Source organism: Lepisosteus oculatus, chromosome 4 (assembly GCF_040954835.1).
Source record: "Lepisosteus oculatus isolate fLepOcu1 chromosome 4, fLepOcu1.hap2, whole genome shotgun sequence".
Classification (NCBI taxonomy): Eukaryota; Metazoa; Chordata; class Actinopteri; order Semionotiformes; family Lepisosteidae; genus Lepisosteus; species Lepisosteus oculatus.
Genome location: NC_090699.1, coordinates 51,992,097 through 52,280,454, shown reverse-complemented (window position 1 = coordinate 52,280,454; position 288,358 = coordinate 51,992,097). Strand labels below are relative to the sequence as shown.

General features: G+C 35.8%; 1 protein-coding gene across 2 annotated transcripts; it reads right to left on the bottom strand.

Moving 5' to 3' along the window:
• Positions 1-60,825: 60,825 nt before the first annotated feature.
• On the bottom strand, positions 60,826-197,908 carry LOC102683721 (contactin-4). Of its 2 annotated transcripts, none has more exons than XM_069189364.1 (23): positions 197,724-197,908; positions 118,316-118,450; positions 114,406-114,532; positions 113,604-113,779; positions 101,601-101,696; positions 87,951-88,154; positions 86,404-86,506; positions 85,743-85,927; positions 84,570-84,712; positions 82,995-83,124; positions 82,344-82,494; positions 77,892-78,019; positions 75,619-75,791; positions 74,277-74,394; positions 73,800-73,958; positions 73,158-73,307; positions 70,269-70,339; positions 69,316-69,550; positions 68,489-68,604; positions 67,627-67,807; positions 66,487-66,599; positions 63,700-63,868; positions 60,826-63,263 (listed from the first exon to the last, which is right to left on the bottom strand). In XM_069189364.1, the coding sequence occupies exons 2-23, from the start codon at positions 118,368-118,370 to the stop codon at positions 63,160-63,162; spliced, it is 3,087 nt and encodes a 1,028-aa protein (XP_069045465.1). In that variant the 5' UTR covers positions 118,371-118,450; positions 197,724-197,908; the 3' UTR covers positions 60,826-63,159. The 2 variants fall into 2 exon arrangements, with proteins under 2 accessions (XP_069045465.1, XP_069045466.1); XM_069189365.1 differs by having other exon boundaries at positions 197,772-197,908.
• Between the last annotated feature and the right edge of the window lie 90,450 nt (positions 197,909-288,358).

The following is a 288,358-nucleotide window of genomic DNA, read 5'->3' as shown; positions in this document are numbered from 1 at the left end:
TTAAAGAAAACAGTAAAAAGACCATGCAAAATGTACAGGCTTTTTCAGCCATGCAAAAATCAAACTGAAGAATAAACACCTTCAAAACTGCAGCACTTTTCTGTAGCTGAATTGTGTCTTTTAAAATAAGATACTGCTATTACAGATATTACAGCACAGACAGCATAGAGCCCTGCGGTTGAAATGAGTTAATGAGTTATAAGCTCTATGACTTCTCAGGCTTATGAGTCTAACTCTTTAATAAAGTGGATAAGATGATCACTAAGGGAGTATGAAGTTAGAAGTCAGGTAAAATTAGATTTATGAACATCACTTTTATTTCAGCAAGGTTTTGTAGTTGCCTGAATTAGTTCTGTTCCATAAAAGAGTACATTTTACTCAAATGTTTTTTTAGATAGCACTTTTTAACAAACTCAAAATTCTGTACAGTACATATACAGTAGGAGGGAACTTTACCTCCTACTTATAGTAAGTGCAGCACCAGCCTGGTGTGTACAGTGTTTACTAACAGATCAGTTAGAGAAGTGAGAAAATGCTTTAACATTTGAATTAAGTGGGAGTTTTAGGCAGGTCAGATTGTGAAAGTCTAAAGTAACATTAAGCCAACAAATGAGCGTTAACAAATCCTCTCTTACAATAAGTACTATTGACGTTTGAATGACTAAGTAGCCAAAAACTCTAATCTGAAGGACGTCACTTCCTGCCCCGGTCCTTACAACAGGACATTGAATATTGTAACCCAGAGGAAAGTGAGTCATTTACTGATCCACTAACACTGCTGAATTCTCTTATTTATGTTTACAGTAATGCCCGGGTATATACTGTAGCAACAATTAACATCGGGCCATGTTCATAAGACAAAACGCTGAAGTACCCCTGTAAAATGGCAAAACGAATACATAGGTTTGGTTAATTTCCATAAATACCATAAATTAACAAAAAGTACTCTTCCTTATTATCCTTTGCTATTAATTGTAAAATGTAATTGTATTAATGTAAAAATGGGGTTAAAACTGTAGACACGGATTTAATGTCTTAAAATCATTAATAAGAACATACATTTAGATGTGAGATATGTGCAACCAGGAGTTTTCGAGTTTGAGTGTTTTGTAGTAAATAAAAAGCAATAAGCAAAAAGTGAGTAATAAAAAGGATTCGCTGTAACCTCGGTCGATACTCTGCTACATCACAATACCACCTGCCGTAGGGAAGGGGGAGCTGTAAGGGATTAAAAAATTGAAATCGGTTTCTCTCTGTGGGAGATGCACAACTGCTTGTTGTACATATGTTTTATTGTGCTTAGGCTATAAGGGAAAATATAAAACAGAATTGAACTTTGACCATGTTAAAAAATAGCAACCTGATGAAACAGATATATTACTTGAAAAGGTTTTATCTGGAAATTAAAGAAAGTGCTAAAAAATTCCTTGTGAATTCTGACATGAATGTGTATATACAGTACTGGTGTGATTGTACTGTGCACTGCAAAGAGAAACTTACTTTACTGTAGACAGTCAACTGATAAACCTGAGTCTCTCTCTGCAGTGGGCTCCAAAAACTTTAAAATATTAGTACATTACAGTATATAATAATAATGTGGTTGTTATGGCTCCAGGAAGAGGATACACACTCTTAGTAAATTCTATTAGAATTTATTACATACTATCAATGTTTTGGCACAAAAAGCGTTCACCAATATGTGTTTTTTTTGTAATGGAGTTTACAGTAGGTGCGTCTCTGTCATTTTGACCATTTCTGATTTGCACTTCATTGGGTTATGTTATCTATGGGTTATGAAATGAAATTAAACAGATGCGTTTTACTGTAGATCAAGAAACTGCTGCATTGGGGGAGAGAGTAAGAGGCGAGAGGTTATGTTTAGTAAGAAGTTTTGTTGAGCTATTCAGCTGGGTTTTCAAATGACATTCAAATCAAGGCATGAAGACTGTCATGTTTTTTTCAGTGGTTTAGAATGGGCAATTCAGATCCATTTACAACACAACCACATCTTAAAATCAACCAGTGTAAGAAAATCCCAATTATCCTTGTCATTTCTAGTGAAACCAACTGAGCAGTTCAGCTGAATTTTGGTTACTAATTGAAACATTGTGATATCAATTTCCAAACCTTTAATAGGATATTACTTAATCATTAGAAATATGTAAAATTTCAGTACAGATTTTTGAAGACTAGCACTTTTAAAAATCCTATGTACTCAATGTTAAAATTTTCATCATGGATTTTCCACATACAAGACATTATTGTACAGAATAACACATGAGAACAGCTTTATCACTATCAAAACATGCAGAATATTCCCAAAGATGGTCTGCATAAACAAGTATTTCCCAACAGTTAAAATGTGAGTACAAACTTTTGAATTGTTTGAAAAATGTTTCAAATATATTTTATTCATAGAACGTATTATGTGATACACTGCAGCTTGGATATGTGGCATGACTGACATTGAATATGAAAATGTAATACTTATCAGCTACTGCTGTATTTTCAAAGGCAGGACATCTTTTCAAACCTTTTCATGTGTGCTATCTGCCAATTATTCTTGGATCCCACTTTGTCCTTTTTTCATATTGGCTGATGTTTAATTTGTGAGAAAAATGTATCTTTTATTTCTGGTTTTACTGTTGATTGATCTTTGTTACACAAACTTAAAGACACAAACAGCTGATTTAGTTAATGAAATCATTTGAAGTTCTATAATCTATGACTTTTAAAACATGAAAAACAAACAGAATTAAAGTACTCTAATTGCAACAATTTCTAAATTTAAACTAACATAATACTGTACTTTATTTGTAACTGGGTTACGAAAGAAAAAGATGGTATAGCCTGGATTTAGTACTTAGTCTCTTTATTAACATTACCTACAGTTCTTTATTTTTTATAAAATAGAGTTTTCAACGATAACTGAACAATTAAAGCCTAAAGCAAAAAGAAAAGACATTTCATTTAACAATAGAAATATCAATCAATGTTTATTTGAGCAAATATTCTACCAAATTATTTTAGCTCTTGCACTTAACCAATAATTTTCAATAGCAGTTACTTAAATATGAAGTGGTAAACCAAGAATTAAAAAGATTTTTGATACTTAGTGACCTTGACTTTCTTTAGTTAAGAAGAATCTGCTGGGAACTGATTGTCCCCCTCTCTCACAATCACAATTAGTTGTACTGTAAGTTCTTATTTAAAACATTTGCAAATATCAACTGTGGTCATTCTTAAGAAACTATGTGTTCCAAGGATTTTATCTAGCCTGTTCATTGAAGAAGTCAGGGTCTTCGACAACACAGCTGAGTAGTTAAATCTAGACAACTAGATCTCCCCTTTGTGCAAACAAGTGCCCTCTACTTACAGTTTCAGATACATTTCCTCCTTAGTTTCCATTTGTGTTCTGTGGCTCATGTTTCATTCTTGATTCTGAAGAATTCCATTTTGACCACTTGAATCAAGTTCTTTGTAGTCTTCTCTGTTCAAGACTTAAAAAGATTTAGCTTCTTTTACTTTGCCAGAACAGGGAATTGATTTGAGTCCAGGAATGCATCTAGTCTGTTTTTTATGGATTGTTTCCAAAACAGTGACACAAATATTGTACACAATACTCTAAATAAAGTCTTATGAGGGCATTTTGCAATTTTAAAGCAACATTCCTTAATTAAAGCAATAATTAAACTAATATTCTGTTTGCCTTTGTATCGGTTCTCTATATTGTCTAGAAGATTAAAATGTTGTGTCTAAATAAACATCTGCAGTAAGTCTTTTTCATAGGTAGCTTATTTAATGTCGATGTTTTCCATTTTATATTTGTAGTTCATGGTTTTGTTACTTGCATGTAATACTGAATATATTTACATGAAAGGTCAACTGTCAGATTTTTCATTCTGAATCTTTTTGAATTTCCTTTTCATCTTAGTAACATCTTTTTTGAATGACCTGATAGATCTCAGCCATTATTAGCAAAGTAAACTTACACTTGGGTTGTCTTCTTCAAAATTAGTTTACTTGAATAAATAAATGTAGAATCCTTACTGTAATAAGGTACAGTAATGAGGCCCAAAATGTAATTTGTTTTTGACTGAAAGTAAAAAAAGACAATACCTGGAATGTAAAATGTGTATTTTAGCATTTTCAGAATGATTGATGTTTAGGATATAGAATGTGACAAAACACAAACTAGAAAACATACCATCTTAAACTTTTACCAAGATACATGTAAATTCATTTCAGAAAGGTGATAGCTCATTGACAAATCCACAGTGTTTTTATTTCATTTCAACCTATGGTATTCAATAAGATATTGCAAAATGTTATGTTCAGTGAACATGTACATTATAGATTCTATTCAGCCATTTTTCCTATGTACTGTAATTTTGAAAAGCAAAGCTCCCAGATGAATATACAGTAATATTTATTTCAAACCTTACTGGCACTACATTCATTTTAAAGCCTCAAATAATTGCATTCCACCTTTCTTTTTTCAGTGAGCTGCCCAATAAGGCGCAAATGTCATTGGCTTTATTGAGCTTAGTTCATTCATGTGAACTATAAACACATTAAGATGCTTTTTCCAATTTGCATTCAACTACTCCCCCAGTTCAATTCAAACAAAAGGAGATTTTGGTGCTTAGAGAAGTATCACAATAGAATGAAGGTGCAAGGATTTTAAAATAATAATAATAATAATAATAATAATAATAATAATAATAATAATAATAATAATGAATACACGTATTCAGGCCAAAACCGGCTCTTAAAATTGCAGTTGGAACAAATTCAACAATTATTTATGGCTGGATTAGTAGTCTTCCTGCTTTTTATTGTGGGATTGATTTTATTTCCAATCATAACTTTACATTTTACTGCTCTTGATAAGTAATAGGAGAACAAGTCAATTGGGCAAATGTCTTACCATCACTACATGGGGATTTAAAATCTCTCTCTCTCTTGGCTTTACTTACTTGGCTCTCCAGACTCAGTATCACTTTAAGTAATTCAGATCCTTTTTTCTATTCTTGTTATGAGGTTCAGTTAGTCTTAGTATTTTTCTGAATTCTTAGCTTGAGTCAGCCTCACAAATCTAATTAATGAGAGATTAATGCATATAAATGTTTTCTTATCCATCATTACATGTCAAGATAGAAATCAAATTACATGTCAAAATAGAAATCCAAGTACTACATATAATAACTATTATTAGTTTAAAAACAATTAATTTTAAATGTATCTGTCTTGTAATCATTTAATACAGTAATAACTGATTTCCCATCACAAATTTGGCATTAAACTGTTAAGCAATCATTAAATCATATAAATGTTCTTAAATATAGAAAAGTAGCAGATTAATAATAATAGGTTTAAACTGTCTTCTTAAGTACTGTAATTTTATCATTTTAAATTAGTTCTAAAATATCAGTTCTTGATTTGTCACATGAGTGTCTAACAGTTACAAAAATCTTCTTTTACATTGAGTGTATATTTTCATATCAGAAATCCAACAATCCACGTATGTTTTGCTTTACAAGAAAGAACGAAGTTTTGAAGAGGAACATGAAAATCTAATTTTCAGCCCCCCGATGGAAACATTTAATATGGCTTGAGCATTACCTATTTACACACAAAAAATAAGCTTTCTTTTTAGGTAAAGAAGAGCAGTGAAGAAATTCTAGTTTTCCCATCATGCAGAGAATATAAATGTAAACCAAGGCTTACGGCTGAAATCCACTTGGTTGCAATGAAAGGATTGCTCAAATGTGACATTGAAGGTAAGCTCCTAGGCTACCCATCATGTCACATTAATAACTTAATTTATCTTGCTCTTAGTAAATGAAAATTCTGGTATTCATATAACTTTCAATAAGCATGAATATTGGATAATGGGGAGCAGAATCATCATTCATGTTTTAATTTCCTAATCACAATAGTAAAGATAAATATTTTAATAAGAATAGCTTGCTGTTAGCCATACCTGTCAGTCTATGCATGCAGAAGATTTGCTGCTGGCACTTGTTTATTACTCTATGCTTCTGAGATTTGCAAATGAAATGAAGGTTTGTAGCAATTAATTTTACAGCTATAATGGGAAATCTGTCCAGAGAATGGTTTTGTTTGTGATCATTGAAAGATTACTTTACCTGATTTTACCAAATAGTATATTCTTAAGTGTAACCTTAAGGACATAGTGAATATGAATTCAGTGATGTGAAGTACTATTAGAATGAAAGAAATATGGATACACTAGTTATCATGTCTTTGATTATTTTAGTTAATGAATAGATATGAATATCAATTTTTACAAACTTGTTACAGTCAAAATACTGTGGTGTTCCTTTCCCCTTATAATATGCTCATTTGCTTTGAATATACTTTTATTACACTACTGTACAGTATATCCACATCAGAATAAAACCCTTTAATTGCATTTCTGTTCTGTGCAATATTCCAAATAATGATCAACTCAGCAGGAAAAGAGGGTGTAATAAACTGTAAATCATACAGCTTCTCAGTCATAACCTAAAGTGAATATATCAAGGTGAATTTAGAACCAGCAGTGCACACCAGTGAAGCAAGGAATTAATTATTAAAAGAGCACCTTCACACTTTAAAATCATCAGCATCAGGAGTACACAAAATGCGTGTAAATATAGGTCTTTAGGGTTAATAACAAGAACAGATAACATTTTGTAAAATGCTTGGCAGGAGAAAAAAAAAACAGAAAATTGATTGTTCTTGCAGATTCCAGGATATTTCCAATACAGTATTAAGAACATGATGGAAATGGAGATGAATGTGCAACAAAGATAACATCTTTTCATGGAAATACTACTGTTTCCTTTAAAATGTTATTCCTGTTGTCTCAATATCCAGTGTGCATATAAATACTTATATACTGTATATACAGTGCCTTGCGAAAGTATTCGGCCCCCTTGAACTTTTCAACCTTTTGCCACATTTCAGGCTTCAAACATAAAGATATAAATTTTTTATTTTATGTGAAGAATCACCAACAAGTGGGACACAATTGTGAAGTGGAACGAAATCTATTGGATTTTTGAAACTTTTTTAACTAATAAAAAAATGAAAAGTGGGGCGTGCAAAATTATTCGGCCCCCTTGCGTTAATACTTTGTAGAGCCACCTTTTGCTGCGATTACAGCTGCAAGTCGCTTGGGGTATGTCTCTATCAGTTTTGCACATCGAGAGACTGAAATTCTTGCCCATTCTTCCTTGCAAAACAGCTCGAGCTCAGTGAGGTTGGATGGAGAGCGTTTGTGAACAGCAGTTTTCAGCTCTTTCCACAGATTCTCGATTGGATTCAGGTCTGGACTTTGACTTGGCTATTCAAACACCTGGATACGTTTATTTGTGAACCATTCCTTTGTAGATTTTGCTGTATGTTTGGGATCGTTGTCTTGTTGGAAGATAAATCTCCGTCCCAGTTTCAGGTCTTTTGCAGACTCCAACAGGTTTTCATCCAGAATGGTCCTGTATTTGGCTGCATCCATCTTCCCCTCAATTTTAACCATCTTCCCTGTCCCTGCTGAAGAAAAGCAGGCCCAAACCATGATGCTCCCACCACCATGTTTGACAGTGGGGATGGTGTGTTGAGGGTGATGAGCTGTGTTGCTTTTACGCCAAACATATCGTTTTGCATTGTGGCCAAAAAGTTCGATTTTGGTTTCATCTGACCAGAGCACCTTCTTCCACATGTTTGGGGTGTCTCCCAGGTGGCTTGTGGCAAACGTTAGACGAGACTTTTTATGGATATCTTTGAGAAATGGCTTTCTTCTTGCCACTCTTCCATAAAGGCCAGATTTGTGCAGTGTAAGACTGATTGTTGTCCTATGGACAGACTCTCCCACCTCAGCTGTAGTTCTCTGCAGTTCATCCAGAGTGATCATGGGCCTCTTGGCTGCATCTCTGATCAGTCTTCTCCTTGTCTGAGCTGAAAGTTTAGAGGGACGGCCAGGTCTTGGTAGATTTGCAGTGGTCTGATACTCCTTCCATTTCAAGATGATCGCTTGCACAGTGCTCCTTGGGATGTTTGAAGCTTGGGAAATCTTTTTGTATCCAAATCCGGCTTTAAACTTCTCCACAACAGTATTACGGACCTGCCTGGTGTGTTCCTTGGTCTTCATGATGCTCTCTGCGCTTTCAACAGAACCTTGAGACTATCACAGAGGAGGTGCATTTATACAGAGACTTGATTACACACAGGTGGATTCTATTTATCACCATCAGTCATTTAGGACAACATTGGATCATTCAGAGATCCTCGCTGAACTTCTGGAGTGAGTTTGCTGCACTGAAAGTAAAGGGGCCGAATAATTTTGCACGCCCCACTTTTCATTTTTTTATTAGTTAAAAAAGTTTCAAAAATCCAATAGATTTCGTTCCACTTCACAATTGTGTCCCACTTGTTGGTGATTCTTCACATAAAATAAAAAATTTATATCTTTATGTTTGAAGCCTGAAATGTGGCAAAAGGTTGAAAAGTTCAAGGGGGCCGAATACTTTCGCAAGGCACTGTATTTAATTGTTTAACCGTTAACTATATTAACTCAAAATGTTAATATATTTACTTTTAATGGAAAGCGTCTTTGGATAAAAGCTTAAATATTACCTAAAGTAATAGCTAAATGTGAGGTATTTTATGTTACTGACAATTATTCATAATAAAGTTTGGCAGCTTATAGAGAGATGGAATGTTATTGGCAGACCTCCATGCCCATGAATCATAGCTCTGCCAACTGCGTGGATTTCATACCAGTTCTGTGAGGGTTTCTGTGCCAAATTCAATACATTTCGCGGGAATCGATTTGTTTGAACCTCTGCTCCTGAATCCGGTCAAAACTCCAAGCCTATTCCACCTTAAAAAAAGGTTTACATGTGGGATTTATAGAATTTTGGAATCAATTCCTTATATACACAGTTTCAATCTGATTAGATTGCACATGGACAAAGGCCAATTGCCATTTGCTGCAGTTAGATATTGTACTAGAGAGTGCTGAGAGAATTTCCCATTATTAAATAACAATACTTCTATCTTTCTCCAAACAATGAATGCTATTGAATGATGGGACTATGATGCAAGATATAATTTATGGATATTGAAATGTTCCTTATGAAACACCCTGAAGCAAAAGAAGGGTTATTACTCATTCTTTTAAATAAGCATGACGAAATTTAGGTCTAGATAAATCAAAGGAAGTCAAAAGTAAAAATAAGGTCTTAAGGATTACTCCTGTCGGTCTGTGTTAAGTTGTAACACACTAGAATTTAGCAGAAGATATAGCATAAAAACTTTAAAAGGATAACTTCACAGTCTAAGTCAACAAGCTAACAGTTTTAAAAACTGTCTTCATTCATTAAGCCTTAACATTTCATTAGTTTTCTCCATTCGGGTATTGCTGTTAGTGTTATCCTGCCAAAGAAAAAACAAAACTCTTCCAATAATTAAAATATACAGAAATCACACTAACAAACAGTCCTTTGTAGATGACATTTTATGAAAAACTGTTTGGCAAAACATTTAAAAAAATAAGATTTAGGTGATTACAAATGTAGATGAGCTTTATACATTTTGTAATATTAAAAAATATATGTTTTATTAAAAAAGTTGTTTGTTTAGAAATGTCATAATTATTTTTATGAATGATTCCTAACATTCTGTTTTTTTTCCCTAATTTTAAACATTATGCAGAAGATAATGTACAGTATGTACAAATCATTTAGTCTCCAAGTTCTGAAAGGCTGCTTAAGTCTATTAACACCACAGTCAGGGATATTCAAAATAAGGAAATAAATGTCCCCCTGAAAACACTGAATTTGGCATGGAAGACACCATAAGCAATGTGGATGTATGAATGTAAACAAATGACAGCTAAATATTAGCAATAATTTTCGTTGCTCTTTATTTTTTCCTATTCTCTTTCTGTCCTGGAAGATGAAGGCATTTGCCTCCTATGGATTCTTAATGTTCATATCCTCCTCCCATTTTCATGCAAATAAAATAGGAATTTTACATTTATACAGTACTCTATTAAGGCTACAAAATAATAAATTTTCTAAGTGGAAAACAAGTAACTGAAATCTGTAATTAGCATAAATGACCAAGTGGATTATAGTGATTCCTGTACTGGATAACACTCTCATTAGCTTTGACTATTTCATAAATAAGACATTCACCTAACTGGAGACAGAGATAAGAATGATTCAGATACAGCACATAAAGAGGGATAAGCATGTTAATGCACAATTTCAATTGCTATAGCTAGAAATACATTTTTAAAAGGTCTAATTTGTTTCACACCACTGGAGCAATATAGTATATTGTACTCTTCAAATTGTGCTTGTAATCTGGAATGCATGCCACAGAATTGCTTTTTTTGTTTATGAAGAGGGGCAAAATAACACTGAATAAAGAGTAAAGAATGTACAGTATCCTGCTAAGAAAAAATCCAATCACTTTGTGTGTAATTTACACACAAATTATTTGGCAACACTTATTTTGTGGAATACTGTATGTTTATTGACCTGGGAGACCAATATACACTCACACAAACATACACAACAATCAAATGATTTTGCGATATACATTCTTAGACTGTTACTATTGTGCAGCTGATAATCATTATTAAAAGCTAAAGACAGTATATGCTTAGATTTCATACCTGATCATTTTTGTCACAAACAATGAATGACCACCTATTTTTTTCAGGGTCATTGACTAATTAACTTCAAAGATTTCAATTATATCGATCATGTGGGTGGCATGGTGGAAAATTGGTTAGCATTGCTGTCTAGTGACCTGGATTCAATATCTGGGGGCTACCTACTTGGAATTTGTATCTTCACCCAGTGTTCACGTGGGTTTCAGCTTATTGCTCTGGTTTTCTACCACAGTCCAAAGACCTACTGGTACTGTAGGTTAATTGGTTAACTGGAAAATTTGGACCTTGTGTGAATGAGTGCTGTCTGATAGACTGGTATCCTGTCCAAGGTGTTTTCTGCTTTGCAATCATTGTTTGATGGGACGAACTCCAATTCCCCTGTAACCATGTATTGGAAAATACATTTAGAGTATGGTTGGATGTAGATCATATTTGTATGTACGAAGGGATACTATGCAGTTCTGTGTTACATGAATTGGTTAGAAGAAATAAAACCATGAACATTAGGGCAGATTAAATATTCATGCAAGATTATGACCCTAACCTTAGTTCATTTCTAAATGGCCACGAAAAAAATGATTTCAGCAAAGGGTGGCTGGTGCTGGACAGCACTGAACCAGAGGATTTGTCTCTTGTCTGACTCTTTGGGATGTGATCACCACTGGGACCCTGAAAGCAAGAGATTAACAAAGTAGAACTACTTAACATTTCCACAACTACGAGATTTCCCTACTGTGGCCTCAGCTGGCAAGACAATAAAAATCTTCTGAGACTCAGAAGGGGTTCTTTTGATAAATCGCATGCTATACAGAACTATTCTTACCAGTCAATATAATGTTGGCAAGTGCATACAGCCATTTAGAAAGAATGGCAGAGGTTTTTGGCACATGATAACACAAGGCAAAGCGTCAGTTCACAAAACTAGGTCTTCACAGGTCACTCATTCATGAGTGTGGCTTTGAACAGCTGAATTCTCCACCTCAGAATGATTATAGGTTATTTGCTCCTATCTTTGATCTGTATGGACAGGACATGCTTTTAAAACAATGAAAGTTGAAGTGTCCCATTGAGAGATTAAAGGAAAAGTAATTGCTAATTTGAAAGACCAATAGGCTAAGTGAACTGAAGTAAAATGCAATAACAGAGAAATAATTATGGTAGATATCATCTAGTTTCTACATACTGAACTTGCTAATGTTTTTAAATTGTTCCTTGCATGTGCGTAGTTTTTTGACATTTTATGGAATTTCTGCTCATTTGAAAGTTGGGTAAAGTAACTTGGAACAGACTCATTAATTTAATTATCTGATCTTCCATGGAAAGAATGGCTAAAATAAAGTTTCCCTGAAAGATCCTGCATGCTTTTTCAAACCTAACAAAAAGTGTCAGATCAAGAACCAGTACTTAAACTGGTCATATGAACCTCATGATCTTAAATAAAATATTATCTACAGTATTAACCAGGTTGTAGCATAATATAAATTTTTATTGTTAAATTGTAAGTTTGATAACTTTGATGTAAAAAAAAAACCTTCCATTTCAAATACCTCTTGATACTGAGTGTTGCCAAAGCTGAAATGGCACTTGTGGCTGAAGGAATTAACTGAAAGTTTGTATTATATCTTGTTAACTACGTATCGTTTTACTTATATTGTTCTAAATCCGTCTCAGGATATCTGGTCTCAAAAGATAACATAGCCACATGATGTCTTTACGCACAGCTGACATAGTTCTCAGGGAATGACCAAGTGACCTCTCCTGGAACAAATGGTCTATTCAGCAGAAGGGGCTTGTCACGCAAGCCAGCAGTAAAGAATATATATGAACTGGTCAGCTTTTTAGAATGACCATATTTAGCCACAATGCAAGTAGAGAGTCATATGGGAGTGTATCTTGTATCATTTGTATCACTGAATAAAAGAGCGCTGTAGCAATTTAGGTGAATTGTCTTTTAAGTCTTGTGCCACACGATGCAAGACCTCCGTGTGCATATGAATAAACACACAAACTCTCAACACACAAATGCTCAGCTGATGCAATTTTTTGGGCATTACATGGGCAATGGTATATAATACTACAGTAGTAAGTGACCATACTACATTTTAAAGTGTCACCCCCAAAAAATAAAAAATATGGTGCATAATAATCATCACTATTATCATCACAACTTGGGATTTTACAGTGCTCGCATAGGTGATGAATGAGTTGCATCTTATAATGGAATGTCCAGTCTTTAGAGACCATTCCATACCACTTTAATTTAACCATCCACTTAGAGACCTCCATCGTCACTCAGCTTCAAGAAGTAGAAGTGACAGAGCTGAATGATGTCTCCCATTGGATAGATGTGCTATTCTGTGTCACTGACAGGAAAATGTGGTTTCACTTAACCATACAGTATGTAGTGACTACATTCTTTTACAGAGAGCCAGGCTTGTGATGACAAGAGAATGTTTAAAGTTGGAAGTTCCATGTTTCCTTTCCCCTAACTAGTTACAATTGTCTCGGCAATTTAAAGTGATATACACTTTTCTGTACATGGTTGAGGAGATGCAGGACTGAAAAGGTAGCCAATCAATAATCAAAAGATCTCAGAGCCTCAGGTGAGAGGCAAATCATACTGATTATAAGCAGCTGAAGGGCAATCTAAATTTAGGTGAATTTGACTTTAAGACTCATAAAAAGACAATTGTTTTGTTGTGGTTCTACATCAAGTGATCTTGCTGGGAACATTTCTAATTAAATTAAAAGGACTTAATTGTGTGCCAATTTCTGGGGGGGTTGAAAATACTGCAAGGTCATTAGGTCACTCTACTATGTTTTCCCATGTCAATCAATAATACTGAAGCTTTGTTTGTGCCATTAAGTTGCTAGAGGCAGCTATTATATTGCTGTATTAAAACTTAACTCCTTTGACAGAAAAATCATAAGGGAATGTACTACAATTATAATAGCTGTTACCATGCTGTCACTTAAACTACACATTAGAGACAGAAAGACAATTCAACGTAATTGGGTCTCTAGGGAACAAACTAAAAAATACTTGTATTCCATTTTTTTGGAATTCTCTTGGGCGTAAAAAGATATGAAGGAAAACACAAAACTCATTTGGTTTCACAGCAGTGTGAAGCAGAAAGCATGACAATGCAAACATTGGGGAGCAAATAAAATTTACAAAACCTGTTCAATAATTGGTATTTTATATAATAATTGTAATACTACTGATGTGCATTTTATTTTGTTTTTCATTGTAACCAAGTTAAATATATAACCACACTGACAATTGAAGTTAAAAAATAAAACATGTTTAAACTCAAAGAGGCATCTGGTCTAATGCTTAGCTTAGTAGGGTCATTTGGACTGTAGCCTCACAGTGTCTTGAGCTTGATTCCACACTGGGGAAGCTTCTGGACTTTACAAATTACATGTTTAAGTTGACAGGTTGCCATGAACATTCAATAGGACAATTGTCTTTCTGATAATATGATATGATGCAGTAAGCTGTTCCATAGTTTGTCATCATATATGGAATGGAGAAAGTGAATTTATAGCCTAATTGTGCAGAAAGTTCAAACATAAGTGATCTGTTTGACAAAAGAAATATAATGTGAAGCCTAAAGGAAATTTAACAAAGCCCTACAGAAAGTGAAATAAATTTTCACAAAATTCAGTGCAAAACTTGCCTGGTTTAACCTATGAAAGAGTAATGTAAGAACTAATATTTGCCTAACTAACATCAATAATTAATATAATTTTCAAGTACAAGGCCTGCCTACTTTAATTTATTACAGTTCAAATATAGTTCAGTTTTCAGCTATCAGTTCAGAGATCTGAGGAACTACAGGGGTTCTCTGATCAATTTGCAGCTGTAATTTGTAATACAAGCATCTTTTTCTATGTGCCCTAATTCAACAAATATTCACACAATCTCTTCCTTTCAGTCACTAATTGCAGAAAAATGTTTTTTTTACATAACTCGTCATTTATCTTCACCACACATTCTGCAAACACCTACACTCAAAAGTGGAGCAATTGTGTGAATTGTGAGGGATGCAGAGAAACAATTTCTAACATAGCTATTTTTGGTTTGGTTCACGTTTGAGCTTGAAGCACATTTCAGTCTTTCTGACCTTCAAGTGAAGACATTCTTGCTTTATTTTAGAATGTTTTATCGTATCCCCAACCAATTGGGAATTGCAAATTGTATCTTTATACTTCACTGAAAGACTGTTGTACTTGCATGGAAAATGAGTAAAGACAGACAAGCTACCCATTCCTTCCCTTCCATCGAATAATACAGATTTACAAGGTCCACAATACAGGAGGTACAGAATTGACCAGAAGTGTAGCAAATCCCTCACTAGGATGAGCTAGAGAGAAAGCTGGAGAACTTTCAATGGTCATACCAGACTATAATGTACAATCCCAGCACTGTTTTCAGTGATCTTGAGCTAATTGTACCTCTTCCTGGGAATCCACGTCACAATCAGTTTGTGATGTGACCCAGGCTTTAACAAGGTCTGGATAACAGCGATCAACCTGCACCCCTAGGGAGCCTCTCCATCCCCCCCAAAATAACTCACTTTCAGGACTGTTTTAGAACATAGTGAAATTCCATACTGATTGCCAGATTCCTCCTCTGCATACCCTGTAGAAAATATAAAGCAATCACAATGGCAAGGGTAAAGTTAACAATTGGTACATTTGTGTGTACAACTGCTTCGGTCTGGGCTGGAGACAAATTTCTAATCTCACATTACAGAAAAAAAATGAGTTTAATTAGACGACAAAAATGATTCATAAAAGTTATTTTATTAATAAACCATGTGTAACAAAATACCAAATCAATGAATGCCACTCCTCTGTCATAGAAGATGTAATGGTAAACATAGCTCTAACATGGCATACACACAGCACAAGCTGGGACCACACCCTGGATGGGACATCACTCCATCACGGAGCACACACACAAAGACAAATCAGAAACGCTAACCAATCTAACAAGTAAGTGTCTGAAGGCTGGGAAGAAACGAGCACTCAGAGAAAACCCTTGCAGACACAGGGAAAATTGCAATAAAATTCATACAGAAGACATCCCATCTCATGATCAATAACAAGACCAAGATCTACAGTATAAGGCAACAAAACAAACTGCGAAACTGCTGTGATTATCATACAGTATGCCCTACTATCAGGGAGCACCTATCGCACTTTCAATACCTTACAGCGAATTCAAAACATGGCAGCTAAAATTGTTACCAGGAGTAGAAAATATGACCATGTTTTTTTTAAATGTGGGCAGAGTGGTAAAACTGTGGCTAAGGATCTGCTCCTGTGGTTGGAAGGTTGCTGGTTCAAATCCTGCAGCCAGCAAAGGAGCTGTTTGATGTATACAATCCAAGTTGATCACAGATTGCAGGCCTTCATATTCCACATATTAATAAAAAAACAGCTGGCAGTAAAGCCTTTAGCTACAGGGCCCCTAGTTTATAGAATAGTCTGCCAGCTTACATACAGAATGCAGATATCAATCTCAGGATTTAAATCCAGACTGAAAACCTATTACTTTAGGTTAGCCTACTCACACCTTACATCATAGCTTGTTGTAACTATGGGTGCTGGTGCCGTTATATTGTACATACCATTGTGTGCCTCAGTGTTGGCCTTCCAGGTAGATACAGTAGATCTGTTCTGACTAAACTATCCTATTCTCCTCCCCACATGTCCGGATGGTGCCCGATGCTGCATCACTGCCATGGATCCAAGAAGGACATGGAGTACTGGTACAAAGGAGGACATGATGGAAGACTTAATACTCCACATTTAGTACTTTTTTAGAATTGTATAATGTTAGCATGCCCAGAGGGGTTGGGCAGCCAGTTGACCTTGGACCCCTAGAGGTTTTTATCTCCTTACAGAGGTTCCTTTTTGGTTCCTCTCCTCTGTTGTCTTCTGCCTTTTTCTCTTTCTGTATTGTAATGTCATGTACTGTCACACAGCTTTGTTAAGTGCCTTGGGGCAACCTTGTTGTGAAAGGCATTATATAAAAATAGATTGAATTGAATAAGCATATCGAAGCTCAGTATAACCATTCTGTGGATTTTTTAAAACTTTACTATGTACAGTGCTTTTGTGCCAGTTATTTGCAGCTTTCAACACTGAAAAGCAACAGACAAATGTAAAAATATATTTTAATGTCATATCTTTTATACCAATTACCTACCCTGTAATGAGAGACATTTTGAGAATCATTGTTTCAAATCTAATGGTAATCCTTCATGGAATAGCTCCATTGAATCACCTTTAAAAAGAAAGTTGCTTGTAAGAAGCCATTGAGTATTTTCTGCTTTGCTGTTCCCTTTCTATTTATGATTATGAAGGTATTAAGGACAATTTTTCACTGGCCCGATATATAGAGTAATAGTATATAAGGTGTAGACATTTAAACACTTTCAATTTATATTTCTTTTGTTGTTAATTTGACAATATTGGCATTCCATAGGAAACCCAATCCACTCAGATTTTTTAGTGTAATTGTTCCTAATGAAGCTTCTAATGTATTCAATGAACATTTTGCATAAATTAAGTTTAACATGCTTCATCATGTCATTTTTTATTTTTATTAGTGTTTTCTGTTTTTTCTTTGGTAACTATGTTTTAAATATTTATTTAAACTCATTCGAACTTAATGCTGCTACTTTTGAGCATCAGTATATTTCAGGTTTTTAAAGTGTAATGAGTGAATGGATGCTTGAATATTCTTTTATTTTTTAAAATTTCATACCTCCTGATTTATGACTTTTAAACTCAAATTAAAGTTATCACCGTCATTGCTATGTTCATCGTTATTATTAGCAGCAGTTGGTGTAAGAAGAAGTCCTATTGAGACTGAATTAAAGTGGGTTTTTTTGCAGTTACAGCATCCATTACAAATGTTTAAAATATTACTTCCGTGTTGCACTCTTGAATGGTTGTACAGACTACATTTAGCTATGTTCTGAAACTTCAGAAACAATAATCCAGTGTTAAGAGGGTGTGATTAACTGCAATCAAAGATTATTTCCTCTACTTTATTTACTTTTGCTCTGCAATAGTCTTTTGGATAAAGTATCTCGCTATTTTTTGTGGAAAGAATGCTGTAACTTTTTTTTACAGTACTGTACGAGTTGCTCTATAATATTATATATATTTAAAGTAACTCAAGAGGAGTTAGTACATCTGCACAGATTGAAAGTACATCAGTGAAAATATAATTAAAGTAACTAATTAACATACTTTTTAGATGCCTGATAACTCTCAAATACTTCTGATTGGAACAAAGTATAGGGCCCTCCATAAATACTGGGACAGTGATGTGAAATTGCTATTTTTGCTGTATACTCAAGCAATTCAGATCTGAGATGAAACAATAAATATAAGGCAAAAGTACAGAATGTCACCACTTATTTCTGTGCTTATATGTTGTACTGTTTTAGAATAATACCACTTTTTATGCTCAATCCTCCCATTTCAGGTGAGAATAAGTATTGCAGCAATTGGCTGCTGGCTGTTTCCTGTTACATTCATTGTTCCCACAAACAAGCTCTTTCCTTTGGTGTCTGCGTTTGGAGGCAGTTGGAACCAATATGAAGAGTAAAGAACTATCTGTGAAAGAAAAGCAAAGAAAAGCAACTTGGATGCTGAAATAAACGAAGAATTTAATCAGAACAAGAAACAGAAATTGGGCAAAGTAAAATTACAAATATGGAATATCTTTGGAATATCTTTGAAAAAGTAGGAAACCACTGGTGTATTTAGCAATTGGCAACAACCAGATCAGCCAAGGAAAGCTGTAGTTGATGTTAGAAAATGTATCAGCTGTGAGGAAAAATGTAAAACAACTGTTGTTCAAATCTCCGACAACCTACGGAGTCCAGATGTGAAGGTATTTTAATCTATTTAACAGAAGACTTTGACAGCAGGGTTATAAAGGCTACACTGCAACATGTGAATTAGTCATCAGCATCAAAAGACCAGATTACCATTCGCTAAAAAGTAAAGGAATGATCCAGTGGAGTTCTGGAATAAAGATAAACCTCTACCAAAGTGATGGCAAGGTAAAAAAATGGAGAGAAAGGAATGAGCTGCAGATAATCCAAAGCATACTGCTTTATTTTAGCACTGATCAAAGCATACAGTACCACTTCATATCACATCTTCATGTCAACGCTACGTAAAGCCCCATTGCATTCCAAAGCCTTATTGTAATTTGCGTAATGTCTCCTCTAACTGTTTACTTTTTTCTGACTGTAAAGCACTTTTGAAGGCACTATATAAAATAAAGATGTTTGTATCAATTGGTGAAACAGGATGGGGGTGGTGTCATGCCTTAGGCTGCCTCTGGAACTGGTTCACTCATCTTTATTAATGATGTAACTAATGATTGTAGCAGCAGAATGACTTCAGAAGTGTACAAAAAACAGCTTGTCTGGCACTTCACCATGCAGCAAGACAGTGACCCAAAATACATTGCCAATGCAACCAAGGAGTTCATCGGGGGGGAAAAAGTGGAAAGTCTTTAATTTAAATCCAATTGGACATGCATTTCACTTGTTGAAAAAGAGACTAAAGTCATAAAACTCTCAACAAACAGCAAGTGAAGATAGCTGCAGCAAAGATTTAGCAAAGCATCTCAAAAGAACACACTAAGAGTTTGGAGATATCAATGACTTTATGCGGTTATTGCATGCAAAGAATTTACCAAATAGTAAGTTTTATACCATTTTATTTATTCCATTACATATGCTCCCTTAATATGGGGGGGTGGAACACAAAAAAATGTTATTCTAAAAAATAAATAAAACGTGACATTCTGTTCTTTTGACATATTCATCTTGTCATCCAAAATTCAGATTGCTTCAGTATACAGCAAATCAATGCCCCAATACTTATTAAGGAAACTGTATATTGCCAATAATCCTTTCGTTTTTAAACCTTGGAGGGTCTGACTTTTTATACTCATACAAAGTCAATCAACATATTGATGGAGTTTAAGATAGTGTTGCTTTTAGTTAAGAACTTTGTTAATCCATATTTAATTAATGCAGAAAACTGCTCTTGTTTAAAATAAAAATGGAATGGTTTTTGACTGTATTAACTACTGTAGATTCATCGTAGTCTATTAATGATTTGTTCCAAAGTAACTGAAGGCAACGCAAAGAAAACAACTTCATAAAACAGGGGATGAATTTTAATTAACCTGTATCTTCATTGGATGGTTGATTAATTGGCCATGCATAGTTCAAGATGTTTATACAATTCAAAAAAATTGGAAATGCTTAATGTAATTCATTGTTCACTGTCATAAGAATGACAGAATCAACAGGGGATTTTATTTTGGGCTCTAGGTGTGAAGTAACTATGATATCATTTGTTGTTATTTTAAGCTATTAAAAAAGTAATTAAAATATGTATTACATGCTAAAGTTAAATAAACTTGTATTTTAAATGCTCACATTGGTTTAAGACATGCTTAAAAACAAGATAACATTACTCCACATGTACACACAGCTTGCGTGTACAATGCAAAGAGGAGCTACTGTAAGAAGAATTCAGCATGCACAACTTTTAAACTGTTATTTCTTTCAATAACAATTGCTGAAAACAGAAGCGTATTTAATAGGACAATACAGTAGCAGGAAGCCAGTTTCATACTTTAACATAAAAACCTATACTATTTTAGATATATAGCTAGTAAGCCGATGAAGGTTTGGAATAACAAGTCAAATTCTTCTATGAGAAACTCCAAACCTTTAAAAGCCTTAATCCATGCTGCCATCACATTCGTACATGCCACCAAATTACCACATGCAAACTCAATTTTACAAAATCCACCGGGTTCCAATGTAAAGCTTTAGTGATCACACAGTTACTCAGGTGAATTCCAAAGGTCAGCAATTAGTGTACAGTGTTACTGAAAGGAAGGGTTCATTACGGAAGGTGCATTCACTTTCTGACTTAAGGAGATAAAGGTTTAGGACCCTTAAAAAGGCTATTTGGCATTCTGGGCTATAATGAATCTGAGATGCACTAACCCCAGATTCAATTCAATGATATCTTATATTTTTTTGATACAGTAAAACATAACCAAGCAGCTATGCAGGCCTGAATAAATATTACTTGACTGATTCCACTCAAAATGGCATGTTGACTCACAAAATCCCAGGTTTGTCTTAGCAAAGTGCCCATGGTGAAAAGAATGTTAGGCTAGTATTTATCTTCATAGTCGTTTTCAGAATTTGTAATAGATGAGTCATTTTATGAGGGTGATGTCTTTAACAAAACAAGAAATGTTATGTATCATCTAAAAATATAACCAAAACTGTTTCAGGATCTCTTTTTTGATCCTTTTGACCAGTATTTTAAAGGCCTGTTTAACAAGGTGAATGTTTATTATAGATGGTCAGGAGGAATCTGTTTTTCCTTTAATCCTTGAAAAGAGAACCTATAATAAAGATGCTGTACATTGGAATTTCCATTGCAATTTCTGTATTTTTATTATATTTAAACCTGAATATAAATCAGGAATAACAATGTAACTTTTAAATTGTCTACCTCACAGTAAATCACTATAATCTGTCATATACAGAATTCACAGCTCTATTGTTACAAAAGCACTTGCAAAGGGCACAAAAGAACATGGCAAGAATTTTACATTTCACAAAGTATAAGGAGGTACAGTGGTTCCTACAGCATTCTGTATCTCCTGAATCTTTATCTTATTATCAGTCATCAAAAGATTTTGCTATTTTAGCTGAATTTGATAGTATTAGACAAAGTAATAAAATTTTAATATGGTTTTCAAAAAGTGTTAATTGTAACACTATACAGAAGCTTGCACACTTGTGCAGAATGAATCAGAAGACATTTTGAGTTAACCTTCAAAATTCAGAAATGCCAAGGAAAAAGCACAATTATGTAGTACATTAGCTACTGAATATAAGGCCAAAAATTTGTCCAATTTGGATTAGAAAATTATTTTACGTTTCTGTAATTGAAGATCATATTCAATTTAAGGTGGGTTTGCAAAAAAGAGTAAACATAAAACAAACGCAAATATGTGTGAAAGACGTACATTTCTTTCGTATCTTGCACATTTAATGGAATTATTTGCATAAAATGTTGAAAATCAAAGGCATTTATGATGAGGTACTGTATATTGACTGATATTGATTACATGCATAGTTCTTAAATATTATATAAATTGTTTAATTGTACTGAAAGGTTTAAGCTTTTTGCATAAGTACATCTGTGGAGCTTAAATCTAAAAGCTTCCATCATAATGTTTTCTAACAAGTGTTCAATTTTGTGATGCTAGAGGTAATACTGTAATAGCAAAAAATAGAGGTTATTTACACAGTAAAAGCAATCGCACTCATGATCTTACAATTGTAAAGAGTCACTCATGAGAGTGTTAGACTTTGTTCTCATGTGACCATAGTAAACATATGATGTACAAATCAACTGCAGTTTTGCGGTCTAAGAAATGGAAAACATTGATACTGGCAACAGTTGTAATTAGATATACAACATATGGTGTAATGAATGTTAATCTGGTTTCTCCTGAAAAACATAATTGAAATGAAAAGTGTTTACTATCACTATAGGCACAAGCAAATGTAGAACACTCCTAATTAAAAAAATACCAACACCTAAAATACACTTTTTGAAGAGTGATATTTGCTTGTATGTGTATAGTACAATTCATCCCAAAAATTTCTTCACATACTGAAAGAGACCCACATCAAGTGCCACTGAATAGCAGGACCCACATGTTTGATACATTGTAGCTATTATGCACCAGCATCCCCACTGCACAACAGCTCAGATGCAGAAGTAAGAAATTAATTAACCCATAGAATTAAGTAGGGAATTCTAGGTCACCACATACTGCAAGTCCAAAGGGAAAATTAGCCAAAACCCTAAGATTAACACCTCTAGACTTATGAACAGTGCCGTGAAATCTTTAATGACTTTAACATCCTTACTGTAGGATGCATCCTTTAAAATCCTAATTTTTAGTCTGGACTAAAGGATGCATCCTACAGTATGGCTGTCCAGATCCAATGCCAACAATATTGGTTTGCATTTAGTACATTCCTTCTCTGGCTTTTGCCACTGACATGGTACTGTAGCATGAAAAAAGCATCTACATCCAAATCCTCACATTTCTTATCCAGGTATGCTCCAACTAACAATGGCATTGTCAGTGCAACTGGCATTATGTCTCCATGATATTCTAATCATTACCCAACAGAAGGTACTGTACTGTATGTAATGAACATTTGTTAATCTTATCTAAGACACTATCTATGCATGCAATTGTCCGTCAATCTTTGACTTTAAATCTTTAAACTTTTTTTTTAAAACTGCTTATCTCATGAACACTAATCAGTTCTAAACTTTTTTCCTCTAAATAAATAAAAAAATGGAAACCTATATCCTTCACCCAGGATTAGAGCTTTCAGATTTCTTTTTTAAACATAGAACATATTGTAAATAAAAATTACTTACACAACATATTGGCAAAACATTTCTTATGGAAAAGTTGAAAGACCTTAGAATGTACAAGAATTCTGGAGCCGTTTTTCATTTTATCTGCCAAAAAATATCCTTAATCTCCATTTATTCCCCCTGTGTTGAGTATTAACATTTAATTAAGTAATCACACTGATATTAATAATGCTGCATCAATACTGTAACGGCAACATTCCCACTTCTACCCTGTTTTATAAGACTGCCGTTTGTACTCCACATAGTTTAGGGCTTAAATTTACTATGTAGTTGGAAGCACTACACAGAAAGCAATATTCTCTTCATTGTACCAAATGCCAACCACTGCGGAAGGAGATTGTAAAGGTTAATCTACAGTAATAAAAATGTAACACCAGAATTCTTATAATTGAGCTCATAGCTTAGAGTGACTCTTACTGACTATCATTGTACCCAAGGAAAAAGCCCTGGAAGTGCATAAGCTCTAACTGCATTAACTTCTCTCTGCATTTTTTATCAGGAGAAGGCGCTACACTCACATATTGGCAGGGTTATAAAAAAAGTTTGTTCAGTAAAAGAAAAGCAAAATAATTGGTAGGTTTAATTGGTTCCAGATTGCCTGTTTAATCACCTGGCATGGCTGCCACCACTGCTTTCTTCAGTGATAACTGAGATCAGCTTTCTGTTACAGTTCAGTCTTAATATTGAACTGTTCGCATTGACTAGAATCAGATGAGCAGATGAAAGACATTCAGGTCCAATTGGTCTCTAGTCACTGACTGCCTGTTATACACAGAATCATGAACAGCTTTCATTTCGAGGTATTGCTGTGAGTTTAATTTCGGCAATACTGTTATTAAATGTTTTCAATTTTATTTTTAGTTACAGTTTTTCTTGATTATCCCCATTTCAGTTGTAGTTATTTTTCCTCACATAAAAAGTCATTTCAGATTGTAGAGACTAGCCTTTGAAAAATGAACTGAGCTCATTTTATGAATCATGTACAGGTAGTTCATTGCTATTGATCTATATTTGATTTTTGTTGTACACTAGAATTGCCTTATAATTCCACTAATATGAACTAATTACATGATATAAATTGACCTAAATTGTGTTTTGTGGTACTTTTACAGAAAAAGGAAAGAAAATTACTTCCTATGGGGAATTAAATACCGAAGTGTTTTAAACAGGCCATTAATATGTGATTAAAAACATTAACTACAGTAATTACAATGGTTCATAGTTGTAAAACTCATGTGTATTAGTCAAAAGAAAAAAAAAACATTACCAAAAATAAAGAAAGTTTCCAGTGAGAGGAAGTGCAAATGATGCTCTTGACATGAACATTGTTTTATAGAAAACTTTCAAGATTGTCCACAAAGATGGGCGACCTTCCAGGGACACAATGGTAAATAGGATGTTAAATGAGTTTTTAAGTTTAATTGCTTTGGCAAGTTACATTATTTTAATATTTTTGCATACACGTTAAGATTACAAGACAGCATGGTCTAAATATCAAATGAAAGGGTTGGGTATGAGATGTGCAAATCTGAAACATTTTGGAGTAAAAAACACTATTTTTAAATTACAGTGTTTTGACATTGACAATTTTTTTGCCATAATCACACGATGTAGGCTTATTTTATTTCAGATCTTCAAAGATAAACTCACAGCTCTGCCTGGCAGTGGGGGCTTGGGTGTATAATATACAAGTTTTCCCAGAGTGGAATTTTCCTTAGGTCATACCTTCTGATTTTGTAGAGGTGACAGGTTTTTACTAGTTACACTCAAGAACATGTCTTTAGCTTGCTTGGCTGCAACAGGATTTTTTACTTTAATGAAATTGAGAGGCTCAACTGTTTGTTTCTGTAATACAATTCCTTCATTTCAGGTTTAACAGACAATCCACAACAGAAATTACAAGAAATATCTAGTATCTAGGTACAGTACAGTATGTAGGATGTGTAAAACGTCTGTGTTTACACATCCTTTTTGTTCTGGTGAAAACTTCTTTTGAAGGAACACACCTTCCGTTATTCAATTTTTAGAATATTTCCTTAAATATATACTTAATAACACAACCTTTATTTTGGAATATTTGGAGGGATGTGTGACATTTTAGGGGTTAAACAGTCAGATAGAAAATAACCCTGGTTTACATGCTAGGTAAAATGTACATCATACATTTCTGCAGTGCTATACTAATTTTGTTGTACCTTTTCAGCAGTTTAGATATATATACATACAGTATGTGCAAGAGAAAGGTCTTCATAAAAGACAAAGAAGAGCATATTTAATTGCTTCTTTACCCTTCTGTGACTAGAAACAATTCTACTGCTGTTACACACATCTTTTATGGTCACCTATACCTCTCTATTCATTCACCAGAGCCTGGACATGATAATATCTTTGCAGATTACAGTGTATGACACATTTGTCTGTGACAGAAACTGTGTGGCTCCTGAGTATAGTTGCTTTGGGATACTAAATTTAGTTTCCCCATGATAGCAACCATCGCCTATAGCACAATGCCATGATCCCTTCACCCATGATTCTGCACTGCAATGATTATGGAAATTTTGGGACGTACAGGGTGCAAGGGCCAATATATATATATATTTTAATGTGCACTGTTTTATTTTGCTACAGGATGACAACTATGCAGAAACAAGGTCTTTTAAGTTAGATCATTAATGTTTCCCTCACAATGTTTCTTGTCAGAATAATTGGCATTCATTTTCTTTTAATGAATACTGTTCTTCATTTTTTAATTAGATGTTGAAACAAATTTGCTGCTGTCCATTTATTATCAATTATTAACTAAATGCAAAACAACTACTTTTATCTCAAGTGGGTATTCATACTGTATAAGCAGCATTAATCTATTTTTGTCCGTTTTTAAATTTTTACTTTTGTTCCTTATGTTGTTGAACTCTTCAAAAAGAATATTAGCTGGGAAAATAAATCTGTACTTAAGCATAAAATAATTTTTAGATTTGATACTTAAAGTTTTATTCAACCCGGGTGAAGTGCTACACTTTTTGTAAGGACTACTGACTTTTAACAGTTTTAACAGTTAAGTACAGACAGTACCAACAGTCTTGACAATAATGAACCTCACAATTGTGTAACTTTTATCAAATCAGACCCTTGGTCACCATTGAAATGTAAGTAGAAAAACATTGGATTTTTTTCTGGAAGCTGTGTATTACTAAACTACTTTTGGAATACTGTATAAAGCCCCAGTATTTTTCAACCATCTTGCAAAATGAAATCCTGGAAGATTGCAGAGGAACATATTTAAGATAAGTACTGTTACTTCTATATATTTTAGACATGGTAATGTAATAGATGGTTAAGTCATCTTTTCAATCCAAACTCCTTTTCGTCCACAGCTGGAGGTATTCACTAAGAGAATGCAACCTACTGCATGTCACGTTTGAGCTGTCAGCCTTGCTGTGGCTTGTTTGAGAGCTTCCACCCTATTTTATTCTCAGCCAATCTTGTGTCTATCATTTCACTTTAGCCATACTTTTCCAGCTTGGGTTTGTGTCACACTGTCACTTTTTGACATTTTTTGTCCTATATGGTTAAAAATTGAAGTATAATAAAGTGTCAGAATTTCTTCTAAAACTGACAGGTTTGTGTGTTCTCACAAACAAATAACAATGCTACCACACATATTCTTTATAAAATAAAAGAAAAAACATCCTAATCATTACATTTTATGTTTTCTTTTCTGAGATCATACAACATCTGACACTACCTTTGTCATGTCATAATTCATGCACAATGTGAACAGAGTAACATCATTTCCTCACAGCATCTTGATGAGTTGCAGATTACTAGAAGGTCTGAGCTTGAGCACAGTGTAGAACATTTATATGGTCTTGTAGTTTGGGACCAGAGCTTAAATTCTTTGTATAATGATAGGAATAGAACGAGTTTTAGTTCTGCTGAAATAAAGGGGACCAGCACAGGAATTGAAGAAAGGCCCATTCTTGTATTCTTGTTATTGGAAAAAAGAATGCCATCTTACAAATTTGAAATTATAGTGAAAGCTGGTGATGTATATCCTGAGCATAAAAAGATAAGTCTACACTATCTGCAACAAGTTCACAAAGATATTAAGAAAAAAACTCCTTTTGTAGCATGTGCACTAGTATTTTTCCAAACTATGCTGATTAAAATATAATTGACAGGACTAATTAACACTATCTACTCTGCAAGTCACACAGTGTCAGTGTCCACTGTAGGAAACAATATTTGCATCACATGCTGTGCACCATGTTATAGATGCAGACTTGTGGGATTCTTTTGTAAGCCTTGGTGAGCAGTATGCCTGTTCATTGGTTTGTGAACCCTCAGTGTTGTTCCATTTCATCCCACAAACTTTAAATTGGGTTCAAGGCTGGTGTGTAGGGAAACCATAGCAGAACTGTTATATTTTCATCTTGGAAGAATGCCATTGCTACACAAGCAGCATGAGATAATCTACTGCAATGCTGTCAGATTAGGGTAAGGCCACATTAGAAATGTGCATACATTCCTTTTTGTATTTTACTTTGATTTTAACCTGGTTTAATATTCAGCTGGTTGAATCACATCAACTGTACCCAATCACCCTACTCATTAAAGAGAGGTACCATACTGTTGCAACAAAGTTACTTGAGAGTACCACTGTCAGTTATGAATGATCAATTAATCAAGATGATAACAAAAACACAAAATATAGGTTATTGATTTACCTTCTAAAATATACATGCACAACATACATTTTTTTGATGTGCAGTCTATTTTTAATTCCTAGTTTAAATTGGACATGAAGGCAAAACATTTTTTTAAAATAATTTCATTTTTTTAGTGTGAGGAGAGTAGAACATAGTACACGGAGGGACTTGTACTTGGAATTTTATCTGAATAAAATTCTTTATTTTGATTTTATTTTGGCAAAATCAGGATTTCTTTTGTGCAACCCTGAGGAAACATTAGTCTCAGTGTTTTTGCAAAAGCTCATTTTAACTGGGAACAGTAATTAGGATTCAAGGTAATTAAAATGTCAACAGGATGTTGAAGCATCACATCTGATACTGCAATTCATCTGAAATCTCTTCACGCTCCATATGAATATAATTAGAAAATTATCATTTGAATATTCACTAGAGATGACCTATTTTTTAAAGAAGTTCCATTACCTGTTAGAATCAGTGGTATTGTATAGTTAATACAATAGGAAGTGAATAACCATGGGTTTTTCATTGATTTTTTATTACATTAATTTTCCTTTTAAAGTGATTTTACTTCTGTACTGTGGTACAACTGCTGGCTTGCACTGCTAAATTTTACTGGTGCTTGAGTTGATTAATGTCTTTAGAGGTTAATTCAAAAGTTTTAAGTTCATCCTCAACTCTGAAAGATCAGTAACCAGATGAATAATTCCCGTTCTGCTAATTCTATTCTGACAGATCACAATAACACTTTAGTTCAGAGGTTTGCAAATGACTTTTTTTTTAATGTATAACACAAACCAATAATCCTGACCTCCATACAACTGTTTTCTAACCATTTTATCTAGTACAGGGTTGTATAGAAGCAGGAGTATCCTGGCAAGCAATGAGCACAAGGTTGGATACTCCCTGGAGGGGACACCAATCCACTTAGATACACACTCACATCAGGCCAGTTTTCCATGAAGTCAATTATCTTAACAGTTTGTCTTTAGACTGGGGGAGAAAACCAGAGTACCCTGAGGAAACCCACACAAACATTTGGAGAACATACAAACTTATTAACATTTACCTTTGCTCGTTTATTCTCTTTACTACTAAAGAGTAAAATATCCCAGTTTAAATCAAGTTATTGGTAGTTAAATGCATTCCACATTGTAACATCTTTTTAAAGGGACTAAAACAACTGAACATGATCTGAACAACACAATGCACACAGATTAAGCCAACACTCTCATTTTTAAGGACACCATTTTCTAAATAAAATTGATTTAAAAGGATAAATCTGTGTTGCAGACATATTCTGATAAATCACATGTGTTTACTTTGTGAGTAATGCATACTGCACATGGTAGTACTGTTAAGTGTCACACATCACAAATGTGATAGGTGCAAAACAGCACTGTGTGCTCCCCACCTCAAAGTGTATTATTGTACACAGGGTATTAATCATAGCTAGAAATCACTTGCAAACCAGCAGTACTGATATGGTAATTCTTTATATGCTCTTTCCAAAATATTTAAAGCACTGTACAATAGCACTCACATGAACCAGAGAAGTAAAAGCAATCACATAGTAAATAGATTAAATAAAACCTAAGCATAGAATTTATGATTTATAATTATAGTTAAAAAAGTACATTTTAATAATATACACAGTTACAGTCTCTTATGAATTTAGGCAAAGTGCTCCAAGATCATACACAAGAGAAGCTTTTATCACCCATTGTGTGGAGCCTGGACTTGGGTAGAACAAGAAGACACTAAACAGCAGATCTCAGATACAGTATATATATAGAGAACTGTAGTACTATACTCATGGTTTTTACCTGATGTGGAGCTACCACTCAGTGTCTTATAATTAAGCTGTAAAACGTTAATCAAACCCCATTTAGAAATGATGGGAGTTTTATGCCGAGATAGATTTTAATATAATATTCAAGCTGCAGAACTATGGACATACAGTGGACAAAACTTGTTTTGTACCTTAAGTAAACACTCCAGTAAGACAAGGATTGCTGTAGTATGGTTAATTCCATGCTGGAAAGTAAAAAGAACAAAAAAAGGCTCATGTGTCTTCATGTGTTTTGGAGAATGTTGGAAAGAGCAGGAATGAGGCAAAGGGAGGGAAACAAGGACACACAAATATGAGAATAGGAGCAGGAACTGAAAAAGGCTCCTCAGGCAAAACTTTTATATTTGTGCTTTTTGTCTACCTTTCATTGTGGAATTAACCTTTACTTGCTCTCTGAAGCTTACACACTGATACATCTCCCCAAACTTCTCAAACACTCAAACGTCTTCACGCATTACAACAGTCTAATTTTAATGAAATTATAGAACATATCAATATTTCAGCTTCAGACAGAGTGAGGGCCCTAACCCAGGAATCTTAAACAGAAAGGAAAAAGATTCCCCTGTGTCAAGAATACTTTATTAGAATATCCACAAATAACAGCAAGGTTTCTAACTTTATTCAATTGTTAACCAGTAAGTGCAACCTCAGTCTTATCACAGTTAACTTTAAGAATGTTCTGTTAATCTAAATCTTAATATCACGCAGGCAGCTGTAAGCTCCAGATGTCATAGCAGTAGTTTTTATTTAGCCTGCAAATAAAGGTGTGTATCACCTACTTAGAAATCAAAACCAAACCATGATGTTGACTGACCAAGAAGCAGTGTATTTACAGAATGCTAAATAATAAAAGGATAAAAAAGCCTGCAGAACAACATCCTTTGAAACACCACGAATAACATCAGTTTTAAAATAGTCAAGATTTACTGTCTCTGATTAGCAAAATGAGTCAAACCAGTGAAAGGTACAGTACCATACGATTCAGTGAATGACAGCATCAAAAGATGCACAATCCATAAGGAGAAAATATTGTAACGCTTATGGCCGTCAGTGGTGTGTAAGAGCCGGCTTACCAGAGCGGTGACGTCATATAATAGAAGGACTACAGCTACTGGGGTGGAGTGAGATCTCTCTTTAGCTCACCAGGCTGGGTCCCTCTTGAGTGACGTGGGAGTCCCGGGTTCGAGCCCCTGATGGTCCGGGGCCTACCTAATGTGGCAAGGGCGCCCACCTGAACCCAGTTGCGTTACAATATTAAAGAACTGAAGTTCAGACAACTAATAAAACAAAGAATAGAACTGCTGTTGACTTACAAACACCTGTTTGAGAATTATTGCAAGAAAGAGCAGAAATAGTATCATAATTAAACACTTTTTGACCTGGACCAAACAGGTTCAATACCAGATGACTAAACCTGCAGATACAAGACCAGATGTCAAAGACTTATTGATGAGGTTATTAACAAATAACGACAACAGAGATATTTATTTGAACATGAGCATGAGACATTTAATTAGCATAATATGCTGGGTGATAGTTTTAGTTGAGAATATGAAATTAAAAAGGATGCAGGAAAGACTAAATGAAACTGGCAATTATACTGTTTGTACTACTGATAGAATTAGTGTATAGCATTTGCATTTGTACTTTAAAAAACGTTATGGCTGCTGCTGTAACTGGTCCAGAAAGTAATGGTTATTAAATGGTTAAAGGGGAATAAAAATACAATTGTACAGTATATACAGTAAGTGAATTATTTATTTTGTAAAGAAAATAGTCATGCAACATTTATTGAGAATATATATAAATAACAAGTACATTTTATATATATTTTAAAATGTTATGCTTATATTTATAACTTAGCTTCCAATATTTTAACAGGCTTTTAGCAGCAATTACTGTTTGGAAGTATAAAAAAGTTAAATAGCAAACTAATTTTCAATGTGAAGGAGTGTTACAAAGCAATACATTGAATCATTGTCTACTCATAGCAGCACTATTACATTAAACTATTAAAACAAAAGCAGTAAAAGTAACTTTTCAAAAGAAAAGAGAAATGCATTTTGAACAGGCAAAAAACAGTTCTTGAGAAGGTCAGTGTAGCACAAAGGTTGCCTTTTAGATCCAAGGCAAGCACACTCCTGGAGCATTAATTGAATTATTTAGGAAGTCATGTGTTATCTCAATATGATATAAAATATCTAAGGAAATGTTATATTTTACAACTTTCTAGGTAAACAACATTGTTAATTCTTCTCCTGCCTTGGTTTATGAATGTTTTGGATCATGGCTTTCAGTCAAGCTAGGCAGTGCAGGAAATAACTGAGAAATCACTGTTATTTTTTACACTGACATGCTCGACTAAGTACTATTCTCCTTGAAAGTCAATATGAGGGCAGTGGAGAAAAATGTAAACAGCACTTAAAATGGTTGAATAAATGGGCATAAATAACACCATTCAGGTCAATGTATTGCCAAAAGGGCGTTTTACACTCAATATTTTATTTCTGTGAGGGAACAGGGTGTAATTGCCGGCTGAATAATAGAAGACCTAAAAGATGTTATTTTATCATGACAGATGTTAAAAAAGTCCTATTAAACAATTAAACCTTAAAAAATATGTTTCCATTTGGGTAATATCACAAAAGGCAAATCCCTATAATGAAACAATTCTTAAAATTGTATAAAATATAACTACAGTATGTATTAAAAAATATTCTCCTTATGTAGACTAAATCAAGTATGGCATTTGTTAGAATTTACAGTATAATCATATAAACTAAAATGATAATAGTCTTTGTTGAGACTGGTTATGAAATTAACATTTTAATTTCCCCAATGCACAGAATACATATAAGAACTTTTGATTAAATACAAAATTATGGATTTAATTGTCAAATCCTTCTAATTATTTTTTCCTCTTGAAATTGTGTAGAACCAAACCATTCAAGCACACTTTTCTTTCTAAAATATGATAGTTATATTTGTATATAAATTACATAAAATTGGATAGCTGCATTACAGTTGTGTGGAACGAATTTAATTGAGAAAAGGAAACAGTCTAACTGAAAATCAATTGATTTGAGAAAGAAAATGTTTTGCACTGGTGAGGTCTGAGCACGTTTTAGTGAGAGATGGTACCATCTTGATGGTTTTTGATTAAGGGAGAAGTTGGCCCAAGGGATTTGAGAGTTCAAATATTGTAATGCTCACAGGTTTTAATATTTCTGAGTAATATGATTTCATATTCATTGTGGTTACAACACCACATGCTCAGTTTCTTATCAGGTTAATGGTAGAACAATCAGTCCTCCTGGAATCGCCATCTGATGTGACATTTGGACTGAGGATTAGCATACAGGAAGCAAAATTAACGAGGGACAGAGTGTTCTATTCTTGTATGATAAAACGCAAGCAAAATGTTGCATTTAAGTGCAATAGAAACCTTGGTACATTTTAACGTCTATCATGTCGTTTGGAGTGGCAAGGCTGTCTTGCATGAAAGGACTGTTAATTATTGTTCTGCAATTCATTTTATATTAATCTCAGACCTCAACAGAAAAAAAAAACTTTGAAAAACATGTAATCTCTGGCAATTTGTTCTGTGAGGCTCACATTTCTTATTATGATTTTGCAAGAGTTTTCAGGATGTCTTGTTGGATTCTGAGACTAGGTTGTGTGCCTAGACAGACAAAAGACCAAAAGGTGTTGGTAGTTGAACTTTTGCAGTTGCTGATGAGGTAGAAGATGACATACAAAGCTGAGCAGTTAAAGGTCAGTAAGCATATTCATAATTAAAATTGTTTTATCTCAGAGAGTAAGCCATTAAAAAGTAATATCACTGATTTACAGATGGCATAGTACACTGTTTTGTAAATTATTTACTATTACACTACAACTCAACTAAAATGTGTTTATTGTCATAAACATAAACTATACATTTTCAAGGATTAATTTTGTAAAGAACTTTCACTGAACATTTTTCAAACATCATTTTTACATTCATGTTCCTAGAATTCTAATTATCAATCAATATATTTATTAAGGACATATCACCTGACTGAAGAATGTATTGGTATTAATTCTCAGACAGTTTTTTATTTCCTATCATCTTGACATGGAGATGAACACTTTCAATAAGCTGCATTGTCCACTAGTTTTCATTCCACTACTAAGCATAGTTACTTAATTGATCTGCTTACTTCTATAATGACTCATTGCTTTATATTTTTGTTGGTTGAAAAATCAAAAATAGGTACAGAATCTTTCCCACGAGCTGCATGGATCTCCCAATGACTGTTTAGTTAACCTTTTCTTTAACAGGGCAAAACAAACCAAACGAAAACAAGATAAAATTCCTTTAACAAGAAAATAGTAATCATTGAATGTTAAGATTTTAAAGAAACTAAGTACAATTGCAAGAATGTCTCACAATGTGTAATTCTAGACAGCATGGGTGCTAGCCTCAAATTGTTAGCCTTACCTTGCAGTTTATCTCATACTGCAACATTGAGCAAATTATTTTATGAACTAGCCTCCAAATAAAAAAAACATTAGTCTTTGTATTAGGGGATTCAAGTATTTTCTTATCAATGTCAAAATTTTACTAAATCTTATAGAAAACTGGTCATTGGAGTTCAAAATATGAACAGAGAAAATGTAATAAGTCGTCAGTAATCCTCGGAAGTCTTCAGGAATTATAGTATGAGTAGTGATTTCATTTTTTTTTATTAGCAGATGCTTTTTAGTAAAACTTTTTTACTATTTTTACCCCATTAATTGATTATCCCATCATGTTTTTCAGATTCCAACTGCATTTGACCTGATCGATAACAGAAATGCACTCTTCAAAAATAGTAACAGCTTTTAAATGTGCAACACTTTTTGCCACACTTTTTGGAACTGGTTCTGTGTTCCAAATAAGTATAATACAAAATTCCACCATAATTCCAGCAGTATATAAATGCATTAACTGAATAAGTCAATTTGGCTATGCATTCAAAATTTCATCTCATTTTCTAAAGTTAAAAGGGACATTTTTCACTGATGTACACTGGTTTGGAGCTACTTGGATACTACAAATTTGCTGAGAAGGAAATACTTGCCTATAAAACACTGTGGCCAGATCTGGTGTCTAAAGTCAGTGTAGCACAGCTGATTTGTGAGTTATTTTGTTCATACAATTATTTTCTAATGTCTGGCTTTTCCTCTAAGTTATTCATTTGGGGGCTGTGAACAATACATTTCAAAACCACTGAAGTGCTTTCCCCGAGCACTAAAGATTAACCTAGGGTAAATACCTTGTGTATTTTATAAATTCCCTTTGAAATCCATGACATAGAAGACTAATCCTACTTTCATCTGATAAATGCCCCCGAGCTAGTCTTGTTTTAAAGTCTGAGTTCCAAGAGTCATCTTATTTTGAAAGGAATGCAAAATTCAACTTTACTCAATATCCATGGAATAATTCAAGGTCACAGATGTTTAGATCTTTTGTGCATAAATGGATTTCACCTGTCCACCTGAACTATCCCAAAGTGTATTAATAAAATAATCTCAATTACTTTTCAGAATATTTATCTAGTGTTTTTCAAACATTATTTGATCTTTTCAGAAAGTGTACAGTTTCCTGTTTGGTATCAGTTACAGAAAGTTTAGATTTTGTTCACAATTTAATTAAGAAAGCAAATAAACCCTTTTCCATCTGCTTAAACAATATGTGCTTAAAGAGTGTTTGATTTACTGATGTTATTAACTCATTTCTTCAAATCATCAATCATTTGTAATAAAAGCATTGTAAATGTGACTAAAACAGTGAAATTACATAATTAAAAACAATAAGATTGAACAGGTCACTCACAGCTTGGGCTCCCATCATGGCTTCATGGTAAATGGTAACGTTAAAGCTGCGGTCCCATTTCCTGAATCCAGTCCATGGTCATTATACTGCAGAACATACAACAGCTTCATTGAAACAAAATAAAGTTACAACTGGGTTTTCCATATCAATATACCAATATTACAGAATATATTTAATATATGCATTTTATGCAAAATCCATACCAGGTTGCAATATTCCATTGCCACTGGTTGCTTGAAAACAAACTGGGTGTTAGATTTAGGGATGCAGTTGAATATACTATCAATGACAGTGAATTCTTGACTGAATTGATTGGTCTCAAAATGTTTCTGCTGTCATCAACTTCCTCCTCTTCCTTGATCAGGCCTCCCTTGCCCTTGGACTCACAAGGCGCTGATCCTTGGGTAGGAAGGTCAAGATCATTTCAAAATGTTTTTTTGCATCAGAGCACTTAAGTAAAATAAACTGGTTATGCATTATTTTTGTGTCCTATCTTGAGGACTTCTGTGGAGACCCCTGGTCTTACTGCCAAGTGTTTTTTTCACAATTCGGACCATTTTTAAGGCCTTGGCAATCCATGGACATTGGATTAGACATTGTCCATTAATATCTCATTTGCAGAATATAAGACTTCGCCAATGAACATTCAATGGATGATGCAGACTACCACTCCTCCTTCATGATTTTCAGAGGAGCTCACACTTGCCATTACAACAGATGTCATAGAATAGAAAATCCAACTGATGATTCAGGAAACTTGGTAGGTGAACTACAACATTGAACTCTGTCCCACCCTGATCTAATCTCAGAGACAAATGTGCATGTTCTTCATTGTCTGGTTGAATCTTTGGAACATGCGGTCACTATGAGCCATGATCTTCCTAGATTTCATTTATAACAAACGGTGAACCTCCATCCATTTTCTAACTGCTTCACCCAAATCAGGATTGCAGGGGAGCCGGAGCCTGTCTTGGCAACAACAAGTGCAAGGCAGGATACACTCTGCTTGGGGCGCCAGTCCATCGCAAGTCAAACAAACGCTGATACAATTGGACTGTGGGAGGAAACCCAAATGATAAACATGTTTGAGTAAACTTAGACTGAAAGGCTGTAAGCTCAGTATTTGGCAGACCCTCATATGAAAGTACCTGTAGGAGGACTGTTACTTCATGCATAGCCTTGATATTATGGAGGAATAAATCTTCTGAATAGCAAGAAAATTCAAATTCAAAATTCAAAATTCAAAATTCAAACTTGCCGGTACTTTTATTAATGTATTTTTGGACAGCAGATTAGAGATGCCCATAGAATGACTCAGCAAATGTAGATAGCAACTTGTGAATTCTCAAGTTGCCTGTTCTTGGAATCCTGTCCCATGACGTTTATAAACTTACATCTAAGAGGCTGAAGACCTGGGAATTTCCTATTTGCATCCTTGAATATGGGTTGTAAGCTATTATCAGACATTTGCAGATCTCTTACTGGTAAACTAGCGCTACATTGGGAACAAACCAGTCTTCTTCCTGTCTAAAGAGTGTGACTTGCTTGGACCCGCAGTCACTTTTCATGTGCAAAAAACACTGCTAGTTAAGCCAGGACTAACTAGCCGGTCTTCAGAGAGCCCACTGCCAGTGCACTGCAGCGGAAATCTCTCCCTCCTTCTCCTACACCTAACGCCGAACCAGGACACCGGGCCAGAGGACAGCCGGTTGCTGTTCCCTTGTGTCCGTGGGAGATCTGAATCTACACAGATTGGATGAGTATTCAACATTCTGCATTACAGCTCGAGAATTCAATTGTTATCTCAACCCTAGTTGATATCAATTTAATTCCTATGAGTGATGTACTTTGGAGTATTTAGTGCAGAAGTTGTAATCAAAGTTCATTAACGAAATGGTATAAATGAATGGTATACTGAATGTATGTCTCTCTTGGTTTGTAACTCTTCGTTATTGAATATACACCTTTTGTATTATGCTAACCCTCACTATAAGATCTGTTATGTTAATATGCACATTTTATATATTAATAAATGTATTGTCGTAAATTTGTGTGCATTGCTGAGTTATCCTGCAAGGTCAGTTTTCTATAGTAATATGATATAGTCATTAATGTCATCTGTACAAAAAACAAAAACACCTTTTCCACCAGAAAAAACAAAAAGTAGAACATATAATTTTAATGCCTAGGAACAATTGACAATGACTTACTGTAGATTTGTTTGCAAGCAACTTCTATATAAGAACGTAATGATTTCAAACAAGACCAGGCTCGTCTTGCTCATTTGGTAGTTCAGTAAGTGAATCTAAAGTTTCACCCATTCTTTTAATTCATTTGCCATTAAAATGAGATCAGGACAGGAGTCTTTCTTTCTCTATGGTCACAATTAAGCATCCATTATCTTGTAAACCAGTAGATATTAAAAACTTCAATGACTATTTCCAGCTCTGTCACAGAGGTTTCACTTGTCTCTGTCACAAGCTTGTTACTCGGACTGTGTTTTCTACACTCACAACTGGATTCAGCCTTCTATCTAAATGTCCATCCAATTCACCAGATGAGTCCAGCAGTGTTGCAAGAACATTTTATGATTCGGACCTCAACCACCATGCAGGGAAGCCTATTGGAGACATCCACAAATCTTTGTGTAAAGAAGTCACCTTTTTTCAAACCTAACCTCCTTTCCAGTAATATCCCTTTATCCTTGTTTCACTATGTAGTGTGAAATAGTCCGTTAGGTTAACACTATACACTTCATAATCATGGATATTTGAATCAATCCGCCCTCTCCCTTGTCCTATTCTAAAAAGACTGAACTACATGTCTGTATATGATATTCCCCTGAGACCTTTGAGTTCCTTCTAAGTCTAAAATATTGTTATTGTAGTATAGCGACCCAAACTAAACCTAGTATTTTAAGTAAGGACTTAACATCCAAGCATACCACATGCTTTTTTCATTGCTTCTTGATGGGGACAAAGAATAATCCTGCTAAATCTAAATACCTTCATGCAAAGCCTCCTCTACTTCAGAATCTATATAATATGTACAGATAATTTCCAGCTTGGTTCACGTTGTAAGTATTGCTCAGTAACTGAAAACCATATTATATATAGGTACTAGTATCTTAGTGTTTATTCACAACCATGGGCATACAGTATAGCCCGCCTTCCAGTTCCATAATCAGAGGAAAATGTCAAAAGTATTTAATTCCCTCAGGAGTCCTGTCTGAATAGCCTATCTATTACTAATCAAAGCAATTTTTCTTGAATAGCATTTTTTTTCTTCTACCTTTGGGTCACAGCTCTCACTTTCATAGATCTTTTCAGCCTCTTAAATTCCTTTACTGTATATTTTTTACTTCTAATACATTGGTCCCACAGCACAGGAATAGGTTTTATACACTAGCATGGGAGGGCTCAAACCCCCCAAAAAATAGAAACGCTTTTGCCACATTCTTTTAAAAATAACCCCTGGAGAAAAAAAGAAAACAGAAAAAAATGAAGCTAATTAGCCAAAGGTAAAGTCTACTGATAGTCCCCCTGGGTAAATGGGAGTTGTAGTTTTTGGCAGCTGAACCCTTCACAGATGACAATATTCAAAAATGGACCCACCCTGGACCCAAAGTAAACCCCCCTATATCTCCTGGTCACACAGAATCTTTAATAATAATTATTATAATTGTGATACTTCCTTTAAAACTACTTTGAATTGGACAAACTGCATGGAACTGTAGGTTCTTTCAAATTATGCTTTTTTGCTATAAAGTTTCTCTGTTCATTTTTACATGAGTTGTCAAAGGCCCACTAACTCCAAAAGGGTACTAAATACATTTTCTAATGATATGGGTTCTTATCACATTTCCATAATAAAAGGATTAGGTACATTCCATAAGTCAAGCCCTGGTGCTACCAATTGCTTACGTAAGGATTAAAATCTGAGTTAATGTCTCCCAGTATAGTGAGCTTAAAATCAAAAGGGATTGAATTTTTTTACAAACAGGAGGCTCTTTTACAAATGTCAGCCCGGGAATATGTGATTTAGTTACACTCATGCATTACAGCTTTATTAGAATTACAATTCTAGCATGCATTATCTGTGAGTCACATACTAAAAATGTAAACTAGAATCCAGGGAACTTCATTGAGCATTTCAGACTGTATCAACAGACTATATACGTGGAGGTGGATTTGACATTATGGCACATCATATTTCCCTGGTTATCAGAGAATAGTGAATGTAGGAGGTTAATCCCTATTTTAACAATCTATCATTTGAGGATGCTGAACTTCTTGAAACGGATTGGATGGGGAAAACCGTCTTCAAAATATGTACCCAATGCAGAGTATGATAAATCCTATGCTACTGAATTTTATAATACTGTCATTACTTTCAAAAGATAACCAAAGTAATACCTACAGTACTTTAAATACTTCCTTGAGCCAGTGAAGTTATTACCTAATGTAGTATTATATTGACAGGCTGCAATGTCAGTGGTTATCAGGCAATCTACCAGATGGTACCAACCTGCCTTATTGCCATCACATGGTCTTAATGGGTATATAGCTGCTCAATGAAAAATATTCATTTTTTTGTTTCCTCTCTTCAGGTGGATGAACAACTATACAACCTTTGGGGGAATTATGTGCATCTTTTTTGTTTTTGAAGAAAATCTAACTATTAAATCTAACTTGCAGCAAAGCAATTTGAAGTATTACTCCTGGATCATTGCCACTAACACAGAGAACTGTATGCTAAGAAACTTGATATCAGCTCTTAAGTATTTTTACACAAAATGAATTTCTATAAAATTTTTCACAGTTCTCCAAAAAGATTAGGCATACATTTCACAACCATCTACTGTACGTTACACTTGGAGAATCATATCCAATCATTCTATGTCCCTAAAAGTTTGCATGAGAAATAGGGAAAAAAACAATTTAAGGTGCAAATATCCCTCCTATCCTAATATTTACACTATAATATTTATACAGTCTTTTTAACCTTATGTATAAGTACCATTCTGTCTTTTAATTAATCCAATTCAGGGTCGTGGAGGAGCCCAGAGACTATCCAGGAAAGCAATTGGCACAAGACAAAATATATCATGGACAGGACGTCATTGCAGGGTGCACACACTCACACCAGGCACATTTTTTTTCCAGAAGCCAATTAACCTACAGTATCAGTATGTCTTTGAACTGTGGGAAGAAATCACAGTAGTTAGCAAAAACCTATACAAACATGGGGAGAGCCTACAAACTCCATGCAAATAGCACTCCAAGTCAGGAATGGAACCCAGGACCCCAGTGCTGTGAGGCACCAATGTTAACCACTGCGCACCTATAGTTGTTGCCCTTGTATTAATATGAAGGTGTGAATTGAACCTGGCAACTCTGATTCTCTCTGACTTGGCGATTCAATCACATGCAGTACATGTATCATTCATAAGTGACAATACATGTGTGATTTTCTCTCCAACGTTGCCTCATCCTGTCACATTCCAATATAAAACGGAGCTTATCTGAGGATTCGACTTTGCCCAATATGAGGGCACTGCACTCTGGAATAAACTAATTGCACTTTATTGATCATCTGAATTACAGTATATAAAAACAAGAACATGCTTAACTTTCGAGATGCAACAAGTTTCAATCAACTAATTTCATTAGGGGGTTTCTAATTTTGGTTGGTGAGTGTAATACTCTATTTTGAACATTTATTATGTCATTATGTTCTGAAGAGTGTTAAATAGTAGCTTGAAGTGATGCGCTGCTCTCAAGTCCACTTAATGCTACAAAACCAGGATAAGCACTTGGCCAAAGAGTCACTGTAGCTCTTGTATGGGCTTTACCTTTGCCATGACATATGTGTACAGCTTCACTTCCTCAAACTGTAGGGTGCATTATTTCAGATGGTCATTATGAAGAGTTTAGCATTGAAATTAAAAAGGTTCAAAATATACTTTTAAATGTGTATTTAACCTTTCATTAACTTGCTCTTAAAAATACAGAAAGTATATACTGTAAATACCCAGTATGTTTACAAAAATGTAACCATTAGAATTTTTCCTCTCATGTCCATGACTTGTGGTAAAAGAGCGAGGGGAGAAGTTTTGTAATACTTTTTCTGTTTGTTTTTTTTCAATTTGAACATCTACTGTACATCAGTATATGCAGATATTAAAGTTTATACTGTATTTTTTATCAGAATTCTGTATTTGGCTTTTTAAAAATTTACGGAGTTTAAATTGTTATATAAAAGAGATTTCTAGCAGCAGTAAATTGTTAGGTAACAGAACAATAAAGTTTAATACCGATGAGAAATTAGCAGTACAGTATGCATTTACAATTTATAAATTTATATAACAAACTTATTTACAAGTTGAAATTCTTATAATTTGATCATTGGTCTATTACTTTCAAAATGAATTCTTATTAACACTTTATGTGCCTTACAGCTTTATTCAAAGCACATTTCGTTTATGCATCTGGACATTCTGATTACTTCAATCAAGGGTAAAACAGCAGTGTCTCATAAAATTTGAACCCATAATCTTTATGGATCCATAAAATGTGGTTATAAGCCAAGAGTCCTAAATAATACTCCCTATTTCTGAATGTATTGTTAGTACAAATGTAAGTTTACAATATGTAATTTAAATTGGTTTGACAAGAATCAGAGCTTATTACTTCAAAGTTTTTAAGGAAGAATATAACTAATTACAACTTGATGTAATTAAATAATACATTCATAAAGGATTGTGAAGTCTTGCTTTAGAGATTGTGTATTGCAATTTATACTATTTGGCTACATATGTTTTGTATTGTTTTTGGTCTTGGTAAACCTTCATATTCCAAGAAAAACCATCAGTAAGTGTAAGTTATTTCTATTACATTATTTTTCCTGATAACTGCTGTGAGTGAAAATAAACATGAGTGGCTCAGTGGTTAGTAACACTGCTCTGCAGCACTGGGGCCCTGGTTCAATTCCTGACATGGGGTTCTATCTGTATGGAGTTTGTATGTGCACTGTGTTGGCTTCTGGGAAAATTGACCCTGATGAGAGTGTATTTGTGCCTGTGTGTACCTTGCAATGGACAGATGTCCTATTGCTTACTGAGATTGGCTCTGACTCCCCTTTTATTTAGGTAAAGTGGTTAGAAAATGAGTGGAAGGGAAATAAGATAGAACAATTAAATTAAATTTAATGCAAAAAGCATCTATTTTCTTCTATAAACCTATATTTAACCAAATGTTCAATACACCCACATCCAAAACCCAAAGACATTTCAAATGTATCACTGGCCAGAAGACTTTTGCTTCCCAGAGGCTTTCTGTATTGATGCAATAGAAGACTGCCAATTGGTTATAGAAGTTGTTGTGGATTAAAGTTTTGATTTCATTTAGGTGCTAATTTTCTTTCCCCGTATCACATACTAAACTGCTTAAGCATTAGCATTGTGCAGAATGCAACTTGCAGAAATCTGATTTGTAAATATCTAATCACATCCATGCAGGAAACCCACAGACGTGGACAATATGAGAACTTTCGCTTCAAATGATTTGATCCATATCAGAAAATCAAAAATCTTAAAATCTACATTTGAATGAATGATTTTGCACGGAATAGTTTTGGCCTAATTACAATGGATTGAATCAACAAAAATCACGATTCCTTGTCAATAACTGCAACTGCAATGTATCAGTTTACAAAGTGTGGTGCAATAATATTCTGCAGTCTTTTCAAAAGAATGACATAACAGTGTTTCATTGTATAGATTAATCTAGTTGTATGTATCCTTTTTACAATATCACTGATGTGGACTGATATCTCTTGATTTAACAAAGGCTTTGGTCTTATGTTTATTTTCCAATGACTTTACATGTTGTTTTACAGTCAATTAAGACAAGACATAGATAAAATAAAATGCCAATTACCACAAATACAATCTAATACCAATGCCACACCAATTACAACTAGATACATAGTGGGTTTCCATTTAAAGGACATTTGGCAAAAGTTTTCATCAACGACCGGGTTTTAAATGTGTGAATAATGTGTTTATTTAACCTTTTAATTTAATCTGGGGCCGGGATCCAGAAGAGGTTATAATTTCAATGTGGTGCCTACTACTAGGCATACAAATAGTGTCTCAATGTCAGTAACATTTTCTGACAAACTAATCTTGTCTGTGTCCTCTCCATGAAGTAAATAGCATACTAGAATTACTTTGAAGCCCTCTGGGGACTAGAGATGAAGACTGAATGTCTTTTATAAATACATCGAGCATATGGTTTCTGCTTCTATCATTCCTTTGAGTCACAACTAAGTCCATTGTAAGTTGGATTTATTCATAAATGCTAAATAAGGAGAAAACAAATTTTTGAATGTTTTTAAATTTGTTTTGTAGAAATTTAAAGAGCAAATTTAACCAGGATTATACATCTATATGTATCTAATTTGTTTCTCTCACACTTAATAGGTACTGTAAACAAATGTATAGATTGCTACGAGTAAAGACAGTTTACTTTCTTTTATAGTTATTTTGCTTATATTAGTAATTGAGCTACCATTAGAATAAACAGGTTTGATATGAGAAAATGTCAATTTATGTACAGTATGTAACCATGGTTCAGTGAAAATAAAAGTGGCCATCAAAGAGAGATCAAATTGAAGGCGGGCTGAGGTTGAAAACCAGATATGCCCAAGGTATATGGCATTTCCCAGATAGAATTGAGAACGTAATGTGCGTGCCACCTCTTTGCTATAACTATACCTTCCCCACAGACCAGCTACTTTTAGACAAAAGACTGATGGTGATGATTAATCTGTTGCCCTGTTCCCCTGCAGGGCAGACTGAGTTGAAACTCCATGGCCCAATAAGTGAACAGACTATATAAGTTGATAAACGCTTGAAGGGTCTGCACCAGGGCCTCCTTTAGAGTCCACTGAAAGAAACAAGGCCAGATAGGCAGCTCAAGGAGGTGTACAATTCTTTGAGGAAGATAGGGAAAGCCAAAAGTTAATGAGATTGTCAGACCATGATGACAAGAAGTTACTGGAAGAGCTACTGTTCTGTGTCATCTGTGAGGCAAAGGGCACATGGATGTGAAGGCAGATAGGCGAGGGTACCACTCTTCCGGAGACTGAGAAAAGAATCCAGTCCAGGCTGAAGGAGGTGAAGCATTCATCTGGCCATTATTTCAGCTGAACTTAAGGCACAATAGCATGAGAGGAAGCAAAGGTTTTTCTCTTTTTTCTCTCTGTTGGAGCTCTCTTTATAGACAGATAACAGAAGTTACAGTTCTCATTCCCACGCTGCCCCCCTCTTCCAGCAATTGGATGACTTTCCTTTCTCACCTTTCTGTTATCAAAAACAGAATTTGTAAAGTAGCTACCTGCAGTCTCCGCATTATTGACAAGGACATGCTGAATTGTTAAAAAAAGAGTTTCAAACAACTGTTTATAATTGTGAGTTCATCGGTGCTTCAGATAACTACTGAGTTACACAGAAGATACAGGCATAAGTGTTATGATTGCAATAATTGTGAGATTATCTTGGCGATACTGTATACTGAATAAAATATATATAAAAACAACCGTTCAGATGCAAGAGGGGAGCATAGCTAAACAAGAAACAATCAAAAGTGATGGTATAAAGTACTGTGGAGACAACACAGGATGCCTAGCAGACGTGTTGATAGAAAAGGTGCAAATACAGGTGTCTAGCACAGGTGTCTCAGAATAGGACAGCATGGAACCCCCAGTCTGTAGGTTAAGTCTGGTTACTGTATATCCTGAGACAGGAAGCTGGGTATACTACTGTACATACTGTATGTCATACTGCACCACTTTTAATAGGTAACTTTACCAGCTCCGATACACCAGTTCAGTTTACTTGTGCCTTGGCAGCTGATGGATTTTCAAACCAAAACATCTTGCTGTTAATTTACAGTATTTTAATTACTGTGCTAACCAAAATGTAATTCATTAATTAAATTCATAATCTCAATAGATTAAAGACTATTGCATATAGAAAAACATTAATATTTGCTTCCAAGAAGCAGTGAAATTCAAGTTGGAAGCAAATGCATTTTTCATCTCTGAAACCCTTATTGTTTGTGTAGATGTAGGATTCAAATTTCTCTTCTAGATGAGAAACATTGCTTTTGAAATGGGCACCAAGGGTCTTAGCCTATTATGCAGTTGACAGACTTTTCATGTTCAAGGCTTCTTACAACTTGCACCATTAGAAGTTTTAATTAGCATATATTAAAAGAAAACAGAAAAGAGAGAAAATACTGCACCCATGAGAAATACTGTACCAGGAGCATCAAACAGGAACTCTGTATGTAGTATAGAGGACTGCAAAGAGCAATACAGTTGGTGTTTGAAAGTTCTTATTTACTTTAAAATAGTGAGGTTACATTTACCTAAAAACAGAGCATGTTTTTAGCTATAATCATGTTGGTTATAAAATCAGATTGTTTTTAAAATCTAGCAGAAATGATAAAAATCCTCTCGGAGCTTTTGTAACTATGTCTTCATGATACAGTGAATAACACCTGGTTTGTGTTAACATTTCCAGTCTTCAGGTGCTCCAAAGCATGAAGATTGCTGAAATGCAGGGGTGTGAAAAGTTCAGTAATTAAAGCAAAAAGTATACCTTGTTTTGCTTTATATCTTTTACAAACTGCTTTTAAATCTTACTTAAATGTGGGAAAAGATCAAAAGTAACACATTACATTATTTAATTGATTATATATTGATATTTAGTTTGGTACAGTATATGGTAGTAGGATTTGATGTGTGTATTCTGTATATATTCTGCTACATATACTGTATGATATTTCAGAGCAAGTGGAAGGCATAAATACCATGAATAGTGTTTTAAGCATTCTTAAAAATATTATTGTACTACGTCAGGCATCTTTATGTGGGTTCTAAATACATATTCAAGAGTTTCTTTCTCCTAAATATAACATTTAAGGTAACAAGAGATTGATTTTTACTCAGATTATAAAAGCTCTTCAAAACTGATAGAATGGAGAGCAAAACAGGACTTTGTATTCCTGAAAAGGGAATTTTTCATAACTGATTAAAACTCTTCAAACCTTCACTGAATTATGCTTAATTATGAAGTTATTGCAAACATACATAGTTATTTTAATCCTATTCTCAAGTAATCATATTACCAAACTATGTTTTAAAAGTAAAGATCACAAGAACATTTAAATTTTTTATGTATAAAACAGATCAGATCTCTTCCATCTCAAGATTGATGAGGTTGGTAGGGTTGGTGAGGATGTTTTGGGAACAAAGGTTTCTTGCTCTTTGTTCTAATGTTGAGGCATTTATCACACAAAGTAATCAGAAAGGAACAAAATTATGTCAGATGTTTAGTAAAACCCTAATTAAGACTGAGAAGCAGCAACATTTTATTCGGACAACTCTCCTAACTGAGGAGAACGACAAACCCATCTGCAAGAACAGAGTAATTGGAACCCCCCAAAGAAAAGAGTGGGACCTCATAACTCCAATGCAGAATTCCTAAAATATAAAATAGATTAGGAACAAGGAAACAGTTAGCTTAAGATAGAGTTCTTCAGAAATAAAAAGTATGGTAGCACTTCCAAGTTGATAAAAGACAGAAAAAAACATTTGTCTGTTCAAAGAGGATTAGGTTCGAATTTGATTTAAGGTTTGGAATTTAACAGTACTAGTGCTCAAGGGATTAAAACACAAAGGACTGATAAACAGTGAAGCAGAGTGAAAGAAATTGCCAGAAAAGGAAGCATTTAATACTGAAGCCAGCTTAGTTAACACATCAAGGACATGGTGTAGAAACCACTGGGAAGTCACTAACTGTCGATTTGTGGAAGAGCAGTGGGTTGGAAGGGATGGATGTCTGAAATTAGTGTAATTGAAAATAAAAATAGGGAGGTTCAAAACAGCTGTGTTCAAGGACTGGTCTTATGTGCTGAATGCATGGAGACCCTGGAGTGTGATGCTCTTGAGAAGCTTACAGAGGTTACAGAAAGAGACATGGAATATGACTTCTGAAAAGGACTGGCGCTGGAAGTCCTGCATTTCTGAAAAGTTGTAATTTCTGAAAAGGATGAACCTGCAAAATGCTATGAATATTATAAAATAGGTTACAGAGACTTCTGGGAAGGTGAATGATATACAGAGCTTTAAAGAGCCTTTATTTAAAATGTGCATGATGGTAATTCAACCAAGTGGATGAGGACAAACTGTGACCAGAAACCAAAGACAAAGTAGTGATGATAAAAGGGTATAGCTTGCAACTCTATTATGAAGAACAAGAAGATTCATAGCAGGCAAAGTGACTAGTATTGCTGCCTCGCAGTGCTGCAAAATCGAGGATTTTGTACATTCTCCCATTTTTGTGTGGGCTCTGGTTTCCTCCTGCTGTACAGAAACACTCTGGCAAGCCAATTACCACTCAATTAGCTTCTGGGAAAATTGGCCCCTAGGTATGAGTGTGCGTTTGTGCCTTGCAATGGATCAGCATCTTATCCAGGGTATACTGTATCTGCCTTGTGCCTGTTGCTTACTGGGATAGATTCCAGCTCCCCTGTGACCCTGAATTGGAAGAAGCAGTTAGAAAAAGGATGGATGAAGATTCACAAGGCCAAGAGGATATAATCTATTTTTCCCCACTATAACAGACTAAAGCCTATGAGTATTGTGGGGCTGAGCAAAACATTATTTTAGAATAGTGACACCTCTTTGTTGATCTAGATGCAGGAGCCACAGCCAAGGGGGAGAGAGATACTTCAAAAGAAGCAAGGTTGAGATAGTGCAAGTCTGCACTGAAGAACCGACATATAAAATCTCAAAAGGGTCATCTGTAAGTTATGTGTTTATTTTGTTCATTATTTTCGTCTAAGGCTTGTCTAAGGCCACTAAGTCCCAGTTAAACTTACTAAACTTGTGAAATAACACAGCTGCTTACTTGGTATGAGTTGTGTCAGTAATCAGGCTGAGAAATCCATGTGTGAGAGCCGGGATGAATGAGAGGCAATTGAGGAATAAGTTAAAGAAGCAGGCAGGCCAGAGAGCAGCTAGAACAAGAGAAGCTGAGGTTGCACGGCAGGAGCAGAGGTATGCACAGGGGGTGCAGTAGTGCAGCTACTGTACCTATTTAAAGGATTGAACAGGCTCATGGTAAAAGTCCAGGCAGAGTTCAGTAACAATCAGGAGAGAAGGTCAGGCAGAAAGGAAGATCCAAAGACAAAATTGAGTTGGCAGGCAAAAAGTCAGGAACAAGCCTGGGCTGAACAAACAAAGCGCTGAGAAGTGATAAACATACTCAATGTCAGAACACCAAATGAAACCAGGATAAAGGATTAAATCATTCGGATTCAGTGATTAACTGGGGGCTGATGATGAGGGACAACAGCTGGCTCAGGTTTGTCTGGCAATGAACTGATCAGAATCCCATGTGGGAATGTGATTCGTTTCCATGGTAGTTGATGGCTCCGAGTCCTGGCTCACCGCTGTGTGACAACTTGTCTATATTAACTCTTATTTCGCCTTTATAAAAACATGACTTATAACTAGATAAACTTTCTATACATAAGCATGATATTGTAATGTTCATAGATTAGAAAATTTACATTTTTTGTTATTTTAGGTTTAAAAAGTTTCCTTAATGAGGTTTCAATAGCAACAGCTATATTAACAAAGCAGTGTCAAATTTCCAGATGTTAAAGCATGTACGTAATAGAATTACCCACGCTATATCTATTGCAAGCATGTCATTCCTTCAGAAGAGCAGAAGGGAAAGTTATGCTGCACAGAAAAAGAAAGGATATGATTGAACTAGTGATAAAGGTAGCAGGATCTACCTTGATCTTGTTTAGTTAAAAAGTGCCACATACAATAAACAGTATTTACTTAAAATGCCAACACAAATTTTAGTATGGAGTGTCAATGTTTTTATTCATCTAAAGTCTACATAAAAGGTGATTGACATTAATGGTCGTAGTTTCTTTGAAACCGCCTAGTGTAGCCTGCATAATGCCTGCATAAGAGTTTTTAAAAACATTCATTTTATACCCATTCTTCCAAACAAAAAACTTTGTTTTAAAAAATGTTTCTATAACAAACCCTTACCACAATCCTAAATCATACTGTAACTTTAAGCCAACAAGGTATAGCCCTATGATGGACTGTATGATATGAACTATGTACTGTACCTGTTTTTCTCCTGGCACAACAGTTATTAAGGATTGTGGTTGTTATAATAATAATAAACTAATAATAATTAATAATAATAATCATCATCATAATAATAATCATAATAATAAACTAAAGGTGGCTTCTCAAAGCACTTTACAGGACGACAATAACAATAAATAAGAAGAATACACAAGATAAGACACAATTGCAATTACAACAATAACAATGGAGGAGACTGTGGAAGGTGGTACTAAGAAGAGCAGAGGGGTGAAGAATGGAACCAGTTAAGTAAAGGCTTTTCTGAAGAAGAAGGTTTTGAGTCTGGATTTGAAGGAGTTTAGAGAAGGTGACTCTCTGATATCCTTGGGCAAAGAGTTCCAGAGCTTGGGGGCATAGCAGGAGAAGGCCCTGTCGCCCATACAATGTAGACGGGCTTGGGGGACAGTAAGGAGGGCAGAATTTGAATGGAGGTTGCAAGGTGGGGAGTAGAGCGATAAAAGTTCAGACAGGTATTGAGGTGCCAAGCCATGGAGAGCCTTATAGGTGAGCATGAGTTATAGTGCCATATGTGGCCTCCACAATGGTGTTGTAATTCCAAAGGCCTCATTCAAATAAAATACAACCAGATTAATGTCCATAAATTTACTGCAAAGTAAGTGTTGCATATTCATATGAAACTGACAAACTACATGTTCTAAATTAAACATGTTAAATTATATCTAAATACGAAAAAGGGGTTAATAGCTGCAACATTGTAATACTGTATATCACTCTACACAACCTGGTATAGTTGTGACTTGTTTACTGTTGGGAAGACAATTAAGGTTAGATAATCTTGAATACTATTATGTCATTTGGAAAAATACTTGTATAAGATTGTGATATTACAACATGAAAATAGTTATGGTGGCTACACTATAATAATGCATACCAAATAATGGATAAACTAAACATTTTGTATGCCTTCTATGTTAACCTGTGAATGAAATGTATTGCTTATGAGAACAGCTTAATATAACAGAATAAGATATGCTTATAGCAACACATTTCATATCACAATTTTAAGCACCTTTCAGATTAGAACAACTGAAACACAGTTACAAAGTATAGTTTTATCAGCCTCATTCTTTCTAAACTGAAACTACTAAGCTCTGCTGCAACATTAACTCAGCTTTAAAAATAGTAGACAGGCTTCATTTCCTTTGCAGTCTTCCTTTGTGGAAATTCAAAACAAGATGTTGCTTGGACCAGCAAGGATGTTTTCAGTATGTTAACTAGATTTTTAAATCCACTCATGTGGTCACTTCCAATACACTGTAAACACTTCAGAAAACTACTTAAAGACTTGCTTCATGCATCTATCACAGAGCACAAAACCCCAAATTCTGGTCCTCTTCTCTATGAACAAGCAAACCTTAATAAATGATTTAAAGGTGAGAATGATTCTCAACTACTTAGGGTTTTAGAAAGAAGGGTAATGTGAAATTGATATTAACAGAAGAAACATGATTCAAATGAATGCTGCTAGTATGAGATCTCTGAGGGAAAACTGTCAGCCTTCAATAGTTAAACTTATTTTCCACTACACAAAACATAGAAAGGTAAGCAGTCAACCTTTTAGATCTTTTAAAGGACATAAACAGGCTGAGCTGAGTTCTCAAAAGGAATGGCACTATTACCTTTTTTTCCTTTTATAAATGTTTAATGGTTTATTATACGGAGTAAACCAAATCTTTGTAAAATATTGATGAGGTGGTATTTTTCAAAGTCTTTATCCCAGGACAAAAGTGTTTTTCTGCATTTCTGTTCAAGGAAATCAGGATTTTAAAAGTGCAAATCCAGAAAGATTCATCACAAACAATTAAGTCACTTTTTTGCTTTTGTCTGTAATTTTATTTGGAGATGAAACAATAAGTGTTAACAACAGCAAAAGGCTTTGAGTCATCTTCTGAATGTACAGTTTCAGAGGTATCAGAAGGTCAACATTAGTGGTTTCCTCATATGGAAATGTACTTTCAAAAGTCTGTAAGCAAGTTTTTAAAGCTTTTTGCATTATACTACAAAACTGAAACTGCAATACAATTATTAAAATATTTACTTCACTAAAGCTAAATAGGAACCAGTTTTAATAAATATATAAATATTTAATTGATACAAGACTGTTTAAGTTTTTCTGCTCTTTGTGTAGCTATCTATTTTGTGTTAACACCCAGGGGTTAAGGTGCCATAGCAAGCAATCTTTTAATAGGTTGGACTTAGGAAGACAGATTTAAACTGCTCTCAAGTAACTGCTCTTTGTTTATACTGCAAGGGAAACCCCCCCCCCCCCCAAAAAAAAAAAATCTAAGCTCCTCTTTGAGTTAATAACTACTTGTTTCCCTAACTATCAGCTAAGCTGCTTACTGGCTTCAAACCATAAAACACTCATATCACAGACTCACATAATCACAGTTCCCTACAGAGTCCATCCAGCGTCCCACACAGAATCTTGTTTTTTCTACTGCTCATCTCTTTCATCTCTCTACCAGAAACATTGGCTTCCTGATTTTTAAACTGTGGTCTGACCAATTATTTGCCAGCAACTGGTCAAATGACTGATGGCAGCAGGACATTCTGCGCAGCATTCTGGGGAACGTAGTTCAGGCCAGAGCTGCCATCTTGCTAGGACCTGCCATCCCCCCATTATTAATTAAACCAGGATAAAAAAAAACATTCATTTAAAAGTAAATCATGGTGTTGACAGTTATCTACCAATAATGTGATACTGTATGTATTATGTTTTAAATTATAATATTGAAGCCTATTAAAACCAAGAGACTATGAAAACGTAAATTTTAAGTGATTAAAACCTTAGTATATTAAAAAGCAACATTCAAAAATGAGATTGGATGGAATCCAAGGACAGAATCAAGAACTAAAAAGACATACTGTAGCTTGTCATGTAAATAAAAGTAGTCATGAAAGGCTGTGAAACATACAGTACAGGACAATATTTTATTGAAGAAGAAAAGAACAAAAGAGTGAATGAGATGCTGAAACCTGGGTTAACAGTCTTTAAAGCTGTGCCTTGAGCTACACAGCCTGAACCTCAGTATCAATAACATCTGAGAGCATTCATTGAATTTGTCAGTCATATAAACTCAACCTGTACTGGTAATAATACTGTGCTACCATGTACTATGGGTATGTGATTATTGTACAGTAGAGGGCTGATGTCTTCTTCAAAGGAAAAATAATCTGTCTTCTACTGGTTCTTGCATATACTGTATGTGGTTTTGTCATTTGCTATAAGTGAAGTGCAATATGAGCGTTTGTATTCATGCAATGCCATAGAAGATCCCGGTTTGCCTGATGTCCACATGTTAGTTTTTAAGCTTCTAAGATGACAGGCTTACTTGCTGTCGGCTATTTTTTTCCCACATTTGCTGGGGGTAGATCTTTACTGTTTTGAAATGATCACAGCACTTGAGAAACATATTTTTAAACGTGTGAAAAAAGTGTTATATATGATTCTCCACAGATGAGTCTCAATTCTAAACTGATGCTAAAATAGAGATAACCTTTTTGTGGCATTAAACAGGGGTGTGTCCAGTGTGGAGGAGGAGTCCTGGATGAAGGGCAATGCGTTGTTTTAGCAAACACAGCTGTCTTGGCAGATTAAGGACAATCCGTGAGCTGTGAGGGCTCTTTAAAAACACACTGAACACCTCCCCGGAAAGGAAGAGCAGACCCCCGCAAGGGGAGAACCCCTCACCGACGGTCCCGCAGGGGACTGTGACATGAGCTTGAGGCCATCATTTTTCCTTTCTTTCATTTTCATTTTCAAGCAGTGCTTTCTTTTCACCTGTCCCGTCATGTATCTCTACCACGGCAGGCTGACCTTTTTCTCCCCTGTTCCGCCGTATATCTTACACTGGGAAAGGTTGAGTTCTCTTTTTGATTTGGCCTTGCACTCCCTGCTCTTCCAGACTGGACCCCATTATATAGGGTAAGTCTAGACTCGATACCACTGTGCCAACGTTTCTTTTTTCCAGCCTGGACCCCATTAGATAGGGTAAATCCAGTCTGGTTGCCACAGTGCAAAGCAGTGCATTTTTCTTATTTTTTGCCTTTGTTTTTCATGTTTTTTTACATTTTATTATTTAATTAATTAATAAGTGTGACAAACTCTGCCTGAAGGTACAAAAAAGAGATTCACATGAAAATCGATTACTCTTCACTGCTTAATTCCTCATAATTCCATAGGTTTTGGTTCATAAAGCAAGAATTCAGTGGTGAAGATGGATTATACGTTGCAACTTTCTCTCTCCTGATAAATTCTTCACAAACTCCTCTTCTTTTCTTTGCTTTTCTATCTTTTGTATACTGTTTGACCACATTAGATACTGTTCTTCTGGAAATACCAAGACTGATAAGTAGTTCACCCATCTAGTCTATAGTCAGAATACCATTTTATCTGGTTATTTCAGCTAATTTGGTGTCTGGGGCAAATAAATCGTCTTTCTAATATAAGAGGTTTTCATAAATACAGGCAATTTAGACCTGTAGTATACAAAAGAATTGTTTTGCTTTCTCTTATCCTTAAAATTTGAGGTTATATTGTCTAAAGAATTCTTGATAGTTGCATACCTGCCCTAAATACTGAAACTCCCAAGGGATTTTCTGAGCACTTGAAGAAAATACATGTGCTGTACCAGGAAGAGCATATATTGACAATCTTTTTTCCCTTTTAAACCTACAAAGCAGTGAGTTGAGCTATAAATCATACCTCTCCAGTGAAAATAGACTTGAGAATTAAGAATCCCTCACAATTCCAATTAGCATTTCTTTGAAACAAATTTAGTAACTAGTTTTGTTACATTGTAGGTCTCTAGACTTTCTATTCAGGGAGGGCGGTTTATCACTTTATACATCTCACAACCAAAATAATTAGGTCAGGCAGCTCAACAGCAGGTAAAACTGTGTAAAGCGTTATCTTAACAACAAGATATTCTTATAATTCAATGTCAAACTATTTTTAAAGTAAGCCTTTTATTCTAATATATTTGTAAGCGTTGACTGATTGAATGTAGGAGTTAAGTAGCTGGTACAAAGATATTGGAACAAAATTTTGAGGAAGAGCTTCTGACTCTTTAAAGTATTTTACACTATAAGAAATAATGTACTGTGTAATGGTTAGAGGTAACAGGCAAAGAAACGTTTTTGTAGAAATAGACATTTATTTGTGGCTTACCTTGTATAAAATTTCAATAATTTCTATAGTCAGGCTAATATATCTAGAAATAATTGTGCAATTTCCGGAAATCATTACATCAGGGTTGTGTATATGGGTGTTATTATGTTGCTTCGTGCTCGTATCGTGCTCATGGGAGGAACAGCAGGGATGATTACACTGGGATGTGAGGTGAGAAGCTGGAAAGAAGGGCATGTTTGCCACTGAACATGTTAATGTTTTAGTAATTCATCATGTGCGTTCTGCATCTTTTTGAATTATAGCAACCTATTCTGCGAAAGTATGCTTACTGATAAACACTAAAGGGATATTTTCATGCTCAAACTATTAACCTTTTTTTTCCTGAAGGTAAGTGCTACCTCAAAATGATTAATAAGTCAAAGTACTATGTGTACAAGAAAGTAAGTTTTTTTTAATAAAAAAACTTTCTATTTTTCAATAATTCATTTAATTAATTGAATGTAACAAGGCAAATTGCAGCAGTCAATTTGGTCCTTAACTGTTATAGATAAATTACAAGGGCACACAACCTTGTACATTTTGGGGCTAAATTGGTTGCAATGATTTTCTTGAGGCCTGGAGCCTCTTTTCAATATGCTGCTAACTTAATCTATATTTTACTGTTATTGCTTTTTATGTGTCACTTTTACTACCAACAATCGGATTTAGACAACCCTATTCTATCATTGAAATGATGGATTTCAGTTGCCGGGAGTTCTTTTAAACTTCTGTTCTCCTCCTGTGTATCAGAGGTTGATAATTTCCCAGTCCTCTTGCTATCTTTGGAAACTTGTACAGTGTTTGCGTTCACACTTGTACCCTACCATTTCATAGCCCAGGGATGGAATATTTAATTTTGTATTCTGAAATTAACTGATGTCTAACAGTTATTTAAGCATTGTCAGGAATTGGGGTGATGTACAGTATAAATTAGTAGATTTGCAGAGTGAATCAATCTCTACAGCAGTACCCTATCAAACAGGATTATGTGACTGTGGGTGGTATTCTTGTTAAGGAGCTCCTTGGTAAAAGTTAACTCCTACCGGATGTCAGGCTCTATTGACATGGTGCACATCAATGCCTTTATTCAAGGGCACCTTGCAGGACCATATTAACTTCTGTACTGAATATACTTGAAGAAGTTGTTAAAGTTTAGAAATTCTATTTATTACACCAGAATAGCTTTCCAAAGTTTATGTAATACAATATTTATGTAATACATAAGAAGATAGTTGTAATAATTATTGGAATTTAATAACAGAACATGAATATCTATACAGTGTATTGCATATTAGATATTTTCCCCAAGATTATTTCTTTTTTTTTTGTATTTAGTGTTTTTCCTCAAACAGTTTCTCTGATGCAAATTGTAGAGAAAGTAATGTGCAACTTAATTGTTGTGACATTTTCATGTTAAGTTTTCAATTTAAAAAAGCTCTTTTGACTTGCAGCACACAGCATTCCGGAGGAAACATAATAAACCAAAAAAATGTTGCAGGAAAGAAAGCAGTTGACCTATTTTCTGCTTTTCACATTTCTGACATGATTTATTATAATTTCATGTTGCAATATAAAATATCATTAATAATTATTACATTGAGAAGAATAACTGAGCAAAACAATCTACCCCTTTCTGAGACTAACAAACAGCTGTTTTAGCTATTTCATTACATCAAGATTAAGTCTTATAAAATGGGATTGGTTTAGTTATACTAAAAGAAAATTGACCTATATATTGCATTTACTGTACAGGGCAAAATTCAATAGCTTGTTATGCTTTAAGACAGAGCCCAATAGATTGGTAGATTGCATTCCATTTGTCATTAAAACTAAATTAATTGCTGTGGTTTGAAGCTTTGACATTTATCTTTATCAATAGGTCACATACTGACTGTGAAGGCAATTCAATAGGAACCAAAATTAGAAGAGAATTACACTGAAAAAATCATAATTTGTAAAATGTAAAATGTAAAATTTTCACATTTGTATCTGCAATACACTGCTGAGCAAATATGCATACAATGTTTAGTATATATGAAATTAGTGTAACATTTTTTATAAGTAAAGCATTTTATGCATGTAAAAAGGCACTGGCATTTGTTAAAGTATATCCTTATTTCACTTAGTCTATTGAAAATTAGAACAATTAACTGGAAATTTTGAAAAGTACCTTTCAGACTCATTATCAAACAAAGTTTCAATATATTTATTCCTTGCTAGTTAGTCGGATGATCTGCAAACTTATAGACAGTCTTACAGCATGTGTTCATATTTTAAGAAGAATATTTCTTTAAAAAATGTTTATAACATTTTTTTACATAAAATAAAAAAGAAACTTCTCAGATTAGTAAAACAAGCTTTGAATTTCATTTTCACTCATGCAAATATTATTCCCAAAGGGTAGCTGATAGTGAAAATGAAATAGATACAAATATAAACTGTTATAATTTCCTGTGTTGCATTAAACTTGAGAAAGTCTTCTTTGCTTTTTTATATTCAATAAATGAAAATGTGAAAATATGGGTATTGAAAACCTCAGAAAACACTGTTTTTCAGATTACATTGAGCCTATTAGGCACATTTGTACAACATTTGCCTTTATACAGTATATATTCTTTCAACTTCTTGGATTCTCTATTCTTGGATTGGTAGTAACCTTCGTGATCATTATTTCTATGATAAAAACTAACTTAAAACTGGACAGTTTTCCATGTGAGATTTACCACTTGCATGTTTATTATAACCTGTACAGAGATTGGAGGCCCTAAATCACCAGCCCTTTACCTGCAGATCTACAGTAAAAGAACAGGTTATTGCATTACCTCCAGAAAAAAAAGAAACCAACTACACACTGAAGAAACTAAAAAAGAAATAGATGACCGTTTTGTAGAACATATACTGTACCTTACATTTGAATTAATATAGCAGCATTTTAAGTTGCTTGATAATTCAGTAGCAATAACCATTTTGCTGAAGGTATCACCATCTCTGAAGTACTGTAACTCACTGCTATGGAAGAAATGCCTTCTGTAAATAAAAGGAATGAGAACTGATCTTTTAACTAGGTACTTAAAATCCCATAGGTTGAATATTCTATATTTATGAATACATAAATGAATATAAAACTTTGAACAACACCACGTTTACTGCATGTGTTTATATTTCTTTCTACTCACCTAAAAAAAATGACTAATACAACCAAAATGAATAATTTAAAAATATTATACAACATTTAATTGATTGTCTCATATCAGCTTTTCATAACTTTTTACTTCCAACTCTTCATGAGAAACATAACTAGAAGTCTATTTAGATAGGTCTCCTTTCTAGATTTGTAAAATGCTCATAATTAATAAATAAGGAACAAGTAATAGGTTTATTCCATGCTGAAAAGAGAAGAAAGAAAACACAACGTTTCGGCAGTGGAGCCTTCTTCAGGTGTCATGCATGCGGACGCAGCTACCCACCTGAACTACTAACATAATTAATAAATATTAATATACCTTATAATTCATAGTGATATCCTTTCACTTTATATCCAGTCATCAAAATTTAGTGGCTGGTGTACCAAGAAACTGAAACTCAAACCTAAAGAAAGATAATTTCTTAAACTATTTTATTTCCTTGTAAAGTACACAATTTTGCAAATATGTACAACATTCTGTAGTATTTCATGTAACATAACTTTGTAAATGAACAATAGTATGTTATTGATAAATTAAGTAAGTAATCACTTCAAACCAGAAAACTTTAGTTCTCAGAGGCTGAAAAGTACTTAGTTTTTGGTTCTGAATCAACATAACAATAACATATACCTTGCTTGATTGATCACAGTGAAATTGTTCTCGGTCTTTTGGAAGTGGTGATGTAATGGTGGCTACATTAGGTCTGATCGGGATCAGGGACCCCTGCAGTGTATTGTAGGTTATGTCTTGTGCATATGAAATGCACCATGCATGTGTAAACATTATGGATATGTTCAAACCACTTTTCAAACATCAGTTAAAGGTTCTTTCTTTATTAGAAATATTAAATATATTACCTTTGAATGTGTTATTTACTGCACTTACTGCTAATTTATTAACAGATGTTCAATTAGAATTGAAAAGCATGCGGAAACGCATATTTACATACTGAATTAAAACTGACTTATAGAGCATGACACCTTCCTAATGAAAGCAGTGGGCTGTCTCCGCTACAAATCTGTGGGAAAAATTGTTCTAGTAAAGTTCGTCTTCATTAAACATTTCTGTTTTATTTTCTATTACAATTTTATATTCTCTGACTCTACAGGCAAACAGAAATGTATTCAGTGTGTAATGTATCAAACAATTGTCACTATATATTCATGTACATTTCATTCTTCAAGGATATGAAATCCTTGATAATACACCACAAGTGTTTGGGCATTCTGCTTCAATTGTGAGAGAGAAATACTCTCACTCAAGGTTTTAGATTTGCCTCTTACTTTTCTATGTAAGCACACATTTTCTTCTAGTTTTACTCTTGTAAAAAACACATACCTGTAAAAGGTCAAATACACAAGGATAGAAAACATGCAAATGATACCATCCTCCATTTTGTAATTGCATTATCCAATACAAAGTCACAGGCTAGGTGGAAGCTATCCTAGTCAGCAATGGGCACAAGGTGGGATAGATGGGACAGCATACCTCTACAGGGTTTTCTCAGAAGCCAATTAACCTACCAACATGTCTTTGGACCTGAGCATCTGGAGTAAACCCACGTGAGCATGGGGAGAACATACAAAGTCCATGCAGATACCAGCACCTCAGGTCTGGAATTGAACCTAGAGCCCTAGTGTAGCAAGGCAGAAATGCTAGCCACTGCACTATTGTGTTGTCACAAATGATACCAAATGTTATGAACTAATGTATAAGAAATAAATCACAAAAACAGGGGGATGTGGTGGCTCTGTGGCTTAGGATCTGCACCTCTGGCTGGAAATTTGCAGCTTCATATCCTGCGGCTGACGGAGAAATCCTACTCTGTTGTGCCCCTGGGCAAAGCCCTTAACCCCAACCGCTCCAGGGGATCAATATACAGTACGTGGCTGACCCTGCGCTCTGACCCCAAGCTTCTCTCCCTGTCTGTGTGTCTCATGGAGAGCAAGTTGGGGTATGTAAAAAGACAAATTCCTAATACAAGAAATTGTATATGGTCAATAAAGTGATCTTAAATCTGATTCAGATATGATATAGAAATTTAAATGACCTACGTGTCATAAAAAATTAAATGTTTCAGTTAACAGTTTCATCTGATCATTAAAGCTGCAAGGGCTATAAAGAGATTAGAAGGGATAGTTCATATCAATTGTAACAAATATAATTGTAGAACTGTTATAACAATTATAACAAATAATTGTATAAATAAGTTCAGGGAGTTTAAAACAAAACAAAAATGTGTTACCCAGCAAATCTGAATCTGAAAAGAATAATTTTTCATTTGTGATTAGCTTTTTAGAGAGTTGTCTGGTTTAAAAATACCAGGTTTATTGATGACAAAAGATATTATGACTTAGAAGAACACTATTAATTTGGTGTTTGAAATCCCAAGATGTCTCAGTTCAAAATTATTTGCAGTTTAGTTTATATAAAGAAATGTTTTTTTTTCATTATTAATATGAAAACAACCTAAATGGCAAAAAATACAAATAAAAAAACATCGATTCCAACATGAAACTGTATTGTTTTCAATATGAAATAGTTTATTTTGTTTTGAAAGCATCTCACAGAGATCTTCTTTATGGTATTTAATTAATACAACAGTATTAAAGCACCCAAGCAACTTATAGAACATTTGTGATTAAACCAACCATACTGTATGAATTTAAAATAATCACCATTAACAAATCAAACTTTCTTTTTTAAGACTTTTTACCAAACATTTTCAAAAATCATCTTAAATCAAATAAAACCTTTAACCTTGCAAAGCTTTTTTTTACATCATAATTAACAATTCCTAAAAATGTATGCTATAAATGAAAACCCAAAATTGATGTTCATTTCAGATACATCTCCAGGCAAGTAATCATTGCATGCAAGTGATGTTACTGCTGCTGATAATTAATACAGCTGTAAACAGCAATAGAATAACAGATTTCTCCAGGCCTGCTCTTTCATTTGAGATTCAACCAACACATTATTTTGATCATCATGTAATGCCATGTACGCTTAGCTTTAAAAAGACAAAACTTCTCTGAACTTCTACTTCCACTTCTCTGAACACTGAAATTTAGGGTATCTAATGCAAAACTTAAATTTTCACTATTTTATGAAATTTTACACCCTGCACCAGACACATAATATCATTGTATTTTACAATAAAGTCTAGTCTAGGACATCGCAAGTATCTAAATCAAGGTCAATACTTGGGCTTTCTCTATCTATACATTGAGATATTTAACTGTAACATAAATAGGATGTGGCACAGACAAGTGAGGTGTATCTAAGACATGAGATAAGGATACTGAGTTTCAACTTGAGAAGCATTAATTTATTTTTTGAAAAGACTGTTGTATCGGCAATGATTTTATCTCACCTTTGTTGAAATCCAATTACAATAAGAAAATGACTACAATTGTTAAACTGTAAGCTGTATGGAATGTAATTAGTAAACATTATGGGATTTTAATGGATAGTCCCTTTCTTCTGATAATTAGAAAGAGTGCACTTAATACCAATTAGGTGGTGTCTTGCATTTTTTTTCCTTCTAATTACACACTATTGACAAGTGAGGGTTTTCAGACCATTATTGCTGACAATTATGCATTTTAAATCTGATCAATATAGCATCACTGGACCTAAATAAGCTCTAAATTAAAAACAATGACATATAATTAAATTGTGATATGTTTAGTTTCTTGTACTTCATCCAAAAATGTTAGCATATCACTAATACTTTTTTTTAAAGAAACTGGAATACTTTATTAATTATCTTCTCTTTGGTAAAATACTTTTTTAATTATTTTCCAATTATCCATATTTCTGGGTCTGAAATTATTATAATATTTTAGTCTGATTTTAAATTACACATATGGATAACTATAAGGTTACATCATTCATTTCATTTTTGATGCCTTTCAAACTACTAGTAAGAAAAAAAAAGTATCCATATACACAAGTTTTCCTCTGCCCATAATCTTACACTGAGTTGACAGTCAGTCTGACATGACAGTTAGATGTGTAAGTATGTCTGCAGTTTCCCACAAAATTCTCATTGTACTTCATTTTAAAGTTATAGTTTTTTTTGTTTCTTTAGAAAGCCATAAAAGATATATATATATACAGTATAACTGGAAAACTTGGAGATCGGCAAATCCAGTTTTGGTCTTGAAGTTTCTAGATGCTAAAATTTATTAAATGCATGAAAGAACTTTAAAGCTACCCAGTACACATATTTATCAGGAAAAGTCTTGGTGCTTTCTGTATTGTGTATGGTACCTTCAATTTCTTCTTGTTTTCAATGCTTGCTTGGAGCAATTGCTCAGCACAATCTTTTGTCAGTCATAGAACTGTGTAGCTCCAACTCATGAGAGACTGTGATCACAATCTGAAATGTTCTAAAAGCAAAAGCTCTCCATACAGGTTTTGAAAGCAAGAAATAAAGCATAATGCATATTTATGGAAAACTATTTCTATTCATCTTGTAAAAACATCAATATACTGTATGTATATCTTTAAAAACAAATATGGATAGCTCCACTCCAATCCACTGATCATAAATTCAGACTACTTCTTAAGCTTATAATTAACTTGTCAGAAGGCCAGAGACTGCTCTCTCTTGCATAATTAAATATTCTGTAAGTTTTAAATGTTTGTTACAGAGAACCTAATCAAAACACCAACGTAGAGCATTGGTTCTTAAGGCAGTTTAACATTGTTGTAGAAATATTCTCTCAATATTTCTTACAAAAAAAAAGATTAAAAAGCTGATATTTCGAAAGGATGCCATTTTAACCACCATCACCAATATCCTGCACTCTGAGCTTGAGAATCTTGCTGTAGAAGGCATTTCATTTTAATTTCCATTCTATAACATCAATCTTGAAGCAAATGAAATCACAACTGTGCAAAAAAGCGATAGTTTGCTGACATCAGATATAAAAGCATTGGAAAGTCCCTTTGAGTTTAAGCCTAAAAGAAAGAACAGAAACAAATAATGTAGAGTTAAAGTAGATTTCATAAAAAGAAAACAATTTTTCATGAAGGAATCTAAAAGATCTTAAAATGTTTCAAGCTACAGTATATATTTTTTTCTCAATGGGTATTTCTAATTTAATTAATCAAAGATGAAATTGCATTGATTTCTCTGCTGTAATCTCTTGATAAATGTAAGCCACTAAACCATACATTACCAAGTTGCACAGACCACAGACTGTAGAATCTGTGAAATAAAAAAACTGTTTTATATTGTAACTAATTGTGCATATTGCAGATCATTATTAAGAGCCAATCATCTAGTTCATTTCTTCTCCTACTGTAGATGATACATACCCTAGTGTAGAAAGTTTAATTAATTCTCTGATATCCCTTTTTTAGTGACTTTTTAAAATAAAAGGTAATCTCTTACTTGACATCTTTGGAATCCTGATTGGCCCACTGCTACTGCCATCTCCTCCATCACTGAATGTTTTTATCTCTATGAGGTAGTCTTCTCCTGATGGAAGCTGCAGCTCCACTGATGTTTTATTAGTCTCTACAACATTTGTCCTGCTGTGCCAGTTCTGACGATACACAACCTGGATGGAAAAAGGTTCTGTTGGTGAAGCTGCTACATATTGAGTTGTGATTTTTTGTGTGTTGGTTGGGATAAATAAGTACAAGAATTAGATAGTACGTAAAGTGAATTGACAAATCATCCACAATATATGCTTCACAGGTAGAGAAAATAGCATATCCATTCTCTTCTGTCATTACATCACAAGATCATAAGCCTCCACTAGGCTAAGCATTGGGACAAACAAGCCCCACAGTTCAGAATACAGGCTTTAAGGTATGTGAGTTCGCAGATGCATCATAGGCCTTACCAGGCACTTGCCACGATGCATATTTTTTATGTTGCAAAACAGTGTCTTCCTCTAATACCTGCATTCTTCCCTAGCAATCATGTGGTGAACGCAACCTGGGACTTCAGTGATTTACATTTACATTTATTCAAAGTATTTTATCCACAGCAACTTACAATCAAATCCAGTCAAGGTGCAAATAGTGCCTACAACAGTGATGAAACTGAGGCCCAGGTCAGAGTGCAGGAATTGCTCAAGGACCCTCTTGAAACATAATTTCATTACAAGGCCATCCATAACACAGTGAAGTAGTGGCAAACATTTGAAAGTGCAATCAGCAAAGTTTTTCGGGCAGGTACACCTCCATTGAGACCACTCTTCAATAACTGAAGCAGTATGTTAATGAATATCTTAGAAACATTAATGATTGTGCTCAAATATAGTATATTATCGATATAATTCACTTTCATCAGAATAATTATATTTTACATTTTAGGGGACTTTCCTACAGAGCACCTACTTTCCTTAAAGAACTTTCCTGTTAAAATCCCTGGAAAAAATACATTTTTTAACATTAACGGTAACAAGAATTAACAGGCTCTCTGTGTTTTACCAATACCAGCACACAACAGCACAGTGTTAGGTTGCTCAAGCCTCAGCATGAAAGTAAGATGATAGCTGGAATGCCCAGTGTGAAATGAACTAATTTGAGGCTACTTTTCAGAAAAGCTTGTTTAAAACAGACAAAGAACAAAGCTGCTCTCTAAATAAACAACAAATTCCATTAAAATACAGAAAGGGGGCACAATTAAGTTGTTACTAAAATTGTGCAAAAACAATTTTCTATTGATACTACATTCATGTCTCTTTTCTCCACTCCCTTTCATATCATGCCAATTAAGTTTATGGGTGAAAGATTTCTATTTCTTTTTAACATCCAGTAAAGTCCTGAACATTGTAGTCTATTAAGAAAGAGGAAGAATCTACAAATACAAGAGTCTATTAAATTTTTCTGCAGGGGCTTAATGGAAAATTACATGAATTGCAAATTATTGTCAGAGGTGGCTTAACAGACCCCTGTGGTTTTTCAATGTGCTGGGCTTAATGCCTGTGGAACACCAGTTAGGGAACACCATCTAAAAGATACAGCTGACTTTCTTCCTCAGCTACCAAACTCTAAAAACCTTTTTGTTTATTGTAATTAAGTCATCATTAGTGATTTTTTAAAAGAAAGCAACACCTTTTTTTTAATCCTCCTTGCCCAATTGCTTACAATCGCAAACAATTATAAATGATTAATTTATAATTATAAATCTCACTCCTTTGATAAGAACACTGAACATAAAGTACTATATATGTCATATTCGACATGTTTCAACTTTAATTTTGCTGTTTTCATTTTAAAAAACAAAAGCAATTTATTGAATATGCTGCTGCAGTTTATTGAATATGCTAGTTTGGGTGATGCATTGGTTTTAGTTAATATTCAACAAAATCCATTTAATTTATTATTCTTAGGTCATATAATGTATTGCCTAATGCATAGTCTTTGTCACATTATAACAGTATCCACAGTTTAACTTTACCTTGTATTTTAGAAGGCCTGTAATCTGAATACATTAGTTTTAGAATAAGAGTTTTTTTCATTGATGTCCATGAAGTATTTTTGAAACAATAAATTGAACACTACTTAAAATGGGACAAAAAAACAAAACAAAACAAAACAAACAAAATCAAAACAAAACATGGGTTTAATAATATATTTACACTACATAGCTTGGTGCTGTAAACATATTAATTAGACTTCTTTTGGTAAGATGCAGCAGTGCCATCTCATTAAGTTAAAGCCATGTTACTATAGTAGTCACTATCATATACAGCTATGTAGCTATGTAAAAACACTGCAAAACAACGTCAATCCTGGTGAGCTTTGAAATTACAGTGTGGCCAAACAACATTCTTTTGATGAGTTGGGTGTCATTTGCATTATCAGGAAAAATCAGTGGTATGACAATGAAATTCACACTCTATATTGCAAAATGAATAGAAATGTTTTATACAACATTACACTTAAATATAACATATTCATTTTTTTATGAACAGCTGTAATTTGTATACATTTAATGCATGAATCAATTAGCCCACTGCAGAATCTCAGGAAACTTTCAAATAAAGACACTCACTGGTGTTAAAAAACAAATGCCCCTGCAACCAAAAATATAGAAACATTATGCATTACAAATGATTGTATGGGGCACTTATTCAGCAGGTCTCAACAAGCACATAAAAAGGTAAACAACCTTAGGTATTTTTTATAACAAAGAAGATCTTTCAATAACTGGAAAACTTGCCTTGTATCCAATCACCTCTGACTCATTTTCCATTGCCTTCACATGCTCCCAATTCAAAAAGATCTTTGAATTTGTCAAGTTCCATTCAATATTCCCAGGCGGTTGACTTGGAGCTAAAATATAAATCACACAGATACATGCTTTAATAAATGAAATCAATACTTTCAATCTGCACTGCAATTACTTCTTTTTAAATTGCTTCTTTATCTCTAATGTCTACCCTGAGCACCTATTTGAAAGAGTATTATTTTCTGTGGTGCAGTGAGATTCATAGTTTAATTTGACCATTGATAATTATACATTCTGTCGATCCGCTTTTCAGATTTTCTTTCTTCTGAATATCACCATATTCCTACAAACAAAAGCAATTGGAATAAACAAGCAATAAGGTGTTTTCTGTATGTTTTCATTAATTAATGTTTAAACATGACAGCTGATATTACCAAAAGCTGTATTAAGCTGTATTAAGGTCAATATGAATGGGTTGTATACATTTAATCTAGCTCTGTCACTTATCCCACAGAGCGAATTAAATACTAAGGACACTATTTTTTAAATAAAAATAATACAATTTGATTGATGATGATAAACAATTGATTTTGTAATAAACAAAAACTCCATAATCTTAACCTCAGAAAAGCAAAACAAAGTAAAATGTATACATTTTGGATCATTTTAACTATGAAAAGGAACTTCAGATGTGAAACCTGTGTTAAGAATAGCATATAACTGCTGACTCTGGATTCTTTTTTTATGTAGACTTAAATTTACATGCTCAATTTAATAACTGCGATTGGCTTACAGAATCCCCACAGAGCAATATAACTGATTTATCTAGGCAATGACTGTCTCTTAACTGAAGTATTCTGCTATGTTTTGTCCTCATATAATTGGTATCAGATAATTATCCAACCTCATGTCTTAGTCTTATATGTCTAAAAAATTAAACAGAATTAGTCCCTTTACAATATCTTTACAACCTATCAAATAAATGTACATTAGGAATGAGTTTCCTAATTGGGTTTGGAGGGACATAGTGAGTAATCTCACCTAACCTCATACTGTACTGTACTGTATATCTCATGTGCTGTACTTACTCATTTTTGTATTTCAGACACTCTTAAAAGCTCATATACTTACGTGGCTTTTTGGTGGTGACATTTACTGGTGCACTTGAAGGGCCAGTTCCAGCACTGTTATATGCCTTGACCTCTATTGAATATGTTGTGCTCCCCTTCAGGCCTGTAATATTTGCAGATATGTCTGTCACCCTGATTTTCTCAGCATCCTTTTCCATTACACCAATTTCCCAGAAGAGCACCTGATTCCCAAAAGAAACAATTAATATTATTATTATTATTATTATTATTATTATTATTATTATTATTATTATTATTATTATTATTATTATTATATTCAGATCAGCATTTTATCTGAGTAGAGAACATCCTAACAGAAGTGCTGTAATTCAGTGTTGATTTTCACACAGCTACTATACTGTATGGTAATTTATAAGATAACAGTTTTGTCACAGAGGTCATGGGCTTCTAAGTAAATATGAATTTCTTTAAACTGGTAATGTGAAGTACTTATAGTTGCTGTAATTTGGTTTGCCAATATATTTTTTCTCTCCATTATATGATGTTGCACATGTTTGAAAATTGAGTATGTACAGTAGGAAAAACAAATGCAGGGAGTAGCGATACATTTTTTGCAGGTTTCAGTGGGGGATCACTGAAACAGAGGCTGCATTAAAAAGGAATTGAAAGTGCCATTCATAAACACAGGCTGTGGACTCTTGAGTCTGTACTATGACAAAATAAATAATAAAAAAATGAAATACAAAGCTAAAAAGTCAGAAAACAATTCTCAGCCTCTAGAGAGTTTTATACAATTTCTAACTAGATAGATTTTTCACTGTCCAACATTTTATTTGTTCCCTCTGTCAGTGTTTCCTTTCATGTAAGACGTGTCAGAGGCAAGAAATATATTTTGTTCCTACCTCATAACCCAGAATTCTTCCAGCACTGGTCTTCCAAGGCACAGGATCCCAATACACTTCAATTTCGGAAGCTGACAGACTTCTAGCAGACACTCTTGAGGGTGCCGCATTAGGTTCTTAAATTGTTCACAATAAATAAAAAAACAAAATACATACCATGACATTGGTTTTAAAAGAAGAGTGGAATGTATTTAGCACATTTACACCTGGATCTGATTTCTGTCTTACTCTCCCATGTGGCTGATTCATTATTTCACCTTATTATTGTAACAATAATGCAAACAGGAAAGGTCAATGATCAGCAATTGTCCTTCAAATCACATCTACTGCTCAAATGACAGCAAGTGAGTGTTGCCAAGCTATTGAGTTATTGGTCTCACCAGGTCCCAGTTAGGACAAGGTGACAGTAGTGGATTAAAATTAATTAACCCTTGCATATTTAGTTTTTCTCTTCTTTCTATTTTGTGGAACATGAATGACAACAACAGCCAAGATTAACAAAACATAACTGATCAGATGTGAACGTGACTGATTCAGACATGACATGTTTGATACAAAGTCTGTTAAGTGTATACAGTATGATGTCCCTTCAAAATAATTAACAGAATATTTTTAAGCAAGCATCTCATTTTTAAAAATGGATATATTCATTTGAGAAAAAACTAAACAGACTGGAAAACAAAAGGTTCCTGAGAATGGACAATGGCTTATGAACTTTGGAAGATGTAATAATTGAATGCACTTTGTAATCACTGAATGCACTTTTTAATTATCAAGGTAAGTAATTGAGGTATACTGTAAATAGTAATTTCTGAAGCAAAACCTACCGTCTTCTGCAGAATAAACTGTGAATACATGACTGAATGGTCCTTCACCAATGTTATTATAGACACCAACTTTGACTTCAAATGGCGAAAGTGGTGGGATGCTTTCATTCTTGAAGACATATCTGGAGGCATCAGGTACAGCTACTACTGTCTGCATCCATGTGGTTGTGTAAAGAGGTCGGAAAGCAACAACATATCCAAACCCTTCTCCATTCTGTAGCTCTTCTGGAATAGGCTGTGTGATAAAGAACAAAAACCACAAAAAATGGACTGTTTAATACTGTAGAGGAAATCTAAAGATTTTGCAATGCAGAAAGCAAGAAACATTCTTCAAATTGTTATTCATAAAAGATCCATAATTAACCCCATGGTGGGAGTTAAAAGGATTAGAAGCTCTTAAGGAATTTATTAAGACATTGATTTAAGACAAAGCTTTTTTTGGTTTGCATCTATTTGTAACGTTTATGAAGAAATGTTTACTAACAGACCTTTGGAAATAATGTTTAAATTTACAAGTTCGTGTAATACATAACAGGCACTTCTTTACCCAAAGGGCTGTGAGAGTATGGAATAATCCACCCAGCCATGTGCTTGAAGCTGATACCTTGGCTTCCTTCAACGAATAACCCTTGGCTTAATAAACTACTAACTGAAATGGGCCAGATGGCCCAAACGGCCTCCTCTCATTTGTAGACTTTCTTATGTTCTTATTGTTTTATTTATCATGTCCTCACGTCATTTTTCACACATCAGGTTAAATAGCCCACAACTGTGTCAAGTTTCAGTTGCACTGTATATTAAGAGATAGCTTTACCACGGTTGGGGGAGAAAAAATGAATGGTTTTCCTCTAATTAGATTTTTTTTTTCAATTTACAGTAAGTCATGTCAATAGAGCCACACCTCAGACTTTCTTTATCAATTTCTTGAATTTTTTTCAAAAGCATCACATTACCTCCCATACAATTACAAGTTCTGATCGGCTTCCACCACCTCCACTGACATTAGCAGGAGCAATTTCTGGAACTTAAGAAAGAAAAAACAATTATTGAAGATTACATAATAAGAACATTTGAAAAGCAGTGGCCATATAGCCCATATAATTTGTTCGGTTTGTGGTAGCTAACTGATTCAATTTATCCAGACATTTCTTAAAAGATGTCAGGATACTAGCTTTGATAAAATAGCAGGGTATCATGTTCAGACTCAAACAACTTCATTTAAGCAAGATGATGTATGAATTGTGCAAAAAGTTGCACTTAATGACCCTGGTACTGTCATGTATTCAATACCCTGCACTATCAAAAAGTACCTAAAAATAGTACCAGCTGTAGTTGGTTTTGTTTGACTGCAATATGCTCAAAAATAATACAATAAAGGTTTTCTTTTGTAAAATATGGATCCACTCCCCCTAAGTGAGATCAAATTTATCAAAAGCAAATATACTGTAAATAAACATGTAATGGCAAGACATATTATTACACTTAGAATTAAGTGTTATTCATGATTTCTAATAATATTTCTGTTGCCCTGACAAAGCAGCGTGGGCAGAGCAAATAAATGCACCTTAAAGGGGCTCATCTGATAAGAAAACATACTAATGACATACAGTATTGTGCTGTTGGCTTTGGTAAGTTTGCTATTCCTCTGCTGTACAAGACAGTGGGTTAGAGGATTATATATGACAACTCCCTAAACAACCATTGACTGTGATGCTGTACCTTAAAAGCTAGCACCCAACTCATTGATTAACTTCCTATCATCACCTACTCTCTCTCACTGTAATGGCAACCTGACATTACTGAAAACATTCCGAGTCAGGTCTTAAACTTTTTCCAAGATGACAGGCCAAGAGAGTAAGTCAGTAAAGAGCAGAATTCTGCCCAAGATATTCTTCCTGTAAAAGAACAATCTTATGTTTCAGGAACCTTTTTGTCTGATCAAAGAAATAAAGACAGTAGGATTTTTAATATACTGTATCCTTTTATATTCAGAAAAAGGATATGGCTGAGATGAACCAAGTTCCTTCCACCAGCCTCTCTTGCAACTGGACCCAAGAAGATGACTGTGCACAGACTGTTTTAAAGACTTTTCATTCCAGAGTGGTCATCAGTAATACTTAGCAAAGCTCTCTCTCTTCCCTCAGCTCTCTGTCCCAGTACACTCCCAGCAGGGAGCAAGCACCTGCCAAGTCACCCAGTGGACCTACCCAATGCAGCTCTGTCTTCTCAGCATAAAATGTGTTTAGTTATTCTCAGTATAAAATTTAAAGGAACATTTTGCCAATGGGTCCTTGAGTATTATACTTCTTTATTCACACTATAATTATTGAGAGTTAAACTATAACTGCAAACACGTTTTATAGTTCACTGTAGTAAATGTGTATTTGCTTGTATCTGAGAATATGATTGTGATTTAACTACTGTGTAGGACACTGATAAAACCAACAAGGTATAATCTGAAATTATGAACTCTGATCTTTATAATCCCTGAGTGAAAAATAGTATTTCGTATCACTGCAGATTATTTCACAAATATATTCTTACATTTGTAATAATATAAAATAAAATTGTATCTTGTATATTTATCATCCAAGTGTAAAACTATAAATGATTATATTTGATTGATTCCTAACAGTAGTAGAACTCTCACAATTTCCAATTCCATTTTCTAATTGCTACAGCAACTCTCAATTTGCTACAGATTTAAAGGAGACTCTTTGAATTCATCTGTCCAACTTAACAGTATTTTTCAAAAGACCTAGCAGTTGTCGATGAGAGCATGCATTAGTCACTGCTGAATGTTCTGCTTGCTAATGTATACCACACGAAACCCACACTGTTTTGTGTGAAACATTAGTCTAAACCATTAAGTGGATTCCCTTTTGTCATTATAACACTTGCTTTTCTTCACTGTTTCATTAGCAGACCAGTGATTCCAGAAATCTTTTAATGGAATGTGAAAGATCAAGTACAAGTACTCTGACAAATCACTTATTTCAAATGTGCATTTTTAAAGTAGGGACAAATAGGCAATTTCTCCCTCTTTTTTTGTCCTTTCTATGAGCTGCAGTATACTGACAACGGCATGTCTTTTTCTTTATTTGTTATGTTTAGAAAGCTTAAAAAAGACATTGAAAGGAATAGAAAGTTAACAATCCCTTAGATATCATGCATGATGTTTTTGAAAAATAAAATATGTTGTGAGACAGTATTATACAAAAAAAAGTTAGTGATAGTGATAGGATCAAAATGTAACCAGGAAGGTTACTTCTACATGGTAAGTACCATTATTAAAAGGCACTCAAGGAAATGTGAAATAACAATTGGTTCTTATGTGCATCAAAAGCTATACAGAACATCATCTTTTAACAGCACCTCTGTGAAACACTGTTCAAAACATGCTGTTCTATAATCACGCAAATGACAGAGAACAAACTACAGGGCTGATGTCAGGGGTATATCACTTAGCAGATTACAAGAACAGTATAACCAAGCAAGATCAGCTGTTCTCTTCCAATTGAAACACAGCTCATACTATTGAATTGGGAAATGCCATGAAATTCTACAGAAATATTCAGGTTGTTTTTAGAAGTTAATTTAAAACAATCTTGCTTTGTAATGTTATATAATAATCTCCTGGTCTACTAAGAATAAACAACTTCAATATACAGTAGTTCGATGTTGTGTTATGAATCAAAAGTCATACTGTACAGTACCTCACATACAGTAATTTAATATTTAGTCAAGGGCATTGAAACGAGCACAATTGTTTTGCTCTACAGTTAATAATACATATTTTCTTGAAGGAAGACATTTAAGTCACATGGAAATGAAGATCTTACCTCCTGCTTTTGTCCTGAACTGCTTTGATGGAGCACTTGGCTCTCCAACCCCAACACTGTTGCTTGCAACCACCCGAAATTCATAATCCACCCACGGGTTTAGATCTACCACGGTGGTTCTCAGTGTCTTTCCAGGTATGTATTCAGGAACTATGATTAAAAGAGAGACTGGAACTGAACTATTTAACATCATGAAATACATATGTATTTACTTTACATACTTTTTACATTTTTTTGTCTTCAAATGTCTTCCACACATTGTAGACTTAAAAAAAATACTTGAAAACTTCATAAGATATTTCCCAAACCTTTATTAAAGGTTTATTAAAGGCGCTTATTAAATTAAGGAAACTTTTCAAAATCAGTAATAATTGCTATTCTTAGAATAAATGTTATATTTTCATTACTTTCATTACTGTCACATTCAATGGATTTATAGGTAAATAACTTTGTAATTCAGCGCAAGAACTCAATGGTACTGTTCAACGGTAATGAGTCAATAAAATCCTTACAAAATAGTCTAGGATGAAAAGAGGACAGACATTTCCAACATTATGTATACAGTATAAATAGAATGGTACACAGACAAATAATCAAATGGGAATTTAGTTATAAATTCAATTAATTGTAGGGTATAATTACCTGTTTTAACTGCCTGCCATCCTATTGAAAAAGGTGTCCTTGCCTGTATTGTGTAAGTGTTAACTGGGCTACGATTATCAGTACCTGGTCCCCAGGAAAGCTGAGCTGTTGTGTCAGTAATCTCTTCAACAATCAGATCCTCTGGAGGACCTGGGGGCCCTGATATGACACATAAAGCGTTCAGGCACATACAAAGTCATATCACATTCATAATAAATCTATTAAAATAAAATGGATAGCTGTCTCATGCACAATTCACTTATTGCAGAAAAGAAAGGGAATATAATTGGATGGTTTAAAAAGAAGATACCCATTAAAAATAGATTGGAGGAACATGGTTTTGCTTTATCTTTTCATTAATCAATATCATGAGGCTACTGTGATTTAAAAAATATATGAACTACCATTCTCTATAAGTGTCCTGAAATAAGTAATAAAATAACTTGCTAAAAACAGACACACAGCAAGTAAGCACACCTCTCACAATCAAGTCAGCTGCCGCTGATACACTGTCAACAACTGTATGGACCATGCAGACATATTTTCCTGCATGCTTCAGTTGAATATTCCTGATCATCAAGTCACCAGAAGAACCCTGTACAGAAGAAAAATATTTATAAAGCTTCTGGTGTTTTTCACTCCACAATATTGAGCAGTTAGACCTTATAAAGATGCCAAGAGATAACATTCTTACAATTTACCTACTGTATCTGTGAAAGAACAATTTATGCTTAGATCACTGTATTCCAAAATCCAGTACAAACAACTAATATTTTGAATATTAGTTCAAAATATTACGACCACACTAATCTCTCCGTCTGTGTTCTCAAAGACGGTTTTCTGAACTCATACATCAGAAAGACCACCGAAACTAAAATTATTCTGCAGTTAGGATCACACATTCTCCCTTCCCTTAACGACAGATTACTGTTCTTTTAAATTTTCTCCATTCATTGGAAGTTTCATTTCACACCTCTCTGCACCCATTCTGACTTCACACCTCTTGATTGGCCTCTCTTTCTGTCCCCTGCTCCCGCCTCTCACTCCTCCTCCCTCCCAACCTTTGTTCTCCCGCTACTTTACCTTTGCCTACTGCCCTGTCTCTCTCACACCTGAAGAAGGCTCCACGGCCGAAACGTTGTGTTCTCTTTCTTCTTTTTTTCAGCATGGAATAAACCTATTACTTGTTCCTAATATTTTGAATATGTGCACTTTAGTATTATAAGAGGAAATGTGATTTGTTGTTGAGTAATAGCACTGTAAATTGTTCAAAGTTATTATTCAAAGTTGAATGAGTTAGTATTTCAAAAACTAGATCTGAAACCTGAGAAATGTAACTTTTAACTTTTAACTAGACCAGGAATTATTTTTACAAAACTACTAATTACTGTATCTTGGAAAATACCCAACCCTTTTAGTCTTCATATCTAGACAAATCCACATTTTTAAATAATTCCTGTAGCTGGTTTTGGAAATTTAGATTGGTCTGGTATTACATAATGTATGCAAGTGCATTAGAAATTTATTTTAGACTTTGGTTTTTGTAAATAAACTTATTTTATGTTAATTTAGAGTAAACACATGGTAAACATACTGTATTCCAAAAAGAACCTCTTCAGATTAGGAATATATGATAATTTAGAAATATAAATATTAGTTACAGATTAAGCCATATTTGCAATCTGACCATTCATTTCTTAGGAATGAGCACAAGGAAACTGATTGCATCTTTCTCTGGTTTAAGCTCTAACTCCAATATGGAATGTCTGTAGAGCTTGTATCATATCATTAGGGTGAAGTATGAGTTTCAAGTACTTACTCCTCCGATTTTTTCAAAATGGTCTTGTCTGTTAAAATCAATCAGCTTCCCATTGAAAAACCATTTGAAGGTGGGATCTAGGGTTGAGTCTTTTGATACTTCACATGGAAGGACTATGCTTTCCCCAACTGTAGCATCAACACTTAAAGGTGGAATAATGATCTTTGTAGGCTCTATAAAGACAAAGAGTACATAACGAAACACATTTTTTAGACATTGAGCACTACTTTGATAATAAATACTGCAAGAGAGTAATAGCTTTAGACAGCTAATTTATTACCTAGAAATCTTACATAAAAAAATCCTGTAACGTGCAGAGAGATCTTTTGGAACAACATGCATTATACATTTGATTTATAATTTAATCTTCTATATATAGTCAAATAGTCAACTTATATAAAGTCAAAGTTTAACACTAACACACATGGTTTTGTGCTTCATATACTGTAAAATGCATCAAATTAGTCATAAAGTAAAATAGGATCTTCACCTAATAGTTGATGTTCTTTGAACAGAATGTAATCAAATAGCAATTACAGTATATTATACATATTAAATCAGATTTAATAATAATGATTGGTTCAATAAGGCTGCATGGTGGTGCAGTGATTAGAATTGCTGCCTTGCTTCATGGTGGCAATGGGTCCAATTCCTGGGGTGCTATCAGAGTGAAGGTTGTACTGTATGTTCTCCCCATGTTCATATGTATTTTTTCCAGAAGCTGCAGATTCCTCCTATAGTCCAAAGACATACTAAAAGGTTAATTCACTTCTGGGAAAATTGGCCTTGGTGTAAGTGTGGACATGATAGGCGATAGGATCCAGGTCCGCCACGACCTTGTACTAGATGTATTGGTTTAATTCATTATTTGGTATAGTATATAGAGCCATTTAGTATGAGAAATACACATAACCTGGTGAAGGCTGCAGTATACCACTTCCCTTGTTCTGGAAAGGATGCCCGGTCCATTGCAGGGACACAGATAAAGGGACACTTTAGAATAGCCAATGAAGCCTGGACATTTATGTTTCTGGGAGGTTGGGAAGTACAGAACCTGGCACAAGCCCATGTGAAGCCAAGAAGAACATGCACACTCCACACAAAGATTCCAGAGTTTTCCTTACTGAATTAATACATTTGTTGGAAATTATGCTTTGTGCATTAACGCATTTCTTAAAATTCCCAGATTCATACATCACAGATGACAGAAACTAATTTTACATATAGGTTGTGGGCTCTGCAACATTTACAATAATAAAATACAGCCTAATTGTTCTTATAAAATGCCACCTGGACATCAAGAAGTGCACTGACTCTGTAAGAGATTATAAATCACACTTACATCAGTAAATATTTATAAATGATTATCAATTAAATCATTTGTTAATGAACACAGCTGTTGAACAGTGAGAAGGACTCCAGATGTATGGAAATAAGGTTTTTGGTTACTGAAATTAAAATTTATCTTCCTACACAAAAGACCCATTCTCCCTCTACTGAACATTAAATCTCATTAACTGATTTATAAATATCTGGCCAGGACACAAAATTGTGTCTCAAGTACAATCTCAATGTGAGCTTGGGAATCAGTTTGGGGTTTAGAAACTAAACAGTAGTGTACCAATGTCCATGTACAGTAGCAACAGATGTCCCTCATAAATAGTTTATGAGGTCTAGCAGAGATGACTTAGAGTGACCTTTAAAAATCTGAAGGTGTTTTTTAACACCTAATCATTTGTTTTATCCAGCTGAGACAAGACTTGGAAGATTAGTGGTAGAAAACAGCATTGAGAGGAAAGAAAGCAAGCTGACCAACATACTGCATAGTAAGTATCGCTGCTTTGAGCATACTCTTATTTCAGTGTTTGGAATCCAATTTAATTATTTCTGTCATGGCAATTAAGTTGAAACTCAAAAGCTATATAAATTAAAAAGGGATATATTTAGTTGTTAAATCTACAAAATGCTATGACGCTAAGCTTTTTTAAATCAAAATAAAAGATATAATGAATGGGTTTAGAATAATGCAGCACATATTGTATTTTTTCCAGGAGGTGCCAAAGTATTTTTTTATTTTCTGGACGTAACCGCACGGCCAATAACTCAAAGCTGACAAAGCTTAGGATGAGTTATGTTACTGTCAGACTAGCAGGAACATAAAACAACTATATATTTCATTATCAATTTCATGGTTGGGTTATTCTTTTTTTTTCTTTTCTTATTTCTCAATGCTCATGCTGAAAAGCCAGTAAAATCCCAGTTTAAAAGCTTACCTTTAACCACCAAACTTCCTGTGCTGCTCGAAGTTCCAAATGGGTTTCTGGCAATACATGTGTATCTTCCACCATCAGATTTCGTAACATTGGTGATTCTCAGGCTTCCATCCTCTAACACAGCCACCCTGATTGAGAGAATTATATGATAGAAAATACATGCCACCAATATCTTCTATACATAAATAAAATGTTTGTGAAATTACCACTATCAATATTGATCTTTCTTCGTATTATAATTTGAAATGTGGAAAAAATGGAAAAAAAAAACAAATTTCTCTGGTTACTTTTTTAGAATCACTACATTGGCAACAATTTTGCTGTGCTACTTGCACATTCATGGATATTTGAGAACCTTGTTATGAAGGAGCATACTAGACAGCAGTATTGCTAAACAAAGAATGACTCTTTTGATAATCTAAAACTTAAGCAGGTATAAAGACAGACTGTTTAGTTTTTCATATGCTGTATACCATTTGTTTGCTTTGAATTATTTTGTGGTCATAGTAATTATCTTGGTAACCCTTTTTGGAGGAAGGTGACTGGATTAAAGGATTCAATTTCCATGTATGAAAATATGCACTGTAGGACAATTAAGACTAAAGAAAAAGAACTAGGTGGGTGTTGAGATGTGTATTGGGAAGAGATACTGGAGCATTCAAATTGAAATGAATCTTTAACTCGAGCCTTATCACAAAGTAACGTGTGTGATTATATCAAAACATTAAAGGCCATTTTCGAAAGGTAATGAAACAAGGTATGAATATAAAGCAGCATAAACTACAGGGGGTAGCCTTCAGTGAAAGTGATAGATCTGTGGTGTTTAAAAAAAGGGATTTCAGCTTTAAGCTGTGCAAAATGAAATAAACATGAAACAAAATGTGCTCTCCACACGTTTCTGTGGCTTTCTCTTCATAATTATATCCCAAGAAGTTTCAATCAACAAATGAAGTTGCCACGTGTTTAACTAGTAGAGAAGCACTGTGCAGGAATATCAGTTCAGTCAAAGGGGCACAGTAGGTCATGGGATTCTCATAGCTTCATGTAACAGAGCTGATTGCTATTAATAAGGTGCCTGGACACCTCTGCATTTTCTAACACAATTGGCACATAAAATCTCCTGATTCCATTTTAGAGGAGAATTATATAAACAGTAGAATTAAAACAAACATCGGTATCATAATCCCGATCATATTAATCACTTGATAGTGATTTTCACCTTTTTGAAGGATCTGAAAGCTCTATGTATAAGTATACAGACATTCTGCACCTGCAGCCAGAGTGCAGACAAAGAAGTGAGAAATTGCTTCACCAATTGGATTAAGAACTTTAGGTAGGCCAGATTGTGCAAAGTCAGAATGGTTAGCCAGGACATTGGGATATCATTTACTTTCATATACTCTGGATACCCACACGTATACTTCGTTCTTTTTGACATATTTATGTACTGTCAAGATGCAGACACTGTAATCACTATTTTCTGCTTCTCCATATGACAGCTTACTGTGGCATATGATGACTAATCAATAGTTCATTTTGCATGCCAGAGCAGGTTTGCTGATTTACTGAAAATGTATAGATAAATGGTGATTGATTTCAGAAGCTATATCTCCATAAGCAGAGACAGGAGAATACTTTAGCTGAGCCATGCAAACTCCTGCTGTATGTATTCTTACCCACACTATGAAATGGTACAGATTTCCTTATCTACACATATTTAACCCTGAGAGACTCTTCATCACATGTCACCATACTGTATTACGACATTCAAAATATGTTTGACCCATCTGAGAAAGAAAAATTATTACCTGTAAATTGCAATAATTTTAAATGAATTACCTGCATATATACTGTATGTGTATAATATAGTATCTACAGTATATCATGGGGCAGGGCTTTTGATATAGTGAGCATTATAAAGGGAGTCCCAATCTCTTAATTCATCATGGATCTGTGCTTACTAGGTCAAAAACATCATCCTTAATGTTAGTTCCAGATGTCAATTACTAGATTAATCCTAGGAATACTGTAAATCACTGGGGTGGATATGGTGACAGAATACTTTGTAACAGGCAAATGGATAATAAGATTACTGGAAACCCTCCCACATGTTGCTTAAAAGCTACTCTTTGGCATTAAAAAAGTCTACCACTTCAGGTGTTATGAATGATCCCACAGTAGATGAGCATTAGCCCTTTAAAAAAAATCACCTGACATGGTTTAATCCCAGGGGTTTAGAGAAAAATGACAGGCAGTAGACATTCAGAAAAAAAAAACTGAGGACTTTGAAAAATGTCAAAGAATGGGAATTAAAGGGGTCAAACAAACTCCAAGAAATTTAAATAATAATAATAATAATAATAATAATAATAATAATAATTGCTTACACTTATATAGTGCTTTTCTGGACACTCCACTCAAAGCGCTTTACAGGTAATGGGGACTCCCCTCCACCACCACCAATGTGCAGCACCCACCTGGATGATGCGACGGCAGCCATAGTGCACCAGAACGCTCACCACACATCAGCTATCAGTGGGGAGGAGAGCAGAGTAATGTAACCAATTCATAGATGGGGATTATTAGGAGGCCATGATTGGTAAGGGCCAATGGGAAATTTGGCCAGGACGCCGGGGTCACACCCATAGTCTTTTCGAGAAACGCCCTGGGATTTTTAATGACCACAGAGAGTCAGGACCTCGGTTTTACGTCTCATCCGAAGGACGGCGCCTGTTTACAGTATAGTGTCCCCGTCACTATACTGGGGCTTTGAGACCCACATGGACCGCAGGGTGAGCCCCCCCTGCTGGCCCCACTAACACCTCTTCCAGCAGCAACCTTAGTTTTTCCCAGGAGGTCTCCCATCCAGGTACTGACAAGGTTCACACCTGCTTAGCTTCAGTGGGTTACCAGTTGTGAGTTGCAGAGTGATGTGGCTGCTGGTAAATGGCTGTGCCTTGAATGCTGCCACTAAATATGTACTGTGTATGAGTTTAATTCATCATAAAGTATATCAGTGAAATGTAAGCAGGTAGACACATTCCACCCACCCACATCCTTGTACGTCTTGCAGAATTGTTACTCACACTCAATGCCTTCTTATTCAATAACCTTATTTACCAGCAAGTTAGTCGAATTGCCATGAACACCAGAATGGGACCCAGTTATGCCATTGTTTTTGTTGGCTGGCTAGAAGAACGCTTCTTTACTTCCTACACTGGCTTCGTCCCTGACCTCTACAAGCGATACATCAATGATTGCGTCGGTGCTCCCACATGCTCTAATGACCCGTTAGAGCACTTCCTGCATCATGTCACCAACTTCCACTTGTTCCTCAAATATACAGTTAACATATCTTCCACTACTCTTCTGTTTCTAGACATAAACCTATCCATTAACCATCCCTGATCCTCTACTTCAGTCTATTACAAACCCACGGATTCACACAGCTATCTTCTGTGCATATAATTTCACCCAAAACACACTAAAAACTCTCTTTTCACAGTTCCTTCGGCTACGATGACTCTGCAGTGATGAGATGGATTTTCAGAACCAAGCACTCAAAATGTACTCTTTTTTCATCAACAGAGGATACCACACCCATGTTTTTGACAGGGCCCTCATCCGAGTCAACAATTCAACCAGGAACCCGTGGCCTAACAACTGCTGTCCTTTGGTGCTTCCCTTCCACCCTAACACACTTTCTATCCCCAGGACCATTAACGACACCTTTTCCATCCTACAGGCTGATCCCTCCACTGGGGCCCTCTTTTCTGACTGCCCCATCATTTCATATTGTCTGCTGCCTAATCTGTGTACACATGCTGACACAGCTACGCACCTGACACAGTTATTGGTGATTAAGAAGCACAAGCAAGGAAGTGCTTTATTGCATTATTATTGCCAAGGTACCCTAACAGAGTTACTTAATGTTACATACTGTACTTCTCACTGGTTTTAGTTTAGCCCATCTCAGCTTTTTATTTTTTTAATATTTGGTGAAAGATCTTCTCTTAAAATACAAAAATGTGATTGCACATGGGCCTTGTACAGTACTAAGTGCTACATCTTTACAGCTCCTGGTTTTTGTTTCAATTCTTGCAAAATACAACTTGGAGGACCTTCTCAAATTCAACTTGTGCTTGCATGGGTTTTCTCTTAGTATGTCAATTTCCTTCCAACAAGACATACTTGATAACAACTCTAGACACAAGACTTCATTTGAAGAATGCACCTGAATAATGTGAAGATTTAAAATCTAAAAATTCATCTTGTAACACTTGCCTGTTCACCATTCTTTTCAATAATCTCTGACAATATCTGAATTCATACAGTGCATATACTGTTAAGAATATGAAGCGCAGCATTATGTAATTGTTAAATTTATTTGTGCAGTAAGGAAAACGTATGAGTTGTATCAAATGTATAATCAATACAATTCAGGAATCATACCTCTTACTTTCTTGAAGAATTTCACCGCCCTTCTTCCATGAGAAGGTAGCCCTTGGAGAAGCTTTTGGTCGGCATTCAATGGTAACTTCACCTCCTTTTTGAATCATTGTGGTTTTCCTCACTGGACTTTTGGAAAAATCTGGTGGTGATGCTGTGACAGAAAGAATATGTTTAAGTTCAAAAAGCATAAACAGTAAGCCTTTAAAACAATAGTTCCTATAATCATTAAAAAGATCAAAAGATTCAGATTAATTATTAATTATTATTAAAGTAATTAATGTTTATTAATTAAGCTTCATTTATAGGAGCTATCAGCTCCCTTTCTGTTTTGCTTCCAGGTAAAGTACCGTATGTAAAAAGATTATGATGAAGGCATAGACCATTATCAAAGAACCTAAAAATAAAGCATACTTAATTACGCATACTTTAAATTTATTAATTTCAATTGATTTTGTATTTATTTATTGTAAGGCTCATTTTCTTATAAGATGTTCAGCACAGTGTTTTGCTTCAAGGTAATTCATCTTTCCTCACAGTAAGAGCATATCAAAATTGCATGTATTTAGTGTACATAACAGCTTTGTGACAGCAAATACAAAAGTTGTTATTTTCTAAAGATGCAGGCATGGAAACAAACAATTGTCCTCTTACCGACAACCTTGAGCTCAGCACTAGCATAAATGATTCCGTGTCTGTTTTCTGCCAAACACTGATACATCCCAGAATCCATCAGGCTGAGATTTGTAATGGTTAGTCTACCATTTTCTATCTGAATTCTGTCCTGGTTACATAATACAAGAAAAAGGGATCACAATAATTGCTTGCATTTATATAGTGCCTTTCACTTCAAATAATCTCAAGGTACTTTACATATAGGTGGGGATCTACCCACTCAGCTTGGTCATATGCAGCAGACATTATGCATCAGCAGGTGCGATCTTCTTTAATTAATTTATGGGCCACACAGTTAGGGGCCAAATTGTAATACGAGCTCTTTAATAGTCAAGTAGTTTTGTCTCAACTGAAAGATAACACCACTTACACCATGTGATCCACCAGTAAGATCACTATTCTGAGAAATTAGTTTGGAAATTCCGGCTCATAATGAAGATTGCCACTTTCTGGTCCACAAACACTACTTTTAGCACCATCCTGGATTTCCTTAGAGGTGTTCCATTCCAGTACTCGACGAGACTAAGCCTTGCTAGAAGATCACAGTTCTTATTATTCCACTTTGATCATTTGTTTTAATCGGTTTACTTACGGCATTTTTATCCAAAGCAACCCACATCTGAACACGTTTATATAGCTGAATATTTTCATGAAGCAACTGATTCCAGTATCTTGTTCAAAGGCGTAATAACAGTGCCTCACCAAGGAATTGTACCCACAACCTTCAAGTTACAAGTTCAGAGCCCTAACTACTAGTCCATACTGCTGTCAGTTAACCATCATTGCTCATGAGAATCAATGCTGGAAATGTTATTGGTCTTATACTTTAAGAAGAAATCTGTCAATTAGCTTTATAAAGCCAATTTAATCTCTCTCAGATGTTTGTGTGACCTTTACTTAGTACTCTCACTCCTAATTTAATATTGATTCCTCTAGCTGCCTAATTCTTCTAAGTGCATTGTCGATACATAGGTAAAACCTTGGCTTTACTAAGCACTTTATTACTACGTGTTTTCAAGAAAATTCAAAGCAGTAGCATCTTAATACACCATTTTATCACATTTTACAATCAGCCTCTGAATGATAAAGGATCTTTTAATGGAAACATAGTACGTGAAACAGATTTATTTTCTTTACTTGCATTCTTTTTTTCAGGTGCATTGCTGACCTAATTTATTTTTTCCCATTAAATATCAATAGAATATTTAGAAAATGATTACATGTGACATACAATAGTATCATACATGTATATTGACTCAGATAAGAGAACAGATTGGTTTATCAAGGTTAAACGCCAATATTTAAGAATTTATGAATTTTAGCTGTTCTGCTAAATATGCAAATTGTCTATATAGTTTTTAAGATTATTAAACTACAGTAGTTCTACATCTATAAACATAATTTATATAAATAAATAAATCAAATGAGTCGGAACAAGGTGTAAACAGGATGTAAACAGGTAGTACTAAACAATCATGTGACATGTGACATTTAAGGTCCACTAATACCTATTAGCAAGCCATTCACCAGTAAACCATCAGGACTTCCACTCACCTCAAGAACCAAAAGTTCTCCATTTTTCAGCCACCTATATGTAGGTTTTGGTTTCCCACTGGCTTTGCACTCCCAATAGAGATCATCTTCAATGGACATGTATGAATCTTTTAATGTTTGGACCCAGTGAAGATGTTCAACATCTACAGATACCAACACAATTAAAAGAAATCATCAACAGATCTCAACAAAGAATAGTCAGTTTCTATTCTATTCGGTTTCAGATGTACAGTAAGTATCATTAAAAACAACTATAAACTCTCCAATGCACTGTTTAAACTGTACAATTCTAAGAACCATGTACAGTGTTACAAAACATTAAAATAAAATATTCTAATCCATGCACTGCCAACAGTGAAACAAATACTTGATAGGAATGGTCAAATAGAAATTCCTAAACAGTATACAGTATAATTTGTTGTTTTTACTTATTTCTTTTAGTGTCTATGGTTAATAGATATGTTTGAATGTTTATCAACATTGCAGAAAACTACAAAGGCACACAAAACATAAAGGTTAATTGGTACAAATTAATTCCAGATAATCTTTCCTTCTTAATACCCTTACACAGTTTGAGAAAAATAATAGTTATTAAACTCAGACTATATAATTAATAGAACAGCTATTTGAATTAGACTTGCTTCAATGAACTCTGACAATAATGAGATAACTTCATTCATAGCAATGCAGCCATTAGGTATATTGTGTTATCTGACAAATATAATTAGAGTATCAGCTCTTGAATCCCTTATAACAAATTAAAATATGACATGTAACACAAACAAACAGGCATTAAAGTATATATATTTGAATATTTACTTAACTTCGACTTTTAATTTTAAAGAGGCACTTCTTATTCCACAATTTTATCATGCTCAGAAATATATTGTGTTTTCATCAGGATGCTAAATATAAATTCATGTGTTTTCTATGGTTACAACTGAATATTTTGCATTTGAAATGCAGTCTAAAAAGTCTGAGACATGGAATATTTTAAGTGAAAACAACAAAAGACAGCCTTTCACAGATCGGAACTTTAATTTCCACATTTCTTCTTTAATCTAAAATGTATTACAAGTGTGAGATGCAAAATAAAAAAAAAACTAAGTACATTTTTAAGCTGATATGAAAAGAAACTCTTTAGATTGAATCAGGAGGTGTAAATTGACATACCATAGAAAATCAGCCTTCCTTTTGCAACATTTCTTCCTCTTGAGTTCTCAGCAATACATTCATATATCCCAGCATCTTCTGGTCGGAAATATGGGATTTCAAGGACTCCATTGGAGCTGTTTATTTTGACCTTGCCAGGAAAAGGATTACCATCTGCTCTTCTCCATGTTATGACAGGAACTGGGCTAGATATATCAAAAAGAAAATGTTAATTAATGCCACATATGTTTGAACAGGTACTGGCAATATTGCATTTAAAAAAAAAACAACTTGTGTATTTCAAAATTAAGAAAAAGCTATCAATCGCTAACAGAAATGCATACAAGTACGTGACCATGATTTCTGATTAATGCAGTTACTCTGTGTTCCTTACTGTAAAACTAATTGATTTTTTTTCTATTTTGGAGAAATTTATTTCATATAGACTCATAGAGATTTATACATCTGTTCTGAAAAACAAGTCACTTTCTGTTTGAGTAAAATAATATTGACTTTTTTTCCAAAACTTGGACTACTTTTCTTCAGTAGTGAATTCAATTGAGTTGGGTTGAGTCACACATCTTATTTTGGTAGTTAACATTACTCCAGTTCTACATTACATTATTATCCAAAGTAATTACTTTGCTTCTGTGGCAATTACAGAAATTGATACTGTACATACTTTCCCAGGGCGAAGCATTCCAACTTTACTGAGGATCCTTTAGCAACAGAAACTGTGTCTGAGAACTGCACTTCTATTTTTGGCTCATACTCTCCCATCACAGCTGTTAAAAAAAATAACAATTACAGGCAAACTTACAGACATAGTAGTAGGAAGTCTCTTCAGTAAGATAAATTATAACTTACTAAAATATCCAGCTAACTTCTATTATGTGGCTCTGGGGTAAGGATCTGCGCCTGTGACTGGAAGGTTGCTGGTTCAAATCCTGCAGCCGGCAGAGGAATTCTACTCCGCTGGGCCCCTGAGCAAGGCCCTTAACCCCAACTGCTCCAGGGGTTCTGTACAATGGCTGACCCTGCGCTCTGACCCCAAGTGTCTCTCACTGTCTGTGTCTCATGGAGAGCAGCTGGGGTATGCGAAAAGACGAATTCCTAATGCAAGAAATTGTATGGGGCTAATTAAGTGATGTAATGTTATGTTATGCTATTTTAGGTTAAACAGAACACAACTGAATCATGTCATTAAGAGATTCATGTCCAAATATGAGAAGAGCATCAATTTTCTTCTTTTTTCTGTACAGTACAACATCAGAAAGCACAAAGTTGATAACCAAGTTTGAAAAATTGAGTATGAGCTGATTTTAATGATGTTGAAAGTCTATTCAGTTTTACAAAATTCATGGAATTAATTAATTAGTATTTACAATATATTGAATTGGTATTTATTTTCCTCCAGAGAGCAGATAAATAATCCACTGATGATAATCAATGTATTGCATTGATGAATTGATTGTTTGGTGTATTTATCCAAAGATACTTACAATCAATGAGCTAGTGTAAAAAAATAAGATTGTATAAACCATATGGAAAGATAGATAACAAAACAAATACAGTAAGTTAATATGTTACTGTAAAATACAAAGACCAAAAAATGCACCTCAGAAAGTACAGTCTACAATAACAAAGCAAAAGAAATACAGTACAAAGCACAGAAATGACCATGATAAATCACATAATCTAAAGGTAGAGATTGAACAGGTGTGTCTTAAGGAGGTGCTGGGGGGTTGTCATCATAATAATTTCCCTTTCAATGAACCATTTCACGGTATGTTTTATGATACTGTAATATTGCAATTAAAAATACAAAAAGGAAACTAAAATGTATAACTCTTAAAATATGTGGACACAAATGGCAAAAATAAACCTCTCCATCAATCCCTAAGGTAGCCACTGTACAGGTGGGAACATTGCCAGCACTAGGCTCACTGATTCACAATTTGCCTCATGCCTCTGCAGGGATCAATGTTATTTAGGCTCCATGCGTATTAACCCTCTTACAGTTTCTGAACAAACTCTGATACAGCCTTGGTTCTTGGCAGCTGAAAGACAAGTTATTAATAAACTAATGTCCTGCTTACATGCAGCAAGAAACATAAAAGCACTATTTGGCTCAACCTACTCTTTTTTTCAGTTTTTCATTGTTCTACTGTATATAGAATGGCAAGCTTGGTACACAAAACTGAATAAAAGCCAGTTTAAGAGTCTTACCATCTGTACGTAATACTACAGGAGTTGGAGAACTGAACACTGTGGCATTGGTTATAACATTCCTCACCACACAGGTGTAATTCCCAACATCTGATGCTTCTACTTTTGCTATGTACAAGTTCCCTGTCTTTTGTGAAATGAAGCGACGGTTGTCCTGCTGTACAAAGTTGAAAGCTTCATTGAAAACCCAGGAATACGTGAGCTCTACAAAGAAAAACAAAACACAAAGTTAATTAGGAAAGACAAGGTACTGTAGCTTCCAAGCATTGTTTCTGCATGGGACACCTATACAGGAAATAAAGACATCACAGCCCTGCAAGGCTGACTTTCTGAAGAGCACACATTTCGTCTGGTGCATGTACTGTACTATACTGTACAGTACGTTCCTGTGCCTGGCTGGAATGACATTCATTTTTTATGTGAAAGTGGGAAAACTCTGTTTATGCTGCTGGAGGAACAAAGGTATTTTCATCTGTCTTCAGGGTATAAAGTACATAAAAGACTGGCTATAAGGGTATAAAGTACATAAAAACACTGGGAAAATGTGTGAAGCAAAACTCTGCTGTATTAATTAATGCCACCATCTAACCAGGTGACAAACACAAGGTAGAACTGATACTTAAATGACTAAAATGAGTTAATAAAGAGGCCAATGAGACAATGCTATTCTACATCCAGAACAGAAATGAAAATCTAAAAAAAACGGTATTTTAGGTAACTAAAATGAAGTATTAATAATTATATAGTCCTGTGTTAATAATTGCACAGTCCTGTAGAAATGTAATTCCTTACAAATTAAAATAGTAAAATAAACTGCATGCGCTCAATTTCATCTCTTCATAGAAGACAATCTAATGTAACACACACACATCTTGCACAGACTTCAGTCCGATAGTCAATCAGATTTCAGTCTGATAGAACCTACAGAACTTGAGCATCAGACAAATCCCTATTGGCAGGAATCAAGCCCAAACAATGATTAAGAACAATTTTGACCATAGGACTCTCTGAAATAGAAATAAACTAGTATCAACTTCTGTTAAAACTCTATATTCTCAACATTAGAAATGTAATGATTTTCAGTCATACTTTAAAATGCAAGTGAAAAAATGCAAATGTCCTGTCTTGAAAAGATACTAAAGTATTCAAATATAAGATGACATCCAAAATGTACTTATTATTACATATCTTGAGTCTAAAATTAGATGAACACTGAGTGGAAAACTATTCATTTTATGTTATTGTATTGCTGAGTAAAATAATCATCTGTAGAATGTTTGGGAACACATATCTCGTCATGTCAGTGTTTTATCAGTATTTATTCCTGCTGTGTTGAGGCAAATGAAAAAACAAAACAATGGGAATTTCTATGCTAAATGGCTTGATCATTCTAAAATGAATCAAAGAATGTGTATGATCATGCTTTCAGGGAAGTATATGGTTTCCAACTTAGAAAATAACATTCTTTTATTAACATTGTAACTTCTGCTTCCTTTGGAATATTTGCAATATTTAGATTTATTCCATGGTTGATCAGTCTGTGAAATTAATGTGTATGTTTCAGATTTAAAAAAATATAATTATGATATACCTATTCACTTTTATCCTGACATCCTTTTAAGTATATCACTGCTTAATGAGGCAGAAAGGAATACAGCACAGAAGGGTCTGGGGACATCAATGCCAAAGAAGAAATTAAAAAAAGAAAGCTTTATATTATATTGCAATGTATTATGTCCCTAAGCAACCTTTTAGTTTTTCGCATGCTGTCAAAATCCTCATTTGTTACCTCAAAGCACAAATGAATTAAAATACATATGGTATAGGTCCTGTGTTTCAGGAAAAAAATGTAACATTGAATCCCAAAACTTCTTATGAGAACATATAGTATAACAGTTTATCAAAGATAGTGATAATGAATGTACACGAGCTGCAAAGAGATTACCAGCACCATGAGAAGCTTTAAAAACATAGCTGAAATAAAAACTATGTGATTCAATTTAAATGTCAGTTTTCTGAGGGATTTCCTTGAATTGTCCACTCTTCCACTGAGCCCCTGCAATATCCACCAGCCAGGGAATATAGCTTTCAGTATTCATTCAGATTTTAGTAAAATCATTGTTATTGTCCACTCCCAGGAGTTCCTTAAAATTCCAATTCAATTTTTTGAATGTTCTAACCTTAAATTCTAAATTTAGATTTCGAAATTCCAAACTTAGGGTTCTCTGTGCAGTTCTGCTAGAATGCTTTCTTTTTTTTTTCAAGAACATATCTATGCCTCTATGAATTATGCATATTTTTCTCTTTAGTTTTCTTTATTGGCACTATACGATTCTGGTGGGATTTCACACTTCTGAATAATATATCCAGGCAGTACACTGCCACTGCACTTCTCAGCTTGCCTTGAGCCTGTTAATGATGGTTACTTTTAACTTACTACTGATTTAGTATTCATTTAATAATTCATTTTAACTTTCTCTTGACCCATAATGTATTAGTCATCAAAATTTGTTTTCTGTTTCTTTGTTAAAATAATATGGCTGAACCAGCTTAATTAAAACTCCCCTACATCAATTATAAAGGTATATGCTCATCTAATAAAATATACATTTCTTGTAAAAGTTTTTTATACCATTTTCCACAGTAGGAATCACTTAAACATATGCTGTGCTGTTTTTATGTTAAAGCAATTAAAATGAAATATGAATTTTATATGTGTGTAACTAGAACTAACAATAAAAATAAAAAGTATAGGAACATATAAACCCCTGAATTAGCAAATGGCTATTTCATATTATATTTTCATATGTCTATGCATATGTTTTAGTTTTATAGGCCATTTCAGGAAATCATAATCATCCCAATAGCTATATATATAACATCCCTAATTTGATGTACTACCAATCCCGATATCAAAATTTAGAACAAAAGACAAACACACAAGATTTAAGAAACCAGGAAACTGCAAAGTAAAAGATGCAAAACTTGATTTCACAAAACTTGAGGAGCTCCTGGCTGTCGATTAATTTGAAATTTTGAAATCTTAGAGAATGCTGGACTGCCAGTATGAAATTATGCTGGTGGCATCAAGTTTGTGTAACCAAGAGGAGAAGCATTGGGTAGGATTTTTACAAACATACAGTGGGTTTGTTAATCAGCTGCAGACAGGAAACTAGTCACAAAGGAGAGTAAATACAGCAATACTACATGCAGTTCTTTGCCATATCTAAATTCTTTATCGTATAAATATTAATTTTTTAAATATTACAAATAGTTTGGTCTTCCTTACCAAAGCTCCTACAAAGGAAATCATACAACCCAGAAAAAAGTAAAACTGAGTTCATAATTTAATTTAAGATTTAATTTCGGTACAGTATTCCCTTCGGCTATTTTCATCTCTTATGTCTTCTTAAGAATTATGTTTTTTATTTGTTTTTCTACAGTTATCACTTGTCTGGGTACTTTAACTTTTATTTAAAATTCTTGATTATGCAGTAGATTTAATAAAAATAACAATGACTGGTATGTCTCTAACTTATAACTAAATTTATTTTATTAAATCTGCCTCGTGCTCCTTAAGTTACCTCATGCTGACCTTCTACTGCGAGTCTATTCATCTGACCAGGGATTTCTAATATTTGGAATAGCAAGTGCACGTGTAATGTATGTTTTATTGTGCTTGCGCCTCCTCTCTTGGTAGCCGATGATAGCAATCAGTTAACATGATCATTCTAATGCCTTTCCCAGGAATATGCAATCATGTTCCAGTCATAGAAATCAAACTTTTGGTTTTGTCACTTGAACTTTGAACTTTATTGCCATATGTAACCGGTACTGGTACAATGGAATTCTTACTTACAGAAAGTCTCTAGTTTGTAAAACAAGTGTAAAAAACAAAACAAAGTGCAAACAGTGCATCAAGACAATGTACAAACAAACAATAGACAATGTGCAAGTAAACATGCAGACAGTTTGAATGTAAACAATACAGACGTGTAAACAATGACTGGAGACGTACAATAAATAAATTACAATGAGGTAGATGCTGATGGTGTAGGTGTGGTCCGAGGGGGATGGCTAAATGTGTCCGCCAGTCTCACTGCTTGTGGATAGAAGCTATTGAAGAATCTAGTGGTAAGTGTCCGTATGCTCTTATATCTCTTGCCTGAGGGCAGTGGGGTGAAGAGCTCATGCCCGGGGTAGTGACTGTCCTCTGTGATGGCCAGAATTCTACCACGTCAGCGGTCCTCATAGAGCTGTTTAATCTCGGTGAGACCGCAGCCAATGATCTTCTGGGCCATATTGACCATTCTCTGCAGTGCCTTTTTTTCTCGCGAAGAGGTGTTGCCATACCACACGGTGATCCCGTTGGTGAGGATGCTCTCGATAGTGCAGCGGTAGAAGTTCACCAACACATGTATTGGCATCCCCCATCGCTTGAGGCACCTCAAGAAATAAAGGCGCTGCTGAGCCTTCTTCATGATTGAGTCAGTGTTCACAGTCCAGGTTAGATCTTTAGAGATGTGAATTCCCAAAAACCTAAAGCTGGTGACTGTTTCCACTTCCGTTCCATCAATACTGAGTGGGCTGTGAGTGTGTGGCCTGTGTCTCCGAAAGTCCACTATTAGCTCTTTCGTTTTCTTTATGTTCAAGTCTAGGTTATTGCTATGACACCACCTAAGCAGCTGTACAACTTCATCCCTGTAAGTGGACTCGTCATCATCACTGATCAGTCCTATTATAGTGGTGTCATCGGCAAACTTAATGATGCAGTTGTTGCTGTGTCTTGCTGTGCAGTCGTGAGTAAATAGGGAGTACAACCTTGGACTCAGACAGCAGCCTTGTGGGGTTCCAGTGCTCAGGGTGAGTGGTGTTGATGTTTTATTGCCTATCCGCACCACCTGTGGTCTCTCGATAAGAAAGTCCAGCAGCCAGTTGCAGGCAGAGTTGCACAGACCTAATCCCCTGAGCTTTGTCACCAGTTGACTGGGTATGATGGAATTGAATGCTGAACTGTAGTCCACAAACAGCATTCTCACATACGAGTTCTTAGTGTCCAGGTGTTCCAAGGCTGTATGCGGAGCCAGGGAGACAGCATCATCCACTGATCTGTTGCTCTGGTAGGCGAACTGCAGGGGGTCCAGGGACTCTGTGATGGAGGAGTTGATGTGTGACAACACCAGCTTCTCCAGGCATTTCATCACCACAGATGTTAATGCCACTGGGCGGTAATCATTCAGGCATGTCACTTTTGTCTTTTTGGGGGTTGGAACAATAGTGTTTTTTTTAAAGCAGGTAGGGACCATGGACTGTGACAGGGAGGAGTTAAAGGTGTCTGTAAACACTGTGGTCAGCTGGGCTGCACATGTCCTCAGGACGCGAGGTGGTATCCCATCAGGCCCTGCAGCCTTACGGATTTTCACCCTGCTCAGAATCTTCTGCACGTCCTGCTCTGAGAGTTTCAGACAAACTCGCCCTGCACACTTGGGGTCTTCTCAGCATTGCCCGTGTTCAGAGCATCAAAGCGGGCATAGAAGTGGTTCAGCTCGTCAGGCAGGGATGCGTTGTTCGTGTCAATCTCCTGACTGCAGCCCTTGTAGCCTGTGATTGACTGTAATCCCTGCCACAGCCTCCGGGTGTCAGCGCACTGCATTTCAAGCCGCACTCTGTAGCTCCGTTTGGCGCGTTTTATGGCTTCTTCTAATGCATACCGTGATTTCTTGTACAGCTCTTTGTCCCCCGATTTGAACGCGGTGGATCTATCTTTTATTTTATTGCGAATGTCATTGTTGAACCACGGTTTCTGATTGGGAAATGACCTAATTTTCATTTCTGGTACACAAACGTCGGTGCAGTATTTAATATAGCTGGTGACCGCGTCCGTATACTCATTTAAATCTGTGTCGGGAGCTCTGAATGCGTCCCAGTCTGTACTATCAAAGCAGCCTATTAACTTGCTTTCTGCCTCCTCAGACCAACAACGCACTGACCTGTTCGCAATGGGGGAGGTCTTTAGCTTCTGTTTGTACTCAGGAAGCAACAGGAGAGCGATGTGGTCCGACTTACCGAAACTCGGTTTGGGAAGCGCTTTGTATGCTCCTTTTATTGTTGTGTAGCAGTGGTCTAAAATATTGCCTCCTCTTGACGGTACAGTGACATGCTGAATGTATTTTTGCAGAACTTTCCTCAGATTGCAGTGGTTGAAGTCCCCAACTACAATTGAGACAGCTTCTGGGTGGGAGTTTTTCGTGCTTGTTGATAATGTTGTGGAGTTCGCTATGTGCTGCTTCCACGCAGGCTTGAGGTTGAATGTAAACAGTTGTGATAATAGTGGCGGAAAACTCCCTCGGCAAATAAAAGGGTCGACATTTTATGGTCAGGTGTTCTAGATTCAGCGAGCAGGACTTAGAGATTACCTTCACGTCGGTGCACCACTTGCTGTTGACCAGGAAGCAAACGCCTCCACCTTTGTGTTTGCCGGTTGCTTGGTGGTTTCTGTCCATGCGGTGTCCGGGACGCATGCATTCAGCCAGGTTTCAGTGAAGGCATAAACACAGCAATCCCTCAGGTCCCTTTCCGCGTTGATCCGACAATGTAACTCATCTATCTTATTGTCCAGTGACTGAACATTAGCTAACAAAATAGACGGCAGCGGTGGTCTGTGCTGACGCCTTCGTAGTCGCGCTAGTACGCCGCCTCGTCTTCCCCGGCGTCTGCTGCCCACCTGTTGTTGTTGTTCGCTGCATTTTTGTCCGATCCAGCAGGTGGGGTCCGGTGCGTGAAAAAAGTTGTTTGATGACATTAAGGAGTCTGTCCTCAGGTTTAAAAGCGTTTGTCTATCATAAGTAATGACAGACATTGAGCGTCCAACACAAAACAAGAGTATTAACATATAAATAAACATTAAAACAGACACAGAACGAGAGAGCTTTCTGTAAACCGTCGCCATCTTTCCGGCGCCGGAAGCCGGACTATTAGACTTATTAGACTTCTAATAATGATGAATGCAGTATTGTCCATTCTTGTCCTTTATGTGAGTGCAATGTGGTTTCGGTTTCCTATAGGCCCCAGCATGTTAAGTTAAAGTCAGTTGTGAAAAATGTATTTATGGTTAAAAATCTTTTGTGATTCCCCTATAAATATCTCGGTACTTTCAGTGAACTTTTACTCTTTGGGCTCCCAGTTGGCTAAACACCAGGGAGAGGGTAGATGTGCTGTTATCCTCAGCTGGAGCACAGGCTGAACTAAATGATCCAGCTATTGTTTGATTCATTTCTGGATAATATAGCTATATAACTATAATCAAGATTAATAAACAACAAGACTGCACAGCTTGGTCAGCACTACCCATTTAGGGTTGGGATTAATCAAGCACAACTTTCTCAGGATTTCCTGGCTGCAGGGATGCAAGAAGTCACAGAGCAGTTCAGTTTTGAAGCAGGTTTATTCAGATGGCCATCAAAATAACAAGAATAAACTCACTGTTTACTCTGCCCTAAATCAGTCATTTTCATGGGCCTTTTATAATCCAGCCCTTATCAACTTTTTATGTTACCATAAATGTCACATTTAAGACAAGGTAACAACATATTTTTAAACACAAAATGTAAAAGGCCTAACATTGTATAGGACTATTTTAAATAGCAACACAGAATGCCTATTCCGATGCTCAGCTGTCTGAAAATACCACACATTCTTTTAGTCAGTTAAAATAATCTCTGAAAGAGTCAAACAACATTGTTGCCTATTTTATTTGCCTGATTTCTTCACATAAAGGAAGGGTGCTTAATTGAATTCTGCATGGAAAATTACTGACAAGTTTGCATTGAAGTCAGTGAGAGACCTGCTACTCCTGCAAGTGACACTAATTCTCCTGTTTGGCACTGTGAGTGTGCACCATGCCAAATGATGAATGATTCTGTAGGAGATTCTGTATGAGAGTATGCTGTTACCTACGTAGGTAAAACACATTCTGCTGTACCTGTTAATGGTTAATATTTTCTTTAAAAAAGCCTTTAAACCATAATCTTCATTAATCTAAAACTCCTTCCGAGATGCTAAAACTGATTAAAACCCTTAAAGCAACAGCTGTGATATGTAGAAATTATTGAAGACTCCAAATTAAAAAAAGGAAAATGTAATAAAAACACAGGATATGTCGTGTGGCATTTTGTTCTTCCTCAATTTGTGTCTCAAATAGATTTTTACGTTCACTTACTGTATTTATAAACTTAGTATGTTCATGGAGGATGAAAATGCATTTATTGTATTTATAAGGCACATATGTTGTCCTGATTGTGGTTTCAGAGGATACATGGGCAGTATTCATTAAATGATCAAAATATCTTGTTCTTTCGTAATATACTGTAATGTACATTGTAGGAAGAGGCACAGCACCAACGGTTTTTTCATATTTGCTTGTTACGTCCCAGTTTGTGGTCAATGTGTGTTTGTTGTTATGTTCCACACTGCTGACCTTTATTGTTCTCCCTCCTCCATTATCCCACCATGACACCACTGTTTCAATATGACATCATCATCAATCAGCCTCTCAGCCAATCAGAGTGCATCTTATTCAGTATATAACATGGGGATTTTCAGGAAGGAGAGGCATTTTTTTGGCTTTGGTCCTGCTTTGTGTCACTTCTAATTTTGCTTCGGCTTTGTTGGTTTGTTGTTTTGCTTTGTGTGTGTGTATTTTCGTGTAGCTTCGGCTTTGTACTTTCGTTTGTTTGTGTTTATCCTTGTTTCACCATTACCTTGCATGTTATATGTTCAACCTTTGTGTTCTTTTGTACCCTGTTCCTGTTAATTACTCATGTTTTCCCTTATTTTGTATTCCTAGTTCACTGTTTTTGTGTGAAATTTTGTGTATAATGTTAGTGTAGTTAGTTATTGGGTACATTCTACACACTTAGTTGATTTTGTATTAGTAACACTAGTTTGGTATGGGTGAGTGCCGTTTGTTTTGTATGGTTTTGGGTTGTCAGTGGAGGTTAACTAGAGACGCAGAAGACTTTGTGTTTCGGGTGTTCTTTTTTTAAGTCAGGTTATCTTTCCCTCACTTTCCTAGCCAGCTCCATTTTGTTTATTTTCATGTCTTTGGCACCACTCTAGTTCCCTTACCCTCTGTGTTATCGTGTCTTACAATCATCACTTTTGGACCCACCCTTGTTATCACACTTCCTAGTCCTTTACCAGAACCCACCTGCTTCCAAAAATTATCCTAAATGTTACACCCCTTTACCCCTAGACACTTGGGGTCATAACATTTTTGGGGGCTTGTCTGGGATATCAAATTCCCATTCTAAGGATTTTTTTTTATGTTGCAGAATTTTGGTGTTGGTAATTTTGTGCGTTTTGGGACTGGTTAGTGTCATTTGGTATTTGTTTATCGAATAAGGACTGGTATAGGATTTTGATTTGTGGATTGTTTTTGGCAAGGTACTGTAGAAATGGCTACTTTTGATTTATGAAAGTTTGTGGAGGAACCTTCCTTTGAGCAGCTGGACAAGTGTAGGAAGGACGAATTGTGCCAAATTGCTGATCACTTCCGGATTCAGGTATCGGAGAAAGCTCTTAAAAGGGATATGGAGGTGCAGGAAAAAGCCCAGATACGCCAGGTAGAATTTGAATTGCGCCTTACAATTCGTAAAATGGAGGTTGAGGCGGAGAAGGAGGTTAAGCTATGACAGCTTGAACTATAAGCAAAAAGGAATGTTCCTGCTACGCAGTCGACCCACTCTGAGGCCTCTAGCGTGTCTTCTTTGCAAGATCCACTCTCTACCACCTTCGATGTAAGTAAGCACATTGCTTTAGTTCCTCTATTTAGGGAAACAGAAGTTGATTCGTACTCTGGTGCATTCGAGCGAATTGCCACATCACTTTGTTGGCCTAGGGAGTCTGGTCACTGCTTTTGCAGTGTACATTAGTGGGCAAAGCTCAGGAAGTTTGTTCTACACTTTCTTTAGAATAAAGTTTGCATTATGATACTATGAAAGCTGCTATATTACAGGAATATGAATTAGTTCCTGAGGTTTATAGACAATGCTTCCGAAATCATAAGAAAGTGTCTGGCCAAACGTTTGTTGAATTTACTAGAGAGAAGGGCACTCTCTTTGATAAAGGGTGTGTAGTCAGTAAAATGAGCGACTTGAACTCATAGCTCGAGTTAATGCTCTTAGAGGAATTTTAAAACTGTTGCCTGAACACGTTCTGTATTTAAATGAATAAAAAGTGTCTTCCTTATCGCAAGCAGCTATTTTGGCAGATGAGTTTGTGCTCACGCACAAAAACGTTTTCATGTCTGCGCTGCGCGACTTTGTCTACTTCCAGTTCACAATCTCAGTCTCTCCCAGTAAAAACTAATTCCTCACATCCTAAGGAAGAACGGGAATGTTTCTATTGTCACATTAGAGGTCATATAATTGCAGATTGTTTGGCCCTAAAACGTAAGCAGCAAGAAAAACAAACAAAAGGCTATACTCTACACCCCTGCCAGGTAATTTCCTACTATAAAAGTTACCCTTTAACTAGTAGCGAAGAACGTACACCAACTCTAACAAACCCCTTAACTAGGGCACAATCCAAATGTATCTTGTGTAGAGGCACTTTCACATATCCCTTGGACCAAGATACTAGAATTATATGAGGAGTGATCTGAAAAGGGCAGTGTGTCTGCAACAATAAATGACTGGGCTGCTCCAGTATTCCTCAATATCTGAATCGGCTTCTGATCCCCTGGTTCACCCATGAACAAAACTAACCCTTTCAAAATGAAAGGCTCATAACCAGGATCAGGAGTATATTCCATTGTTGAAGGAATGACAACATGGGAAACAGTATGGCTAAACCCTACACTCTTAGCTTGTTGCTTCTGCTGCTGCTTACGTTTTAGGGCCATACAATCTGCAATTGTATGGCCTCTCCTGTGACAATAAAAACATTCACACTTCTCTTTAGGACGTGAGGAACTAGTTTTTACTGGGGGAGACTGGGAGATCAAGTCTTCTCCGCACGTGCCGACGTGAAAACGTTCTTATGCGTTAGCACAAACTCACCTGCCAAAACAGCCGCTTCCAATAAGGAAGTTACTTTTTGTTCATTTAAATAGACAATGCATTCAGGCAAACAGTTCTTTAATTCTTCTAAGAGCATTAACTCGCTCAATGAGTCAAAGTGGCTCACTTAACTGGCTACACACCATTTATCAAAGAAAGTGCCCTTCTCTCTAGCGAATTCAACAAATGTTTTGTCTGACACTTTACGATGATTTCGGAAGCATTGTCTATAAACCTCAGGAACCAGTTCATATGCACGTAGGATTGCAGCCTTCACAGTATCACAGTGCAAACTTTCTTTCAGAGAAAGTGTAGAGCAAAATTCCTGAGCTTTGCCCACTAATCTACACTGCAAAAGCAGTGACCAGACCTCCTTAGGCCAGAAAAGTGATGTGGGAATTTGCTCGAATGCACCAAAGTACGAATCAACTTCCGTTTCCCTAAATAGAGGAACTAAAGCAATGTGCTTACTTACATCGAAGGTGGTAGAGAGTGGATCTTGCAAAGGAGACACACTAGAGGCCACGGAGTTGGTCGGCTGTGCAGCAGGAGCATTCCTTCTTGCTTATAGTTCAAGCTGTCATAGCTTAACCTCCTTCTCCGCCTCGATCTCCATTTTACGAATTGCAGGTGTACCTGGGCTTTTTCCTGCACCTTCATATGCATTCGGACCAAACGAACTTTCAGGTGAGTCTCGCTTTTTGACCTAGTGGAGACCGGAGAGAATGGTTCAAAGGCAGGTAATGTGGCCTCCACTAAGTCTTCAGCCACCCCCTGCACCTTGTCCTGTTCTTCCACAACCATAGCAGGCTTAGCACCAGCCCCAGAAGAACCAGTGTCTTGCTCGCTAGTGCAATGACCTCTAACTCCACCAACCTATCCATCACAGCTCTCTTGATGTCCCTTTTAAGAGCTTACGTTGATACCTGAATCCGGAAGTGATCTGCAGTTTGGAGCAATTCGTCTTTCCTATACCTATCCAGCTGCTCAAAGGAAGGTTCCTCCACAAACTTCCGTAAATCAAATGTAGCCAAAACTACCATGCCAAAAACACAATCCACAAATCAAAATCCTATACCAGTCCTTATTCAAAAACAAATACCAAATTACGCTAACCAGTCCCAAAATACACAAAAGTACCAACACCAAAGTTCTGCAACCAAAAAAAAATCCTTAGCACTGGGATTTTATATCCTGGACTAGCCCCTAAAAATGTTACGATCCCAAGTGTCTAGGGGTAAAGGGGTGTAACATTTCGGATATTTTTTTTTGGAAGCAGGTGGGTTCTGGTGAGGGCCTAGGAAGCGTGACAACAAGAGTTGGTGCAAAAGTGATGATTTTAAGTTGAATAAGTGACTGGTAAGACACGATAACACACAGGGTAAGGGAACTAGAGTGGTGCCAAAGAAAATAACAAACAAAATGGAGCTGGCTAGGAAAGTGAGGGAAAGCTAACTTGACTACAAATTTAAATCTTTTTGTTTGTACTTGGGAGTATTACATTTGTAATTCTATAGATTTGTTGTAAGACATGTCCTGGGGATTTACTCTTAAGCTATCATTTTCGTTTGGTTGTTCATTTATATACAGTACTCACATTTAGACACTTATTCTGTAATGAAAGGGCTTTCTAGTTTTGACTCTGAAAATGAATAGACCAATTTAGAATGTACAGCACATAATTGTAGCTATTACTGTTAGAAGAAGAATATGAATATGAATATGAATATCCAGACATAGACAGCAATAAAAACTATTTCATAATCACATGGTTCTAGTACATACAAGTCCTAATAACTGTGATACTATTGAAATTGCCTTTGAATGTAAATATCACAGTTAGGGTACCACTACAAAACATGTAGAGTTGGTTCCTGACAAAGGTGGCTTTGAATGTTATTAACAGCTTACAAGAAGAATATTAATGCAACATCTCTAGCACTAAATGTACCTTAATATGGTTTTGACAGTACACAATACCTTCAAAGACAGCTTGTTTTATAACTGAATAAAATGTTACTGTGGCTGGAAGATATTCAGCTAACTGGAAGTTATTAACTGACGTTTTGGATGGATAATAATGATGAATCAATCTCACACAGCTGTACTGTATGTAATCACCATCATTATGGACATTTTTCTGGAAAACAGGCAGCAAAAGGGTGTCTTTTCTCCCCCTTTCCTGTATATCAACATTTTAAAATTGAATATCATCTTTCCAAAAGGTGAATTCACTCATTAATAATATGCAAATAACAAATTCTGTAATAATATTCCCTTTCATTTAATTCCTCTTTATCATTTCTTTCTTTGGTTGCATTTACTTAGTAGCATGTATTGTCTAAGGTGAGGGATCACCTGGAGTTCATTAGTTCAGCCACTTCGTTCTTAGTGATTAGTCATCATCTTGACAAAATGCATTAGAGTGGCCTACAAGCTTGAATGGACAAGGCCATGGGCCAAAACAACAAACTAAACGGCCTGTCACAAAGTTAATAAATAATTCATTTAAATGTTATATTCTCCTTTCTGAACATAGAAATGCATTAATATTTCCACTCCACAACAGTAATTTATGCATGTTCCATACCTCCTGAGTGTGGTGGTGGTCCGCAGAGCAACACCACAGCTTGTCCTTCCCGCACTGACACTGCACTCCTTTGTTTGCTGTTGAAATTTTCAAGGTCTAGAAGAAAGCAAGTAAAACATTTAATAGTTTTAGATTTTCTTTCAGGAAATTATTTATATAAACAGACACATTTATAGAATTCCATGTTAAAACAATTTAATGCAAATAATTACTTTAGATAAAACACATTTACTAAACTGTTATGAATCCTGCCTTAAGATCATTTTTAAACAAAATTGGAATTACGTCTTATTTTCTTTTGTAAGCCTCACATTTGAAAAAAATCAATTACTAACCAATTCACTGCACCATTACAACCCCCATTCCACTAAAGAGCAATGCGCACCATGCAAACGTTTGTCCATAAATTTACAAAGCATAGGATTGCTGCTTTGCCACTGCACATCAAGCTATCTCAAGCTCGCTTAACAATGGTAGATTATTCTTCAATTGTACATCACTGATGAGTGCGGTGAATCCCAGTAATAGTGAGCTAAAAACACATCATACACTCCACGCAAATGCATTTACTAATTGACTTGCTTAGGATGCCCCTTATATTTTATTTTCAAATACCAAATATTATACCTACTGTTTTTCTGCTATTTGCTTATTTCCTTTCAAATGACCTTTTCAGTTGCCATTTTCATATCAGATATTCCATTTTTTTAATTGATAAAATTAACGTAACTGCATTTACTAGTGTGAAGAATACATTATACATACATTAACCTTGTGTTAAACTATTTGCACCAAGCTTCTTATAAGAATTTTATCTGAAATTTAATTAATAGATAATGATGAGAATTAATTGGACACTTTTGACAAAAGATTCATATAATGTGGAAGGACTATTAAAATTAAATACAGTTTTAAGGCCTCATTAACACTTTAATATGACCTGTGATTACTCAGATACAAGATACGTCATTTTTGTTCCTGGCTGTTTTGCATATTAAAGCAATTGTATGTGTTTCAAAGATGGGATATGGTACTATCCAGCCTTCTTCTATTATTTTTTTATTTTTTTATACCATTAAAAAATTATTAAGAGTTTGTAGGTATCTTCTGAAATTGACCTACATGTATTGTAAACCTTTTTCAGTAACACCTGCCTTAGGTTTCAGTCAGTGCAATTATGTAGAAGGCATTTTCAATTAGTACTTACAGTAGGTTGACCATTAACATGAACATTCTGGCTTTTTCTTGGCTCTGGAACAATTATTGAACAAGACCTGCATTTGTAGCATTTGATGTGTCAATAAGAGAGCAATAAGAGTGAAGAACCCAGAGAATTTGGAGAAGGAAACAGAACCCTAAAGCTAAAGTCTGGTATGGAATACTTTACCATGGCTAAAGAATATGCAACTATTGTAAAAATACTAAAAACATGCAAACAATAAGATGGTAGAAGAATAGTATAAATTATCTGAACATTCTACTTCTTATGAAAGAAAAAATACATAAAATGTTCAACCATTCTATATCTGTAGCAGTGATGTGTAATTGAGGTTCTGTTTTAAAAGTGAATTTTAAAATAAAACTTTAATCAGTTTCAAATCCTAGACTGGATTTGTCATGGATTCCAATATTTCCTTTAGGGGCATCTTTATGTAAAAAAAATAGCTAATAAGGTGCAATGTACTGCATATTCAGAGCTTTTAAAACATTATAAAAAATATTAACATATTTCACAAACTATACAAATATATTAAAAATCAAGATGGCAAATAGTTCACTTAATTCTATTGTTTCAAATTTTGCTTTTTTAGCTTCTATCTGCTTAATAATATTTCTGCTCTTTGACTGGAGTACTGTTGCAGGAATTCTAAACTGTCTAGAACATGATTCCACAAGTCACATTAGTTTAATTTGATTTTTGTCTTCACCGACTCAATGATACTTATGCCAGTAATCTGTAGCCCCTTTCAGTTTATTGACTTTTAGCATACTGGATTGCACCTTCCAAAATACCCTACAAAGTATCCTACAACCTTTTACCTACAGAATATTAGCAGTTGGAATTTAATCAATGCTTTGTCACATAAAATTCAGATACAATTATTAAAAATAAAAATGAAACCAAGATGTTCAGGAATGTTATTTACCTCACTAACAATTAAAAAAGGCAAAACTCTCTTTTAAATTCAAAGATTTTTGTGAACAATCATAATGTAATTTACATTTTAGTCACCAGATACTATAGGCTTGTTGATTATTGGAATAGTACTGTTCCATTGGATTAAAAACATATATATTGAGCTCAATGATTTGAAAAGCTGATGATCGTATTTCAATTAGTACAAGAACAGTAAAAGGTAGAAACATGCCCTTTAGTAATGAATACCACTTGGTTGCTATCAGCATGACTAAAAGCAACCTGTGTGTGACAGAAGGTGTCAGGAGAATGAGATGTTCTGTTTTAACAAGCAACAGATTAGTCCTGAGAAACCAGGCTTTGTGAGAGACAGGTCATGTTCTGGAAGGTAAACAGTCACCACACCAGTCTGGGACCATCACATCACAGTTGATCCATCTGTATGATGGTTTTCATATTGCAGTGGCTGCAGAGCAAGGTATTGCCAAGAGTAAAACATCCTTGTGTCTCATTAGAACTGTAGTTAAATGCCATTTTAACATTCATGGGGCCTTCCAGTTGAAATCTAGGATAAAAAAATCACCATTTTCTCTGGGCTAGAATACAAAACTTTTCTCATGATGGCCCAATTTGGACATAACTGAATTATTATTATCATTATTATTATTGGCATTAATATTTTTACTCATATATTTAGTTTTTTACGTTTTAATAACAAGATCAAAGTCTGAAAACAACCTATTGTTGACAATGAGCTGCCCTCATGACAGATGAGCATGAATTCATTGGTCTGTTTTTCAGTAACTGTGAGTTATAGGGTCATACTCTTAATCAACAGTAGATTTCACTGTACTGTCAGAGTAATGACCAATGGTATGCAGGGCTTTTTCATGATCACTTGAGCAGCTTCTGTATCTGGTGATGATGATGATAGAAATTGTTAACCGTTTCTTCCAGGATACTGTAATTGTCACTAAAAAGACAAATCCACAGTTGACAAAGCAGCTAAAAACAATAAGATTCAATAACACAAAGGTATTGATCATTAATGCTTAATTGTAATGGAGGTGTGTTGTACCATCAAAATGTATTCATTTAAAATTCACTTAATTCAGGTTTGAATAATGTTGGTTTATATCTGAAGTTTAATTTCACAATTATTAGATTTATATAACAGCAGTAAAAATTAAAAGCATAAATACGTTTAATAAGAATAAATATAGGGTCTTTTCCGTTCTCCTGCCATTCCACAGTTCGTCCCTTCTGATATCTGTGACAGTTCTATCAGTCTCATATAACTAAATCACATTAATATTTTCAGACCCAAGTAAATATGCATTTACTATTGTGAACTAAACATCAAACGCTCTATTAGAATCATAGCAAATTTATTAAGAATTAAGTTGTGATTAATAAGGTCTGTTGTCCAAATGTCCTTGATGAGTTAAACTTCAGGCTGGTAAGCCAGAGCTAGTCTCGACTGGTCCTTGATCCGACTTGCAGCTTCTCTGTGTTGGGAGGGTCCAGGTGCAGACAGAGTAGAGAGAGATAGAGCTTTTGACTTGCGCTGGGGCTCAGGCAGCACTGTCAATGTAGCATCTTGCTGACCTTGGTCTTTGAAACAGTCTGTGCACTGTTTGTCTTCTTGAGGTCTAGCCACAAGGTAGACATGAGAACTGAATTCATTCAGGCTATGGCTTTTCAGAACATGCTTGGATATTCTGGAGTTTAGTAGTCAGTGGTTAACTGGCAAAAATGTGTTGGGTCACAATTTATACGGCTGACATGTCCAGTTGGTGGTTGTGATGCTATCAGGTTTAATTCTGGTACGCACCACGCTGATCACTTATTGGTGGATCTACCTTTGGGTGTTTGACTGTGCCTTTGACTTTGAGGTCCAGATGTGCCTATGGCTCTCTGCTACACATCCAGGTGCCAGCAGTGGACATCCATCATGGGAATTTAGATCATCACTATCCTGGGGAAGACCATTATCCAAAAGACAAACTCAGCTTTCTTACTTTCCCATACACAAAGACCACTAACTAAGTCATTCTGTGGCTGAGATCACAAAGAGCCTCTTTACATTCCTGGGCCATCATGCCAACAGGCCTGGTGCTGCTTAGTCAAGGCCCAGAAAGACTATTAGAAATCTTTAACACTTAATTCTAAGTGAAATAATAGGCCATGTCACTACAGCCTCATGCTAAAAGGTGGAGTGTTTAACCTCTCCTGTCAGTGTTTCATTCTATTTATAATTTAGGGAAACTTTGGGCACATAAATGTACAAATCCTCACTAACAATTTAACAAAAAGCATTAAACATTTTTAGAAGGGGTTTCACAGAATTATTTTTCAAAGCAGATCATAACATGTTTTTGTGCAGTTTTAAAAAGAAATGAAAATGGTATTTTGAGTCAGCTGTTCTATGCTGAAACTGTTGATGGTCCAGGAGCAACAGGGTCTGCTATATTCACCTGTAATTTATGTCTGCAGTTTGCTGCTTTTAATTAAAAATAGCTCAATAGCTGCCTTGAAGAAAAAGTGCAATACCGTGTATATATGTCTGTACCAATAGGTAATAAAAGTACGATGTCATTATCTGTATCACGATTCAGGTTCTGATAATCTTTCATTATCAGGATTGCATTTCTATAGCTTCCTATACACATACGGCTATTTTATATACCAAGAATATTTCTAATCATATTCAGTAAAATCACAGGTATACAGTATATAAGAAAATAAACTGAAAATAATTTTAAGGTGTCATAATCTGAAGAGTATTTGCTGTTATACAGCTGTCATACTAAGAGGCTACAATACCTGTCCCCATCTCTTTTTGCAGCACCAAATGGGGATGAGACCTTAAGGGTGAGAAGCGCAGTTTAAGGAGGTTGTGAATTATCAGCTCTCACAAAAGACGATGTATCTGGAGACATCATGGTGAGTGTGGTGATGTTGACAGGTGCATTGCTCAGGTCAAGAACTAAGGAGGACAGTATATATCCATACAATGCACAATGTTAGTACTCTATTGCAATGGCTTTACTTCAGGCAAATGATGCTGAGGTCCTGCCAGATAGGTGTTTCTCCTGATCTGAGTGGAGCAGAAAATCTGTAAGACCAACCCACCAAAGCGATTAACAGGAAGCAGCCTCGACTGGCCAGCTGGCTGCAGCTGTGCCGGATAAGCTTCAAAATATCCTACAGCAGTTTGTCCAGAGGCTGATCAGGTCTATGAGTCAATACTGACAGGTTTGTGTTTAATGCTTAGGCAGGTTTGTACACAATCGTAATTTTGTAATGTTTTCATTCTGACAGTGTGTCATGTTTCTTATTGAAATTTGAACATGATTTTTGTTCACATTTTTGTAAGGTTGTTTGATATCTATATTTTGTTGGAGTGTCTTGTTTCTTTTATGCATCAGTACAGAATATAGGTACAATACTGAAAATAACTTTCTCTCTAAAGGGAAGGATTCCATTTTCATTAAACATCAATATACCATTTAACATGCTTGAGAAATAAATTGCATTTGGGATCACAGCCTTCTAAAATATAACCACATCCCAAAAGGCACAAAGCAAATATCAAGTTAAAAAAGTAGTCATAACACATTTTATTAAAGTATGTTTGACCTTAGTCTGACTTTGATCTCTTCTGTAAACCCCATTGATGGATCCTGTGGGTTGAATTTTCTGATTTCATTTATGAAACATGTCATCTTGTATGTCAGAAGATTATTAGTGTGCCGTTTTTTTATTGTTCAAAAGGCAGTTTTCTCACACAACGTCAGTCATTCAAACTCTCAAACTTCATGTCCTATGTTCTTTGGGAAATTAATATTTGGAAGTTATTACTTGGATGTCTCAAACTGAGACAGTGTTTGGAATTTAACACTTTTCCTCTCATTTTATCTACTGTAACCTAAAATACATATCTGTCTTCTACCCTGGAAAATGGAAAAATACATTTAATTAAAATATATGTAAATATATTCAATAGAATTGTATTTTTATCTCCTCATACTGTATGCACTAACTATGGTGGCAGAGTAGCTAGCATTATGGCCTTATAACCCTGGGTTGTAGGACTGATTTTAGCCTTGAGCACCTCTTGTGTGGACTTTGCATGTTCTCTTTGTGGCCTTTTGGGCCCTCCACATATTTTTCCCGCAGTCCAAAGGCATGCTGTCTAGGTTATTAAATGTTCCATATTGTCTGTATGAGTGTGTGTGCTCATGCAGCTTGTGAGGAACTGGCGTCTTGTCCAGTGTGTATCCTGCCTTGCAACCTTTGTCTGCTTGCTTAGGCTCCAGCTCACCACTCTGTATTTTACTAAGCAATTATTCAAAATGTATGGATATTAAATCTTCTATTTCAGGTGTCAGGTAAAATAAAAGAGCTTGCAGCTTTTAAGACTTCAAATAGCTGAAATCATTGTACACCCAATACTTATTGTGTGTGCAATCTGAGTGACTGCATCGGTATTTTCATTTCTTGTATTTAAATACTTCTACATGTATATTAGCAAATATTATCAATCCCAGTGTTCATACTATATAGTTCTGCTTTAGAGCATATAACATTTTCAAAAAGGGAAAGAGTTGATCTGTATATCACATTGCACACGTTTCTTGAGCTTCTACAAAAGCAGGCTTTTACTGATGGTTACGACGTAATCTGTTTTGTTAAGTTCTGTCAAAACATGATATTACTGCAGTGAAAGCTAATAATAAATAGCTTTGGGAGCACATTTGTTTACATTATATTAAAGAGCATTGTGGTTATCAGAAACTGGTTATATGAAACATACTGTATGGCCCAGATGATTTTAAAACTTGTCCTTCCAGGTTCTATCCATGGCAACAGTTTCTCTTTCACATAAAATGGACACTTTTTATATGTTTTAACATATTTGATACATTTACAGGACATCTTTCAATGCTTTTGTTTCTTTTTACAGAACTAAAAGAGAAAAAGAAGCCTTGAAAATGACCCTGTAACTCTTTTACAAACTCCCATCTGTACAACATAAGATGTCTCAATATACTGTATAATTTTAGGGATGTCTAGATATGCAGTACGGTACATCACAGAAAATGTTAAATACTTTACTCAACTGGCATTTATCAGACCTTTGAGTTTAATGAAAATACATTTAAAAAGGTTTGTCATCTAATGCCTCTGAGTAAATAGAAAAAAAATAAAATGTATTTATTCATGAATCACCTCAGAAATATGGACACACTATCCATTTTATAAAATATCAATGCCTTATGATTAATGCAGTATTAACCATCAGTGGTAATACACTGATGTAAACAATGAACCTGTACCTCAAGTGGCACTGCTTTTTTCACCTATTTTATTATTATTTAGCACAGAAAATCTGCTTTAGGGAAGAAGCTAATTAAGAACGTCAGCTTGAGGGATGTTGAAAATAGATGTGTTTACACAGGACTTTTTTCAGTTACAACACAGGAGAGCTTGATGGCTGAGTCATACATTAAATTTTCATAGCTGAAGATACTGGGGAAGGAGATTTCACAGCTCAACCTTTGAAAAACACACTTTCAAAATAGGATTTCAGACTCCAGCTGGAGCAAAATATACTTGGGTGATACAGTTTTAGCTAAGGGTATCAAATTAAAGCTGAGTTGGGGAGAAGCTGTCACACATTTAATGGTAATACAAACTCACAGTGTGTCTCTGGTACAATAGGAGGTACTGAAACATCTTTTTAAATACAATATGTATTATAGTCAAATGGTTGTTTACTGAAAATATGGACTTGCACTGTATATGTGTAACCTATTTACAAGTAGAATACATAAAACTATAATAGTTTTATAGTTTTGATTTAAATGCAGAAGCCTTTTGTCAGTAGAGTCAGGTAGCATGACCTCTTTTCAAGAACGAAATATAGCATTTTTTGTAACTGATACCGCAAAAAAGTAGTTTTTCCAGGGATAATATCTGATGATATAAAACTGACAAAAACAAAAAATTTAAGAGACAAAGGTATAAGATGTTGTAATCCTGGACATATTCATGTTAAGGAATGCTTCTGTAACCCGGACATTGAACTGGTTGGCGGAAGTTTACATGTGCCATCTTTGTTGTTGTTTACATTCCACCCACAGCAAACGCAGAGGCAGTGTGTGACGTCATACACACAGTCACAGCCAGGCTACAAACAAAGCACCCTAGCGCTTATATATATATAGCTATTTCAGGGGACTTTAACCACTTCTCTATTTCCACCACTTTGCCTACTTTCCACCAGTTTGTTAAGTGCCTGACCAGAGAAAACAAAACACTGGACTTATTATATGCCAATGCTAAGGATGCATATAATTCCACAGCCCTTCCCCCCCTTGGCAGATCAGATCACAACCTTGTCTTGCTTTCACCACTATACATGCCTATTGTCCAGCGCCAACCTGCAACAATGAGGACTGTGAGGAGATGGTCTCAGGAGGCTATGGAGGGTCTACATGGTGCTTTGGAGGCTACTGACTGGGATTTGCTGTGCAAACCACATGGGGATGACATAGACAACATGGTGGGCTGTGTCACTGACTACATTAACTTCTATGTAGACAACAACATCCCCACCAAGGACGTACACTGCTTTTCCAATAATAAACCCTGGATCACCAGTGACCTTAAGGCTCTTCTGAATGACAAGAAGAGAGCCTATAGGAGGGGGGGATAAGGAAGGTACAGAGGGAACTAAAGCAGAAGTTAAGAGCCTACAGGAGGAAGGTAGAGGACAAGCTACAAAGGAGTAGGGTGAGGGATGTATGGAGTAGCATGAGAGAGATCATTGGCTTCAAACAGGCTGGGGTTGCAACAGAGGGGAACCTGGAGATGGCCAACGAGTTGAACCAGTTTTTAAACAGGTTTGATTCAGGGCCCTCTGTGGCTCAACATCCATCTCCCCACAGCCACACGCTCCCTAACCCTTCACAGCTGCGACTGCCCAACACCTCCTCCATCCCCCCACAATCATGACCACCTTCAGCTACAACCCCCAACAGCTACTCACCCCCCATCCCTCACAGCTGCCACTCTCCAACACCTCTGCCATTAACACCTGCAGCACTGACAGTGCTATGAACACCATCCCCCAGGCCAGGCTGACCATCACGGCTGACCAGGTGAAGAGGAAGCTGAAGAGGCTGCACCAGGGTAAGGCTACAGGACCAGATAATGTCTTGTCCAGAGTTCTGAGGGCTTGTGCTGATCAGCTGAGTGGAGTGCTCCAGCGACTGTTCAATCTGAGCCTGCACTTGGAGAAAGTCCCTGTGCTCTGGAAGACATCGTGCCTGATGTCTTCCAGACTCGTACCAAAGAAGGTCTGTAGTCCTCAATGACTACAGACCAGTTGCACTGACTTCTCATGTCATGAAGGCACTGGAGAGGCTGGTCTTATCCCACCTGAGACCCCTGGTTAGTTCATCACTGGACACCCTACAGTTTGCCAACCAGCCCAGTGTTGGCTTGGAGGATGCAATCATCTACATGTTGCAAAGGGCCTACTCACACCTGGACAAGGCCGGCAACACTGTAAGGATTATGTTTTTTGACTTCTCCGGTGCCTTCAATACTATCCAGCTCTTACTTCTAAGGAGGAAGCTGGAGGACATGCAAGTCGTTGCCTCCATGATCTCTTGGATCACTGACTGTCTGACAGGTAGACCACAGTCTGTGAGACTTCAGAACTGTGTGTCTGAACAGGTAGTAAGTAACACAGGGGATCCTCAGGGGATGGTTCTTTCTCCGTTCCTCTTCACCCTCTATACTTCGGACTTTAAATACAACTCAAAGTCATAACACCTGCAGAAGTTCTCAGATGACTCTGCAATTGTGGGATGTATCAAGGGTGGGCAGGAGGAAGAGTACAGAGGACTGGTCAGCAGCTATGTGGAGTGGTGTGGGGAGAACCACCTGCGACTGAATGTAACAAAGATGAAGGAACTAGTGGTAGATTTCAGGAGGAAAATGGTCAAAACTATTCCTATCTACATCCATGGGAATGGCGTGGAGATGGTGGACTCGTACAAGTACCTGGGAGTGCACATCGACGATAGACTAGAATGGTCTAAGAACATCGAGGCCATCTACAAGAAGGGTCAGAGCCAACTTTACTTCTTGAGGAGGCTCAGGTCCTTCAATGTATGTAGTAAGATGCCATTATGGACAACGTCTCCCATCCCCTCTAAGACATGCTTGTGGAAATGAAGAGCACCTTCAGCAATAGACTGATCCATCCACGGTGCGACAGGGAGCGCTACAGGAGGTCATTCTTGCCTTCTGCCATAAGACTGTACAACGCATCCACCTTGCGTCTGGGCAGAGGCAATATTGACAGTGACCTGTTTCTTGACTGAACAGTAAACTGATACATCTGTTCTTTTTCTTTCTTTTTCCAGTTTAAAACTGTTTTTGGGCAATATATTCTGCAATACATTTATATATTTATATTTATATTGTCCAATATGATTTTTTGTCTACTGTTCTGTTCTTTGTGTGTTCTGGACTGTGAGTAACTCTTCATAGTGCACTTCTCACTGTACTGATTGTATTGTATTTATTGTATTATTATAATTGTATCATTCGTTACATTGTTGCTGTGTTAAGCTGCTGTTGCACTGCAATTTCCCTTAAGGGATCAATAAAGTATCTATTGAAACCCACCACTATTTCTACTTTAGGGATTCTTTTTTTAAACAAGTAAATTGCAATCAGTATTTTCTATATTAAGAATTAAGAACTAAAACTGGGAAAATACAAAATTGAGCAAATGAATAAGGGGTAAATTAAGTAGTTAATCACCCTTTCAGTGAGGTACACTACCTAGTTTCCATAGTGTCCTTAAGACAAACACTTTTCAATCAGAAATTAATTGAAAATTTGGCAAAGCAGTCTTTTGTTTCCATTGTAACATAGATTATGTGAATTTTTATTTTTTTAATTTTCAAAGCTCTGTGGCGTTATGGGGGGGCATGCCCAGTGTCGAGGCGGAGCCCTGGTAGAAGGGCGACGCCTCGCCTTTGTAGTCCCAGCTGTCCCAGCTTCTAGATGATGAGCCACAGCTGGGCAGGTCCTATAAATGCACACCGGGCACCCTCCAATGGAACGAGCAGGGCCACCCCTGGAAGGGGGAGTTTTATACCAACAGTCCCAGAGAGGATTGCACCCGCATAAGGAATTCTTTGTCTTTTTTTCTTTTTGCCTGTCCCATCACGTATTCTCACTGGAGCAGGCACACCTTTTTCACAGACAAAGTTCTTGTTTTGTTTTTGCCTTACGTACTATGCTCAACCAGACTGGACCCCTCTAAATAGGGTAAGTCTAGTCCGGTTGCCGCTGTGCTAGCGATTCTTTTTTTTTCCCCAGGCTGGACCCTGTTAAAGTGGGTAAGCCCAGCCTTGGAGATCACGAGACACTGAGGCACACAGTTTTGTTTTGCCCTTTTATTTATTTTTCACTTCTTTTTGTATTATTTATGATTCCTGCTAACCTCACACCATTGCTCCCGTCCCCTCACCTGGGGCATTTATTTTTTTACACGGCACCTCCCACACAGCACTGTCAGAGCTTCTTTCAAAAAGTAACTCTGTACAAGTTTATTACAGCTATTTTAAATACCTGAATATTAAATTCAATAGTAATGTTCAGAGTGACAACTTTGCAATGTACCAATTGTGTTGCCAAGGGGCCAGATGAAGTCATAGCCATAGCCATTAAAAAGCTACCACAGCAGAGTAACTCCTCATTTCATTAAGTTCAGAAGCCTAAAGAATTAGAGTTAAAATAATCTGGTTAAATTTAGACTATAATTGTTGACTTACATGCAAATTGCACCTTTGCTTCTCTGCTAACAATGGTTCCAAAGGTGTTAGTTGCTATACACTGGTAGATTCCTCCATGTCTGCTTGCATCTGGGGTGTTTATCAGCAGGTTACCTTCAACCAAGTGATAGCTATAGTCCATGTCTGTTTCAATGTCTTGTCCATTAAACTTCCATCTAGATGAAAGAAAAAGTATTATATTGCAGGGTCATCTTTAATGTTTGACAACAACCTAGGCTTTGTTCTTTCAGTTACAACAATTCTAATACTTTTTTATTTATATAGAAAATAAAATGCAGGATCAGGAATAAAAAACTTATGAAGATGCAAAGGTCTGTAATGTAATTAGATGGCCTTTGTACTGCATTAGTAGTTATAGAGTCGGTTCAATGATAACCAGCTCAGCAAAATTAAATAAGAACTACAGGTATTGTCACTTCATCCATAAAGTTTCCTTTTACATTGATTAAGTGATTAATAAAAATGTAGCAAATATTATACACCATTTTTACAAATTTACAAAACATTGATAAAAAATGCTCATCTCCATTTAAAACACTTGCAAAAAAATTGAAAATAAAACGCTTGTCACAACATGGGAAAAAAAAACATGTTTAAAGCAAGCATGGGCTTAAGTTTACCATAAACCCACATCAAGACAATTTGAACCAAAACCAGCTGTGTTAAAAATTATATATTTTATACATTATATCAATTTTTTATATGAAGAAGATCAACAAAATCAAACAGAAAGAAACATATACTACATAAAATAATACAATTTAGACAGAAGAAGACTTACCTATAAGTTGGTATTGGATTTCCTTTAGCTTTACAATTTATAAATATCTTACTATCCTCTGAATTCAAAGGAAACATTATATCACTTGGTTCTTGTGTGAAGACTGGTCCATGTAATATGTTTCTCTCTAGTGAAGGAAAAATAAAAAAGTTTTAAAGGTAGAAACTAGAAATATAAAGAAAAAACATTTCCAAATTCAAATAAATGTGTTAAAGAGTTTCAGAAGTTTGAAAAGGTTATGTTAGAAAGCATAATGCGTTTAAAATTTTAATTTTGTTTCCTGAAACTAAGGCATATGGCATAGCACAATACAGAAATGCTAAATGTACTATTCAAACATTTTCTTCTAATTAGATACAAAGGTTTAGAAAGTGACACGATGCACATAAATTAACAACAGGAAGTGCAGTACATATTCATTGGCGAAAAGTATAAAACAATATTTATAATCTAATAAAAAAAGAAAAAGATAATTTAAAAATTATTTAAAATATTTTTGTAATATTCACAAATTTCTAAATTACAATAGCAAACTATATTAATGTTCTATACACAGACCCAACAAAAACTTTGATCCCCTGTAAAAAAGTTAAATTATATGCCATACAGTCCTCTAAAAGTAAGTAAATAATTAAAATAAATTGTCATTGTTTCAGTAAGATTCTATACCCATTTCTTCTTTTCACTCAGAAAAGACAAATCAATGTCTGCTGTAATCTGAACATGTCTCTCCCTGTGTGAAACTGTGCACACATGTAGAATTTTTCTTTTTAATATATATCCTTTTAATTAAAAGTCCCTTCATGTTAGCCTTTTTACTTTTAATACATTTTTTACAGGTTTGTAACCTTGACTAGGACAAAGTGTACTGTTCAATAGTGCAGAAGCATGCTAACGAGGGAATCAAATTGTGCTTTGCCTAAAGCAGTGATCTACCTCACAGGACTCTCGTGGGATATACCCTTAATTTCTTCTTCTTTCTAACTCTGTGTATGTCCTTTAAATATAATAAATTAATTATTCCTCTAAAGTGTACCAGTGGGAATTTTTTCTAAAAGCATGCTGTTCTGAGCTCAGCATACAGTCACATTGTTGAAGAAATCAACTAAACAAGAAAATGCATGTCCCCGAATTTGCTGTGAATTACTGTATGTTTCTTTCATCATGTACTCTTGTAACCTCTTACAAGAATATTTCTCTTGCATGAGAACTCCTTACGTATTGCAGATTCAAGCAAAAAAAAAAAATGCAATCTGTGATGTGCAAGTGATAGCCTTTGTTTGAAGCAAACTGTAAGCAACTAGACTATACCCGCCAAATCCAATCAATAATGCAAGTCTGTCCTGGATTTAAGAGACAGTACATAATTTCTGCATCTGGAGAACACATTTTTTCTAAAAATAGCTTTTCATTAAAACTGTTCTTTTAGCCTTAACCTTATTTAATTGTTTGGATTTGTGAAACCTTAAGTACTAAAAACTTTTAGATTTTATATTAAAAAATAAGATACTGTAATGAAATCAGCCATATTTCCAGGACATTATTTTAATTGCTGAACACATTCTATGAAGTCAAGTTTCTCTAATGTAAATGATCCCCAAAATGTAATTCTTTTAAATGAAATTAGACAGAGAGACACTCAAAATAGAAACAGAACATGGTACATAAGTAATTATTTTGCAATTAAAGTTTGCAAACTACTAAAGACACACAACAAAATCATTTTATAGATGTCTTTACATTGAAGGTCAGAGATAATTTAGGAGACATTTGCCAAACACAAATTGGTCAGGGCAATTGGTCTTCATTAAATCCAAGTTAAGGATTTACCTAAGAAACACACTTGAAATAATTCTGCCATGTAACTGAGAGAACTTATTTAGGGTTTACGCCATATTGAGAACAATAAATTCAACAGATTTATACGTAAAAAACAGAATGTCATTTTCTAGAATTAATTAACCTCAGTGTATGCAACAGAAGCACTTAATTAGATGCAATAAACCGTAAAAGACATTTAACAGAGAAATCTGGTTTGATAGGGTGAACATGCTATCGGTGAAGTAGAATTAGGAAGAGCTATCACAAGAAGAGTTTAAGATACCCTGGAAATTTATACAATCAGATTGCAACAATTGATACAAAAAGACACTTGTTTTTTTTACGGAACATACTGTATGGAAAAATGTCAGTTTATGTCAGTATGAAGCATACTATGCATTGAAATAAGTCTGCATTATGTAGCTATATATTTTTCATTATAATTTGTGTATATGAAAATGCATCGTCAGTAATAAATTCATCATATAGGAGTGGAATACAAGTTTTAATTTTAAGAGTGCATGGTGGTACAAAAATCAATAAATTAATCTATACATTGTTATAAGCCATTGCTGCAGATCCCTGGAGAAGCTGCATTTATTGGACTAACAGAAAGCTAGCTCCAGTCAAAGGCGACTGTAAAGGTTTCTGTTTTAAGCATCATAAGTAACAAAGAGGTGATATCGCCTCATTGAACAAAGGAACACTTGGGAAATTAAAATTCACTAGATGCATAAAACTCTTCAAAGGTTTATTTCAAAATGTTATAGGTCTTTGGAAACCAAAGCAATGCACAAGTGAAAAATAAAGCATGATAAATGCTAAGAGGTAAAAGCCAGGAAGAGTGAACAAAGTCCTCAGCCTGTTACAAACACACTTGGGGTAACACTAATAGCTCTTTAACAATAGAACACTACATCTAAACACACTGTTTTGTAACTACATGTGAAGCTTAATAATGCTTTCTCACACGAAACTACCCAGTTTAAAGGAAATTTTCTTCTACCTCTGTTCATTGTGTCCCTTTACAAGCTACTACTTCATGAAAATTTTCGTGGAAACTTACATCTCTGACTGGGTGGAAATTAGTGACAGTTGTACTGTAGGTGGGTGTTCTAGGAACTCTATATAATACCACCTCCAGCCAAAAAAAATACACTTGTGGAAAAACACTGGTGGAAACATAAAGAGGAAAGAAATTAGACTTGCTCAGTGTTTAATCCCACTGGGGATTTCATTGCAAAGAGCAACGTATTGAAAAATCACTGTTTCATAATAACAGTAATATAATGCTTCATGCCCCATTATAGTTGAAAGCGTGAAATTATTTTAATCCAAATTAAGCCATCAGATCTTTGATAACTCTGGTTTAAATGACAACGACGCATGAGAATATGGTGGGACTTTATAAATCAAAGGGTGTATGAAGCATATGATTGATTAATAATTTGAGAAAAAATAGCTCCATTGGTTCAACATTGAGAACAGGTTATATAACAAAAACAGTTTTACTTCTTTTCTCCTTTTTACAAGCCCATAATCAAAACTAGAAATGAAGGAAAGATTTTCAGAATTCTTGCTATTTACAAGATATGTGCTTTTCTAATAAGTGAGTTCTATTACATTTTGATATAAAGCCCCATATAAATTGTTTTCTAAAATGACCCTTTCAAATAATTGATAATAAAATACACCTATTCTGCACAAAGTTCTCCGTAGCTGTGATCCAGATATAACTTTAACGTAATATAGTCAGTGATGCAAACAAACCACATTACTAGCAATAGGACTTGCAGTTGGTTTTAAGACATTACAATCAGTAATATATCAGCTCAAAAACTTTAAGTAACACTTAAGACTTTTAGGTTTTTTTTTACCATCTCTGTCTTTAGTGTGCAAGGTTGCTGATCAAAACATAAGTGATACTGTCAGTCTTGGCAAAAGGCAAAACAACTTCCAACTATCAGAAACATGTGGATTGCTTTGAAGCAGTCAGTCAAAAAGTTTTCAAATATTCAAAATATTTCTCTAAAGAAAAAAACTATGCAGATTGTGTCTTGAATCAAAGACGGTTTATGGGACATTTTACCTGCAAGGCACTCCTTGAATGACAGAAGTATTAGCAGTTTCCATGGCAACAACATCTTCAGTTTCCAAGGTCAAAGATTTTTCCCATCCAATCACCAAAGAACAGAATATTTCCTCTGCAAATGCTGTCTTTTATCTGTGGAAACAGAAAGTTGAATGGGCAGTAAAGCCACAGTGGTTTGCAATACGCTCACAGTCTGTGCAAAAAAACAGAACTGAAACTGTAGGAAAATCAGTTGGTGATTAATAAATAATTCATTCATCCAAATAAATTCAAGGCAAGATACCCTGCCTAAGGAAAAAACAGCTAAAGATCCTCTGGCGTTGATATTTACACATTTTGCAGCTACCATATCTCCCAAGAGCGGGAAGAAAAAGAGATTTAAAGGATTACAGCAGCAAAAGACTAGTACAAATCATTGCCAAAGGCAATGTTTGGATTCCACTAAAATTATTGGTTCAACATATTTATATTGTATTACTTGGTATAATAAATTTACAAAACTGCACAAGTACCCCCCATTTCACTTAAAAGGATTAAGATGAAATATATGAAGTGGTACTCTTAAAAGCACACTATATGACTCTCAGCTGAATAGGTATTAAATGAACCTGACCTCCTCTGCAAATGCTGGTGAGCACAATTTATCAACCACGGGAAGCCATGTATTAAACTTTAAAGTTGATCAGTAAGGCAGCAGTACTATAAAGTGTGAGCTAACTTCCAAGGATTATGAACAATACAAATGTGACCAGGATCATTCAAAGTCAGTGATCTTAATATCCAATTCTTTGGACATGATGCATTTACTATATCATGGATTTAACTATTTATTTTTATTATAGAATTGTTCTTTCCTAAACATCAATAGATTTAACATTGTGAACAGATTCTCAAAGCTTATTTAAAGCCTATCATTTGTTTTGTTTTTTTCAATATAACATTAATTTCATGGCATATATGACAGATAATTTTGCCTATTTCAGATTTGAAGTATTTTTCTTAATTTCTATCAACTGTTCTCAATTGTTACATTTTTGTTTTTTTCTATCTAACTATCCTTTTGACAAACTCATTTCAAAATAAAGGATATCTTATGATAAACTAAATTTGGAGAAAATTCTTATTGGTGCCAAAATGGCATGGACAAAGAAATTAAATTTGACAGAATTGATTATGTACATCAATTATCTATTTCGTAGGACTTAGAATTCTGACCTTCTACCCTTAATTTCCAAAATCAGGATTATTGATTCGGTTTTCATTTTAACTCTGTTGTTCTCCCTACAGGGTTGGTATGAGTCTCAATCAACTAAAAATGAGCAAGTCAATAACAGGAAATTTTGTTGGCATCGTCCCATATGAGAGTTGCAGAAAATGATATATTTCTGTCATACCAGAGAGAAATTATGCTGCAATAGTATCTAAGAAACAAAAGACTAGGATGTTACTCTTCATATACCATTCAAACATCTCAGAAAATATTAATGCTGTGTATTAGATGGGCAATAAAACACGAAATCATTTTTATCAACTTGATAAGCAGCTCCAAAATGAAAACACACTTCTCTTTGATTTAACAGTGTGTGTCACTACACTACCCTATAAAAACAATTAGAGAACAGCCCTAATAGTAATAGGCACTTCTGGTGGTAAGTCCAAGTGTAATTGATTCCTCTACATGTCTAAAGATGGCTGTGAAGATATGGGGCCACTCAGCTCTCAGCAGGTGATGCAGTTGTGCATGCGATGTGTGTAGCAGTGAACTGCACCTGATGCAGTGCAATAGAACATTTCACATGTGATCAAGGGGATCAAGATCTGGGACAGCCATTGAAGAATGCTAATATTCTGAAAACCACTCCTTCATCACCCTGGCTCCTTGAACTGGTGGGAATTCTTTAGTTTCTCGGGTTCTCATGTGTACTTTGTTTTGTTTTTTTCATCAGTGTTAAATAGCATGTCTTGACTGATCACATCTTATACTTTATACTTCCAGTGTTAAGTCTTTCAGTTTACAATGCCACAGTAGGCAGATGGTGTGGTATTTCTGTCACTTGTAGTTTGTGTATTGCCACAACTTTGAATACCCATTTCCTGCATTTGTTGGCATGTACTGTACCAATGTGATGTCAAACTCGGGTATCTTCCTTCCACTCTTGAAGTCTAAAGAGAGATTTCTTCTAAATAAATATGAAATCATCCATACTTTTTAGGTGAAGTAGCATATTTCAGCCAGAATTACATGGTTAGTGTTTTTTATTCACTATCTAGTGCTTGTAAACCCTTGATATTGTCTGAACTAACACATAGACCAGTTCAGACGAGGTCTGCTGGTCCTTATAGCGATGTGCCGGGGGCACCAACAAAGCCTTGCTTGCACAGCACACTGAAACAAACTCAAAAAAAGAAACCAGGCAAATCCCAGGTCTGCTACTAATGTAAAGTCCTGAAGACAGACATTTCTGTGCATTCCAATTCCTTTGGACAATATGTCTTAAGGAACTTCTAATTCTCTAAAACAATTTATGACATGGTTGCAAACTCTGTTTCAGTAAATACTTGAGTACAGTTTCATTGAATAATTTCAACTGCTAGACATCAAATAAGCTAGATGGACCAAAAGACCTGTTCTTATTAATGACATTTCTAACATTTTAATGATATAACCATATTTTGTCATTTTCAATTGTGTATCAGCATGGCTCAATTTCAAAACCCTCTTATCATCACAAGATGACTGAAAACACATAAGAATGAAAGGTGCACTCTCATTTGCATTTTTCCACATAGTAAGTCTGTAGGAGTACAGCAGCATTAGAATATGGAATGACGCAGCTTTCATTCACTATAACCAAAAGTTCATAGGTTCCCCACAAGTGCGAGAAGTCACTGATTTGCTGCAAGTCAAAGAAATCCTGTCCAAAAGAAGCCCAGTCTACCCATCGAGAGATTAATCACCTTTATATATTGTGAATAAGGAAACTCGCACTCAGCAAAAATATAACTCAGAAACAAGAGATGACTGGGCTAAATTGTTCAGCCTGTATTTCAAATGAGCATGTTTACAGCTTGAGATATGCAAGAATTAATTGGTATGTGTTATAAAGCTAAAGTGTAGGTCTACTTTCATTTCCACTTTTATGGTCCAGTAAATAAACTTAGGAAAAAGCAGCTATAAACTGTTCTCGGGTGCTTACAATATGCAACACAGAGTTTTTACAAATTGAAATAAAAACAATCACAATCTACCAATTTCAGGAAGGAATAAAATAACATCTTTAAAAGACATGTTAAGTAGTTGTCTAACAAGCTCCAAATGCTAGTAGCCATTAATATTGCTGCTCAGGGGAAATGATTTATGCTAATTTATGTTCACTCAAGTCAGCTGTCCCTTTTCACTTTCAAGCATACTGTATCAACTTTCCTCTAGCAGCAGCAAAGCTAATGGTACCCCTGTCCTAATGAACGTGAACTTAAAACACAAGAAATTCTGTTTGCATTTGTGCATGTAATATCACTGCAGCTGCTTGTGTCACAGGAAGAGCCTATAATCCTGTGAGCAGTGGGCACACGAAATTGTCTTCTCACATAATCACAACTCTGTTTTAATGATGGTCTTCTGCCATCCTTTGGGAGGATGTGTATCTTGGTTACACTCCAGAAATTTTAAGTACTTACTCATGATCCCCGTGATTAATTTATATACCCAAGAAAAATACAATGGTAATAATTCTTATGCCCAGCAGACACTGGTCGCAGGTGTTCAAAATACCAAGTGGGATGAATCTTGGCTAATGATGCCTGCAAGGGAAACCATCAGTCAGATTTCTAAGCTGTTTTCATGTTTTGGCACAGTTAATGTGCTGCAATTTGATTTGGTTAGAAACACAACCTAACTCAATTAAAGGAATAAAAATGACCGTCGGCATCACATTGTTTTACAACAAGTTTATTTGAATTTAAGGTAACAGGAACCAGACCTGTCCTGAAATTAAAAAAATGTTCAAAATAAAATGGACAAAAGAAACTGCCTGGTCATCATCAGAGAAACACTGACACTGAGCCAAGCACTCCTAAAGCACAAAAATGAAAACTAACATTCTACAAAATTTGTCACTGAGTAATTGACAGCAAACAAGGCTACAGAGACATACATTAACACAGTGTGATTCAATTAAGACTGGGAATTATATGATTTTTATAGTTTGTGAATATATTCATGTTCATTTCACACCTCTCTGCACCCATTCTGACTTCACACCTCTTGATTGGCCTCTCTTTCTGTCCCCTGCTCCCGCCTCTCACTCCTCCTCCCTCCCAACCTTTGTTCTCCCGCTACTTTACCTTTGCCTACTGCCCTGTCTCTCTCACACCTGAAGAAGGCTCAACGGCCGAAACGTTGTGTTCTCTTTCTTCTTTTTTTCAGCATGGAATAAACCTATTACTTGTTCCTTTGCAGCCTACGCATGCTGACGCAGCTACCCACCTGAACTACATATTCATGTGTAGTACACAGTACATACTGTATAGACGAGCATAACATAAAACTTTACTTGTATGGTTTTTGGGGACAAAGTAATTTGATTTTGGTTATTGTTCAAATGTTTCTGGATCATTTTGATGAATTGATCATTATTGACTGTCTGTGATAAGTCACTCAATTGTATTTGCATAAGCACTACATCCCCTCATTAGTGAAGGAGTTGATTGGGCAGAGATGATGTAACCTTTTGAATGTATAGTAAAAGTCAAGATTAAAAATAGAAATGGAACAAGACACCACCTTATTAAAATAACAAGGCCTTTATGCCATAGATATGTTGGAGCCTAGACTAAGGCAGGGCAGTATTGCCTGCTCTCAGTGTAGTGTACTGTATGTCAAGTGAATTTCCAGTCTTGCAAGATGGCTAGACACATCATTCCTTTAATGATACACCACCTTTTGGAAAACTGACACCTTTACCAAAATGAATGGGGAGATCCAAATGTGAACGTTGAAACAAGTGTATCTAGTTGAATACCACAGTGTTTGACAAAAACCTGGCTAAATGAACACTGAACAACTTCTAGGGTTTCACATGCTGAACTACCAGTGGGCTCATCCTGATGTGATAACGTTGTGTTGAGACATCACAACATCCTCATTTTGCCTGCGTAAGACTGAATGTGTTAGTTACTGCAAGATGGCTAGACACATTCCTTTAATTATACACCACCTTTTGGAAAACTGACAGTTACTGTATGCCTTGGTTGGCTTGCTCATAATACCCACATCCCTTTGAACATTTGTTGGATGTGCTGTGACAATATGTAGAACTTAGGCTCCGAGAGCAGTGAGCAGGTACATAGATGTATAGGCTCAATGAAAGCAATGGAGCAGAATCTAACAAGACATCATTTGCAGCCTGCTGCAAAGCAATAATCACTAATGTACAGCTGCTATTGCCTCTAATGGCAGCCTCACACATACAAGTACCCTAACTTTACTAACACAGTAGATCCCCTGTTGACAAATGTTTATCAGCATAATACATTTTCCGACGTCACAATAAACAATAAAATGCAAGTGTACTGTATCTACTGCAAAAATAATATTTTATTTTATATTTTCCAATAATATCTGTATATAACCTGAAGAGATTTGTTTCTTTATGTTAACTTTCTGAATTTGTTGCAGTTATAAGTGACAGGTATCATTTGATGATGTTTGAGAAGAGACTCGCATTAGTGTGTGGACTGCAAAGGAACAAGGAAGAGAAAGGCTACTCTCTTTCGGCATGAAATCAACCTCTTAAAGATTCCTTTGATATTTTTACGTACTTATTTTTGTTTTATTATCAAGCAATTTCTATTTCTGATCATGAGATCAATATGAATAAGTACAATAATATCTACATTTTCATTAATTGGACATTCAATAGATAGAAAAAAACATGTTTTGTATTCAACCCAGAAAGTTCAATTCACCATAAGTAGTGGGAGGTATTAACTTTAAGTACATTTCAGAGCATTCTACACAACACTTTGAGGCAATAACTGCATGATGGCTGCGACCCACTGCTTACCAAACTCTGTGCAATCATGCAAGATGCTTTTCTGAGCCAGTGCTGCAGCCACTTGTGAGTTATTTTATTTACTCAGGTTATGAGATTGCTTCCACCATGCTTCACAGATGTGGTGGTGTTCTTTGGAACATCTACTGTACAGTTCCTTTCTTCCTCCATACTTTACATTTTCCAATCACTTTAGCATAAAGGTATTGTTACAAAAATGACCAGGCCTATCATTGTACTGTACTTCCAAGCAAACTCTAATCCAGCTTTTCTTTTCCTTATGATAAGGTGAGGCTTACATCTCACAGCAATTCTCTGTAATTCTGCTGTGTTATCTCTTCACCTTTGCATTCTGGAACTTGTTGCTATTTACATTTGCTCTGAGAAACATCTGGAGATGAAGACAGCTACATTTTCTTGACTAACCCAGTTTTGTCTGATTTGTAGTTATATTTCATTCTTCTTCAAGTATATTTCAAGTTGCTAATTTTGGTATGCATAATTTCAGAGCTATGCTTTTTAAGGTTCCGCTTAAATTTATCTTTAACAATCAAAACTATCTGCTTTTCATTAATGCAAAATCCTTGTTTCTTATTTTGACTTACAACTCCAAACACTGACGTCAAAGCAAGACTGGTGAATAGGATTTTCAATGCTCTTTCATGAATGCTTAATGCCTCCACTGCCCCAGTACATTAAGAGAGTACAGCATAGACATTTGTTTTAAAAAAAGGGTAATACTGAAAATACAGAAGTCATTAGTTAGTACCTCCTTTAAAGAGATACTTGTAAAATATTTTCTTACAGTTGATGATACATATTATATGCAGAAAAAGGCATTTGATCAATTTAGAGCTACCCTTGGGGATGTCCTCGAGCACTGTGGATTTGCATATTCATTTCTTAATGAATATGCTTCTTACTCTATACAATGTCCCACAGCATGTGTGCGGACTAAGCAGGTGATATCCCCATCGTTTACAGTTGATAAAGGCATTTACAGTATCAGGGACGTTCTTTGTCACCTTTTGTTTGTGCTTTCATTAGAACCACTGGCACAGGCGGTTAGACAATATACTGTAGGAGCTTTGCTCCAATTGATATTTAGAGATCTAAAGATTATATTTCACTTCAAGATGATGCCATCCTTCTGGTATTCCTAACACAGTTCTCCTCATTCTCTCTTTACATGATCATTTTTAATATGTATTTTTTTATAAAATAAAATGATCAACATCAGCATTTATACTTTTAAATCTTTATATATGAGATATAGAAGAACCTCAGTAGCAGCCCTGAGTGGGATTTGGTTCTGGAGGAATATTTTTTCTATCGTTCAAAATATTTAGCATACAAGTAGATCCATTTTAAACACAGTATCTTCACAGCATCATACAGATAATTCTAGTAGGGTATTTTTCCTGACCTTCTTTGTCATAGAGGAACTCATGGTTTGGTTGATATCTATTTACAGTATATGTTCCAGGAATGCCCTGTGATAGAGACTTTTGGATTTCTGCTGTCAGCATGGTATTGAATCTACTGTAGGTGATTTGACCATACCTGTGAACCCCTGGGTGCTCCTGCTCAACACTTATTCCAAGATGTCTGTCAACTTTGACCAATAACATCTTTTGCAGGTAGGCCTTACTGTACAAAAATATCTATCTTGTGTGGCTGCCTTAAGAATGAGATTGTGTATGGTTGTATTCATTTGTAAATGTTACAGTGCAGTCTTATAGAGAGACGATAAATACATCACACTGCTCAGGATGAAGGACTGTTTAATTTGGATACATGCTTTTATGAAATTTACAGTGTTTATTCAAATGGCCTTATGTTTTATATTTTTTTCCTTTTTTTCTTTTTCTTTTGTTTTTGTCCTGATCTGTATTTAGATATAAACTATGTAGTTAAACAATTGAATAATGATGTGTTCACAACAAATTATACAGGAGTATTGTTTTCTTTATCCATCTCTGTGTTGGGCAAGCCTAATTCAAATCCCTCCCTCATCACTACAACCAAGACCTAAGCAGAGGGATTACTGATGATCAATTAGTGATCCAATATCAGTGTCTAGACAGATTCTCTTTTCTCCCCCTGAGTATAGTCAGAGGCCATACTAAGAAAACAGAACAAAATATACTTCTGATTGGACTCACTGAAAATCTGTGTAGTAGATGCTGCATTGACATGGTAAATGAATCAAAAAGATTAAACCTAAAAGATTTTCCTTAATCTTAACAACTCATTTTTTGTGGGTTCCATATTTTGTAAAGCTCAATGTTTGGGAGTTATTTTCAGACTTTTTTGTTTAAACTTGGCACCTGAATTCCACATTGCAAACAGTTGGCAAGATGTCTCATCTGTGGGCTGAAATGCCTGTCAAACTGTCTCAGAGGAACAGCACTCTGAAATTGAATATCATAGCTGCAATCAATTTAAGTCTCCTCATTTTAAAAACCCTCTTATCTTTTTGGCACTTTGTGCTGGAAACTACACACCTGGAATTAGCAGAGTTGAACAAATCAAATATGTTGAGAGGAAAAGAACAACCATGACTAATGCAGCTGGTAAAGAGGTGACTGCAGGGGAGAAACAAGGCTGATTTTATCATTGCTGAGAGAACTTTGAAAGGGATAAAATGCCAGCTGGAGCGGAAGAGGTGAGAGTACGTCTTGTGGTGGTTTAGACTTTAACAACCCAAGAAAATCATGTCCTCAGGGAAACCATCAGTCTGAGGACAACTAAACCTCTTGGTTATTTCTTGTAGTGATTTTTGATGTACATTTGTCAAATTACCATGCATACTGTGGCTGTCAGAGTTTTCAAGAGATAATCATTTTAATGAAAGAACTGAGTTCAAGCATGAAAAATAAAGACAAAAAGCAGATGCAAATATCTGCAGTCTTAAAATAAACATTGTTCCCCTCTTTCAAATAGCAACATTAAGCCATGAACCATGGATTCACAGAAATTGTGCTTTGTATGTAATTTGTGTCACAAAAATGTTGCAGTAGTATACAAAATAATGAAACAGAGGTTAGGCCCATACTGTACATGTTTCACGTGTTGCTTAAACCAAATGCCTCTTCTATATTTTCTCTTTCAATATTACTACATCCAGCTGTGTACATTTTACAATGTGCTATATTTGTGCAGAGAGAAACAAAGGTCTTTAAGGTCAAGTAAGGTCTTTAAGGTCAAGTAGTGCTCAGCTATCCACAGATTTCTAACATTGGCTGAGCCTACATGTGGTTATTGGCACATGCGTCGGTGGTGTGTATGTAGCTTTGGGGTAAAAACTGGACAACTGGGACTGATTTTAAAAAAGTGACCACATTAAAAGACAAAATCTCATAAATGTGTGAGCAGGATAACACACAGGAGACACCTATTTTCAGAAAGAACCGGACCAGTTCTATCTGGACTGAAATGGTACCAGTACCAGTAAATGTGCCTTTTACTGTACATTTTACATAGTTATGTAAATGTGCTATGACTGCCTCAGAAGTAGCAAGTATGTGTGGGATAGATCTGACTCAGATTTTGATAATGCTTCTTGTCTACCAGATTGCAACCATTGTGGTCTGTATGTAGTTGGGTTTGGCAGTTTCATTTCATACCTTTGAGTTAAATATCAAATCTTATAATCAGATATTGAAACAGGAGATTATACTTCATGTTATACACAGGTGAAGACACACTGCTCCACCAACAACATGTAAATAAGCAAACAGAAAACATTTACAAGAGTTTAACACTATGCTCAATAATTTATTTGAACCAGATGTAACACGACAATCATGAATTTCAGAATGTCAGCCTCTTATGATAATGCTTTTTGAGACAGTTATTCACACTTTCTTGGCAGTTTCCTGTGTAAACATCCCAAGAACTGTTGCATTGCTAATTTGCATATGCATTCCATTCTTTCTCCTTCATTTTCCTGAGGTCTGATTAACAGATTCCCTCCATCAATGAAATTAACATACTGTAGCTCATGCATGTAAGAGTTGAATGTAAGTTGAGTTGAACGAGTTGTAGCGGCAATGCTTGTTAATAAGACAGAATTAAGTGTTGCGGTGCTTTCCCAAATGAGGCCCCATCTCTCTCTTCATCTCTGTGGTGCAGCCACAGAGAAGCTTTTCATGCAGGCTGATTTAAAGATGTTTTCTTTTGATAAGGGACAGCTCCCAAAGGGGGATGCACTTAGCTAAGCCTGGCTATCATGATCAATGGTCATCCATTGGTGCCTATCTGTCTAGGGAGTGCCAGATGGACATCTGGACTGCATTCCTAAGTGTCAGGAGTAAGTGACTCATATCTCACCTTGATCAACCAATCAGGGACTGGTAGGGCCGAGTAACCCTCGTGGGACTCTGATGCCCATGGAACTTTCAGCCAATGAACGAGCTGAAGTTCCTCCAGGTAAAAACAGGCAACACAGAGGGCCTGGGAGAATTCTGTGGACTTTTCTAAAGGGAATTCAAAGGAGAATTCCAGGGCAGGACAGCCCAGGAGCAGAAGGCTCCCAAGGGCAGGACATTCTCGCAGCGCGCCTCCTGACCATCCTGAGACTCAGCCCGGACAACCACGGAACGGGCAGTGTGTCCGAGTGCCAGAACTTTCCTTTGTTCTAAGAGTCTAGAGCGGAGGTTGCCGGAGAGTAACCAGAGGATCCACCCGAGGTTAGCATCAGCAGCAGGCCTCGTGAACAGGTCGGAACTGTGGACAGCTGAATCACTATTTAGAACTAGCTCTTCATCAGGAACGAACCGGTCCTCTTCCTGACTTGCTGGGACCCACAGTCATCTTTTCTCCTGTGCAAACTTTGCTAGTTAAAGCCAACACTAACTAGCCTATCAGTGAGCATCAGTAGCGCACCATCGCAAGCCGCACAGCACAGCCTGGCACGCAGCCAGAGAGCGCGGATTGGACAGCAACAGCCTGCAACTGTTTCCAGAGAGCCCGCAAGAGCTCTGAATCCCCAAAGATTGGATGAGTATTCAACTTCACTCCATTACTGCTCGAGAATTCAATTGTTATCCCAACCAGTTGATATCAATTTAATTCCTAAGAGTTATTTACTTGTTTTGAGTATCTAATGTAGAAGTTATAACCAAGTTCATTTACGAAACGGTCTAAATGAATGATATACTGAACGTAAGTCCTCTTGATATATGTAACTCTTCGTAACTGACTGAATATATACCTTTTGTATTCTGATAACCCTCTCGATAAGATCTGTTAGGTTTATATGCATATTCTATGTATTAATAAATGTATCCTCGTGTATTAGTACCTGTGTGTGTGCGTTGTTTGAGTTATATAGCATGGTTGGATTCTAAGGCCATCAAAAGAATCATTTTGCAATTTACTGCTACAATTAATAATTGTCCCAGTAAATGCCCAAACCCTACAGAACTGGTGCCTTCAGAGAGCACACTACAGACTAATACAGCTCTCATTTCCAATAATGTGTGTACAGGCTGTCAGCAACTCTAAAGGTCTCAGTGTTGTATGACTACACTCTGGCCAGCTCACACCCAGCCTGCCTTAGAGGTACTCACATTAGCATGCCTGGTGTGCCTTTGTTTAATCATATACACCAGACTGAAACTGACAAGGGACTCAAGCTTTGCTGGTCTAGCCACCTAGGAACCACCAAGATCAAAGCATTAGCATTTCATGCTATTTTTAAGAATTTTACTCAGATTTGGTCATTTTATTTTTCACGCACCATTTTCATGCATTTTTGGAATTTTAGAATCATTTCTAATTGGCATTAACAGGTGTTTTTTGGAAGTATTCAAATAGCTGCATTTAATACAGTATATTAAATGTGTTTTTGTTTTACTCTCTAAATTTAAATTGTGCACAACCCTATTCAGAACCCAGTTTATGTGATACTCTACATACCCCTGCAAAAGCACCTGCATAGATTTGTCAATAGTGTGGTTTGTCACAAACAATACATTCTGAGCCATTCTGGGAACTGAAAACCATTTTTATATCAGTTCCATTACTGTCAGAAGGAAAATATTATATGCATTAGTGACATTAAATAAAAAAAAAACATTGATTTTTATAAGCATTTACAGGTACAGTATCTCTATAATGCACTAAAAATGAAGAAATTCTACCTTTTCTTTGATAGGCATTTAAGAAATATTTCTTTTGCAAAATGAGTTGCTAGGTAAACTAAATCTCTCTCTTCACTTCCTTGTGCTGCAGAAATAGAGAACCAGATCAAAGCTGATAGAATTTGCCAGCTCATACAAGTCACTGTACCATAATAGTCTTCAAATTTAAAACTGCAAACATGTTCATTTTGAAACCTACAAAATACTGACCAAGAGTTATATAGTATAAGCACGGAGAAATGGGAAACAAGGATTGACAGCAGATTGCTGGTTGCCAGTTTGAAATTTGTGACCTACTTCAGAGATCAAGTAACCTGTAAGAGAGAATGGAGCAGCAGCTTTAACTTTAAATATATAAATGGGATATTATAATCTGCAGAAGTAAAAAATATATAATTTGTCAATTTCATCACATGCTTTTGTATTTAGACACATTCAGAGTAATATGGTACAGTCAGTAAAATAAAAATCTGCACAAGCTGGCTATTTATCAAGACTCCATTGATTTCACTCAAAAATATTACAATGAATAAACAAATAAAACTTTGTGAAAATAATCATATCAAACCCTGCTTTGGCAAACAGAAGAGGAACAAAATGCAAAACCTTTGGTTTATTTAGGGTTATTTTAAAAATAATGAATTGATGATGCTTCAGAATACCATTTGAAAAGTTTAGTGAAAGTTAAGGATTAAATCTGCCATCAAACTCTACTGAAACAGAACCATTTCTGATGTTAAAAATACCTTTTGTGTGCTCCAAGTAACAAAAACGTGTTAGTGTTACCAATTTCTTCATTTCTCCATTACTGCCAAGGGAACAAAAAATGTTACTGCTGCTAAATAACACCAAACAAAAAATAGAAGGATTGAAACTCACCAAATAACGCATTGTTGTTTCTCTTTTTTTCTTGTTTCTTGTCCATAACTAGGACTGTCTTAAATTTCACTGCGAATATCTATTTATATCTATCTATTTAAAGTATCTCTGATCTTGAAAAAAGCTTATGAGGAAGAACAGCTGATAGCGAGGTACTGTGAGCTTTATTAATAATGTTCATTGATATCTTAGATTAACTAAGATGAGTTACAATAAGATTTATAATAATCATTATTACATGATAATTAACAAAAGTCATTTTAATCTCTCATTCTCTCCTTCCTCTTCTTATTACTTATACTTTTGAACTATGCGGGTGTATGACAGCTATACTGAGGGTACTTACCCTTATGCAGTTTTTACTCAGTTTAAGCACTGTACAATATCTGTTCTTTCTTCTTAGAAATACTCACACATACCACAACACACAAGCTACCACCACTCCCATAACACTGATCAGCAAACCCAAGCTAAATTTAAAGTTGTAAGATAATGAAATCATTTTCTCAGCTGGGACAAGATACTTAACTGCTATCTACATAGCACATGTGTCTGCATTGACTAAAAAAAAGACTACTTAATGCTATATTCCTCAGAGGATCAACACAATTAGCACATGAATCAGATCTACCCAGCAAGGGTTAGCTAAATATTCATAGCTGGACCCATACAACTGGAAAGTGATCAAGAACATAAATAGCTATTACTATGTTCAATAAGCTCTGATTAAAATGATAAGGGGACACTTATTTCAGTATCTGAGAAACTAATTTCTCCAGCATTTGGATGAAGAAAAAGACCATTCTGGGTACTTAAGAATTAACTAAGAATGTGGTGTTGTACATATAAACATATATACAGCCTATAAATAATTGCTAAATCAAACATATACCATTTTAAAAAATTTGAACAAATCAGAGGAAGGTGTATTTGCTTTGCCTTGAGACCTGCTGATGACATGTATGGCATTCTCATAATATAGACCTACTGTATCCCTTACAACATATAATATACTATCTGTGTGCTTATTTAGAGAGGATAAATGAAAGTAGCTGCAGTAACTTTAACATTGCTTTAGAGAAATTATAGAAAAAAAAAGAATGGAGATGTGAGTTTCTTTGTATGTAGCTATTAAAAATTATATTAATCGATACTGTATCTCATGGGTGAATGACATTACATCACTGAATAATGGAAATACTCAATATCATGAAGTAGACTAGTTCAAAATTTACTCTTTACCTTTATTTTAGACATGCATTAAGCAGGGTGACAAAGCAGTTTGGTCTCCAGATTTACATCATGATTAACAAAAGGTTAAATCTACTGTTTTTATTTATTTTTTACTGTTAAGCATCTCTAAGTACATAAAGTATATGGAATGCTGTCTGGGTGATATACAATACAACAGTGGAGTGCTGATATCCTCTTGAAATATTTTTTAAGGAGGAAAAGCTGCTTTTCCCATTCTTAAACAGTTCTGCATGTAAAATAAAAACCTTTACTAGACTATGTAAGTTATGCTTATTTGCTCCTAGATAATGTTTAGATATTTTATATATATATATATTTTTGAAGAACAAAAAATTATGCAAATATAGCTCTTCATGTTATCTTCGCCATGATGAATATATATCTTTTCAATCAGTGTTTTCTTCTTTATGCAGAAACAATTCTATGGAGATCAGCTACTGAAATTTTAGATATGTTGTTTTAAGCTCACAGTTAATTCTGATAGCCCAGGATGAACAAATGGCATTTTAGTTTTATGGATGTACTGTATTGAGAGGTACATTGAGAGCAAGATTATGTTAATGATGAGGAACAACTAGTAATAAGTCAATTGATTTGATTGGTAAATGTATACAAAACTGCTCATGTATATTTTATCTTGACTTGTGATATGATAAAGTTTTTTATATTTCTTATCAATTTGAATTAGACATTGTTAAATCATAAGGTTTGTTTGTTCTCATCTAATCTCAGCACTAGAGAAAATGTTTATTAAATTGTTGACGTTCTTAACATCTATTTTGTATCTCCTCATTCTGTCTAAGATGTCTAAAACATTTACATAGCGCTGTATCTTTATACTTTGAAGTATTATATATTTAATTACTGCACAGAAAACAGATCGTACTGCACTGACCTACTTTATTTCAGTTGAATAATTTCTTGATCTACAAGACTACCTGAAAGAACAATGCACCTGTTCTCTGGCATAGTGATCATCATCTGAATAGTGATTTCAATATTAGAGCTTTTTTAATTTCACAACTGAAAGAGTACAAATAAATGGAATTCAAATCAAATAATAGTAGTAGAATAATCCATGCATAAGACAGGCATTTTAAAATTATTGGTTCAACAGAGGAAGTCAGTTTTTCTTTCATCATAAAATCTTTTACATGATCTTCAGACCATTACATCCAGAATCTGTCCTGAAAGTGCTCTTCATCTTCTGTCAACAGGACTTATTGTATAAAAGATATAAAGACGATATAAAGAAATGCAAACTGCGTATCACATTAATTTATCTTCTCATTTGTAACTAATTAGATAATGTCAGACATTTAATGGAAAAAAAATAGTTCTGAGCTGCGTCACATGTTTTTGCTGTCATGTTATTTAAAATATGGATCTTAGGGAAATTAAATTGTTTAAAAAATTGTCACTACTGTTATTTCTCAATATACTACAAGACTATAATGACAATCTGAAGGCATTGTTTAAATATTTTAACCATGCAGCAGCCATTTACTCAGTGTGATTTTTTTTTCCCTGTAGCCAGCTCCAGCAACACTAAACAAATGATTGTTTCTGAAAACGGAAACCAGCACTCAGTGTTCCTAATACAAAGTGTTCTGGATACAACAGGGGAATGCCATTCAGCTAGCTTATGGCTATATTAGTTCTGTTGGTAAACGGGTAGAGACTGAACTGTAAATATTATTGCAAAATTACATAAGCTAGGCTTAAAAACCACAATGTACTGTATCTCTATCCTTTAAGATGGTTGATTCTAGTATGACAAAATGTATGAGTAACCCTGTCTTAATACTTAACTATAGCAGGCAGTAGCTTATATTGGACTCTGTCTTCCTGGATGCAAAGGTTAATGTCAATCAGAGGGGAGCTGATTACAGTGCATAAACTTGCTGTGATTGCTCACAGATGTTTAGGTATTATAATTCCCATGAAACCCACTAGTCAACTTCCCGATGGCATCTATGTCATGAGTGTTTATGCTGCCAGGCTATGGTGATGTCCTGCAGGTCCCTCAGTGCTGGCAGCTTCACAGTTGGTGGTCTGTTGTCACCAATGTGCCCATAAAAGGAATTCACATTGGACTTTTTTAAGCTTATTTAAAAAAATAGAAGAAACCATGGGAGGGTTGCCTGAGGTATTCATGGACAGGAGAACTGCAACTTGTAGAGGGGATCTAACTAGAAACCTTGTATATCTTACATGCTCCTGTTTAAAAAGTTACATATACTACAACACATTTAAACATACTCATTCCTAACTTTACAATGAAATTATTTCCAACAGCCTCCCATATACACTTTTTATATCCTTAAAACAAATACAAACACTTAAAATTTAAACCATGCTTCTACTAGCCTGCATGAGATCACTGCTCCTGAGTCCTGACTCCTGTGCAACGTCTTCATCACCTACAGTAGTTACACACTCCCTTGTTTTACAAAATGATGGCCTCATCATTACATTTTAACATTAACATTCTCTTCCAATTTATTGTCTCTTTTAGTCCTTTTACACTGTTCAAAGATCTCTCTCCCTTTGGTCATAAGCTTTTAATCCATTATGCTAGAATACAGAGTAGTATGGGACTAATAGATCAGTCTTTTGGAGCCTGGTGTTTCCACTGAGAGCACTGGGTTAAGTGCTGAAGTTCAACGCTGTTTTCTTCTGAGTACCCTCCCTCTGGCAGGGACTTCATCACTACACTGGCTCTGTCATTTCTGTTATCTGGCTATTAGGTGTGATTCTGCAATTCTGCAGGGCTTTACGAGTGTTCCTCTCCACACATACCTGGTTTTGTTGCAGGCTTGGGCAAATGGGCATATCTGGTGGAGTGATCTGTGATGACCAGAATGTGCTCAAACAAACTACAGCTCTGCTCCAGAGACAGGAAGTTGAAGCACATAAACCCTAGTGGATGGCCTGTATAGATGGAGAAAAGTGGTGCCCAGACAGCTGGTGTCAGGACTGTGCGTGGGCAGCATAGTTTGCAGCTCTCACACCACTGCTTCATGTTGGCATACATTTATGGCCAGTTATCCCCTTCCGACACTAAGTCAGTTGTGAACTCCATACCTAAAGTAGGTGACCCATCTTTTCATGTAGCTCTCTCAAGATTTCCTAACCACACACTGGTAGGCAGGACCATCCTTAGTATCTCTATTTCTTCTGCATTCTGGGAATGACAGAATAAAACTATACCTTTGATACATGGCTGATAGCACTGCTTCAGGAGGAGCCTCACCTGATGTCTCTCCCTCTTCCTGACCTTCCTGTTGGTTACCCTTTCGTAGTACATCACTACTGATAGTAGAGTTTCTGCAGAGAAGTTCCTGAGATCAACATAGTCTCCTTCTCTCTTTGATTAAAAACAACTGCCACTTGGCACCCAGGTGTTCTGTTGCTTCCCCCATGGGGCATCCTGGATAAGCCATCAGCATCAGCAATGCCAGCAGCCAGCTGAGCCACCCATTTTGCCCTGATGCAACAAGATTTACTATGCTGGTCACATTCTGTACTATAGAGCAATTGATTGTTGTCTGTCAAGAACTGGTGGCCAAACATGTAGTCCCATAACTTTTCTGCCACTGACCATTTCAGAGCAAGGAATTCAAGCATGTGGGCAGGGTACCTTTTCTGTGCTAGGGATAAACAATGCATAGGAGATCATTATTTCCCTTTTGCCTTGCTCCTGTGCTTAAACTGTGCCCAATCCCTCCAGTGATGGATTAGTCTGGAGAATGAAGGGATTACTGTAGTCTACATAGCCCAGTACATGGACTGTAGTAAGACACACTTCAGTCCCTTAAAGGCTCTTCTATCCACTTGAATGGAGGCAGCTTTAAAGAGCCTGATTTCTTCTTTTGCCCCTTGGAAGGCCCTCCTGTCAGCAGAAAAAGAGGTATAGCCACCTTAGAATAGCTCTGGATGAAAGGATGATTATATCCAGTAAATCCAAGGAATTGCATGACTTCCTTTCTGTTAGTGGGAGCTGTACCTGATGCATCTTTTCTGGGTCTGTCACTATCCCCTCTTATGATACTAGGTGGCCAAGGTTTCTAGCTTGTGTCTTCACAAAGCTGCCCTTCCTGGGCTCAAGCTTCAGCCCATGTTCTCATAGATAACAGAAGACCATCTCTAGAAATGCCAGATGTTTCTCGAATGTGTGGCCAAATATGGTGATGTTATCCAGATACAGCAGGAGGCTCATAAAATTATCATCCCCTAAGCAGCTTGTCAACAGCCTTTGGAAGGTGCTTGGAGTATTCTGGAACCTTAACGTGATCCTGTTACATTCAAAGAGGTCCTATGGTGTGGTAAAAACTATGGAGCAACCTTAACCTGCCAGTACTCAGTAGTCAAGGTGGTAAAAACTTTGGTCTTGCCCAAAGCATCCAAAACCTCCTCAATTCACAGCAGTTTGGTATTTGAGTTCAACTGCAGGTAGTCTATGCATAGACAGTAAGACCCCTTTTTTCTGTGTCATAACCACTGGGGAGACATATGGACTTCTTCTTGGATATATGGCTCCTGAAATTTCCATGCCCTGATGATGCCTGAGGACCTTTTGGTTCTGGTCTGGTGGGATCCAATGGTAAGGCTGCCAAAATGTCAATAAGTGGTATTTCATGTTGAATGTTGGAAGTGCACAGAAGATCCAGGTCATTCTTGGAGAACACATTAGCATGCCGAAGAAACAGATCTTCCAAATCTCTTCTCTGCTGCTCATCTTGCACTACTGTCTTTGTCAGGTCCACATCTGACAGGGAGTGGTCCACAACTTCCTTTTCAGTGTCACAGCATCCTGAAGCAGGATGACCTGGGGGCTCCCACCTCCACTACCCGCTCCGGGATTGTAATTCCAGCCATGCAGCATCCTCTCCAGATCCAGACAGGGTAGTATCCAGTGCATAGATGGACCACTGTCTTCCCTCCATCAACATCAGTGACAGGCTCATGCCACAGCCTCACCTCCAGGAAAGGAACAGTTCTCAGACACTTTGAACAGAACAGTATAAGATTCCCACCTTGAGGACTAGGGCTCTGTAACTGGCACATCCTGATCCAATGATGACTTCCTTATGTCCCATGTAGTGCATGAACCTCAGCTGAGACGGGTGTTAGTGTCCTGGATGTAGACTGATATGCTGATACCATGGCATATCAAGCTGGTGACTCTCCTGCACCCAAACTCTCTACCCCATTTCCTCACCAGGTGTTGCTTATTGGCTCTGACTACATTTGTTCCCATGAGAACAAGAACTGCCCTTGTGTATGGGGTAGTTTTGAGGTGGACCTCAAATCCTACTCGATAACCCAAGATGTGACCACCACATGTCTTCAGTAATGGAAGTGATTTGCAACTCCAAACTATTATGGCTCACCAGGGGAGTCCTCCCACGTGAAAAAAAAAACATTCTTATTTTCTGGGCCAACCAGCATAGGCCAATACTATTCCTACTCCTGTGGCCCACATAGACTGGTCAGCTGAGCTACTAATGCATGGTTGCCAGGGTAGAGCAGTCTCTTTGTCTTTGATGTGTCCCTTTTAACCAGCTGTTACACACAACTGGTAGAGCTTGCTGTTTGGAGACAGGACAGGGGGGTGTAGATTATGCCGGTTCAGGGACGCCAAATAACGTAGATTATAGTGGCTCTCTGAAGGCACCAGTTCTGTAGGGTTTGGGCATGTACTGAGACAATTATTAATTGTAGCAGTAAATCACAAAGTTGATTCTTTTGGTGGCTTTAGAATCCAACCATGCGACATAACTCAAACAACGCGCACACACAGGTACTAATACACGAGGATACATTTATTAATACATAGAATATGCATATAAACCTAACAGATCTTATCGAGAGGGTTATCAGAATACAAAAGATATATATTCAATCAGTTACAAAGAGTTATATATATCAAGAGGACATACGTTCAGTATATCATTCATTAAGACCGTTTCGTAAAGTGAACTTGGTTACAACTTCTACATTAGATACTCAAACAAGTACATAACTCTTAGGAATTAAATTGATATCAACAGGTTGGGATAACAATTGAATTCTTGAGCAGTGTAGTGCATTGAAGTTGAATACTCATCCAATCTTTGGGGATTCAGATCTCCTGCGGGCACAAAGGAACAGTTGCAGGCTGTTGCTGTCCAATCCGCGCTCTCTGGCTCGGTGCCAGGCTGTGCTGTGCGGCTTGCGACGGTGCGCTGCTGATGCTCACTGTTGGCTTTAACTAGCAAAGTTTGTGCACAGGAGAAAAGATGACTGTGGGTCCCAGCAAGTCAGGAAGAGGACCAGTTCGTTTATGATGAAGAGCTAGTTCTGAATAGTGATTCAGCTGTCCACAGTTCCGACCAGTTCACGAGGCCTGCTGCTGGTTACTCTCTGGCAACCTCCACTCTAGACTCTTAGAACAAAGGAAAGTTCTGGCACTCGGACACACTGGCCGTTCCGTGGTTGTCCGGGCTGAGTCTCAGGATGGTCAGGAGGCGCGCTGCGAGAATGTCCTGCCCTTGGGAGCCTTCTGCTCCTGGGCCGTCCTGCCCTGGAGTTCTCCTTTGAATTCCCTTTAGAATTGTTGGATCTGAATCTGAATCTGAATCTTGTTGAATCTCTCAGGCTCTCTGTGTTGCCTGTTTTTACCTGGAGGAACTTCAGCTCATTGATTGGCGGAAAGTTCCATGGGTATCAGAGTCCCACGTGGGTTACTCGGCCCTACCAGTCCCTGATTGGTTGATCAAGGTGAGATATGAGTCACTTAAGCCTGACACTTAGTAATGCAGTCCAGATGTCCAACTCGCACTCCCTAAACAGATAGGCGCCAATGGGTGACCATTGATCATGATAGCCAGGCTTAGCTAAGTGCATCCCCCTTTGGGAGCTGTCCTTGGACCTTAAATCACCTTGCATGAATGGTTTCTCTGTGGCTGCACCACAGAGATGAACAGAGAAATGAGGCCTAATTTGGGAAAGCTCAGAAACACTTAATTCTGCCTTATTATTAAGCCTCGCCGCTACAGGGGTATGCTCCAAGTGTCTCTCCTTCTCATACATTCGATAGCCTCACCCTTGCTTTCTATGAGATGAACAGCTCCCACTCCTTTATCTTATCCTCCAATCTACATTAATTTGTTATCAACTCCTGAAGATGCAACATTAGTCATTGCATTGCCACCTGCTAATCGTCTTGGAAAGGCATTTGAAGGGAATCACCTTCTTAAGCTCTAAGAGTCAAATTCATTGAGTCCTCATAGTTGATGACTTCTGCCTGCCCAGTCATTGCAATTCTACCTGGAGTTCCCTGAACGACATAAAGCTAGGCCACATGCACCTGAGCCTGTCCTGGCCACACACTGCTCCACTGATGGTAGGTTTAGAATTGAGTTTTGAGAACTGAGGTTATATTTTTGTGCCTTAAGCCCAAGGTGACAAGCTATTGTGAAGAACTGTACTGAGGAGTTGGAAGCCTTTAAGAGCTTCTGTCTTTGATTTAATTTTCTATATCTAAACTGCAGTAAACTCCAGTAAAAAGAGCCTTGACCTGGTAGCTGAGCTGCAGGGGGTGGCCCCACACAGGGTGGGAAATGGCTGTACCACACCCCTGGAGGTGAGTGGACCTAGTCACCTCAGTGGCAACAGTTTCCAGGAGCAAGGAGAGAAACTGTCAGATGGGGGTGAGCTGATTATTATTATTTTCTACTATTGTAATAATTTTTAATGATAACAGTATACATTTCTCTTAGGTACCCTTAACAATTTTCAGAAATTTGCAACTAGACATAGTTAGTCATAAAACAAACACTTACAGTACTTTGAAACACAAAGTAACTGAACAATTAATTTCCCTTTAACAACCAATATTTGAAAAAATCTCCAATTCAGTTAACGTTCCCTAATGTTCAATAAGCCAGTTTTCCCGTCAGCTAACCACATTTAAAAATGTAACTTTGTTACCTTTTTCCATATTGCTGTTAATTTTTTAATTTTTAGTTTTTAATTTTTAGAAAAAAATATCTAATCATGTTAAGAGGTATGTTTCCTTTAATTGTGTTGAAAATTACAAAATCCCTGTATTTTTCTTTTTTGTAGACTACATATATTCTTTATTGTTCACGTTCCAAGTCTTTGTGGTCTGATATTTGTTTTGATGCTGTATTCCTGTTCAAAGTGCACTTTCTAACAAGAAAGTGATTTATGGGTTCTAACAGTCTTTACTGTGAGGTGTTAAACTCCATCAACCAAATAGTAGTCTCTAAAAACAACAAAAGCAACTTTTTCAAGTTCTGACAGTATAAAAGCTTTGCACAGCAGAAGACAAATTACCTTAGCCTAAATACTAGAAATATAAAATAAGGCAGACAAACTTAATTATACAACTCACTGTTATAAAGTTCCCAAAGTATAACCATCTACTTATTTGTGCACATCACATAATTTTTCTTTGTCTGTAAGTGTTTTGCTACTAGAAAGAAATGAATCCTTGCTAAAAATAGAAAATGTTTATCTTGTGTCCAGAACAGAAGCTCCAACTTAGATTTCTTGAATCTATGCTAAACAATTCACTTTCAGAATCTGTTCTTATATGAATAAATATTTTAAGAAATGACCAAATGAATTAATTACTGATAAACTAAGCTTTCAGTCACTACTCATTATTTCCCTGGGTACCACTGAAGAGGAGAAGTTTAAGAAGCTGCTTCAAAAATAAGTACTTTGAAATTTTAGATATTGTATCTCTGGCTTAAACTTTGAAGTTTAAACTAAAAGATGATATGCAAGTAAATATTAGTACTAACTGAAACCCGCACAAACCCTTAACTAAACAGGATTAATTTGCAAAGAGGTCACATGGAAAAAGATAATGACCGCATGATGATATGTATCAAACATAACGATCTTTCATACAGTCTGTACAGTATAACACGTTCCATCTTGTGTATTGCTAATTGTTACTAGCCTATTATTTTTCATTTAAAAATTTCAATAAATATCAGCAAAAGTGATATTTAAGACCTTGTTTTACGGGAATAGCCCTGTATTAATGGAGAATTAATGTGAAGAGCAATTGCCGTATTGAATTAACATGATTAGCACAAAGAGGAACAACTGATTACAATGCATAATCCACTTTCTGATTAATAGATACATAATCCGCTTCACATCACTGCCTGTGTCCATGGCCCCATGACACTCAGTAGAACAGGCATAGTAAAACATTCACATATTTGCACCCTGAAAGCCACACAAATGTGATTACATGCATTACTCAGTCATGTTATTTATTCTCATTTTTATTTTGCACAGAAATAGTAATTGGTGTCTAAGTAGGAAATAAATTAGTGGCATCGTTTGTTAGTGTAACACCAAAATAGATATTTATGTGTATGAAACCATTTCCTTTTTTTAGGTATATAACTTTTGTTAACTTAAAAACAAATATTTAAATGTACAATCAAGGAAAACAATTGCAAAATACCTAGTGTTTAGACTAGAGAAATATGTGACAGCAAGGGTTTTTATAAGAAGGTATTTCTTAAGTTGTTTCATTCATTTTTGTACAAGATCATCTATGACTAATATAATGCATTGCCTGAACTCCTGAGTAAAATATGCTTCCTATAGTGGGCATGTTTGAGCCAATAGTCCAGACATTGTCAGTTTAAACCAGGACCTTGTCCTAAACTGCTCTCTCTGTATTAAATGAATAAATTAAGAGTCATTTAAGGAACAATTAAGGATAAGTGAGATTGTGTATGTGAAATAAAAGTGAGCTCCTAATTTACTTAGCACAATTCAGAAGGTAATGGGAATCAGGTGGTTAAATATTTGGGTAACAAGTAAATAAGAAATTCAGTCCTATACATGTATGATGGTCAGAAGGTTTGTGAGTTTGGTCTTCACCACTTCAGGGAACATCACAAAAAAGAGTACATGGTGTTGAGCTGTCTGAAAAGAGTTACAAAACCATTTGTTTTACATTTGGTGCTCCAACTATCCACTATCTGACCTTATACCAAAGGAGATTATTTAAGACAATACTCACAAACTGGAAAACTCTCGATATCCCGACAAGCACCAAAAGCAACACAAAAAATCATCTAGGAAGTCATAAACAAAGTATGTTTGTTTGTATGTATCTAAGGAAATGTTTTTAATGGGGGGGTAGCCATATAGGAGTAACTGAGCTCTAAATAGAACATTGCCTCCATCATGTTTGCCAAAGTGCGCCTGGATGTTCTACAAGAATAGTGGAAGAATGATGTCAAGACAGACAAGTCAAAATCTGAACATTTTGTACACAGAACCACAGACTTGTGTGGTTTAAATAGCCTTTTGGCTTTACTTGCCATCATTGACCATGATTTTGGTGTAGTATCAGGAAACTCTGGTGGAACATGTTAGACCATTCATTCATCACCTGAACCTGAACTGACAACAGGTAATGCAGCAAAACAATGATTCTAAACGTACATGCAAATCCAAAACAGAATGGGTTAAGAAGAAAACATTTAACTTTCTGAATTGCCCAACTCAAAGTCCAACCGAAATCCCACTGAAATCTTAGACAGGACATGAAGCAAGCGCTTCTTGCAAAGTCAAATGTCTCTGACTTCAAGCAGTTCTGCAAGGAACAATGGGCTAAAATGCATAAAATCTTATAAAAAAATACAGACAAACCTATAGACCTTTTCTCAGCACTGTATATCACATCAAACTATACTAATTTTCCGTGATTTAATTATGTAGCTTTCAAGTGTGTGAAATGGCCCAGCAGTAGGCAACTTTATAAGCAGAATGTGCTTAGTACTAAGTCGACCACTAACAGTGGTCACACCAATGGAAAGTGAAAAATGACAACCTGCCCCCTTACTTCCCCAGAATTTTAGCTAAGAGCCTCTAGAATGTGAGGGTACAAAGAGAAAAAGACATGAGGTTGTGAATCGAATCTGCTAGCCCACAGAAAAAAGATGCATCTTTCAAAAAGATGGGAAAAGAACCCACAAATCCCTCAAAAGCACAAGAGACGGGAGGTATAAAAATCCCTCCTAATTAGTTAGCTCTTCCATGTACAGTGTGTAAGCATGCATGTGTATACATTCAGACAACAGAATGCACATAAAGCTATAGAGGTGCTTCAATGGAGGTAAAAAGCCTTAAAGAAGAATGCTTTTCTACTGCATTACTTTATATTGCTTCCACGTTTTTACTAACTTTGCAATGGTGTTCTCCCTCTAGGGGACAGAAGCCTTTTGTCACCATGCTTTGTAGACTCTGCTGCTCCAAAGCCTCCCATCTATAAGTGCAATTTCCTACTGGGATAAAAGGAGACTTCTGACTTAAACTGTTCACATATTTAATGTGTGCATTTTTAAGTGCTATCATAATGCAAGGTTATTTTTTTCTCTCTACCATTATACAACATTATGTACACACATTTGAAAACATTCAAATTTAGGCCTTTATTTCTGTGTTTTATTAAATTAGATGTTGCATTTTACTGCCTTATCATCAGAACCTGCAGCCAAACATGTTGAAATACTTTTTGTACTTTAGAATTGCAAAAATATAAAATACAACCTTTAGTTTAATTCCATTGACCTGTGAAGGCTTGTGAGTTTTTTATTTCTTTACACAGTCTAATATATTTTTTATTTATTGTATTTTTAAACAGCTCAAATTTCCTTTTTTCTGACATGCCACTAAGTGCTAAATGCTGGGAGTTATATTTCCACTGCTCCTGAGATTATGACTGATAGGGAACCTCTTTTACATTCATTACAGGCCATCCTATGAATAATTCATAGAATCAAATTACAGTTCCAGAAATATTCAACTGTGTTGTATCAGGCCTTTCATATCCAATTGATCATTTCTTGTAATACCTTTAACAGCTGGAATGAGGCACCTACAGTCACCACCAAAGGAGAACAAACTCCTTTTTGTAGTGTGAAATACAAATTCCCTTTCAGCCAATAGGCTACAAAAACTAAAAGATTGAGAGATCATAATCTTTATCTTTTCATAAAGTTTTTTTATAAATTACTGTACAGCACAAACCCCTAGTAGTTGATGGAAAGGTTTGTTTTGTACACAGTTTAGGTCCAGATTAAAAGAATAGTAATAACAACTGTAATGCAATGGTATGAACACATGGAGAAGAAATATATTGCTCAGATGATACAGTGATGATATTGCAGCACACATCAACATCACGCCTCACTACATTATCAAAGACACTATTCAGCATTTTGTCAACATGCCTGAGTATTCAGAATGAGTAAGAGGGAATTACTGCTGTCACTCACTTGAATAATGGAAAAGACAGCTATGATATTTCAAAAAAGAGGAGTGAATTAGTCTATCATCTTTTGTAGGTCACATTGTAAACAGTGCTTGTAAAGGTTAGGAATGAACTGTCAGTGCTCTCACTGACAGTGATCGGGAAAAAGCACCTGTCCCCTGCAAAACAGGTCAATGTAAAAAAAATGTATTCTTCTTCCCAAATGGTAAGATGTGATGACAAAGTAAATAAAGTGAAAGGATCTCTGCATCTGAAAGGGAAGTTCAATAAATAAAGCTCTTGCTGTTAGCTAGCACTGAAAATACAGAATCTGCAACTCTCGTGGCCAAGCTTAAAGCTAGTTCATGTCCTAGATGCAATAAAAGTTATGTAGTATTCCAACTAGTGTGCTGCTTGGTAATATACTGCACATTATTGGTGATCATTGAATTACATGAGAAGTACTCATGGCTGGTAGATTCAGTGTTTTAAAACATATTCCTTCATCAGTTCTATATTGAACATACCATGCTTGTACCCCCTAAAATCCAGTTAATTATTGTAGCTTAAATAATATTACATCAAGATAAACTTCATACACATTTAAGCTACTAAAAATGTCTAGTCCTCTATGTCTTTTGGTTAATAGGATCACTAAAAACATGCCCCATTCCAATATTTTCTCCTTAATTGTGCCTGCTAATTTGAGTCATATGGAAGAAAATTGAGTTTCAAGAAGCTAGGACACAATTTTAGATTTCAAATGATGAACCAATTTATCCATGCCTGACATTTTTATTTTAGGATAATAAATTGATAACATAATCACATTAATGCTAATACATATAGTTGACTCAACCATGAAATCCATACACAGCAACTTAAGTTAAAATTAATAAAATCCATGTCTGGCAATAAAACTTTCACAACAGGCCATAAAAGCATATCCCATTAGTTACAGCATGTCAGAATTTAAGATCAATCCTAAAGAATGCTTTGTATCTTTAAATATAAAAGATATAAAAAATTAAAAATACTTGAGAATTGATAAAAATAGAATTGCAGTACATCCACACTTGGAATTTGTCAGCTTCTATTACTGCCTCCCACGGTGACCCTGAAACAACATACATTCACATATAAGTACTTAAGTACTTTCATGGACAATACTAGGCTTCCAACAGCACATTGTACAAACTATATTGGATAGTGCTTCACCAGTGGATGTCTTACTATTGCATAATTCTAGTTCTTTTAAACAATTATTTTAGTTTTTTTTTCCCCAAAATAATTTGCCATGCAATAAAATGGGATCTAGAACAAAAGTTGGGAAGATGGTGAGATCTTTGTCTCATTTTGTGCATACTGTACTGTATGTCTCAGCTTCTGAACTTCCCTTTGTGCATCTCTCTTGCACCCCTCCCACCACCCTATTTAACACCCTTGCAGCAGCTCCCTGGCTCATTCCTCGCAAAACTGATGATTCAGTCAGCTCATTCTTATGGTGAGGCTACTGTTCTCTCAGCCAGGAGAGTTACACCAAATAACATCTAAAACATGTGTCTCTCTACTGTATTCATTAGAACCTACAAAAAATACTGAAAAAACAGTTGCACAGCAAACCTATGATTTATCCATCAAACCAATATCAGAAAGCCACTCGTCCAGGGTTTTGGCAACCCAGAAGCATTTCAAATTAATTTAATATAAGGCAGGATTAAAAGCATGTGCTGAAAAGGAAACCAGAGCACTACAGGGCCAATGAAAGTGGAACAAATCTGAAGTGCCAACTAAACATAAACAAGATTTACAGTATATGGAGGTGAGAGAAAACCAAGCACCTGGATAAAAAGACAAATACAGGAAGACATATACAGTACGGGTACATGGAAACTTTATACAGAAAGCAGCACAAACCTACATTGAATCTTGGCAGAAGTACTGTTATACGTATTCCAGATTTAAAGAAATTTAAAACATCCTACTGCACACTTATTTCTAAAGTGACATTCCAAAATAAGTTCATGATCTTATTAAAATAAAACATAAGCCTTTAGCTTTGACCAATATATTAAGAATTTACTTGTGTACGTTCTGAAGGTAATAATTTGCTATCAATTGTCTTTGCTCCATAACAAAGAGAATAGATTATACAGTACTTGTTTGAAAAAGACTAAAGGGCAGGTTTCACCCATCTGGCAAAAGTACTTCAGACAGCCAGGCAGCCACAACTCAACTTCTTTACAGCATCTGTGATTGCTAAGAGATCAAAGAAGCTGGCAATTGTTGTACAACCTCCAGCCAGAAGTGTCAAAAGTGAATATAAGGTTCCAGCTCTCAAACTAATGCAAACAAACAGAACAAAATAAATCATTGGTGTGCATACATATTTATCCATATTGCAAGCAGCACAGCCCTGAAATCCACTCTAGAGCGTTAGAGGCAAACTGCATCAGTGCAGCAGAGTTCCAAAGGGAAAGACAGACTAAGTGTCATGATTGCTAACCCCTCCTCTTAAGGGCGCTCCAGCCCTTCCTTGTTCCCTCCTGTTCCCTATTACCGCTCCCCCTTAAAAGCCAGACGCAGACCTCACTCCTGGTTCCTCGTTGATTTCCGCATCGTGAGAGCCCGGGGTCCTGTTGCATCTGGCTCTGTTATGGTTTTAATTTTCTGTTCCTGATCCCGATCCCCTGCCCCGCCGGTCCCGACCTGGCTCATGGTTTTAACCCGTGGATGGACCTCCTGGCTTTGGACTCTCTCCCGTTTGGATTCCCCGTTTGGACTTCGACTTTGTTTGTTCGCCCGGACTCACTTACCCAGTACACCAGCTCACTTTGGACTGCCCCCCTGTATCCTGACCCTTTCCTGCATGACTTTTTCCCTCGTGTATCTTCACTATTCTGGATCGCATTGTCTGCATAGGGCCCGCATAGGAAGGAACTGCTACGTGACACTAAGGACTATTGCCCATCATCTCAATCTGTTGCAGAAGAAAAGTTAAAAATTCATATTCTAGGAAATGCTACACAACTTGGTGAACACATGCTTTTGGAATTCATAAGAACAGTATTTTTTGTGGCCATTCAAATTTGAGCATTTTCAGAAAGAAAAGGATGTCGTTTTGTTTATAGCAAGAAGCCATACACAAGAGTAATTCATCAATATTATTGATTCTTACACTGCACTTCATGTTGTTCTACATTTTATATACATTTTTGTATTAATTTAGGTTTTTCTAGTCCTAAAGATATTAGTTTTGTATCAGGAAAAATACATTTATGATATACTGTATACTTTCTTGGAAATTGCTCAGCAAAAGAACAAGTTTTAAAATCAAGCTTTCACACCCAAAGACTATCAATAATCTATTAGATTGTGGGCTGATATATCACTCAGAGAATGCTAAATATAGCATCAAAGGCTTTTAGCAGACTGTAAAATTTTCTTATATTTGACCTTTCCAAAAATGCTCAACATCATTTCCTGTTTAGCTTTTAGTAAAAACAGAGGAATTGATATTCTTATATCAAAGGCATAGCCAGCTCTGGAACTGAATCACTTATCTTAATTGATGATGTAACTAATGATGGCAGCATTGAAGTTTCTTAAGTTCACAGAAATCTCTACTTCTACTGGTATAGAAGAAATACTTCTACAATTACTGGGCAGTGCTTCACCATGCAAAATGCCAATGATCTTAACAGTATAGCTATTACAACCAAAGAAATGATCAGGAGAAAAAAAGTGAAAAATCTTAGAGTAGCCAAGTCAAACTCCTGATTCAAATTGAACTGAGCATTTTTTTTCTGAAAAAACAAAACAAACTAAAGCCAGAACACTACACTAACAGGCATTAACTCAAAATGCTTGTAGCAAAGCATCTCAAATGATCATTCAAAGAGTCTGGCAAGTTCAATCACTTACAATTCATGTGTTTATTGTCTCAAAGGGATATGTGACTAAATAATGACATTTTCACTCTAATTTAATCAGTGAAAAAGTCTTAATGCTTATGGTCACTTGAGATCAATGGGCCGAACACATAGTTTTTACAGTTTTTAAATGAGTTATATATTGGTTTAATATGATCAAACATATAAATATGATGGAACTACCCAAAATAAAATGGATATTATTTTGTACTTTTCGTTTACCTTATATTAATCTCATAATTATACAACATGTAAATGGCTTAAATAAAAAATAAAAATAAAAGTTTGACTTTGCTGCCCCAAAACATTTAGAGGGCACTGTACAGTATATATAAAAACACTATAAATGGAATTTGAGAGCATAGTGCATGAATGTAAAAAAATAATAAAATTCCTTCTCATCTACTTGTATTTTGCTTTTTCATAACTAAATTATTAGTTGTCTCTTCCTTGCCCCTTGTACCCCTAGGACTTTGATCTCCCAGGTCTCAATTAAATGGATGTTCAGTGAGGCTTAGTCAGATAGACCTCCAGGAATGAAGAGCTCCTGGGATATAGAGCCCTATAATATATGCCTTTTCCTTTCCAGTTCATTTTTCCTGTTGCTGTTTCAAGTGCAGAATAGTACTGATGGGTCTAGCCTTTAAAAGTTACCAACAAATGTAGATTTTTCATTACAGATCTCATTGCATACTTTTTATAGGAGCCTTGCATGTTCTGTTGATGACGATGCAACCAAGACAGAGAGATCCATTAATGAAAACTTGACCACTCACCTACGGTATAAGATTTACTGTATGTGCTGTCAAATATCCATCTATCCATTAATTTTCTAAATGCTTTATTCAATTCTGGGTCATGGGGGAGCAGAAGACTCAGCAAGCAACAGGCACAAGACACAATACACTCTAGACAGGATGCCCATCCATCGCAGGGCAATCACAGACAGAAAAACAGGCACATACATTCACACACCTAGAGACATTCTTCCCTGGTAGCCAATCATCTTTGGACTGTGGGAGAAAACTGGGACACCTAGAGGAAGCCAACTCAAACATGGGAGAACATAAAAACACTCCACGCAGGTAGCACCAGAGATCTAAAATTGAACCCAGGGCCCCAGTACTGCAAGGCAGCAATACTAACCACGGTACCACCACGCATCCCTGTTGTCAAATATATATATATCATATATATTTATTTAACTAAATCTAGGGGTACTATGTGGATATTTACTAAGTGGGGTAAAACTGTAGTAACGACAATACTGTATGTCCTTTTTTGTAATGTACAAAAAGAGCACTGTGAAAAGAACTTCAATTTGAAAACATTAACAATGTTGAAAGAAAACATCATATGATATATATAATCATATAGAGCTTGATTTTAATGTAATACTTTTCTAACTAAGTCTAACTGACTGTATGTGTTAAGAATACAGATTACAGTCAAATGTATAATCAGCTGACTTAATACCTTCAGGGAAATGCTACAGGTTTTCAGCCCCATGTATTCTGGCCTTGTCAGCTTGTACTTCCAACTGACTGTACTGAATTATCACTGGTTTATCCCTTATCCCTGCTGAAGTCTCAGAACCTTGATCTTCTAGCCATCAATTAAAAAAGGTTTACTCCGACTTAGTCTGAAAAACCTCCAACAAAGCAAAATCCTTAGGGGATGATGGCCCTGTTTTTCATGCCTAGTGGTGGCATTCTACTTTTTCCTCACAGTATCGGTCTGTCTGACAAGCCCACTTTTTAATTGCTCCGCTGCTATCTTTCGTTTGCAGAGGGTCTTGGTCGCTGAAGTCAGCAGTCCACAGGACTAATTTACAGTTTTTTTCAGCACTTTTGGTACACAGTATCCTTCTGAGAATGTCTTAGGGCTCTGTAAAATCTACACACAAAACAAGTCTTTTTTAATTTACTTTAGAACTCTGTTGCTTAAAAATATAGCATGTCTCTGAAAGCAGATAAAGCCTTTAAAAATTTATATTTTTGTTTTAATCAGCTCTTTACTACAGTATGTCTGCTGTTCTGGTTTCAAGTAATTAATATATAATAAATAAATTAAACATATCTCAAATAAAGTATGAAGTTAAAAAATTGCATTAACATGGTTAAAATTTCCTTGCACTTGGTAAAATTGGTATTATCCTTTTTTGAACAATTTCCCTATATTTGTATGAAATTTTTCCCAGTTTGATATCAAAAAGTATTTCTTTACATTTTAGCTGGCTGGTTATGCAAGTGATATTGTCAGTCACTGAACAATTCATCTATTGACACATTGCAAGCTCTATAGTGCCATAAAGTAGAGGTACAGTAGTACAGTGTTCCTAGCAACACCATTACTAGATATTCTTCGCAATATTAGAATTCTCATAACTACAACTACTTTCAGCAGTTATGCAGATAACCAGATGGTAAGTCCTTTCTAAACACTGGCAACATTTTTATAAACCTATAGATGGGATACATCAAGAGACAATCCCGGTTTCATAATACACTTTTTTTGTCATCAGCATGTGTATTTTCCATTATTTTTGTGAAAAAAATATGGACTTGATGTTTTCACATGTAAATAAATAAAGAACACATGCAATTTCTTTCTCTAAAAGCCTAGCAAATTAATCAAAATAAATTGATATGTCTATAAAAATATGCAGCTAATCAGATAAGGTTCATACTACCTGATCCAGCATAAACCATGCTTAAGGAATGTGCAATGTCCAAAGGTTTGTGCATATGCAATTTCCAGAACAAATATATTATGAAGTAAATAATGTATAATTAATACAACTGTTATGTGCTAGATAGTACTTTAAGATTTTTGTTTTGAAAAGTAAACCCGTTTTGTCCCCCTGGTTTTAAATAACCTTTGATTCTAAATGGGCTGGACCTTTACTCACTATAATTTGGCATGATGTGCTCAAACAATTTAAATCAATGATGCTATTACTGACACTCCCTTTGAGTTCAGTCAGTAGGTGACTCATTTTGTTTACTCATTTTTAATGCAAGAATTTTGTTTGACAAAAAGTGAATAAATGAGGGAACACTCAGTGGAACAGCATGCTAAAATAGAATCATTTCATGTCATGCCAATCCATTCACAGTTTCAGAGAAATGCTCAGGTTTTTAATCTAACTGCTGTTGCCTGGAGACCTACAGAGAGTTCAAAATCTTCATGCACGCTCCCCATAATTAGAGAGGGGGGAGAGAAAGGAAGAAAAAAACTGTTGAGTTAAAATAGTTTTAAACCCTCCAAAGCATCCATAACAAAGGCCTTTAGACTATGTGGAGACTGCAAGAATATGGCTCACCTACTGGGTTCAATCCCATTCGTGTGGTCCTTCAATGAGGATAGTCTAACCTCTGGGATATAAAACCGCTGGTCTGCTTTTAATCTCAGTCTTGCTCATGTGGAGCAGTGTTAGGAATGAGTAGAAAAGCATAACATTGATAAAAGAATCTTAAAAGTCTTTGGACTCCTAAGTGAAAAGTTCAATTTTCTCACCTAGTTTGTCTAAATCTAAATTAATCAACTGATAATGTTGACACCATTAAAGAATTAAAAAGAGAAGGTTAAGGATTTGAATAATCTAACGCCAGAAACAACTGCCTCCACCCCATGTTCACAAAGGTTGGGATCATACACAAATGACACAAACTAAAATATTTTAATGTTCATTAAAGAGAACTGATATTTGTATATAAAAGATTAATGTAATTTAATCCTGCATGATCATCTTTAATTTTTCATTCTGCACCAGGAACCAAAATGAACTTAGATTCTCAATCTAAGAATCCAAACGTGATAGTTTTCGTAGGGACTTAATTTTTCATAACACACTATGGCAAATTAGGTTCTAAAATATTTAGAAACTAATTTTTAAAAAGAATACAGAAAAGAATGGGAAACTGCCTTTGCTTTTTCATCTGTGTTTGCATTCATGAATCAATTTTCTTGCTATTCAGGTTAACCAAGGTCACGGTACTACGGTATTTCTTTTCAAGTCATTTTATCTCCATTAATTTGAACTCTTTCTATGTAAGTGCATGCTGACAACAAACAGAAAAAAATGCATAAAAGGGTCAAACATATTTGTGTCATTTTTTATTTAAATCCACCATAACACTTGGTGATATGCGGTAAAATTTAGAAAGAAAGGATCATAGTTAAGAGACATTACAATGTTGAGCTGAATCAATATTCAGCATGACACATTCTTTATGACAGTGTTGAGTTCTAATGTGCCAGTGCTGCTAAAGTAAATAAAAACATAAATTGTATATGACAGGACAAAGCCTGTAATAGGAAATTTATAGTGTGATCTGGTTTATTGATTCCCACAGACACAGAAGGTAATTAATAAAAATGAAATGATTCTCCAACAGGTTGTAAAGAACATAGAAGAAATATTGAATATCTAACCAACCACCCCTTTTCCCAATGAGCCAAACACACACCCTTGCAAACAACCACTTTTCTCTACTACATTTGCTTGTAATTGTGTTTAATATGAAAGAAATGAAAGGCTGTCTTGTTTGCCTGGACAATTTGTGGATTTATGGGCTGCTATGCTGCTTTCTGATTATAATCTCTTGAATGCTATGGGTTGGTTATAAACACTGTATATTATCAGGCTGCATGGCATCTAGAACACAGCTTTGATATATACCTTCAATAAAAGATAATAGAAATGACAATAAGATTTACCCCATTCATTCTAAAGGACCCAGAATGATATGGCTCCATGTGACCGCAGCAATCTTTCTCAATCCAATTACGTTATGTAAAGCTACAAGTTATCCATATTGTTTAGTTTAAGTGATCAATATCACATGATCATGGGCTGTAATCTTGATATAATCTTTTAATGAAATGTTCTGTTCATGTTCAATAGATATTGAAAAACTTTTACAAAAAGCTATAGATACTATGATACAGAGTATTACAGTTCACGTTGGCACAATAGGTTTACTGAAAAGTTATTTGAGCCAACTACAATAAAAACTAAATTAAGAGGTAAGAAAGGACATAGTGAAGAAAATCATTTTTTCCACAGATGACGCTAATTTAGTAATTTTAGCTTCCACTGAAAACACAAAGGACACTGAAAGTCTTTTTCTTTAAAGGCAACTGATACTGTCAGCCTACATCACTTTTGCTGAGAACCCCAGTTATAAAAACAGCTATTTGATAATCCATGCTGTTTCTGAACATTATTCAGTACAAGGACATTCACAGCCTCACTCACACTTCATGCACAACATCATTATATCCAATGACTGCCCAGTCTTCAAATAAGATTGACCCCATGATCTGGTGGAATTCATCCTTGCAAACCATCCACATTGACCCACATCCCATAACTCATATAAACATTCTACTTCTTATATGCATACGGCTTGTCTGAAGCGCCTCTTTATTTTAATTCATATGAGGTTCTCTACATTGCAAATATAAAAGCCATTTACAGTACTGTACACATATGTTAATGCTACTGTATATGAACTGTCACTCTACAAATTGCACATTGACAATTTTTGTTGCCACCTACAGATGTACTTTATTCCCCCCCTCACCCCACCCCACCCCATTTTGTATGCACAATTATTTTTGGGTGTCCTCTGCCCTATGTTTGCATTGACATAAAAACAACATTTTACAGTAAGTGACACTGGGGTTCCATGAAATTTGAAGTACAAATAGTCATTGTCATTTTGGGTCTAATTTACTGTTGAAATTATTTTCTGAGGGATTCCTGGGTACCTGAATCTGTAAAGGCCAAAGTACAGGTTGAGCTACATGGTCCAAGGTTCAACCCTGGGTCATATCATTAGCCAACTGTGGCGCACAATTGGCTCATAACTGTTGAAAGTAAGGTGGGGTTAGTCAGATGAGGATCTCTCTGCTGTCAAGGACACAATGATCTCTGTGGCCTCCAAGATGGTACCGTCAGTCAGGGTTGTGCCTCTCCTAAAATTGGTACTGAGCTTCCACCGTGGGACTGTGATGCCTGAGATTTGTTACAGACATGTGATTTGAAGGTGAGTGAGTTGGAGGAGTCTGCTTTCACTCCCTTATTCTCTCCTACGTGCCGTCTCAGATGTACACAACTAGAGATTTCTAAATTACAAAAACGTATTTTCCTCACCAGTTTATTAGACAGATGGCTGAATCCAAATAATTATCTACAGATAACAGGTTTTCAGGTTAACTTGCCCAAATCTGTCCGATTACTCCTTACAAATGCTTTTCGTTCAGTATTCACTGCTAAAGAAAGACCATATGCTCGACAATGAACACAAAAAAGTTTTTTTCCCTTTGACATTAAATGATTTGAGTGAATTTGAGGCATTCAAAGTACTGTACTTCACTACAAAGACCAATATCTCAGTGGGAAACTTCAGAGAGTTTAATTGAGAACTTAATGAAAATATGGGCATATTGCAAGTAGAATTGAAAACAGTCATTTTTATTTCTTTTATTACTTAAAATTTACCCACTGAGTTTGGAATCAACAATAGTTGTTTTACTATTTAAGAGGTCACAGTAATGACTTCTGAATGTAGATAGACAGAATCGGGAATGGTAGATAGGCTCACCCTGCCTGACTGTCCATTGAACCATTTATCTTTCAACAGATTAGACTCTCCACAGAGATGTACAGGAGGGACACCAGCATATGGAGGAATGGTGTGTCATTCACAGACATCACTTCAAACCTGCAGACACTGTAAAAATGTACAGGAGTTGCTGTTTTGCCAGATGCCAACTAATTCCAACTCTACCTCGTTCCTGCTTGGACACGTTAGGGATATGAGCTGTGGCTCAAACTTGCAACATCTAGGTCATAGAGCTCAGCCTACACTCAGGGAAAATGCTTTTATCTTTACCATTTAAGCCATTCAGTAAAGTTAAGTGTTGTTTAGGATTTGCCAGTGTTTGCAGCTTTCAGACATTAATGTTTTTGCTCATTAATATTAAACCAAAGGTTTTAAAATCAAACGTACTGTATATTGCATACCATTATGGATGTATAACAATCACCATTCTTTTCTCCTACCCAGACAGATACTGCTGAACTATTCAAGACTTCACAGAAGGCCAATTAGTTTGAAGTCAGAATTCAATGGAATGGAACAGCTGAAAAGCAGAACAAGGAGCAAACAATTTCTAGTTAAAGGAGTGCCAATCAAAAATGTGTCCCATTCTGGCTGTTAGGAAGCAGAACATGATCTATCTTCAAGTCTGATGTTACTCAAAGTGAAGCTCACAAGAGCTGAATGCAAATCTTGTATGCAATGTACTTGCTTTAGATCATTTGAGAAAAACTGACCTTGTTTGGATCATTTTATTTTGTAATGATATAAATGTAATGTCTCATTATTAAGATAAAATAATTGAATACTCACAAAAAAAGAAATCTCCATGAGTACAGATGATAGAATAATAGAATATTTATAAGCATGACAGTTTTAATTTAGATTGTTTTCAAAGCATTCAAAAGCTCCTACAACCTTTACAAGTTTAGAGGGGCTTTTGTCATTTACTGACAGTTTTTTTTTAATCATAATGTATGTATCAGAAAGTATCGAAATCTCTTTTTTAAAATTCCTATGCTTACGTATGGTATTGCTTATAATAAAGAGTATGCTCAAAGTCATGTTAATCATCGAACTGAATGCCTACACAGTTATCCCATCAATGAATATCTAGTCTTAAGAATCATTTCCAACAGAGAGCCATTTTAAAACATAACACACTCTTCTCAAGCCTTTCAGAAATTAAGCACTCCATGGATTTCACCAAGAGTGAAGCATTTTTGTTATTTATTTATTTTTAATAATACTTCCATATTCCTTTAGGACTTCATTTTGATTGCCTAATTCCACCTTTAATATATAGTAGGTGGTTCCTGGTAAGCGAGGTACTCTAATGTAATGGCCAATTAGTTTGGCATGCTATAATTATCAAAATAATTGTACAGTAGATGTGTGCTACAAATAGTGAAGCCATCATTTCCAAATGAATCTCTGGGGTATTCATTTAACCAGCACGTAATTCTCACGCTGCTGTGGAACTGAAGGGAAGTTGATAGATAAATTGGCAATTATTTTCATTTTTGGATTATTCATTTTACATTTTGACACAAACCCCATATGCCGAAATGTGAAGCCCTGTGGTGTACTTATATTGCAATTTTGTGATACTTTATCTAGTATAATAACATTACCCAAGTTACTAAGTGTCAGTTTAAATGTCCTCTACAGGGAAAATTGAGTGACTTTTCTGCTTCATTGTTATTGGGAGAAATAAATGCAGCTGTCTGAAATTGAGACTTTTGTTTTTTTGTAATATACAGTAGCCATGGGTCATTCTGGCCTGAATAATTCTGATGGCTAACCACTTTTCTTTTTAACTTGAAATCTGCACTGATGCTGCAGACGTGACTGAAAGTGTATCATATGCCTGTTCTTCTAACCCTAGAAGCACTTTTGCAATGTGATTTATGTTGTCTGAACGAAGGTATGGGTGTTTCTATACACAGTATATACTGTATACACAAACACAGAACATAAACAATAAGCAAATGTTTATTGCATACACTGAAATAAAATCTTTTACAGTATTTGCACTAATTCCCAGTCAATAGACTCAATTCAGTAACTATTGAACTGTGTGACACAGCTACTGTCTGAGCCAAGTATTTAAAATGATAATCAACAATTTCATATCACTTTAGCTATAAAGTTGTGATAAATGGCCAGGAAGACTGAATCTAGAAATGTATCTGTATTTAATTAATTCCAAATTCCAGTTGACCACAACAGCGTTATCAGTGTTAATATATTTCTACAACATTCAGACCAAGGACTGAAAATATGAATATGAAAAAGCTAGTTTAATGATCTGATTAGACAATATATTCTGGAGAGAAACAATAATCAATAATATAACACAAACTGAATTAATACTCTTTTTTAATCACTGCTTGAGACAATGGTGACCTGGAAACACAAGGTCCTACACAGATATCTAAGGTAACAGAAACACTTTAGTCTTGAGATCATGATGGGACCCAATTCTACTTATCAAAATACTGAAAAAAATATGTCATAATGTTAACTAAAGGTTTAACAAGAAAACAATGACTTGGGTTCACAAGTGGATATTATGAAGAGGTGCACACAGAACTGAAAATAAATAATGGTAATTTGGTTGGAACAATCTATCCTACCAAGTAATTAAAGTTGACACTTTAAGGATTCATCAAAATGGTGTTGGATAATATTTTGAAACTAAGAAGCTACTGGCAATCATACAAGATAGACCAAATACATTAAGTTCTTTTCATGAAAAGTCAAAGATACATTATAATAATTATTTAAAAATTGTGACTAATTCACAACTGTTTGTTGTCTGAGATTATATCATGTGAAATGCTTGAAATTTTATTCTGAAAAAATAGGTCTGAAACTATTCAACATGCTGAATTTCTAAAACAAAACATTTATCCATTTCTAATTTCTATGAAATATTAGTCTGATGAAAGCTTACAACTTTTAATATTATTTCTGTAAAGTGACACTGGTAAATGTCAAGGTGAGATTTTATTTTCTTTATATAGTGTTTGAAGAAAGAAGTAGTAATTAGTAGTAATAGTTTGTGGAAAAGGAAGTCCACACTCCAATTCAATTGATTAACTTATCATAACAAATGTGTCCTGGGATCTTACAACATTCACCAGACATTTTGTTACATGGAAATCCATCAGGCAACGGGCCCACTATCACACACTTAAATTATAATAAATGAAAAAAAGAATATGGATCCTAATATTTGAAATGTTTGCTGTAGTAACAAAAAAGTATAAGTATGGCAGATGAAGGTGTGTTAGGGGGTATAACGAGAGGCAACAGAGATTATATGAAAAATACTCTCAATGGATAAAAAAAGAGGTGACATTAAGTTAAAAGTGACAGTATTTTTTGCAGATAAGAAACCTTAAAGCAATTTACAGAGTGGATGGTGAATATCAGAATTTTAAAAAGTCAATCCCTCTCCCAGCTGGAAACCACTGGAGCTTTACCTTACTGCTGTTACCTGTAAGTAGTTATCACATCAGAAATCTTAAAGACATGACATTTTAACAAACAAATTCCCATTTTGAAACCATAAGAAAAGTGCAGGGAAGATAAACTGACCTATTTCCATGAAAGTCGTTTTAACTGAAAACATTGCTAATATTAGAAATCTAAGGAAATCTGCCTAGCTCTACAATTTAACTGTTGTGACATGTTTAAACTGTAAGGACCCTTCAAAATATTTATTCAAATATTGTAAATATTAAATTAAGCTTTCTGCAACGTATAATGTTTTCTTTCTGCAATGTATATTTTATCCTGTAACTCAAGAACAAGGAATGGTTTTATCTTCAATTGAACATACTGTATAATGAGATCAATTAATTTATAAAGGGGTCAGGTGAACAGAAAAACAGGAAATTCCTGACCCTTCAGGACTAGAGTTGTGCACCCCTATTTTATGATATTCACTCCATCACTTTTAAAACATATTGTAAATGTGAAACGGTTTTCAACCTATAACATTTGTAATCCGAAAGGTTCTCGATTGAATCATTTGTTGAAAACGTAAATTTTCTTTGGAAACTTTAGTATCAAATAAACAAGTTACCCCCCAGATCTGAATATTCTTTTTATTACTTTACCTTTTTTAATCTATTTACTGACATTTGTAGAAGATAAAAAACTTGAACGTCTTAAAAATATACCAAATTCTTAAATGAAAGAAATTAAATTCTCTTCACAATGTGATCCTTCTGAGCCTTTCTTTAGAATGAATGCACGTTCATGTTATACTCTGACAAACCGAAGAAATTTGGAAATAAACCAACCTAGCTAATAAACCTAGCCTAGAAATAAACCAACCTAGCAACCAGCCTAGCTAATGACCACTCCAGAAACACATGGCCCTGACTTTGGTCAGCCCTGACTTGGCTCCTTCAAAAGATTTATACCACAGGAATGAAATGTTATGAGAGCAAAATCCCACAGCCTTTTAAAAATCCAGTTTTAAAGCACTGAGACACTGCAGAGATTCACAATTCTATTTTCTGTGGTACAGTGCATGAAAGCTTTATTACTTACTACTTCAGTATATTCAATCTTCCCACTAACTGCAACAGGCTACTGTATATAAATAGTTGACTGGGGTTCAGTGTTACTGCAAGCTTTCAGAAGAGATAATATCTTGTGTAAACTTGTGTAAACTTTTTTCACCTCAGGTATTTTGCTTACTTAGTACTTAGTAAAACAATTTGGTATGACAGTAAAATCAATATACAGTAGACCCATTCCCTACGAAAAGTTAGTTACCCAACAACTGAAAAAACAGTAAAATGGGACATTATATCATGTATGGATTTTCAAGGGTGACAATTTTAATTAGAAGTGTGACAATTGAAAGGTGATATTCATAACTGCCAGACTTGAGCAAACAGGTGAGCTCACAGTGAACACTTACTGTGTAGCATTCATTAAAATTATTATCCTGTATTTTGTCAAAATGGTTGAACCATACTTAAACCATACTTGACAGTCATTTAGTTAAACCATAATAAAGCCCTAAATACAGTAACATTGTCTTTTCTCTATAGACAGTAACTGGCAATTCCTTCCTGTTTTCATAACTTGGTTTGCCATTCCATGCCTTTCTCCATTCCATATGGACTCATTCAAATATCAATTTACCTACAAAGCTTATTACCAAGAATAATGACCTTATACTGTATTAGTGTCTGAAAAGCTGTAACATAAAGAAATGATAAGTTGTTCTGATAAATCCAACTATAATAAATGTATAAAGCTACAGTAGCACTGCCTATTTTAAAACTTCACTTTGGATACACAGTTGCTCATGGTGAAGTCAAGAAGTGCTTATCTAAAGTCCATCCCTTTAACAAATTACAATGTCTTTTCCAGGAACTGGAGTATTGTAGATAAAGGCATTAAAATATTTTAATCACCTTTCAACAATAGGAATTTTAAACTCTGTTCAAGACATTGACATACAGTATATCACTTTTCATTAAGTCGCTGTGAATTTTATCAGTACGTTCCATGTAGAAGATTTATGTTTTTCTTGCTAGTGCAAAATCCACATATTTTTCACTGTACAAAATAACACATTTATGAATATCAAGTATCATTAGACATTTGATAGTAAAATTACACAATATTTACATTTTGACATAACAGGAAAAGTCTACTACAACTTTAAAGAGTTAACCTGTACAAGATTTAAATACCTAAATGATTTGGCAGTCACTGATGAACTTTTTTAAGTCAGCCACAAAATACATTATTGAAATGATTCATACTGTTTCGAATGGCATACAGTACATGATTAAGTGATAAGTGATTAGAAACAACAAAACATCCCTACTTCTAAAACAAATTGTACCTTACAAACTGAGCATCTGGAGCATCTGTTATACTTACTTAAAGTACAGATGTATATTCTTGAATTCCAGTACAGATTTGAATTCCAAAACAGTTCCAAACACATGTAAGCAGTCTTACATCAGCCAGAGTTTGCCAGCCAGGAGAACTAAAATTCCAATACAATGATCCCAAGGCTACAAAGAGACATTCCTGTGGAAGCTGTTCATAACTGGTGTGAGGAGTGTTTAAGCAACAGTGTTTTTACCACAGGGTCCATTGGGTATTTTCTTTCTATATTTAAATACATGTTAAATATTTCAGATTAACACGTGTAACAGTTAAAATGTTATTCATTACACCGTACTGCAGAATTGGAGGCAAGTCAAATAGAAGCAGCCCACTGTATTCATGATTTGGGACTTAACATGAACTACTAAGATAAATTCAAGACCTTATGTCTACCTTCTTGCCAAGATATAACAAAATGGGAAAATACTGGATTATAACTTTTTCTATCTTGTTAGTCCGCAGAATGAATTTGAACAGCGATATACGGTAAGTGTTATACACTAGGTACTCACATATTATTTCCAAGCACTTCATTGAACATTGTTTTAGGTTCCCAAATTATTACACTGAATCTAGGCCATTATTACATTGATATTTTTAAAATATATCAAAATACCTTTACCTTTAGTGTATGAGTGTTCACCTCAGGTGCTTACAATCAAATTTATATCAATTGTTTATTTATAATATCCTTACTGCACTTTTATCATACTGAAAATCTATCAAGAAGCACTATTTATCTTAATAATTAAGTAAATGGAAAACTACTGTACTTAAATTCCTGTGAAATGAAAACTATAAAGAAAATGCATGTACCCATTCATATACTGTATAAGTACCTGAAAATATTTGTTGAAGAGAGGAAGTTGAGTTGAGAGGAAGTTCAGTTTTAAGTCCTTGAGAGCTTATACTGATTTGGTTACCAGAATGTGTTTATTCATTTACAACACATCTGAAAATGAATAATAAAGCCCAGTCCACTAACACTTTGATTGCTTACAATCAATTATCCTACTTAATAATACAGAACACAATTTGTTACAGTTTTGTTATAGTTATGTTTCTTACTATTTAGAGGTGTCAATCAATTTCAGACACAAACACGTATTTAAATGAATCTGTTCTGAAACTCAGTCCTCAAGACTTTTGCACAATTTCTAGAAAAAAGGCAATTAATCTTAACTGCCATCCTACTGCTGCTTTTCACATCAGTGAGCGCTCTCACTGATATACACGTAATCTCAGCCACACCATGCATGGACATCAACCCAATCTGTCAACAGCTTGTCAAAAACAGCAGCTTGAGTGAACAGCAATGAATCTTTAAAGAGGACACAAATGCAAAGAAACCACTCCTGCTTCCTTAGAGCTTTGTTAAGCCTGAGAGTTTGAGCATCTAGGCCAAATGTTTACTATGGCCACTGATGTTGTCAAGACAGCAGTTATTTTGATGGACATTTTTTTTTGTGTTAAAGTCATATTAATGAAAAATCAATAAAAACTTAAGACAAATCTTAGCTTATCTGACTAAAGAATGTTTCTTCATACGTTCTACTTTACAGCGGTCTAACTAAAAGTGCCAAAGGCAAAAAACTATATGAAGTTGGCCTGCAGCTTTTTAAAAAATTAATTCCCAATAATGGAAAGTGAGACCAATCTATTTTTTAATTAACCCTCATTAGGTCTGCAAACCAAAAAAACAACAACATTATTTTCAAATATTTAACCTAAACTCCATCTAGAGCATATTTTCAAAGCAGGTTACCCAGCTTACAGCAACAAACAAAAGAGAATTTAAGGTTATGGCAAATCCAAGGCTGAACAAAATTTTCAATGACCAGTATAATACTGAAGGTATTTAATAATGGCTGCATTGCTCTGTATATTCACCAATCTACAGTCCCTTATGTACTACATTCACAGAGCCTGTTGCTACTGTACATGGCTGTTTTGCTTGTATACAGTATGTCTTGTATACAGTATGTTGCTTTGATTTCCTCACTACATTGCAAGTTATGTTATATTATAAACGATCTCTTCCTTATTGACTTATAACCAATCTGTCACATATGTTTTGGCCTAAAAAATTTTAATTTAAAAATAAATAATTTAAAAGTTGGACATTCTGGGCAAATATTTGTGAGTACTTTGTTCACTACAAAAAAAGTCAAATCATGTAGGGACCACATAGATTAAATGCTGTTTTCAATAAATGTTTGAGAGGAGGACCACTGTAACCTTACCCATCTAGTTATAAGAATAAGGGTAAGCATTTCTCTCTCCACCCCATCACTGCCCTTGAAGAAGCTCATTCCACTAGTGGGAAGTTCAGATGGCCACATCCTTACAGCCAGGCTGCCATTCATCCAGTCAAAAAAATTAAGCCAATAATCCATCCATGTATCCATGGATTTCTAACAGCTTTATCCAATTCAGGGTCACAGAGAGCTGGAGGCTAAACTGCCAAATAAGGCAAGATATACCCTGGTCAGGACACCAGTCCATTACAGGACACATTTTAGACGCAAACACACACAGACTCACAACCAGGTCAGTTTTCCCAGAAGTCAATTAACTTACCAGTATGTCTTTAGACTGTGGGAGGAAATCAGAACACCTGGCAGAAACCCATGTAACTGAGAGAACATCAAACTCAATGCAGATAGCACTCCAGGTCTGGAACTGAACCCAGGGCAGCAGTGCTGTGAGGCACACATGTTAACCACTGCACCACCTTGCTGCCCCAAGTTAATGATCAAAAACTGTAATCATGTCTAACATCTAATCTTAATCAGTATTGTCTAAACCAGTGGTTCTCAAACTTTTTGGACCAAGTACCACCCCTAATCCAACCAAAGCATCCAAGTACCACCTACAAGTCATCATCTCATAGGAACCCCAGAAATTCTCAATGACCAACATGAGCACGCGTGCACACACACTCACACATACATATAATAAATATTATAATAATAAACTTTATTTGATATAGCGCCTTTAAAGGTGGCTTCTCAAAGTGTTTTACAGAAAAAAAACATTAACAACAACTGATAAAAAAGCACTATTTAAGTGAGAGAGGTGAGCCTGTTTAGTTGAGCAAAGCAGATGTGAATTAATTTTTCGAGCCTTGATACAATTCACAACAGAGTCTAACAGATATTAAATCGTCAGGCATTTTCTTGACGGCAAAGGTCTCGCGGTGGATGTTGTAATGCGTACATTAATTTCTGGAGCAACCTCTCTAATTCGTGCAACTACACCGTTATGTCGGCTTGTCATTGCTCTAGCACCGTCTGTACAAACTCAGACGCATTTTATCCAGTCGAGGCCATTCTCTTGGATAAATTCATTCATAAGCTGAAATATGTGCTCTCCTGTAGTTCCTGTTGGTAGTGGTTTACAGAACAGAAAATCTTCATGGGACATGCCCTCAAACTCGTATCTAACGTAAACGAGCAAATTGGCCAAACTGACTACAGACTCATCTAATTGCAGTGAAAAACATCTGCTCATCTTAACGCGATCTATCAGTGTACTTTTGATATAATCCTTCATTTCAATAATTCTATGAATGACTGTGTCTTTCAGGGGGAGGGGGGCAGCAGGTCGAGCTGTTTAGCAGCTTTTTCTCTACACATAATACATGTCAGCTCTTTTGCCAACGGTAAATAAGGTTCTTCAAAAATAGTGTAGTTTACCTGGTTTAGCAATACGCAAGCTTGCATTTTTCCGTGTTTCCGTTTTTATTTCTGTATTTATTTAAAGTTTTTATTTCATGCGCATGGGAGCGAAACACAGAGACGCTCAGTGTATTTTTCTCAAATTAGAAAAGTTCTTAAATATTTTTCTGTTATCACGCTTTCGTGTGCTCACAAGATTACCTGCATTTGTAGCACGTATTTCTATGCATTCCTGTGTTTAGAACGTTGGCATAGTTCCAAAACCCCGCACATTCTCCTTTCTCCCTATTTGCTGGAGATACAGTAGCTTTTTTTAAATACAATTGGTCATTTGCATCCGTAGCACACATTCCCTATAGAGTGGTATAGAATTATAGAGTATCTCTTGTGTCCACTGAAGTATTAGCGTGCACTGTATCGTAGTACGTAGGCTGCGTATTCGACACGTATTAAAATACAAAACATGAAAACCCGTCCTGATTTTTCAGCGCACACGACACAGTTCCAGGGTCATTTGGCGTACCACTTGGCGGCACTCCACGTACCACTGCCGGTACGCGTACCACAGTTTGAGAACCACTGGTCTAAACTACTAAAGTTCTTGTAACACTTAGGTAGCAAATGTCTTAAACCCTGTGAGAGAATCAATATTACAGTGTAGCGGCGAGGCTTAATAATAAGAAAGAATTAAGTGTTCTGAGCTTTCCCAAATTAGGCCTCATCTCTGTTCATCTCTGTGGTGCAGCCACAGAGAAACTATTCATGCAGGCTGATTTAAGATGTTTTCTTTTGATAAGAAACAAGCTCCCAAAGGGGGATGCACTTAGCTAAGCCTGGCTATCTTGATCAATGGTCATCCATTGGTGCCTATCTGTCTAGGGAGTGCCAGTTGGACATCTGGACTGCATTCCTAAGTGTCAGGAGTAAGTGACTCATATCTCACCTTGATCAACCAATCAGGGACTGGTAGGGCCGAGTAACCCACGTGGGACTCTGATGCCCATGGAACTTTCAGCCAATCAATGAGCTGAAGTTCCTCCAGGTAAAAACAGGCAACACAGAGAGCCTGTGAGATTCTGTGAGATTCAGTAAGATTCAGGAGAGGATTCTGTGGACTGTTCTAAAGGGAATTCAAAGGAGAATTCCAGGGCAGGACGGCCCAGGAGCAGAAGGCTCCCAACGGCAGGACATTCTCGCAGCGCGCCTCCTGACCATCCTGAGACTCAGCCCGGACAACCACGGAACGGGCAGTGTGTCCAAGTGCCAGAACTTTCCTTTGTTCTAAGAGTCTAGAGCGGAGGTTGCCAGAGAGTAACTAGCAGCAGGCCTCGTGAACAGGTCGAAACTGTGGACAGCTGAATCACTATTCAGAACTAGATCTTCATCAGGAACGAACCGGTCCTCTTCCTGACTTGCTGGGACCTACAGTCATCTTTTCTCCTGTGCACAAACTTTGCTAGTTAAAGCCAACAGTGAGCATCAAGCCGCACAGCACAGCCTGGCACGGAGCCAGAGAGCACGGATTGGACAGCAACAGCCTACAACTGTTTCTTTGTGCCCGCAGGAGATCTAAATCCCCAGAGATTGGATGAGTATTCAACTTCAATGCATTACAGCTCGAGAATTCAATTGTTATCCCAACCAGTTGATATCAATTTAATTCCTAAAAGTTATGAACTTGTTTTGAGTATCTAATGTAGAAGTTATAACCAAGTTCATTTATGAAATGGTCTTTATGAATGATATACTGAACGTATGTCCTCTTGATATGTGTAACTCTTTGTAACTGACCGAATATACCTTTTGTATTCTGATAACTCTCTCGATAAGATCTGTTAGGTTTACATGCATATTCTATGCATTAATAAATGTATCCTCGTGTATTAGTACCTGTGTGTGTGCGTTGTTTGAGTTATGTCGCATGGTTGGATTCTCATCAAAAGAATCAACTTTGTGATTTACTGCTACAATTAATAATTGTCTCAGTAAATGCCCAAACCCTATAGAACTGGTGCCTTCAGAGAGCCACTACAGATACATTTTGACTATGATTACATATTTGGCGTCCCTGAGCCGGTTTTCATACAACAGTACACTTCACAAAAACTGAAGACAATTATTTTCATTTGCATTTGTACTTATAATGTCATGTGATTTTTGTAAAGCTCAATTTTCCAATGATATTTGTGTTTATGATATTCCGTTAGCACTTTGTCTGCAGCACCATGTAATAGAGGTTCTTATGTATATACTGTAGGCCTTCTGTGTATATACAATATATACTGCATATTTTCTCTCTGAAAATATCAAAATCATATTTACCGTATAACAAATGCTATAATGCTATAACCACCTTGAGCAATAATGATCTTTGGTCAATAGGGGCACATGGTTTCTCAGTTGCTTCTTAAATGGGAAATTAAAGTTTTTGAATTATTGTCTTAGCTTATTAAAAAGTACTGCATGTTGACGTTTTTATAAAAATGGTTGAGATTTTTTGCATACAGCCAACAGATATGTGATTATTCAATTATATTCCTTTTTCAATATCTGGCTAGCCTTGAGCAACAGGAAATTAAGTATCTACAGAGAAGAAGATGACCAATTAAGTTCTGCATTTGACTATTCATTTTTATTATAGGCATAGATGATTCATTTTGGGGGGTTTGTGCAAAGTGAAAGTGCATACAAATTGCTTTTATTAGTCCTTATGGTTTCAAAACTCAGGAACTGTTAATTACACTAAATACATAAACACTTCCCTAAAACTGATTTAAATAGCCTGAATACCATAAAAATACAATCTGCACTTATTTTGGGTGATTTAGTACTTAAATTACTTTATAAATTGCACAGATAGCTCCAGCTCAGCTAAAATAATCCAATGACATTATTCACTTAATTCTCCCAAAGTGATAAAAGTTAGGAAATATGACAGTCACTAAATAATCACTAAACTAAGTAAGATTCAGAAATTAAAGCCAAATGAATGATTTTTGATCAAAATAATTATCTTTAATAATTATCATTATCGGCTAGAATATAGATATCAGTGGGTGTCATTAAGTATGGTTATCAACCTCTCTTGCAACTTTCCATCCCTAAAAACAGGGAGAAAAGTGAAATGTATCAAATACCCATAACAGCCTTGGATCTTATCTACACCTAGACATAGAAACCTGCTATGCAAGCAATCATCACTGTGTATCTCACATTTTAATTTAATAAAAATGGCACCTGTTATCTTTCCATAGCCCCTAATATACTGATGTCCCTGGCACACACCATAAGCTTTTCAGACTTCTAATTACAGCTTTGATTCTTATATGGATTGAGGTCTACAAGTTAAAGTCATTTGTAAAATGAAGAGTAATTTTGAACCTGAATGAAAGGAATATCTCAAGTGCATAAAGGACACAGTACTTTAACGTTCCTGAAGTTTAAATGTGCATAACTCTGGGAGGATAAAGTATACAGTTGTCTAAGTTTGAACTTCATCTTTGTTTTGATTCAAAGAACCAGAGGAATGGTTTCCCCAATAGACAGCTAATTCATTTTTAGTCTTTGACAGTACTGTACATAAAAAAATGTATTCTAATTTGCATGGGTGAGTGGCCTGGTGGTGCAGCAGTTAACATTACTGCCTCTGGGATGCTGCTTCATTACTGCTGGGACTGTGGATTCAATTCCTGATGTGCTAGCTGCATGGAGTTTGTATGTTCTCCCCCAGTTTGCATGGGTTTCCTCCAGGTGGTCCTTTTTCCTCCCACAGTTTAAAAGTAGGCTGGTAAGTTAGATGGCCTGTATAAAAGATTGTACCTGATGCGTGTCCCCTGCAATTGACCAGCATTCCATTAAGAGTACATCCCACATTGTGCCACATGCTTCATAGGATAGACTCCAAGCCACCATGATCCTGAACTGGATAAGTGTTTATTGAAACCAATGTGATTTGCTCACCCCCCCCTCCAGATTTAAAAGAAAAATGGGTAAAACCCACTGCCAGATGCATTTTTATTAACATGTTTTGACAGATGAACAACATTTATTCAACAATTTCCCCCAAAGTGCCACATGTCACCTTATTTTTGCAGCATTAACATCTCATTTTTAAAATAGAGTTGGGGAGGGCAATTTTGGCTAACCTCACAACATAAAACATAGATGTAAGAGTGCGACAAGACCATGGTTCTTGGTTATTTGAAAGTCCTTGAATCCCCGTGCAAAAACCACACTGCAAGTACGGCACTTTAACTTCCACATTTTAAATGGCTTGTCTTTCTCTTTTGGACCTCACCTAGTTCTTTTACCATATTCCCTCATCTCAGGGAAGACTGCAAAGTGTTCTTCCTTCTTCATTGCTATTTTTTCCCCAACTCTAATGAACTCAGTGAGAAGATCTTGTCCAGTAATTAATGTCACATGCTCATTATATTTTATTGGATCCTTTCCACACACTATCACTCAATACCTGGCACTTAAGTTTTCAAACCAATTAACTTAATCATTCAAATCCTCACTCATCAGTTTAGCAACCTGGCACTTGTTTATGCAATTAGACTCACTGTGTTGCCCAATAACAACCTTCACTAAACTCTTTGCAATTTATATCATTGCTCCTTCACCAAGCACTACTTTTAACTTCTCACCACTATCCCAGCTGATCCTATTTGGTAAGAAATATCCTTCCAACAACCAATTGCATCTCTGACACAGCAGAGGTCTTTCTTCTCTTATACACTCAACTTCCCATTTTGCTGCCAATAACTCTAGGAGCATTCAGGAATCAGCCTGTTCTATAGATTCCTTTGTTGCGTGAAGGTATACTGGCTCTAGTCAGGTCTGGTTCAGTTACCAACTGTTCCTCAGCAGCTCAGTTTGACCCTATTGACGGCTTTACTGTCCAGCACCTGGGATACCCCTCAGGACAGCCTCAGCTGTATTTCTATCACATCTGTCACCAGGTTCCACAGGCTTTGACCAGTTCAGTTCAGTTCAGTTCAGTTCAGTTCAGTTCAGTTCAGTTCAGTTCAGTTCAGTTCAGTTCAGTTCAGTTCAGTTCAGTTCAGTTCAGTTCAGTTCAGTTCAGTTCAGTTCAGTTCAGTTCAGTTCAGTTCAGTTCAGTTCAGTTCAGTTCAGTTCAAATAAGCACTCACCTCTGCAGCTTACACTACCTCTTTTAAAGCTGGAGCTATAACTGTTCTTATAAGCCTCCTATTTAGCAAGAGGTGTGGCTAATTCCACAAAGAACCTGATAGCCTGATAGCTTCTTTCTCTTACATGGTATTTGAATCCTGATTGCCCACTAATCAGACCAGCTGGATCTCAGGGTTTTTCCAATTAACACGTGGCTCTCTCTCAAAGCCACCTCGGACTACCTCACACCCAACATCCAAGGAATGCCCTTGTGGTGAGCATAAATGGTGTAGTGCTGCCTTAACTTTGATCAAGTAGTACCAGAATCAGCAAAATGTGCTGAAATGTCTCTTCTGGTTTGTGACCTTTTCTACTTTCATACAATCATATGTGTATTGATGCTGATCAATCATTCTGGTTGCTGCAGAGTTTAGCAGGGAAGAGCAGTAACAAGACTCAGAGTGTATAATAAGCCCATTGAAGTTCTCAAGAGAATTCAGATTCTATGTGAGCATAACAAGATGAATGATCTTTGAGCTGTATGGAATCTTTGATGGGAGTTCAATTTTGGGGGCCTGACTGCAAGTGCTACATTTTTAACATTTCTCAAAAATGCAGTAGGATACTGCCTAACCCTGCTAATTGGGACCTTCTAACCATTTTGTATGCTCATCAAAAAGTTTGACTTTTTCGAAATGTGAATTTAATCAAATAGCCAAACAAAATGCAAAATAATAATATGAAAATACTTTTTTTCTGATTCAGTGGGTGTAGAAAGTATTGACCCCCTCCCCCCATTGGATCTCAACTACATTTTGCTGTGTTACAACCTTAAATTGCAACACTTCTGAACAGGATTTTTTTGTACAATAAAAAAAACATACTTAACATTTTGATGGGACATAATCATGTTTATTGTAAAAAATAGAAAAACTAAACAATATCAGCTTGGACAATTATTTCACCCCCTGAGATGTAAAGCATTTAATATTTACTTAAGAACTTCCAGCTTCTTTTTAAACAAATCAAGGGTTGCTTTGGCTTTGTATTTGGGGCCATTGTCCTCATGTTGAAATAGGAATCTCCGTCCCAGTTTCAGATCTTTCGCAGACTGCTCCAGGTTTTACTCCAGGATCTACTTATATTTTCCTCCATCCATTCTGCCTTCAATTTTGACAAGCATGCCAGTCCAAGCCAATGAAAAGAAACCCTACAACATTATGCTACCACCACCATGCTTCAGTGTGGGATAATGGTTTGTGAGTGATAAGCAGTGCTTTTCTTTTGCCAGACATAAAGCTTAGCACAAAGGCCAAATAATTCAATTTATATCCGATCAGACCACAACATTTTTTCCACATTGTTTCAGAGGCTCCTACATGCATTTGTGCATACTCCAGATGGGACTTCTTTTTAAATTATGGCTTCCTCCTTGCCACTCTACCATTCAGCTCAGGTTTTCTGAGTACCTAAACTATTGTTGACTCACTCATATCTTCTCCCATCTTATGAGACATTGTAGGCTCTCAAGGGTTGTTTTTTCAGTGTCTTGACTGCTTCTCTGACCAATGCTCTTCTTTGAAGGCTGCTAAGGTTTTGGGGAATGACCTGCACATTGAAGGATCTGAGTAGTTTTATGCGTCATCTACCTCCTGAAAATTGATTTAACACTGCCACATGGAATACTCAGTGCCTTTGAAATCTTTGTATATTCCACACCTGACTTGTGTCTGTCCAGAACAATTTCCTAAGGTGGGAACCCACATCAACAGGCATATTTAACCTTATAAAAACAGATATGTTCAATCTGAATGGTTAACGACTTTCATCACACAAAGATGATTGAGGAGACAAATTGTAACCTATGCAGATGACATAATCCAGGGATGAGTGAGGAAAACACGGGGAAAGAAAGCATGGAGGAGTCGGGAATTAATACAGGGGGCATGTCCATGGTGCGCTGGTGTTCGGGGGAGGTGTGGGTGAGGCAAAAAATCCAGAGCTGAGTCCAAAAGGGGTATCCAAGATGTAGCAAAAGTCCAAAGCCAGGCAATTCATCCAAGACAGACGAGATTGAGATTGGAACGGGAACGAGAACGGGAACCATTGCAGAGCCCAGAAGAGAGTGAGCACCTGGCCTTTATAGGATGAGGGGCAGGAACCGGAGGCAGGTGCAGGGAATGAGCACTAAACAAGGAAGGGCTGGAGCGTCCTTAAGAGGAGGGCTTTATGATCGTGACACAAATGTTTGAGACAGAGCTATTAAAGAGTATTAATGTTAAGAGGTTTATACTTTTCCATGAAGACTTTTAGGGTATTTATTTTGTTTGGTCTGATGTTGTATGGATCAAAATGGAAAAAAGAAATGTGTAAGCCTATTGAGTTTTGCGGTTATAACACAACAAAATTAAGCAGAATACAATGGGGATTAATACTTTCTACAATCACTGTATATTGCTTAAAGCAAAACAAACAAAGCAGAGCACCCCAAAAGTTTTACCTCCAATACGATGAGTGAGAAGCAGTGTCATCTACAAGATGGAAACCTTTGCATGGATGATAGCAAACGTGGGTGAAATTTGCTACATTAATAATAATAATAATGATGATAATAATAATAAACTTTATTTTATATAGCGCCTTTAAAGCTGGCTTCTCAAAGCGCTTTACAGGATGACAATAACAATAAATAAGAAGACTACAACAATAATTAAAAAGATTTCACAAGATAGGACACAATTATAATTACAACAATAACAATAGAGGAGACCGTGGAAGGTGGTATTAAGAAGAGCAGAGGGGTGAAGAGTGGAACCAGTTAAGTAAAGGCTTTTCTGAAGAAGAAGGTTTTGAGTCTAGATTTGAAGGAGCTTAGAGAAGGTGACTCTCTAATATCCTTGGGCAAAGAGTTCCAGAGCTTGGGGGCATAGCAGGAGAAGGCCCTGTCACCCATACAATGTAGACGGGCTTGGGGGACAGTAAGGAGGGCAGAATTTGAAGAGCGGAGGTTCCAAGGTGGGGAGCAGGGCGATAAAAGTTCAGACAGGTATTGAGGTGCCAAGCCATGTAAAGCCTTATAGGTGAGCATGATGATTTTAAAGTCAACGCGGAATTTGACCGGAAGCCAGTGCAAGGACTCCAGGATAGGAGTAATGTGAACACTTGCACTAGACCTGGTCAGGATTCTGGCTGCAGAATTTTGGACATACTGCAGCTTGTTCAGAGTAGATTTAGATACCCCAGGGAGTAGAGCATTGCAGTAGTCAATTCTAGAGAATACAAATATGTTGATCAGCTTTTCAGCCACAGTTAATGATAGAAGGTGAAAAAAAAGATGTTTTGACAGTATGCTGTACATGTGGGTCGAATGTTAAGCCAGAATCGAATATAACCCCAAGGTTTTTCAATTTTGATTGAAGCTCAAGTACAGAGCCATCTACAGACAGTGTTACAGGACTGGCTTTACAAAGTTGATGGGGGATACCAATAAGCATGACTTCAGTCTTGTCACAGATGTTTTGAGTCATCCAAATTTTTATGTCAGAGATGCAATTAGATAGAATAGAGACAGCCACATCAGTGTCGGGTTTGGTATGGATGTATATTTGAGTATCGTCAGCGTAAAAATGAAAGCTGAGGCCATGTGATCTTAAAAGCTGACCAAGTGGAAACATGTAAATGCTGAAGAGCAAGGGGCCCAGTATTGAGCCCTGGGGGACACCAGACTTGACAAGACCAATTTCAGACCTGTAACCATTGAGAGAGACAAAGTGACAGCGATCAGTGAGGCAAGACTTAAACCATTTGAGGGCAGTGTCAGAGACTCCAAACACAGTCTCGAGACGAGAAAGTAAGATGCTATGGTCAACAGTGTCAAAGGCAGCACTGAGATCAAGAAGGATGAGTATGGAAAGAGAACCAGAATCAGAAGCTATTAGGAGATCGTTGGTGACTTTGACTAGGGCGGTTTCTGTCCTGTGAAGTTGACGGAAGCCAGATTGGAGGGGTTCGAAAAGGTTGTTTGTCATGAGGTGGTTATGTAACTGAAGTGTGACAGCACGTTCTAGAATTTTAAAGAGAAAGGGTAAGTTGGAGATGGGGCGAAAGTTGTTAAGATTGTCGAGAGCCATGTTAGGCTTCTTTGGCACGGGGGTAATGGCTGCAGTTTTGAGGACCGTTGGTACAATGCCGGTGCTCAAGGATTCATGTATTATATTGAGGACAATGGGACAGAGAGAAGAGAAACAGGACTGGAATAAAGTGGTGGGAATGGGATCTAAAATAGATGTGGTGGGTTTCATGCGCGTAACTAGTTTGTTTAGGGATGCTGAGTCAAGAAGAGAGAAGCTGGAGAGACGGGAACCAGAGAAGTTGGATGAGGAGGGAGGAGGTATGGAAATTATATCCGTAGTGGAGAGAATGTGATGCCGGATGTTGTCAATCTTAGAACTAAAGAAATCTAAAATGTGTTGCAAAGTTGTGATGAGGCAGGTAATGTGGTACGGCAGTTTGGGTTGAGCAGTCTGTTGATGGTGGAGAAAAGATGTCTGGGATTGTTTTGGTGATTTTCAATGATGTAAGAGAAGTAGGTGGATCTAGCAGACTCTATAGTGACCTTATAATCAGATAAGTAATCTCTCCAGGCCTGATAATGTACATTTAGGCTGGAAAGGCGCCACCTACGCTCAAGTTTGCGAGAGGCTGCCTTCATGAATCGCAGATGGTCATTGTACCAGGGGGCAGGGCGAGAGAAGGAGATGGTTCGAGTTTTTAAAGGAGCAAAGGTGTCGAGGGTAGATAAAAGAACATTGTCAAGTAACTGTATTTTGTCCTCTAGAGGGTCAGAGGAAGAGAAACAGGATAAGGAGGACAGAACAGAATTTGCAAACCTTGGGTGATCAATTGATCGCCAGTTGCGGAAATTTACAAAGCGTGAGGGGGAAGTGTCAGAAACAGGTAATTCCAGATTGAAGAGAATGGCTAAGTGGTCAGAGAGGCCTAGATCAAGGGGAGAGCAGTGGGAGACAAAGGAGTCATTTACAATAATTAGATCTAAGGTGTGTCCTTTGTTATGTGTAGGGGTACAAACAAACTGAGTAAGGTCAAAGCATCCCAAAAGAGAAAGGAAGTCTTTAGCCAGACTGGAAGAGGTGGAATCAATGTGTATATTAAAGTCCCCAAGAATAAGGATCCTTTTAAATTTAAGGGATACGAATGAGAGAAAATCAGCAAACTTACCTAAGAAGACTCCACTGGGGTTGGGTGGTCTGTAAACTGTGGCAATAATAGTAGATTGGGGGATAGAAACATTAACCCTTGTGTAACCTGTTTTCAATGTGGTGTCTAGACCTAAGTAATTAAATTTTAATAACTTTAAAACTGACATGGTCCTTTGACCACACTCTCATACTTAAACTTGTTGTACCTTACAATACTTTTGACTAGCAGTGGAATTCACCTCGATCCCGTTTGGCTCCTTCCCATCTTTACCAGCAAGCCAACATGGAAATGACTGAGGCTGCTACTCCTTAAGAGATTTCTCTGCTCTCATAATGTTTAATCATACAGTATGTGTCTAGGAGTCCCCCTACTTCCAGACAGCTCACTCCTAATCTTGGAAGTCTTCAACCTTCTGTTACCAACCACTCTCAGCCTGTTGTCTCCCCTGAGGCTAAGTTTCCCCTGAAGCTCCACTGGCTGTCTCACTCACCCTGATTGAACCATTTTCTAAAACAGCTTCTTGCTTGGTCTGTAGCATTGTTCTATCCCTTCTGTGACTGTGCTGCAACCTGCCTCTTCTGGGGTTGCAGCACTTACCCTGAGATCCAGTCTCTCACTGTCCCAGTGACAGTGAGGGTCACCTCACTGACAGCTGAAACACCTCTCAGAGAGGGTCTCACTCCCCTGAGTTGATCCGGACTATTCACTCACTAAATCTTTATATAGGACCCTGGCTTTACCTATTTGTGATCAGTTCTCTAATAATCTGTATCAGAGTGACTCTGATGACTCAACCCCTCAACTAACACTCTATCCACATTAGATCCAGTTATGGTGTTACACTGTAGTATATGTGCTGATTATATCACCATCATTTTTTAACTTTTGGTGAGCAAAAAGAACATTTGTTTTCTGCTTTCCTTACTAAAGTCCATAGTACATGTGTTTTTTTTTTACTTTTTCCAATTTATAGATTTAGTTTAAAGATAAAAAACAGTGCAGGGTACATAAATAATATAATAAATCCTCTTAGTAATGTGGAGATGATTGGGCACATGGTTTATTACAGTCTATGTATAAAACACAGCACCTTAGCTGTGCATTATAACTAATTTTTAGAGATACAATTTATGAAAGATTGTATTATTATTAAGAAGTGCCATTTTTAGTACACAGGCTATGTCATAAAACATTTTAATTGCAAGTTAATATACATATTTCAACAACTATTTGCCTTCGAGGTTTGCACTGTCAACTATTTCTATTTGTTGAGTGTCAATTAACCATAAATTGTCATCATCTATGAGCTTGTTCAAAATGCCCTGCCCTATTTATTTCCAATCCAAACAGAATTTGCTATTCATCCTCTTAGACCACCTGCTGCTTTTGTCAATCCTCAGGAGAAGGTTATATCTGAGCAGCCGGCTCTTTTATTTGGATCTGCATATCCCTTCCCTTAATGTGTAAAGCTCTTTGAAATCTACTGATTTGGCTCTCATGTTTAATGCACTATGACAATGGGATACAATCGGGTCATGAGGAATGTGTTTGACTTTTTGCTTCTCGCTCTCTTTTTTAGCTTTTACATTTTTATTTAAAAATCGTTTTCCTTAAATGTAGGTAGAAAACCAATTTGGAAATACACTCAATGGCCAAAATCTAAAGAACCTGTGAAGCTAGCCAGCCATGTTGTTAAAAGCCAATATCCTCGATGATTATCGAGAAATCACTAAATACGATCCATGTATTAATTAATTAATTCTCCATGTTTGTAACTTTTCTTCTGTTCTTGTGTTCATAGTATTATAGCAAGAAAATGTACTTCATTGTATTTTTTAAGTATTAAAAATGGTTAAAAGTTTTTTTTTTCTCTTTTGGAGAGGCTATGCAGGACTGCAACCAAATTTTCAACGAAATAAAAAAAACACAAAAATGACAAGCTAGACACCATTAAATACAGAAGCAGGACAATTTTTGAGGACTTCCACAAATGTAAATACTGTATGGTACATAAATCTACACTTTACTTCAGCAAGCAAGATCTTATACACCAGAAGGACAATGTGCTATTTTATATAAAGCATATCTGGGCAATGCTCTTAAGCCTTCAAAACACCCGATCTGTGAATGTTCCCAAAATCATGCTACATACTGTATGATAAGGCCTAGAATTAAATAATGATTGCCACAGATAGCAGGTTATGCCTCTTGGTGCCTTGCAAAGACTTACCTGCCATCGTCAAACATGTCTGGTTAAAAATCATATGGATTGTGAGAAAAATTCAATCTAATCACTGACAGATCTTGCTTCTCACATACGGTATAAAACTCTCAGCATTACAGAAATAATGGATTAGACAATTTTTTCTAATCCATTATAAGTGCTGCAGATAAAAACAAAAAAAGGCAAAACAGAACTGTCAAGTGCCACAAGAAGAGAATGTCATCCCATCTGTTGTTTCACTTTCACGTTCTCATCATTTCCTCTTCACTATAAAAACATTTTGTAAAACTCAAATTTTAATTAAATGGGATAAAAACTGCCAAGAACAAGGTATGTGAAGCTTTATTTTACCTAAACATTTATATTCATGTTGTCATTTTTTCAGATGTCCAAAACATCATAATTAGCAATATTATTGCATTGAGGAATCTCCTTTACACCTTTTTTGTTTGCCTAAGGCTATTATTTTAACAATCTAAAAAAATATGCGTCAGGTGTGTACATGTGTATTGTCTTCAGTTTTTCATTTTGACATCTGTAAAAACACTTGAAAAACTTTATTTTAGAAAACATAGATACAAAAATATTTATACAGAAAAGTAGCCTATAGCTGATTGCTATTTTAATCTAAGACTTCACTTTCTACATGCAATGCAGTCTTAACCAGTCCCAGATCCCTGTTGGTGCCCAAGTCATTTGATGCTTTGAGTGCTCTGCACTAATGATTTGCTTTGCAATGTGCTTACTACTTGCATTTCTGATACTGCCACGCAGCTTCCACTGTTTAAAGGATGCACTGAATTAACCCAAATAGACTAAGGTAATGATCCATGAACATTAGTCTTGAAAAGAGTAGATATCCATGGGTTTACTCTAGGTCCTGAAAGATTGTGTTAAATTGTTAAAGTGGAATCTCTAGTGGAAAACAAAAGTGATGACAAACTCTGTTAGATTCTGTTTCTCAAAATTCAATTAAGTTTTGTCTCTTGAGTAAAGTGGTTGTAAAATATGTATTTGAACTACACATGAACTATTTTGACTACTGCTGTAATGCAATGACATGATATAAATCAATCTGTTCTCAGTCTGAGACACAGAACCTTAAAAGCAGGTAGAAATCCTCACCAATTTGGTTGATTTAATTGGTACATCACAGGAATGTTAGTTTGTTTTGCCACTAAAGAATAACAGAGGAGAGACCCACAATGTGGCTACAGAGATAAAGCTAAATCTATCACAGCCAAGCAAATATAATGGGAAAAGACAGTTTAAGGGTTTAGAATAATCACACATGTCAAGAGTTATTTTTCACAGCATGAGGACAGAAGTTAGCAGAAAATATAAAGTTGACTAAGTGCTGTGGTCCTAATGCAACACTGAGGGTGCTTCTGATGGATGGTGTTTGGCATCACCCTGAACAAGTAACTGGGGCTGACACTTTGCCATGCAACGCTAAACAAGAGGAAGAAAGACACATTGATGGACAATGGGAAACAAAAGCAATGGGGTAGTGAGGTAAAAAAAGATTACTTCCTTAGAATGTTAGTAACAAAATAAAATGCTGCAACACACAGGTCACCACTGGCTTTGCATACAGAAAACATCAATGACGAGGAACAACATTTCATAAAATAACATAAGTAAGAAGATGTTTGTTATTTGCATCTATTTATATAAAAGAAGCATTTAGCTGTTTGCGGAATTAGAAGAAAAATAGCCGGAAGCATTTTTAGTTAGGCTTTATGCTGGCCAGAGCATCTCATCAGGAGATCAGCTCATTGGAAAATCCATTAAATACAATCCATACAATCCCTTAATCATGCAGCTGACCAGATAGCTATTTGGCTTGTTCTGTATTTAAAAAAAGTACTTTCTGGACAGATAGGAAAAGACCAAATGCAATTCTATTTGTTTTATGCACAATTTATTTTGGTTCTGTTATTTTTGTACTTCGCCCAACATAAACCATACAGTCATAAATATTTCTCCTTGAAAAACTAGATACACTATCACTTTTAAAACCATTATTTCAAAATATCAGTAACAGGTTTATACATAAAGTAACGAAAGATCGAGAAATACTTAAGGAGGAGTGCTTCATCTAAAGCTCAAGGACACTAATGTAAACAGGCATTAAAGCACTGCCTGGAACAAGGGACATGAAGTTAGTTTAAATCCTTAGCCGTTTGCTTTTGTAGATGAATCTATTAATATGAAACTAGCAATTTTCAAGCAGGATCCTGTGGGAGCCCTCTCAATTATTTCCAAGCAAGCTTGCACTGTATACAGTTTTGACATTATGTTCACAGTTAATGTGATGTTAATACATCTATGGAAAGAGCTTCCATTCCAAATAGGTTATGTGTACTAACCCTGAAATTAAAATATATCCAGCCAGGTGATTATTGCTTTGGTCTATTAGATCTTGTGGAGAACAATTTGAGATGATGCATTCTTTTCTTTTTTCCTGAGACATTCATGTGTTTTTGTTTCTGCTTCAGAGCATGCCTAATGCTAATCTGCAATATAACAATAAATATTGCCTACACACACTCATACACCATCCATGCACTCAAAAATGCTTGCAGTTGCTTTACTTTGCTTGAAAATAAGATGACGGTTAGCCATCTCAACACAATTTAAGACACTAATATAATGCACGGAGCCACACAAAACAGGATCTAAATTAATTACTTCCCAGCTTACAAAACTATACATTTGTCTGTATCTTCCAGAGGACAAAATGTGCCAAATATCTTTAGCTCTATCAATCAGGAAAAATAATGAATGGATTGAAGTGTTTACCAATGATGTAGTAGTATTAAGTGGGTAAAAGACACATGATACACTCACATGTCCATTTAAGAGTCCATTTTACAATCATGCCAATGTGTATGAGAGAAGGGTACAAAATTATAAGAGGAAATGTGCATCCAGGAGTAAGCTTTCATTTCTAATGTCTTTTCTTAGTTTTTGATGGACAATTAGAGTCTACAATAACAATAAAAATCCAGCTTTGGCACCTAAGGCTGCTTTGTATTTTATTCAATACCATACAATAATGAACCAGATTTAAGCCATTCAGAATTTGTGCAGTAATGTGTTAAAATTAGCGTAACAAAAATTATTGGCACATTGGAGATTCCACTAAAGAGTCTTAAATATCGCATGAACAAAATAAAGTGCAATTCCTATTGGCTGTATCCCTGCATAAACAGTTATTTGAAGTGTTTTACTAGGTCATTGCAGTACAAATGGAAATCCATTCATTCATAACAAAGTAGCAGAAGTAAACAGGGCATATGCTTTAAGAATATTATCAAGTTAGCATTTTATAGCAGTAACACCAATATTTTCTTTCCTTCTGAAATAAAAAGAAACCCAATAAATACAGAAAAAGAACAATCTCCTTCAGATACTATTTGTAGACACAATGCCAATCATCTTTTTTTTTTGCTGAATGCAGCACCACAACAATGCATCTGATGTGTAAGCAGATTGTTGTGCAATATTCATGCACTGCAGAGGAACAGATCCATTCTACAAAGTCTTTCAGAGGCCAGAATCCAAAAATAATCCACCAATTTAAACGGGTCTGTATCCTTTTTAATGTATATTTTTAACCTTATATCCACTTTCTTTAATTTCTCTTTTTTGACAAAACATCCTTTAATTCATCATGTTCTGTAGTTTATAAGGAATGTTCAAAGTATAATCTTAATTTTCAAAAGTAAAATTGAAGTTGGGAATTTGAAACAGAAAAGGAGAAATTGTTTAAATATACCTAACTGTTGCATGTATTTATTGATTGGTTTATATCTACTATAAAAATCCATTCAACCCTACAGTAGTTCAGTTCTATGAATTAATGGTCTGACACAGAAACTTAATTGCAATGAATGGTTTCGCACCTACAGTATAATAATTTACTTGGTAATAGACAAATTGTGAACACTGAAAGATAAAATCTCAGTGAATCATACTTTTGGAGAGGAAAACTGATTATTTTGGGACTGAAATTATGTACCAAATAATAATGAAGATGAAGAAGAAAAAATATTTAATACAAATATTTATTTTAATAAAAATATTCAAGTTATTTAAAAAATATTAGAAATATGTTTGTATAATGCTTGACTTAAAGTTGGATGTCATTTGTCGTTAAATGTGATATTTCAACATATTATTTGAAATGTGTCCTACAGTACGTAATTAATAATTACAGATGCAAGAACTCAGCTCGGATGGAGAACTCCTTTGATATTCGTTGCACAGAATGTAATGATTTCCATGGATTTTGCTAGAAATAATTCTATTTCTAAGGATCAGGACTACTTTTCTGACAACAGGGCTATTCATCTGTCCTAAGAGGGCAATGAATGATTTGAAGCCACAGTGGGACCTTTAAAGACCTCTACAGATTATAATAATAATTGGATCTCAATCTACAAAATGGCCTTTAGGGGCACACTTAAATCAAATCTTGAGACAATGTAATCTTAGATAAAAATTATGACAAGATAGAAAACATTCTGTTATTTTGCTAATAATGGATAGATGTCATGTTGCTAAAGGTTTTCTAATGTTTATGTGTTTGGCCTATGCCCAACAGCAATCAATACAATTTCACTTCTGGATTATAGGGCCACCTCCTTCACTCCTCCTGATGTAGTCTCTTTGTTTTTGCCTCTCTTTTGACCAATGAATCAACTTTTGCATTAAATATGCATTGAAGTCAAATTAATAAATGGTGTTTTTGAAAACTAGATCTCCTTATGTTTTTTTTTGATGCCATGAACTTGTCTGTAAAAATTGACATTTAGATATACAGTACTGCAAATCAGGATCTTTTCTTGATTTTACGTAAAAAAGGGTTCTTTCCGTTCCTCTGGTAGTTGAGTGTTAAAATTGTAATTCATAAGCCTGCTCTTAGACTACTTTTCAGAACGTTCAGATTTCACCTTGTGCATTATGAGTGTTTTTGAGAAATGGTCTATGTTAAATGAAAAGTCTTCAAGGCAGAGGTGATTATTTTACAAAAAAATTTACATAACAGACCATCATTTTACATGGTGACACTTTTAAAATGACTGGGAGACATAAAATATCGTTTTAATAAAATGTGGTCTCTGAGGTCCAAATAATATCAGTGTCCTCAAGCTTACAGTAATGGAATATAATGTGCTACCTCTTTGTCAGATTAACAGATCCACCTACCTGTCAAGAAATCCTTTACTCTTTGAAAGTATACTTGTACAGTATAACTACAGTAAGAACATGTTGATGGAGGGTTTTTTTTCCATGTAATAATGCAAATACCATAGATTAACAACCAAATCATCTATAAAGGATTTGCAACTGTTATTCATTACCATTTAGTGGTATGATATTGCACCCTACAGTCATGCCTATGGAATAGATAATCTTGCAAATATGAGAACTTTGATAGAAAGTCACAATGACATGATGATATATTAATTGACAGGCTGCAGACAACATTCAGCAGTTTTATCAGCATGAGGAATGCAATAAATAATTTTTGTAATTCTCATCATCCCTAAACACCTCAATGTGGTCTATAATAAACACTTATAAATATTTCAGTTACAAAACAACTTGGGAATTAGATGTTTCTTTGAGGCGGTTTTGAAGAGGTTTCTTCTTGTTATTCAGGAATAACACACAAAAGAGTCTAAATGTTTTGTTGCTAATGACTGTAGTTACAGTTGACCTATAGCACATAAGAACATTAGAGCTTACCAAAGAGATGTAATCTCACTTGTTTGCAGTTAACTTAGAGTGCAGATGTCAAACACGCAGCCCATGGGCCAAGTCCAGCATGCTAAGCCCATTTGTCCCACCTGTGTGGAAGTGGTCATCAGATTCATAAGCCAGATTCAATTTAGGCCTTGTCTGAGCCTGCTTATCCCACAGAAAAAGCAAACACTTTTCAAATTGTTATTCCAGTATAAACGTCTCACAAATGTGTGCACACTGTGATTCTCTGTCTCTATCTAGTCATGGTTTTCCTCTTTGAAGATGTCACAGATCTAGTTTGACAGGTCCATGTCATTCAACAAACTGAATAAGACCTGTACACACACTTCCTCAAAACAAATTAAGTGACTGAACCACCTCTGGTCTCACTGAAACCTTATCTACTGATTTGATATCATTTTGAAAGACAATATTTAAGTATAAGTAAGATGGTCTTCACAATTATCTTAGAAAAATAAACAATAATGTCTGTTATCAGTCCCTCAAGCAGAATTCACAGGTAATGTTGATCACTTAACTCAGAGCCTGTATAACTTGTATTTCAGTTCTGCATTTATCAGTTTGCTATACAGTATTATATATATGAAACTTGTAAACCACTGGGCTCAGCAGTTCAGGAGTTGAATAGAAATCAATGCCCTTAGGCAGCGGATGTGGGGCGACCTGGTGCTAGGCAGGTCTCAGGACATCTAAACATCAATGCTGAGCGAAGGGGAATGAGTGATCCAGAAATATATAGCCCCAGAGAGAGAGACACCGGAAGGACAGGAAGGACAGAGGAAACTAAGGACAGGACAGAGTGGGAGCACCCTCTGGCTGCAGAGGGCGTGACAAGTAAAGGAAAGAGGCTGAGGACATAGTGGTACGGTGCCAGGACAACAACCTCTCCCTCAACTAAAATTAAGGAGCTGGTTGTTGACTTCAGGAAGCGGGGAGGAGGCTATGTCCCTGTCTACATCAATAGGGCTGCTGTGGAGATCTTCAGCAGCTTCTTGTTTTTGGGCATTCACATCACCAATAACTTCACCTGGTCCCATTACATAGACAAGTAATCATGAGAGCACACCAATGCCTCTACTTCCTCAGGAGACTCAGGAGATTTGGTATGTCTTCACAAATTTCTACAGATGGACTATAGAAAGTATTCTCACTGGATGCATTACAGTTTGGCATGGTTGTTGCTCAGCTTATAAACATGAAAAAATACAGAAAATGGTGGAGAAAGCTGAGGCCATCACTGGTAAAGAACTACCTTCCATCCAGAACATTTTCAACACACACTGCCTCAGAAGGGCAAGTAATATAATCAAAGACCAAAACCACCCCGGGAATGCACTTTTCTGTCTTCTTCCTTCTGGTAGAAGATTTAAGAGTATAAAAGCCCTGACTTCTAGGTTCAAAGAGAGCATCTACCACACAGCCATAAAACTCCTAAACTCCACCTCTTAAATCGTCCTACCCCCACTTACAGCTCTCTTTTTTGCACTGAACTCAAAATACAGCCACCTCTTGATTTTGCACTGAACTGAAAAAAACTGAACTTTGCACACAGCTGCCATCTAAATGCTGGTTAAAATTATTACTGCTACCCTGTTTCTGTATCCAAGAATTGTGATGTCATTTGTTATGTCATTTTCTGTGTTAATGTTATGTAATCTTTCATGCCATCTGTTATGTCATTTGTCATGTGAAGAAAATATGCAAGTAAGCATTTCATTTTATTCAAGTACATATGACAAGAAACTTAATCTTAAAAATTGTCAGCTTCAGAATATATACTGTAGATAGTGCATCAAACCAATGCAAATCTTACACCTAATCCATCTTTTTTTAACCTTTCCATCATTTCAATAAATTCAACCATTAGGAATAAGTTTCCTTATTAACTTTGCTTTTCCAATACCTGAAGCACTAGCAACATACAGTAACATAAAAGGTGAATATCCAATGATACAAAATCACTAGGTAAACAAGATAAGGGAAGTACCTTTTTTGTTGGAAAAAAAAACTGTAAATCAAGCATTCAAACAGCAATTGGGTAGGTTTAAATAGGTCATTTGTATTGTCAATTATGAAACTATATGTTCCAACAATATTCTTTTTAACAGAGATTTAGGTAGTGTAATTTAATCACTGCCATAATGTTTTAAATAATTACAGTTAACAGTTAACAGTTAACTGCTGAGCAAAGCCCTTAACCCCAACAGCTCTAGGAGTGCTATACAATGGCTGACCCTGTGCTCTGATCCCAAGCTTCTCTCCCTGTCTGTCTGTTTGTGTCCCATGGAGAGCAAGCTGGGGTATGCAAAAAGACGAATTCCTAATACAAGAAATTGTATAAAGCTAATAAAGTTGCAGTATGTTGTTAATGCACAAACCACCAATATTTAGGAGTAAAGTTTATGAAATAATGTAGTGAAGACACAGTGACAGCTAATGGCATTTTAAAGGGAGATATTTATTTGTAAAAATTAAAAAGCATGTGTCACTCTATCTCACTGTATTTGACTAGCATTTTTTATTTATGCTATATATGTCCCACTTTTATTACATTTAAATCAATTCTGGCTCCCCATATCAACAAATGTTGACACCCCTGACTTGGGGTGATTGTATAACTGACTCTGTTCACATAAGCACATTGAAATACAGTAGAATTATGCTTTAAAGTTACAATTAACGTGGAAGACATGAAAGTGTACATCCATTATGCCTATTCTGAGATGAAAGTAAGTGCTTAATACCTGTGGCCCTTTAATATGTACAGTAAAAATGATCAGCTCAAAGTGTGCTAATGCATGCAGAGTCATCTGATTACCCTATAATAGTAATGATCTTATATGTCTTATAATAAGGATGCTGCACATCATGAATAAAGAAAAAGACAAAAGTACAATTAAAAGTAAATGAAGAGAAAAAAAATCCAAAAGAGCATACAGTTTTTTACAGATATACAGTAGATACTCAGATGTACATTATTATATTACTATCTGTAAAACTCCATTAGTCCATGTACGTCAGATAGAATCATTATGTTTATTTACAACATGCTTTTGCAGTATATGAAAGTTCAGACAAAAACATAAGGAGATTTGGTCAGTTTTGGAGTGATGTGTTTGGTCAACAAACACACAGAGCAGATTCTTCTTAGGTTTTGCATTAATTTAATGCACCCATAATTTGTTAGTAGCCAATCTCTGAAAAACTGTTCCACAGTGAAAAAAACAAGAAATACGTAACATTTTGCTTTATAGCCATTTTCATACTTATACTCTTTTACGTAGCTTTTTTTGCTATTTGCATGTAGAATATTCCTTTAGACTTTTCCGATGTTCCTCCTTTTTCACTTTTGAAAATTATATGGTAATGAGGACTTTGTAGGATCCTTTAAGAAATGATTCATGCATTTATAACATCAAGGCTTGATTTCTCCAATTTTATACTCTATGAGCTCCCAAACTCTCTTCTCAACAAGTTGCAATATGTTAAAAACTGCAGCTAGACTTCTAACGCACACCACAACCTGGCAGCATATCACTCCTACACTCACTGTAAGTCTCTAAGTTGTCTAAAAATGTATGTATTCAATAGAAGATCTTGTTACAGACATTCAAGACTCAAAACAATCTGGCTCCATCATACTGTACATCTTTGAACTCCTCCCTTTTTATACTCCTCCCCGTAGGCTTAGTTCAGTTGAGGCTGAGTCTTAGGTGACTGTGCCTTATCTGTTGGTGCTCCAGTGTTTTGACGTGAACTTCCTCAGTTGTCTACGAGAGACAACTTCTTTAACTCTCTTCAAATCTAAACTCAAAACTTACCATTTTACCTAGGTACTCTATATTTCTCATAGAGCAAAAATAAGAGTGTATTTTGTAAATATATTACAGTATTTCGTTTTAACAAACAACAAAAAATGTATCGTTTTATTATTTTGCCATTTCCAAATAACATGTTCCAGCTGTCCTAGAGCAATTTCTGCGACTTACAGCTATATCTGGAGTGGAATAAAAGTAAAGGTCAGCGTTTGTCAAGCTGCATGTTCTTATGATCAGACTTACCTTCAAAAACTACAGCCACTAGGGAATAAAACTGTTGTGTCAGAAACCTGAGAAATAAACTCTAAGTGCACTACAGGGTGCTTATAAAGTTAGTTGGCCTATTTAAACAACTGTGCTGTGAAAGCTGAATTCTGGAGCAGTGCTACTTGTTATTCATACTGTTGCAATGGACCACTGAGAAACACATTCCCTTGGACAATAACACAACACACCACAGGTTATGACATTAGCTAACTGACCTCTATTTGTAACCATCCTGGAAGGGCATTTAGTGAAGTCCTGCATTTCCCACTTAAATTTCATGTACAATATATTTCATGGATTTGTTTCACACTTATTGCTTCATGGTGGAACACAAATTTAACAATGATGCTAACTTTCTTCATAAACATTTTTGATCGGATATGTATATTAATCTTAAATATAGCAAGCAGAAATGTTATTGAGTATTGTGGTGTATAAGCCAGTATCTTCATGGAAATGTTTTACTTTAACATTCACCTTGGTCTCACTCAGTGCAACATTTAAATACAATATGTAAAGTATATATATTAAAGCCACAACACTCATCTGAATAAGAAACTTTGAGGGGTTATAAGGATATACACTGTACTGGACATTATAAATCAATAAATTATATGACTGCTCACATCATTTTACTCACAATGTTTTTATAAGCAAAACAAAAAAGCACACACTGAAGTGACAGAAGAAGGTTAGTAACAAGGTCATTATAATACGATCTTTCCAGTGCAGAGTTACAAAAATGTACTTTGTTCATCTATGTATCATCTGTGGGTAATCAAATGACATAAAAAATATTCTTGAGATACATTTAAACACTATGGTGTATATTTTGGCTGCCAGAAATATAAAGAATATTTCAATAATCTCTTCTATAAATTAGCATTGCCTAAACATTAGATGAAGCTGCCAGAATGTTATTTCGTTAGTGGGTTAACAGCACATACAGTAGTAAATTTAGTTCATTTCATACTTAAAAGTATTTTATTTAATACATTTACCTATTTTTCTGTAATAAAGCAATACAAATTTTGATGGTTATACACATTTTTTAATAATTAAATGAGAATTACCAGAGACCAGATATGTGTTCTGGTAATGTTGATAAAAATGCACGTATGAAATGATCAACTTTAAGCAGTTCTGTAACAAACCATACTTGTTGCATCATTCTTTTGGTAAACTGGTTTTAAGACACATGCAGTTTTTACTTCAAATTATTTAAATTATGTCTTGTGCAAGTCTATAAACAGAGCAGGACTCAGATTGGTGACGAAATGTGGTATATTTGACACTTTACTTTAACGTAAAGAATGCCTGGATGGGCAAACAGAACACTTATATTTTGTGGATTATTGGGATTCTCAATATAGGCTGAACATCACCTTCTCTTGCAAGTATTATATTTACATCAGTCTAGATCAATGGGGTATTATTTGTCTCTGTAATTAACACAACAATCCTGCTGATTGAATTATCATCACATAATAATTTGCTGAGCCAGATGAATAGAGATCTGCATCAGGAGAATTAATTACATTTTCCAATAGATGCAAGGGTCCGGTTTCTGAAGTGAAAAGGCAGAGAAAGAATACTTGTTCACCATACCTAAATAAATCCTTTTAGTTCACAGTCAGCTTTGAATTAATTATTGATTATGAACACAATTCATTTGAAGATGAGCATTAGTTTGGCCAGCTCGGAACACAATACCCTTTCAGCTGTGTTCCTGCTTATAGTAAGGACATGCAGTGGAAATAAAGAGTGGGAACTGATTTCATATACTGAAAGAAAACAAGAACGAGAAAGTACAGGGTTCCTAGTTTAAGAGTGCAGATGATAATTCCATTACTTGGCTTCGTTTAACTTCCATGATAATGAAATGTCAGATGTATTCATAGATTACCAATGTTTTAGAAGAATAGCAATTTAATAAGAAAACTCCTAAAAAGCAATGTGAGCTAAGCTAAATAAATCAAAATGGAATGTGAAGAATATTTGTCCACCTCATGTTTATGACATAACAAACTATGCTATTGCATTGCTAATTAATTAATTTACAGGTTTGCATGTCACTTTGACTGTCACCTGGCAGGACACAAATCTTTTTTCACCTCTGATTAAGCTACTGTGTGTTTCATGGTACACAGTCAGCTTAGCAATGCCTTTCATTATACAGTAAGTGAGGGTTGTTAAATAAACTAATAACCTCCCTATAGAATGCTGAGCTCTGAACTTCTGAAACAGTCAAACACAAACGTCATATCCTGACTGGAAATGCATCATGAATTGACCTCTCTATACCAACTAGAAAGGTCAAACCACTGACACATTAGCTTACTCCTATACACTTGACCTTGTACAATATGGGCAGTAGTATTTCTGTTCTGGGACACCCTGGTGTGTGTTAAAAATGTTGCTGACGTTTTGGCAGGCTGATTTGCTTCAGTAACAGTCTTTTTCACAAATCCCTGTGGACGGTTTTGGAAGAAGATTTATGAAGTTCCAGAACTGTTTGAAAGTGCAAAGAGGCTTCTGCACAGAAAGTTTCAGATTCTTATCCTCTCTTTTGCTTTGCTATCCGAAGTAAACCCCCTTATGTATTTGTGCCAAGCCTTTTCAAAACAGAGCTTCTCAAAAGCATTAAATCCTTGTATTCAAAATGAGACAATGAGTCTATTAGAATAATTTACCCAGGCCATTCCTTATCAGTTCTCTATTTAAAATTGAAATGAAGCATCCTTTTTGGAACTATCATTCCATCCAAAATGCACTGAAATTTATTTATCAAAGAGCTGCTATCATTCTTTTTTTGTCTGCCTTCACAAATGAAGTATATTTGCAATATACATTCCAAAAACATTATCAAAGTTAATAAAAACATTCCTTTTTTTTTAAAGACTAGCTTTACCAGATTTACATCTAGAAAGTTCCAGATCCTCACTTTTTCAATGAATGCTAGACATGCCACTCAAAAGTGTGGAATTATTCATCAGAAAAGAACAGCACTAGCAAAGTCAATTAAGTCATTCTGCACTTGGATCATCACAGACTGAGGTCAGCCACCAGGGGTTGAAGGCAATTACAAGTTATTGGACTTTCCTCATCAAAATATTTATAAAAGTCTGAGCATTGCAATAAAACTGGTTTATATGGTTGTTCCATGATTAACGTTGGACATCTTCTAATATTTTATGAGTTTCATGAAATAATGAAGACTCCATCACTACATTTAATTACAACTTCAGATGTGCAACTTGAACACAGTTGTCTTAAAATGTCTGATGCTCTTTACAATGGCTAGAAAAATAATTATTGATACTAACATTTGTAGGAAAACACACCAAATAAAATGTTCAGTGTTGCACATAGTGAATCCTTCTTTGTTGTATTGTGTATCTAATGCAAATCCACTGTATATGCAAAATAAAAGGCCTGACCTAAAAAGGTACATTTCCGCAAATGCTTTTAACATTAGCATTGTGACTTTGTGATTCAGATACACTGATACCTCTTAAGTACCACAATCTGCAACAAAATAAAATATGTATGTACTGTATGATTAAAAATGAGGGTCAGAAGTGGCAGGAACTCTTTTTTGGGGGAAAAATTCATAATTATTTTATTATAATAACAGTAAATATAATAATACTATGCCTCTCTGTCATCACATAGTTCATTTTGGAGAAAAAAAAAATAGAGACATAAACAATTTTAAATTGTTTTTAACAAAACATACCTAACCACAAATTCCAAGTGTCCCTTTTGAAACTATACATTAAGGGAAAGATTCACCTGCAAATATTATTAAGAGACCACTCAATCCAAGTACAGTAACTTGAATTTAAAGTACGATCCATTAACAAGGTTCCTTGCTTTTTGAGGTTAGTTCTGAAATGAAATGTTAATTGCACAGAATTTTTGATAAACTTTGAATAATACAAATGTGTTTTTTGTAGGTCTCTATGGTCTATACCAACAATTCCATTTACAGAAATGCCCTGTATACACAAACAAAATAATTTGCTTTTTTTTTCAATACATAAACTGTCACGGTCTTAAACCCCTCCTCTTAAGAACGCTCCAGCCCTTCCTAGTTTTATTCTTGATTCCCTGCACCTGTCTCTAGTTCCTGCCCCCGTCCTACAAAAGCCAGGCGTTCCTGCCAATCCGGGCTCAGCTTTGGAAGAAGGACGCCCGGAAGCCTGCCTATCGGCGAGTCCAGGAGCGACTCGACTACACACGCTTCATCATGGCGTCCTGACCTTCTACGTCCAGGATTAGGGAGTGTGTGGTCCCGTAACCCCCCTTTTTTTCCCCCGTCCCTCCACCGGATTATACACCGGATGTTTGTCTGTCAGGATGGATTACCCAGTCTTGGACTTCTGCTACACTCATGGATTTGCCTCGGACTCCCTTGGACTGTTTGCCTCCCCCAAACACTAGCGCACCATGGACACGCCCCCTGTTTTCCTTCCAGCCCTCTTGCATGCCTTTTTCCCCATGTTTTCTTCACTCCCCCCCGGATTGTGTTGTCTGCATAGGGTCCTGAAAGAACGCTTCGTGACATAAACATAACATTAGTATTTTCCTAAAAAAAGTTATTCTGATTCTCTCTTTCCTAGAGTTAATCCCGCATCAACAGGGTCTGCTTGTCGGCACACCAGTCTCCACTTGGTAGTTTGAACCAAATCTTTGAGCTGACGTTGCCATTAACAGCGACTGAGAAATACTCCAACCGGCGCGTCGCTCCACCTGCTGTCGGAGTTGGGGGGGGGGGGGGAGGAGAACAAAGTAATGTAGCCAATTCATGGGGGATTATTAGGAGGCATGGGAACTTTGGCCAGGACGCGGGGTTATACCCCTACTCTTTTCGAGAAACACCCAGGGATTTTTAATGACCACAGAGAGTCAGGATCTCGGTTTTCCGTCTCATCCGAAGGACAGCGCTTATTTACAGTATAGTGTCCCCGTCACTATACTGGAGCATTAGGACCCACCTGGACTGCAGGGTGAGCACCCCCTGCTGGCCTCACTAACACTCTTCCAGCAGCAACCTTAGTTTGTTCCAGGAGGTCTAAAAAAGGTTATTCTGATTATTCATGTTTATTTAGATTTTTTTTTTTTACATATAATGCACCTAATTACATATACTGTAGCTACAAAACTCCAGCTGCTACTCAGGCCTTAAAGTAGATCACTGGTATTAATGGACACCAATGTAGCTATGAAAACAGTGCTTATTAATGATGGGTCACTAATAAATGTCATGTTTCTACAAGCTTATATTTATACAGTACATCATCCTTGAGGAGCCATAAGTAACAACTGTAAGTGCTCCAATTGTCGCATTCTGTATACTAGAATAAAATTTGATATACTGTATAAAGAGGCTCCTGAATAGCTTAAAAAGCAGAGGTGTTTGTTCAGAGAACAGATTGAGCCCTGTGGTCCAGGACAGACTGGGCCACATCACTGGCCACCTGGGGTTGGATTTAGCCACATACTGCTGTACAATTGATTATGAATGTCAGGGGGATGGTGGTCATGAGTCAATTCCCATGACTTACAGGGTTAAATGCTAGCTTGTAGTGATATTAATGACGAAGATTCCCTATAAGGTACTGTGGAGTTTGCAGGGAGTCAAAAGATGAAAGGCTCTAACATTCTATATTGGGCATAGACATTCTACACCTAATATTCTATGTCCAATATATAGGCATGTTGGAGGAGTATTTGTGTGGAACACCATTTTTCTTCATTCTGCTACATGCAAACTTTGTAGTCATACATGAGGTTTTCAGTACTATCCATATGTTTCAATATTTATCTTTTGCTTTTTTTTCTACCGGTTAGACATACATGTACTGACTGAAGTTACCTCTACATACCAGTTATTGTATACAGTATGTATTACAGAACCAGCAACTGGGCTAGATTAGAACCAATAGTCTTTCATTTAAAATGTGCAGATTGACAGACATTTGAACAATACTGCACCATCAATCAAAACACCCATGTTTGTGCATGTGATAGTTATGAGTGCTGAACTGTTATGACACACACATTCATTAACAGTGACAGCACCACATTATTAGAAAAGCCAGCTTCACCTACACTTTGAGATCACAGTGTTGACCCTAACAGACAACATGGTGCTCTCCCTGTTACACCAAATTACTTGTTCCATTTATCACTGCTATCTTTATCACTACAGTAAAGATCATATCTAAGCCACCTGTGCTGTGCTCACTGCAATGTAATACTGTGCTCTCTGCAATGTAATATACCAGTGCATCAGCAATAAAAGCATGTAATGCATAGTTTGTAGTTTACTCCCAGCAGAGTACAATAAAACCTGTTCATGGCATTTTATATTACCACAAACAACCATTCTTTAATTATTTTTTTAATAAAGTATACAACATAACAACTAACACACCTGAACTACAGTAAGAAGCTAATAGCCATTAAGTATTAACATAATATGGTAGGATTTCATTTTTCATTGCTTATATATGTAAACTGACTGAAGTTTAACTAATTCAATTTTAAATGTAGTTACATACATTTTTCAATTTGATTAAAATTTCATTTTAGTTAATAGCACAAAGGCACAGTCTATTACTTCATAAAATGTCACAAAGGAAAAAGCAGATTGCACTACAGATACAGTATAGTATGACAAGGGAACAGGAACACAATTAGTATGTTACTACAGTATATATTAAGTCAGAAAGCCTTCAGTTTTACTTATTATAGACAGTTATCATATCCATCATGTTCTGTACACTCCTTTAAGTAGCTTATACTTTACTGCTCTAATTTTCTCCTGACTCCATTATACAGTACTGTATATCACATTCTAGTTGTGGTACTTTACAAAACTGCAAATGCAAGGTGCAAATGTATGGTATCTAAACTTTAAAAGTATGATCATGCTTCCTGCAGGCAGAAAATTATCTCAGGTAATCAGTGAGTTACAATAGTGGGACACATTACTTAACACAGGAAAAAAAAAAGGCATAGTTATCTAAAGAAACTGCAGCCAGCATAGAAGACTGAATCGTTTTAAATTTCATATCCCAACCTCATCCTTTGTCAATAAAGCCACCTTTATATTTATCAATTTAATTATCAAAAAACTATCACAGAAAATTAAAATGATTGTATTAATAAACCAGGAATAGAATAAGTCTGCTCGTGAATAGAATAGATCTCTGTGTGCATTCAGAAAGCAACCTCCACATGAGAATGACAATGATATTATACTGTATGTCTTGTGTAAGGTCTTTTCTTGGACAGTAAACTGGAAACTTTGAGTATACTGTAATCACTGAAGACAGATCACTTGTTGCTAATTTGTATGGATAATTATATCAGGCCTTTTAATTAAAAAGGGAAGAAATAAACATGTCTATATAAAATGAAGAAAGAATTTGTAATCTGGTATTATTACCATACAACAGGTGGATGAATAAAAAAAGAAATCTCTGGTGATATGTAACCACAGTGTAGTACTACTGTATGTTAAGATCTAATGTAGTGCACTACAATAGCAAAAGCTTTATAAAGCAAAAAGTCACGTATATATTCTCTAGATAGCTAGCCTTAGATGAATTGATAGGGCAGCAGAGACGTGGCAGGTTTATAAAGTCACTGCTTTGGAAATTAAGCTATAAAGTGGCAAATTAATCATCATTTTGCAGGACTAAGTGACAGAAAAGTGCAATTACAAAATCAATCTTTCAGTGTAGCATCTGTAAAAAAATAGCTAATGGTATATCATTCCTTTTGTTAACTTGCCAGTTAACTAGGTCCATTTCTCTGTTTGGTCTGCTAACAGTTTTTTTTAAAAAGATACTGCACTTTCTTCATTTTGATGTTCCTGATGACAATTGTTAACTTTTGATTTTTCCTTCAGGACTTTGAAGGAATAATTCATATTATGGTTAAGAATCTCTTACATACAAACTGACTAATTGACTTAAAATGAGAAACATTTTCCAAATTATGCAACAAAACCATTCATTACTTTGAGTGCCTGCTTATACAGTAGCTCACTATTATCATTTCCTGCAGGCTCCATTTGGGGGTGAAGCAGATAAACTGGATTAGTATGTCGCAGCACCGTGAAAACATCTTATATCAGCTACTGCAAACACTAGTATTTATCATACAAATTAATTATAAAGAGCTGTTCAAGGATTTTGACATTCAAAGTGTTATACTTGACTTCTTTATGACATCTTAATCATATAACACGGTTAATTATTCCAAATTAACCATCCAGGAAAGAACATTATAGAATGGAATTTTCTACATAAAATGTATTCACTTTTTGTTGTCTTTCATATAGAATGAGCATCCGTTACACAGTTAACCAAATTTTGCTCATTAGTTTGTATACATAAATTAGATCCAGTTTTCTACTTAGTTTGATCAAACTATCACCTACTGTAATTCAAGTGTTTTTTTTTTAAACCATCCTTAACTGGTTTCTCATTATAAGACATTAAGATTTAGATAGGTAATTGGTATTAAGATATGGGAAACATAATAAATAATAGTACTTAAGGCAAAAAAAAAACATTATACTGTATATAATGGCATTTCAAAATACACTATAACAAAAGTCAATATTTACTGTAAATATTCTACTTCCCATGAAACAGTACTCAATGTCCCCCACTCTCCACCAGTCTTGATATCTACAAGCACTCAGATAATCATATTGCTGAAATTAATCTTAACACAATAAAACCCAGGGGAAAACGTGCTCACAGATCTACTGGCAACATATTTATTTAACCATTTGAAAGCTGCGATACTTTGCAGTTATCAAAATCTATGTTTAAAATTAAAGGCAATAAAGACATACAGTAGATAAATAATTTGGTTAAGACGTGTTTCGGATTGCACTTCACTCTAAGGCTCGTTTAGAATTTCATATTTAAAAAAATCCCGTTTTGTAATGTGGTACTGTACATAACCTTCGAAACTGCTCATTGCCAGGGGGAGTGCTAGACCTGATCCTCTAGTGATGAATACAAAGTAACATCAAAAGTGGTACTTAATCAGAACAGCAGCTATTCCTGATTACAGAGAGTGGCTCCCTTTACCTGATGCCTCAGTTCAGTTAAATAATCCATGCATAACACCACATTCAGTGCTTGCTTTGCACAGACCCTTAATATTTTGTGTGACACATCATATGTTCCGGAGGATTTATAATAGCTTATCCATAACAACCAGAATGAATAGGTAAATATTTAAAGTAAAGTGCTACTAGTCTTACAGACATTGAAAGGTATTTAAAAGGCTCTAGTTAAAATCATCAACTGCAGCATAAGCACTGGCGTAACACTGGCACTTTCACTTATAGACTTACTTCTAATTAGTACAGTTGGTGCGGTGATTTTTATTACAAATTGCGCTACTTCTATTATTGTTTTAGATTTGTGAGAACGTTTAATCTGAAAATCATTGGACATATTATAGGAAAAGGGGAAAGTGATATATGGCATAACAGTAATGGAAAAGGGACCAAAGGGAAAGCCCCCAGCGAAGTAAATCTAACGCGTGAGATGATCGCTCTTTCACTGACACCTGTCTTCATCACTACGCCACACCGTGAATGCTAAGTGAGGGCACACATCATCCAATTCAACGGCAAGAAAAAGAAACGCATGTTCAATAAGCATGTTCTCAGAGTAAAATGTAATTTACTGTACGTTGCGCTGCCACTCCAACATTCTTTCTTTGAAGTTAAAATATATTAAAGAAAAACAAATATTAGAGTTAATGTACAGTACAGTAGCTTCTAGTGTCATTGTTTGCCTTTTGGGTTAAAATCACGGCTAAAGCGTTCAAGACGGTTCAAGATAGGCAATACGATTTCCAACGTAAAGGATGTGATGCTGACAATAACTGGTCTATTACTAATAGTATATAAACTCAAAAGATATGTTGCTTTTTAAATATGTTAAGCATCCATAATATTTATTATACTAAGATTCATATCAGTCTTCTCTGAGCAAGAGTATGTGGAAAAGCCCCTCGGGCACTTTATCGACCTTTCCTTGTCATACTGTACATGTCATAAAAGCTCTCCAAAAAGGAACTGAGTACACAATGTTAACACAGCAAACATTTTTCATTCTTACCTTACCACGGCGTACTCTTTTAGATCCTGAAAATAAGGAAGGACGTACTTTGAGTAGGTGGTCTTGAAAGGTTGCCGAAGCTTCGCAGCCGCTCAGAGTGCAGAAATGTATGCAGACTGATGTCCGAACAGAGGTTTGTTCTGCCTCACGTCTGGCTGTTGACTGCAGGATAACTGAACACTAAACCCCTCCCCCGTCCCACATAAAATCTTTATTATAAGAGAACAGCTACAGCACTGGAGCAATACCTATGCAAATACCAGGAGAGGGGAGGAAGCAACAGTCTTACATTAAATAAAAATACACATTCGCAACGCGCTGTGCGTCATTTATGTGAATTAGCAAAGTATTTTCTTTAAAAAGGTTGCATCAAAAAGAGCTACTACAAATTACTGCTTTCACGAAATAAAAACATAAATATATATGTATTTGTAAGTATGTTTTTGTTGACTACATTTTTATTGTAGTCTAAATAGTTGTAAATTTAAGGATAATCTTAGACGATTGCTAGAATAGAAAATTAATCAAATATTTGGAATTCGACAAAGTGCTTGAGGGTGGGGTAAGCAAATTATTTATCTTTATTGGCGCCCGTCTGATACTGTTGCACATCTATTTGGACTAGTGTTCACGGTATCTTTCATTTCGATTACCTGTTATCTACAAAATGAAATAGTTTCTCTGTGCAATATTTTCCACCTCCTTTCCCTGATAATGATAAGCTCGCCAGCAGGTTAGAGGTATATTGCCAGGGCACCATAATAGAATATTCCTGCTATTAGGGCAGAACCACAAAGCCTTTTACTTTGAAGTGTAATGTACACGCTCACGGCACGAAGACGTTTTAGTCATTTTTTGACGAAATTGCTGTGCATAGGAAAACTTTCTTTCCAAAAAACCATAGATTCTAAAATAAATCACGTCTTTAAAACAACGCCGTTCTATTTGCATAAACTGGAATGAGAACATTAAAATTGATTATAGCTCTGAATTTGGTAAGTCACATCAAAGGCAAAACCGGGTGGTCGTATAATGGTCATCTAATGAGAAAATGCGACTTCTCATTGTCTAGATGCGGCAGGATATTAAGCTTTGTCATGACTAATTGCTGCAGTAATTACTTGACCTGTATGTGACTGAGTTACATTGTTACATTGATAGCAGTCTTTAATACAATGTCAGAGAACACCAAAACCTAATAACTGCTTGGATCAAAACAGGTGTTCCACAGAAGTGAAATGGTCAATAAGCTTTGTAAATCCTATAAAGTCTTACCGTGGCACATGTTCCACAAGCTTTGTATTGTGGAAACAACCCTGTAATGCAAGGTGGGCTTCACGATTGAAATCACTATGTCACACAATAAAGGATTTAGAACACTAAAAAATCCTCCTAACTATGTAACCGACCCTTTTTCACAGACTTTTCCCTGCCCTCTCACCCCCCACTTCCCCTGTCTTTCCTGGAACAGATGTACTGTATGTACCACAGTAATAGACAAGTCTGAATTAATACATTTTCATTAGTTTGGGCTGCACGATGTACCGTGTGATCGTTGCTGTTTAAGGGTTTAACGACAATACACCACCACCTTCTGTATAATGACTGCTGGAAAATAATACGGGTGAGCTAACAACAGTAATAAATAATAATCAAATGTTATTGTTTCAAAAGCTGTTGAATTTCAATGTTTTGAACATCCAAAACATTTTTTTTCCATGTCCAGTTATATTTCAATACTGCTGAAGAGCTCAACGGGATTATTTTTCAGCAGTCATTACAGAGGTGTCAGTGGTTGTTTCTTCTGTACACTGTTTTTGTTCCTTTTACATTTGTGCTTCTCAGATGATTTTCAAGATACCGTAGATCTCTGGTACTGTGTGTTTCATCAGCATAAGATGCAGAAAATATAGAAAACAAATTCAAAAACTTTACACAAATAACCAGTGAATTAAATCTGTTAATCTGCTTTTTAACAAACATTCCCCTTGTCCCTCAATGCTGACAGATACACATTTAGACTCATAGCAGTCATGTAACTAAATTAACATACAGTGTAAAAGGTTAGCATTGCTCCTTTTCAGAATTGGTGGAAAACATTGCATGACCTCTTCTTCAAGTTGTAAGCCATCATATTACACTGTATCATAATTACTCATCAGTAATTTATTAAAAGATGCAATGTGTTACATATGTCTTAAGACACTGTGCAAAAATTAAAGCTTGTGCTCAGAGATACATATACAGTAGATATAGCAACAGTACAGTATGTACAGATTTATGGAACAGTACAAGAAATATTGATAAACATGTTTCGCATGTCATTGTTTGTGAAGATGTCTTCAATCCTCTGTTCTATTATTGGATGGAGGAGAGTGATTCAAACATAAGAAGTGGCATGTAATGCCATCTGCAGGTTTAAAGTCCATCATGTACTTAAAAGAAAGTTCCGTCTAGAAAGTGTTATCACTGTTCTTGGATGGATATGTACTTAAATAATACTTTGTATTGATTCAGATCAGTGGTTGGGAACATAGAAGGTAACCTGAACTAGTTTTTGGGGTTTAAAATGAGGATGTGTCAAGATAACAAATTATTTCAGGATGCACAGGAAGACTTTTACTCCAGAATTTACTTCAACTCCAAACAACAAATTAACTTTTAAGAGGTAACATATAAAAGTTTTTTTGTATATTTACATTTTCAACAAAACAACAAATCTAAAAATGAAGAAAAAATCTGGGGGAAAAACTGGGGAAAGAGAACAAAATGAACTGTCACATTGTGCACGAACAAAATGTTTACAAAATGTAAACTCATAAAAACTCTTAACATATGCTGACTTTAATTTATTTAAGAAATTAAGTGCAATTTAGGGGTATCCCAGTCTCCCTCCAAGCTCATTAATTAATGTTTGGGCTGCAGTTAGACCCACAAACAAAGGTTATTGTGCCCAAATATTAGTGACACATAGTAAATTTAGAATTATCATCAAGATGGAACAATCACTACGGTACTATTTACATCTGAAGGCACATTAGTCACATATACCCAAAAGTATTCTCTTACAGGACAATCCCTGAATTTGTGTGGGCAGGGAGTGGATTAAGCCCAATGCATCTGTGGCAGAGAGATTGAGAATAAACTTCATCTGTTATTGCCTGTACAGTATGTGTGGCCTACAGCACATACTTTGGGCAAATTTAAATTGGATTACTTTGTGTAATTCACCTTCATCTCTTTAAGAAGAAGAAAAGATTTGTTACAGACTGTAACCCAATCCTGACTACCATCCAACATGTCTAGTTCACTGGCCTTTTTTTAAGAGAACTGTCAGGGAACTGATTTTATGAAAGTGAGGAAGTCTCCCTGAGATAATGAAATGTGCACAGAACATTGTCATGCAAGATGTCACCGAGGATGTGTACATTTCTTGTAGATTAGTTTTGGCAAGAAAAGCCTTAGAAGTCTTTTTGTCCTGTATGAAAATTAATAATTGGTGAATCTTCATGAAACTGAGAGGCTGCCAGGAGCACTGTTCACTTTCCTGCAATGTGTAGACACAATCGTGTCTCTGGGATCCGAAAATAATAGATCTTGGTCTAATTGGCTTAATTAAAACTTCTTTGCCTGATTCTCCAGAATCAAACCATGTCCATAACACTCTCAGAGAAACAGCCTAATAGTGAAACTTAAAATTTGGTGCTGGCAGGCTCAGACAAAGAGAGACTAGTTTTAACAGAATTAACTTGTTCTGTTATTTGTGTGGTACTCAAACAGGGATCATGGAAAGTAAGAATCAGATTCAAGGTTATTCATTCTTATATAGAAACAGTACTATTTAGTGGAGTGTTCCCAAGCCCTTTCCAGCCTAAGGCACACTTACTTTAATAAACGAGTTGTGTGGCAGACAGACCCCCTGTTACCAACTGCACCTATGGGCATTTGAACAAAATATAGCGTGTGTCTTATGTATGCAAATGTGAAGGGTCTCCAGTGAAACATGATGCATTTCATTTCTCAAGGTCCAATAAACTATGCTGCCAAATTAACATATATATTAAAAAAATAAGAATGAAAACTAGAATGTCTATGTCCTATTTAGCAATTAATGGCAGCTGAAAAACCAAAGCTATGGAAGCTAATACCAAACAACTATTACTATTATTGTTTTCACTATGTTGTACAAATCAAACCAATTCCTCATTGGTTTAAACTCCAACTAGGCCATATTTCATTCATGTTTTCCCCTTATTGGTTTTCACTGTAGAAGCTCCACAGCTTCTATAGGCTACTCTACATTTGGCGTTGTGTTGCCTGGCAAACACATACAGTAAGTTCTGCCAAAACCAGTACAATACCAGTTAAAAACAAAAAAAATTAAAATTATTACTATGTTTACAAATGAGTAGCAGCATTAATTAGGTTGACTAGTATTACAATTGAGCACTGCAAATTCTTATCAATGAGGAAAAAGTGGTGGAGCCATATCAATCATACAGTACATGTTTCTAAAATGAACCTTCCCAATATAGTGCCGTGTCTAATAAATAATTCAATATAGCTTAACAGATTTTAATTTTTAACAAATATGATTTTTTTAAAAGTTTGTGGCATAACAGTTGGGAAATACTGTTGGAATGTAAAATAGATCATCCACTGTAGTTTAATATGCTTATATTTTAGCTGGACAGTATGACTAAAAGATATGATTGCGACCAACATATGTGACATTTACAGTACAGTGCATCCAAAAAGTCTATCAAATTTAGAAAAGAGGCTTAAGAGAACTAGAGTGGAATTACCCCGATAATGATACTGGACAACTGTCATCCACTTCTTCCCATTACAGTCTTAGGGAATTACTGTTCAGACTGCACAGAACTGGCTGAACTACCATAGGGTATAAAGATATTATTGATTTATTAATGGCTAAAGTAAAAAGTATTCTAGAATGACACATACAGTATTTGCTTTCCTTATCATTTACCAGTTTCAATTACTTATGAAATTGTTGTTTTGAATGATAAACAAATTGTTAATTCATTCATTAATAAATTGCATTAATGCCTGTTGTGTGTTTGATAGGCTAAAACCTATCTGATGTAGTTAATTTCCAGCTTCCCTTCAGTTTTACGATATACAGTAGCACATTAATGAATCCGAAGTACAAGCTGAGCTTTGTAAAAATGACAGTAATATGTCCGCTGGCCACAATAGTACTGAACCATTTTTATGAAACGTGCTGCTCATATAATATCCACTCCATTGACCCACTTATTCAATTGCTGTTTTAAAACATCTGAAATCCCTGTAGACTGGAAGTCCACCCTTGTTCTACCTCTTTTCAAAGGGGGTGATAAGTCAGCTGAATGGTACAGTATATGGTATGATAAAACAGGTATAGACCTACAGTACTGTATATCAATTTTGTTTTGCCTTTTTAAGATCATGGAAAATATTATTAGCAAGCAGTTAAGCTCTTTTGCGGCACCAGTTATATTTTATCTCATATACAGCATGTTTTCTGTCCTCAGCTTTGATGTGTTATAGCAACCTTAAAAGTTCCCAAAAACATTTGAATAGCTCTTGAAAAAAATCACACTTGTTCATCTTTATAGATTTTATAATAATAATAATAATTGCTTACACTTATATAGCGCTTTTCTGAACACTCCACTCAAAGTGCTTTACAGGTAATGGGGACTCCCCTCCATCACCACCAACGTGCAGCATCCATCTAGATGATACGACGGCAGCCATAGTGCGCCAGAACGCTCACTACACATCAGCCATCAGTGGGGAGGAGAGCAGAGAAATGTAGCCAATTCATAGAGGGGGATTATTAGGACGCCATGATTGGTAAGGGCCAATGGGAAATTTGGCCAGGACGCCAGGGTTACACCCCTACTCTTTTCGAGAAACATCCTGGGATTTTTAATGACCACAGAGAGTCAGGACCTCGGTTTTACATCTCATCCGAAGGATGGCACCTGTTTATAGTATAGTGTCCCCATCACTATACTGGGGCATTAGGACCCACATGGACCACAGGGTGAGCGCCCCCTGCTGACCCCACTAACACCTCTTCCAGCAGCAACCTTAGTTTTTCCTTATATTTCCTAATATTTTATTAGACTTTCCTTTTAGGTACTTCTTACAAAAAAATATAGTATTTGTCTTGATGTGAACTACCCTGCAAAAATACTTATAAAACTCTTACTCTTAAAATTTTACTCATTTCATAGCCTCTTGCAGTTACTAAGGGAGTCCCACTAGGGTCTATCCTGGGCCCTATTCTACATTAACAAAATTACTCAAGCAATACACAACTCTTTTGTTCACCTATAGATCAATGGCACCATCTTATACACAACTGGACCCACTTAATCATCAGTAATGAATTATTTCCAGCATTAGGTTAAAAAATATTTCTGATTTTTTTTCTTTCAGGCTTTTTCTGTGAATTACATCTCCAGCTAAACTGCTAAAAGCAAATTCATAATAGCAAAATTATATAACTTATTATATGATGTGAAAATGTTCTGGTGTACGCCCGTATCACAAAGTATCTCAGTTGAAGGCTATCATAAACCCTTTTTTTTCTCTTATTCAGCTGTTGTTCTTATCCAGTAACAAAATTCATTGTCTTTGTGTTTATGGTGTACATTATTGTAAAAAGCCATTCTACTGTATGTATTGGTTGTTTTATAAAATGTGTTATAAAACCTGTACTGTATGTGTAAGATACTTCGCCGAAAGAAAAAATAAGTAAATAAATGATTATATTAGTATGCAAACATTTTGCTGCAGCAAACCTAAATAAATTGTGATGTGTGTGTTTAATAATAGTGCTTCTGAAGATTTAAGAATATAACCACCTGTCTCTGTGATATTGAACAAGGACGAAATGGATGAGGGATGCCATTGTGAGGCCAACAACAACTATGAAAGAGCTGTAGAGTTCAATGGAGATGACAGAAAATTAGAAAATATGTTTGAGTCAACATTATCACACTCACTCCACAAATCAGGTCTAGTAATGGCAGACCGGAGCATAGAGTTTGCAATAAAGAACCTGAGTAATCCTGCAAAAATGTGGCAAAAGATTTTGCTGGTTTAAATGCTACATGTTACATTTGGTACAGACTCTACAGAGCACGTCTACAAGTTAACACCATCCCTACAGTCAAGCATGGTGGTGGCAGCATCATGCTAATGGGGTGTTTCTCTCCTCAGGAGGAACTGGAAAAAAATGTTAGGACTGAAGGAAACAGGAGGAGCAAAGTACAGAAAAATACCTGTTTGACTGTTAAAGACTTAAAATTACTGTATAGTGAAACAATATGTTTCAAGAGGACAATGATTCAAAGCCAAAGGCCAAAGCTACACTGGAGTGACTTAAGAACAAGAAAGTGCATATAGTTGTGTGCTCCCAGAACTGACTTTAGTCCCATTGAGAATCTGAGAAAACAGTTTTCCATACATTAATTTCAAGCAACATTAGAGAGCTGGAGCAAATCTGACAAGAAGGAAAATATTCACTAAGCTGGTTTGCGCAGTAGTTAGAGATTTACCTTAAAGACATGCAAGACATTGGTGACATACAGTAAGTGCTTTGAATAAATATGAATCTCATAGGTCTGGAAACTTTTGTAATCAACATATTTCCGTTTATGTTCTCTTTAGGTATTGCTGACATTTACTGTCAGTTATCATGCCCTTAGAAGTCTTTAATTTTGAATAAAAGTTACTTAAATGTGACACTATCAATGACTGGAGCAAACTTCAGAATAATATGAAAATATCCACTTTTGTAAATTATGGCATTTTGAATATATTCTAACAGACTCTTGCACTTATTAGCCTTGCCATTGATATGTCCTGATATTGATGTTTTCTTTCTTTCCCTTGTTTGTTTTCTTAGCAATATTGGAGTTAGGTTGTACTTGTGTTTATGAGATTATGAGGACTTACTTAGAACTTATCAGAACTTATCAGTCTAAAGGAAGTCTTTCTGATTATGGTCTAGTAGGTGGCACAAGTATGTCTCAATCTCTTTAGAAAGATAATTTGTTTAATACCAGTGCTTAATAGTGATAATGGTCTATAGCTCAAGCATTCAAATGTCTACTTCTTAGAGCTAATAGAAATTATGTTTGTCCCCATGAAAGTAGCCAGTTTGCACTGAAAAAATTACAGAGTTTATTACTACACTCCTAACCTGAGTCCATACTGCTAGCATAATCCTAAGCATAAGCCATTTCAGTTGTTTAGATCTTGTTCAATTGTGTGTTAGCTTCAGAACGTGTGGACAGGTGAATAAAGGTCATGATGAACATAGAGGGTACAACTGTTTGACTGTTTATGATCACCTTAGTAAGCATTACATATCTTCAGTCTTAGTGCACAAAATCTACTAGGATATTTACCATATTAGGGGTGAGCTGCCTTCTCTTTAATATTCACAGTTCTTCTGTAATGGTGGTAAAGTTTTTAAAATCACCCTTCAGAGTGGCCAGCTGTGTACTTTCCTGGAAGTTACAATTTTGTTGTTTGCATTTGGAGAATTATAGTTTCTAACTTGGAAATCTGCTCATTACATTTTATGTTCTTATGAGAAGAAAATGGAACAGCCCCTAATAAAAAGTTTAATAACCTCCCATAAAGAATGGGGGTTGATTTCAGGACTTCTGTCCTTTAAACCCTCAGAGAGATAAGAAGGCTCCATTCTAAAGCAGAAGAAAGACTTAAAATGCTAGACATTACCATGGTTTCTGCAACCAAACTAAAGAAGTACATACTGTACATGTTGCATATTAGAAATATATTTGTGAAGGTGTTGGAGCAAGGATGAAGAAGCAAATATTTAGGCTATTTGAGATTATATTTGGTGTTTTCATGGAAAGTAAACTATTTTAACAATATTTCTCAATTGCCAAGCATGATAAAAACCCATATCTTGTGTAAGGGTTTGGAAGAATTTAGAAGCAGATATATTGGGACAGAGATATACTTTTGAAGAAGTTGCATGTTCAACAGTAGACTAAAAATCATATTAAAGTCTTCTCCTATAAAAGGTACATAGTCTCAAAAACTTGAGTTGGATAAAAAACATGAGTGAATAAAAACATAGGTTTGATGAATTCATGACGAGCATGCCTTACTTATGTTAAACATGACCATAATTACCATAAATAGCTTGTGGCAATTACCACAAAAGAACATTGATAACAATGTCTGTCTTCCAGTCAGCTCTATGCATTTGGCTCTTTTGATTGATGAATTCAAGCAAAGCAAATTCCAGAACATAACTATATATACGTAAAGCCATTTAAAGAGATTTAAAAACACAGCAATAAAATACAGCTCACTATCTGTGCTCTAAAGGTACATACAGTATGGGAATAACATATGTAACACAAAATGTAAATAGAAGAGAAAGAAATATAGTGGCAGTCAACATCGAACAGATAATATGACCAAACAAAAACAAAATGAAGAATGTTAAAATGTCACACATCAATATAAAAGTGAAATCTCACATACACAATTGATTGAGATTAAATGTTTTAGAACAAACAATTTAAGAAACATGAAGAAACACAAAACATTGCTATCTGAGAGGAGAAAAAAAAACATTCCTCAACATTGTCATGAACCTCATTACCTAAACACAAACATTTGAAACATTCACTTCTGAGGTTACAAACCAAGCTACTGTGTAAAACACAACCAAGGTCAACAAAATATAGAGCACCTGCAATTGCTGAAGGCAAGACCGGATGGTGTTCAGTGGGAAGCATAAAAGTTTAACATTGGTAGAGATTGGTTTTCCTTGAGTTCCTGTTGCAACCCACAATAACACCCCTCTGTGAGTGATGCTGTACATCAGAAAGCCATAGACATTTTCTTAGTCATCACAGGGCAGTGCAGCCTGTGACATAAGAAGCTGCTTCCTGAATTTCTGACACTTGATATCTTAGTACCACTCCTGAAGAGTTGCATACTGGGATGTGCATGAAAATTGCACTAAACTGTAAAATAAAGCAACTAAACAAAAAGACAAGGAAGTGAAGATCTATAACAGCGTCCCACCTTTACTGCCTGCATAGTGGAGAGTCACCAATTATATTTCTGTTGCTTATATTGTATGTCACTCGAGCAAACGAATATCAGACATGCAGATTTGTGGGATTTTCTACTTTCTTGCATCTGAGTCTCTGAAGTAGGAAAAGAAATCAGTAAACATAAACCATTTCTAAGTGGGTTCTTGGTTACAGAGTGCCTATAGCACTTTTTAATAGATTTTTTTAAAACAAATCACTTTTCAGCCTAAAGAGTTTGTACTGTGCTTTGTTCTGAGATGGACTTTAAAATCCATTTAGTGTGGAAGCTCATTCTACTGGTGTACCTTGTATATTGGATTTCTAAAGTCATTTATTATCATTTTAACTCTTTTTTTCCAGGAATGTTTTGAAAAGGAAATGCCTGGTATTTGTGGGGTAGAGCTTGGTAAAACAAAACTTAACAAATAAGACAAGAAACAAACAAACTAGGTTATTCTTATAATAGGAAACATGCTCTTCTGTAACTATTAAGGTAAACAAAATTGAACTGCATTAGTACAATTTCGCTTTAGCAATTTATTTGCATGCAGACATACACCTTTAAATCAAGGTACACAATTAGTGTGTGTTTATGCCTATCCTTTTACTAAACTGGTCATGATTAGACAGATATTCTGCCAACACTGTAGAGAATTTGCATTGATTCTTTCATGAAAACAACTGACTTAAAATCTCTTTCAACGAGGCAAGTCAGAAAGATTCATTAGGAATGAATGTGAACTGGAAGACAGGAGCCAAAGATAATAGTAACAAGTATCAAGGACAAGGCTCATAAAGAGCAGGGTGTCAACACCTATAAGAGGCATTTGATTTACGGCAAGATTCTCTCCATTCAGTCTGAAGGCAGAGACTGCAATGCATTAAACATGTGCTAATTACAATGTAGTTGTCTAATGTGTGATGCCTCCACTTATCAGGACTTAACTCAACACTTAACTCACTGTGATGGGAAAACTTAATCTAATGGAAGCAATAAGTATCTGTGATACTGGCCATTAATTTATAACGTCAAAGTTGAGACTTAGGAAGTGTTCAAGGGAGGTTTCGTTCTATATTTTTGTTATATATTTTAGACAACTATCTAGACAAGACAGTCAAGGCAGGGAACATATGTTTCATATGAATTGATAGGGATACCTCACAATTACATTAATAAACTATGTGAGAAGATATTTGATTCACGCATCAAAATACAGTAGGTTTATTTGTCTAGTAATCAGTGATAAGCTGACTTTGTTTTGCTCATTGACAAGAAATATTGGATTTTATATGTGAACAATTAAAGTCTGAGATTCAACCCAAGTTTCTACCGTGTTATGTTCCTAGTTTTTGTTTATGCTAGGAAAACTGTCTCAGATGGAAAACCATCAAAGATGGTTATTTATTTGTTTTAATTGTATGGTCTTAGTAAATGTGGCACTAGTATTATCTCTCTGCATGAATCAAGTATATACTGTATTAAAAAATCTATTTTGTGTACTGAAATGATTTACTAGTATGTAAGAAATACATTGTTGCAGTAAGACTGTGAATTTTAGAAATGATTTGTTTAGAAACTAATTAGGCTATTGACATACCTGACAACAATTTTCCTAGCTAAGGTAAAGCCTTACTCATGCTGCTTTTAAGTATTGTTGCTTTATGAGAGCAAAAGTAAAGAGGAGGAGCACATTTGCTTGGTCACTGGAAAAATAATATTAATGACTTTAAATGCAAAAATTTAAATGAACCTTTGCTTTTTCCAATTACTAAGCGTACCATGTAACACATATTATATGTTTAAGATACATTTTCTAAAACACCAGTAGAAGTTTGGTCCACACTCCATTAAATATATATTGTAACATTACTGCTTGTAAAATATGCATGGGTGCAGGAAGTGAACATTTTGTTTTCTTTTTGAAAACCAGTGTTTCAGTGTTTTGCAATGAGATTGTATTTTTCAGTAACTTCTTACTGTATCCATTACTCGAAAGAAATATGATAATGGATCCTTTGGATGAAAAGTGCTATGTAAATGCAATTTATTCTTTTTCCTAATAATGGAATGCATTTTTTTGTGATAAAATAAGAAAGTTATGTCTCATTATTTTTAAATAAAGGACTGGAGGTAATAAGTGAAGTACAGTATGCATGTGAAAGCTTTTCATTAATTATATTGAAATCAAATTAAAGTATCTGCAGGTAAGCATTTATATCTATTATGTATATATAATTCATTAAATATGGCAAAAACACAAAGTATTCAAAACAGTTTGGGCTGTCAATTTAAGGTATTCATCCATTAATCCATTTTCTAATTGCTTCATTCAATTTAGAGTCGCGGGGGAGCCGGAGTCTATTCAAACTTTTTGTATTCATTTAATTTAATCACCTAAGACATTTGCAGCTCTGCTCCTACCTATATATTTTAGTTAATTACCTAAATTAAGTTAATTATGAAAACAACATATGAGCATATACTTACTGCCTTTATAGCCTTAATATGCTTTTGATTGGCATTTGTTATCTACTTTAAATCACTAAAATCTTACTTTACTGGATACATACATAGAAAATTTGAATGAATACCAATTTGAATATTGGTTATGACAAATACTACTACAATATCACTGCTTACAACTATTAATATGAATAGCACCTGAGTATGTAATAAAATATGATGATATACATATGTTTTTATTATTACTGTATATTGAATACTGAAACATGATCAGATTATAGAATAAGGTATGGAATAAGAAATAGAAATAGAATAAGATCAGGTTAGCCCATACAAAGTAAATATCACATGATACTGTATGGTTTTAAAGCTTCTACGGTACAGTATGTGTAAAATATATTTAAATAATCAAAATCTAAAATAAAAAGATCTTTTTCCTAATTGCACATTATTTAAATTATCATTAAGGCAAAATAAAAATTATTTTAATGCCTAGTAAAACTGAAAAAAGACATAATGTTCACAACAGGTTATACTAATAAACTATTTTAAACTAACAGGTTTTTTCTGGCTGAGACATTATGTTTTGTGAATGTCCCAGTTTTTATTTGTAATATTAATTTAATATGTAATAAACTGTAATATACCTGTGCGACCCCAACTAGCTCTGTTGGTAGAGCATAAGACTCAATTTTCCATAGGGCGCAAGGTTCTCTAATAATCCATACTCGGCAGGAGCAGTATTGGGGGGGGGTCTTGTTGGGGTATTTGCACCGAAGAAAGGCCTGCAATCTACTTCTGTATCTTGCCTTGAAAACTCTATGGATAGTGATGGTGGAACAGTCCATAGGGTCGCCATGAGTCGATACCAACTTGACGACACTCAACCACCAATATAATTGTATAAAAGTAATCAAATGTCAATATAAATTAATTTTAAATTAAACTAAATTTTACCATTGTACATGTGACTCACAGAGATCGTACAGTAAGTCATTCTGCTCTCTGTAGGTTAAACACACGGCATGCTAAATATTCACTGCACTACCTGTCAGTTTTGAAGAGTTGAACAGTCCTGCATCAGATTATAATAAAAAGGTGGTGTTACCTTTTAGAATACAACGGCATGTATCTTGTGGTATGGAGCATTACACTTCGAGCATTCTGAGTGACTGTATTTGTATGTTCATACTACAAGGAACATTGAGCATTAATGCATTAGAAATTTACATCATATTAAATAATAGTCATCAAGTACCACTTTAGCTGACTGATAGAGTATTTACATTTCACTACATTAGTATAGAGAGGTTTATGGGAACCATCTCAGTAGGTTGCCATATATTACTGTAAAAGTGAGAGAGTCTTAAATTGTCACTTTGGAACTGGGTGACTCTGAGTGTCTCTGCCATTAGAATTAAAAATAAAAAATCAGACTAATTTGAATTAATGGTTGAAGACCTAGTGCCTTATCTCACCTGCATGAACTTGCATTTTAAGAATTGAAAGAACTTACCCAGATTTTTATTTTTTGTTACAGTTTCTTTTTATTCTTAATGTATTGTGGCAGCATTTTATGAATTTTCATAATCAGAGCATATGTGTAAAATAGTTGCCTGTGCACAGAATGTACTGTACTTCACAATATTCATCAATCTTAAATGAATCTTTAAAATCTAAATATTTATTTTTCATATTTTCAGGTCAGAGAGTTTAAAATATTTTTTTCTGAAGCATTACTTTAACTTTATCAAGCAGGTACTTATATCTTAATGTGTGGCAATCCCAATTTACCTAGATATACCTGTAGAAGCCAATCAAATTAGCTATTTTAAAGCATTTTCACAATTTTATTGATGCTTTCTGTATTGGTAGAATATAATAATGTATATTGTTTTATGTTTAAATTGAGTTTCTGAAAAATTAACATTAAATGATTTCATAATCACATTCAATTAATAAAAGATTGATCTTCAAAGAAGGAACATAATTTTTCAAAAACAAAACAAGCTATATTCAGCCAATACAAACAGTGTAAAGACAGAATGCAATAAAACAGATAAGGAGGAGATGAGGCTGCCTCTGAGGAAAGTGAAATTGGGTTATCCATCTAGCCACGAATAAAACTGAAAAAATCTTTACTTGTGTAGCATTGCAAAACATGTTAGTTATTTGGAATGAAAAGCATGGGGTAAATTAATGCCATTTGTTTTCTGTACTCCCTTAACACAGACGTATCTAAACAAATTAATTTAAAACAAGAAAGTATCATTGAAGTTTTATATTTGAAGTCCAAAGTAGCAAAATATATTTTCTTCCTTCTTAAACATGTCTATTTAATGTTCAAGTTATATGACAGTTGTGTATGGTACATCTTTACCAGTTATGCATAAGGCATACAGTATCTTTACTGAAGCAATTCATATTATGCTTCAGCTTCAACATACTACAGTACTGTATGTCTTTGGAAAATGATGTATACGTTTTAGATGTTTAGAGCTTTTTCCATCTACAGTATCCTTTAATACCTTTTTAATATAAATTAAGTTTGTTTGCCTGGAATCTCCTATCTCCTTAAACTCAAACCCAGCCAGCAGTGTTGATTTCTCACAAGGCAACAGATTGCCAAGTGGAAGGACTTCTAGTATGGTGCATGCATTGCAAGGGTGCTTTGAATTTGATTCTGAGATCCTTTTGGCCAGACTAGAAGCCAGAGCATACTCTGGAGACATGGCTGTCTTCCAGAATGCAATGTGCTGTTGGGAATTAGTGTCTTTGATTAGGTGGTAAGTGGTTAAACTCCAAGAGAGAGATGGCAACCCTAGGAAATTATCAAAGTGTCCATGCTGTATCTGTACTGACAACCAGACTGCCTTTCTCCCTGTTCATCAAAAGGAATTTTTGGCAAAAACTGAAAACTGGCAAAGGCTTTAGCCTCTGCTACCAGGAACTGCTCCCTATGAAGGGGTGAATAAATTATTAAAGTGACAAACAGTACATTGTGTATACAGTATACAGTATGTGTGCATCATCATGTCTCTTTTGTCTGCATGTTGACATGCATAACCCTCTTGAGGAAATAGCTCTGTGAGAGTGAGTTGTCCTACATAGATAAAAAAAATGTTTTGAAATAGTGGCAATATCTTAGCAGAAAGTTGTTAATATTCCAAAAAACATTTAGTTTAACCACAATACCTATTAAATATCCGTCCTTGTTTCTTTCTATTCCAGAAAGAATAGAAAGATAAGTTGGATTAAAAGAAGTGGATACATTTGAAATCCAAGATAAATGATTTTAAATATAATTAACCAGAACGATAAAGACAATGGAGAATCACATTAATCGGAGAAAAACAGGGAACTTTTAATTAAAGATGGACAGGTTGTTTACTATATTTTCTTGAAGTTTAGTTTTTCTGTGATGTTAACTTTGAGCATTTCACAATGCTGTTTCATAAATTTAATAATAATACAATGTTATTTATACAGATAAGGCAATTGACAACAAATTCGCATTTGCAATGATAACTTGCAATATTAATGGAAAATACCCAATTACAGTATATAGTAATGCACTTTACTGGAGTAATCTGATAAGTACATTCCCGGTACTGTAGGTACTTGTACTACTGCAGTGTTCCACTAGACTTTAACCCTTTATCCACCCAGTTATAAAATAACATCCTAACCACTATCCACACTGTTACCTCGTCATTGTTATTGGCAAACATTAAACCCTAAATACCCAAATGGAGGGTGTGTATTCCACTGCTGAACCATAAATTGCTGAGTTAGCCAAATCTTTTGCATACAGTTGGTGCAAGTACAGCAATCTATGCCTTTCTTAATATAATGCAAATATACTGTATATTGCAGTTACTCTGTTAAAGCTATGTCTACATAAACTATAACTATGTTCCAGTTTGGTTACAAGATGTTACAACTAAAAGCTATAGTTAGAAAGTACATGTATAGAAGTTACTATTAAAAAGATATTAGTGCTGTGTTTGGAGCTTCTGCATCCTCTTCCTTGGCTTCACTGGCTGGTATTCTGTCTTGATAGAGGAGACTGGGAGTGCTGCAGCTGATGTGGTCAAATCCTTACTGCACTTTGCCTCAGTAGTTATCTCTACTGAGTCTCTACTTCAAGTCTTGCTTAGGGGCCTGTTGGGCTTGGAAAAGGTTCTGCTAATGTAGTTAATGTTGAGGGGAGGATGGTGTTATTGGGTTATAGTGTCTTATTCCTATATGTTTGCAAATATAAGACTAATTAACACAAGTTGGCACATAAATAAACACCAGTGGCCATTTAGAAATATATGACCCTTAACTTAGCTGTGATTTTTAAAATTTCTTATGTTTTGATGCACATCTGAAGCATTAATTCACTGCACATTTCACAGTTGTAATGTGCTGTTGAGACCCTATAAAAGCTTCTTCCAGCTCTTTGCTGGAGGTTATTTGCCCTTCTCAGTGTCAAGGGACTCTGTAGCTCACTGCTGAGGAAACAGTCCTCTACTACAGAGAATCAGATACTTACATCTTACATAGTAATAATAGCACTGCACTGAACAGCAGATTCAAGCTTTTCAGTTAAAAGTCAATACACAGTACATCTAGAGCATATAATTTCATCTTTGACTTAGTAATGGCTCAATGGCTTAGTAAGGTAATGAATTCTCAAAGTGTTGTTTTTCTATATTACTATGAAATATAATTATTTCTTTAAAGCTATCAAGTTTTGGGGTCCTGACAAGGTTTCAGTTTAATGTACCTGTTCATCTTGCAAGTGAAAGAAAGATTTGAGATTTTGAGAAAGATTTTATGGGATATATGACTCTTAATAAGCTCTGACCATTTCACATCCTCAGATGTAAAGCCTTTTACATAGAAGTATGATTTATTTAGCAGACATATGCAAATTAATTAGGTTTTATCAACGTAGTATAACTGTTGAAAGCCACTTAATATAGCACTTGTAAGAAACATAATTCAGAGTTATGGTGTTTGTAAGCCTTAGTAGAAGTCTCTATGAATTATGGTCAAACATAATTCATATCCTTATCTTTAAAACAATTGCTCTAAAAACACTATAGCCCTAAACTTGTTTGTTAATATAAAGAAAAATTACATCACTCCACTGACAAGAATTTTGTACGATGTGTGTTTTCCAAAAACAAAATACAATTTGACAATTTGAGAATTTATTATCATATAAGGCCAGTGAAATAAATGGACCAAGTCAATGGAAATAGATACTGCATCAGTGAAACAGAAGTAAAATTGTTTTGCATACACTCCATTTAAAAGATGGATTGGTGGATAAAAATACTGAAAAAGAACTTATTACATAGTGCACTGATACAGTATTTCATTTTCTTTCTGAAATGGTGTGTACATGTCCAATGAATTTATCATATCTTACTGTTGTTGTTGTTGTTTTTTACTGTTTTAAGGAAAACATAGAAAAAACATAGTCTAGTGGTTAAAATGTTTATTCACCAGTATATTTATTTCTGTTGTATTAATAAGATCATCACAAAGACTTTTATGGGAGTGCTTCCATTGTTTATCATTCCTGGACTGCGACATTGTAACATTTCTTGGTTCATTTTCCTTTTTGTACTTAAAATCCCCAAAGGATTTGTAAAATTTATGTGTAGTTTCTACTGCATGACCCTACTGCTGACTTCAAGCAGTTTAATTCCATAAGTCAGAGTTACAGGAAACTGTTAATTGGCTGTGAATGAAATACTAGCGATGAGAGGGAATAGACAAGCTATTTTTCATTTACATATTCATGTTCATTTTAACATGAGGGTAATTGAAAATATTGTTGTAATATAAAATAATGCTTACCAGTATTCAATGCTAAAATATTAAAGGCTATACAGAAGCAGCCTGCTTTTATTTCTCTGACATTTTAGAATTAGACAGTGTCATATTTGTTTTTTGCACATACACCCCCACCCAGAATACTCTGCTGAACTCAGACAAAATAATTGTGATAAATTAGTAAGAATTAAAATAATAAATAAAGAATTATATGCAGATGTTATCTATAAAGAAACACCAAACTAAATACGATCCCAGATTTTATATCATATAAAGCTTACAGTTGGATGTGGTTTATATGCCATAATTCTTAATTTATTGTAAGACATTTTTACTTATGATTATAATGACTCAAGTATTTTAAGCATTTTAAGCAATCTGATGTATAATGCAAACATTAGAATTACCCACACTAGTTGTTTAAGGTATTTATGAATAACCATTCAATAATACGCTTTTGTTTATATTAAGAACAGTGAAATATACAGCATGATTGTGCTCTGCTTGAGAATTAGGATCACCTTGATACAATCTACATTAGTTAAGATGGCTTATCTGTAAAATAAGATGACTCTGTTTCAACACTCAGCAGACTAGTCCAGCTTAACTACCAAACCAGCCTTGTGAAATAAAGGTTTGAAAGTTTTGGAAAGTTCTTAACTGAAGTTCAGGAAGGCTATCCTGGCAAACAACAGGCACAAGGTGGTGGATATGCCCTGGACATCGCAGGGCACAAACAGATACACACATGCACACACTCAGGACCAACTTTCCCAGAAGTCAGTTAACTAAAAGTTTGTGTTTGCACTATAGGAGGAAACCAGAGCACCTGGAAGAATCCCAGGAATTATGAGAGAACACATGAAAACTCCAAGCAGAAAACACCCCAGGAACTGAATCCAGGACCCCAGTGGTATGAGACAATAATGCAAAAGAGTGTGCCACTGTGTTCCTAATGTCACAATCATTCTAGATATAAATTATTGAATGCTATACTGTATATATCATTCACAAATATTTCTGTTTATATTTTGCCTCACGCATTCTTCCTCAACCCCATCTACACTTTGCAGCTACCCCTTAGTTAACTCCTACTGTAAGTAAAGTCCTCTGAAGGCTGCATAAGGGTGCCATCCTTTTTATGTATGAACAGGAGGCTAGACCTCATCAAAGCAGATTAAACCCAATCTCACTAAATTTACATAATCAATAAACATCATCAAATGCATCTAGGTCTTGGGCATTATTGTGACCTAAGAATGAAATGTATTAATTAACATAATTAATTTGCATAAGATAATTATTTCTTTCAACTGCTACTGTAGTGCTGCAATGCTTAAATTGAATCATCATGGGTGGTGATTGGTTGTAATGTGGCACATTCCTAGCTAATGGGGAGTTCTGGCCCAGTCAGTGGATTAAAACATGTGTTGTTTTGATGCAACATGAGTGCTGCATTTGTTTTTTGTATCAGTATACAGTACATATCCCATTACAGTCAGCAACTAACACAAAACAGTCATTTCAAGGTGCAGAAAGACTTGTAAGGTGTGACTTGGCTTAAAGTTTATAGTTCAGTATTATTAGTGGTTTAATAGCAATATTATAGTCATTCACTTAAAACAATCATTCCTCTGTTTGACTCGTTAGAATGCAGTTAGAACTGCTAAAGAATGCAGTGTTTGCCTTGTGTCAGGATATGATTGAGAGTATTTTAGAACATTTACTCTATCAGATTCTGTTGAACATGTTAACAAGTGAAGAGAAAACATTCAGAAATACACTTTTTAATTGTATTTGTAAGTTACTATTTCACACTCTAATGATAATGGGAAATAAATAACAGACAATATTTTGCATTTACTTTGGCAACTGGAAAAAAGTTCAACAATAGATCATAAAAACAGAGCTAGTTCAGGTACTTATGCACTTATCAGGAACATGAAGGAAAGAAAAATGATTCTCACAGGATAACTATGATCACTAACTGTCTTTGACCACAATTGGCAGAGAGCTGCTACAGGCAGATTGGATAAACACTATATTGTATTAAATTATTTGTTTTTTAATGCATAAATGTTTATGCATTCAAGCATAAAGCAGTGACCTATAATGTGCATATTCAGATAATACCTTGGTGCATTAAAAATAATGAACAGCAACCTATGTAGGTTCATCCTTAGGGGAAAGAAGATTTCCATTCGGAACTCCATGTCTGAAACCGTGCTGTTTCATTTAGAAAGGAAAGATGTGTTTAAGTAAAAAAACTGAGATTTTCACCAGCTAAAACATACAATAGAAGCATAAATTGATTGAAATAACTTAGTAAAGGAATTCATTCAGAGGGTAGGTTGTCCAGCTCTACAGTACAGTATGTCCAGATGCTATTGGTCCAATACAAACATTTATAACCCCACAATTTAACAAAAACAAAATGTTTTTCTTTCAATTGCCATTAATATGCAGCAGTATTATGAAATATTTATTAATAGTTCACACGCCTTTGCTTCTTGAAGTCAGTGGGTGAATGTGAGATGGAACATCCTGAAACAGCATCATTCATCATTCTCCAGCTCTGCAGTGAAAATACTTGTCCGTATTTAGACACAGCTCTCTCTGCATCAGCAGAGTTTAATAAAATTTTAGGACAGCGCCAAACCAGCCTTGCAAGGCTTGCCCTCCACTGACCTCCAAAACTATACCACCAGCAAACTCCAATACTCTCTAGCAATAGTTTCATAATGAAATATTACAAGTTGCACAAGTAAGAGCATGCAACGTTCAGCATACAGAATTTAGCTTCTAAATAGTTGTGTAATTTTTGTTACTGTTAATGTTTACCTCTTAATTCATCTAAAATGTTTAGGGAGGCATTTTAAATTATTTTTACTCATGTTTGTGCAACCCTTCAAAATCCTTTATAGTTGGACAAAAACTGTACTTCAGGATGCTTGTATCTATTACCAAGTAGAGTTTGGCATGGCCATTCAATGACCTTCAAAATACTTTTTTGTAATGTTAATAATAATAATAATAATAATAATAATAATAATAATAATAATAATAATAATTCCTTACAAGAAGCACTTTACAGGTAATGGGGACTCCCCTCCACCACCACAAACATGCAACATCCACCTGGATGATGCAATGGCAGCCATAGTGCACCAGTACGCTCACTACACATCAGCTAGCAGTGGGGAGGAGAACAGAGTAACGAAGACAATTCATAGATTGTGATTATTAGGAGGCAGTGATTGGTAAAAGCAATTGGGAAATTTGGCTGGGGTAACACCCCTATTCTTTTCGAGAAACACCCTGGAAATTTTAACGACTAGAGAGACCTTGGTTTTATGTCTCAAAGGATGGAGTCTTTTTTTACAGCATAGTGTCCCTGTTACTATACTAGAGCATTAGGACCCACACAGACTGCAGAGTGAGTACCCCCTGCTGCCCCCACTAACACCTCTTCCAGCAGCAATATGTGTTTTTCCCAGGAGGTGTCCCTTTCAGGTACTGACCAGGCTCAGATGTTCACTATGAACTTTCAGAAATTAAAACTGAGTCTTTTTAAAGCATGAAACCTGTAACAAGAAAATTAATGAGTTACATTTCCCTGTTATCAAGGAAAAAACACCAGATTTTGTAGGGAGATTTCAAAGCCTGTGACAAATTTTTAACGTCTATGCAATTGATAGCACGTGAAGAAAGATGTGAAGACAGGGGGTTGAATTTAATCCTTTCTGTATGAGGTTTAGACTTCTAAGTCACAAGCTGGGGTTTATGGCAGGAAAGGGGGTTAACTGATAAGGATTGCAGATGCAAGCTAGGAACCCCCCTGGGTGTAATCTTAAACTGACCATTTGGCCAGGACATCGTAAACTGGCCAAATACCATGAACCCCCCCTCTTTACCATCAGACCGAGTGACGTCAGAAACGGAGAAGAAGACACTATATAACCCAAAAGTTTGTAACAGTATGGGGAACAATACTTCGGTTTTGTTGTTTCTTGCGGGAAACAAGACTTCGGCTTTATTGTTCCTTGCATGCAATAAACTCATCTGTTTTACTTCATCTCGGGATCAAGAACCTTATTTCTTCTATTACAACACACGTTACTGATAATACTTGGGAAATAATGAAACACATTAGAAGTGGTTAGGAGCTTGCAGATTCATTTGTAATTTAGCCAATGTTGAAAAGTTCTCAATGCCTGAAAAGAGAATTAGGGCTGTTTTGAAAAACAGTATTTCACTGATGTCAGCATGTAAACATGATGGCACCCAACAAGCAAGTGACTCACTGTCAGCCAGCGAGTCAAAAGACCCTGGGGAACTAATCTCAACTCAACACAGCCAGAAATCCTTCCAACTACAGGTATGTACCAGTACTGATGCTATCCCTTCATAGTTGGCTTTACATGATTCTGTCAACAGTATATAACAGTCCAGTCCATGTTTAGACACTTTCTCCCTGTAGACTTTAAAAAGAAATGTTAGACAGCTTCCAACTCACCTTGCAAGGTGGAGGTACTCTCCTCAGTACTCTCAATACAAATAGCAATTTGTTTGCATTTGATCTATCTGCTAGTTAAAGTCATGTCATGTCATTTGCCAAACTGCTTTATACGATTGTTACGACCCCACGTGTCTAGGGGAAAAGGGGTGTAACATTTAGGATAATTCTTTTGGAAGCAGGGGGGTTTTGGTGAGGGACTACGAAGCGTGATAAGGGTAAGGAACTAGAGTCGTGCCAAAGAAAAGAAAATAACAAACAAAATGGAGCTGGCTAGGACAGTGAGGGAAAGCTAATCTGACTACAAAAGAAAACCCGAAACACACGGTCTTCGGCGTCTTCAACACCCTAGCTAATCTGCACTGACTAGCCAAAACCATACAAGACAAATGGCACTCACCCGTACTAACTTAGTGTACTTATACAAAATCAACTAAGTGTGTAAAGTGTACCCAACAACCTAAACTAACCTTATATACAAAAGTTCACACAAAAAAACGAGTGAACCAGGAATACAAATAAGGGAAAACAAGAGTAATCAACAGGAGCAGGGTACACAAGAACACAAAAGTTGAACATGTAACTCTGGGGTAATGACAAAACAAGGATGAACACACAAACAAACGAAAGTACAAAGAAACTAACGTAAAACCAACAAAACAACAAAGCCAAAGCTATACGAAAATACACACACACAAAGCAAAACAAACCAACAAACGAAGCCGAAGCAATAACCAGAAGCGAAGCGAAGGGATAACCAAAACCAAACGGGACCGAAGTCAAACGAAAGGCCTCTTCTTTCTGAAAGCCTCCATGTTAAATAGTGAATAAAATGTGTTCTGATTGGCTGAGAGTTAATTGATGATGACGTCATACTGAAAATGTGGTGTGATGGTGGGCCAATGGGGAAAGGAGAACAATCAAGGGTCAGCAGTGTGGACGAAACAGAAAAAACACACACACTGGGACTTAACAACGATATAGTGTCGCAGGAAGCCGGAACCTACCCGGCAAGCAATGAGTGCAAGGCAGGGTACACCCTGGATGGGGCGCCAGTCCATTGCAGGGCAAGTGCAAGTCAATCATACATGGGGACAACCTGGAAGCCATGGTAAAGGCAAGGGGGGAAATTTGCCCCAGACACTGGGATAACTCCCTATACTTATTGAGAAATGCCTGGGGATCTTTAATTACCACTGATAGTCGGGACCTTGGCTTAACCTGTCATCCCAAAGATGGCGCCCACTACAGTATAGTATCCCCATCACTATACTGGGGAATTAGGATCTACACAGACTGCAGGTTGGGCGCCTCCTGCTGGTTCCACTAACACCACTTCCAGCTGCATCCATAGCTTCCCAGGAGGTCTCCCATGCAGGTACTGACCAGCCTCATCTCTGCTTAGTTTTAGTGGGTAGCCAGTTGAGAGCTGCAGGGTGATATGGCTGCTGGGCTACTTAAAGTATTAAATAGAAATGTGTTTTCTGATGTTATTCAAGTATTTCAAACTGATGACCTCAGAAACCCTGATTTTCAGAAAACCCTTAGCAATAGTTAGAATTTTGATTTAGCCCTAGAGTTAATTTAGTTTTACAGACACTTCGTAAGTTTAAAATAAATCTCATTTTTTCTCCAATTCTTCTTCTAATTCTTCAAGGAATAACATACTGGTGCCAAACACACCTCTACTTTAAATAGGATTCTAATTAGGTAAAGATACAAGATAGTTCCTCCACTCAGAATGAATCAACGTAAAGGTTGCATACCTGTGGGAATACATCAACACTATGCTGTATACTGCTTAATTATATTAAAGAAACACAATCGTCAGCATTGCACTTCTTAGGTGGCTTAACACAATATCGATGTACATGTGACAAAACAGTTATTTTATTTTTAATAAGGACTCACAATAAATTAATCCAAGACAATAACACACTCAAATTTTGAAATGATGCACTCAAATTAAGCCACTTACAAGTCTGACTGGCTGTTTCTTGGAATGAATGCCCCTTTCTTTTCAATAAATACACTAAAACAACAAGCACTGACATATTCTCTTATATACAGGCCATGATGCGTGATACTTGCACAGAGCAGCTGACAGTAATTATTTTAGCTTTGTGTCTCAGAAAGGGCAGTTACTAACCCAATCGCTAAAGAGGAATGACCTTTCTGTCCCCTGAAATCACATGGTGGAACTTTGTCACATTTTTACACAAGTTCACAACCCAACCCACCTGGCTGCATAAGGATGTCAAATCAAAACACCTTTAGAATTCCATTTTTAAAGTAATCTCTGGCATTGCGTGACCTTAATAAACCACACAGAATACATGTCATGATCTGATGAACAGAACAGAATACATTCTGAATATATAACATTTTGCTCTATGTGGACAGTAGTTGAGTCGATAGCTGTAGTGTGGTCTAAAGTGATAGAACTCTTCAAAATGTCTCAAATAATTAAATGGAAGACATTAAGCATACTGTATTCTTATTAAAAGGTCTCATCTTCCTCACAAGGGATTAAACAGCCCTGGGCTCAGCACTGGGCTGTGGATATAACTTTATTTTTGTTATTGTTCCTTATGTTCTATTACGTAGTTTTATAATGGACTCATTATCTGAATCTACAAAGGTATTTTGGATATTGTGGTTATGCATATTGAATGGAAGTGGTAGAATATCTCTTTAAAAATATTTAAAAAGTTCGTCTTTTTTTCAAGAAGAATGAGTCTCTCTAAAAGACACTTGAGTAGCAGGAAGAGGTCAATTTCTGAATAATGTTCTTGTTTTTACATCTGCAAATGCAATTCCATATCACGAAATCAATTTTGTTTACAGTAAATCAAAATACATCACATTTTACCTGTTATTTTTTTATCTCCTACTTGAATTCTAAACATGGATAAAATTATCCTGAACAGAAAACATATTTTATGAAGATTAAAATCCAGATATATGTATTGGCTAAGAGGGTCATATCATATTACTTATGCAGGCAGATAGTGGAAACTTATTGGATGCTGCGTTCCTACATTGGTCAATGAATTAATTACAAGAACTCTCCACCTCAAATTAATGGATGTAACAAAACAAAGGAACTCAGAGCTGTGAGATTTATGGACCAATTTTCAATCGCATCCTAATCTGGTTCTAATCATTGGTCTCCCAGGTTCATTGTTTAATGAGCTGTCTAGTAAAATGTGTCATTGGGGATGAAAATAATTATTTAAATGAAAAAAAAACATACATATATGATTTTCCTACAGAACATTACTTTTTCATACAAGCATCATTCAATCCACTAAATATTTGTTTGTGTGATATCTATATTAATTAAAATATGAATCTGAATAATCCCATTCAATTTATTCTTCTACAATACGCAACCAACAGGTTTTTATTAATAGTATTATATTGTATAGTTTTGTTTTATTATTGCATCAGGGCTTGCTTTGTACATTCCTTTAAGATTCAAGACTGTCTAAAGAAATTTACAATTTTATTAATTATCTAATGATTTCTGAATTGGGTTACTAGTAAATATGATTAAGCCATGGTCTTTTATCTCATTTTATTTGCTAACTACTGTTAACCAGATTTGAGCTCACAGCACCAGCAGTCCAATTAGCCTCCTGTTCCAATTGAGACCTCTCTGCATTGCTTAATGCTCAATTCAGTTTTTTATCTCACAGTTTCAAAAGCTAGTATTATACTAAATAGTGGAATCTTATCTAACACTGTAACTTTGAGCACAAGAAACTGTCCAGTTTATTCAGAGATCATCTCTGCTTGTAAAGAGAACCCATGAAGCATCTCCAACCTTGCCACACTGGGAATATAATTTTCCTGCACTGATGTGTCCAGTGTAGCACAGGGAGAATGAACACAATCCATCTAATATACAGAGTAAACTAAATGGTTTTCCTAGAACTGCACATGAAAAAAAAATGGTAATATAGTTAATGAGAACATCACAACACACAGACATATTATTTTCTCAGCACTGCATTGGGAATATTCACACTGAATTACATGATACATTGGGAGTTTCACACAGACTCGGATGCTCTGAGTACAACTATGAAAATATCCATTTGGGTCACTTAAACATAGCATCTCATCAATACAGTAAGGTCTGTTGTGCCTCTGAAAGTCTTCAGATCAAAATATAATGCCTGAGGTGCCACAAAACAGTGCTCAGTGTTCCTACAGTATGTGTGATTTTACTTTTTTTTAATTTAAGAAGCAAATGGTAAAATATCCTATGAAATCATTTTGTAAACACAGAGCAGACTATTTAAAAGTATAATGGAAAGTAAAAGTTACTACGTGAGAAATACATGAGTTAATCAATGCCTTATGCATTTAGCACTAGTGTCTGGATGACATAGTGGTTAAGGGCTTTGGACTACTCAACAGAATGTTGTGGGTTCAAATCTCAGGTGCAAATGCTACTGTGGTAGCCATTAGTACTTTAGCTTATTCCAAAGCCCAGCTATATATTATAATTGGCACCCCATTTTATACTGGCAATTCTGATTAACTTTGGATAAATGCTTTAGTCAAATACAGTATATTATTAGCAATTCATAATTTGGGAACTGTCAGGGGTTTTGTTTTGCATAGCTTTGAGGATGCAAAAAGTAAATAAAGTGTGCAAGATTGGAAGGAATTCAATACTTATACATTTTATTTTTCTCTTGTTTGAATCTTTAGAATCAATTTTCAGTCAAAGGCCAGGCATTTTAAAATTCAATTCACTTTTGCCCCTGCTGGGTTGACTTTTACCACTCTCAGCCCTCACACTCTGTCCTATGTTTCAGTTCCTTTTTATTTCTTGAATTTTGTTTGGTGGGGCAAATGCTTTCTTTTTTAGTTTATTTTCATTAAGAGATCTACCAGCCTAATAACAAGACATGTTACGTGTTGAATATACAACTTCAGATTTCATATTTCTGGTGTTTTTTTTAAAAAATATATGTTTGTTTCAAGGGCACATCTGCTCAGTTGAAACATAAACACAAAAAAACATGACCTTCACAACAGTTCTGTCTCCTTGTACAGGTATATGTACCTAAGGGCCCCACATAGAAAAGTTCACTTTGTTTGATACTTCTATCACTTTTTTTATCCTACACATCCCCCATGTTACCATCAGTGATGTGTCTATGGATTCAATATGATGCTCTCATTATTTTTTCACTTGCTTATGTCTGTCTCTTTAGAACTGTGCTGGGAATCGCACTGGAGAGTGTTTTCAGATTGCATTTTCATTTTTTTTAATAACAAGATCCATCTCGGTGTTCTCAAATTCCCTCTGAAGTATCGTATTGTAGTGCATTAACATTTCCTTTCTTTGTCTTCTATGTTATACCAGTCTCATTCAAAGCATTTAAATATCTAAGGCATCCATTAATTGAATTCATTATATGGATTATGGAAATATGTATTGTGGTTAGTTATTAAGTGATATTATAGTTGTCTTCATGATTATTTTTCATGTCTTTGTTTAAAGCACTTTAAGAAATATTAAATCGATTCAATGTTTTTAGAAATTTTATGGAATATCACAACTAATATTTTAAAACTGTAAAATGTGTTTTTTTCTGAGAGACTCATTTTATTTTGATACATGTATTTAACAGAAAATAACAGCACTGCAGTACACCTGATCAAAATATAAGGTTTTCAGTTCAATGAAAATGTGGTAGGTTATCCCAGTTTTAAGAGTGATAAATTAGACATCTTTTCCATGAAATGCCATTCATTTAAAGATGCTTGTCACAGTCACAGCCTTTGAGGTTTCTCAGGAGTCCTCAGCTGTTTTTATAGAAATAAAACAACAATGAAGAAGGGCTTTCTTTAAATATTTCTTACTTTAGGAGCTCATTCTGCTTCAGAGAGTTAGGCTGAAGGTTGCAGTGAGGATATAACAAACTACACTTTCAGCTCCATTAAAGTTTATACCTCAGTTCTGGTAATGGAGCTTGAAAAGAGGATCTGGTCTCAAGTAATTAAATCTGATCAAATTGGCTCAAAAATGAATCCTAAATGAGCATTATTGGTCCTGGACAGACCATATATGCACTGGAAGAAACCCTGGTGGCACTTTACAATAACTGCTGTGATGTGGAATTCAAGCAGTAGAATTGAACTGTTTTGGAATATGAAAGAGATTCTCAACTACAGTATGTCATCCCAACATCTCTGACCTTTTCTTCTATTATAAATGCAATGATCAAAGATTCATGGCAAATGCATTAAACACTTAAATTTGCATTACGTACATTATATTGTGCATGTGTGTGTCTGTTTGTGCCTTGTGGTGGATTGGCATCCCATCCAGTGTGTGTCCTGCCTTGCACCAGTTGCTTGCCAGGATAGCCTCTGGCTCCCCCACAATCCTGTATTGGATAAAGGGGTAAGAAAATGGATGGGTGCATATACCTGTGATGGACTTGCATCCCATCAAAGGTGTATCCTGCATTGAGCCTTTTTGCTTACCGAAATTGGGTTTGACTCTTCCATGACCCTATATTGGATAGGATTTAGAAATTGTTCTGTATGGACAATATGTTGTAAGATACCGAAACTTATCTAATAAGCTTCCATAGTAAGTCATTTAAAAGTGTTTTTTTTCTACCATGACAAATATCATATCAAATTGTAGCAGCGGGAAAATTAACAAATCAAATGTAAAACTAAATGTATTAGGCATCAATTATTTCATTTACCTCTACTGTATAATGCAATAAATCAGATGTTTAAGATCAGAACAAAAAAGGGTTGTGCATCATATTTTTATATGAATATCATATGATCTGGTTTTAATCGCCGATCTTTGCTATCACAGCTCTCAGATCGTGGTTGCAGTTAAATGGCTGGACAAAATTCTGCAATCTTATATAAACCAGCTGTGCTTCATGAAGTGATTTTTATATGTAATAATCAAAATGTTGCATCCTAACATTTTTGTATGCTTGGTTGGATATCTTTAAAGACATATTTGGGTTATTACGTCAACTGTTCTGCAGTTGGTGATTTGGGAAATTCTGACTGCTGGTTTCAGAGGTTTGATTTTTAATTATTTACCCTCTTCCAGAATTTAATCCTTTAATAAACTAGACTTTCTGGACTTTAATGTGGGAGGATAATTAAGAAAAAACAAACAGCTAGAAATCCCAGTTTAACAATCAAGAAAGATGTGAGCTAATTATCTGTAACATTACAGAAATCAGAGACTGAGGCATGGAAGTAAAATAAAATTTATTGTGCTACTGAATTATAAATGTTAGTGAAGTAAACCAATTTTAACTGGCATTTTATTCTTAGAGATTGGTTGTGTCTGACACAATGACTACCAGAACTGGTAGCCATTGTGTCCCTTTATGCTTAGTTTGTGCCTAATCAGACTTACCTGATATTAACTACCAAATACTACCAAATATTAACACCTACATGTATTTTAAAATTATTTTTCTCGAATATATTCAGGAAACCTACCACATACATATTCTAGCATTTGACATACAGATACAGCACACTGTGGTATACTATAGTTCTGTACAGCATGCTAAATCTTTCACTGCTCAAAGAAGATCAATAGGCAGTCATTGTGTTGTGCTAGCTGTTACTGAAACTGTATCTTATGTATCTATGTTTTTTTTAAATAAATTATATTTTTTCCAAATATACAGATGGAAAAAAGAAACGCAATATTTTCTGGAATGAGAATACTATAGTTATAGCTTATGTACTTTTACAAAATGTTGTCAGTTTGTTTTAAGCCCTATGACCAGCAATACAGCTTGTGCAGTGAGGCATTGCAACTTTCCAACCACACGAAAGCTTGTTAGGTGCACTTTTACCCAACGAGGTCCAGGTGGAACAATGCACGATCAGGTCATCTTTAAAAGGGCCATAATTCAAAGTTAGGTCACTGCAAGAAAAAGGCCACACTTAGTCAGTTTTCTGTGCATTCCATAATGCTTTGAATATCAGAAGCAAGTGAGAGGGCCATTGGCATGCTGCAGGCAGGCATGTCATGTGCCTGCGTTGCCAGACACTATGGAGTAAGCTGTTCCACTATGTCCCGACTGCAGACGAGGTTTCTGCTGACTGGCAGGACAGATGACCGTATACGCCTTCACTGAAACCTGGCTGAATGCATACATCCCGGACACCGCCATCCAGCCAAAGGGGTTCACCATTTACCGCATGGACAGAAACCTTCAAGCAACTGGCAAACACAAAGGAGGGAGCGTCTGCTTCCTGGTCAATAGCAAATGGTGTACCGATGTGGAGTTAATCTCTGATTCCTGCTCACCAGAATCTAGAACACCTGACCATAAAATGTCAACCCTTTTATTGCTGAGGGAGTTTTCTGCCACCATTATAACAGCCATTTACATTCAACCTCAAGCCTGTGTGGAATCAGCACACAGTGAACTCCACGACATTATCAGCAAGCACGAAAACCCAGACCGTCTCAGTTGTAGTCGGGGACTTCAACCACTGCATTCTAAGGAAAGTACTGCAAAAATACATTCAGCATGTCACTGTACCGACAAGAGGAGGCAATATTTTGGACCACTGCTACACAACAATAAAAGGAGCATACAAAGCGTTTCCCAAACCAAGTTTCGATAAGTCGGACCACATCGCTTTCCTGTTGCTTCCTGGGTACAAAGGAGGAAGGAAAGCGGTTAATAGACTGCTTTGATTGTACAGACTGGGACGCATTCAGAGCTTCCGACACAGATTTAAATGAGTATATGGATCCGGTCACCAGCTATATTAAATATTGCACCGACATTTGTGTACCAGAAAAGAAAATTAGGACATTTACCAATCAGAAACTGTGGTTCAACAACGACATTTGCAATAAAATAAAAAAGAAATCAACCGCTTTCAAATCGGGGGACAAAGAGCTGTACAGGGAATCACCGTATGCATTAGAGAAAGCCATAAAACGCGCTGAATGGAGCTAAAGAGTGCAGCTTGAAATACAGTGCACTGACACCCGGAGGCTTTGGCAGGGATTACAGTCAATCACAGGCTACAATGGCTGCAGCCAGGAGATCGACACAAACAACACATCCCTGCTGGATAAGCTAAACCATTTCTATGCCTGCTTTGATGCTCTAAACACAGACACTGCTGAGAAAACCCCAAGTGTACAGGGTGAGTTTGTTCTGAAACACTCAGAGCAGGATGTGCAGAGGACTCTGAGTAGGGTGAAAATTCATAAGGCTGCAGGGCCTGATGGGATACCACCCCACGTCCTTAGGACATGTGCAGCCCAGCTGACCACTGTGTTTACGGACATCTTTAACTCCCCCCTGTCACAGTCCATTGTCCTTACCTGCTTAAAAAAAAACACTATTGTTCCACTCCCCAAAAAAGCAAAAGTGATGTGCCTGAACGATTACTGCCCAGTTGCATTAACATCTGTGGTGATGAAATGCCTAGAGAAGCTGGTGTTGTCAAACATCAACTCCTCCATCACAGAGTCCCTCGACCCCTTGCAGTTCATCTACCAGAACAACAGATCAGTTGATGATGCTGTCTCCCTGGCTCTACATACAGCCTTGGAGCACCTGGACACTAAGAACTCGTATGTGAGAATGCTGTTTGTGGACTACAGTTCAGCAATCAATTCCATCATACCCAGTCAACTGGTGACAAAGTTCACAGATGGTGTGGATAGGTAATAAAACATCAACACCACTCACCCTAAGCACTTGAACCCCACAAGGCTGCTGTCTGAGTCCAAGGTTGTACCCCCTGTTCATTCACTACTGCACAGCAAGACACAGCAACAACCGCATCATTAAGTTTGCAGATGACACCACTATAATAGGCCTGATCAGTGATGATGATGAGTCCACTTACAGGGTTGAAGTTGTACAGCTGCTTAGGTGGTGTCATTGCAAGAACATGGACTTGAACGTAAATAAAACGAAAGAGCTAATAGTGGACATTCGAAAACACAGGCCACACACTCACAGCCCACTCAGTATTGATGGAATGGAAGTGGAAACAGTCACCAGCTTTAGGTTTTTGGGAATTTACATTTCTAATGATCTAACCTGGACTGTGCACATGGACTCTATCTTGAAGGCTCAGCAGCGCCTTTATTTCTTGAGGTGCTTCAAATGATGGGGGATGCCAGTACCCGTGTTGGTGACCTTCTACCGCTGCACTATTGAGAGCATCCTCATCAACGGGATCACCATGTGGTAAGGTAACACATCTTCTCTAGAAAGAAAGGCACTGCAGAGAATGGTGAATTTGGCCTAGAAGATCATCGGCTGTGGTCTCACCAAGATTAAACAGCTCTATGAGGACCACTGCGATGGTAGAATTCTAGCAATTACAGAGGACAGTCACCACCCCGGGCATGAGCTATTCATCCCACTGCCTTCAGGCAAGAGATACAAAAGCATACGGACACTTACGAACAGATTCCTCAATAGCTTCTATCCACAAGCAGTGTGATTGGTGAACACATTTAGCTATGCCCCTCGGACCACATCTACGTCATATACCTCATTATGATTTCTTATACATGTTTATTGCACATCTCCAGTCATTGTTTACATATCTACATTGTTTACATTCAAACTGTTTACCTATTTGCTTGTACATTGTCTTTATGCACTGTCTGCACTTTGTTTTTACACTTGTTTTAACAATCGGGAGACTTTCTGCAAGTAAGAATTCCATTGTATCAGTACATGTATAGGTTATACATGGCAATAAAGTTCAAATTGAAGTTCAAGTTCATCTGAGTCCGGGGTTCGGAGCGCCTGGCTCTGTTATTATTTTAACTTCTGTGTTCCTGGTTCCAAGTTCCCTGTTCCTCATCTCTGTCTCGGACCTCCCTGCTATTGGATTTTGGACTGCACCCTGATTTCCCCTTTGACTTTTTCGGACACGTATGCCTTCACCATGCCCCCAAAGCACCGGATCACTGCTGTCACCGTCCCCCTGTCTGTAATCCTGTCTAGATCCAGCTGTGTTTTCCCTGTTGTCCTTCTGCAGTCACTTCCGGATTATACTGTCCGCATTGGGTCCTAAATAACGCACTTTATGCGAGGCAGGAACGGCTCTCGTGACAGTTTGTCAACACCAATACTGTTAATTGTAATAAGTTGGGGAAAATTAATGAAGATAAAGAGCAAAATCTTTGAAGCAAATCAAATAAACCTAAATGTCCTAAATACGTTCTTCAAACAGAGGGTTCTAAAGAAGGCTAAGACCATAATGGAGTATGTGGCACATCCCCTCCACTGTGAATTTACACTTCACCCATCTGGGAGACACCTCTGTATCCTGAGATGTAAACTTTTCAAAACTTCATTGCTCTGTGACTTTTTGATTCCCTACAAACTATGATTCCATTTCAGGCAATCAGGTTTTGAACTGTAAACATTGCTAACCTTTCTGAAATTCAAAAATACATGACAGCAAGCTGGTCATGTTTGAAGATCATACCAATTTAGGAGGATTAACAAATTAGCAAACCTCTGGCTGGTAATATGAAATATTAGGTAATGTAGATAACAGTAGGAGTTTGCATCCTGGTAGTAGAAATATGGACTACTAATGTGATATTGACCAAATCACATTTGGAATCAACACTGGGGTAGTAAACTCGAAAAGGGGTTTATGTACAATGTTGTCTAACACATTGTTTGTCGGTAGTACTGTATAGTACTGTATATGTATAGCAGGAAATGGCTCTGATTTCTGATAGGCTTTATGACATCTTTTGACTACTTCTGCTGACATGAGGAGGCACAGACAAAAGAACAAGTAAAGAAAAGAACAAAGAAGGCTCCACAGCCGAAACATCAACTGTTTTGCTAGCAATCATTAAAATTGTGAATTGTGCATACCTCAAAGGGAAATTAAAAAATTAAATATGTTGATCTTAATATTGTTATAGCTATTGTAAGTGACCAATGAAGTGTCATGAAGAACCTAGATACAATGGTCAACACCTGTCAGCTATTCCAGTTCTCGGGAGCTATTCCAGTTCTCGGGAGCTCCAAAGCAAGGAGATGTTTGGTGAAATACAGGAGTGTGAGATTCAGAGATCAGATCAATGGAGTTTATTTAATGAAAGTTTGGGAGGGATGACAACAACCACGCTCAATCATTCCCAGCCGTCAGTGATTAGCAATCACTCCCTTCTTCCTTCCTCCACCGAAGGCTATAAATACCAAATGCGATATCTCCCTTCCTCACGTGCGACTTTTGCATCCCACCTCCACCCCAACTACACCTCTGCAGCTGCCCATTGGTTACTTGGCGGGGGGGTCCTGGCCTCCTTGTCCTATGGCCAGGAGGTCGGCTCTCAGCCAAGCGGGTTAAGCCAAACACTCGCTCCACAATAGTTCGTTACAGTTCGTCATTCCTCGTGAAATCATAATGTTTACTTTGGTTTACCTTGGTTAATTATGTTCCGGGTAAATGTTTGAGTGTTAATCAGCAGTCCAGAAAGACAGCATAAAATGGGCAAGTAGGGAAAAAAGGGAGAAATAAGAGGAAAATACAGAAAGGATGATGACAGATAGAAAGGGAGGTAAGAGCTCTGTGTCCTGATCATCCAAAAGGACCAGATTGGAGTATTTGAACCTTGTTAAGATTTAATTATAATCTACGGTAGTAATGTGTTATTGACCTATTGCTTCAAAATCTTCTGTAAAGTGTTTTTCAGTCTTTTAACACATTTCCCAAAAGTAAATTCAATACATTTTTTTAAGTTCAAAAGGTAACAGGCTACTATTTTACTTATTCAGGAAATCCTTATCGTATTTATTTCATGCATATTTAATTTTTGAATTCGCTGTTTCTGGTTCACTTAAAGGTTTCACTTTTCAAAGGCAAGCATTCATAATCACTGAACATTGTCACTATGTCTACAAAGCACTTAACTACTGCTCTCCTCCTACATTATTGTTCCTTCTATCTATGCCAGGGTCTCCTACTTTGTATTTATCAGTCTCAGTTAACTTGAACTTGAACTCTATTGCCATATGTAACTGGTACTGGTACAATGGAATTCTTACTTACAGAAAGTCTCTCGATTGTAAAACAAGTGTAAAAAACAAAACAAAGTGCAAACAGTGCATCAAGACAATATACAAACAAACAATAGACAATGTGCAAGTAAACATGTAGACAGTTTGAATGTAAACAATACAGACGTGTAAACAATGACTGGAGATGTGCAATAGATAAGAAATCATAAAGAGGTAGATGGTGATGGTGTAGGTGTGGTCCGAGGGGGATGGCTAAATGTGTTCGCCAGTCTCACTGCTTGTAGATAGAAGCTATTGGAGAATCTAGTGGTAAGTGTCTGTATGCTCTTATATCTCTTGCCTGAAGACAGTGGGGTGAGGAGCTCATGCCCAGGGTGGTGACTTAAAGGCGCTGCTGAGCCTTCTTCATGATAGAGTCAGTGTTCACAGTCCAGATTAGATCTTTAGAAATGTGAATTCCCAAAAACCTAAAGCTGGTGACTGTTTCCACTTCCATTCCATCCATACTGAGTGGGCTGTGAGTGTATGGCCTGTGTCTCTGAAAGTCCACTATTAGCTCTTTCGTTTTCTTTATGTTCAAGTCCAGGTTATTGCTATGACACCACCTAAGCAGCTGTACAACTTCATCCCTGTAAGTGGACTCGTCATCATCACTGATCACTCCTATTATAGTGGTGTCATCTGCAAAGTTAATGATGCGGTTGTTGCTGTGTCTTGCTGTGCAGTCGTGAGTTAATAGGGAGTACAACCTTGTACTCAGACAGCAGTCTTGTGGGGTTCAAGTGCTCAGGGTGAGTGGTGTTGATGTTTTATTGCCTATTCGCACCACCTGTGGTCTCTCGATGAGAAAGTCCAGCAGCCAGTTGCAGACAGAGTTGCACAGACCTCATCCCCTGAGCTTTGTCACCAGTTGACTGGGTATGATGGAATTGAATGCTGAACTGTAGTCCACAAACAGCATTCTCACATACGAGTTCTTAGTGTCCAGGTGTTCCAAGGCTGTATGCAGAGCCAGGGAGACAGCATCATCCACTGATCTGTTGTTCTGGTAGGTGAACTCCAAGGGGTCCAGGGACTCTGTGATGGAGGAGTTGATGTGTGACAACACCAGCTTCTCCAGGCATTTCATCACCACAGATGTTAATGCTACTGGGCATTAAATAAGGGTTAGTAAGTAAGGGGAAATTGTGAACTAACCACTGAATGTGCTTCACAGATGAAACAGATTTTTTACCATAATTATCTTGCACAACAGTATTTGTCTGCCACTGCTTCATCATGTTGATGCCCTTGTATTTAAGTGGTTTTGACAGGTTTTATAGTATGAAAGCTTTTTTCGTTAGGCTGGTGTAACAGAACCCCCTTCTGTAGGTAGGGTAGCAAGCGTAGCAAGGGGATCTGCTAACGAAATTTAAATGAGAGATTAAATGGCCAAGGGAAGTACCTCAGTATTACTTACTTTACTTACCCTTTAGTCGACCAAAAATAGATGTTTAACCTCACATCAGAAATGAGTAGCAGTAGAAATGCTTCAGCTAGTTGATCCTGGTTAGGCCAGTCCACTCTCACCTACAGGTATCTTCTTACTGCCATGCTGGCATGGCAACAATCAAGGCTACTACTAACTAAGATAAGTCTTGACCTTGCTTTTACCCCCAACAGAGTATTTGTAAATGTTATTATAGTTTCCCCAAAGGATCTCAACCTGAGATCTAGCTGTCCATCTAACTGTCCAGAGTGATTGTGAGGGTCTGGTTAGACAACCTCTAACTGCCTCCTCAGTACTTTTATAGAATACTAATTGAGTTAGTACTGAATAACAACCATCTATAGGTGCAGCCAATTCCCTCATTTGTTTGTGAAAATGTGAGGAATGTGTTACTGTCTATATAGTCCCATCCTGGCCATCCTGTTACACCTGAATAAATCAAAATCTGAAGAGGTCATAATGAACATGAAGTAGCAGTTCAAAATTAATGCTCCTTCATGCACAGCACAGTATCAGTGATGATGTGTTAGCAAACATTGTTGGGATGCAGAATGTTGTCCTTTACCTCTGACAGATGCTCTGTTACTCCCTACTCTAGGCAGTAGCCATGGTGTTAAGGAACTGTTTTTATATCAGAACTCTAGTAATGACAGAGAGATTAAAGTGGCAGTTAAGGAAAAGCTCAGTGACCAACCTGCTGGTGGCCAATTACTGCCAGTGTTGGAGATGTTTAATTGAGCAATGGTGTCCTGAATTTTCTGAGTAATAACAATGACATGAAGGAACCTTGGGAATTTGCAGTATCTTCAGTGAGAGTCAAATTGCTCCTATAGGTGGTGCTAACTGTCCTGTAAGGTACTGTAGAGCAAGCAGAGTGTCAAATGACAAATGGCTTTGGCAGGTAGCACATCAGTAGAGTGTAGGCAGAGTTCTTTATTTGCCTCATTATAGTACAGGAGCTGTAGAGGTGAAAAAATATATTCCATAATATGGGAGGTTATAAAAATAGAAAAAGTAATTTTCAATACTAAATTTTGGGAATGCATAATGAACAAAGTAACACCACCTGAAATTCTTTGATCAGGCTTCTTGATATAGAATTCTACATCCGTGCCTTACAAAAGTATTTACTGTAGACCCTTGTACAATTTTCACATCCTGTTGTTTTACATCTTTGCAGCCATGACACTTTGCAATTAACAAGTATTTATATATAGAATGTACTTCATACATCAAAGTACAATTAACAAAAACACATAAACAGATCATGTGAAAGGAAAATGGAAAAAATTATGGTAGTGTAAATATTCAAATGTTTTGCTGAAGCAAATCTAAAGTAACTTAAGTGCATAAAATTACATTAACAAGCCACACAATTAGTTGAGTACCTCGGTCTGTGTTTAGTAATAGTGGTTCACATGATTTCAGAGTAAATGCATCTGTCTCCGTAAGGCCCTTCAGACACATATTGAATTTCAATATCTGAAAAGATTCCACCATGAAGACTAAGGAGTTTTCAAAACAATTTAAGGATAAAATTGTAAAAAGGCACAGACCAAGAGAAGGGTATAAAAATTCCAAACACTGCATATCCCATCACAGCTAAAGCTGATCATTCAGCAGAAGGTGTATCGTACTACCCACCCCACATATTACTGTATTCAAGCTGTCCCTTCAAACCGAGCAACTGAACAAGGCAAAATGCTGGCCTGTATGGAAGAGTGGCAAGAAGGAAGCCATTGTTTAAAAACGAACACCTCAAACAGTGTATTGAGGATGTTTCACAACAAAGTGGCAACATTTGTTTTGTGTTCGCACAAAATAAAATTGAAATATTTTGGTCAAATATATGGTAAAATCCAAAAAAGGAAACAATGTCAATCAATGTTAATGGTATCGCTGCTGTCAAGCTTTGTTCTGACAGAATTATGTTGTGATGCTGGGACTGAAAAGCTTGTCAAGGTAGAGGGAAAATGGAAGCATTGTGCAGGCAGATACTTGAGAAGAACATGCATCAGTCTGCTAAAGCCCTAAATCTGGATCATGCTGTAAATTCACCTTGCAGCAGGAGAATAACCCAAAATGCATGACAAAAATGACACTGGAGTGGCTTAAGAATAAGAAAGTGAATGTCATTGACTGTCATTGTCAAGTGTGGACTTGAATGTGGCAAATTGTGAATCCATGGAAAGACTAAACATTTCTGTCTATAAGTGATCCACAAACAGCTTGAGGGAGCTTGATCAAATCTGCCAAGAACAATGGACAAAAAGTGTCTGAAGCCAGTGTGGACAGTTGGTAGAGATTTACCAAATAAAGACTGTGGCTGTTATTGCTGCCAAATATTGAGAGCACAGGTCTGTATTCTTATGCAATACATACTATTTTTTTCTCTTTAGTTTTTGTTCAGACTTACTTATCTTATCCTTTTTGTGCTTGAGCATTTAAGATTTGAATACAATACTAAAGTTAAAGAAATCTTTACACATCATATTGTAATTTAATGAGATGGGACGCTAAGGTCTGAATACTTTTGCAAGGCACTGTATTTAGCTATGCAATTATTATTTATTTTTTTATAGAGATTGCTTTTTGCATTATAAAGGGGAATGGAGTGGTGTAATAATTAACACTACTGCCCCACACATCTAAGATACAGTACTTTGTTTGATTCTGGTCTGTAATTGATGCCAAAGGTGCTTCCTCCATGTATTGACTGAGATCTGCGAACATGCAATCAACATACTGACTTTTTGTGTTTTTTTATTTCTTTGCAGTTTTAGTGTTATTTACTTTCCTTTCACCTACAAACGTTTTGATGCTTTTGCAAGGCACTGTATGTTCAATAAATACATTAATTTACACAATTGCAAGAGGGAAAATAATGTATGTGATAGTAAAGTTATAATATTGTATTGCAGGCACATCTCAAAAGGCTTTTTCATAGGAACTCTGAATTTCCATAGCAGAAAGCATGCTTTCAAATCTCATTTTATATCTAACAAGAATGAAAATTGTCATTATTCATTACATAGGACATTTGTTCAGTGCCACATAAATAGCATTACATCCAATTCAGTGTTTTTATCATGTTTTTATTCTTCTTTTTGTTATTAAAAATATACTTGGCAGTGACAGCCTTGAATACGAGAGTAGATTCTAAAGGACATAATATTGTCAACCGTTTATGTAGTTATTGTTTATAGGGCATCTTATCTCATTTTGGGGGAGAATGAATCATGCACAATAATAAAAAAACTGCTTTGCTGCTTCACACACTTTGTATGTACTGATGCATTTTTAAATATATCTCAGCACCAACATCATAAAAATAGTATATTTCCAGTACACACTCAAATAGTACTAAGGGACAACAGGTTTACAGAGACCAAAGATCTGATATTGCATGGGAAATGCAATGTTCTATATCATATAAACTGTTTTCTATCATCACATTATTACAATTATATATAGTAACAGAGCTAAGAAGCAGGTAGCAAGGCAATCAATACTAGCAAAGCCTAAATAAAACAAAACTAACATCCTGAGTCACTTATGAAACTCAAGGACACAGTTTTGCCTAAAAGAAACTTTAGACAGTTTAGCTGATACAGAATTATATGTCACAGTGGCTAATTGTCCAATGAGAGCACTATACCATGCTTGGTACTATTAATAAACGTATGCTCATTTTAAAATACAACACCAATTTAAAATAAGTGAAATGTTGTTCCAATGAATATTATTTTGTGGTAATAAAGAATGATATATGATCTGTTTTTGGAATCATGCATAATAAAAGGGCATGATTAATTTTGTCATGGTTAAAGTGGTTCTCCAAGAACTGAATAAGTTAATAGATCAATAATTTATTGGTGTCATTTTTCACCTTAAAACTAGATGCATCATTGCTATATGATGAATACAGCTGAATTCTTTATTCCAGGAGCCATAAAAAGCCAATGCAAAAATGAGAAAATGATTGCAATGCACAATTTATTCACATTGGGAAATATATAGAAAACTGGAAAACTGTAGATCCCCTCTGAAACAGCACAACTATGGATATGTTAAATAACAGCATTTTAAATAAATGTTTTAATAACTGGTTTAATAACAATTATGACTCACATATGAAATAAAGTATGCAGACAACAATATCCATTATTTAAATTTGGTGGTTACTAGTAGGTCAGATATTCCCTCTTTATCCGACTTTAAACATTTGAGTCTAATAATTAATAATAAAGTAGATTTTAACTTATTAATGTCTTTACTGTATGTCATTACTTGAATTACAGTACATACTGTAAATGCTGCATAAAGTGGTTCCATATCGTGTCCTGTACAAGACTTGCACAGCATATAAAAGAGTCATCTTGCATTCTTGCAGAGGGTTGGACAGGTAAAGACAGCAGAGGCTGGAATTCTATTAGGGAACAGTGCCTACTTCAGGGAGGCAAATGAGGGTGTGGGGGTGTCTTTGCTGCAGGGCTGTGCTATTTTCTAGGTCTTATCTGAAACAGCTCCACGAAATAAGAACAAACAGGTTATAAAACAAGGAGGTCTGATGAAATTGTTCATATTAAATATATTCCTCAATCCAAGCATCTTATTTCTTAATTTCCTTAAGGATCCCCAAAAAGTACTTCATCTACAGTACATGCTTAGTTAGCATGTTCTACAGACCCTCAACCCTATATGTTAAAAAGAGATGCCTCCTATTACCACTCCTAATAATGTTGGATAACTTCTAATGATGCTTTATGGCACTTGATGTAAGCTAGTTCTGCCATAGCTGTCATGTATGTCGGAAGGGACGAACCGTGGAATGGCAGGAGAGCGAAAATAGACCCTATGCGCAGCGGCGAAACGGGGGTTAGCCCTGGCTCAGCTGTACAGGAAATGCCTAATAGAAACCTATACCCTCAGGCCAAGGACAGGAGTGACCTGGTGCTAGGCAGGTCTCAGGACATCTGAACCTCAATGCTGAGCGAGTAGCAGAGCAGAAGCAGGAAATAAATAGGCCATACAACAAGATACACCAGAAAGACATGAATAATCACAGGAAACTAGGAACAGGAGAAAAGTAGCGCCGCCTCTGGGCGTGACAATAGCTAGACATTTCAATACATACAGTACCTGTAGGCAATGTAGGGTTTTAATGTACAGTAACAATCAGCAACTGTAAAGGTAAATATTTATAGGGAGTACTTTTAGGAAACAATCAAACATAGTAATTTAAAGTCTGATACACATTCTGATTATACAATATACAATTTACAGATACAAAATCAAAACTTGCATAACAAACAATAAATGTAATAATAGAATATTTGTGAAATGGTCTGCTGTGATATGAAAGGATGATCATTCACTCAGAGATTACAAAGATCAGAGTTAATCTTAGAGTTAAAATGCACATGTACTATAACGTGTTATGGTCTACCTTTTAGGTTATATCAGTCTCATATAATTATATCACGATTATTCTCAAATACAAGTAAATACGCATTTACTATTGAACTAAACATTAAACATGTTTTTGGAATAAGAGTTCAACTCTCAAGAACTATAATGTGAATGAAGACTTTTTATACTCAAAGATCCGTTGGTCACATGTGTTTGATGAGTTAAAATTGGTCAAATGGAGCTTGAGGTTTTTCCATGGTCTGGCTTGTAGCTGCTCAGTTTTGGGAGGGTGCCAATGCAGACAGAAGAGAGAGACAAGAGCTTTGACTTATGTTGCTGGGCAGCTCTGCCAATGTTAGTGTCTTGCTGAACTTTGGTCTTCTTAGGATCTGGCCGCGAGTTAGAAAGATGGGGAAAACTCGGTTCGTCCTGGCTATAGTTTGGTACTGAATATGCTCGGATATTCAATGCTGTAAAAAAAAGTTATCCAACTGTCTAATGTATTAATCAGGTGCAAAAAAAAAAAGTAGGTTCGCGAACACAAGATTTCTTTTATATCAGAATTAGTATTTTGGACCGAATTTTACTGACTCAATTTCTTGGCCTGGAATCCTGGAGAAAAATTTAAATCCTGACCTGGTTGGAAAAGTCAGATTGCCAGTTCAGTTGGAGGGAAATGAGAAGACAGTGAGTTAACCAATGAAAATGGTTCTGGCTTTTAAAGTGCAGCATAACAAGTTGGTGATTGGTTGCTACAGTATCAGTTTTAGTTCTGGTGTGCACCTTGCTGATCACTCATAGCTGGATCTTCCCTTTGGTGATGAAAAGTGACCTTGAACTTGTGATTCTGGCAAGAAAACAGACTAATGACTTGCTGGAGTCCATCTGCACAATATAACTTTACATTGTTCAGCTTTTTATTCAGCTTTACTCCTTTAAAAAGGAGTATCTTTAGCTACATTCCTCTACAATTAAAGAAAGGCCTAAGCTGTCATGGTCAAGGCACACAATGATTATTAGAAATCTTTAATTACACTTAATTTTAAGTAAAATATTTGGACTTAATATTAATTAAAATGACATGGGTGGCCTTAACATACACACCAAGAACACTCCTTAGTATTTTCTAAACATTCTAACAAGGATCAGAGGACAATAGTAAGTTGCTAGAGAACAGCTTGCTTCCTGCAGATAGCATAGTCAGGTGTTATTGCATTCTGGGCTGAAGGCGCATACAAAGACAATCAAAGTATGACAGTAGGTTTTACATTCTAAATAGCCCATGGTTTATTCCCAGCAGTTATTTACAGTGTAAGTGCTGTTCATTAATTTTTAAAGCACCCTTAAGGTTTTGTTGACAGACAAAGCTGACAGGCAAAGAAAGCATGCACAGTTGTTGTTTTTCATCATAATAAAAAACATAATAATGGCTTTAAGCACAATGTTGAAGAATAAATTATTGATTGCGGACTGTGCTTACGATGATGTAATGTTCGCAGGTCACCTATTTCAATTCAGTGCTATGGAGACAAATAAATAAAGATGGATGTTAGTGGCTTCACTCTGTTGATAATTAAATGTCTTCTGTGTTGCACTTATTAATTAGCTACATTTAACTTAGCTTTTGCATTGACAATATAATGACTTGCCTTGTCATAATTACCTGTCTGCCTTTTGTGTTCGTCCTTGCACTATGAAAACTCCCTGATAAAGGGCAATAGAGTAATTGTCGCTTCCTTGATGGATTATGAATATATATAGGCAAACACATCAAAACCAAGGGTTGAATACAGATAAAATTAATAGGGATACTTGCCTTGAACTATTCACTTTGAAGAAAACAATTAGATCTGCATTTAATTGACTAGTTTAGAATAAGGTAACAATCGACAGTAGAAATAATTGGCTGTTTCTTTTAGCATGCTTAAGATATATTTTTGCTATTGTTTTAGAGAATATTTATGAAGTATACATACTGCCATTTAGAAGTGAACATATATTTATATTGAGATATTTTCCGTTCCTATCTGATGTTGCCTGCCAGGGCCCACAAACCTGATCATTGTACTGTATATGAATTTATTCTTTACATCAATGTTAGATTCTGTTCTCATATTCTGCTTTTCGCTAATGGATTTTGATTTTTATTACATCCTGGATTTGATAATAAATGTTTTCATTATAGTGTTAGTATATTGTGATGTATGGCTATGTTCTCAGTTGATTTGCTTCAGCATACTGCCTGCTGTCAGGAAGATTAATACTCTAATGTGATTTCCCATACCCTGCATTCTTTAAAGATGATGTTGCTTCTTAGATTCATATCTTTGTGTTTTAATTGCTAGTGCTGACCTTGCCATTTTGGCCTTCATATTTTTGTGCAGGTTCTTTATTCTTCTGCCACACAGTATTGTTTTCTGCAATGTATACAGTATATTGTATTCATTAACAGGATTCATTCATAATTATTATAAATACATTAGTAGACCAGCTGAAAGAGAAGGCATCATGGACATTTTGGCTACCACAAAGGAAGACCAGATTATTTATTAGTATTGAAAGTGTTGAGTAAATATTTGCTTTAATCGCTGATTAAGGTCCAGTATTTGGCAAAATGTGAAACCTTAGGAGCTGAAACAAAGTTTTAGATTTTGGGTGAGGGCAGAACTATTTTTTTTTATCTTTGATTAATTATCATTATTGACAACTCTTGGATTGTATTATTGTTGGCAAAGTACATTTTTCATTCAATTTGTCAGTTAAAGTATGAGTACACATGACTAACATGAGTGAATATGTTGGTAACATTAATTTCAGTTCAAAATAGAGTTTGTCTAAATTCAATTTGGGATTACTTAACCTAGTGTGATGTTGTTGTATTTAATACTTTACATCAACTGTACTAAAACTTGAAAACATGCATGTATACTACTAAGGATCCAACTGGAATGTTAACATAAACAAATGTCTAGTATAGGGCATGCCAATCTTTTTATAATGCCTTTGCCTTTATACCATTAAAGCTTTGGATTAGAGTTCCAATTAAAATCTAACACCTGAACAATCTCAGTCATTGTTAGCAGTACAGAAACTGGTTCTCACTTTGATTATATAACTGTTCTCTTTCACTGAAACAAGTAATTTTGTTTAAATAATGAGTCATTATATCTTCACAGAAAACTTTTGTTTAACCCATAAAAGGTTGTTTGGAGCATACCTCTACAATATAGGGAATACTACAATATAGGGACTGAGAACAAAGTCTTACACTTAGTTTTATGTTTAAGCCAGGCCCTGATAAGATCTGACCATCTGAATGACTGGTAGATATTGATATTATTTAAAAATTTGACTCTATTACAATTGTAGTACACCTCAGTTATGTTCAATTTTACAGGGATTTATAACTCAAACATAGTTTATATAATTATGCAGACAACCATATTTTAAGTTTCAAAAAGTTTAAAATCGTTCTTACTTTAAAAATCAACACTTTCTATGTTTTAAATAAGAGGTTAATTTTACTGAAGAACCTAGAATTGTGAATGCAATAAAATGTATTTATATATTGCAATGAAACATTTGTGTTACAGTATGTCAGTTTTAACATACAGTGGAATAACATTATTCCAAAATAATAAGTGAAGTAATTATTTAGTAGGTGTTTTAATTGAGTGTGTCGATTATTTTGGACTGCAAAATGTTTGAAGAGTGAAATTAGATAAATATGACTTAAACTCAGGTCAATGAGGTAACAATCAGATATAAGAGCAGGAATAATATGAATACAACACTAGCTCCTACTATGCTTCAAAAGAGCATAGTCTTCTTTATAACGATAAAAAATTTCAATATTGTTGGGATGGCTTCAAAGCTTGAGCTTAAGTAAAAAAATGAAAAAATGAAACATGATTACATCCAGGATTCTATGCAATTTACTATTGAATATATGCCAGCCAGTGTCATGAATCATAATGAGATTCTTTCTTGCATAAAAAAACATAATGCACCTGCAGTTAAATTGGCTGTGATCCCTTATTTCATGGGATTAAAAAAAAACTTCTTGTCATATATCAAACAATAGACCATACTTCAGATTCGGGATATAACAAGCTCAAATGTGCTTGAATCCAATCGCTTCCTCCAAACCAAACCAGCAAAAGTAATGTATGTTAAAGCCCCGATATTTACTAAGCTTTTGTAATGTACTTGCTTTGCTCCTTCTAAAGCCACATTAAAATGACAGTGACGTGAAACATATAGATCATAAAGTAGCATATTTCTGGTCTACATCCCACTCTGCAGCTGTTGTAAGACATATTACTATTCAGGTAATACCATAACTTTTTTGTAGTCTGGATTTGCAACAGCATGTACCAAATAATCTTTCCAAGTCTCCTTTTTATGAGTTTGTAATCTCATTACCAATGCATGTCTCATTAATTTATTTCACGGCTGAGCAGCCTAGTGCTCCTGCTGTCACTGCTCACTTCCAATTGGTTTCTAAAGTTTGAAATCCAAGGTGCAGGAATGGACTTACTAGTAAAAATGGAATCATCAGATATACTGGACTATCCTTGTGGAAAAATCTTAATCGAAATGATTGATATTTTGGATGGCTGCACCGATGTCATTGAATTCATAATGAATAGTAAACATTGTCACAAAATGCTCAGACTGATCAACAGGGATGTACTGTATACTTAAAAAGACCATACATGATTAAACTCCATGTACTGTATAATGTACATGGAATGGGACATGAATAATAACTTGTTTTGTATTTTTTCTCAATGTTGGAAAGCATAACTACTACAATAAATAAAAAGTTTAATTCTGCTTTGTCCATAATACGTCAAAGTAAGCCGTAACACATACTGTACAGTATATAAGCCTCTTTTACTGGTCTACGTATATTGATGTGACACTGACATCCCTAATTTAACAGCTGTTGGTGACCTCCTTACCTTGACTTACAATATGCAAAGTAGAACAAAACGTCTCTTTATATGGCTCTGCTTTCTAGCTTTGTGAAGCAGACACGATATGGATGTTGCTTGATCATTATAAAGAGGCTATCTCTTTCAGTGCGTCATTATTCATTTGCCAAGCTCAAGTGAACCTTCGGTGCAGAGAGACTTGACCTCAGTGAAATAGACGGCAGCTGATTGAGGGGGTGGTGTAAGAGAAGAACTTCAGAGAGGCACCTCAGTTAGGCTTCAGTGAGCAGCAAGTTCATTCTGCAGGCTGCTTAGTTATTTGTCTTTCTTCTTGCCTTGCCTGATTGAGTTTTCTTTCAAAGAAAACATTGGGGTGATAAATAAAAGTTTTAATTTTTACTAAGGTGTCTAAATTTAATTGGTTTGCATTTACTGATGCCAGTCTGGACTCCTTGGAACCCTTCACAAAAAATTATAAATTATCAGCTACTTTTTAAAAATTATTAGCTTTCATGCTTTAGCTTTCTATTTCCTTGTGGGAGTTACATCTGTATGCTTTTGCAGTAAGTTGTTTAACAGTACCCCCTGATGTGCCCATTAATTTAAAACTAAGCGTGTTATTTTTGTTTCAAAACCTGATGAAGCCTACATGTAATTATCATTAACATTTTAAATTGTTTCATTTATCTAGTAATTAGAATAATTCAATTCTAAGAGAGTTAAAGAACAACTGAGAGGCTCCACAAATTAAATGTTCAATTTATGTCATAAAGATGGCAAAGGACCAGTTCAATTCTGGCTTTCTTTGTCCACTTCTTTTTATCAGCACTGAGGATACTTTGAAAAATCTGTACTTATAGTTAATTGAAAATTTTGGGACAAGCACACTTTCAATTTTACATATTTTTAATCTATTACAAATTGTTATAAGGGTATTGTTATCCTTAAAAAAATGTAATTCAACAACTTATGACTTTCTTTTCTACTTTATTACTTATGTTGGAACAAGGCCCAGAAACAATTGGTAGATGCTGATACTTCAAAAAATATTCTCTCTATGCAAGCATTCCTCCCCTATCTGCTGTCACACAATGAATAAATGAACAGCAGCTACATGAAAAACATTCAACCGTCGATTGGGCAAAGCACTGTGGTAGAGATTTGCTCATCTTCACTTAATGAGAGTAATCAGGTGTTTAGCGGATGTAACTAGGCTTGAAGAAAAGAATGAGTCGAACTAGGAATCTCACTTGTGATTAAGCACAAGTTTTTTTTATTATATGCCAGACCGAAATAGCTCTGTGCTCAGCTGGGAAAAGGGAGAGAAGCTTTGTTCTCACTTCTGAGATCACATAAATATATTTGAAGTGCAGATAATTATGTAGTTGAAATTTCTTTTTTATTTGCTTTAATGACCAAGTGGGATAAAACCGCACTCAGATACACCTGCATTCTCCTACAGTATATGTTTTTCATGACTTATTTAATGGCCAATGTGACAGTATTACTGCCTCACAATTGTAGGGGCTGGTGTGCCCTCTGTGAGTTTGCAGGTTCTTCCATTGGCCATACAGATTTTTTAAGTTTTCTGGTGTTCTCACACAGTACAAAAACATGCTATTTGGATTGATTTGTCTCTCATACATGAACTGTACGTGTGTACTGTAAATGGCATCCTGTGCAAGCCATGTCCTGTCATCGTCTGCTATGTTAGGCTGAAACCCTGTAATATATTGGAATAAACTGGTCATGGAAATTAACAGAGTGATGCATTTCAATGTGTAAAATAGAATAAGATGGAAAAAAGCATTTTTAGTAATGGAGATAAATATCCAATTAGTCAGCATAAACTCTTAGGCAACTCTCAGGCCCCCAAAGCCACGTATAGGCAGGCAAACAAATCCACTGACCCAAAAGAACCATTATGTGGCACGACAAGTTTTCAATGCCTTTCAAGCTCCAGTGGATCAGGTCTCTGCGACTTCTTTAAATCAAAAGAGACCTTTCATGGTAACGCCGGATGGGAAGTAGTGGGTAAGTGGAGAGTAGCTGGGTTTCCTGTCTTATAGAGTGAGTAAGGCCATTGTGTCTTTGGCTGCACTTCAGCCTCAGAACTGTGATTGCTGAGAAGCTGTAGAAAGCTATTGCCAGTGTACACTCTTGTGCTCAAATAAAGAGCATTAAGTGAATTTTCTTTTCTACTCACTACTTAAAACTCTCCTTGTAACCACTACAGCATTATTTATAATCTTCGATTGCCAAATTCCAGGGTGGAAGAGGATGTTTTTTTTATCTCAATCAATGCCACTTAAGAAGGCTTTAGAAGCAAAGAGTTATTTGATGAGGGGGAAAATGTAGGGACACTATACAGTACCTACAGTACATCAGCATGTGAACTGTCATAATGGATGTTCTTTTGCAAACTCAGAGAGACTAGGGTCAAACAACCATCCTTAGATTTTTATTAAAATACAATATTGTTTTTTAACACATGTAAATCCATTCCATATAAAAACATAAAAAGGCATTTATATTAATAAAATACCTTGATATGAACTTTGATATGCCTTTGAAAACAGAAAACAAAACATCCTGGTGTCTATTTAGTTTACTAGCCATTCTCCAATTGGGACCAATTGAATTGAGAATCCAACCACATCCTGAATACCCTAAAATGAAAAGCCCAATAGTAATATCTAAAATTAGGAACAGCCAAATTACCAAATTCTTTGGAGCACAATAGGGTTTTAAGCTAGATTCTTGTCCACCCTCTGCTCTGAATGAAACTAGTTGTAATATAATTAATTTGTCCCAAATATTGTGACAGGAATGAAAAACAGTTCACAGAAAAAAAAATATTATTGTGAGGCAGTGTGTTTATTTTCAGATAGGATTTTATCATGATTTTACCATGGAAAATAATCTGTACAAAAGATTACTTATTTGAAATCTACTTTAAATGTATTCAAGAATTTGAACAACCAAATAAGGTTTTGATTAAAATCAAAATGTTAGAACACATTATAGACAGTTCCAAAATGGCAGGACAAAAAACTGACTTTTCCTGCAAATTTGTAGGGATTTTATCAGGAGTTAGCTGAAATGAGTTTAACTTTGCCTTAAACTAACCCAAGTCTGCACTGACTAACTTTGCTGATCTTCTCAAGGTTAAAGAGCATGCTGTATGCCATTACTGTTATTGATCTTTGAAGCTAATCTTTGCTTCTGTTTTAGTGCCAATAGTTGTCTAGTGTTGGCAACATGTTTGTAGTACAGTAACATTGTTTTGTGTACCGGTGGTCACTGAGAAATTGTAAATATACTCATACATATGTAGCAAGCCCAGAAAAGAAAAATTCAGAATCACACATAATGACTTACAGTATGTATTCTTGAGTAGGGTACAGATGCAGCCATTCAAAATGGGTGAGGTATTTCGCGGCATACCCCGGTGGGCGTGTCACAGTATCACGCGGTATCACGTATTTCACGTGTGTCACGTGACTAACTATCCGGCGTCGCCTTGTAAAACCGCCAGGGGGAGCTTAACCTCTCATGTACAGCATTTGAGCCTTTAATTTTGAACTGTGTATTACAGCATGTTAATCATCAGTCATTAAAATGTTGGTATATTTTATGAAAGCAAGATTGCTCAGTTGGACAAAAGTACACAACCTACCTTTATCAGAAATATTTATGCATCAAAGCCTTTACTGAAGATATTACTAATAGTATTAATAATGGATGACTTTGGACAAGCTCTATACTCAAAGTATAACTTCTTTAGCACATTTGTACAAGCACTTGGAATCTGTCCAAGCCATACTTTGTCAGGCATTTTGTTTTACTTCAACGGGGCATAAAAACTTCCTTGCTTTTAAAAGGGCGTTTCATAATTTCTAGCTACGAGAATGATTTAAAATGCGACACCTATCATTCAACTAGAGCTTAAAATATCACAAGGAAAAATACACACCGGTATTCCATTTCTCCCTAAACATTGTAAGCTTCGAAGTCTTTAACTAACGTGATACCGGAGTCAACAAGCATACTTTTAGAATTTGATTAAAAGGGAATATAATATGGAATCGTGTATCTAAAGAATTTAATAACGGTATGATTATATCCGTGTACTGCGGCAGAGCTATGTAGGGCTGTTTCGCCTGCCTGATCATGCAAGCTCTCTTGTAGCCTACTGGTCTAGGTGCGTGACTACCAACTGGCAGGTTGTGTGTTTGAATCCAGCTGGTGCTGGACTTTTATTTTAACAAACATTTCTTCGAAAAAATAGGTAAGCGATATTATGGACAATCAATTGACTTTTATATTTCAAAATATCGCAACATGATCGATATTTGCGATATTTTTAACATATCTTCCCTTCTGACAGCGGTTCCTGGTTCTATTGTGTGTGTGTGTGCAACAGTAAATTTTTATAGAGAAATGGAGGCTGGACAGTATGCGTTACAATATAAACATTTATATTGATTTAAATCGTGTTCTGATTTAAATCGCAAACGCGTGTTTAATTATGTGTTTTTTAATCATGATCAGGCTAATGCATTTCTACATTTTCTGTATGAACCAGCTTAGAGGTTCATACAGAAAGACAGCTTGTGTTTAAATTGAGTGTAAGGTAATTTATGCTTCTAAAGTCATGGTCAGTATTGTTGTACTGTGCTGTACTGTGTCACATTATTTTATAGCGTTTTTATTGCGTTATTAAATCCGGTGGCGCTGTGTTAGTTTCCTGACTCACATTATTTAAACTGCGACACTGATCATTCATCTCTAAATAAACTTTATTTTATATAGCGTTTTAAGCGAATAGGTAATTAGATTGCTCATAAACCTAATCACTTTTTCTACATAAACACAGCGTGATTGCTCTCTGAAAATGCTTTTCCTTTATTTTTAAAGTAGTAAAAATGTATTTTATGTAAACCATGTTTGCTATTAATTCATTTAGGGCTAAAATACGTTCATTGTCTTCTAATCGAGTCGAGTTGACATTGGAAGCCTGCCACACCCGGACCGTTAAACCAAAGCATTAGCACGTCAAAGCCCATTGAGCCAGTATTGGCTTTAGTATCCCCCCCTTCTCCGCTCAATTCAATTCAATTCAAGGTGTTTTATTTGCATGACAGATGGGTACAAGCAGTGTTGGGTACTGTATGTATATTGTAACGCTTACGGCAGACAGGCACTGTGTAGGAGCCGACGCACCAGAGCAGCGCCTGCAATTTTTATATTTATAACTTAGTTTTTAAAATTAGTCAAGCAATACGAAGCATCTCCTTTTACTTAGTGCCTGAGCATACTGCAACGCGTGTGAAGCCCATAAACGATATTAATTTTGGAACTTAAACATACAGTATATGGCTGGTCTCGGTACTTTAAAGAAAACATACACACCAGTATTCCATTTCTCCCTAAACATTTTAAGCATCGAAGTCTTTAACTAACGCGATACCGGAGTCAACAAGCATACTTTTAGAATTTGATTAAAAGGGAATATAATATGGAAATATAATATAGATATTGCGTATCTCCAGAATTTAAAGACCAGACAATCGCAAACTCGTTTTCAATAAAAGTATTTTATTCTTTCAGCAGTTTGTGAGAGGGACATCCAGCAGGGAGAGACACACACACCGGTTTTCATTGACAACATTGTTTTTTTTTCAATTCCTCTTGTCTAACAGGAATGTTTTGTTTTTGGACAGACTGTTAGACAAGAGGAAAAGACCGCCTCCTCCTACGAAGCATTTCGTTGATCCGATCACAAATTCTTTTCCAGTCGTACGCAGCAAGGGTTGAGAATCTCCGATTCACCATCGTACTAATGGTTTCCCGGAGATTGGGTTAAAAAAAAACAAAAAACATACTAACACCTGTGCCATCCTACTCCTTAGTTAATACATTTTATTATTCATAAACAGTTAACATTGTTAGCAAAATATTTTGAATTATATTTAACCCTATTTTTTCTTTAGTTTTGTATTTAACTTATTATATGATAGTCAGACTTAATGTATATTTGAACAATGAAAATATATTTTTACAAGATTTTACATTAAGCACTTAAAATTAATATGGTTAATAATAGTAAACTGTAACATGCTGTAACAAGATCGGTTAAACTGCGAAGAAAACGCTTTCAGAAAATGTTTCAACCAAACCTGTTCCCACACACCCCGCCCCCACTACCATTAGAATATACACAAACATTTTAGCGTTTCATTCTGAGCAGAAGACCCTCACACCTGAAGAGTGCTGGCTGTGACGAATTAACCCGTTTTACAGGTTTCAATCACAGACCGTGTGACATGGGACTCAGTAAACTACAGTAACACCGTATTTGATAACACTTTAAAAACGCAATAAAATAATGTGACATGGCACAGAACAAGTTTACAGCACAGTACAAAGATAAATGCTAACCATGACTTTAGAAGCATAAATTGCTTTACACTCAATTTAAACACAAGCTGTCTTTAGCCCTCTAAGCTGGTTCATACAGAAATGTAGAGATCTAGGCTCAGAACACACAGCTTCATTAGTGAATACATATGCAGGACAACTAGAGAAGACGTTTCTAAGAGGATGGATTTTTAGAAACATCCCATCAGACATCCCATCATATTCACAACGTGAAATCTAGAAAATAATATTACGTAACCAAAATCCGCAATATGGAAACAGAACCTGTGTAATTGTTGATAGATGATGTACTCGTAACATTTTTTCAAGACGAACTACAACATTTAAAAAATGACTTGTATGTACTTGATATCTCTAATCAATCCACGGGTCCCAGCACAAAATGAAAGTAAAACGCATACCGTTTCGCGCTTCTTATTGCTCAAAAGTAATTTGACCGTATGAAATGCATAATATAAACCTAGAAACATATACGTGAGCAGTACTTAAGCACTGTAGTATCGGTGTTAAGACATACCTCTCAAATACTGTAAATCAAGTTAAAAATATCTCAAGACCGATTCTGGTCGTAATGAAACCATGCAAGGGAGTTTTTATGTCCGTTGCAGTTCTTTTGCAACATGAATATAATTATATCGTTATTAATTTCTTGAGATATGCGATTCCATATTATATTCCCTTTTAATCAAATTCTAAAAGTATGCTTGTTGACTCCGGTATCACGTTAGTTAAAGACTTCGAAGCTTACAATGTTTAGGGAGAAATGGAATACCGGTGTGAATTTTTTTCTTTAAAGTACTGAGACCAGCCATATAAGATTTCCCTTCAGTGGTAAAATTAGATATGAATATTCAATACTTAAACGGGCACAGTTAAGACATTAAATATACATATACATATTGTATACAGTACAGTTTACATACGGTAATATGTTTATGTTACGCGATTAAAAAATAAATAAATAAAACTGGAAGGTCCAGCACCACCATTATGTTTATATGGTTGTTTTTGTTGGTTGGTTGTTATTATGGTTATTAATAATACGATCTATAGTTGAAATCTGAGCCTAAATAAAAATAAAAAGCAAGTGATTAGGTTTATGAGCAATCTAATTACTTATTCGTTTAAAACGCTATATAAAATAAAGTTTATTATTAATTTGCTGGACAGAGCGGTGAACATTATTATGCATAAGACAAAGATAACGATCCTGATCAGTTTAGAAATCTGTGTACGCTGTAAGGTTTTTACTTCTTAAACTTTTAAAATACACGTTTTGAATAGAAAGAAATCCTCTTCCTGGTAGTGTGTATAGCACACCAGCACGTCTTTTTTCTCCAATCAGAGGGGTGTCAGATAGTGTCAGCCAATCACCATTCTGCGTTGGGTAGCAACGGGTGACTGTTCTCAGGCGGAAGATGTAAACAGCTTAATGTTCGTGTTAAATATATTTTTTTAATTCAATTAAACGGGCACAGTTAAGACATTAAATATACATATACATACTGTATACAGTACAGTTTGCATACGGTAATATGTTTATGTTACGCGATTAAAAAATAAATAAATAAAAATGAAAAGTCCAGCACCAGCTGGATTCGAACACACAACCTGCTAGTTGGTAGTCACGCACCTAGACCAGTAGGCTACAAGAGAGCTCGCATGATCAGGCAGGCGAAACAGCCCTACATAGCTCTGCCGCAGTACACGGATATAGTCATACCGTTATTAAATTCTTTAGATACGCGATTCAATATTATATTCCCTTTTAATCAAATTCTAGAAGTATGCTTGTTGACTCCGGTATCACGTTAGTTAAAGACTTCGAAGCTTACAATGTTTAGGGAGAAATGGAATACTGGTGTGTATTTTTTTCTTTAAAGTACCAAGACCAGCCATATACTGTATGTTTACGTTCCAAAATTAATATCGTTTATGGCCTTCACACGCGTTACAGTATGCTCCTATTCTTTTTATGCTCAGCTACTAAGATTTCCCTTCAGTGGTAAAATTCAATATCTACAACGGGCACAGTAAAGAAGTTTACAGTAAGTCTTTCTACGACAGACCAACGGACCACGAGTGCCCCTGTCGGTCAACCAATCACGCACTGCGGTATCGCGTGTCATCGTACCTGCGGTATCTGTACTGCGGTGTCTGTACCGCGCACTTTGAATGGCTGCATCTGTAACTATAACTCAAGAGAACAACACTCTGCAATACAATACTGTAATTGTATGTACAGTGTAAGCATATGTAGAATTCAGGTTACGTAGCATGGTCATGAATGTAACCCCTACATAAGCTGATGACTCTCTGTATTATGAATTCTACCCTTACATTGACAATTATGAATAACTATCACATATGTTTATAATTTAGTATAATACTACATTTATTTTTCAGAATGGCCAACATTTTTTTTTCAGCTGCAGGACTGTAGAATCTAACAGAGACAAAGGCTGAACAAGAGCCTATAACAAAGCCTCTAGTAACTTGTTAATTTTAGGATTATTGTAAATCTCTAGACAAGCTTTCAAACCCTCAGAGAAATGCTTTAAGAAGGCCTTGATTTGAAATAAGTGAGTTAAAATGCCAGTGTTTAGTTGAACCAAATCAAATGAATCCATTACCAGGCCATGATCTAAGGATTAGAAATATTTCTGTGGAAGTAGGGCATTTTAGTAAAATCTGAACGGTCCGAATAGGACAAAGAGATATTTTACGTAAAAAATGTAGAAAAAGCTACATAAACCATCATTTATACACATGAAACAGAAGTGAAGATTAACCTGGAAACCTGGCAAAAGGAAAATGGAATATAACTGTAAGCTGTCAAAGAAAAAATAAATAATGCAGTTAACATTAAAAAGACAAAATATATTCATATGAAACAAGATTAAAGAAGTAATACATTAGATCAATTGCACCATGCCAATAAAATAGTGAGGTCCCAAACTTCTAAACACCAAGCCCAGAATAAATCCATGAACATGACTGAGTGTCCCGCGATGGACTAGCAACCTGTCCAGGGATGTAATCGCACACTTTTTCTGGGATAGGTTGATATGACCCTTGCTAGGAATAAACAACCAAAATTATTACTACAATTCTGATGAGATAAAAGAAATGGGTGTGCACATCTCTCCCTTGACCCTAAATGCTAGAGTGAAAATACTAACTGTAACATTTCTACAGTACATCTTCTGTGCTAATACTACTTAATATAGATTTTTTTTCTCAGCCTGCTGCAGATTGTCAATTTCTTCCTTCGTAAACACCTGAGTGAATTATTAATTTAATACACTGACTGTTTCCCATTTAATGTCTGTTCCTATTACTGTCTCTGACTCACTTTGCTTCATCTGTTATTGTCCTTTTTATTGCTGTAACAGTGAAAAAACACCCTCTCTTTAGAGGTATTTTAGCTTCTGTTGTAATATTGTTTTGAAGTTACAAATATTCCTTTTAGCTGTGAGTGCAATTAGCTACTACAACATTAATGACTATATTGTAATAATTGTACTCCTTTTAGTGCTTTAACTAACACTTGTTATTTTTTAATTATTTCATAAAGTACTATCTTTCTCATACTGCACTACTGCTTTCTAGATTTTTATTTTGTTGCTTGTGGGTGAATCTGTTCTGTACTACATGCAGAATATAATTAAATTGTTAATTACATATCTATCCTCTCCTGTTCTTTGTCTTTTAAGCTGTCTCATTCTTTCTTAGTCAGTATTCCTTAAACTACAAACCTTTGTTCTGTAGTTTGCCTGGACAGATGGTTGAAATGCACATCAAACAATACCATATTAACCTCCCAGCTCAGCTCAAACTAAATAAAATACTGTAACTACTACAGGTTAATTTACAGAAGGCTTATGCTTTTGTGAATGGAAAATTTTACTATGCACCTAAATAAAAAATATAACATTAAATTACATAATTTAAGCACCATACATTTACTCCAAGAGTCATATGAAGTCCAGATTGATTCTGCTCTATTTCTGTTTTTTTTTCTTCAGCTCACCCATATGATCTTAGTTGAAGTCAGAGAGTGTTTAGAATGTAATCATTGCATTACAGTATGTGTGTTAATGGCTTAATTTGTGTGTGTTTGAGGTTGTCCTGTAGACAAAGACGTCCTGCCTGGGCTGCAAACCTAACCCTAACCCTAACTCAAATGGGAACAATGCAAAGAAGATTAGCATGGTCCATACCCAAGGTGACACACAAATGCATATAGTACAGTACCCTACAGACAAAGCCTTATGTTGTCCTTTTAAGGACATTATGTTAAAGAAAGTATGATAGAAGGAACTGTAGTTCTTAAAGATATAATATTATTTAAATTGGTTAAATCAAAGGTAATTTAATAACTCATAAGGTTGTTAAATCCTGGACGGAGTAGTATTTTGAACAAGCTGCTTCATTCAGGTTGTTCCTATAAAATACCCAGCTGTATTAATGTTATAAATGATTCATTTTCACCCAAGTCACTTTCAATAAAAGCTTAAAGCAAATACAGCAACAATAACAAAATTAGAGGCATTTATAAAGCAATTAAAAAAAATGTTGCATTGCACTAACAATAACCACACATGAAGGAAAAGGCAGCAATGTTTTATGAGTTATGAACTCTACAGTTTTTTAAAGTATTCTATCACTGATGCAGACAGTAGCAGACACATGAATCAATGGCCAGTAAATTTTTTAATCGTCTGACAAATTGAAGAATCAGAAGCAAGGTCCTTAACCTACAGTATACACAGCAAGCAATTGTATTTGACCTTGTAAACATCACCTATGGTAAGTATCACAAGAGGAAATGTGAAATTGGGGTAAAATTCGAACCAAATCCGGTTGTCTACCTCAAGAAATATTCAATTTACTGTACAACATTTATAATTATATATAATATATACTAATATAATTCCAGATGATTATTACATTTGGAGCTTTAGTCTGGTGAAATATTTTTTCCAATATATTCATTGACAACTGTTTTAAGCCATGGACTAACAGAAATAATTTATCTTTCATACATTTTAGTACATAATATCAATTGTTTTCATAACCTGAACAAAAAGATGAGCACTGATCTCTAAGAACAGTGTGTATTATTTGAAGTGAAGCATCTAAATCTGTATTATGCAGACTTTTGTAGTTCCACTTTTAATTACTACCACAGAGAATTTAGAAGAAAATAGAAACAAAGGCATACCTCAACTCAAATATGTAAAGCAGAAGTAATTGGGTGTAAGCAGGAGTTCTGCTCTAGCTGTAATCATTGACAACTGTAGCTCTTTAAAGAGAGTTGACTTTCTGAACTTGAACTTGAACTTTATTGCCATATGTAACCGGTACTGGTACAATGGAAATCTTACTTACAGAAAGTCTCTCGATTGTAAAACAAGTGTCAAAAACAAAACAAGTGCAAACAGTGCATCAAGACAATATACAAACAAACAATAGACAATGTGCAAGTAAACATGTAGACAGTTTGAATGTAAACAATACAGACGTGTAAACAATGACTGGAGATGTGCACTAGATAAGAAATCATAATGAGGTTATAGTGGTGTCATCTGCAAACTTAATGATGCGGTTGTTGCTGTGTCTTGCTGTGCAGTCGTGAGTAAATAGGGAGTACAACCTTGGACTCAGACAGCAGCCTTGTGGGGTTCCAGTGGTCAGGGTGAGTGGGTTGATGTTGTATTGCCTATCCGCACCACCTGTGGTCTCTCGATTAGAAAGTCCAGCAGCCAGTTGCAGACAGAGTTGCAGAGACCTAATCCGCTGAGCTTTGTCACCAGTTGACTGGGTATGATGGAATTGAATGCTGAACTGTAGTCCACAAACAGCATTCTCACATACTGTACGAGTTCTTAGTGTCCAGGTGTTCCAAGGCTGTTTGCAGAGCCAGGGAGACAGCATCATCTACTGATTTGTTGTTCTGGTAGGTGAACTGCAAGGGGTCCAGGGACTCTGTGATGGAGGAGTTGATGTGTGACCACAGATGTTAATGCTACTGGGCGGTAATCATTCAGGCATGTCACTTTTGCCTTTTTGGGGGTTGGAACAATAGTGTTTTTTTCAAAGCAGGTGGGGACCGTGGACTGTGACAAGGAGGAGTTAAAGATGTCCGTAAACACTGTGGTCAGCTGGGCTGCACATGTCCTCAGGACGCAAGGTGGTATCCCATCAGGCCCTGCAGCCTTACAATTTTCACCTTGCTCAGAGAGTTTCAGAACAAACTCACCCTGAACACTTGGGGTCTTCTCAGCATTGCCAGTGTTCAGAGCATCAAAGCGGGCATAGAAATGGTTCAGCTCGTCAGGCAGGGATGCGTTGTTCGTGTCAATCTCCTGGCTGCAGCCCTTGTAGCCTGTGATTGACTGTAATCCCTGCCACAGCCTCTGGGTGTCAGCGCACTGCGTTTCAAGCCGCACTCTGTAGCTCCATTTGGCGCATTTTATGGCTTCCTCTAATGCATACCGTGATTTCCTGTACAGCTCTTTGTCCCCCGATTTGAACGCGATGGATCTATCTTTTATTTTATTGCAAATGTCGTTGTTGAACCACGGTTTCTGATTGGGAAATGACCTAATTTTCATTTCTGGTACATAAATGTCGGTGTAGTATTTAATATAGCTGGTGACCGCGTCCGTATACTCATTTAAATCTGTGTCGGGAGCTCTGAATGCGTCCCAGTCTGTACTATCAAAGCAGTCTATTAACCTGCTTTCCGTCTCCTCAGACCAACAACGCACTCACCTGTTCACAATGGGGGAGGTACTCAGGAAGCAACAGGAGAGCGATGTGGTCCGATTTACTGAAACTCGGTTTGGGAAGCGCTTTGTATGTTCCTTTTATTGTTGTGTAGCAGTGGTCCAAAATATTGCCTCCTCTTGTCGGTACAGTGACATGCTGAATGTATTTTTGCAGTACTTTCCTCAGATTGCAGTGGTTGAAGTCCCCAACTACAATTGAGACAGCTTCTGGGTGGGAGTTTTCATGCTTGTTGATAATGTCGTGGAGTTCGCTGTGTGTAACGATGGCTGGGTTGTGATGAAAAGGATCCGATGCAGATGCAGGATTCCTGGGGCGATGAGTAGGCGGACAGAGCTATCCAGGAGCTGGGTCGTAATCCGAAGGCGAAAGGTAAGTCGAGATCAGTAAACGGCACTGGTGGCGAACAATCCAGAACGAGAGACAGATACGTGGTCGGAACAAGAGCAACAGGGTCGATACCAAAAATAGTCACGGGTAGCAAACAATCCACGGGGCGAGACGAGAAACGTAGTCCAAAGGCAAAACGATGAGGTCAGAAAATCCGGTAAGGCAAAGTGAAAGAAACGCTAGGTAGAGCCACAGGTAGGGAACTCAATACCGAGCAGTGATATGCGATTAAGAGCGGCTTAAATAATGCAGCCTGCCGCACGGTAAGACGTCTGAAGAGAATTAACACGTGTGGCGGCGTTTGTAATTATCACCCAGCTGCTGAGACTGATTAGACCTCTTCGGAGCTGGTCTGGGCAGGTTAGTGGTCGTTACACTGTGTGCTGCTTCCACGCAGGCTTGAGGTTGAATGTAAACGGTTGTGATAATAGTGGCGGAAAACTCCCTCGGCAAATAAAAGAGTCGACATTTTATGGTCAGGTGTTCTAGATTCGACGAGCAGGATTTAGAGATTACCTTCACGTCGGTGCACCACTTGCTGTTGACCAGGAAGCAAACGCCTCCTCCTTTGTGTTTGCCGGTTGCTTGGTGGTTTCTGTCCATGCGATAAACGGTGAACCCCTTTGGCTGGATGGCGGTGTCCGGGACGCATGCTTTCAGCAAGGTTTCAGTGAAGGCATAAACACAGCATTCCTTCAGTCCCTTTCCGCGTTGATCTGACAATGTACGCCGCCTTGTCTCCCCCGGCATCTGCCCACCTGTTGTTGTTGTTCGCCGCATCTTTGTCCGATCCAACAGGTGGGGTTCGGTACGTGAAAAAAGTGGTTTGATGACACTAAGGAGTCTTTCCTCAGGTTTAGACTGATTTAGACTGAATCAATAAAAAAACATTGCTATTGATGAAGCCCCTATTCAAATTTAAATTATTACACAGCATCACATTATACAGGTAAATATGCTCACAAATTAATATCTGGATGTATTGCTTCATACTGTACATAAAGAGCATTGGAAAAATATTGTAAACACAGCATGTAACCCAGAGTAGATCGGACTGTGGATTTGAAATAATCAAACAGTGCTCTTTTATGCATTAGAGTGACAGGTTTTAGAAGATATTTTAATGAGGCGAGTCTTGTAACCACAATTTAAGTTTCCAGGGCTCTAATTGCTTTTTTAAACTACCGTCACAGTTTTGCAATATATGCCTATTACAGCCCTTGAGTAGCCTGTCTACACAGTCAGTACATAATATGTTTGTCCTAAGAGGTAAAATAAAGATGTTCACTTTTTCTAATTATGTCTTTTTTATCACAGGTTTCATATAAATCCATCTGCAATAAAGTAGGCATTAGTATTTTGCAGATCAGGTTCTTTTTTCCTAGGACAATATTTTGAAAAAAGCACATTCTTTCCCTAACAATTGTAATCATTGAAAGATTCAATTAAGTTTTCTTTATTGAGTGCATTTGAATACCATATCAAACAAAGCAGATTCCTATGTTCCGTGGTTTGCTCTGCCCAGGGGATGCCGTGGTCACCCTTTTACAAATGTTTTTGAACTGTCTAAAGGTGGTTCAATTCTAGGTGTCTTCTTCTTATTATTATGAATAGGCACATGCCCTCATCTCACCTAGATCTCCTGGTAGATGATGGTTCAAATCTTGGCCTCCCACAACAGCAGAAACAGATCCGGTTGACTGGTCTGACAGCAGCTAAAAAGATGCTGGCTCTGCATTAGGAGCCTTTGGACTCCCTCTCCTGACATAATTGGCCCCTTGCCCATCTTGATATACAGTCATTTCTCCAGAGCTTGGATCCAGAGTATCAGCAGTGTGGTGACAGTATAGGATTAGAGTACTTCTGCTGTTGGCGCAGTCAAGGGCTTGTTGTGAGGGCTTCTCCTGTATCCATAGGATTTTCTTTAGTGACTTCTTGAATGGAAACTCTGAAGACGATGGGGGATGGAAGTAGGATGGGAGAAATAAAAGGATAAAATTTAGATCTTCATGACTTCTTGATCAACACTCACCCATCTTTGTCCTTTTAAGGAAAATGTGTGAAGCTGTATTTCATCATCAGTGAAAGCTGTATTATTAAATGACACACACTGGTCAAATGTCATTTTAAAATGGCAAGTACAAATATTAAATATGATGCCAAAATAGTTGCCATCATTTTTCTTTATGTGTGGTTTTACAGAACATGAGTATATGATCTAATTTTTTATGTTTCTTGTTGTTGAGATTTACCTTGTCTGAAGGTAGAAAGGTTGCTAGTTTTTAAGATATTTTCTAAAGGGCAGCAGAACCATGGAGCTTTCAAGAGGAATATAAATGAAGCAATCGGCTGGAAATTATACAAGGAACCTTTTGATACCTGTATAAATTACAATTTTTATGTCATGCGTTTTTATAGCCTGGAGGTTTCTAATCTCTAGTTTTAACTAATCTGTTACAAATATTTGATGCAAATATAGTAACAGTTTTAGTTTCAATAGATGTTTCTTTGAAAGATGGATTTATAATGTTTATGATTACATTAATTAGTACCTTTTTAATAGCCAGATTTGATCTTTTGTATTTCTATATAACAGTTAAGCTTTACTATACATAGTCAAGGCTGAACTGAAATGATCAAATTAATTTGTCTGGATTTTTTGTATATTAAAAATAAATACAATAGCAAGTCAGGTGTATCTTTTTCTGGGTATACCGTAAATGGAAGATTCTACAGGTACTGTAGTTATACTGTAGACCTAGTTCATGGAACTGCAATAGCAATGTGATGTGTTTTATGAGAATTTATTAATCTTGAATAACCTATTCTGAGTCTTTACCAGAAATTCTACACTGCTTAAAGACACTTATTTCTGGTAGGTGAGAAACTATTACAGGGAGAATAGCTTTTCTGTAATTAAAATTACAGTAGGTGTAGGAAAATGTTGCTCCATTTAAAATATAAATTAAATAAAGGAACAGGACCAGATCAAATACTAGATTTATTCCTTCTTCCTTGACAATGTAATCTGTAATCAAGAACTTTAGGTACACAGCATTCAGGCATGATTAATCTGTAAAATCCTTTTTATATTAACAATCTACCTCATATTACTTATAAAATTAAGGATTCCTGCACAGTGAGAGTTAAGAACAAACATTCTGTTATGTTTGAAATTGAAATCCATGGAAATGAGGTTCTGTAGATGGCTACATTCCTCATTTACTGTCACAGGTCTGTGTTTCATCCTCCTATGATACTGCATATTCAAAAAACGTGCATGTATTATATGTGTGTCTTACAAATATTATATGATTAAGAGCATTAGATGAAACTTTAATTCACAACTTTTGCTGTACTGGCTACTTTGCCAGTACCAACTTTGTTAAAGTGCAAAACTAATTGAACACATTAGCCTGATATTAAAGAGGGTTCTCTGGTTTCATGATTTTTATTTTTACTTTGAAGATTCTTCATAGTACAGCTCCATAATTTCTGTCTGATCTGGTGTCTAAATATGTACCTTCAGAAGTTGTTCGAACTGCAGAAGCAGTTCTTTTAACCTTGCTTAAAATTTGATTGAACACAGTGGGGGGCTGAGACCCCACAGTATTTAACTTTCCTACCTCAGCCTTATAAGAAAAAAAAAGAATTTATTATTTAAAAAACATTTTCATGGGGAGAAGCAGGGGGTAAATAAAGTACAGAAAAGGAGCTCCTGGACCACATTGGAAACCCAAGCGGTCCTATTGGTTGGGTGGTTTGACTGCCTCTGGGTACTGAAAACATAAACACCCCTTACACACTGAGAGTCACTTAACAGACACTGAATCCCAACTGGGAACTGGAACATCAGGGGATAGAAAAAGAAGAGGAAGACTCCACTGACTCCCTGTCAGGCATTTTGAGAGGTGCTACCTAACAACTGAGTAAGGCCCTCAGAGGATAGAAATGAAAAGAGAAAGAACCTCCTGATTCAGAGTTACTTTGAGAGGTGCTGCATCCAGGGTCGTGAACGAAGAAAAAGGATTTTTCTGATTCACCAAGAGTCACTTTAAGAGGCACTGCCTCATGACTAGGAGCCAGGCCCTCAGGGGAGAAAAGGAAGCAAAAAAAGTCCCCTGGTTTGCTAAGATTAGCTTTGAGAGGCACTAGCTCACAACTGAACCAGGCCCTCAAGGGACAGAAAGAAGGAGATTTAGTCAGTTAGAACTACTGAGAACAGAGAGGCTGAGGGTCCCATCTGACTCACGGTGTCAGAACATCCCCTGAAGGAGTGAGCTTCTCTTGCCCCCCAAAAGATGGACCCACACCCCAATACTCTTTCTTCCAACACCCGGGGGACAAACAAAAAAACAAAAGAGTGCACCAGTGCATAAAAATAAGACAGATGAGATGAAGAATTAGGAAAAGGAGAAGGGGAGGCTATGTGTCCTGACCACAAAGAAAAGAGGGAAAAAAACCTTTGTTGCCAATCTTAGGGAAAACATCTGATGGCGCAGGAGGAATAGACACCCCCATTCCAGGCATACTAGCTATGGATAAATGGACAGCATAAATGGCTGATGGAGAGGTGACAATGTAAAGGTTGACTGCAGGAGAGGACCACCTTCCTAAAGCTTTGATTAAGTGGATAACCACATTAGCTTGAGTTGTAGAGGTGGCTGCTATGATTCTGAAAGAGTGGGAAGTGTAGAAAGATGGATGAGAGCAGCCTCATGCTCAAGGATAGACGAGCAAGCAGTGCGTTGGCTGAACTGGCTTGCACGTGGACAGAACAGGGTAGAGAGGCTGAATGCAATTAGAATGAGATACAATGTTAACACTAGAACTTGATAAGAGGGAAGAGCTTTTAATTGTGGAGAGTGGATGGCTGAAATTAGAAAAAAAAAGTTCATTCCTGGAATACAAATTTCTGGGATATCCCAAGACTAAATAAGAAAGTTGTTGATAACCCAAATGAAAATGAGCCATAAAGAGGTAAAAGTGTAGATGGGAATGAGGTAGGATGCAGTCAGAGATCTGTTGCAGGGAAGTTGGAGATAGAATGGTTGCAGATTCTACAGAAAACAGAAAATAAAATATTGGAAAACAGAAAATAAAAACAAGTAAGCATAATATGTCCGTTATTTCTCTGGCAGGAAGTGAAATGATGTCTGAAAAGAGAATCTCACTGGAGACAAACTTTCTGGAGGCACTAGTTTCTGGATTCTGCAGAATGGTGGCTGAACAGCAGGAGATAGAAAGCAGGTTAGGACAGACAATCAACTTTGGGCTCCTATGAAGGTGAATTTTAGAGCTATGAGAATCAGAGCTTGGAAGAGACTGACTTGGGAATCTGAAAAAGAAAAAACAGTTAAACTAATTGTGTCTGTGATCATGTCAATGGGGAATGAAATGGCATCATTTCACAGTAGGAATGAGATGAGAGAATATTGCTGGAGATAGGCTTCCTGGGTGAGATAGGAGGCACATATTTCCGGATTCATGAATAATAAGCTGAACTGTGGAAATAGAGAATGGTTTAAGACAGAGGATTGATTGAAAACCTGCAATTGAATTGCCTTTGAAGAAGTGGGAGATTACAAGAATAAAAACAATGCATACAGTAGATTGAAGTAAAAAAGAACTGAGGCAATCTTCGGAAAGGGTAAACATAAAGTCTGTTGCTGAGGCAGAAGAAAGTATGGAGTAGATGGTGTGGGAGCTGCTGACATTTTAGTGCAGACTAACCTAATTTGAGAGCAAGAAGTTGATCAAGTGAAATGTTTGACGGAATTCAGATGCTTGAGAGGAGGAGCCAGCAAAAGCATTGGCTGAGAAGAAAATGACATGAGTATGGACGTGTAATTCCAGATAAAATAGATTCCTGTGGCCAACTCTGAGTCCTCAGAGTTGGTGGGGGGAGGAGGCATTTTCCAATTGAGTTTGAAGGGAGAAATGTAGAGAAACTATTTGGAAGCTCGTTGAGTAACTATCCCATTAATGGGGGGGTCAAAGTGATCTTCAAGAGTGCACTACAAGTGTGGGATGTGAATAGGTGTAGAGATACCTGGAAGGCAGACAGTCAACAGGGCCTGCAGGGCAGACAAGCCTGGAGTGAGAATTCTGGCAGAAATTGCAAATGTCACATTTTGCTAGAACAGACTGCATGGTTGTTGCAAGAGATTTGAATTAATAGAATTTATTGGTCTTCCATATTTCTTAGAATGTGAATCAAGGTAAGGATCAAGAGGAATAATAATGTGTAGCTCTAGAGTAGAGTGAAGCAGAGTGAGCTGAGAAAGAGCTGATACTGTAAAGATTGGTTCTAAGACTGGTAATTATATGGTTTATGAGGTTGTTCATGTGACCACCAGTCTAAGTATGATTATCCACGGCGAGGATAGGGCTTCTCTGCAGGCAAAGCTTTGAGTAGTCTTAAGAGAAGCAAATTGAGAGGGAGTAGCACTCTGAAACTTAGAGGGGGCAGCACTTAGTCTGAAAAGTGCTGAATCCCATTGTAAACTCTGTGGCTCAGTAAGATAGGGTGAGTAACAGCAGGTTGTGGAGATTTCCAGTACTAACACTGATTTGTTGTACTTGGACCATGAGGTAAATCAACAGGGCACATAACTGAAATAGAAGACATTATTTATTTTTTTTACTCAATTGGTGGCACAACAAAGGGTGAAAAGGATGATGACTAGCAATTGTTGCCTGAGACCTGAAGTATTACAGTGCTGAGGCACTGCTGAGAGTAAAGCTGCAGGCAGAGTCAAGGTGACAAGCTTCAGCTTATCCTGCTGGGATTGAGGTTAGTAATGTTGCTAACGAATGGCTCAAAATTGAGTTAACTGTTGAGACTAGTTTAGAAGGGGGTGCGGCCGCTCTGATGTGAGCTGCAGAGAAGGTTCCATTTTACAGGAGCTGTAGAATCACTATAGGAAAAGCTACAAGAGCACATTGACAAGGGATTGTAAAAAAAATGTGAGTCATTCAGAAGCTGCAGCAGCTGGAAATTAACGATAGGGAGTATTTTTCAAAATAGCCGAGAAGTTAGCAGAATTTGTCTTAACAGATAAAGTCCACATTTGATCCGAATACTGTGAAAAGGAGCTCAGTTATTCTGGAGAGATGGGTACTAAGGCAGTTGTGGAAGTAAATCAAGTTTGTCTATTGCAGGAAGCTTGGAGCTGCTTAGAATGGTTGCAGATTGATGCAGTCCAGCTGACAGAACAGGAGGAAGTCTTTGGCTTGTCATAGAGATTCTGTGCATTCAGGAAATAGCAGAGAATTTAGTGGGTGAGTCAAGTGCTGGAACTCAAAACTTTAGACGTGAGTGTTAGTGTGATTAGAGTTTAAATAAGGGAAAAGATAACTGAATAATAGAAGAAGAGGAGGAGCTCTTACTTCTTCCCCAAACCTCCCCCTGAGAGTTATCATTTAAATAAATATTTTCAAGTAGGATTTTTAATTTTTTAGTTTTTCTGGTGATTTTTGTTAGTACAAAGGGTTTTTTAGACATTTATTTTATTATTTCATGTATTGTGTTGTTTTACAAGCATATTATTTGACATATTCTTCATTATTATTTTTTACAATAATAAAGAATGTCATACTATTATTTTAATACTTTCCTTTTGCCAACCTTACAGAACCTAATTAAGTCCTATTCATTTCTCTTCACATAGCAGGGTTAGTTGATTATTCATTTTTAAAATTATTAAATCATTACACTTGAGATTTGCAGGTGGAGCACGCACAGTAACACCTCAGAGATGCCTCTTTACAGCCACAGTCTTTGATGATCCAACCTGAGAATGGAAAGAAAAATGTCATAAGTACATGCCACATAGTCAGTGGTTAATTATCAGCTGGTAAGAAGCTAAACCTGTGAGGAAGGAAAAAGCGAACATGTAGTAACAGCATGCTTGCAGATGTGTCATTTTATAAAATTCTCATCACGCTGTAGGCCTTTTTGGTGTGTCAAAAATATAATGTGACTCATGTGGCAATTCCTTCATGCTTGAAAACTGTGCCTTTAGTCAAATGAAAAATAATGTATCATTAAATGACAGCCCACACTAAACTCCATTAAATGGATTTTAACACCATTCTAATACTGGGGACACTCCAACAAATGAGACACAGAGCTAATATAGGCAGGATCAGAAAGGTGAAGAGCAATACAATGTAATATTACATTAGACATTTTATTTAATTTTTAAATTGCTTCCTTTTATCCTGCAAAAAATATCCCTTCTCAGTCACATAGAAAAAAATACATGCTTCAAATACAGTGGATAGTCAAATAAAACTTAGCTCATTAAGAATCTCTATATAGTCAATGAAGTGGATACTATGAGCATTTTTAACATACGAGATTTTCCCTTCTGTAGAGGTGAGCATAAGCAAGTTCAAAGTGCCTAAATTCCTAATTTTCCACTTGTAGAAGCTGTGTTGCCTTTTTTCAGTGTCTGTTTCTCAAATAAACACTTTAACAGGTGATCAATATTGTCTCTGTTGATCCCTTTACAAAATCAAAAGACTAAATTAAGAATTGAGTAATATAGAAATATTTGACCAGTAAACTCTCCATACCCTTTTGGGCTATAAAGAGCATGGTACATTGTTTTAAGTTAATTATATTAGTTTGTTTGTACTGTACTGTATATACAGAACACAAATATAATTCTAAATTGATTTAAAATCAAATCCAGGCTAGACAGCAAGGTTACCAAAAGCGCAAACCACTTCAGAACTTACACAGACAATGTTTTTAATTGAAAATGAGTTGCCATGTTACTATCTTTTATTATTTTTTTATTTTTTTGTCAGAACACCCCAGAGAACTGAACCTTTTTGTCTGATACTCCATTTCTAATGTTTGGGACAAATATCTGTACTATGTGTTACATGCACAATACACTGATATGCATCAAAATATTTAGATTATATACATGTATTTTAAAGAAAAATTCTTTGTTTAGTATTTGCTCATGTGAACTGAATACTTTGAAGGTGGAGCTACTTTTTCAGAAAAAGCTCAAAGTCATGTTTATTGGATTGTTCAGTATTGAGACCCTGTTTCACCACATGAGACTTTTAAATCTATCCTACAGAAAACACTTCTCTGATCTAGCATGTGACAGCCTTCAAGGTACAGAGATAAGGAAAATGAAAACCATCACCTTGGGGGATTGTGGATACTATTGTTCTGAAATGAAAGATGCTGGGTCTGTTTCAAGATGATCTTTATTCTGCTAGGCTTTTCAGCAAACTATAGTAACTACTTTCTAAAAAAAAACAACAACACAATATTGCCACATGAAGTATGACTTCAGAACTTCAGTAAAGAATACTGGTGTGCCAATATCATCACATCATTGTGATATTATTAATTAATTGTTCACAAAATATTTCATTTAGAAGATAGTTTAGAATATAGTTTTTTTTTAAATTAACAAACCCCTTTGTCCAATGTTAATTGTAATTACAGTCTGTCCCAAAAAGTGGGAAAATTCAATTTAAAAAATAAATGAGATTATACAGACCTAGGAAGACATTTTGATCATACAATATATCAGTTCACTAATATATCTTCAGTACAAAGAAAAATAATGTTATTATGAATTATGCTATTTCAACACCAATTCAGTTATTTTGATAAGGCAATGTCTTTCTGTGGTCTTAAGAAAGTGAAAACCGAGTGATACTTGAACTAATATTATCTACTTGAGTGCAATGCTAACATTTTAAAGGTTGTTATGCACAAATCTCAGAAAGGACGTAATTGTTCTTTTTTTTCAACAGGATGTTTTGGAAGGCCACTGCTTGCATCCAAAATATTACTCAAAGGTTTGATAAATCACTGTGACAGGTGCTATGAATTATTTATGTTAAAGAAGCTGTGATTGTCTCCCCAAGTGCAAACCAGTGATGAGTGAGGAATGGCTAAATTGATGTAAACAGCAGGAGAGTGACAGACCCCTCACAGAGGAGGTCATCCAGGATACCCAGAGTGTAAAATTATTTCCTTCAACTTTATTTTTTGCTACTAAAGAGAGAAGGTTAACTCATACCTTTTGCATATCTGACAGTCTATTAACAGGGCTCAGTTTTAAAAGTCTACTGAGGATACTCTGTAAGCTAAAAAGAAGCAGAGCCCTGTATATCTGTGTATCCGAGGTCAAAACCTAATGTTGCTGATCAAATCACTCCAAAGAAATTGATATAAAAACTATTGAGTAATCAAGACATCCACTTATGACTATTACAAAGTATGTTTAGATAATAAGGGACAGTTAAGTACAATGCCATTAATGCATTGAACGACAGCTCAATAATAAATTTGTGACTGTATAAATAGGTACAAAATACTGACACAAGAGTTACAGAGCATAGATGCTGCATTGAAAACAATTTTTTAAAAAACATTGGCTTGTAATCAGGCAGATAAGCATTCAAATTAACCAGCTTCTGTTCAACAGCAAGATACAGTATAAGCATGTTGTATACAAACATTACAATAAGTTCTGGATTTTAAAAAATCTTTGGATTTTGAAGACTGCTGTCTCAGATATTAACTCAAGTAATCTGCACTTTCATGCAGAAAGCTGAAGACTCTACTTGCTGCAAATGATCTGTTTTGTGAGACATTTATTGAAAAGGGCGATGTTGGTTCAATGCATCAGTTGTACTGTAGAACTCCCATGCTCATAACAAAGGCTATATATCATGTTCATAACAAGACCTCTTTGACCTTAACTACAGTCAATTCCACGTCAAGGTAAGTGTCTCTTCAAAAAGAGAGGCAATCATGATGTCTTACCATGATAACCTGCGCGATCGGTGAATTGGAGTCAACAGGGATTAAATGATGTACCTTTCCATTCCTAGCACAATGCCTAACCAAGTGAGTCTTGTGCCACCAGTGTTTCCTTTGATTTTATTGACAGATGTATTTCAGAGCAATCAGGGTCATGCTTTCAAATTGCTGAATTAGTACCTGGTGTCTCCTTTCCTCTTTTAAGTCAGATTTTTTTGTCTGGTTTCCCACAAAGACATAAAAGTTTTAATACAGATACATTTATATTTAACAGTAAATTTGTAATTAAATTAGAGGAATTCATTAAAACTTTTTTGGAAATTCACCAGAAGAGAACAATATTTATTTTGGATTAATGATATTTAGCAAAACTGAACATAGCACTATTATGTCAGTCATAAAAGCATATTTAGTTCATGATCCAGTCTCTACAGTTTCTATTGACATCTATCACATGCTGTTTCTTTTGGAAGACAGGTGATCACCTTCTGTCCTTCAGGGCCATAGAGTCTTCTGGTTTTTCATTCTCTGATATTTTTAATCAAGTTCATTATTTCGGTAATAAATCTAAATCACCTGTTTTTGTAGGTTCTGGGGTGAGTTTCCAGAAAACGATGAATCTTAGAGACTAACGAGCAACTTTACAATGTACATACGTAACGTACATGCTACTTTTTTGTGCGTTTCCCAAAACCCCTCTTAATCGATCATTTTACGAGCGAGTATAAAGTACTTCTTTGTTAACCCCACCCCTGAAGTCGATTGACAAACATTCGATTGACAATACTTTCATTATATGGTGTCGGTTTTGGTCCTTCAGTGGGATGAAATAAAGTTGTGAAAAGGAATATGAAGTAAACATGACATCATAATTTAACAGCCATTTAAGCGAAAGCGTATAGATAGGCACAAAATGGGACACTTATTGTTTCTAAGAGAAAAAATAAATGACTGACATGCTGTAAAAGAAAACCAAGTTTAACTACATGGACAGTATGCATCCTGTACAATGTCTTTGATTTAAAACAATATTTTTTGTCAGGCTGCCATCGTTAAGAATCACAGTGTTTCATGAGAAAATACTGCTGTTATTTAAAGTTGTTGGGTGTGTTGGAACTACATTTTAATTGGTCTTATTAACATGACATCTGTAAAAATTAACTACTAAGCTTGGCAAGTGTCACTCAACAAATACAGGACCTATAATCAAATTTAAAAACAAGTAGGTCTAAGCTTTACCGTAAACAATCACGACAGAACATAAAACGCCATTCGAACTTAAAATATTGTATCGACCGCAGGTTTCAGTACGGAATGGAGCAGGCGTGGGACGCTGAACAACACATTTATTAACTCGAATCGGGAAAGGTACACGCACATTGACAGGGGTTACAGCGCTGCACCCACACTAACATACACACACACAAAGGAAGAGACTGTATCTCAGCCTTCGTCCCACTATATATAGTCCGGTAGTCCCCAGGTGTTGTTCTCAGCCCACCCTGTGTGGCGCTACATCGTAATACATGTAACATGTTTCACGTCCTTTATGGAATTTAAATACAATTTAAACCCCACACCAAAAGTATTAAAAGAGGGAGTATTATTAAAACATTTGACTTATGAATATGAAATTTACCCAAGATAACTAATAAATTCCTTACTGTATAAATAAATGTTCTTTTTTCGAATTTCCTCTTACATAGTACAACAAAATCTAAAAATCCTTAATATAAAAGTATTCTATATTTCCAGAGAATTCCCATGACGTGAATTGAATGTGCTCTGTCTGGCGATCTCTGTCGCTAAGGTGGGGCAAGAGGTAGCCAGTTTAAGAATCACTTAGTGATTAACGAGTGGAGAGCACGTAGATTACGAAGGATTTAACGTGCTTCTTTAGTTACGACAGGTTTTGGGAAACACTCGTAAATTAACGAACGATCTTAAGAGCAAGTTTACTATGTTCTTAGCGCTACGATTCTTTCGGGAAACTCACCCCTGATCAGTTGTACTGAAAAGTATAGAAATGTATTAAAAATATTTATTTATATATATTTGTATATGAGTATAGTATAAAAGTATACTTGTAAAAGTACAAAAACCTACAGGAATTCTTTCTTCAATGTCTTGAACTGCCCTCCCCAGGTTTAGGATTTCAAAGCATTGTGTGAAATCACACTGAAGTGAAAAATGTTTCCACTGGGCCATTAATTATAGAACATACTATGAATGAAAATAAATACGTCAGAATAAGAAACACACACAAATACCTTATTGTGAAACGTAAATGTAACTAAGTCTGAAAGCATAATGTGAGTATATCAAGAGATTGCAGCCCCCTCTGGGGTTTATTTAATCAAGACAAACTGAGACTTTATCAAGGTGTGTTTTAACACAATCTTGTGAAAGTAGTTTGGTTTGTTCCTTTTAAAACTATGTGCAGTAGCAATAATTTAGCTGTCCAAACTTTGCAGGAAATTTACCTTTAAAAGATATGAGGTCCCATTCTAATTAAATTATTGACTGTATTGTTAAATTAAATGTTTAATAGAATGTAATATTTTATTAAATGATTTTATTTTACTTTTTTATTTATATATACTGTACATCATATTTTATATTATTGTACACTACACACATCACTGTTTTTACTATTTTGTTGAAAAAAAGTTTATGTTCTATTACTTAAACCAACCATGGATAATATCAACAATAGAATTGAAATCAGCCATTATTATGCAATTTGTAGTATTTTAAATGCAAAACAATATTTTAAAATTGTGCGCTTGTTTTGTTTGATTGCATTGAGGTTCCTTGAGCTACAGTACATATTATAAATGATATCTTTAACTTATTTACGTTACCATAACAATGTTAATTTAGCTTAATTATTTTTAAACATTTACTGTGTGGTACAGTATAATTGTGTTTAGTTTTTGAAGATGTTAGATGTTAACTAATATGAGGCAAGTATTCTCAGTGATTTTCAATAATTAATTGGTTTCAGGTAAATAGGACTGCCACGGTCAAGAGTGACAGCTGCTGCTGCAAAGTAATGTAAACTAAAGTAGTGGAAGAGGATAAGGACAAGAAAGTACTGCAACAAACAGCACAGGAACAGACTGCATGCCACCTCCAAATAGACAGCACTAACCAGTTACAGTACCTATACTACTCTATATGGTAGTCCATGACTATACCATCAACAGTCAATTTTTAAATGCTTGACGTAATTTGTTTAAAATGACATTTTTTCATTCAAGACAAAATTTTGTGATTATGGAGAAGTGACTGATACACGAATGATCACATTTCAGGAACTGTCACTAACAGTCCCTTGTACCAGTGTCCTCCTGATTCACCCATGTCTCTAAACCAGTGGCTGAATTTTGTAGGTGTACAAGCAATGCTTGTTAATAAGACACTATTAAGTGTTGCCCCATCTCTGTCTTCATCTCTGTGGTGCAGCCACAGAGAAGTTATTCATGCAGGCTGATTTAAAGATGTTTTCTTTTGATAAGGGACAGCTCCCAAATGGGGATGCACTTAGCTAAGCCTGGCTATCATGATTAATGGTCATCCATTGGCGCCTATCTGTCTAGGGAGTGCCAAATGGACATATGGACTGCATTCCTAAGTGTCAGGAGTAAGTGACTCATATCTCACCTTGATCAACCAATCAGGGACTGGTAGGGCCGAGTAACCCACATGGGTCTCTGATGCCCATGAAACTTTCAGCCAATGAACGAGCTGAAGTTCCTCCAGGTAAAAACAGGCAACACAGAGAGCCTGTAGGAGAAAATCTAAGGAGAATCTCTAAGGAGAATTCCAGGGGTGCGAGACAATTCCAGGGCAGGACAGCCCAGGAGCAGAAAGGCTCCCAAGGGCAGGAAATTCTCGCAGCGCACCTCCTGACCATCCTGAGACTCAGCCCGGACAACCACGGAACGGCCAGTGGGTCTGAGTGCCATACCTTTGTTTTGTTCTAAGAGTCGAGAGCGGAGGTTGCAACGAGTAACCAAAAGATCCACCCGAGGTTACCATCAGCAGCAAGCCTCATGAACAGGTCAGAACGGTGGACAGCTGAATCACTATTCAGAACTAGCACTTCATCAGGAACGAACTGGTCCTCTTCCTGACCTGCTGGGACCCACAGTCATCTTTTCTCCTGTGCACAAACTCTTGCTAGTTTCAGCCAAAACTAACTAGCCGGTCTTCAGAGAGCATCAGCAGCACACCGTTCGCAAGCCGCACAGCACAGCCTGGCATTTAGCCAGGGAGCACAGATTGGACAGCAACAAGCCTGCAACTGTTTCTTTGTGCCCACAGGAGATCTGAATCCCCAGAGATTGGATGAGTATTCAACTTCACTGCATTACAGCTTGAGAATTCAATTGTTATCCCAACCAGTTGATATCAATTTAATTCCTAAGAGTTATGTACTTGTTTTGAGTATCTAATGTATAAGTTATAACCAAGTTAATTTACGAAACAGTCTAAATGAATGATATACTGAACGTATGTCCTCTTGATATGTGTAACTCTTTGTGACTGATTGAATATATACCTTTTGTATTCTGATAACCTTCTCGATAAGATCTGTTAGGTTTGCAATGTATATAAAATAAATGTATCCTCGTGTATTAGTACCTGTGTGTGTGCGTTGTTTGAGTTATACCGCAAGGTTGGATTCTAAAGCCATTAAAAGAATCATTTTGTGACTTACTGCTACAATTAATAATTGTCCCAGTAAATGCCCAAACCCCTACAGAACTGGTGCCTCTTGAGAGCACACTACATAGGTAAATTCTCATTGAACCCTTTTCTTCCTGCCATTGATTCCTAACCATGGTCCTGGGGGACCCATGTGTTTGCTGTTTTTTGTTGTAACTGAGCTGTTAATTACTGGTGCTAATTGATGCCTTTAATTGATCCTTGACTCTTGCTTGTTTAGACGTTTGTTTCTTTGTTTCTACATTTAGGTATGGCTTTAAAAAATGCTCTAATTTGAGAGGATTTTCCAACAATTTCAGCATACAGTACATGCTGTATTCTGTCTGTTTTCATCTTGTTGAGAGTTAACACAATTATTTCTGACTAAACAGCTTTTAAAATATAATGAAATTATAAGAAATAAACACAGGTCCAATTAGCAATGTAACTGTTTTTTGCCTTCTGCTAAAATCCCATTAGTTACATTTCAATTAATGCAGATAGACTTGGAAAGATTTGACACTCTGAACTTTGAAATTTCCATATGATTAGGAACAAAAGCCAGACGATAAAAGGTTCATCCTTGACCAGGTTTACAAACTAGTGTTCTAGCACATGCAACAGATATACAGTAGCTACTTGATATAAGTCTGCTTCACCCATTGAAGAAAGCACTCAACACCAATACTAGTTTTGGGGGGGAAATCTATTGATCCTCTAAGAAACTATGCAAGTCAGTCAAATGCAACTGTAACAGCTGCATGAACCATCATTTTGTAGTGATATGATGGTTAAATTTGCTGAAACAATTAGAAAGTGGGACAGAGTGCCTTAAGGCTGCTAGGAATCAATCAATACAATGGTGACACAGACAAGTATTTACATAGACACTCCATGTAAATAGCACACCAGGTCCAGAACCAAATCCAGGGTCCCAGTGCCGTGAAATACCAATGCTAAAAACTATGCCTCCATGTCACCCAGAACAACATACAATTTTATTAAAACAATAATAATAACAACATGTGCAAAAAGCACTAGTGTAAATATTTATGAATCAATCTACCATGATACAGATGGCTGATCAATCACTCAGGGATGATAATAACACAAGGCTAAAATACATTGATTATAATACTTCAGTTAATCATCAACCTTGTAATTTAATATGTCACATACAAAACATCAACATTCATACATTCAATAGACAAGTAATTAGTTGATTACTTTCTTGAATTAAGCATGATCAAAACTGTTTGGAACAGTAACTTTTTTAAAGTGTTATGATGGGCACATACTCATTCAAAGTAGAAGGTTTGGACAGACCATTCTGATGAAAATTTTATTTTTAATGAAAGTCTCATGGGGAAAGGAATTAACTGGACCCAGTCATAACTGTCTTCTTCTACAGGCTCTAGGTAAATGGATGTCTGGTGAGCACAGGAACAATAGATGAGGTTTCTGCATAGCCTCACTCTATGAATGAAGACACTTTCTTTCATTGTTGAAAAACATATCTACATATCTACAGGACTTAACATACAGGGTGAAACTTTAGAAGTCTGCTTGTCTGTATGTTGCAACTGCAATGCTGAATATTCACTGATATCCACTGCTGTTGACAATAATACAGTTGTCCAACTGTATTATTTAATTAAATTGGTCACTTTCTCACAAAACATCCCTTGTTGTAGAAAACGTATTGGGCAAGAGATACCAGTTGTAGCAGTCACAATATTTATTTTGCTGTTAATTTGCTATCAGTTTAGACAGTGTCCTAAACTGCTGTGCAGAAAGTCAAATTTTCACAGGTGGTGATTAGTCCTGATGTTACCTCCCCACATGGCAGGTCCCTTATTGATGGATTCCTTTGACCCTGTCAGTGGATTTATGGCTAGAGACCTCTGTCTGGGGTTCAGTTGTTTCTTCCTCTTGCAAACTAAGAGGTGTTGCAAATACAGAGGCATTGATATCAGAAGTTAAGCCCTGGAAGTGTCAGACATACCCAATTGTTTGTGTCAAAAACCACAGTCTCCTGCTTATCAAAACCCAATATGAAATTTCTAGAAGCTGACTCAAAGTTGAGCATTAATGGTGTAACCAGAGAACAGCAACAGGTTTCAGAGGAGGACAAAACACACTGCTCAATGTACAACAGAAGTCAGACACCTGAGTGCAAAGATAGCTCTATATTTTGGTTCACTGTGGCCCCTGCACTCTCCAGTTTCACGTGATATGTGCAGCTGTTGAAAAAGCACCAGCAAAAGAATGACTGTGTCACATATCCAGCCTAAGTATTTAATAGGGATTGATTGTCTCAGAGTTCAATTTGAAGCAATGTATACTGTACTGTAAGTTACAGCTGCAGGAATAGTTTTCACTCATTAGCTTAATTGTGTTCTCACTTCTCAATTCTTAATTGTGGTTATGACTGATTATTCTTTTTGTTGAATCATATTATCTTACTCTTCATAAACTGTAATTTCTTACCCATTGCACATCTTGTGGTATATATGTCTTTATATGACTTTTTTGTTTTATTCAAGTTGCTTGACTGATGAATCGCCCAATAAACTTATAGTAAAGTACTATAAAGATAAAGCACTAAAAGACTAGATTGTGAGATATTATCTCTTCCAATCATTTCCTGTTTCCCTGTACAGTTGTATAGTTCAGTTTATTTAACAAAACAAAGCATAGCAGGATGGATATAGAATGCTTGACCTCTTTGTAGAACATTATAATCACATGTATGTTTGTTTTATAGTTTTATATACTAGAGAAAACATAGGATGCAAATACACTTTGTTGGATGATATTGCACAAAATTGAAGAAAAACTGAGTAGTTGTTCCGCATGAAAGCTTATATAAGCTACTGTACTTCTTTTAATAAAGGGTATGTTTGCCACATATTGAATGTAGTAGTCAAATGGTATGATAATTACAAATGCATGCAATTCAGCACCATTGGTTTTCTTGAGAAAAAATATTCATTACATTCCAACTATTAATGAGACAGTGTAAAGAAAGTACATCATTAATTTTTTTCTAGAGGCAGTGAACATTTAACCCTTACTTTAATGTTTTTTGTTAATCTGTATTTTACACATTAAATGGTATTTGAAAATCAACACTGTGCATTTAATTCAATGTATCCAGATTGGATTTATTTATGTAAATTGCAGATTTATACACTGATATTAAATGAGTAATTGCTCACTGGGTCCAGCTTCATAGAGTAGCACCCGAAGGAGACATTAAATATACAATTCAGTTCTATACCATCAATTTACTGGGTTTATATTTCCTGAAGGACAAATATTAGAAATCTTTCCCCTAAATAGAGATCTAACAATCTAGATTTAAACCCTAACAATCTAATAGCATGCCAGACCTCCATGAAATAAAGTAAACAACTCTGAATGGTTTGTGTACATATCAATATGATATTAAATACCTTTACAGAAATATCAGGATCAAAAGATTTAATTGTTTGCCAATACATTTCTAAATATCTTTGCATTCTGGAGGTCACATTTCAACTATTTCTAATGGTAAATATTATCAAATGTTTGCTAAATACATTTGCTCATCCTGAAAGACTAAACCATGTCATTTTCATTTTTATTGTTATAAATTATAATTTATAATTATAATAAACTATATAAATAATATATAAATAAACTTCAGGGTTACTTTAGTAATTTTTCAACAGTTAACATCAGTTTGATTGCACACAAAATAAAGAAAAAGAGAGGGAACATAGCAAATAAACCAAATCAAAGAACAACAAAAATGCCAGTACACTGAAACTTCTAAAAGAGCGAAATTCTGAAAACCTATACAAAAGTTTTGAATATACAAACATACAGTAAATTGCCATCCAGTGCATCAGACTAGCATGGCTATTGTTGAGACCAGTACAATAACAAAAGTATAAACATTTTAAAGACTTATAGAATAATAAGTAATAAATAAAATACTACAGTACTTTCCTGTCAAATAGCACTCTGTAGTTTGGTACATACAGTATAATTTCTGGAACGCTTTACGTTTTTACAATAGAGAAATAAACTAGATGCCTAATACATTTGTCTTATTGAAGCCAGTCACATGAAAAATCCATTGAAAGATTTATATTTAAACATATTTGAAACACAAAATGAGTGCCTGAAAAGTTAGTGCCTGACATTAGTGCCTTGAATTCGCACTGCATAATAGCAGCAATTTATTGTTCCATTTTCTTTTCTGCTATGTATGAATGCACTCTTCCATTAGAGCCTATTCAGTGTCATTATAATGGCATTTGTTCAGATTAAGCTTCCTTGCAGATTCTGTACACAAATAGAATTTACAAAACATTTTGACATTTCGACAGCCATTGAAGACTTTGAATAAAAGTATCTGTGCTAAGAGCCATGCACAATATTAAATTGTTAAAACAATGGCTGATGGTTTTGTTTACTCACATAAGGTTGTTTACAGCTCATTACCATTCGCCCATTATAAGACACTTACTGTATCCTGGTGAGGGGCTCTGCCAGCCACAGCCTCTCCCAGGAGCATAGGACACAACTCAGGACTGATACACACAGTTGTTCGCCCCTTGAACAGTCCATCTCAGAGCTACTGAAAAAACAACAGTGTCTTAGGAGGGATAGGAGATGGAAGAAACCAGAGCTCCAAGATGCAAACATCACACAGACACCCAGGGCTGGAATCAAACTTAGAACCTAAAGATGTAAAGCAGAAGTGCTAACACCATACTACAGTACTTTACAGCCTTATAGCTCATTAACACTTTCTGAAATGTATGGAATGCAATGCTAAAAACTACTGTATATTACAAGTAGTTTGTTGTAAGCAGGCTTCAAGGCAGAGAGCCTGTAATAAGTGTAAGTATTTTTAGGGTTCTGAGTGTTTTTTCTTCACACTTATGTTTGTTAAAAACAAATAGACAGAAATAAGAAGATATACTAGGATGGTTAAGCCATTAAATTAAAAAAAATGTCTTTCTGTCAATGAAGGTGTCACACATATTGATATTTCAAAATCTTAAGAACCACTTCACTATTTGAATTGAAACATCAACAAATAAAGCTTTTTGACCTAAAACCATTTTTGCACATGAAATGATTCTGTGATAACTTATACTGTATGACTGCAAACACTGTTTTGTGGAAATGCAACCTGCACCTGTTGAAAAACTAACTTAATTTAAATTAACTCTAAATTTCTTTGGGATAAATCTAACACAGACAAAATGAATACAGTATACAGTATATGAAACTGGGGCACCTGATCAAAACAACATAACCTCCTATTTACCATTTATTTTTCTTTATTGTCAATTTGCAGCCTGTAAAAGTACCGGTTTTTCAAATCAATTTGGCAAAATAACTCAAAATCTGGTAAGTATAATTCTAATTTTTTTGGCACCAAAATGGCCCAAAGAGAACCTCTTTATTTTCACAATTTAAACTGCCCAAATCTTGCAAACTAAATGTTGACAGAATTCATATAGCAAATAATCAAACTTGGTAGTTGTTGTTCTAAAGGACTTGGTAGGCTTTATCACACCCAGACATCCTTCAGAACTCCATCTTAAATGCTCCAATACCTTATACGTGTCACACACCAGGTTAACAAAAACACATGTTACTCTAGAACCCTCACCCAAAAAAAGGTATTGGCCAGTAATTACTGAATAGGCTGAAGTCTAAATTCTACTTTTTTAACATTGGAGTAAAACCTTCAGGTTCAGTGGTCAAGGGGAACAATTCCAGACTGTAATGATTCATGATTCCTATTTGTCAATAGGACATAGAAATGTAATATTTGAACACAGCAGGGTAGTGTGAATAAGATCCAAGGAACGTGTGGTGGGTTACACTGTTATGATCATTTGAGACAGCTGCTGAGGAGAAACTCAGCAAGAAGAAATGCACTAAACCTGAGATACTGTACATAGTAAAATATTCTTAGAAGTGGAATCACAAGAAATGATTTGACTCAATTTTAGATTGAAAAAACTCAGAAACATTATTTGTGTTGGACTCCAGACTCTTCAAAATCTAAATCCATTTGATTTAATGATGAGATTTGGGAAAGAAGGAATTAAGGATTATTTTTCTCATTTTCAATTAGCTTCCCCCAAATAGCTGACCTTGTGTCAGGAGAACTTTTTACAGAAGTTCTTGATAGTAACTTGAGCAGCAGCAGTCAAGGGCTCAGCAACATAACCACATCTGAAAGCACACATCTAGCAGAACACCCTGAAAACAAGTGTAAGTAATAGGAACAACCTGAGTGCATCTGTGACATGAACAGGGTTTAATTTACTATATATTGTACCAAGTGGACATCCTCATGATTTTCATCAGTCTTGTCTAATTCTCTGTTTTTTGCATGAAGGTAAATACGAAGGGACTGGTTGTAGACAAGACAGTTTCATACTGGGAAGATAATACAGTACATCCCTTGTGATGACTGCTGAAGGATCAGTCACTGTGTGTGAGGATAAAGAAATGTCCTGTGACAAATTACAGGCACTGTCTGAGATGCATAAAATAAAAACCCTAAAGCAGTTGATCCTAAAATTGTGGTTGATTTTTTTCTTAATATCCTGTGATTTTCCTATGAATGTGCCTATTAGAAGAGAGACTCCCTGCCCTTACGAACAAAAATGAAATGGTCTTGGGCTGGATCTTAATGAATGCTTCCCCATTAGGACTTCTTTCTGAAAAACTCTAAACTGACAACCAAAATATTTATAATTGGGCACATCCAGACACCTAAAGATTGATAGAACTGTAATATCATAACCTGGCCTCACAAAGGCCCAAATCAGACAGAGTTTTCATGAATTTGTTATAAGCATTGGGGTGGGGATTTCCACACTTTTAATGAATGAAAAATATTTGCAGATTTTATTGTATGACCACTTTTTCATTACACCTATCATTTTCCTTTTTTCTATTTTTTAATTATCAGCTTGCTTCCCTGAAAGGTAAAGAGACCCTGTCTTATAAAGAATGTTAGGCTCCCAAACATTCTATAAAATAATGTTTGCAACATGTTGCTCTGTTTCTTCACTCTCCCTAAAGTAATTAAGGACTCCCCCTCAGCAGGAAGAGATGCCATTTTATTAGCTTCACTTACCAGAAAATAGGCATACAGCTGATTTAATAAACCAATCATGTTAACAGTATTTTATTACTAAACTCCATTGAGGTTATCCAAGATTGGTTTCCAGGCAAGATTTTGCTGCTGACAACTCATACTAATGTGAGAGACTAGATTTATAAGATGTGACTTTTGGATTTTATACAATGAGTGATATAATTGAACAGAAAGCAAGTATCCAAGACATCTCATAAAATACTATGAGAATCTGCAAGGCTTTTTATCATATGAACTCATTGTAGAAGAGTACCATATTCTTGTTTTAAAGCTTTTAAAAATTAATTATTAATTATGTATAAAGAAACACACATGCTTAAACAGTTTAATGTGCAAAAGAAGGACAAAAGATGCACATTTTTGTTATGAGGCTGAAAACCTGTGTTCAGTGTTCAAACACTTTTTTATTATCTATGGGATATAAAATATATTTTTATATCTATGGGATTCTAAAATATTGTATCTTACTAATGGGAGTAGCAACAACAATTACACAAAGGCAGCAGTTGCAAACTAAAATCTTTAACCTCACATTAGTCTTACGTGATTAAAGTAATGCATTTAAGTAGTGTTTAAGGATTACACAGAAATCAATTAGCAAATCATTAGCAAAAGATATGATGAGATTCTGGCATGCAGTCTGTTGCTTATGTGTTTAACTTTAGCTTAATAATTTTCTTTAAACATATGTAACATTTTTTACAATGTTTTAAATAAATTAAAATATCTAAAATGAACATTCTGTACTTACATCATTGAAAATACTAAAAACAATTACTTGAGAGAAATCATTTAGCAGTAATAAATATGTTTGTTACAAATTAGGTATAATTTCAATAATTAGGAATAAAAACTCCTTATTATTGAAATATATTAACAGCGTTATTAATCTCAACACCCTTTGACTAATTAAAAATACTACAAATTATATATCTTGTTGAGAAATAATATTAAGTAAAAAATGTGTAACTAGGGGTTAAAGCCCTTTCTAGATGCAGGTATTAGTAAAATAGTTCTGAAGTCAAAGTATGCAATGATTTTGTGATAGTTAAAATATTTAGAAGTATGCAATAAAGAAAACTTCTTATAGAATACATTATCAAATTTGCATTGAGAGTGGTGTTTAAGTTACTGAGAGTTATATATTCTTTATGGGAGGTTAATACAGTATTTACAGCTTTTGCTATTAAACACTTTTGTGACCACAACTCTATGAACTCTATGGTGTATTGAACTCTGCAATGCCTTTTCCCATACATTTTTTAATCAGTACATTATTTCCTATGACAGACTGCATGCTTTAAATCTTTTATTTCCTAAGATTTTTACATGTTATGTAAATACAAAACCACAAAGAAAAGAATAAAAACAGTAAATAAGTAAGTTTAATTGAGTTGATAGTATTGTAGTGTGCTCTCACGAGGGACCAGTTCTGTAGGGTTTGGGCATTTACTGGGACAATTATTAATTGTAGCTGTAAATCACAAAATGATTATTTTGATGGCCTTAGAATCCAACCATGCGATATAACTCAAACAAGGCACACACACATGGGTACTAATACACGAGGACATATTTATTAATACATAGAATATGCATGTAAACCTAACAGATCTTATTGTGAGGGTTATCAGAATACAAAAGATATATATTCAGTCAGTTACAAAGAGTTACACATATCAAGAGGACATATGTTCAGTATATCATTCATTTAGACCGTTTCGTAAATGAACTTGGTTATAACTTCTACATTGGATACTCAAAACAAGTACATAACTCTTAGGAATTAAATTGATATCAACTGGTTGGGATAACAATTGAATTCTCGAGCTGTAATGCATTGAAGTTGAATACTCATCCAATCTCTGGGGATTCAGATCTCCTGCGGGCTCTCTGGCTCCGTGCCAGGCTGTGCTGTGCGGTTTGCGACGGTGCGCTGCTGATGCTCACTGACCGGCTAGTTAGTGTTGGCTTTAACTAGCAAAGTTTGTGCACAGGAGAAAAGATGACTGTGGGTCCCAGCAAGTCAGGAAGAGGACCAGTTCGTTCCTGATGAAGCGCTAGTTCTGAATAATGATTCAGCTGTCACACAATTCCGACCTGTTCACGAGGCTTGCTGCTGATGCTAACCTCGGGTGGATCCTCTGGTTACTCTCTGGCAACCTCCGCTCTTAACTCTTAGAACAAAGGAAAGGTCTGGCACTCAGACACACTGGCAGTTCCGTGGTTGTCTGGGCTGAGTCTCAGGATGGTCAGGAGGCGGGCTGCGAGAATGTCCTGCCCTTGGGAAAAGTCCTTCGAATAGTCTTGGAGTTCTGTGTTGCCTGTTTTTACCTGGAGGAACTTCAGCTCGTTCATTGGCTGAAAGTTTCATGGGCATCAGAGACCCACGTAGGTTACTCGGCCCAACCAGTCCCTGATTGGTTGATGAAAGTGAGATATGAGTCACTTACTCCTGACACTTAGGAATGTAGTCCAGATGTCCATCTGGAACTCCCTAGACAGATAGGCGCCAATGGATGACCATTGATCATGATAACCAGGCTTAGCTAAGTGCATCCCCCTTTGGGAGCTGTCCCTTATCAAAAGAAAACATCTTTAAATCAGCCTGCATGAATAGTTTCTCTGTGGCTGCACAGAGATGAAGAGAGATATGGGGCCTCATTTGGGAAAGCACAGCAATTAACAAGCGTTGCCGCTACAGTATCTTGTCAGAATGATCCATTCATTTACGTTGTTCAATGTATTTTAACATACCCACACTATAAATCAATTAAATGTTTCTAGAGTTTGCAGGGTTTTCATTTAGACTTGCATGCTTGTTTTGTTTGAAATGCATTTTTTTAGAAAACAGCTTCCATATATTTCCATAACTGACAGCAAACAATAAGCTTTAGCCAGAGCTATTCATTTTCTATGAGTTCTCAAATATAAAGATCTAAGAGAATGTAAGAGCAATGATACTGTACAGCTGAACATCCCACCAGAAAGCCATCAAATATAGCCATCAGCATCACGCAACCACATAAATTCAAGCCAAAGGAGAGGCTTGAACACAGTATCAGCATTGCAGGAAAGGCAAATGAAAATCTTCTGATTTCACTTTTGTGTTTAAACAAAAGTAAGCAAAATATGGTGTATAGTGTTTTTTAATGTTTTGTTCTAATGCTGCCAGTCTTGCGCTTTTAAGTTTGAGTCTTTTGCTCAGACTTGAAAATAATGCAACTCTAAAATGGTGGATTTCTGTTTTTTCCTCTAATAAAACCTGATGAGTCTGGTCATAGAGCCAAACAAAACATCCCTGAGAGACTGTATACAGTAGGGAGAGAAATGTTGATTTGATATAGTGATGTAGTGCCTTGAATAGTTGACAACAATAACTGTCTGGGGATAAAGAGTTTACAAGAAAAGTAGCCTATGTAACTGTTTAAGTTTTTTTTCCTTATTTTTAAGATCATTTTTTGATTACTTTGTCACACTCCTAAATTAACAATCTGTTTATATTACTCAATCTAAACTCCTACATTGAAAAATAGAAAGGAGAAACACAATGTTTTTGCTGTTGAGCCTTCTTCACCCTTCTTTAAACTTTAGAATTAAGACTCATTTTATACAGTTTATACATATATATGTATTACAAGTGTGTATGTTCATTAAATGAAAGTTATTAACTGAAGATTGAGAAGGACAACAAGTCAATCAAACACAGGTGTATCCAATCACCGTCATTCCAAAATTTGCTATACAGTATAGTGCATATCAAATACAAACACCACCCTTTGAATTCATCTCAAGCATCCTTCCTCCACCCCATCTCCACCTTGCAAATACCCCTTGGTGGAGTTTGAACCACCTCATCCTATAGCCATTACCTAATTAGGTTAACCCATCTCACCAAGTACTGTAACTAAAACATTCACAAACCATTTAATTCTTGGATGTTGTTGTCCCTAGTGTTGTAACAGAAGAAATAAGGTTCTTGATCCCGAGATGAAGTAAAACAGATGAGTTTATTGCATGCAAGGAACAATAAAGCCGAAGTCTTGTTTCCCGCAAGAAACAACAAAACCGAAGTATTGTTCAACGTACTGTTACAAACTTTTGGGTTATATAGTGTTTTCTTCTCCGTTTCTGACGTCACTCGGTCTGATGGTAAAGAGGGGGGTTCATGGTATTTGGCCAGTTTACGATGTTCTGGGCAAATGGTCAGTTTAACATTACACCCAGGGGGGTTCCTAGCTTGCATCTGCAATCCTTATCAGTTAACCCCCTTTCTTGCCATAAACCCCAGCTTGTGACTTAGAAGTCTAAACCCCCTACAGAAAGGATTAAATTCAAACCCCCGTCTTCACATCTTTCTTCACTAGTGAAATTGATTTTGACTGAACAATTGTGTGAAAACTAATTTAAATAATTATTAAAGTCTAAAATGGTCATTCATAATTTAAATAAAGATTTCAGGAAAGTCTCAGGTATGTACTGTACAGTACAAAGTGTGCCCATATGGACATACATTCTATGGATCAGTTTACTTTTGAATATACAGAAAACATCAGTAATCTGTCTTACTTTTCAGCAGACGTGGCATTTGTAACTAAAAGCTAAGAGAATTTGTATTCATTAACATTTTGTTGTTGTATGTGAGGAAACTTTTGACTCAATCTATGTGTATGTGGAAAATGCCACCATGAATGAATAATCTATAATTAAAAAGGTCTAATTTGTTATCTATTTTGAGCAAGAACAGAAACTTGAAGAAAAATCAATAAAACCAATTTTACAACTGTAGGCATTAAGGAATAAATAATCATTCATACAGAATAAAGTGCAAGGTGTATACTAACAGTTGTTTTGTCTCACACAAAATGTACTTGAAAAATATGTTGAGTGTTAAGAAATAATTTGTATTCATTTTTATTCTACATTAAAAACTAGGTCTGAAATCATTGTGGTTCACTATCTCATTGATCAGTCACCCTCCCCCAAAGTAATTATCTGTAGCTTCAACACTGAATGATTGAGACTCAGACCTTATTTTAAGCTCAGAGATGTACATTGATGACCGTCCAAAACTAGGCTTAATTCCTTCTAGGTTAAATTATTTACAACACAAAAAGTTATTATTTTCCCATGAAAAACTGATCCATATAAATAGCTTTGCTTCTGCAAAAAGAAAAAATATTACAAAGCAACAGCCAATTATTGATGAACAGTTTTTAACACATATAACACTGTTAACATTTTGTTTTTCCATATGTGAAACCACTTTTGTGCAAGCATGACTTTACATCATTTACAAGAACATAAGAATGGACAAAATGATACAAATGCAAAGAAACCAGCCCATCTAGCTTACATGGGTGTTGTTGTTCTTTTCTGCAAATGTATTACAATCACAGGGCGCCTCATGAGGCTAAACAAGGAAATTTACTTTTGTTTGTTTTTTCTTTTGATTTTTTTATTAAATAATATTGTAAAACTAAGCAAATATTGTAATATTTGTATTGTAATATTGTACTCAGCAAATAATAAACATTAACACGTTTTTGCAAAAATACTGTCCAATCCAGGATTCTGGCTTTCCCTATTAAAGCAAAAAGGAACATACTGTACCATATGCAGAATAAGTTAAGTTAAACCTTTCCAAATTCATTCAAATTAATTGGTTATTTATTTTAGACACACGTTTCTCCAGGCATGCAATGCATAATGCATATCCTTTTGCAGTACATGTTTGGAACCTACAATTTTACTTATTCTCTGCATACAAGACAAAAGTAGTTCAGGTCGGTAGCTGCGTCAGCATGCGTAGGCTGCAAAGGAACAAGTAATAGGTTCTATCTATTCTCTCTAAGTAAATTCTCTCTATTCATTGTAGGTTTCATTTCACACCTCTCTTCACCTATCCTGACTTCACACTACCTGCTTGGCCACTCTGTCCGTCCCCTGCTCCCTCCTCTTCTCTCCCAGCTTTTGTTCTCCTATGCTACATTACCTTTGCTTATTGTCCTGTCTTTCTCACACCTGAAGAAGGCTCCACGGCCAAAATGTTGTGTTTTCTTTCTTCTTTTTTCAGCATGGAATAAACCTATTACTTATTCCTATACAAGACAAAAGACTAACAAATACTGAACCAGATAATTCATACATTACTTTTATTTATTTGTTGGGTTGAGCACAGCTTTGTGTATGGGAGGTATCACAATTTTAGCACAAAAGTAAAGTTTAAAAAAAACAAAAATGTAAGCAATGTTTAATGTATAAGGATCATGTTTCATATGATATACACGATGTATTCATGATTAATTCAAAGCTGCAGTAATATACTCTGGTCAACATATTATAACAAACCTTTTTAAATCCTGTCTGTGTAAAGATTCATTCATATCCCTTTTAGTCCATGTTATATTACTTTAATTATGTTTTCCAATCAGCTTGTTTTTCTAACCATGCAGTTAACATTAATGTTGTACA

What these genes read in the sequence shown, in the direction of transcription:
- LOC102683721 (XM_069189364.1), bottom strand. Translation starts at nt 118,370, where the DNA reads ATGTTGTTGCCATGGAAACTGCTAATACTTCTGTCATTCAAGGAGTGC. An exon ending in GAATGCTTCGCCCTGGGAAA is followed by an intron (nt 85,928 to 86,403) that starts GTATGTACAGTA and finishes TGATATATCTAG; the next exon opens with CCCAGTTCCTGTCATAACAT. An exon ending in GAGAACTTTTGGTTCTTGAG is followed by an intron (nt 83,125 to 84,569) that starts GTGAGTGGAAGT and finishes TTATGTAACCAG; the next exon opens with GACAGAATTCAGATAGAAAA.